The sequence below is a fragment of the Narcine bancroftii genome, chromosome 3, assembly GCF_036971445.1.
Source record: "Narcine bancroftii isolate sNarBan1 chromosome 3, sNarBan1.hap1, whole genome shotgun sequence".
NCBI classification, from domain to species: Eukaryota; Metazoa; Chordata; class Chondrichthyes; order Torpediniformes; family Narcinidae; genus Narcine; species Narcine bancroftii.
The window spans coordinates 301,723,769-301,928,689 of NC_091471.1; the positions used below are offsets into that span (position 1 = coordinate 301,723,769).

Consider the following 204,921-nt stretch of genomic DNA (forward strand, 5'->3'; position numbering starts at 1 on the left):
TCCTTTGAAGAAGACCGCACTGACAAAAGACAAAGGAGGGGAACACCCAACCCCAACCCACCAATTTTCCCCTGCAACCGTGTCTGCCTGTCCCACATCGGACTTGTCAGCCACAAATGAGCCTGCAACTGACGTGGACATTACCCCTCCATAAATCTTCGTCCGCAAAGCCAAGCCAAAGAAGAAGGAATAATGCCACGTTGTAACTTGCTACCTTCGATTGGACTTTAGGATAATCTTGATCTTTTAATTATGGTAAATACATTTTTTTGTGAGTCAAATAACCGTGTGCAAATTGTGTAACTTTGAGTAACAAAAATTGATATGCTATCAAAATTGGTTGATTGAAGTGAAATATCACTGATTAATTTGTATTTGCCCCTGAAAAATATTTATGGCAAAGAAACCATGAAAAGTTCAGATTCTATTTATTGTCATAAAACACATGTAACTTTATACGAAATTGCCTTTCATCTGCCATAAGCAGACAAAGATTTGCCATTAGCATTGCCCAGCACCCATTATAGTCAGAAAGAGATGCAAAAGAGAATCCCCTGAGAGTCCTTGAATGCCTCCAGCACAAAACTCCAGTTCAATTCAAATCTGAGGTTATCAGAAGTTGATGTAGGATTTGCTAATTGTTTCTCCAAGGGTTGAAACACTTAACAGTTTTCCATGTACAATTAAAATTGTTATTTATCAAGGTAATAGAAAACTTTTTACCACTAGCTAAACTTCAATTTTTTCCTCTGCAAACATAGCTGCAATCTTCCTGTGCTCACTGGGCAGGCTTCCTATGCTCACTTATAAATAAAGACCCTTTTGTACCGCAGTGAAGAAGCTTTTTGGCATGTCATTGGTTTTGATGTTCTCATCTGGTACAACACAAAATTGTGCATATATTAAATGTGGCCTCACAGTATATCATGTTGTCTTGCCTTTCTATAAAACATCTCACTACTAGGTCCAAGTGAGAGATATGGAAACCTCAAGTATGTCCTCTCTAGGTTCAAAAATAGTTTTTGTTTTTCAAAATAGCTTTCAGACTCTTGAACATCCCTGAACTACTCTTAAAATAACCAAAGGGTCTTTTCTGTGCTGTGTGACTCAAGAAAATAAAAGTAGTTCAAACCATAATAGTTTCCATTTAATCAAGGTAACAATTTTTTAATGTATTATTGAGCATCAAAAACAACTTTGTGCACATTATATAGATGGACATTGTGCTCCGGTTCTTTAAACAGAAAAACCCACACATATTGCAGTATGTACAAATGTTCATGTACACCCTCAATACACACCCACACCCCCCTGTCCACTAATGGCACCTTTGCTGACAGTATTGTCGGTATATTACTGATTGCACTGGTTCTGCCATGTCACAGCTAGTCTTTTACTCCGTAAGCCCTTGTAATTCCGATAAGGGGTTGCCAATTGTGGTATAATCCACTTTTTTTTTAAATTTTTTTATTTTTCACACTATAAACCACATTGATCAAGATACATACATTTTCCTTTTCAAATATATAGTGTTGTTTTCTCCCCCCCCCCTCTTCCCATCCCACCCTCCCTACCTCCCCTCCCATTCATTTAAAGTTCAGAATCTAAGATACATTAAACCCGTCAAACAATGTTGTCATTCAATAAAAATAAACAAGAAATTCCATTGAGTCAATTCTTTTCATTTCCTTCTCCTTCTGTCATTTTAGGTGTTAGATGTCCCCGGTAGGTTTTCTCTATTGTGTTTCATATTTGTTCAAATATTGTAATATTATTTCTTAAATTATATGTTATTTTTTTCTAATGGAATACATTTATTCATTTCTATATACCATTGTTGTATTCTTAAGTTATCTTCTAATTTCCAGGTTGACATAATGCATTTTTTTTTGCTACAGCTAGGGCTATCCTAACAAATCTTTTTTGTGCACCATCCAAATCAAGTCCAAATTCTTTGTTTTTTATGTTACTTAGGAGGAAGATCTCTGGGTTTTTTGGTATATTGCTTTTTGTGATTTTATTTAATATCTGGTTTAGATCTTCCCAAAATTTTTTCATTTTCTCACATGTCCAGATTGCATGAATTATTGTTCCCATTTCCTTTTTACAGCGAAAACATCTGTCAGATACTGTTGGGTCCCATTTATTTAACTTTTGAGGTGTAATGTATAGCCTGTGTATCCAGTTATATTGTATCATACGTAACCTCGTGTTTATTGTATTTCTCATAGTTCCTGAGCATAATTTCTCCCATGTTTCATTCTTTATCTTTATGTTTAGATCTTGTTCCCATTTTTGTTTAGTTTTACCATTTGTTTCTTCATTCTCCTTTTCTTGTAATTTAATATACATGTTTGTTACAAATTTTTTGATTATCATTGTATCTGTAATCACATATTCAAAATTACTTCCCTCTGGTAACCTCAGACTGCTTCCCAATTTGTCCTTCATGTAGGATTTCAGTTGGTAGTATGCCAACACTGTATCGTGAGTTATATTATATTTATCCTTCATTTGTTCAAAGGATAATAATTTATTTCCTGAAAAGCAATTTTCTATTCTTTTGATCACTTTTTTCTCCCATTCTCTAAAGGAAAGGTTATCTATTGTAAAAGGGATTAGCTGATTTTGCATCAGTATTAGTTTTGGTAATTGGTAATTTGTTTTATTCCTTTCTACATGAATCTTCTTCCAAATATTGAGCAGATGATGTAATAGTGGAGAATTCCTACGTTGTACCAATTTTTCATCCCATTTATATAATATATGTTCAGGTATCTTCTCCCCTATTTTATCTAGTTCTAATCTAGTCCAATCTGGCTTTTCCCTTGTTTGATAAAAATCTGATAAGTATCTTAATTGTGCGGCTCTATAATAATTTTTAAAGTTTGGCAGTTGTAAGCCTCCTTGTTTATACCATTCTGTTAATTTCTCTAGTGCTATCCTCGGTTTCCCCCCCTTTCCATAAAAATTTCCTTATTATTTTCTTTAACTCCTTGAAGAATTTCTCCATAAAGTGTATTGGCAATGCCTGAAATAGGTATTGTATCCTTGGGAAAATATTCATTTTAATACAGTTTATCCTTCCTATTAGTGTTAATGGTAAGTCTTTCCAATGCTCTAAGTCGTCCTGTAATTTTTTAATTAGTGGATAATAATTGAGTTTATATAGATGGCCGAGGTTTTTATTTATTTGTATACCTAGGTATCGTATTGCATGCATTTGCCATCTGAATGGTGATTCTTTCTTAAATTTTGAGAAATCCGCATTATTCATTGGCATTGCTTCACTTTTATTTACGTTAATCTTGTATCCCAACACCTCCATATTCCTTCAATTTCTTATGTAATTCTTTTATTGATATTTCTGGTTCTGTTAAGTATACTATAACGTCATCTGCAAATAAACTGATTTTATATTCCTTGTCTTTTATTTTTATCCCTTTTATTTTATTTTCTGTTCTTATCAATTCTGCTAGTGGTTCTATGGCTAACGCGAACAATAAGGGCGATAGTGGGCATCCCTGCCTTGTTGATCTGCTTAAGTTAAATTGCTTTGATATATATCCATTTACTGTCACTTTCGCCAATGGCCCCTTATATAATGCTTTAATCCAATTAATATATTTCTCTGGTAAACTGAATTTTTGTAGTACTTTCAATAAATAATTCCATTCTACTCTGTCAAAGGCCTTCTCTGCGTCTAAAGCAACCGCTACTGTTGGAGCTTTATTTCCTTCAACTGCATGAATTAAGTTAATAAATTTACAAATATTGTCTGTTGTTCGTCTTTTTTTAATAAATCCAGTTTGGTCTAGATTTACTATTTTTGGTACATAGTCGGCTAATCTGTTTGCTAATAGTTTAGCTATTATCTTATAATCTGAGTTAAGTAAAGATATTCGTCTATATGACGCTGGTACGAGTGGATCTTTCCCTGTCTTTGGTATTACTGTAATTATTGCTGTTTTGCATGAATCTGGTAAGCTTTGTGTTTTATCAATCTGGTTGATTATTTCCAGGAGGGGAGGAATTAATAAATCTTTAAATGTTTTATAGAATTCTATTGGGAATCCATCCTCTCCTGGTGTTTTATTATTCGGTAGTTTTTTTATTACCTCTTGTATTTCTACTATTTCAAATGGTTTTGTTAATTTATTTTGTTCCTCTATTTGTAATTTTGGTAGTTCAATTTTAGTTTAAAAATTCATCTCTTTTGTCTTCTTTCCCTTCGTTTTCAGTTTGATATAATTGTTCGTAGAATTCTCTGAAGTTTTCATTAATCTCCAGTGGATTATATGTGATTTGCTTGTCTTTCTTCCTTAATGCCAATACCATTCTCTTAGTTTGTTCTGTCTTAAGCTGCCACGCTAGAATTTTGTGCGTTTTTTCCCCTAGTTCATAATATTTCTGTTTTGTCTTCATTATGTTCTTCTCCACCTTATATGTTTGTAGTGTTTCATATTTTATTTTTTTTATCTGCCAATTCTCTTCTTTTTGTTGTGTCTTCCTTCATTGCTAATTATTTTTCTATATTTGCTATTTCCCTTTCCAACTGCTCTGTTTCCTGATTGTAGTCCTTCTTCATCTTGGTTACATAACTTATTATTTGCCCTCTGATGAACGCTTTCATTGCATCCCATAGTATAAACTTATCTTTCACTGATTCCGTATTTATTTCAAAGTACATTTTAATTTGTCTTTCAATGAATTCTCTAAAATCCTGCCTTTTAAGTAGCATGGAATTTAATCTCCATCTATACATTCTTGGAGGGATGTCCTCTAACTCTATTGTCAATATCAGAGGTGAGTGGTCCTATAATATTTTAGCTTTATATTCTGTTTTTCTAACTCTGTCTTGCATACGAGCTGATAACAGGAATAGGTCTATTCTTGAGTATGTTTTATGTCTACCGGAATAATATGAATATTCCTTTTCCTTTGGGTGTTGTTTCCTCCATATATCCAAAAGTTGCATTTCTTGCATCGATTTAATTATAAATGTGGTTACTTTCTTCTTTCTGTTAATTATTTTCCCAGTTTTATCCATGTTTGAATCCAAATTAAGGTTGAAATCCCCCTTGCGTGTCTGCTATCTTCAAAAAAATATCTTGCATAAATTTTTGATCTTCTTTGTTAAGTGAATATACATTGAGTAAATTCCAAAACTCCGAATATATCTGACATTTTATCATTACATATCTCCCTGCTGGATTTATTATTTCCTCTTCTATTTTAATTGGTACATTTTTACTGATTAATATAGCTACTCCTCTAGCTTTTGAATTATATGACGCTGCTGTTACATGTCCTAGCCAATCTCTCTTTAATTTCTTGTGCTCCATTTCAGTTAAATGTGTTTCTTGCACGAATGCTATATCAATTTTTTCTTTTTTTCAGTAAATTTAGCAGTTTCTTCCTTTTGATTTGGTTATGTATTCTGTTAATATTTAAAGTTATATAGTTCAACATAGCCATTTCATACTTTGTTTATCTTTCCTTTCCGTTTCCTCATCATCACCTTTCCTTCTTATCCATTTCTGCTTTCTTTTTTTTGAACACTTTATAAGACAACATTTCTAAAACATCAAACATTTCCCTTATTCTCCTATCTAAAATTTCTTTAACCCCACTATCCCCTCCCCTTCCTGAGTTGTCCTTTATCCCTTGTCGGGCAACCACATCTCCCCTCTCCATTTGGATTTGCGAATTCACTCGCAAGTGTCAACTGATTTTGCAGTGACCGTAACTCCTCCCCACCCAGCCCCCCCCAGAAAAGATTTTAATTTTCATATATAACAAAGGTCACTCTCTTAATTCCCTCCTTACTTCCTCTCTTCCCTTTCTTTCCCATATTAATTCTTATCTATACTCTATATATTTTCCTTTAAATACGGATACACTCATGTACACACACACACACACACACACACACACACACACATATATATATATATGGCTCATATATATATACATATATATATATATGGCTCTCCACTGGCCACCGTGACAGAGGTGCACCAAAGAAAAGGTACAAGGACTGCCTAAAGAAATCTCTTGGTGCCTGCCACATTGACCACCGCCAGTGGGCTGATAACGCCTCAAACCGTGCATCTTGGCGCCTCACAGTTTGGCGGGCAGCAACCTCCTTTGAAGAAGACCGCAGAGCCCACCTCACTGACAAAAGGCAAAGGAGGAAAAACCCAACACCCAACCCCAACCAACAAATTTTCCCTTGCAACCGCTGCAATCGTGTCTGCCTGTCCCGCATCGGACTTGTCAGCCACAAACGAGCCTGCAGCTGACGTGGACTTTTTACCCCCTCCATAAATCTTCGTCCGCGAAGCCAAGCCAAAGAAGAAATATATATATATACACACACACATATAGTTCATGGTCATTTTTACTCTCGTTACATGTCTTCATCTCTGTCTGTTTTGTAGTTGTTCTGCAAATTTTCGTGCTTCCTCTGGATCCGAGAATAGTCTGTTTTGCTGCCCTGGAATAACTATTTTAAGTACCGCTGGGTACTTTAGCATAAATTTATATCCTTTTTTCCATAGGATCGCTTTTGCTGTATTAAACTCCTTTCTCTTCTTCAGGAGTTCAAAACTTATGTCTGGATAGAAAAAAAAATTTTGACCTTTGTATTCCAGTGGCTTTTTGTCTTCTCTTATTTTCTTCATTGTTTTCTCCAATATATTTTCTCTTGTTGTATATCTTAGGAATTTTACTAAAATGGATCTTGGTTTTTGTTGCTAATGTTCTATGTGCCCTTTCTATTTCCATTTCTTCCTGTAATTCTGGTCTTCCTAGGACCCTGGGGATCCAATCTTTTATAAATTCTCTCATATTCTTGCCTTCTTCATCTTCCTTAAGGCCCACTATCTTTATATTGTTTCTTCTATTATAATTTTCCATTATATCTATCTTCTGAGCTAACAGCTCTTGTGTCTCTTTAACTTTTTTATTAGATTCTTCTAATTTCTTTTTTAAGTCCTCTACTTCCATTTCTACGGCTGTTTCTCATTCTTCCACCTTGTCCACTCTTTTTCCTATATCTGACATGACCATCTCTAATCTATTCATTTTTTCTTCTGTACTTTTAATTCTTCTTTTTATTTCACTAAATTCTTGTGATTGCCATTCTTTTACTGATTCCATATATTCTTTAAAAAAATATATATCCATTGTCTTGCCTTTCCCTTCTTCTTCCATTTCTCTATGTTCTTCTTCTTCTTCCTCTGGGTTGGTCATCTGTTGTTTCCTTGTTTTCTTTTTACTCTTCTTTCTTGTTCTCGTTGTTTTCTATGTTCTCTTCCTGTTGTTGTGTTGTAGCTGTCATTCTCAACTGTGGAGATCGACTCCTCAGCTGGTCCCCCCTCCCGTCAGTGTTTTTTGGTCATGCGCGGTTGTGCACTTTTGCTTGGCTCTGCGAGCCGTTTTTGTAGTCCCGAGCTCGGGACTTCGACTGACCTCAGGGAGTGGGCTTCTCTCTCCGCGGTGGGCCTCCTCGGACAGGTAAGGCCTTCACCTTCTTCTTCCGACGTCCTTTCTTCTTCACTTCTTCCCGTTGCTTTCAACTTTTCTTTCTTCGCTGCCATTTTCTTCCCACCTTTACTTTCACTTTATTTTAATTTTTATGTTTGTGCCTTTGTGTTTTCTGTGTTTTTTTTTTAAACTTTTCCGGAGAGGGCTGGAGTTCCCCGACCAGCCACTACTCCATCACGTGACTCCCGTATAATCCACTTGATGTGTATTTAATATTCTCTAGTCTAATAAAGAAACTGATATCTTTAATCCATTGTGTATTAGAGGGGCCCCCATCAGACTTCCAGTGTAACAAGATTAGATGTTTGGGTAATAGGGATATAAATGCTATTGCATCTTTCTATAGGGGATTTAGGGAGTTGTTGGAGATTCCAAATATTGCAATCAATGGCCAGGGTTACAAATTGACTTTAAATATTTCAGATAGTGTGCTGAAGACTCCACTCCAGAACAGGTGTATCGTGGGGCACTGATAAAACGTTAACTTTAGGTGGCAAGGGGAGCCATTACACCTTTTTCATTTGTCCTCTATTTCAGGATAAATGGCTGACTGTCTGGATTTTGAGAAGTGAACCTTGTGCAGCACCTTGAACCAAATGAGTCCCAAGCCTCTTCCCACAGTTTTTCTTCAATTTCCATTTCCATTTCATGCTCCTACTCTATCTTCATTTTGGAAAGTGAATGACTTTTAATTGACAGAATAGATCTATAAATCTTTGAAATTGTCTCTCACTCCTGGGAGTTTCACTGAGGGAAGTTTGGAAAAGTCTTTGAAATTAAAATGTTGAATCTGAAAGTAATGAAATAAGTGTGATGCAGTAAACCGTGAGTATGTAGCAGACAGGTCATCTGCATCAAGATCTTTAAGACATTTGATGCCTTTAGTTTAAAAAAATCAATGACAAGGTTTTAAAAAAAAAAGGATTTGTTATTTAAGGGACACAGAACTGATACTGCTGCCCACTTAAAGTAAAGTCAAATCTGGTACCAAATTTTTACCATATTGAGCACCATTGAGTCATCAGTGTCATTGAAGGGTTTTGTAGCTAATGAAAAATATACCATTGTGGCTAAAGTCGACGATTTACAAGATGTCTCTTTCAGTTCACCAGGAGAGATCAAGTAATTTAGCTTGTGTATATGTTTTGCCCAGAAGTAGAACTGGAAATTGGGAAGATGAGTCCTCCACTAACTTTACAGTTTTGCAAATATGCTTTTCGGACCCTTGGAGATTTCCCGTTCCAAATAAAGGAGGAACTTACTTTATCCAGTGAGGTGAAAAGAAATAAGGGAATGGTTTGAAGCAAGAAAAGGAATCTTGGTAATATGTTGATTTTTGACCACATTGATTCTACCCATTAGTGACAGGGGAAAGTTGCTCCATCTCTGAAAATCTGATTTCTCTTAGTCGATAAAGGAAGTAAAAAGGTTTTTACTAGGAGAATGGAGATGTGTGTGTGTGTGATACTTACACATAGGTACTTGAAACCTGATTGACTAAACTGAAAAGGGCAAGTCTGATCTGTTAAGTTTCAGAGCTTCTCTGTTGACGGGATAATATTCATTCCTTTGATGTATCAGTTTAGAATCTGAGGAAGAGCCCAACTTCCTCCAGAAGGGTGGGTCTTTTACAAACCTCAGCAAGTCATCAGCCATCAGCTTCCCAAGTCCATTTTGGTCAATGCCTTTAAAGGTGGTGGAAGACTGTAACATAATTTATAATGGCTCAATTGCAATGGCAAAACTAAGAGGAGATAGGGGACACCTTTGTCAGGCACTGCGCTTCCACACAAAATAAACAGAATGAGTATTGTTTGTGTGAACTGATGCTTGTGGTATGGTGTATGGAAAGTGAATCCTGGAATTAAACTTGTGGCCAAATCCAAATTTCTTTAGTACTGCAAAAAGCTACTTCCACTCTACCCTAACAAGGGCTTTTTCAGCATCTAGCAAAATTACAACTTTGTCAAGTATTTAGAGTAAATGATGTTGAAGAATGTACACATGTTAAATAAGTGACACTTTTATGAAACCATTCAGATATGATCTTTGGTGACATCAGCATTAAGCAGAAATAACCTATAGGACTCTCATAACATGGGATCCTTGTCTTCAGGAGGAAAATTATTGATATTTGGGTTAAAGTAGTTGGTAAATCTTCTCGCTCTCGTGCTTCTTTATACACTGTTAATAATAATAGGGCTAATTTATCATTAAATTTTGTTATAAAACGCCAATGGAAATCCGTTGGAGCCTGGAGCTTTAATCAACAGTGTAATCTCTTCCAAAATGTCCAGTTCGTTAACCTGGTAAAGTTGTAAGATTGTTAAGAAACAGTTTCATTTTGGTGTCATCAGAAGCGTATTCGGATTTGTCGAGTGACAGGCAGCATTGATTTCTGTTGGATCAGATGTTATGTTATTTGGTGGGGCCTCTAATTGGGGTATCAGCCTTGATGTAGCCTGGCGTTTCAGTTGGTGGACTAATAGGCAACTTGCCCTTTCTTCGTGTCTGTAATGTGAACCACAAGGCCTGTGTAGTTGATATCATGGTTAAATAAAATTGACCTAGCAAGTATGCAATAGAATTCAGATTTTATTGTTAGAGTAAATACATGGCATCACATACAACCCTGAGATTCTTTTCCTGCAGGCGAAGTAGAATTACTACTTATTGAGAGAGCAAAAAAAGCTATGCTATGTACGTGCATGAATAAAGAAATGTAAACAAACTGTGCAATACAGAGAAGGAAAAAAATCAATAATGAGCAAAAGTCCTTGAGATCCTGATTGAGTTTGTTGTTGAGGAGTCTGGAGGTGATGGAATAAATATTACAACTGATGAAGCTTCTTATAATTTATATTCCCTCACATTATCAGAAATGCATTTTGCTTCCCCCCTCCATATTTAGGCCACAAACAAAGCAGATGTCGAGTTGGGCTCGTGTATTCGAGAGCCACGGTTTACGCAGTGGTAGGTGGTGTCTTCATTCTTCTCTACAATGCCACCTATTGTGGGAAGGGTTCCCCGAAGCCGGAGTTGAAATGGTGTAAGCAGATGTCAAACAGTTGCAGACCATTACTTCACCTGGATGAGTTTTCCAAAATCATCTTGTACTTAGGGCCCAGGTCATTGACTTCCTACCTTCAGATCTCTCCAGTCCATGTGAACCACTCTGGAGTTTACCAGTGTCAAGCCCAAGTTTCCAGCTCTAGTTCAGTCACTGCAATAGGCCACTTGATAACTGTTTTTGTGTTTAGTAAGTATTAGTAGTAACATTGGATCTAAAAAGTTGTTTAAATGTTTTAAAGCATAAGACACTCTATGTATAATTGTCATAAAACGTAAAAGATTTCAGACACCACGACAGCAGTCTATAGAGCAAAGATAAAGGCGAGCCTTGGGCGCCTGCCTACATTTTGCTTAGACCTTGATGAAGGGCTCAAGCCTGAAACGTTGGTCATGTATCTTTATTTTTGCTCTATAAAGTCCATGGTTTGACCTGCTGAGTTTCTCCAGTGTAAAAAGTAAAGGTTCTATTATTGTCATAAGATACTACGATTAGATGACATGAAATTCTTTTGTTTGCTGTAAGGGCAGACAAGAGAGTCGCCACTTTGTCCAGCACCCCTTACAGAAACCTGGTGTTCCTTGGTGGTCTCCCCTCCAAGTACTGACCCATCCAGAGCCAGTGTTGTGATTTTACTACCATTATGCCTTTGGAACAGTTTAAACTCCATTTTGGTTGTCCATTTCAGCCACTTATAAATAGTTCACTGCAATTTTAAAGTTTGCAGTTCAGCCAAATCTGAAACTGAGCCAAAAATGCCTTTTGCACATTATTGATGTAAACATCAGAGCAGAGGACCCAACATTTTAAAGGTTCTGTTGGGAATGGAAGAGCCTTTATCTCTAAGTGGTTAAAGCTGTCAGCAACTATTTTAATCATATATACTGTTAACAATTCAAAGTTCAAATCACACCTTAACAAGTGTGAAATGTATATTAAAGATATAGTTTTTCTAAGGTATGTATGTTGCCTTGGTAATAATTATATACTAATTTACATGAAGGTACAAGATAATTAGGGAGGAACCAATTAAACCCGCAATATCATTGTTTCTGCAAAAGGATGACAGATATCCAAGCAATGCTATTGAGTAATAGCACTGACTGATCTCTTCAGCGAGTTTTTGAAGGACAAACCTGAAATGAAGCTCTTGCTAACAACAGATGGCAAAGCTTATGTGAATTACTTGACAGACATTTTCAAGAAACCAAGTACATTGAACAAGCAACTACATGAAGCAAGTATGATGCTTGTTTATGCAAAAACAAAGATATTTGGATTCATTACACTTCTAGGATTATGCCAATGGAATATTTCTGCAAGAAATTTCCGTCAATTCTATTAGTTGAATAAATGTGAGGTAACTAATGCTGCTACAAACGTACGTGTTGACCATTTGAAAAAGTTGGTTACTGACTTCAGTGACAGATTTTCTGATTTTAAAGGCAATAGATTTTCCCTCTTGGTTAACTCAGCCATTGCTGGTGGACTTATCTGAAGTTTCAGTGCAATACCAAGAGGGGTTATCTGAGTTGCAACATGACGACTCTATTTGAAGTGAAAGGAGCCCCAATGCAGCTGTCTAATGAGATCAAAAAGAAATACCCAAACTCGACTTCTTTAGCAAGGGAACTATTGATACATTTTCCATCATCTTATTTAGTAGAATGTGGCTCCAGTACTGTTGGTGATTTGCTACAAGCCAAGAGAAACCGACTGGAAATTACAAAATGTGGAGATTTAAGGTTGAAATTAACCAAATTAGTCCCTCGAATATATTAAAAAAATCTGCAGCCAACATCGGGACAAGGTTCCCACTGAATGACGATTGTTGAATGTGTGTTTGAGATGGTTGACGTATTGAAGGAGTAGTTGAATGTGAAATATGCATTCCCATGTATTCTCGACCTTAATTGCATTGAAATATACTTGCAGTAAATGATTTAATTAAAACTTATTTTAAATAAATAACTCGTGTATGACAGTGGAACATTTGTAGATGTGCTATCCTTACAAACATCATAAGGTGTTTGAAAGTCTGATGAAAGAACAAAGTGGACAAAGGAATAGTAGGTGGAATTTTACTGCAAAGTGACTGATTGTGGGAAGTTAAACCAGGACAGGAGTTGTACAGTCAATATTAGGGGCCCTGGAGAGTGTTGTGGGACAGGAAGACCCAGCGAACACACAGTGCAGAAGTAGGTGTGTGATGTGCTTGCCAGTACAAGAGTTGAGGTGTTATGTAGGACATCAGTCAGACCTCAGTTAGAATATTCTGCACCATTTTGGTCGCCCACACTACAGTAAGGCTGCGATTAAACTCGAAAGGGTGAGGAAAAGATTCACAGGGCGTTGCAGTGACTGGCGGGCTTGAGTTATGAGTTAGTGAGGAAGGTTGAGGGGTGACCTAATGGAGGTTGATTAAAATTGGGAGGATCATGGATGGGGTGGATGGTCAGAGTCTTTTCCCCAGAGGAGGGAGTCGAAACATAGAGGGTTTAAAGGGGACCTGAGAGGCAAGTGCTGGATCTGTGGAAGTGGTAGAGGGGAGTATAATTAATGTTTAAAAGACATTTGGACACATTTATGGATAGGAAAAATTTAGAGAGATATCACTCCCTGTGGTGGAAAGCTAACCTTCTCGCCACTCTGTGAATAATTAGTTTATTCTGAATCCCAGCTTGAATTACATGATCATTCTTCCAACGATAAATTCCAGTTCTGTTTTTTCCCCCAGTTAGGAACATTCTCCCAGTATCTATTGTCAAAACACTCAATGCAGGTTTGAATCTGGTGGTGTCTTTTAGGAGCTTATACATTCTCCGTTCAGGCAACATCCGACTGGATATACATCCGTGGATCGAAGAACGGGACGAAGCCAGATGTAGCATAACCTTACGTGTACCAGCAACAGCCTCCAGACTCGCCCAACACCACTTTAGCCCTGCAAGCTCCAATTGTGGTAAGTATAGATTATACATAGGCTAATATGTACTTTAAAAAATATTACCGCTGTATATAGTGTTCGCACAATGTCCAATGTTCTATTTCACAGAGCGTATTATGGATGTTAAGCAATGCATGACTGCAATTCTGAAGACCTCAGTTTGTTGGTGTTAAAAGAGCCCACCTGTTTGTTCTTTCCTGATTAAGTATCGTCCATTTTTAGTGGAATCATTTTTTTTTAAATCTTATTCTCATTGCTCCCTCTATCATTTTGTTGTATTTATATTCATCTTGTAATGTGGTGACTAGAACTGTGTGCAGTATTTTAGGTGAAGTCTAGCCAAGGATTTGCAAATTGCAAGAAGTTTTGCAATTCTATCTTTCTAAAAATAAAGCATATATTTCCTTTCTCTGTCGCCTTGCAAACTGTGATGGGATTATTTGTAAGATAAGATCCCCTTTGTTTTTTTTTACTCCGTTCCAACCTTCAATTCTCAATTCTTCCCTTCATTTATTGGTGCTGAACTTCAACTAATTGTCAAGTTTCTTTTTAAAATATTTTAATTGCGTTTAACAGAATCATACATAAAATAAAATACATAGAATGCCGATCGAAAACATTTACACAGTTTTGTAGCAATTCTGAAGGTAATACTGAAAACTTGAGACAAAAATAGCATTTTAAAAGTTTTACATTAAATTCCATTTTTAATAAAAAGGGAATTTATATTTCTCAGAAAAAAAATTCATCATCTTGTTCAATATGATCTATGTTTACAATTCTCACTTTATCTTATTTCCTTAAAAAAAAGGGAAAAAAAACTCATATAATCTAAGGTTAACTGATATAAATAACAAACATATGAATCGAATATTGACCTCCAGAAACCACACAGTGCATCTCCAGAGCATCCTAACACCTTAAATCTCTAATTATCAAGTTTATGAATGAATAAAATGATATTAAATTATTGCGGACAATGACAGAAATTTGAAGATACGACGCAGAGAGCATGAAGGAATGAGTGACAACTTTGCCCAGAACTGCGGGCCCCAGCTTGTGGGAACGCTTTGAAATTCTCATTGTTACATGATAAATGACTGGGGGGAAAAAAAAATTCAAAGTGAACAGATGAGGAATTTGATACCCCATTTGAATGTTGAGATAATGTACGACTTACAGAAGTTAGAATGATTCAGGAGATCTCAAAAGTAGATCCATTTCTCTGGGCAAAAATCCTTTCATTATTTTTCCACGGTCAGTGATTTGCTGCCACTCTGGTCCCATGGCATACAGTGTAGAATAGATTCAAGAATCCTTTATTGTCATGTAATAAAACAGGTGTAATATTACTGAGAGAGTGCTGCACCCTCTCTTATTACCAAAGAGCAACTCTGCTCTCTCCTCTGGATGTAACAGAGCCCAATGCAGTTGTAGAGGATGGGAGCACCTCCCTGGTTTCCTGGATTATACTCCTTTACTGGTATAATTTAAAAAAAACATCATGATTCAAAGTAGAGAGTGGTCTAAATCTAAATTGCTTGTTGAAATTTACATTGGCGATTGTGTTGTCCAGCCATGGGAGCTCGCAAAGATGACATAACTCAAAAGAAGTGTAAAGATAAAAGTCAAGACCAGCAGTGAGAAAGTTAATGGAGAAGTTCTTGATTATTTGTACAGTATTTTGCTCAATAGCAGACAGCAGCTTGTAAAGTAAGTCAATAAAAGCATGTCCAGCCGACAAACCTGCAGAGGGTAAAAATGTGTGTCGGTCATGAAGAGATGAGCAAAGGCAGGTCTGTGGTTAGGAAATGTCAAGCAGCCTCATAGTAATGTCCATCAGTACAGTGAGCTGCAAAGAGATCTCAACAGATGAGGCAGCATAATTGTGTGCAAGGATTCCAGCAAGGTTTCCAGTTTAGAGTTCCCTTTATTAAAAATACATCCTCATTTAAATAAATATTTTACTTTAGAGATACAGCATGGTAACGGGGCCTTGCCACCCACAGCACCCAATTACACCCATAGGTTTTTGAAACGAATCGGAACTTTAAACCACATTTGGTCAAAAAGAGTGTGTTCTGAGTCATAACGGGAAGATATTTGTGATAAATGGATTGCATTTCAATGTAAACCTAAGAGTTTATTCAAATGTTGGACCAAGAAAATTCCCTGTCACTCAATCAGTAAATTCCCCTTAATATCACAGGCTGGGCCCCAGTAAATTGGCACATTGTCTGGCTTGTGGCATCCTCCTCATGTTGCAGGGTTTTGGAATCAAATCTGATAACTTGTAAGAGTGATAAATGAAGGAGGTGGTGGGGGAAGGTTGCAGGGAAGGAGAAACCCTCCTGGTGTACGTGGGAGATAGAGTGTTATCCTCCCGGTTTGGGGCAAGGATTCCGTAGTAGGATTCTGGGAGGAAAACACCTGCCAAGGCCAGATGATGTTGGATCGGAGTCTGTACATGTGCACCATGCTGTTGCAGAGCAGAATGTTCTGGAACATTGACGTGTTCATCAATTTGCAGCGTCTCTGCAATGGGATCTGCAAACAAATATACAACATAAGTGTCAAGTTGGGTTTAAGAGACAAACAACTAGAAGTTCATTATCTGCCTCCTTTATGTGCCAGCATAACTCAGAATGGGATCCTCCAAACCATGATTCCTGAATCAAACTGCTCTCAACAGCACCAACAAACCCAGGTTCAAATCTGGCACTGTCTGCAAGGAGTTTGTCCGTTCTACCTGGGTCGTAGGTGAATTGGGCATCACGAGCTCATGGGTTGAAAGGGCCCTATTACCATGCTGTGTCTAAATTTAAAAGATTGACCACTTTGTTCCCTCCTATGAGAACATCTGGGATGGTCCTAAATTTTCAGATCCCTTGAGACAAGGGATCTAAGTCTGTGCCAGCTCTGAGCATTTCCATCAGCGAAAGTCTTTGGGATGAGGGAGGAAAGTAAAGCACCCAGAGGTAAACCCAGGTGCTCTCAGGGGGGAGGGGAGGGGTTCCCAAATATAAACTATTTGCAATAAAACTATGTACAAAAGAAAACTGTGGAAAGTCTTTGAGTTTATATTACATTCCATCACTGTCCATTGTTACATTAATCTTCTGATTTGTAGCACTACTACCACCAACGTGCCCCTTGGTTGAGAGGCTTCCCCTCTAGTTTCAGCCCCCCAAAGCCTGGTAGCCAAAGCACTCTCCACCACTCTTAATGCCCTCAACCACGTTCACTGGGAACCGTATGGGCAGCACAGTTGGCCTAGCGGTTAGCACAACACCTTTAATGATAATGATCGGGACCAGGGTTTGAATCCCACCCTGTCTGTAAGGAGTTTGTACTTTCTTTCCATGCCTAGGTCCCACCGTTCAAAACGAACAGGGGTTTAGGTGGCACAGACACTTGGGCCAAAAGGGCCTGTTACCATGCTGTAATCATTAAGCAGTCATAGTGAAGCCAGGCTCACCAGCATTGCAATATGTTGTTCTTCAGTTTGTTTGGGACTTGCTGTTACATCCAGAAAGAGTGCTAGAATTAACAGCAGGTCCAGCATTAATAACCAAGATGATTATTCAGTGGAAATATCTGTGGCAACCCACCATTAGGCTGTGGGTGCCATGGTTAGCCTTGGGGCCAGAGGAAATGATCTGCAAAAGGACAACACCCATTGATGTTTTGAGGTCCCATTGAGGCACAAAAGGTCAATTTTTAAACCGAGAAGATTCATTGTCAAGTAATAAAAAGTGTAACATTACATTAATTTATTTTGTCTGCTGTAAGGCAGACAGATTTGTCATCAACAGAAGTTGACAGAAGGGTCCCTTTCAGTCAGAGAAAGGGAAGCAGAAGAAGAGAGTTCCCCACCGAGTGTCCATGGATTCGCCCCAGCACTCCCACAGCCACACAGATATTGGTCTAAACTATCAGCAACCTGAGCTCCAGGCCCTAACCTCCAATATGATTAGGAACCTTGTCACATCCTGGTTCCGATACCTAGTGCCCCATCAGTCAGTTTCGAGCTAGTCTCCAACAGTTCGCAGCCTGGTGCAGGTCCCTTAACCATGGTTTCTCACCTCGAGTCATGAGCATCCCGCCACCTGCGTGGTTCCTTCAGCCACAGAACCCCTCTCTGGACCACTACTGTCTCAAGGATCATCTACTCTGCTTCTCCTTCTCAGATTGGGGAGGGGGGGGGTTTGTCTCCCCATTTTCCAGTCCTTCACATTCCTGGAATCTGGAACCCCACATGGCTACTGCGATCATAGGCACCACCATCTTGGATCCAGACCCCACAGTCACTGGATTTTTAAATTAAACTACCGTCGGCGCCTTCATACCCTGTCGGGAGCTGATGGCATTCAGACTGGGCTGTTGGATCCAGTGCTGTCTCTCCTCTCCCTGGGCCTGCAGCAACACTGCCGTTTATAGCACCTCCAACAACAGTAATTGCAATTGCCAACAGCAACTTTCATCCCATTTCTCTCCCATTTGACGAGTATGTTTCCGAACTCTCCAGTTTTAATTCCTGCTGCCTTACTCGAGGCACGTGGTACAAAAGGTAGCAAACCATTGATGGTACAGAAAGTGGTTAAAAAGTCATGTGATGACTGCACACAGGTATGAACGCACCACACACACACACACACACCAAGCTAAAGAGTGAACGTGAAATGGGAGTTTTCTGCTCCTTACCTGCATTCGTTGAAAATAATTGCTTTGCTCTTCCAGTAACCAAACTGGCAGTTTTATTCTCAGACAGAGGTTGACCCATAAAATCACAGAACTCCACGGAGCCGATGTAATGTTCGTCTTTGAATTTTCTTTCTTTGTTCTTTGCCTGATCTTTCACAAGCTCGCTTTTCTCTGCACTCTGCTGGTGTTTGCGATACTTAGCTCTTCTGTTTTTGAACCACACCTAAAGTTGGGAAGTAAGAACTTTGTTTAAAGTACTGCTTATTTAGTAAATGGTATATCATTTCCAATTATCATTTTAGGATTGTCAAGCATGTTTGCACCAACGTGGTTTGCATCTCAAAGTCTATTGGTGTCCTCGCTGATGAATTAGAAAACAATTCTATACCTTGATGAAGGGGCTCAGGCCCAAAACATGGATTCTGTATCTATATCTTTGCTACATGAGGTTCACTGTTTGACCAGCTGAGTTTCTCCAGCATCGTGTTTTTACCTCAATTCCTTTCGCAATGACTTCACCAGGTTAGCATTCGATACTTGAGCCAACACTCCATAAGATTGGACCATAAACTGCTTTTTTAAAAATATTTTAGTTTTCAGAGACTTACAAACTCCAATAAACAAAGCCATCCGTGCACATATACATATGCAAGTCCATTTTTGTTCTCTCCTCCTCCCCACCCCCCCTCCCCCCACCACCGCCTCAACAAATACAATCCAAAAACATATCTCACATGAACTGCTTTCTCATGTTAAGTCCTACAAGGCCCTCCTATCTCAAGAAATGCTGGAGGAACTCAGCAGGTCTCACAGCGTCATAAGAGGTAAAATCATACATTTTGGTGAAAAAGTCGACTCCCTTTTTTCAGCCTTATTTTAAGGGTTTTATGGTATACAAGTCAACCCCAATTTTCTGGCTCCCTGAGGTGCCCTGATGACCAGTGTACCCCAAAGCTCAAGATGCCGGAGATGAGCTGTTGACCGGAGTACACATCAACCCCCCCCCCCCATAGATCACACGGATTGATCTGCTGGGCATTGGCTGGAGGAGATTGCTATCATAGAGGGTCCATTGACACAATTCCCCTCACAACTTCAAGTTGAAAATGACAGAAATGGCCAAGAAAACCAGCAACTGCACTTTTGCAAGATAATTTGATGTGCATGAGAAGTTGGTTAGAGATCAGAAGAAAAATACCAAAAAGGCAATGTTCTTGGAGAAAAGGAATCACTCATTGGCCAGAGTTGGAAAATCACGTTGCAGGATGGGTACGTGAACAGAGACGAGATCGCTACGTGGTCACCCGAAATAAAATAAGAACATTTGCACTCCACTGGGCCAAGTCGCATCCAGAACTCATTGATGATTTTGAGGCTACAGTTTCACAAACAGGAAGAATCTGGTATTGCGCCAAAACATAAAAATTGCACAGAAACTACCAAAAGGTCTCGATCATAAAGTTGTAAGTTTTCACCAGTTTAATTATACGGAACCGGCAGAAACACCAGTTTGCATTGGCGAATATCGGAAACATGGACAAAACCCCCATGAATTTTGACATGATAGGTAGTAGTAGAGTGGAATGGAAAGGCATCAAAACTGTGCAAACCAGAAGTACAGGCCACGAAAGCACCAGGTTTATTGTGGGTTTATCGTGCACGGCCAACAAGACAACGTTAAGACCCACGGTAATCTTCAAACGCAAAATTAAACCAAAAATGAAATACCCTGCAGGTAATTTTGAACATTTTCATGATGAAGGGTGGATGGATGAAAATGGTGTAAAGTTATGGATAGACAAGGTGTTGAGCAGGCGGCCAGGCGGTTTACACAAGGAACGGAGTTTGCTGGTCTGGGATGTTTGGTAGCCACTTAACTGAGAAGACTAAAAGTAGATTAGTACTACATAGTACTTACATGGTGGTTATCCTGGGTGGTTTGAAGTCTCTATGCAACCTCTCGACGTCTGCTTGAACAAGCCATTCAAAGGCTACGTGTGCGAAGAATGGAATACATGGATGTCGAGTGCAGAAGTAGTTTACAAAAGGCGGGGCAATGCATGCTGCATCACTTGATGTGCTGTGCGACTTTGTGCTCAAGGCATGGGACAAAGTTAAAGTAGAGACCGTGATAAAATCATTTTGTAAAAAGTGTGGTATCTCTTGATGGCACGGAAGATGATTTATTGTGGAATACTGATGAGGAAACTGAAGCCGTCTCATCAGATACAGACTGGGACCCATATGATGACTGTTTAAACAGTGAGAGGATGGATGTGCTTGCCGCCATCTTTGCCTCAGACAATTATAAAGAGAGCGATTTTGAAGGGTGCTAATTGTGTTACTGTTTTCAATAAAAAAATTCAATGAAAATCTGTCGCAATCAGATTTTTCAAGGGTTGACTTGTACGCCAAATCAGCATGGATTGGATTTTGAGCTGAATTTAAGGTCTTAAGAGTATATCTGGCATACAAGTTGATCCCCATTTTTTTTGAGAGATTTTTTTGAGTTTCGTGACTCTAGTTGTACGTTGAAATATACGGTAACTGATGTTTCAGGCCTGAGCCCTCCTTCAGCACAAGGTGCTCACGGGGTTTTCCCAAAAATAAACTTTATTTACAATAAAAACTATGAACCACCTTGAAGGGCTCAGTATTGGAAGAATTTAGAATTCCATTTCCTAACACATGGATTTTCAATTGAATCCAATCAATTTTCTTGTGAAACCGTCATTTTTTTTTCTTCTGTTCTGAAATAATTAGAATTGGTGACATTGCATTGAACCTGGTTTGAATTAGATATTCAGCCTAACATTGTGAAGGGGATGAATGTTAACAGTGTAAGTTAACAGGCACAATTACAGCAGTATCTCAGATACTTGTTGGGAATCTCACATTTTTAATCTCAAACTATTAGCCTGCTGACAAACTCTTTAAAAAAAAGCATTACCAATCATTTGCAACTCTTTCCCAATTTGCAGAGGATTGTGAATGTGGCTCAGAGCATCATACAAACTCCCCCCCTGTCTGTCGACACTTCCTGCTGCTTTGGAAACATAGTAATCACACCCGGCCACACTCTCTTCACCCTCCTCCAAGTGTGAGATAATGCACCGCAGGATTCCTGCTGCTATCAGACTCCTGAATGAACCTCACGCCAGTAAAATAATGTTTCCCTTGCTCCTTTTGAATCAAGTTTTAGCTCTGAACTTATCGCTGTACCCTTGGGCTGCACTCAAAACAAACTTTCTCACTGTTTCTCGGTGCACCTGACAATAAACTTGAAATATGCTTTCTGCTGATACAAAACTAATTTCCCTTTTGCTGTGAGGGTTGGATTAAATGCTGGAATATTAGACTTTCCACCCTCCCCATTGCTACAAGACTGTCAGCCATGTGTCACTTTACCTACCTATTTCTGAGGAATGGTAGGGTCAGGCGCGTGACCATTTTAAACATTTTTTTAAAAACTTGTAGGACTATAATCTCTGATCTGACCTGGATTCTTGCCTCTGGGAGGTTGACATACATTGCCAGCCTCTCCCTCATTGCCAGGTCAGGGTAGCGAGTTTTCTGAAATGTTCTCTCCAGTGCTGCCACCTGCTGGGGGCTGAAGGCAGTCCTACTCCGTCTCTCTTTCTGAAGACCGCTCCCATACCTTGCTTCTAGGATTATTTCTTCAAAACAATAATGAATCATTAATGATACTCAACAATCCCTCGACACATAAAAACAATGCACAGCTGTGGCAATTTTTAAAAATAGATTTTTGTGGTATGGATGGCTTGTTAACTTTCCCTTGTTGATCCATGGGGCCAATATTTATATCCCTTCCAATGTAGATACACTAGCTTAATTTCAAAAAGGCATCAAAAGTGGGAGGCTTATTGTAAATATTTGGTAGGTGCAGATCTGACCAGATAAGGGAAACAGATAATATTCATTGAACACTTGAGTTTCTGCAATGATATGGCAATTTTATTGGCCAAAAGTAAAATACAACGAAATTCAAGTAATAGAGAAACTGTGTTAATATGGGGCCAGTCAACAAGTTCCAGATAGTTAATGCAAGTCTCAAAGTTCAAAATTGCATGAGTCTGTTAAATTTTCAGGCAACAGTAATATTGAATGAACTCAGACTCTAGGTGGGGACCTTTGGTTGTCACAAATTGATTGTGTACTTGTTCACTGTGGAAACTTTAAGCAGATATTTTTTTTGATCATAAAAAAAAAACTCCAATGAATCCAGCTCATTTAACCTAAAACACAAGGGAGTGTAAAATCACAACCACTTGAAAGAAAATGTCCAATTTTAATGAATCAATGAAATGGAATTGGTGTACAAGGGAAGATGCTGTGGTTATGTTGGTGGACCAGTAATGCTGGCATTCAAATGAAGGCTGGAAATGTACCTTTGGGTTATTTCCATGTTTTAATTTGGTCAGTTTTGAACTTTAAAGCTAGATAAACCTCAGAGTGTAACAATGAGGCAGTAGACACAATTTGTGCTGTTGTTACCTTCCCATTTGCTTGGTGCCTGAACACTCACCGGCTAAGTGCTCGGCCACGGTGAGGTGTTGGATTAGTGGCTGCTGTCCTGACTCAGCTTGCTGGAACTGGTTACCAATCCGAAGGTGAGGACAAAATCTTGCAGCCAGAGAGTTCCAACTCTGCAGGCAGCGAGAGTCCCCACTGTCATAATACACCGTGTTCATCTCCTTGGGAAAGATTTGCTATATGGAGAGATCGGAACTTGTTCTTTATATTCTTCAAATTGATAATATCTAAAAGAGAAAAAGAATGAGATTTTTGCTGAACATATGACATCAAAATATACAAGTGAGTGTATATATAAGTGAGTAATTTGGAGTAAAACACAAAAGTCTGCAGATTAATTTAAAAACACGGTGCTGGAGAAACTCAGCAGGTCAAACAGTGTTATTTATGTCTTCTTCTTTGGCTTGGCTTCGCGGACGAAGATTTATGGAGGGGGCAAAGGTAAAAATACAGAACAAACGTTAGTAATTTGAGTGAGTAATTTGGCATTTTTCCACTGCCTCCTCAAACAGTTGGATAGAAAGCTGTGTTAAGTCTTACTCTGTTAGAGTGCGTGGAAAACGTTTGTGCAATTCATTCATAGAATTCAAGTCTAAACCGGTTAATGGATCATTAATGAGTGGCAGGGGTTTGAGTCAGAGGTCCACACTTGACTCCCGATGCTTGACTGCAGAATCAGAGCCCATCGAAGGAGAGCTACACTACTGAAGACGTTGTCCTAAAAATTAACCATTAAACTGAGGCACTGTCTTTCTGATGGAATGAGGTAAATAATCTCTCAGCAGTAATTGAAGAGGAGGAGTGACCTCACAACTTTAACAGTATTTATTCCCGATCAATATCATTGGAAAGAAAGCTCACCATGAACGCACATGAAGGGAACTTGCTTTCTACAACTTGTTTGCAGACTCTGCCTGCAGCACGGCAGGCCTGCACACACAATAGTGAAAGAGTGAGTGGTGAACGGTGTTCTATAACTAGAACCTCATTCTTCTCGATTATTAATGAACTCACATTCTCATTGAAGGTGGGAGGGGAAATAACCGAAGAAACTCTGAGGGGCGGCTTTTGCTACACAGAGAGTGATGATAATGTAGAACAGCAGCCAGAGGTGGTGATGGAGGTTCCAGGATATAAAAGAAAGATTTCGACCAGTGTGACCAATGGAAAAGATTTAGGAAATGGGTCAAGAGAGAATGTGTGTGTGAGTGTTGACTGTGTGTGTGTGTGTGTGTGTGCGTGTGTATGCACGCACGCACGAGAGCAAAATTGGAGGAGAGAAATTTTTGAAGACATATAGCACGGTCACAGGGCATTTCAGCCCACGTCCATGCTGCCCAATTTACACCCAATTAACCCACACCCCCAGTACGATTTGAAGGGTGGGAGGAAACGGGAGACCCCAGGGGAAACCCATGCAGTCACGGGGTGAATGTACCAACTCCCTATCGACAGCATGGGATTCAAAACCCGGACCCCATTGCTGGCGCTGTGAAGGTGTTGCACTTACCACTGCGCCAACCGAGCTGGGGGAGGAGGGGGGGGAAACAGAGAGGGTGAGGGAAAGGGGGGGGAAAACAGAGAGGGGGAAGGAAAGGGGGGAACAGAGAGGGGGAGGGAAAGGGGGGAACAGAGAGGGGGAGGGAAAGGGGGGAACAGAGAGGGGGAGGGAAAGGGGGGAACAGAGAGGGGGAGGGAAAGGGGGAACAAAGAAGGGGAGGGAAAGGGGGGAACAGAGAGGGGGAGGGAAAGGGGGGAACAGAGAGGGGGAGGGAAAGGGGGGAACAGAGAGGGGGAGGGAAAGGAAGGGTAAGAGAAGGGGGGAGGGAAAGGGGGGAACAGAGAGGGGGAGGGAAAAGGGGAACAGAGAGGGGGAGGGAAAGGGGGGAATGGGGAGGGAAAGGGGGAACAAAGAGGGGGAGGGAAAAGGGGGAACAGAGAGGGGGAGGGAAAGGGGGGAACAGAGAGGGGGAGGGAAAGGGGGGAACAGAGAGGGGGAGGGAAAGGGGGGAACAGAGAGGGGGAGGGAAAGGGGGGAACGGGGAGGGGGAGGGAAAGGGGGGAACGGGGAGGGAAAGGGGGAACAGAGAGGGGGAGGGAAAGGGGGGAACAGAGAGGGGGAGGGAAAGGGGGGAACAAAGAGGGGGAGGGAAAGGGGGGAACAGAGAGGGGGAGGGAAAGGGGGGAACAGAGAGGGGGAGGGAAAGGGGGGAACAGAGAGGGGGAGGGAAAGGGGGAACAGAGAGGGGGAGGGAAAGGGGGGAACAGAGAGGGGGAGGGAAAGGAAGGGGGAAGAGAAGGGGGGGAGGGAAAGGGGGGAACAGAGGGGGAAGGGAAAGGGGGGAACAGAGGGGGAAGGGAAAGGGGGAATAGAGAGGGGGAGGGAAAGGGGGGAACAGAGAGGGGGAGGGAAAGGGGGGAACAGAGAGGGGGAGGGAAAGGGGGGAACAGAGAAGGGGAGGGAAAGGGGGGAAGGGAGGCAAGTGGGTGCAAAGAGAGAGAAATTGGTTAATTTGTGACATTCACAAATTCAGGGGTTTTTTTTCCCGCCCACGGTCCTCGTTTCCAATTTATCGCATCCTCTTTCCATTCAATATTAAATCGCGATGACTGGGACTGAGCACCTGCCTAAATGGCCCCTCACAAACTCGCTCATGATGAGAGATCACTTTGAAATAGAGTTTGTCTGTCTAAATAGGATTCGATGGCAGGTCTAATCACTTCTGGGGGCGGTGGGGGGATATAGAATTGCAATGAAATTGTCCAGGTGGTTGGGATTCTTGTCGCTGTTTGCACCAACAGTCCTGGACCAGCCCGTGGGTGGGTTTGAGCCCAGGCCACTTTGTTTTAACAGATGCAGCGAAGATGCCCAGGTTTTCGAAGATCTGTTCCAACCTGTTGGGGAAGGTTTGCTGAGAGCTGCAGGGAGAAGGGAAAGGGTCACTGTTCCTAACAAGCATCGCCCACCTCGGGCTTCAGCCCAGTGCCAACTCCCCACCGACTAGTTACCCCCTCGCCCCCCGTGTCCGCCTGATCGAACGCCCTTTCAACGCGCACATATTGGATTTGCTCAGGTGGCGACCAACTTCCCTGCAAGAAATTTCACTCACGGTTTCTCGGGATCCTTCCCTGGAACCTGCCAGCGAGCCCCGCTCTCCCTCCAGGAGCTCCCTGCATAAGGGGGCTATTTATACTGGGGCATCTCTGCGTCTGATCGGCGCTGGCAGCCCCGCGGGGGCTGGGGACGGGCGCTAGTTCGAGCCAATGGATTTTGCGGAGATTGGCAATGAATAGAATCCACCTCTTTCTTTCTTCCCCCCCCCCCCCCCCCAACCCCGCTCAAAAGCGAACGGATTACAAAGTCGCCTTTGAAAGGTTCCCTGGCGGTCCTGAAACGGGAATGCGGGGGTGGGGGGCAACAATGTTGATCTCAAGCTCTCAACACGTTGCTCTCATGTCGGGCAGTGCGCGGTGGTGGGGAAACCGTACCATTCCTCACCCCCCACCCTCCACCAGCCCGGTCTCCTTTCGCAGACATGATACCTCTCCCCTTGTTGGTCTGGATTCCCCACCCCGGCCAGCATTGCCTGAATTCTAGCTTCTGGCTCAGGCCCGAAACATTGGCAATATATCTTTGTTTTTTATGGATACTGAAAGACTGGGGCAGTTCCTACTGCATTCTAAAGTTTTGCCCATAAATCGTTCTAATGCCTTCATTAAAAACCCCTTTAACCACACTTAAGTTCTTTAGGGTGCCTTGGGATTTGCGTTAAAATCTTCTAAAGCACTTCAACTACGCTTGGTCTTGAAAATTCCAGCCCAAACCATCAACCCTTCTTTTTCTCCCACCCTTCGCTGAGTTACTCCAGCTTATTGGGAATTTGTTTATTGCCCCAGATTCCAGCAACTGCAATCTCCTGGCAGAAAGTGCTTCTTGGGCAGCAGAACTTGCTTCTCAGGAGATTATGGGTTCTGAAGCAGCCAAGCGAGGCCACTGTGGGAAGCTCCAGGCTTGGGACTGGCCAAGAAAATGGGGCAGTTCCTTTTCCTACCATAACCAGGACTCCTGTGTTCTCAATCCGACCAGAGTGGCAATGCACCAAAGTTTTTCACTAGTTAGGGTGCTTTAAAGAGGCTTTAAATGAGTCCCGATATCCACCTGGTCATCTTTGCCATGGCAAAGTTTCTGATAGAATGTGTCCAGGGTGGCTGTGGAGGCCAGGACGTTGGGATTGATAGGTTTTTTGAACAGTCAAGGTGTCAAAAGTTATGGGAAGAAGGCAAGGGAGTAGCAGAGCAGACATGATGGGCCAAATGCTCCTACTTATGAGTTCAATGTTCGCCATGTTTTGATCATTGAAATTATCTGGTAGGATGTAGCAGGCTGCATGTGACTGATGGCTCAATTACACCGTTAACCTAGAAAGACACAAAGGAAAACTATTGCTCTCACGTCACCAAGATCAAGGAGATTATTGTTGATGTTTGGAAGGAGAGGCCAAGAGACCATGCACCTGTCGGAATTGATGAGATGGAGAAGTTTAGAATTTTGAGTTGCTGGGAGTCCATATATCATAAGACCTCTCCTGGAGCCAGTACATCATTATCAAGATTATTCCTTCCAGTGAATCAGCGAATTTTGGACGGATGGCATTTTCCAGTGATGGTAGTGAATAGTTCTGATTGCAGAAGCCACTAGGAAGATAGATACCGTTGCAAGCCAGTAAACCATGATGTAACCATGATGTCTCAATCTCCAAAAATAGAATATCAGATTATTATTTAAATGGCAAGCAATTACAGCAGGCTGCCATGAAGGAGGACTTAGCAGTGCTTGTGCATCAATTGCAAAAGGCTGGTTTGCAGGTGCACAGCCAATCAAGGAGGCAAATGAAACCTTGGCCTTCATTGGTTGAGGGATTGAATTTAGAAACAGGGAGGTTATGCTGCAACTCTACAAGGTATTGGTGAGGCCACATCTGGAGTATTGGGTACAGTCTGGTCTCCTTACTTGAGGAAGGATATACTGGCTTTGGAGATGGTACAATGCAGGTTCACTATGTTGATTCCAGAGATGAAGGGGTTAATTATGAGGAGAGTTGAGTCGTCTGGGACTGTGCCCACTGGAATTTAGAAGAGTGAGAGGGAATCTTGTAGAAACGTATAAAATTATGAAAGGCATAGATGCTTCCATTAAAGTTGGGGGGGGGGGGGGTGGGGTGGAGAGGAGATAAAACTAGGGGACAGAGCTGCAAGATTTAGGACAGAAATGAGGAGGAATTGCTTTTCCCAGAGGGTGGTGAATCTATGGAATTCACTGCCCATTGAAACAGTGGAAATTACCTCAGTAAATATATTTATTTTAAATATATACCATTCCAACTCCATCTTCAAATTTACCAACAGTATCACAGTAGTAGACCAGGTATCAAATGAAAGTCTAGTGGCATGGTCCCAGGACAACTTTCTGCCAATGTCAATAAGAAAATGATCGTTGACTCAGGAGAGGGGATGGAGTCCATATCTCTGTCTGCATTAATGGTGGTGAAGTGGAAAGAGTAGATAGGTTCAGGATCTTAGGAATAAATATCTCCAATGACAGGACCTGGGACAAGCATGGTCAAGGGAACACAGTCTTTCTCAAAGACTAAGGAAATTCAGCAGGTCTCCTTTGTCCCTCAACAACTTCTACAGCAGTGGTTCTCAGCCTTTTTCTTTCCACTCTAATACCACTTTTAAGTATTCCCTATGCCACAGGTGCTCTGTGATTAGTAAGGGATTGCTTAAGATGGTATGTGGGTGAAAAGAAAAAGTTTGAAAACCACTGTTTTAATCGTACTTAATTGACTCGTTATGTGCACGGTTTCATAACTCCAAAGGAAATGGGCCAATGACAATTTTTCTCAAGCAAACTATTTCAGTAATAATGGGTCTAGAGCAGTTATTCTCAGCCTCCCCTTCCCACTCATAGACCACCTTAAGCCATTCCTTACTAATCACAGAGCTCCGATGGCCTAGGGATTACTTAAAGTGGGATGTGAGTGAGAAGAAAAAGGTTGAGAACCATTGTTTTACAGATTCACCATTAAAAGCATACTCATGTTCAGAAAAGGCTGCAGAAGGTAATAAATGCAGCTGAGATTAGACCACAAACTTCCCTCCTCTCCACAGTCTCCATCTCCCACTGCCTAGGAAAGGCAGCCAACATATACAGAGGCTCCATCACACCCCAGACACACTTTCTTCTCCCTCATCCTATTGTGGAGACGTTTCAAGTGTGTGAAAACACGCACCAACAGTCTTAAAGACAGACTGTTTCACCCCTGCAGCCATCAGGTTTGTGAATGAACCCCATTACATGCTGCCTTTACTTGTTTCTAATTGAGCTTTCTTCTCATTGTTATCCTATAACACTGGATAACAAATTTTAGCAAAAGTTTTGCTTCCTGAAAAAAAATTTTGCAATTATGATAACTTTAAGTTGAACACAAAGATTATTTCAGATTTTATCCATCATGTAGGAAGTTGGAGAAACATTAAATTAACTTGTTTGCAATTTAGCATGTTTAATCACATAATGATCCTGACACATTGCATTAGTTCAACTGACCTAAAAATTGTTTTGCTGTTGATTTTCATTTGTACTCAGCATCTGATGCCTCTCGTGTCAGTTCCCAACATTAGTCAGCCAGCACTGATAGATTCCAGTTGCCCTGATACCGCTTTTCCATGGTCACAATGTCCTGGTAAACCATGTTCGTCACCGACTGCACCAAGATCAGCGGGGAAGACGTCCAAGTTCAAATGCAGAAAATGAATTTTCAGTGACATGTTGCGCTTCATGGTTTTGTATCCTTGAAATAGAAAATGACAGGAAATCACAAAAATAGGTAACATCTGGGAAAAAAAAACTGTACATGATAAGAACATTTTAAGGCGATTTTCATGATCATCAGCCCAAAATGCAAAATATACACCCCAAATTGTTCAGGAAACAAAATCTTCTTTGTCCACAAATCGTGCTCTTCATATGGTTGTATGAATGTTAGAGGTATTTTGCAAGTATGCTCTCGGAAGATTTCCACACTGTTCTAGGTATTTTGTGACAAATTTAAAACCTAGTCTATTATTTCTCTGGCCCAATACTTGCATTCATTTTTTAAACATTTTAAAATAACATCTTTGGAGGACCTCAAATGGGTTTATTTCTCAAAAGATATCCTTCAACCAGCTTGCTCTTCCTTCATTCCTAGTGCTTGTGTTTTCTCCATAGAAAGTATATTTCAAAACACTACAAATTCGCAACAGACGAAAATGCTTCTTTTTGTAAATGACCAATTAATGTTAAATTAATACATTTCTTCTATTGCATGGAAATCTATTTCAGAAAAATTTAATTATTCCTACCGACACTGAACTAGTTTAACACCAAATGAAGCAAGACAGGGGATAGGAGGGGGATTTGAGATTATCTCTCCGGGCTTGGGTTTAAATAATTGGCATTTCCGATTGCCAGCTCCACATGCATCTCACGTGTACAAAAAAAACTCGAGACTTGTAGAGTGCCAGATCTCTGACTAGCAAACTCAATTTCCAAACTGTTAAAACAAAAACACCTGATTTTGCTCATACCTTGATGAAGGGCTCAAGCCCTAAAACGTTGGTTATGTATCTTTATCTTTGCTATATAAAGTACACCATCTGTGGTTATCGAGCCCCATCTGCCTAGTGGCCCACCTTTGCCCCTTCTCCTGTCAATGAGAACAGCTCCGCCCGGTATAAGAACCATGCTACAGAAGGTCAGAAGTTGGAGCTGGTAACTCATCTGGGAGAGGGAAAACTCCAATTTCAAATCTCCACTGCCTTGTGGCTATACCCGCTCATGGGAAAGGCTTCGGGAGTAAACTGAGAAAAAAATCTGGAGTCGGAATCCCAAAGGCAGCTGACTGCTGTCCCCAGCACCGGCTCGGTAACACCTGCGATGCTGCAGGCATCAAACTGTATCGACCTTCGTCTTTCCTTTGGGCCTGTCATTAGCATGGGGGTGGGGGGGGGAAGAAGAGGTCCTACTGCAGGGACAACAAATAGATCGCCACGTCAACTCTGCCCTGGCTTGCACCCTGGAGACCACTCCACGATGATTACCAAAGGCACAGTACCTATGGTCGACCACGACCAACAGAATGCAAAGATAAAATGCCGTTTGATCTGCTGAGTTTCTCCAAGATTATGTTTACTCTCATCTACAGTCTTTTGTATTTATTCCAATGAAAATCCTCAACTCGGCAGTTTTCTATCGTTATCCACGATGGGCCACAGGATGTTTCCACATGGGCCTTTAAAAATATTCAAAATACTTTAGATAAAGATGTGTTTCTTAAAGATCTGCCTTTGACTTGAAAATATTGCTCAGTAATTGCCACCAGTGGCCGTGGCATATTAGGCTGGAAACCAGGTGGGCCTTAGACTGAAAAAGATTGAGAACCACTTCCTAAATTATTATAATTAGTTTCCAACTCTACTAAACGGTCAGAATAAATGAACTTAAATACACCTCAAAAAAACAAAGAGAGGGGGCATTTCATCCTTGGTGGCTAGGTACACTGAGTTGATTGACAATTTATTTTGGTATTTGCTTGTTTATCTGATATTGAATCAAAACTATTTCATTTTTTGCAAGTACAATGAACTCTTGTAAAAACATTATCAAACAAAATTTAATTTTGAGATCCAGCACAGTAACAGGCTTTCGACCCATGAGCCCATTCTGCCCAAATGAGTCGATTAACCTGCAAATCCCGTACTTCGTGGGAGAGTGGGAGGAAACTGCAGCGCTCGGGGAAAACATACAAACTCCTGACAGACAGCCCTGGACTCGAATGTGGAGCGCTGCCACTATAATTGCATTGTGTTAGCAACTAATCTCCTAGTCAGAAGATGCATCTTAACGTACAGGCCTTTCCAACAAACGTAAAGTTAGTGGCAATTTTAAAAAAAAGTTAATTGGGAAGAAATGAAGTAATTAATTGCATAATGTTTGTAAACTTCACTGAGATGCAGAGGCGGACAGCTGCAGATAAATGTTCAAAATTAAAACTTGTTCCAATTAGGGTTAGGACAGATTCAACCTCAAGTGGGGGAAACAGGCAGGCGCTAAACATTCAATCTCTTGATTTTATATCAACATTTACTGAGCTCCTTCTGTTCATTGTAAAGCGAATGTTGGATGTGACCTGCTGAAAAAGCTCAATAAATTGGCAAATTAAAAGCAGGATTTGGGAAAGGACTGAAACGCAGGGCAAATGTGCAGACGTGCTTCTCACTAGAACCCCCCTCACCAACTTCTTGTGCATAAGGCAATGCTTTGTTAGAATCTAATCCGAAACCAGCACAATTTTAGTGGCATTGAGGGATAAACGGACGATTAAATCGCTTTTTCTAGCGGCAAATCTGCCCTAATCCCCACCGTGGCAAAACAAAGGTCCCTATGCTAATCTACTGAGTCTAAAAGACTTGGAAATTTAGGCAAAAGATGATTCAAAGACTTACTTTGTTGGAAACTAATATACTTTGACAGGCAAAGAAGAGCAGCGGGCACCCGGCAAGGGACAGTTATTGATCACGTTACATTTGTTAAAGAGAAGGCAAATGAGGGTGTGTGCATGTGTGTGAGAGAGAAAGAGTGAATGAGTGATAGAATGAGCGTGAGAGCAAGAGTGAGTGTGCGAGAGAACGAGTGTGTGCGAGAGAATGAGAGTGTATGAGGGGGACTGCGAGTGAGTGTGCTTGAACGAGTATAATTGTGTGTAACAGCACTGATATACCTATAGCTTACAAATAAATACATTCACTCATTTCTTTCCGCACATTATGAAGTTGTCTTTCTTTTATTATTCACTAGAGACAAGATTGCATTCTTCAACTCTCCAAACACCACCCAGCCAAACCCCTCGGACCTTCTCATTGGCTCACTGCCACACAGGTGATCCTAACACTCTCTCCCCCCTTCTCCTGCATCAGAGATTCGTCATCCATACACTGCTGAACACACCCACACGTGCGTGGCACCGTTCCCGACGAAGGTAAGTATGCAACCCAGCCTCCGAGCCATGCAAGGAGGCAACCGATTGGAACCATCCCGCTATGTAATGGTCCAGAGGGCTGACTGTTCAGCCCAACCCCATACGATAGTGTAAGACAGGCGATGCACAGTCCGACTAGAAAGGGTGCAACGTGAGCAAGTGTGACTGAGCCCGTGAGAGCGTAAGAAAGAGAAAAACTTGCAGCAAACAAATCATAACTACTTGAATAGACAAATCTGAGCATCATCATTTTTTTCTGCACACCTGTATTTTCATGAAAATGATTGAAAGTAATGGGTTTTGTTTGAAACTTATTTCAGCCAAAAGGTCACCAGTGAGAGAGGACAAATGGTAATAACTGGGTCAGCATGGAGTGGTTGGGTGGACTTTCTTGGCAATACAGCTGTGTTGTGTATATTTGTGCCCGCCTCTCAGTAACACTGCCTGGAGAGGTCAGGGGGTGGAGGCAGTTTCTGCCTTGCTCATCACAGCCAATACCAGTGGAGTCAAAAGAAATGATGAGGCAAATGAAACACCAAAGTGTGCAGATGCTGTGATTGTCGTGAAAACACCAAAATGCTGGAGGAACACCAGGTTTTGCAGTGTCCATATATTGCCAATGTTTTGGGCCTGAGCCTTTCAAGGAATAAGAACAAGAAATTTCTGAACAGAGGCAGTGCTGGCTGGGGGTAGGATGGCGTTAATATCACTTCTCTGGCTTTCTTTAAACACTCCCCCCACCCCCATTACTTCTTCCCCCAGGTCTCTCTCTTTCCCTTTCAAACTGAAAAAAAAATTGATTCTTACCTCTCCCCTTATCATATCCTTTTATTGGTCTGGATTCCTCCCCCCAGCACTGTCTCTATTCTGAGATTTCCTGCTTTATTTTTGGTTTATTCTTTGAAGAAGGGCTCAGGCTCGAAACATTGGCAATATATCTTTATCTCCAACGGGCACTGCAAGAACGGCTAAGCTCCTCCAGCATTTCTGAATTGATGAAGCAGCCTAGTTTGTTGGAAACTAATATACTTTGACAGGCAAAGAAGTTCTGAAGCTGTCTCTCTGCAGCCAGCGTTCGGTGCACAGAGGACAGATCCTCAAAGCCCCAGAACAAGACAGGAGCAGGTACTTGCGGGGAGGGGAGGTAACTGAGCTGGAATAATGCACAGGTAAACCTGAAGGGGTTCTGCAGGTATGAGAATAGAGTCAAAGTGTGGATCCCATGCAACAAGCAACGCCAGAAAGTCCCAATTAACACATTTTTCATCATTTGGTGGGATACCTCATTATGTAGAACCTTTGGCCATGATATTACGCCAACCTATGTAAACCTTCATATCTAACCCTTTCCTACCTCACATCTATAACGTTTTTCTTGCATCTATGGGCCTATCTATGAGTCTTTTAATGTTCTTATTGTACCAGCCTCTACCACCACCTCCGGCAATGCATTCCAGGCACAACCACTCTGTAAAAAAAACATCTGACATCTCCCCTAAACTCACCTTCAACAGGTGTTCTCTGGTATTTGCCATTGTCACCCGAGGAAAAAAAGCATTGGCTGTCTACCCAAACTAACCACTTCATAATCGTACACATCTCTAAGTTATCTCTCATTCTTTGTCAAATCAAATTTTAAAAAAAAGCCCTGGTTCTCTCAACCTTGCTTCTCAAGACATTTTCCAATCCATGCAACATCCTGGTAAATCTTCTCTCTTTTCTAAAGCTTCTTTTATCTTTCCTGTAATGAGATGACCAGAATTGAACACAATTCTCCAAGTGTAGTCTAACCAGAGTTTAATACAGCTGCAACATTACTTCAAGGCTCTTGATCTCAATACCTTATCGAATAAAGGGCAGAATGTCATACACCTTCGTAACCACCCTATCAACTTGTGTGATATCCTTGAGGGATTGATGGACCAACAGGCTTAAAGACAGTTTTTTCTCCTCAGCCACGACATTCCTGAATGAACCCTATAACAGTGTCTTTATGCTGTCCTTACTTGGGGCTCACTTTTGGGAATTGTGCACTTTACATGGCTGTATGAACATTAGAAATAATCTGTTAGTTTGGGCGCAGAATAACCCTTCTCACTGTAAAAGGTATCTTGTGACAAACCCATGTTTCACAATAAAGAACTTAACAAGGTTAATTCCGGAAATGAACATCTCGTACGATATGTGTTTGACAGCTCTTGGCCTGTAGTTGTTGGAATTTAGGAGAATGAAAAGGGTGTGTGGGGGAGAAGGGGAAGGAAAGAGGGCGATCTCATTTCGAATGCTGAAGGGCATGGTCGGATTAGATGTGGAATGTTTTTTCCCCCCATGATGGGAGAGTCTAGGACAAGAGTGCACCTCAGGATTGAAGGACACCCGCTTAGAACAGAGATATGGAGGAGTTTCTTTGGCCAGAGGGTGGTAAATCTATGGAATTTGTTGCCGCAGGCAGTTGTGAGGGCCAGGTCGTTGGGTGTATTAAAGGCAAAGAATAATAGGCTCTTGATTAGCCAGGGCATCAAAGGTTATGGTGAGAATGATGGGTAGTGAAGATGAGAGGGAAAATGGATCACCTCATATTAAATGGAGGGAAAGACTCAATAAGCTATTTTTGGTAAGTCTTATGAACAATGAATTATAATGCCCAGAAAATGCAAATAGACCTATATGAGAAAAAGATTTAGACTGCAAAATGTCCTACAATACGTAACCAAGCAAACAGTAGAGGTTACAAATGCTTTGATGTTAATTATTGAAGAGAGATATGAACTCAGTCCATTCTATGCATTGTGCAACTAACTTCTTTGTACAGGTTCAAATAAGGACATTTTAAAAAAAAAAGCCATTTTAAAGACAATTTTTTCAAGGCAAAATATCCAAGACTCTTAATTGAAGTAGTTTGCGCCTCTTCAGATATCTGCAATAAATTTCTCCATGTGTTTCAAGGAACAGAATGGAAAAGATTTTTCATGATATAGTCTGACTAGAACATTTAAATTGGGATTAGAATTGTGTACTGGCAAAACAATTGTTCTCAAGTTGAACTAGTAAGACATGTTAAATGCCAATCAACAATGACAATTAATATTTTATCTTACCCTAATTCTTAGACAATTCAATTAACTTCAGAGTATCTAGTCTCCTTTCAAATTACATTCCTTCACACATTTCTATCAAGACTTTTGAAAAATGTTGCTCCAGTTAGCTGGATTCTGACTATATGACAAAGCACTTCGTTGCCTCCTCACGACAACAATTCTAGTTCATAATCTGCAAATCCATAAGAACTTGAATGGAGTTCAAATCACCAATATAAATCAGAAACAATATTAACAAAATCAATTAAAGGGACACTTTATTCAATACACATCAACATCATCCCAAGGTCTCCCTCACCCCATTCCTTAACTTAATTCCTCCAATAAAACCTTTACTTTTTTGTACTTCCCAATTTAAAAATAAAACTTGTATCCAAATTTAGCTAAAGCTTTTATCGTGTAGAACTTTGTCAAAAGTGTTCTGAAATATGTCTTGAATTCTAACTAAATGTCTTTTTTTTTTAAAGTACATTCAAGATTGGACAGGACTGCTTTCAAATCCATGTTAGATGCCTTACCTATTACTGTGAAAGCTAAAGGCGATGTCTTGTATTAAACTTCATGTTTCAGAAGAGATTGAATGAACTCACTTAGAATTTTTTTTTACCCACTCCCTTACCCTCAATAGTAAATTATCAATTGGCTGAAAGTGGAGGATAGCGGCTCACAACACTTCTCGTTGTAAAGGGTGCATCTCCGACACCCACAGAGCTGCACGTGCTTTGATTTATTTACTGGTTAAACTTTCTGTGGAAAGTAAAATCAAGTCATTAAGGTCAGATATAACTTGGTTCTTGATATGTAATTCTTATTCAATAGTCTCTTAGTGTCCTAAAAAATGATTACAGATTATATTGGTTCAAAATTTTGTTATTTCAATTCAAATTTGTCCATAGGTTATACCAGGTATTCAGCACCCACTGTAAATTAGGAAATAAACATTATATTGACTTCATTAATAGTGTTTTATAAACTGCATTCCAATATTATAAAATTCAACTTTGAAAACTAAGCTGCATAATTACCGGTTATATATAAAATAACATACGAGCAGGTGAAAACTAGATTTATGAGATTTGCATCATCTCTATCTTTCTACAACAGATGTTCCATCACCCAATCTGTCCAAGGTCAATTTGATAATCACTAATCAATATAGAAATTAACATTGGTATTCACTGGTCAGTTAAGCACTTAAAGGCTCTTTACTGCTCTGCAAAACTCAATTTGTGTTCAATGCCACCACAATGTAGCTTTGTAACTTTAAGAAACAGATGACAACACACCATGTGCTTCCAAAAACAATTCAGAAAAAGTTAAAAGACTTCCTGATTATCAAAATCGATCTCCCTAATCACCTATAACCCTAAAGGTCATAGACATTGTGCAGAGGTCAACAGAAGAGACTGTCCTTGGAAAAAGAAAGCTACATGGATCAGAAAGTCACTCAAAATCAGCTTTTATAGCCATCAGATTCTCAAAGATATAGCTGTTTAAGATGAAATGCTGCCAATTTTGTGAGCAGTTGTACAAGTAAAGAAGATGTTCAATAAACAGTTGCACCAGTGAACTACATGTTTATGTATCTTAAATGTGTGAACAACTATTTTTCAATATTAATGGTAAAAACATCAAGTGATTTTGTACGACCTTTCAGATAAAATATATATTTAATTTGAGTTGATCTTAAAAATGCCTTTCTTCCCCCAAAATTCACCTCCAGTTCTATGATGAAAACAAATTGCATCAAGTATAAATTATAATCTTTATACCAATTTGTACATTTTTTTTTTAAAAGCGGTTTCTTTGCTGTCTTGCACTCTTGACAATTTCTGCATTCTGAAATCTCCACTGATTTAATTTTTTTAAAAAATATTTTATTTATGATTTCCAAACAAACTCAAAGTTTTTAACATTATCAGTGTCAATTAACATTAACAGTATCATCACTGACTATAATGTACAATTAGCAGTTTTATACAAAGTTTCCACTGATTTAATTTTTATTATGGCAGTGTCAAAGTGCATGTTAGACTGGAAGCTCTTACCTACTGTCCTAGTCACTTACAAATCTGGTGAACATTTGATTACCGTCTGCTCTTGGATATATGCTGACAAAAGCAATGAGGAATCAGCCATCTTGTAAAAACTACCTGTCTGAAAAAGTGATGCATTATGCTGTTGAAGCATTTAATTTTTCTGAAATTGGCATAAACACTCAAATGTAAGCAATTGCACACGTTTCTTTGCACTTTTTAAAAAAAGGTTTATTGCAAAACAAGGAACGTATATTACTACAATTTTTTTTGCATACTCACAACTCTTAGTAATGTTTATACACTACAGAAGTTTAGTTTTCTACCCAACGTGCAAGGTTGGCTTAAATTTTCAGTAATATACTTAAATTTATCAGTATTTTCAAATTAATAGCATAAGTATTTACTGTTCAGAGAACAGCCACAGACATTAAGGAACGAACATCCTTTTAATACTGTCTTTACAAAATGCACTATTTTCATGGAGGAACATTTCAGATTCTCCTTCGTTCTTGAATTAGTCTCAAGAATCATAGCACTTTACAGCTATTGAAGTTTAACAAACAAAATAAATATGCAAGACATTAAGATACTGTGGTAACTTGATTTGGTAATGAATTGAGAGCATTTTTAAAATACTCAAAAGGTCATTTTTTGTACATGAAGTGAAACTTGTCAACAATTTACTATTGGTCTTGATATTTAAGATACAGTAATAAAATTAAACAATCTTGACAAATCATCTTTCTCCTCCTCCAAGCTCACTAATTTAGCCAACAGTTACAACACAGCTTTCATAATGTGCTTATTTTTTTCATTTCAACCCAATGTTTTCAACTAAAGTCAAAGCTCTTTCTTTTAGTTGGGATAATAAGATTGTCTGAATAGTCCCTCCCTCCTTGACAGTTCAATAGCGACTCTGTTCTGCCATGGTGAAGTGACCTGTTGAAGTCTCAAAGCAAGAAAGGTGGTTTGTTGTCTTGCATGCTGTCAGAAGCAGAGTCATTGCCTGGTCGTCTGAATTAATAGCCATCTTCTAGAGTTAGTATCTCAATATGTTAAAGCCTGGGGTTGTGCAGTAAAGAAATGGGCAGTTATTGCTAACACAGAGCTGTAGCCTGTTAGTTTTATCTTTTGACTATTTCAGAAAAGCTCAAAGTATGAAAGTTGTTTTTTTTAAATTTAGACATACAGCACAGTAAAAGACCCTTTTGGCCCTTGAGCCTATGCCACCCAATTGGCCTAAAGCCCAGTAAGTTTTGAACTGTGGGATGAATACCTGAACCCAAGCAGACATGGAAAACATACAGACAGTGCTGGATTTGAACCCCACTGTAACAGCATTACATTGTTACACTGTAACATGCCACCCTTCCTGCAGTTAAAACTGACTTAAGTAAAACAGCGAAAACACAAAAACGCTGGAGGAACCCAGAACGTCAGCATCCATAGGAGGTAAAACTTATATAACCAACATTCGGGCCTGACCCCTTCATACCTTGCAAGACCTGCTGAGTTCCTCCAGTAGTTTTGTGTTTTTAACTACAATCAGAGCATCTGCAGATTTTCATGTTTCACTCCAATAAAATTAGAATAGGAAGTTTTTCTCTGTTCATTTCTTAGCTCAGGCTTCAGTGAGTTCTGAAAGTGCAAACCCCACCATAATCACCCTCTTTGCAAGAGCAGCTCCGACAGTGAAGCAACAAAAATGCAAAGAAAGATTGAGAACTTGGTTAAGGAAAAATAACATGGCAAATCATGGTTCCCCAACTATTGCTCAGATCAGTTAATTTTACTCAAACTTAGAATGGAAAAAAAAATTCTGTGTGGTTTTGGGTCAGAGAAATGGCACGGCTGTCTGCTAAGCTATTAAGGGACCATAAAATAATGTGGAAATAAGAGACTAACTTTTTCCTCACCATAATATTCAGTACAGATCTTTCTCCTTACTATTTAAACATTTAAAAAATATATACATCTTTCAAACACTGAATAACTTAAACCTTATATTTACTATAGTCCGGTTAACTGATTTGAAATCACTGGCTAACATAGGCACTGGTTGATCTTTACCATTTTCCATTCGATTGTGACTGTTATTGGATAAAGAGAAGCCTTGGCTGAATTTTCTCCATCTAAGGCTCTGTAGTATTCTTCTTTTCATATACTAATGATCATTCTCACTTCATCCAAGAACTAATCATGAAAATCTTCCAGCATGGAAGATAGTTTCAAGAAGCCTACCAATCTTAACTAAAAACATTTATTGTTAACAAAATTCCATTTTCCACACCAACCCTTTCTGCCATATGACACAAGCTAATCCTATCATGAGTATCTCGACAGATAATTAACTTCTAGGAATGGTCTTTTGAAAGATTCCTTTACACCAAGTAACCTTATATAAAATTAACAATTTTAGCAGTTAAAACAACAATCTTGGGATACTCACAAGTTGCTGCCACCAAGTTTCAACCTTGAATATAAAACCAAAGTTTAACAATAAACAAAGATTTACTGGGGGTGTGTGTGGGGAAACGACAAAAAACAAGGAAATCAATTGCAACAGTTAGGGCATGAGCAGTGAATGGGATAAAAGTTGTAAGCGTAACTACAGCTCTGTTTGAAGTTTGACTGTAACAAGTAGCTAAAGCGGTCCTTGGCCTGCCCTTCAGCGCATTCAGTCAAATATTCTGCATATAAAAGCAGTGTTCATTTAAAAAAAGAGTATATGTGATGTACAGTTTTAAACTATTAAAAACAGCCAAATATTTTCAGTATAAACACATTTAATTTAACAGTTTAGTCCAACTTTTCTTTTTAAAAACAAAAATGCACTGGGATGGATTTGGAGAGCATTTCCATGCAGAGGTCAACAAAAATAATAAAGAAGTGTTCACTAAAGAGATCCCCTAACAATTTCACTTCTGATACAACAGCTGGCATGATAAAAAAAATTATAGTACAAAAAGAAAATACACACTAAAGATCCATCTAGTAACAAGTCAGAATATTAGCCAGTACCATTTAAAGATGAGTCATGAAATTAAGCAGTAATAAATGATTAACCAGTGCAATAGCGAGACAGTGTGCCTTGCTTGGTCTAATATCTCTGGAAATGGACCCTCCTGGCCAATTAAAAGGCATAAAAGAGGTAATTTTATGATTAACCAAAACATCATTACAGGAAAACATGCACAGCTTTTCTGCATTTATGGTGGAGAATGGGGAAGGAGGAAGTAACATCTGAAGAACAACCCCATTGATTGCATAATTATAAAGCAGTACAGGTATACCCCGCTTTACGAATACTTGCTTTACACAAATTTGCTTTTATGAAGAAACCTGTGTTCGCTTTTACGAAAAAGCAGGCAGTGAAGTTGTCATAGAGCGGCCGGCAGGGGTGGTCAGAGGGCAGCTGGCGGGGCTGTCAAAACTCGCTGTCTTCCCGATTCTGGTAAGAATATACACATTATTTCTACTTTATATAGACTCTGTATTTATATAGCATTTATATTATTCTTGCTTTTACTGTATGTCAGTGTTATTTTAGGTTTTACGTGCTATTTGGTGCATTATTTTGTTGGGTCTGGGAACGTCCCAAAATTTTTCCCATAGAAATCAATTGTGATCGCTTCTTCGCTTTACGCCATTTCAGCTTACGAAAGGTTCCATAGGAATGCTCTAGTTTAGTAAAGTGGGGTATATCTGTACATGATGTAAAAGATAACACACCATGCAATCCTTACAAGTACATTTTTTTAAAAATGCAGCAAATTGAAAGTTATCGAGCAGACACTACATAGAAAATAAAAATCATACCTTTAATTTTTTTTTCTGGCACTGATTACCACATATCACACAAAACTGAAGAAAGGAAACAGAAAAAAGTCGGAGAAAGCAAATACCTTTTTTTTCTTAAATGTGACTTCTAAAACAGCCACAAGCTTTGCACTTAACTGTATGGAATGCCACTTTAAAGAAGTGAAATAATGGGACCGAGTCCAATTGCGCTAATTAAATAATTACAATAGGCTTGAGAGATTTCTCTGAAGATTGCCACATGTAAAGAAACAAATACAGTAAACAAAAAAAGGACAATTTTGAAATGATTGTTTTGTTTTAAAACAGCCAAACTTTAGTCTTTAGTTTTGCAAAAATCCTATAAATAACATCCCTATCATGTCTTATCCATTATGAATCTGTTGACAACGTCAGTCCTTGAAATGCATGACAAAAGACGGGGCACAGGAGATGTCATCTTCTTAGTTTTGCATCTTCTTTTAAACGCCAGATCATTAGTTCCATACAGGCACTGGCATCTTCGCTGGAATCATGTCCTTCAACTAGGTAACGGAAATGCAAATCAGGATTATCAAAAAGATTGTCTCTTTTACAACTGTCTAGATGTGTTGTGTTTAATACATTTCGCAACCACTTTATTGCTCAAGTCAATCTTGAATAATCTGCTATAATAAAGAGAGAGTAAAGCAGAGTTAACATCTCAGGTTACCAAATTCAGTTTGTGAAGGTTTCCTTGTCAGTAGCCAGGAAGTGTATAGCACTCACGTGCAAGTACAACCCCCAACTAAATACGACATGATGGAATACGGAAATGCAGAGTTGTATTCCCCTGGAGAAAATCACGTACAATTTGAGAAAGAAATATGGCATTTTCCTTAGGGTGTGGCCACCCTATCTGCAGCACACTGGTACGCAGATGTAATTATACCCCTTTTAGATGAAGTGAATACAACAACCATGCCAGTAGTGGAATGCTTGAGATCAGCGAAGTGGGTCATGGCACAAGCAACATGTTCCTCCATTTTGTTCCTTATCCTTTTATTTTAGGTTTCTTTGGGTTCTTCTTAAGCTCCCTTAAAAGGCTTTTTTCTTTGTATTTGTCTAATTTATATAATGGAGGGAGGGGAGAGGAGTAGGGGATAAAATAGACTATGATGTACACTATCGTCTTTTAAAAAAGACTATCGTCTTTAAAAATCATAAGTGAAATATTTTTTTTTTAAAACATCTCAGGTTGAAGACTGAGGACAGTTTGAAGAGTCTTCGACCCAAAACATTAAATGTTTCTCACAGAAGTGGCCTCATTTTGTGTTTTTATTTGAGATATCTGGCATTGTTAGCTTTATTTATTTTAATTTACCTGGAATGATAATAGGCTATCATTGCATAAAAGTTGAATACTGTAGACCATTTTTAAACTAGATGGTCATTTGCCACAACTGTCCCCGTGTCAAACTAAGCAATGAGAAATATTACAATTGTGGTTCAAGGTTTTGCATGGTCCTCTTCATAGTGTAACATTATTCAAGTTATTGTTTGCTATAGGTTTATCAATAATAAAAAAAATTCTACATATAATAACTATTAGATGCAAAGGAATTATCCAAAGAATTAAGCTTTGGCTTAATAACTTGCTGCTTTCCAGAGAAGATTTGAAGCACAGGCACTCCAACAAATTCAGAGTTCTTTCAAAATAGACTGATTGATATAAAAATGCTTTTCAGTTCAACTGCATACATTTCCCAACTTCAGTCATATTTTTGCCTCCTACTTTAAAGGATACAGTACTCGCATATTCAGCACTTTAGAATGAATGCCAACAATTTCAGGGGAAAAAAGTAAACTTGTGCCTCAATTAAATTATTTTTGCACAACCAGTTTTTAATCCCAGTTTGGACATTCACTCGAGTTCACAGATGATAGAAGCATTGTTTCACCCCTGACCACATACCATTATCCTGGATAATGCGTTTGAGGTAGTCTGCCATCAAATTTTTCAGTGCTCTTTTATATGGCAATCCCAGTCGATGTGGAAACACGATTGCTGTGTCAATCACTGTGCTATGCAAAAGCTGAAGGGAAAGAAAGAAGGAATTACTGCCTTCATCCATCTTTTCTGAATGGTAAAGCATTCATTTCCAATGACATCTTGAACTGAATTTATTTTCAGCCAGGCCATCAGTTTGACAGATGAAGTGCAAGAGCCAAGTTATCTTTGTTCCTCTTAGATACTACTGCCATTTTTATTTTTGCCAGTTTGAAGCATCAATTTTACAGTAACTCAGAATTAAACACCAAAAGGCAGCCACAAGGAAAATAATTGTTTTGAGATGGAAAAGATTTCAAGGGATCAGAGAGGGAACTTTTTCGTGCAGAATGTAGTCCGAATGTGGAATGAGCTGCCGAAGGAAGTCATAGAAGCAGATTCAATGGAATTTTTTTCAATATTTTTGCTGAATTTTACAGAAATAGTACATAAATAGAAGCCATTAATCAAGGGTAATATATGAAAAAGAATACACTGCAAAAGTTATCCAAGAAAAATAAAACTATTGTATATAAACTCAATATCATAACAGTTTTGACCTGATGTTGCATAATCACTGAATCAAAATGCTCAACTCATCACAAACACCTAAAGACGTGGACACGTAGGAAATAATGCAGAGTGTAGCCATGTTTTTCAGAATTAAGGTTATGTCAGATTTGTATCCTCTTCAAGAGTCCAACACAAGCTAATGTAGAAATGCATGATTCAGAAAAAAACTTTGGCAAGTCTGATCACCTGGCTTTACTTCTACTCCCAGCGTACAAGCAGAGACTGAAGACTACAGTGAAGACGGTGAAAGTATGGTCAAGGGAGACAGAGAAGAATCTTCAGGAATTGGTGGATTGGTCCATATTCAAGGAGTAATCTTCAAACTTAAATGGATATGCCACAGCTGTCTCCGACTTCATCAGGATTTGTGTGGATGAGTGTGTGTCCACATGCACATACCATAAGTACTCCAATCAAAAGCCGTGGATGAACCAGAGGATGCAATGAGAAAACTACAGGAGTAAGATAGATCAGCTAGTTGTGTGGTGTCACAACAACAACTTAACGTTAACAAAACTAAGGAGCTGATTGTGGACTTCAGGAGGGGAGAAAACAGGTGAACACAAACCTGTCCTCGTCGAGGGGGCAGCCATGGAAAGGGTTAAGAACTTTAAATTCCTAGGTGTTAACATCTCTGAAGATCTATCCTATGTCCTATATGTCATTGCAATCACGAAGAAGGCTCACCACAGCTACTCTTAGTGAGGAGTTGAAGATTTGGTATGTCACCAAAAGACTCTTGGAAATTTCTATAGGTGTACTGTGGAGAGCATTCTGACTGGTTTCATCACTGTCTGGTAAGGTGGTGCCAATCCACAAGACAGGAAAATGCGACAGAGAGTGGTGAACTTGGCCAGCACCATCATGGGCATCAGTCTTCACTCCATCGAAGACACCTACAAGATGTGTTGTCTCAAGAAAGCAGCCCCTATACTCAAAGAACCTCACTACCCAGGCCATCCCCTCTTCTCACTGCTGCCATCAGGAAGGAGGCACAGGAGCCTGAAGTCGAACACTCAATGGTACAGAAACAGTTTCATCCCCTCCGCCATCAGATTTCTGAATGGACAATGAACTACCTCACTCTTTCTCTTCTTTTGCACAAATTTATTTATTTTGTTCAAGAGTATTTTATAGCAAGTTTTGCACCTGTAAGGTACATTAATCCTGCTATAAAACTACAGGTTTTGTGACACATGTTCATGACAATAAATTCTGGTTCTGATTCTGAATAAAGAGCAAGCGGTGAAATAAACTGTTAAACATAATTCCCTAAAGGTATGGTGGCAATATGTGGCAAGATGTTTAGAGCGAATCTGTCAGTAATGGCAGAATATTTGTCCAGTTATGCCAGTTCTTCTGCATTTTCAACTCAATAACCATCTTGTGGTACTTGTCCATTTTTCAGTAGGGAAAAGTAGGGAGGAGGAAAAATGTTTTGTATATCTGTATTTTCTAACATGTATGTAGACTTTATCTTTAATAAATAAAATATACAATGATGACCCAACTGGATATGCAAACCAATTCTAAAAACAGCTTCACAGATCACATCTGGGTAAACACTTCAAAGTGAACTGCATTCTACAACTTGACAAGATCATGGGTCTCCACAGAGGCTAATTATGATGCACCTGCCCAAGCTGCTTATGTTCACCATTGCTAAATCCAGCAACGCTTGCCATCAACAGAACGACAAATTCAAATTTAATGGCTGCTGGTGTTGGTCAATATTTTACCTGCAAACAGCATTTGCGACTAATTTGTGGACAGGGAACCACATCCATGACTTTGACCCCACCATCCATCCAGGGATCCAATGGAATGTAGGAACATAGGAAGAAGGAACAGGAGTAGGCCAAAAATGGCCCATCGAGCTTGCTCTGCCATTCAATAAGATCATGGCTGATCTAATTTATGACCTAACTCCACCTACCTGCCTTCTCCCCATATCCCCTAATTCCTCTTATCATGTAAAAATTTATCTAACTGAATTTTAAATATGTCTAATGAAGCAGCCTCAAACACTTCCCTGGATAGAGAATTCCAAACATTCACTACTCTCTGGGAAAAACTATTTTTCCCCGAATCTCGAGACTGTGTCCTCTCGTTTTAGTTTCCCCGGCCAGCTCAAAAAACCTTTCTACATCTATCCTATCCATACCCTTCATAATCCTATATGTTTCTATAAGATCTCCGCTCATTCTTCTGAACTCAGAAGAACTTCCAAGGCCCTGTAGTCCAAATTGTTGGGGAAAATGGATAAAATCCACTCCTTCGAATAAATATTTACTCTTAAGAAACAGCTACGCCTCTTGATTTTGACTTGTCAAATTTGGAACTTACTGTCAGAGGTGGTATAATCAGATTTAACGTTTATATTTAAGAGGCATCAAGAAAGACAATGCAAGTAGGCAAGGTTTGGAAGGTTGAATACAGGCAAATGGGAATAGTGTCATAGGTGCTCTGTGGTTAGTAAGGGATTACTTAAGGTGGTTCGCAAGTGATTAAAAAGGTTGAGAACCACTACACAAAAGGGAAAGTTCTGCATCAGATCCAAATGATATGGAAATGTGGATGTTTATTTCTGAAGTTAACCTTAACTAAAAATGTACGCAAAATAAATTTTGAAATGTATTGGCTATTAAGTGATAGCTTCCAAATTCCTTTTGGCCTTAGTTTGCAACACAGGAACTTCTTGTTTTAATTGTATATGTTTATTCAAGCACATTTATATGTGATCGTATATTCCATTGGAAAAGATTTAACGTATAATTTACATGAGAATTATTCTTTTTTTTTATTAAAAATATTGGACCCGCATATGAAATATGTGGGTCTAGTAATGTAATAAGAGCTTTTTTTGGGGGGGGGGGTGGGTGGGAAGAGAGGGGACCCATCACAGCAATGAATAAATAAATGACCATGTATATGTTAACTCCACTATATTTAATTTGGGGTAGTTTGTGGGGGGGGGGAGAGGGGGAGAGGGGGAAAAAAGTTTTGTATATCTGTATTTTCTAACATATATGTAGACTTTATCTTTAATTTAAAAAATATACAAGAAAAAGCACATTTATATGTTCCTTCAAACATTACATGATATTTTGTTTTAATGTTTGAAACAAACTTGATGTGGAAATTGTACATTGAGCATTTCTCCAGAATGCGATTCTAATAAAACTATCAAACTAATATGCCTCTTCTGCCAGTATTAAATTTCCTCTCAAGAACATTAGACAGTTTAACTAACATTAAAGTAAGTTTGTATCTGTTGCTCCCAGACCTCTATTATGCAAACTATATTTGTTTCAAACAGCAAAACAAAATATCATGTAATGTTTGAAGGAACATATAAATATGCTTAAATAAACATGTATAATTAAAAAAAGAGGTGTTGCAAAGCAAGGCCAAAAGGAATTTGGAAGCCATCACTTATTAGCCAATACATTTTTAAAATCTATTTTGTGAACATTTTTAGTTACGGTTAACTTCAGAAATAAACATCCACATTGCATCATACTATATTACTTTTCTAAATAACAATTTTTATGCAACTATCTGGCTGCAAAAACATTATAGCAAAGGTTGTTAACTGCTGCATTTTTTGTTTGAAGGAAGGATTGTAAGATTATCAGTTTTATTTTAAAAAACCTACCTTTAGTGCAAATAAATCACTTTCCAAGCTGTGCCCAATTAATATGGTAGCAGCACTGAACATGTTCAGTAAAACTGCCTGTACATCACGGATCGTGATTGTAGTGTTCAACATATCCTCCTCTGTTACACCAGAAAATCTACAAACACAGAAGAACAAGCCCCCTCATGATAAATTCACATGATTGAATGTTTCCTTCATATCGACACACGATTCAAATAAAATCCAAATAAACACTATGAAATTAGGTTTAGTTTGATTTGGACTCATCCCAATGAGATTTGGAAAAAAAGTCACTGAGTATTGATGCTAAATCAGATGCAATTTCAGATCCAACTTTTGGAATGCATGCAAAGGAAAACATTATGCCAGAAGAGGTAAGATTTTGTGTGAACAAAACTCAAGTAGAGTACAACAGCTGCTCAAGAAGCAGTAACATTTGGGAGATGTCTCATATTTGAGAAAGCCATGGTAATTCATTTTTCCAACCTATTGTCAAAGTACTATGTCAACATATACAATAGAGCAGTTATGTTTTCATGTCATAATTTAAAGTATTGTTCTTTACTTCAATGACATAAAATGCAAGGCTCACTCTATTCCCATCAACTTCGTTCCAATAACATGGATTGCTTTAAATTGAACTTGCATGAAATTAAGATCAATGCCTAATGGCTTGGATAACAATTGCATCATCAAGGCACTGAACCAGGACTAAACGACTGCCTGGCTGCCCTGTGAACATCGAGTAAATTTCACATTATGCAGTACAAATCTGCATGCAGTCTTAGGTTTAGGGCAGTGGTTCACAACTTTTTTCTTTCCACTTACATACCACTTTAAGTAATCCTTATGCTGTCAGTGCTCTGTGATTAGTAAGGGATTACTTAAGGTGGTAGGTGAGTGGGAAGAAGTAGTTTGAAAACCATTGTTTTAATTGTACCTAATTGACTCGTTATGTGCATGTTTTCATAACTCCAAAGGAAATGGGCCAATGACAATTTTTCTCAAGCAAAATATTTCAGTAACAATTGGGTCGAGAGCAGTGGTTCTCAACCTTCCCTTCCCACTCACATACCACCTCAAGCAATCCCTTACTAATCACGGAGCACCTGTGGCATGGGGATTATTTAAAGTGGTATGTGAGTGGAAATAAAAAGGTTGAAAACCACTGATTTAGGAGAACAGGGGGGGAGGGGGGGCAGGGGGGAAATTTCATTTAAACATTTTGAATGCTGAAAGTAAATGTAGAAGGGTTGTTTTCTATGGTGGGAGAGTCTAGGATAAGAGGACACAGAGATGGGGAGGAATTTCTTCAGCCAGAGGATGGCACATCTGTGAAATTTGTTGCCACTGGCAGTTAACCATATAACCATAAAACCATTTACGGAGCGGAGTCGAGGTATTTAAGCCAGAGATTGACGGGTTCTTGATTAGACAAGGTATCAAAGGTTATGGGGAGAAGGTCGGACAATGGCCCTGAATGGGGAAATGGATCATTTTATGGTCTCCTATATCATCCATGGGGTTGATCAGCCTTGTTATTCTTAGTACTTGTAACTAGACACTGGAGTACTGATGGCAAGATTAAACTGCATCCATGCAAGAGGAAAACATTCAGAACAGAAACACAGGAGAATGAACACTACTTTTCAAAAGCAAGATAGTGAACTAATTAAGTTTATCTTAAAATTTGTAACTAGGAAAGACATGGTTTACATTATTGTCCCAAGAGTCTAAATACTGTATTTGTATGTGTAATTGTCAATACTGTGTAATAGTCGAACCCCTTTTTTGGCCTAAAAATCGGGTATTTTTTTAAAAATTAAGCCTGTATAAAAGTCAACACCCCCCCCACCCAATTTTTGGCCTCAGCCACCCGCCCATCTGAGCTCCCGATGCTCTGACCGTGGATCCTCACCCCCACTGCCTACCCATCTGAATTCCCGACCACAGATCCTTGCCTCAACGCCCATCCATCCGAACTTCTGATCGAGGATCCTCGGTCTGATGCCCGCCCATCCTGTCCCAACCGCGGATCCTTGTCCCCGACGCCCACCCATCTGAACTCCTAACCACGGATACTCACCCTGACGCCTGTTCATCCAAACTCCCGACTGCAGATCCTCGCCTTAGTGCTAGCCATCCAAACTCCCGTCCGCGGATCCTTGCCCTGACACCACCCATCCGAACTCCCAACAGCGGGTCTTCACCCCAGCGCATGCCCATCAGAACTCCCGACTGCGGATCCTTGACCTGAATCCTACCCATATGAGCGCCTGACCGTAGTTCCTTGCCCCTGATGTCCACCATCCGAACTCCTAATCGCAGATTCTGGTCCCTGACACCTGCCTATCCAAACTCCAAGCCACCCACCCACCTGAGCTGTCGACACCCCAACTGTGAAATGACCATCTGAGCTCCCAACACCTTGAATGACGCAGGTACTCATGAAGTCAAAAGTTTGACCCGTGTAAAAATCAATCCCACACCTCCCCCACCTTTATGCCCCCAAAAATTTGATGATTACACGAGTATATACGATTAAATTCAAACATTCTGGAAATAATCCAGGTGCTGCTAGAAAGTATGCATGTATGGAATTGATCGGGACCATTTATTTGATTCAGTCAATATTGAGGAGCCACAAATCTATCCATGAAGTTTTAAATCTGCTCTACAGAATGACTAACTACATGTCAGCAGAACTACGGTTAATAGCCAGCAACTAGCTCCTGGCACTCAAAAAGATAACTACAGAAAGAACTTATCGTGCAAAGTTGGAAAAGAAATATCAACTGTTAAATAATAACGTACCTTGTGTTATAATCAATCACCTTATTGTCTGGTTTGACAAATGTATCGTACACCACCTTTAGATCAGAATCTACAACAGTCAATCTGCTCAGCTCCAAACCTTGCTTTGTGTAGCACTGGAAAGAAAATAACCCATTTGTTGAATGTAGTCAAGTAAACCAACCATGTCATAAAGCTTAATTTTACTTGAGGTTCCAATTTATATAAACAGTGCTATAAAGTGTCATATCTTGGACACCAAGAGAACTGTAATATTGTTGAGGATGGACAAGCTTCTATGAAATTGGGTTTTAAAACTTATTCTTCAAAGAATCATATAATCATCCAAATGAACTTCATACAAGATTTTAAGCAGAAACTCATCCTTCAAATATGGTGAAATATAGTTTATCTAAAGGATACTTTAATGGAATCTTATTAATGATTCCAATCATCAACTTAAATGTTAAAGCAACTGGAATAATTATTAGAAGGATATAACAGTGATAAAAATCACTAACCTCATGTCTACATTTCAAATAAACTACATGCTTAAAAAAAAAAGTCTTTCTGCCTATTTGTGCTACATAGCTTGTTTATAGAATTTTGTTCAACTAAACCAAACTATATTGAAGATTACTTGTTTAAAGCACAATCCGGTAACATCAGTATCATTTGGGTTTTTTTTTTGTTAAGCCCTTTGGTTTCACATTTCATGAAAGAATAACTAACTTACTCCCAAGCCTCTGCCCAATGAAGGAACACATTCATGGCATTATCTTTTAATGTTCCCTCCTTTTGATAAATTAGTTTATCCAGGAGTTTAGTAATGTGTGGCGAGTAATGACACTTTTTGGATGGGTTACATAATGAGAATTAGTGACATTCATATTTTCTACCATTTCACAATCCAGAGCAAAGACGCCTGGGTTTTCGTCTGATGGCATTGGTTTTTCAAAAGTCTTCATAAAGCCAGATAAGTTTTCTTTGCGACCATCCTGAACATGTTGCTGCAAATGGAACACATACTCTGTATCATCAAAACATGCATAAGTAGCTGTAACAAAACATGATACCAAAGAAACATCAATTACAAATATTAAACATTTTGCTTTTATTTACTGGAAATGTTAATCTGCTATTTGCATAAATTGTTTTGAAAGCTTCCTTTGTTGTTAACTCTTAATGATGTAGATAAATCTAGTTTTAGGAGAAAACCACAAATTGATTTATGTAGAACATCTGCTAACATTCCTACTGCTGTTATGACACAAAATCTTCCACTTTTATTGCACCTTCTACTCCCTTGTCTCAAACTGCATTATGGACAAAATAAATCCTTTGTATAGTAATGACTGGAGCAACAGAGCAAACACCACAATCCATTTGGGCACAGCAAGGATCCAACAACAATGCAATAATGGCTGGACATCAGATTTAACAAGCCTGAGAAGCCAAACATTTGGATGTGTCCGTGTACGCGTGTCAGGGAGCTGAAAGGTTTTTGCACACCTGTTCATCTCCAGTGCTACTGCTTCTTCCAAAAGGTTATTTATTTCTTCAAAAAATGAGCAAAAGGCTGTGGCACAAGTAGTTTCAGATGTAAAAGGAGTCAAGAGCAGTTGTAGTCACAAATATATTCAGAATTTCTACATTGAAGACTCACTGTGGATGCTTAATTCCTACTGTTTCAAACCTTCATTCCATCTTTTGTCATGTAAAATATTTGGTGCTATCCTACAGTGTACAGATTTTATTGTTAATTGATAATTAGATACATTAATGTGTCTGGCATTTATGGATGTTCAGCATTAATAACTGCCAGATTTACCTTCATGACAGCAACTATAATTCAACTATATTTTGGACTGACATTTTTCTTTACACCAAGAAATAACAGATGCAGATGTTTACAACTACAACTGTCAAATACTTCAGTGTGTGTATATAGATTTGATGAAATCACACATGATTAAAGCTTCAGCTTCCATTTAGATGAATAGTTTGTAGATTAATACTAGCAGTGACAATGGCAGAAGATTTTTAAAAAAAACCACAAAGCTGGAGAAGCTGAGCAGGTCTTATAGTGTCCTTTATGTAGCAACGGTAAATATGAAGAACCGACGTTTTGGGCTTGAGTCCTTCATCAAGATGATTTTGTAAGTTGGCGACTAAGCACGGGGACTCTTAATCAGTTTTTGATTGGCAAGCAAAAGAAAGCTTTTCACTATAAATGTGACAATAAATACATTTAAACATGATCAATTCCTTAAAGCTCTTACCTTAGCTGTCTGACAGCCTATAGATCCCACTGCTCCTGCACAGCAGTTGTACTGTGTTTCCCAGCCACCAGGTACTATAACAAAGATAAGATTAGAAGATTGTTTGGCCGAACAGAAGGGAAGAAAATGAGATTTCTTTAGGTGTTAGCGCCAAGCAGAAGGTACATTTAATGTAGTAAGAGATTGATTCTTCCTCCTTGGCATGCAACAAAAGATTAATGCCTTCATGATCAGAAATATGACAATCCAGGTACGTCATTGGGTAGAAAGATGGCATTGGGACCCACCTAGTTCAGAGTAGGAGCTTAAGAATAAAGCAAATAAGAATGAGAACTAGTGAATCAGTTTTGTTGGAATTTGGTCTACAGTTCCAACTACATGATTCCTCACACCAGCTTGAAAATTTGAGATTTAAGGCTTTTGAGTAACATACATTTTTTGTGGTACAGGTGCCTAACCTTTTATCTGGGATTCCAAACACCGGCAACCTTCAAAAACTGGCACTTTTTTTTTCCTTTGGTAGATGACATCTGCTCATCAAATATGGTTTTTATACACAAGAAAAATTGATTTCCTGTAATAAATTAGAATACTTACCTTCAAAATGGCTATTCATATAAGCAGGGCATTTACACTAAAGAAGTTGATTTTGGAGGCTAGATGTTTGAGGTGGGGGTAGGTTGAATGAAATAAATGAGTTTTAAAAATGTTGTGCAAATATTCTCCATTTTCAGAGGGAGAGCACCCCCCCCCCCCCCCCCGCCACCCCATCATCCCTGTGGGCACCCTCTCTTACCTCTGGTGGAAAGGTGACTCTCAGCCCCCAGCACCTGGTGAAAGAGAAGCAGGCAGCAGCTGGCTTAATGTGAAAGCAATGACCAGCTTCCTAATCCATAATTCTCCACTCTAGCACTGGCTGAGCAGTTCCAACTCCACCCCAACAGCTCGCTCCTCCTCCTGTAGCTCCGCATTGAAGGGGTGGCTACTCTGGCTGGAGCCGTGGCCTCTCACACCAGAGCCCATCATACCCTGATCGTCCTCCTCGGGTCCAGACTGGGACACAAAATAGGCTGGCACCTGCCCCCTGGGTGGTGGGGGAGGAACATGGACAGACAGTGGAGGCTAGGAGTGAGCCATTTGCTTAAAGGGACTGCATTTAAAATGATTCTGAGATCTGGAAAATTCCAAACAACAGCAGGTGTCCGGTCCTGACGATCCCAGATAAAAGGTTAGGACCTGAACAATTACTATGAATAGAATACAAAGAACTGTTCAATGAGAAATACTTTTCAAACTATGAAAAATGGATTACGTTATGGCCTACCAAGGTCTGCATATTAGTATGATTTAGTGTTGACAAATAGTTAAAACTTCAACAATGTTGTAACAATTTCCCTGAAAATTTACCAAAGAATCAGAATATTACTGGTCAGTTTATAAAGAATGAACTTCAAGCAGAAGTTTTTCAGCAAACTCCAAGACCTGGGAGTTAACACCCCACTGTGTAATTGGATCATGGATTTCCTTACCTCAGTGAAGATTGGTAAGAACTTCTCCTCCACAATCTCCATCAGTGCCAGAGCACCATAGGGCTGTGTTCTTTGCCCCCTGCTCTACTCACTTTAGACCTATGACTGTGTAGCTCAGTATGACAAATTTGTTGACGATACCATGGTAGTGGGTTGTATAAAGGACGGGGATGAGGCAGCATACAGGATGATGATTGAAAACCTGGCTGAATGGTGCACCAACAACAACCTTGCACTCAATGTCACCAAAACTAAGGAGCTGATTGTTGACTTCAGGAAAGCCAGAGATATACAATCCAGTGATGATTGGGGAATCAGAGATGGAGAGGGTGAGCAAATTTAGGTTCTTGGGATATTTTCTGGACCAAATGCACCAATGGCATCAAGAAGAAAGAATTCTACTTCTTCAGTTTGCATAAGTTTTGTATGACACCTAAAACACTGGGAAATTTCTAGAGGTATGATGGAAAGTGCACTGAACAGCTGCATCATGGTCTAGGATGGGAACACCAATACCCTTGAGCGCTAAGCCTTTCAAAAGGTAGTGGACACAGCCCAGGACATCACAGGCCCCACTATTGAGTACATCTACAGGGAACACTGCCGTTGGAGGGCAGCAGCAATCATCAAAGACCCACACCACCCAGCACACGTTTTGTTCTTGCTGTCGCCATCAGAAAAGAGATAGAGGTCCCTCAAGATTCACACCACCAGATTCAGGAACAGTTGCTATCCTGCCACCATCAGACTCCTCAACGAAAAACTCAATCAGAGACTCATTTAAGGACTCTTACTGGTACACATTATTGATTTTCTTTTGTTCTCTCTGTATTGCACAGTTTATTACATTTGTTATCTGTTCACAGTTCTTTTATTTGTTTACATGTTTACAATGTGTACAGTTTATATTACTGGTAATTCTGCCACGCCTGTAGGTAAAAGGAATCTCAGAGTTGTATGTAATGTATTCTGACAATAAATCTGAAATCTAATGAAATTGTTTGCCAGAATAGAGATCAACAAGAAGTGTCTACTGGTTTGAGATGATAGACCAAAACAGTAAAACAATAAGAGACTGCCACATTCAAATTCAATATGGAACTAGGGGAACATTGCATAATGCTGACTAATATTCTTTCATGTACATCAAACTGGTTGCCTGATTTAGAGTGTACAAGTTATGGAGGGAGGGCCACTGAAGTTGAACAAACTTGGGTTGTTTTCTCTGGAGCATAGGAGGCTGAGGGATGACCTGATGTTTATAAAATCATGAGGCATTGATAAGCTGGACTGCCAGAATCTTTTCCCCAATTAAAAAGGAACTGCACTTAAGCTAAGGGGCAGCAACCTCAAGAGAAATCTGCGGGGCAAATTTATTATTTTTATTTACAGAGCGATGGGTGCTTAGAATGGCAGCCAGGGATAATGGTAGAAGCGGATACTTTTGAGCTGCCATTCTCGACAGGAGCCACAACCACATTTAAGAAGGGCCACAGAGAGAATTCATTATTTTTTTTTAATGTAGTCAGAAGCAGAGAACTGAAGAAATTTGACTGCTTCACTTTGAGCAGAGTCCTAAGGGGGCCAAAGACCAAAAAAAAGGTTGAGAATGGCTGCTATAGGACATTCAAGAGCCTTATAGATAGACAGATCACTGGGAAGAGGACGGAAGTATATCTATAAAGTGCAAGCAGTAGAGTGTTATTTGATTTGGACAATGTGTTCAGCACAGACTCATAGATCAAAGGGCCTGTAGCTGTGCTATGTTAAAGCTTCCAAAACTGTGGTACAAAAATACAAGATTCTACTAAAAAGTTATTATTTCATCAATTTAAACGTCCCTAACTTACCTTTTTGGCGACGCATTCGTCCCCAGTGGTAGTTGCACTCTTCTTTCCGGATACAGTTCCCACTAACAGAAACAGCATATTCAGCTCCACAACGACAGCAGATCCTTATTGAAGCTAATTATAAAGAAACAAACTTGAAACATCTGCACTTTTAAATGTATGGATTAGAAAAATATACAAGGAAATTTAGAATAATCATGTAGCAAGTAAATTTTTATTTCGTTTCAAGTTTTCTCATCTTCGGAAGCCCCCCCCCCATCATATTCTCAAAGGCAATCAGGAACTGGAGTACATGCTGACACTGGTGGCAGAATTCCGATTTTGATAATATACAAAGCAATTGCTCTGAGATGGTTTCAGTGGATTTGACATTCCTGTGGCTCTTTCCACAAGTGATTATTTTTCACGGTCAAGACAGACATGAATTTCAGAAGGGCATTCAATTAAGACGGTGTAAAGGAAGATTCTAACCTGTTTTTTTTTAATTTGCAGCCTTTGCTTCTGCAGGGCTGAGAACCTGCTTGTGTTTTTAGAATCACCAGACATAAGCTAAATTCCACCGAGGGGCCAGAGACGCAGTTATCTGACGAAAGGACATCTGTGTACCGAGAACATTTAATCTTCCTGCTTGTTTTGGTCACAGACTGTCAGAGGCCTAGCCTTGATGCAAAATAAACCATTGTTTTCAAAGTGATAATTATGTTATTCGATAGAAGACTAGGCATGCTAGCTTGCTCGCTTATCTTTCTTGCTGTGCTGGGAATAGGTGCTTGGGAAAGCAGTTTTTGGGTAATATAAGCCATGATCCCACTGCTGAAGTTTGAGACTCTCCGAGAGACGGCAACATCTCTCAGCAAGAAGAAGAACTTCTGGAGTCCAGCCAACGCCCCGGTCGGGGGAGGTGGAGAAGCTGCTACCGGCGCCCTGACAACCTACTACAAGTGTGCAGTCGTTGCCTCGCTTCGGCAGTTGGGACCAGTCCAAGCATTGATAAGTATAGTTGGGAAGGGCTTGCATAATGTAGTGTGAAATCAGCTTTTGAATTTGTAATAAACATTTGTATAATCTGAACTGCTCTCGGTGCGTGTGTGTCTATTTTCTTTCGGTAGCTCAAACACTGTGACCAATCTAAAACGAACAAAATGAGAGGTATAAGTTTACCCAAGACAGAAGGGTAATGTAACAGATAATCATCCAGCATCCACCAAGTTTATTTTCCCATAATTACAGTCACGAATTTTTCTCCGGTGCAAGAAAGTCATCTGAAAAATCTCTCCACCTCTTGGTAACCCATATATATAGTTGCTATTGAACCTAATGAGGAATTTAAGAAAAACTTAAGGCAAAAACACAAAGTAGCAAATTATTCCTGTGGTAACATGACAAAAGATAGATAGGTTGATATGTTTAGATGAGGAGGCACATGAAGGGAAAATTAGCAAAAGCAGCAAGTTAGGATTTCCGTTTCCTAACAAAAGTTATGGTGTCCTGGTGCTCGGTTGTGCTGGCTCCTCATTTACCAGGTCTTCTGGGGATTCAACCTTGGCACACGCTTCTCATCCCAAAAATAAGCACAGAACAGCAGAATTTAAATTGAACCATGTTACCAACATAACCTCTAGACAATTTGAAAGCAAAAATTAGCTACTCTTCCAGTTTTACATTCCACATTCTCCTGGACTACACCCGTTCACAAGGACACATGGAATGAGCAGCAACCTGTGACTACATTAATCCATTATTACTGAGATGCAGCAACTAGCATTCAATTGAAGCTTAATTCATGTGCATCTCATTTTGTTGCTAAAAATACTTCAAATCAGTTTATATACAATCACTTTACTATCCTTTGATACACAAGACATGTACCTGGCAGTCCTTCAGCTGCAATAATGTATTTTTCTGGTAATAGTTTACTAGCAATATATAAAATGCTGGCAATCTGTACACAAACAGAAAATGCATTTCCCAACAGTTGTTAAGAATTTAAGTTTTAAAGTAGTAACCAAAATAATAGAGCATGTTTTGATAATTCAGCAAAGTTAAAGCTGATTATTAAAAGCAACAACAACATATTTGTCTAATTTCTTTTTTTAAATTTACACAAACAGGCCCTTTCGGCCCACATGCCCATGCTGCCCAATTACACCTGATTGACCTATACCCCTGGCACGTTTTGAATAGTGGGAGGAAACCCGAGCCCACGGGGAAAACCCACACCGACACGGGAGAATGTGCAAACTATTTGCAGACAGCGTGGGATTTGAACCCTAGTTCCGATCACTGGCGCTATAACAGCGCTGCACTAACCACGTCACCCTGTAAAAAACAATTAACACAGCCCTTATTAATGAATCCCAAGAGAATTCTAAGAAACATGTACTTATGTGGAAAAGTCTGCTTGAATGTCTGGAAAACAGTAAAATTTATCTGCACAAATATGCAACCTGTGAGCCATGAGGCAGACTCTCGTGGGATGAGATTAGGTGTTTGTGTCAGTGCTTCTTGCTGTAACAAGAGTTCTCAGGCTTTGCAAAGTGATTAGAACACATTTTTGTAGCTATATTCGTGTTTGTTTTCAAGCAACCCTCAGGTGCACTTTAACAATGCTGTCTTACCTGCTGAGTCCCCCTCCCAGCTATTTGTTTCCAATCAACTATGTTGCTCATTTGTATTGATTCATGGATAGATGTTTAGCTTTCTAAGTTCTGCAAATGAGCTTTGTGTGGTAACAAGGGCATAACTACACTCTTAAAACCAGAGCATTCAATGTATTTTCCAAATTGTACCACAGTAGAAACTCCAAGCAAAGCAAATAGATCATTAAGAACCAAGTTCAGGTTGGCTTTCTAAGCATTATACAATAAACCCACAGTATCTGGCACCTACGGACATTTGTAGATGCCAGATAAGTGAATCTTCCGGTTACCTGAGATCGAGCGTTGCGTGATTGGTAAATTAACTGCTAGGGGTGCCAATTGTAAACTTTCGTATTTTTTAAACTATTTACTTTCAGCATTTTTTTGCCTGTTGTTTGAGGCTGCTGGGGTTGTTTGGATTCAGATACTGGAGATTTTGCTGTATTATCAATATCTTGAGTGGCAATAGACAATTCTTTCGACTTCAACAATCTCACTAAGCCAATCTGACAAGTCTGAAGTTTGATTAAGAAGGCTGTTCCTGCAAATGTTGTCACCGTTAGGAAACAGAGAAATAGTAAACTAATGGTTGGTTGGGGGGGGGGGGGGGGGGGCAGTGGGATACAAGTACAAAGCTTTAGAAAATGCAGTGAATTGGAGATAATTTATCAGCCAATTTCTTGGCATTGAGTTTCAATGTAAAGGCTGAAAACTCAAAACATCACTTTAATTTTAAAGTTTACATTCTATTCTTATTGAGACTGAAAATGTAACCCAGAATTAGTTTAGTTAACACAAAATACTTTAATTTTGGCTGCAGGAAAATTAAAAGGTATGGGGAGTAGTAAACCAAAAGTTCACTTTTTTTCTTAGTTTTTATTTGACAAGTTGCATACTCACGGTCAATGTTCTTTTTCTCATTCTGATTAAAAAGCATTGCAACACCTGGTTTCTCTGGATGAGGCCTTGGATAACAATTTTCTTGTAATTGCTCTTCAGTCAAAATATACTCACTTAGCCTGTTGTACAGCACAGCACCTGCAATGAAAACAAACTTGGATCACATTAGGAAATGAATACTATTCACGCTTCATTCCTCCATAACTACAATGAAGCGGGCTTTGAGAATCTGGAACCTCTTTCTTGTCCTTGAAAATACTTAAAATGACATGGAGTGATACTTTTACAGTAAATAAGTTTGAATTCAAAGTGGGAATGAAAGAATTACAATGTGATAGATCAAATAATATATTTCTGATTTAGGCAGTAAATGTGAACTGTACTGCTAATTTACTGGAACTTGAAGGCTTTGACATGTTAACAGCCCAAGCTTAATATTTTCCCATTCAAACCTAACCAAAAGCCATGTGAAATGTTCTTTGAAATATCACATAATTCTGCAAGAAATGATGCCTAAAGATTGCCCACAGGACTTATCATTTGAGGGGATTCCAATAGTCTTCACACAGCTTATACATGCAAAATAGTCATGAGTATTGACTGAAGTTGGTCAACTAAGTTTGTTAGTAGAAGATCTGCAATTTTATTTTGAGTTATTCATTCATTTGTTTTGCAGATACTCACCCTCCCTCCAAATAATAATTTTATGTTATTACTCTATTACTGACACTTAAATTGGATGAAATATTTCTTAATAGGCACCCACTATTACTTAAAAAAGGCCTGGTCATAAATGTGAGCAACAAGTGCCCAATTTTGAAGATTTTCTTCAATCTAAGAATCCACTTAAACTGCCCCCATTAAACTCAGTCCATGTACATTTCCGATTATCCGAAATGGGCAGGACCAAGCAAATGTCAGATAAAGGTTTTTTTTGGATAACTGGTCATTTTTTAAAATGACCAACAGTAGCAACAGTAAATCACCTGCATCAATGTTTAAACAACAACAAATCTTTTTAAGCATTAAAATAATGTTTAATTCTCGCCAAAAAAAATGCGTGCTGCCGCCACTCACCGACACGAACCCAACGCTGTCGCCAATCACCAAGACCTCCTAACCGCCAGCATCAATCCTCCCCAACAAATCCCCACCGCTGCCATTGATCCCCGAGAAGGCTTCACCAGCCAGTGGAACATTCACAGGCTAGTGTCTCCCCGGTCACCAGAGCCCCCGACGCCACAGTTCAGACTTCGAATCCTCCCCTACACGCACTCTGGGGAGTCTGGGGTGCGGTAATAGGCCGAGGGGAAGGTTCGGAGTCAGCGTCCGATGTGCCGAGGTGGGGAGGGAGGGAAGGGGAGAGGAGGGAACACCACTGAGCCTAAGGTCCTGCTCCTGCCCAGGAGGCTGCTCTCCTTGATGACGCTTGCAGCTGGGAGACAGTGGCACGCGATTTGAGACGGACAGTTGGAGAGGAAAGTAAACAGGGGAAGATAAAGAAGAAATAGAAAGGGGGAGGGAGTTACCTGAAACGAGGATATTTGTCGATCTAATTTCATGTCAAGTGAATTTTTTCAACCTGTGAGGTCAGTTTTGCTCTGAAAAAATTTTGAATAAATGAGGATTTCTGATTTGTTTCGGATATCCTCATTTATCTGAATTTTTTAAAAATTGGGATAAATGAGGATTTCAGAGAATCTGATTTTGGATAATTGGAGTTGCACTGTAGTTCCCATCTCAGAATGATTGAGGCCTCTGCTCCCCAAAGTATCAATTCCAATGCTATAGATTGGCAATTTTTTTTAAACAACCACCACACTGTGGGGCTGTAAGGACTACAATAGGAAGAAAAAAGTTAGATTCTGAATTTATGGTCTCAAACATGTCATGAAATTCATTGTTGTTTGACAGCATTACAGGTGAAAGGAATTGCTATAAATTACGGTTTTTTTAAAATAAATAAATTAGAGCAAAAGAAGAGAAAAAATGAGGTTGTGTCTGTGGTTCATTGTCCATTCAAAAATCTGGTGGCAGAGGGGAAGAAGCTGTTTTGACTCCCTTTGGTACTTATCTTCAGGATCCTGTACTTCCTTCCTGATGGTAGCAGTGGCTTGGATGGTGAGGGTCCTTGATGATAGAGGCTGCTTTCTTGAGACACCACCTTTTGTAGATATCCTTAATGAATGGAGTAAAGAATGCTGCCTATGATGGCCGAGTTCACAACTCTCTGTCCTGTGCACCTCCATACCAGACGGTGATGCAACAAAGTTCTCAATTTCTAACAAGGTGAACAACTTTCCACTCTGCTTGTTGCCATAATGATGTTTACGCATTCAGAAGGAAATTATGACAGGTGCGATGAGAACTGAGCCATTTATGTATAACCCTCAATCTAAAAGCAGAAAGAAATCTGTATACAATACCCAGAGAAATCTTCTATTTATACAGATGACAATGGGAGGGAAACAACAATTAACTTCTAATCTTGACAGAGGGTCGACCACACGGCTTGTGCAGAGTAAATAAATGCTGAGAGCAGTGTGTGACAAAAATCGCACAAGGAGGAACATTTAGTCCCCTGAATCTACTGAGCCATTGTGAGACAATAGGTGATGAAACCCAATACATTCATATTTTACCTGTATTGTTTATTTTTGGTTAATTTTTTTTTTAAACTTGTGCAATTTTTACCCAAATTCAACGCTGAACTAGCTGACCCCAGTTTTAAAGACTCTGCCCTTCAACACAATAGGATTTAACTCATCCTATTATTTCTCTTCAATTTCATGAAAACTTTAATAAAATAATTTCAAGTTTTGGGGATGCAACTCTGACCTTCAACCTCCAGTATTTTTGTTGTAAACCTTGATGTACCATTAGCCTTTTGATTATTTTTCAGTACTTGTTCTGGATATTTTGATTGTTCATCTTCAAGGATCCCTTAGGATTCATTGGGCACATCATTAAATGTTGCAAATTGTCCCCATCTTTTTTGATCCAAACTGATCAAATCAATTTACCTCAACTTTGCTCTCATTCATCCAATACATGACTATTTGCTAATTTTATGATTTCATTTACAATGCCACCTTTGTACGTCATTTGGCAAACTTGCTTTTGTGGCATTCCATTCCATTAATCAAGTTATAGGTTAAAAAAAAAAGAATGGTTGATACCCTAACACTACCAAATACTACAAGTCATCTCCAGCCAATTTGAACATTTCCCCTTTTTTTTCCTACCCTGCCTCGTCTTCAGTTTTCTAAATGGTAGTACAGGTACACTATCCTTTATCCGGAACCCTTGGAGGACAGTGTGTTCCAAATTTCAGATTTTTCCGGATTTCAGAACAAAAGCCAACTGCCCCAGATTTAAGCCCACCCGAATTGTGCTGCCGTATCCATTCCCTTCCAGTCGCACTGGCATCTCTTTCCCCTTTTCCCATCTGAGTCGCACTACTGTCTCTCTTTCCTCCCCCACCCCACCCACCCGAGTCGTGCTGCCGTCTTGCTCTCCCACCCTGCCCACCCAAGTTGCGCTGCCGTCTCTTTCTCTCCCCCTGCCCACCAGTCGCCCTGCCTTCTCTCTCTCCCCCCGTCCAAGTCACGCTGCTGTCTCTCTAACCTTGCCGACCTGAGTCCCGTTGCCACCTCTCTACCCCCTGCCCACCCGAGTCGAGCTGCTATCTCCCACCCCACCCACCCTCCCCCCCACCCAATCTGCTCTCTCTCTCTCTCTCCTTCCGCTGTACCAGCGCCAGGGAAAAAATGCCAGTATCTGGAGCTTTCCAGATTTTAAATGTCTGGATAAAGGATTGTGTATCTGCATATTTGCCATTAATTCTACAGCTTTTTAACTACCACAATTACCTGGTTTCCCCTTTTTACCTTTTATAGAAAATCAAATGAATATGTAATTTTAGTAGAACAGTACAACTCCAATTTTTCAAAATCTAATTCTCTGAAATCCTTAGTTATCCAAAAATTTTTTTTTTTTTTAAATTTGGATAAACGAGGATATCCAAAATTCTATTAAAACAAAATATTTTTGGAGCCGAATTGACTGGGGACCTTGGGCTTCCAGCGGCAGCAGGGACCTCAAACTCTAAGACAGGAGAGATAAAATAGGGGAGAAGGTACCTGAACATAGACTATATAAGTGGGATGAAAAGCTGGTGCAACATAGGAATTCACCAGTACTGCACCATCTGCTCAACATTTGGAACAAGATTCACATAGAAAGGAATAAAACAAATTATCAACTACCAAAATTAATATTGACGCAAAATCAACTAATCCCTTTCACAATAGATAACCTTTCCTTTAGAGAATGGGAGAGAAAAGAGATCAAAAGAATAGATAATTGTTTTTCGGGAAATAAATTATTATCTTTTGAACAAATGAAGTACAAATATGGTATAACTCACGGTATAATGTTTGCAGACCACCAACTGAAAACCTACTTGAAGGACAAATTGGGAAGCAGGCTGAGGTTACCAGAAGGAAGCAGTTTTGAATATGTGATTACAGACACAATGATAATTAAAAGATTTATAACAAACATGTACATCAAACTGCAAGAGAAAGAGAACGAGGAAACAAGCTGTAAACCCAAACAAAAATGGGAACAAGATCTAAACATAAAGATAAAGAATGAAACACAGGAAAAGCTATGCTCTGGAACTATGAGAAATACAATAAACACGAGGTTACGCATGATACAATATAATTGGTTATACAGGCTAGACACCATGCCCCAAAAGTTAAATAAATGGGACCCAACAGTATCAGACAGATGTTTTCGCTGTAAGAAGGAAACGGGAACAACAGTACATGCAATTTGGGCATGTGAGAAAGTGGAAAAGTTTTGGGAAGATCTAAATCAGGTATTAAATAAAATCACAAAAAGCAACATATCAAAAAATCCAGAATCTTTCTTCTAAGTAATATAAGTAGTAAAGAACTAGGACTCGATTTGGATGGAGCACATAAAAGATTTATTATGATAGCCTTAGCTGTAGCAAAAAAATGTATTATGTCAACCTGGAAATTAGAAGATAGCCTGAGAATACAGCAATGGTACATAGAAATGAATAAATGTATTCCATTGGAAAAAATAACATATAATTTAAGAAATAAAGTCACAGTATTTGAACAAATTTGGGAACCGTATGAGGAACACAACAGAGAAGTCCTACCGTGGACTTCCACCACCTTAAATGACAGAAGGAGAAGACGACGAAATGAACTGACCCAGTATGTAAAAGTAGAAGACACAACTTTCTTGTTTATTTTCATTGTGTGATGACATTGTTTAATGGGTTTAATGTATCATATATGTTGAACGTTGAGTGGGTGGGGAGGGGGGGTGAAAGAGGGAGGGAAGGGAGGGGGGAAAAGGGGAGAAAATGACACTGTGTATATTTAAGAGGGAAATGTTTGTGTGTATTTTGGTCAGTATGGTTCATAGTGTGAAAAATAAAAAAAAAAAGGCCTCAGTGGGGAGGTGTCAGTGATCGGTGGTGGCCAGCATTTTTTTGGGTGAGAATTAAACATTATTTTAATGTTAAAAGCCTTACCTTGTTCTTTGTTGTTGTTTAAACACTGTTACAAGTGATTTGCTATTGCTACTAGGCTACTTTTAAAAAAATGATTGGTACACTGAAAAAAAACGTATATCCAAAATGGGCCCGGTACGATCATTTTGGATAATTGGAGTTGTACTTTATTTATATAGCACATTTAACACAATGCATGTTCCAAAGCATTGAGCATACACTTAGGAATAAATTGGTTACTATCTAAAAGACAACAAGCAGCCAGAATACACTGGGGTTGCCATCTTTTTACTGAGACTATCCCACTTAGAAAACTAATTATTTAAGCCCTAACCCATTCCTCCTGATCACAGTAACGAACAACTTTTCAATTTTAACTGAACAACGGATTTCAAAGAATTAGGGGTGAACACCAGTAAGCCCAGTTGCAATTCTGTTTAGATGTTACAAAAAATCCAACCGCGGCCATCTTGGTGCTGGTTTACCAGCTTCAGCAAGACTTAAATGCTATTGATTCCCAGTTCAAAGAGGAAACCAACAAATAAGTCCATTTCTTGAGACGGCAGAGCAACAGTCCACCCCCTCCCACCGACTTCAGACAATCCGAACACCATGCGGCCTCGTGCCGGCCTCAGGTTGACATCAACCACAACCATTACATACTTCAGGATTTCTCGGGGCTAACACTGACCCGCCACTTCGGTCATATCGGGACACTACCTCTGTATCCGCCACATTGCACCATTTCCATGACCACTGAAGGGCGGTGGCCTCACTCCACGAATGTTGAGCTGCAAACCTTGTGGCTCCGTCTCAGTGACCTGCTTGTTGTCTAGTGACTCAAGTTGGAGTTCCAGACTCTCTGTGATTCACCGACGGCACGTCTACATGTTAGTTATAGCAGTACCGGGATCCAAAGCACCTGCTGCTGTGACCACAGTTTTACAATTTAAAGAGATAGTTCATGAATTGGCGTCTATGGGATTAGAATTAGGGCTTCTGCAAATTGTAATCTATAATTTCATTTAATATTAAAGACATTTTTGGTTGAACATTTGAAATAGATGGATTATGAATCATGATAATCTTTATTTGACCAGGCAAAAATCACTCCTCATGAGGAATAGACTTCAAATCCAGAGGTTATTTTAAAAGCATTTTACATGTTTAGTCTCTATTATTACAGAACACTTTTTAGCCAAAGTCTGATAAACTTGGACATAAACTGGAAAAACCCCAGGTAGGGTAATTTTGAGATTTGCACTGTATTTAAAATCAAAGACATTCCACTTTTTCAGATTTACTTTGCTTGTTCAGCTAAAACCACCATCTTCATGAGGTGAATAAGAGCCAAATGGGATCTCAGTCCCCAGTGACAGAGCAACTATTGCAATCTAACCCATTAGTATGACGAATTCATCATAAGATTTTAAGTGTCTGACATGCCTGGATGCATGTTCAATCAACAATTGGCCCCATTTTATTTGTGTTTTTTTGAACAAAATATTTTAGTTCAACACATCTCATGATGAGACGCAAAAGGGGCAATTAGTAATCTTTGCTGTTTTAATTGGAAGCCAGGCTCAACTTTCCTAACTAAATTTTTCAAATTTTAGGCAAAAATGTCTTTCAAAACATTCTGAGCAAGGTCAGTAATCCATTGAGAAATCACTGACAATTTCACAGCAAAGTGTATTGGAAGTTCAAATCACATTATTCTGCAAACGTCTGAAGCATTTTTTGCTTATAAGTAAATCTTCCCACCAGTAAACCAGAGATATTAAAGTGTACAGCTTAAACATTATATAGATCAACTGCCTTCATTGAATCAGCCCATAAAGTATAGGAGCAGGGACATCGTGTTACATTGGTAATGTTGGTGAGACCATACTTGTGTGCAGATCCAGTCACCCAAACGTAGGAAAGATATGAATATGGAAAGGGTGCAGAAAATATTCAAGAGAATGCTCCCCGGTACTGACAAGATTTAAATTGCAAGGAGAGGTTGGAAGGTCTTGGATCTTTCTCCCTGAAGTGTAGGAGGATGAAGCAAGCCTTAGAGGCTTACAAAATTGTGAGGGGCATAGATAAAGCAAATAGTCATAGTCTTTTTCCTAAGGTAGAAGAATGTAAAACAAGAGAAGATTTAAAAAGGACTTGGGGGCACTTTTAAAAAAAAAATACATAAACACAGAGGGTGATGGGTAGAGGTAAAACAAGCTGTCAGGAGGAGTTGTAAAGGTGGGTGATGTTTAAACAGGTATATGAATAAGAAAGGTTTAGAGAGATATGGGCCATATGCTGGCAAACTGGGTAGACAACTTGGCCACTCACTTACCCCTCAGTTCAACATCTTGCTGCTTTCCAGATCTATTCAGAGTGAAGCTCGTCTTCATGGCCAACCTTCCCCCAAGCAAGGTTTCATGTGACAGCATCTTCTTGTTTGCAGATGCATTAGGAGTCTCTAGCAGAATGAACAAGCAGTCAGGAGTTGAAACAGGGTTGACCTGAACCATCTGAGTCTTCATAATAGCCTTATGACAATGAGCTGTTACTTAATTTGAAATAATTCAAATATAACTGTCAGTCTATTAAACATTTAGCTGTAAGAAATCTGCATTATATGGAGAGTCAAGATAAGCTTAGGCAAGTGAGGGTCTATTTTACCCCATACACTTAGCGTTCCAATGTGCAACATTTGACAGGCCCAATAAGGATTACGTCATCCATGGAACCACATTTATCTTTTTTTAATTTTTGTGCTGCGTCATGAAGCCAGATCCAGGTCAAAGTTGCAAAGGGAACATTAAAGTGAAAGTGCTTCACACCACTATTTTAACAAATTGTGCAAATTTTTCTTTAATGTCCTTGCTTTTCCAAAACAAAAATAAGCAGATCAGAATTGCTTTTCCATGGAGTAACTATTTATATTAAATTTGATCACGATGTCATGAACAGGTGGATGACGTCACGTTGACAGTTCACTGAAAAATTAGGTTGACTTCTTTTTTTTGTGGGGAAATACACTAATTTGCAAATCTAACACTAGCAAAGTTAATCAATACAATATGGAGAATGAGGGAGGAAGTTTCAGCTTCTGAGTGAGAATATCAACTGAAAGTAGTGACTGTTCTCCTACAATTCATATTTACACCCACCACTGGCCTCTAGGTCAGAGAGGTGTTCAGCATGGACTAGAGGGGCCAAACTGACCTGTTTTTGTGGTCTAATTGTTATATAGTTATATACTCCTTCTTTTCCTTCAAATGTCTTTTATCCAAGATTTTGACCAATACCATTAAAATCATGATTTTGATAGAAGCTTGACTCAAGAGTGGAGTCCATTCTGACCAATTAACCTGACAAATACCCGTGGAGCTACTTTGCACTCACTCCTCTGACAGCAGTGACTCAGCTATCCCAAACTAGATCCTTTTGAAATTTTCCTTGTCAGAATTTTTAAGGAATTTAAATTTAGATTTTTAAATTTAGACAAATAGCATGGGAACAGGTGTCTGTGCCGCTCAATAACACCCAATTAAACTACAACCCTAGTACATTGTTGAATGGTGGAAGGAAACCAGAACACCAGGAGGAAACCCAAGCAGACACAGGGAAAATGTAGAAACTCCTTACAGACGGCACCAGATTCAAACCCCATCACTGGCACTATAATAGCATTGCGCTAACCGCTACGCTAACTGTGTCGCCCCTATATTTTTCAATTGAGTATTCTTCAATTTCTAATTCTCCAATTTCCGCTAAACCCTCTCCTGGTCTCTTTCTCCCTCATCCCTCTCTCGCTTCCTCCAGCTACACAACTCCTTTTCTCGTCAGAGCTTCATTCCTTAGCACCGTGCCTTCTCCCCCTCACTTCTCAGCATCTACTCTCTCACCTGTATTCACCTCTTAACTGATAGCCTTTACTCCTCCACCTTCCCACAACCCCTCTCCCCCACCCCACCCATCTTTTATCAAGGAGTTGCCTGATTTTCCACCCTCTTGAAGAAGGACTTAGACCTGGTAATGTTGACTGTCTTTTACTTCTGATGGATGCTATGTGACCTGCTGAGTTTGTCCAGCACTTTTTTGTGTTCTGCCCTGGACCCCAGTATCTGCAGATTTTCTTGTTTACCTTCATTTTTTTTTTTGAAGTTGACTTTTTTCTTCATGGACTCATCTATCCTCAAAGACACCTCTGATCATTTTCTTGTATCCCTCACCACCCGAAAATGCCATCTGCAATTAACCAAAAAGCAGTTTCCACACATTCACTGATTTCACCTTATTCCCAGATCTGTGTCAATACCTTAATGGTGTTTTGGCTTGTACCCAGTTTCCAGGTTGAACCCAGGAAAGACAGGAGTCGTTGACTTGATTCTTTGCCACATTATCAATGACTTTAATGCTGACTGTTGTTGGTTGAACTGGACTCTTCATTGTGTCCCTCACTCCTTGCATTTCAACCTTTCTGATCCCAACCCACTGTAATCTGCCCTATTGCTAAATCAAGCCTTGTGCTGCTTTAACACTCTGCAATCGCCAGACCTTGTGTATTTTACTGGCAGTTTTACTGGCATCTTGTTTTCTCTTGTAAATCTCAGTTCAGACAAATACTGCTACTCATTTTTGATAGTTCAAAGTCTGCAATTTAAAATTCTCTTCCTTGTATCCTCTTTCTTTCTTGACCTTGTCTCAGCCCTTCTCCAATTTTCCACAGCTTATATCAAACTCCTCCACCTCAAAGAATTTTCATTCCTAATTTCAGCTTCCTGACTCCTTTTCACTTTGCTCTGTCATTGATGGTCAAACTTAAACCAGTCTGCCCTATTCTTATTAATCTCTGCACTTCAGACTCTTCCCTCAATACCTTCACCAAAATCACACCTACTTGCACAAAATAATTCCCGTGGAAGAATATTCATTTCATTGAGATGAAATTATTTTGAATACAACTCCACATTTGATACAAAGTGTAAATAAAGCTCTTGTTCAAGAGTACATGTAAAATGACATAAGACAATTGAATTAGGTTCTGTTCCAATATAAAAACTGCAAAAGAAATTGCAAGGCCTTTCAAAAGATACTTGGACGAGTTAATGGTAGATGCTATTTAAACTAAACCAGTCAAATTTATTATCATCTGATTGTACATATACAACCAGTCAAAACAGCATTTCTCCGGACCACAGTGCACACACAATACATCGCACATAATAATATCATATATACACATATTAATATAATTTAAACAAATGGATATAAATATTTTGGGACAATTTACTCAGAAAAGGCACGATCATACCAATCCTATAGTCCGATAGGCAAACATAAATATCAAGTAGCAACGTACTTTTTGTAGGTGCTGGCCTGGCATTGCTTTGGCTTCTTAACTTCTTTAAGGTGTTAACAGCCACGTTCAGGTAGACTGTTCTACTGGTGCTTCGTTGATACACTGTTTTCTCTTCACTCAAAGCCTGCAATTTCAAAATCAAGTTATCACAATTGGACTGAGATGCTTCAAAATGAACAAAATTGCATTTAGAAGAAATAGCCAAGGTTTCCAGCTTAAATTTTAGAAGAAAATAATTTAATTTTCACTGATGGAAGTTAAATAATCACACAGGTAAAGTTCATTTTCAAAACCAGAACAGTTAGCGTAGCGGTTAGAGCAATGCTATTACAGTGCCAGCAACCTGGGTTCCCATCTGGTGCTGTCTACTAAAGTTTGTACGTTCTCTGTGAGTTTCTTCTGAGTGCTCTGGTTTTCTCCCACCCCCCCCTCCCCCCTCCCCAAAACATACAGGGTTTGTAGGTTCATTAGTGCACTTGGGCAGCACAGGCTTATGGGCCAGAGAGCATGTTACCATGCTGTATCACCAAGATTTAAAAAAGATAAACGCAGTGAAAACAAGATTCCAAAAGTCCAGACATTAAAAAAAATCTAACTAAATGAAAAGATCGCTTGGCAATTGTGCTCCAAATCTATATCTGAAATCCATCCTGATCTTATAGTATCTACATATAGGTAATCCTATGCAACATACAACTAAAAAAAACTATATAAATTTAAAACAAAGAAAAATAAATGTAAATATGAAAATTATGCTTTTGGGGTGAAAGTAGGGGCCTACTTATGGCATGGGTGGCCAAACTCTCACGAGAGCTGGCTTGGTGGCCACCATGCTGTATCCAATGAATGATAAAACAAATTGAACTTGCACCGGTTTTGAGATATGACCAGTTGGTCAGCATCGAACATGGTTGTAAGTCGGGGACTACCACATTTAAAGTTCTTCCCCTAACTTTAATTCTCTTTAAGATCTAGCAATGTTTTTAAATCCAAAAGAGACATTGAGAATTGCTACTACAAAAGATAAAAGCCATTTGATTTTATATTCATAGTATTAACTCTCTTCTCACATACTGTTTCTCATGTATATATTTTTAGGTATTGTAATTAGCAAATAATGTTTGCCAACATAATTAATAATCAATTCAAAAAGCAGCTAGCAATTAACAGTCACATAGATTGCTTGGCATGCAATCTTTTTTAAAAAAAGTATTACATTTCAAATGCACCATGATGAGAACAGTTTTTCACCTACCATAATTACGCAAGTGATTTCACCATGGTTAAAAATTTCATACCTTGTCATAAGCCATTTCTTCAGATCTAAAGATTTTCAAACATTCATCAATGAAGACATTCAAATATCGTTGCCTCACGTTTGTTGGAACCTTTGAGCCATATTCTGCAGGGATTGTGGGTCTCTTCAAGCTTGACTTATTTGGAGGGGAGGGCACATGAGGGTTGAGAAGTACAGGAAACAGATTTATTTAGATCCTAGTGTTTTTTTCTGATTTGCACAATGGACATGAACATTTCAAATAGCAGAAACCAAGATAATCTTGGTTATCTATGTGGGTTACCTGGTGCAAATGCTATACAGGTACACGATCCTTTATCCGGACATCTAAAATCCGGAAAGCTCCAAAATCCGGCAAGTGGGGTCAGACGGTCAGGGGAGGCAGCCGAGGGTCCGCAGTCGGGGGAGGCAGCCGGTCTACTGGAAGGAGGTGGGGGTGGATACTGCAGCACAATGCGGGTGGGCTTTTCGAAATTCAAACACACTGTCCCCCAAGGGTTCCGGATAATGGATCGTGTATTATAACTTGAACTCTTGTCAAAAAAATTAATTTCCACATATCTTAAAGTGCATAAACAAATTAAGATTCTAGTTACAAATATGCTTTACTTTCAGGCAATATTTGTACATTACTCATCCAACACTAAGCAGCTAAGAGTGTTTGGGAGTTAGCGGGACGGCACAATGAGCAGAGCAGTGCAACGCTATTATAGCAGCAGTGACCCGGGCTCAAATCTGATGCAGTCTGAAAAAAGTTTCTACATTCTCCCTGTTTCTGCATAGGTTTCCTCCCACCCTTCAAAACGTAGGGGGGTTGTATCTTAATTGGGGTATTTGGGCAGCAAGGGCTCATGGGCTGGAAAGGCCTGTTACCGTGCTGATAACTTTTAAAAAATTAATCAAGTTATAAATAGATTATTTGTCTTTGGTCCTAATGAAGGTGAGAGAATCAGTGAACAGGAAAAATAAAACAAAAACTTGAATGGAAAATCTTTATTCCAGCAGGAATGGAAGGAAGTAGAGATTAAACTGAATACCACAATATCATGCAAAACAACAATTAATTCAAAACAGTGTACTATAACTACCACACTATCTTCTTGGAATTAATAAAGGAAAAAAAATAGTCAAAGCTTCCTTTTCAACTGAGCTGTTGAAATGGAAGAACTAATTAATAGATTATGCAAGGTAACAGATTGTAATATAATTGGTTTAATTTTCATTGTTCTTATATCATAGAAACATAGAAGATAGGAGCAGGAGTAGGTCATTCGACCCTTCGAGCCTGCTCCGCCATTCAACGAGATCATGGCTGATCTTAAAGTTCAGTACCCCGTCCCCGCCTTCTCTCCGTAACCTTTAATACCCTTCTACTGAAGAAATAGATCTAATTCCCTCTTAAATATATTTAATGAACCTGCCTCTACTGCCCTCTGTGGCAATGAATTCCACAGACTCACCACCCTCTGAGTCTAGAAATTCCTCCTCATCTCGGTCCTAAATGGTTTGCCTATTATCCTCAAACCATGGCCCCGGGTTCTGGACTCCCCCCACCATTGGAAACATCCCTTCCGCATCCATTCTGTCCAGTCCTGCCAGAATTTTATAGGTCTCTATGAGATCCCCTCTCAATCTTCTAAACTCCAGCGAGTACAATCCCAATTTGCGCAATCTTTCCTCATAAGTCATTCCTGCCATTCCAGGTATCAGCCTGGTGAATCGCCTCTGCACTCCCTCCATTGCAAGAACATCCTTCCTTAGATAAGGTCACCAAAACTGGACACAATACTCCAGGTGGGGTCTCACCAAGGCCCTGTACAGCTGCAGTAAGGTATCCTTGTTCCTATACTCAAACCCTCTTGATATGAAGGCCAACATACCATTTGCCTTTTTATATAGAACCCTAGAGCACAACAGCAGAGAAACAGACCCCTCTAGTCTGTGCCAAACCATTTTTTTGCCCAGTCCATAGCCATCCATATTTCTCCCATCCATGTACTTGTCTAAATTCTTTCTAAATGTTATAACGGAGCCCACATTCACCATTTCAACTGGCTGCTCTGACCACACTCCCATCACTTTCTGTGTGAAGAAGTTCCCCCTAAACCCATGTCCTCTAGTTTGTATCTCATCTACCGTCATTGGAAAAAGTCTATCTATATTTTCTCTGTCTATCCCCCTCATAATTTTATACACTGCTATCAAATCTCCCCTCATATGATCCAGGGAATAAAGTCCTAACCTATTAACCTTTCCCTGTAACTCAGTTCATGAAGTCCAGGCAACTTCTGAGAAAAAAATTTCTGCACTCTCTATCTTATTGACATCTTTCCTGCAGTTAAGCGACCAACACTGCGCACAATATTCCAAATTTGGCCTCACCAATGTCTTGTACAACTTTACCATAACATACCAACTTCTATATTCAATACTTTGATTTACAAATATGCCAATATGCCAAAAGCTCTCTTCACAACCCTATTTACCTATAGCACCACTTTCAGGAAATTATGCATCTGTAGTCCCAGATCCCTCTGTTCTCCCACACTCCTAAGTGCCCTTCTATTTACCATGTATGTCAGGGGTGGCCAATTTTTAATTTAGACATGCAGCACAATAACAGGCCATTTTGGCCCACAAGTATGTACTGGGTGGGGATGTGGGTTAATTGGGCAGTACGGGCACACGGTCCAAAATGGCCTGTTACAGTGCTGTATGTCTAAATTTAAAATTAAAAGGTTGGCCACCCTTGGTATACGTCTTTCTTGGTTTATCCTTCCAAAATGCAACAGCTCACATTTGTCTGCATTAAATTCCATCTGCCATTTTTCAGTCCATTTTTCCAGCTGGTCCAAATCTGTCTGCAAGCCTTAAAAAGCTTCTTTGCTGTCCACAATGCCTCCAATCTTAATGTCATCTGTAAACTTGCTGAACCAATTTACCACATTATCATCCAGAACATTGATATAGATAACAAACAACAATAATCCCAGCAATGATACCTGAGACACACCACTAGTTAAAGGCTCCGGTCTTAGAAGTAATCATCCACCACTACCCTCTGGCTACTCCCATCCAGCCATTGTTGAATCTAGTTCACTACTTCACCATGAATGCAGAGTGTCTGAATCTTCCTGACTAACCTCCCATGTGGGACCTTGTCAAATGCCTTACTAAATCCATGTAGACAACATCCACAGCCTTCCTTTCATCAACTTTCCTGGTAACCTCCTTGAAAAATTCTATAAAATTTGTTAAACATGACCTACCATGCACAAAACCTTGTTGACTATCCCTAACCAGCTCCTGGCTATCTAAATAATTGTATATCCGAACACTTAGAACACCTTCCAATAATTAACCTACTATTGACGTCAGGCTCATCGGCCTACAATTTCCAAGGTTACTTTTGGAGCTTTTTTTTTAAATAAACAGAACAACACGAGCTACCCTCCATCCTCTGGCATCACACCCATGGCTAAGCATACCTTAAATATTTCTGCAAAAGCCCCTGCAATTTCTACACTGGCCTCCCTGCACATTACCCAAAGAGTCGTGTTTTTAGTGTTTTTTTTTATATATATAAAGGAACAAAGTTTTACAGGATTTTGCATATGCACACAGCAAAGCTATATCCAAATGTGGTGGAGTTACTAATAATAAAGAAAACCAATCACTTTTTAGAAGGGGAAGAAATGAATGGGTCAGTAGCTGCATTGCAAATAAATGTTAACAAATCTAACTGCTGCACAATAAACTGCAGATAGTGAATTCACAATTCCTTACAAAAGTCAGTTATGGAGGCTTACCTTCAGAGTAGGAGTATGAGCTACCCTCTTCTGTGCTATAGTTGACACAGTTTTTGATGCCATGCCAATAGCTGTTTGAGTTTTTAAGCCAAGTGCGCTGTTTTTTGGACTGTTAGGACATATAGTTCTTTTTATTGGTTCTGTGTTCTGTTTCACTGAAGCTGATGGACAAAAAAAAAGTACATTCGAGTCTGCTGGTTTAACAGGTTTTGTGGAGAAATGTCAGGATTTCCATGCAAAACAACCAACATTTCCACATAGAGGTCATCCTCAATTTACGATGAGATTACGTTCCAGCATCCCAATGCAAGTTTTTTAAAAAATTGTAAATCAAAAAAGGGCAGATGGATCAGTGTGGGGACCGACACGGGGCTATGGGAAGAGAGCGGGGCAGTGAGATCAGTGTGGGGACCGACACGGGGCTATGGGAAGAGAGCGGGGCAGTGAGATCAGTGTGGGGACCGTCACGGGGCTGTGGGGAGAGAGAGGTAAAGTGGGATTAGTGTGGGGACTGACATGGGCTGTCGGGATAGAGCAGGACAATGGGATCAGTGTGGAAAAAATCCTAAGTCGGACCATCGCAAGTCGGGGACTATCTTGTATATTATGGCAAGGAATCTTGTGATTTCCCGGTGAAGCAAAGGTGACTACTTTCTAATCCAGCGAGGGATCCTTAATTTTTTTTATAATTCCCCAGAACATAGGGTGTGGAATTCATGCAAGCATCCTAAACCATGTGCTATCTTTAATTTCAACGCAGGGCCATAGTTGCAAGTGATTTAATCAGGTTTTTAATTAGTATTAAGCAGACTTTTTTTGTTATTTTTATTCTACTTGGTATTCTGCTTTATATTAGAACCATTGAACTCTGAAGCACAGAAAGGCCCTTCATCCCTTCTAGTCTGTGCAGAACTACTATTCTGCCTAGTCCCAATGACCTGCACCTACACTATTTCCCTCCTTACTCCTTCTATCCCTGTACACATCTAAATTTTTCTTAAATGTTAAAATTGTGCCAGCATTTACCAATTCAGCTGGCAGCTCATTCCACACTCCCGTCACTCTCTACGTGAAGAAGTTCCTCTTAAACTTTTCTCTTTTAACCCTGAACCCACACCACTGCCCAGGATCATGTGCAAAAGTGATGCCTTGAAATAGTATCCAAGCTTTGACAACATAACCAGGAACACAGGTGCTTGAGCCTTATAACCATTTCATTAAATCTAGCTTCTTTTTGTAACTCTCAAACCCCTTGCCTAAAGAAAATTAATCAATCTCAAATTTTAAATTGAATCCCATCAGTAGCTTTTAATGAGCATTGAGCAGTGGGAAGTCCAGTGATTTTTTAAAATAGTATATTTAAAAATGTTGACCATACATGCAACTACAAATTTAAGAATTAAAGTACAAATGTAAATCCAGTATTTATTCCTTGATGATTATGCCCCAACCCCATCCACCCAAGAAAAAAGCCCAAAGAGTAGATACAAACAAAAAGCAAGTAAAGGAAAAGGAAAAGAAAGCAGAATGGATCGCTGAAAAAACCTGCATATTCCAAGGATCATAAATTGATGTTTCATTTAATTTTCTTTGGAGAAGATCAACCCAGGTCTCGATGGTTAGTCAGAACACAATTAAAGATTTAAATCTAAAAATTGTAAATATGGACAAACATAAAAATGTCATATTATTTATTAAGTTATGGGTAATTTTCTCAAGAGGAATTCAACAAACTATTTCTGCATTCCAATGTGTCATACCTAGAATATGAATCAGACTTCCAAGCAACTGCTATACATTTTCTAGCCACTGCCAATTCAATTTTAACCAATTCTATTTGATATTTAGGTAGTTACAATTTAGGTATTATCCCTGTAATATTACCCAGTAAGAATAATTCTGAGTTTTGTGGAAATTTAATTCCTGTAATCTACTCTATGAAATTTCCTAGATCGACTCAAAACGGTCTTACTTTAGAACATTACCAGGTTCCTCCCTCTTTGCCATCTCTAAAATATTGGTCTGATAAGTCTGAATTTAATTTGTTTAATTTCTGCGGTGTGATGAGATATAATTGATGCAAAAAATTATATTGTACTAATTTATATCTGATATTTATCATATTAGTCATACTATCCCAACATAGTTCAGATTTGCTTTCCTCATTCATTCCTACATTTAAGTCTGATTCCCATCTCTGCCTGGATTTATGAACCTCTTGATTGGGGGTTTCCGTTTGAAGTAAGAGATACATTGCTGAAGTAAATTTCTTTGCATTTCCCTTTCAAATCAATCTCCAGGAAGTACAATGTTCTGAATTTCTGTTAACCTTTAAAGATTCATACTTGAGTCACTTGGGAAATAAATTAGTTTTCTTTTTAACTGACAAAAGTTTCAAATATGGTGTTAAGGCCATCAGTCACACACAAGGGAAACTTTGCATTTTCAGCATTGATGTGAAAAGATAAATCAGGTTTATAGAATTCAATGTTTTGTTGAGGTTGACGATCCTAAACAAACCCCAGAATTATATTCTTAAAGTACTATACAGCAGAATAATAAAATGAGTCTACAAAGCCTACCCTATACACTAAAATTATGAAGCCAAGAATTCTTGAGTTCAGATTATCGAGACTTTTCATTTATCCATGAGAGAAACCTTACATCATACATTACTGCCATCTTTAGCTGGAGAGCAAGGAAATTGGTTTAAAAATACGCAGGTGTAAAACACAAAAGTCTGACTGAAGTAAAAACGCAATGCTGGAGAAACTCAGCAGATCAAAAAGGTACTTGATATAGCAATGGTAAAGATACATAACCAACCTAGGGAACCTGCCTACATTTTGCACAAACCTTGATGAAGGGCTTAAGCCCAAAACATTATAACATTTTAACAATAAAAAAACACCCCCTTCTTATCAAAACAAAATAAAGCTCCCCTTGCTTATTAACCAAGTACTAACCCCCTCCCCCCATAAACAAATTAAAAATCACACAACTAAAGAAAAGTACACTGTTTGTCCTATTGAGTTTCTCCAGCATTATGTCTTTTTTTTTAAAAAAAACACAGGTCATGGATAAGGACATTACAGGGTGGGTCAAAATACTGCTGTCGGGAACTAAAATTGAATTAAGATTATATTCAGTGTTGAATATGAAAAGAAAGTCTGCTTACGTTGATCAGTCAATGACATCATCTCTGCCTTTGGCTTATGTGCAATTCTTTGCTTCTTCCCTCGATTGATGAAAGAGACACTGACTGTTTTTTCTATTTCTGCAAGATGTGCTGCCTGCTGCTGTGCGATCAAACTCCGCTGATAGCAAACTTCTTGGGCGGTAAGTCTGCGAAAAGGACGGATGACCGGTTTGGCTGGCTCCACCTGTCGAAAAATAATTTAAGTTGTCACCTTCTTCCCTTGTATGCACAAAAAGAAATCTCCACTGGCTCAGGAAAGCAAAACATAGATGCTAGGATAAAGTTTAAGAATTTAAAATCAATTTTGATCATTTTTTTTTTTAAAAGAGGTGTTGGTTGATTATTCATCTAAAGTAGCCCGTCCAATTCACGGCAGATTTTAGCTAAAATACAACAGTCCAGTGCAAGAAAGCCACAGGTCCCTAATCATACCATGGCAACCTGCACAGAACTGACATTTCATCCAACAGAACACAGGTGTCACATTCAATACAAGCGTCCACCCACCTATCTTTATCTGAATTATATGACTGTTTCACATTCACTAAGTAGTAAATTAGAATTGAAAAATATGACCATTAAGACAACTGGAAAAGAAATGTTGCTGCCTTTTGTGGCTAGGTATCACCAGTCCTGAATCTACCTATATATCTATGGCATCAAGATGCATTTCTAAATTGGGTCCTTAAAGTCACATGGGATTCAACATGCTTCAAAAATAATATGAAGTGCTCCATTCTCCACCAGCAGACTGGACAAATTCAAAATTTTAGGTCCCTAATGGTGATGTTCAAAAGGACCTTCGTGCTTGGATACTGGTTACTGAAAACCAACACTCAGGTGCAATTAAATATTAGAAAGGCAAATACTCCCAAATACATGAAGATTTGAAAACAGAAGATAATGCTTTTTTTTTGCAATTTTAGAGGGTTTTGAGGAGACTGCATAGAAGCATTGTGAACAGTTTATGAATTTGAAAGTTCCAATTACCATTGAAAATTGACTGGACTGGTTTCCAGGTTGCCCGCTTTACTGTGCAAGGAGAAATTGAGCACACGGGCTGGAATTATTGAAAAAACACACAAATGCTGGAGAAACTCAGCAGGTTAAAAAGGGCTGGAATTCTTTACAGTTTGAAGATGACGAATCTCATCAAACCCTATCTGAAGTTAACAGACTAAATCCGGAGGGTGTTTCCTACAATCAATGAGCGGGAACCAGGGATAGGCTGTTTAGGTCCAACTTGAGGACAAATTTTTTCCATGGATGGAAAATCTTCAGAATTCATTATCCTGGAGGGGTGTGAAGGTTCAGACGCTGAATAGGGAGTGACAGATTTCTGGATATAAAATGAAGCAAGTTGTGTGGGAATAGTGCAGTAAAGCAGTACTGTGATAGATTAGCTATGATATACGTGAACAGTTGAATGGCTTACTTCCACCTCTTTTTTTTTGTTCTCAATTGGTAAATAATACATCTTTAACATACCAATATTGATTATGTTGAAATAGATATTAGAAGTACTTGTACTCTATCCATGGTTCAAGTCATAATGTCATTTCCAAAATTTTAATTTTAAGGTACAAGCTTAAAAAAATAGTTTTAGGATCATTTTTAAAAAAAAAAAACTCATGGCTTGAAGGAGGGCTCAGGCCCTGAACATCAACTGCCTATCTTTACCTCCTATGGGTGCTGCAAGTCCTCCTTAGTTCCACCAGTATTTCTGTGCTTCCAATATAAATTTGCACATCAACTTTTAAGCTAATCAAAGCTTTAACTGGAGTACAAGATGGGTCTAAATTAATCTACATTGGTAAAGTACAATTCTAAATGGGCACTTACATTTTCTTGCTTTGAAATATGTGAAATTCTTCTTTTCTGTCCTGGGAAGAGTGTAGTTAAACTTGATTCTTTTTGTTCTTCACTTTCTAGAACTATCTAATTTTATATATATATAATATACATAAAAAAAACAAAAAAATTATTAGTAACATTTGTAAGTCATGCAAGTACAGCCCTTACATTGCTCAGACCACTTTTTTCCATGTTCTATTAAGATTATTTGGTCATTTCCTACACGACATACTTTAAAGAAAATCAGAAAACTGTACTTTAAAAAGTGGCTTGATAACAAGTACACATCTATCACCATGAAATTATGTTAATATGCAAAATTGCAAAGGTTAAACTCAGGCAAAGTATTAAGAAATTTTGCATAACTGAATAATCAGAATTGTACAAATTCTCTTAGGAGACATATTGGTTGTTAAAATATAGTACAATAAAATTAAGACAGTAATTTTTTTTAAACCAGTTTTGGTCAAGTGTTTAAGCCCAACATAGTTTGTAGCGTTTCATATCAAAAGCAAAGTTAAAATGCTATCCATCAAATAAATATGAAATGCTGAAAACGTTCAATAATTCATTCAACAACCATGGAGGGAAAAAGACGAGTGATGGTTAAAGAAGCACCTTTGTTCAGGCAATTTCTACACCACAACAGTAGAAAAATGGCATTTGAAAGTAAGAATGAAGGTCATGGAGCAATTTCATGAAGTTGTTATCACAAAAAATGACTCTTGGTATCCAAAGAGATGAGCAATCGAGTTCAGGAAGAAATTTAGGAATGATGAAACCCAAAATTTTCTGAGAGGCATTCAGAAAAAAAAACTGTTCAAATTTATTGGCCGAGATCTGGCAATCTGATCCTTTGCAGAGGGCTTTTATCCCCCCCCCCCATCTTCAATCTCACAAAGGAAGATCTGCACCATCAGATAGCAGATAAAAGACCACAGCTGTTAATTTTTATAAATTATTTAGATAGGCACACCATCAGAAGTAATCATATGAGCGTTCATGACAAAAGATGTACAAGGAGGCAGTAAATTTGCATATCAAGTTATGTACAGATGACTTTGTTGGAAGTGAGCCTGAGCATAGATATCCTATATTTTTATTAAATGCACTAGTAAACCAAACAGGTGAATACAATGCAAAATACTTAGAGGTTATAGGGGCAGAAGATAAAGAAAGATCAAAATGAACATATTACACATGGTTTATAAGAAAGAGACATCACTTTGGGAAAACAGACAGGGAAAGATAAAATGATTATATAAATGGAACCAGAGTTAAAAATAGTCACATTGAGGATCAAGCCTCGAACATGCTAATTAACTGGGATAGGGTGGAACCCTTGACAAATTACCAAAATATGAAATGAATACAAATTCCTTGAATTCTTTCTAAAAGGGAACGGGTGTTAACTGAAAATACATAAAGATAATCAAAGAATGGAAGATACAATTTAGTCTCATTTCCAAGTATCTGTGTGTATATTTCAAGGCATCAAGAAGTCATCTTTTCCTTTGAATGTTGGCATTCAAATCGTTAAGCATTAGTTTCTCACAATATCATAAAACAAATTTAAAAACGACAATTTTGTTATATTTGTGAGATTTTCCGAAGTTCTAACTGAAAATGTGCAGCAGTAAATTAAAATAACTTTTTTTAAAGTTTGAATCTACTGTATATAATGTTCAGTTATTCTTGCAATGCGTTAAACATTAGTTATTGCTCACACTTGCTGAAGTTATGTACATAGCTTACTCATGCAAGCGAGAGATGCTAGTCTGCGCTTTTATGATTTTTATCAGTGGTTCTCAACCTTTTTTTCCCACTCACACACCACTTTAAGTATTCCCTATGCCATAGGTGCTCTGTGATTAGTAAGGGATTGCTCAAGGTGGTAGGTGAGTGGGAAGAAAAAGGTTGAGAACCACTGATTTATATGATTCCCTTTTTTATTAAAAAATACCCTCTCACTGGAAAGAATAACAAGGCAATTTCTTAATGCTTATTTTAAGTCGAAGCATGTCTCTAAACTTTGGACCCTAATAATTAGAACAATACTAACAAATGTCAGTACACTAACAACTATTTTTATACAATAAAATGTGGCCCTTTATAACGTGATCATTGGGGTCCATAAAATCTCATCGCGAATAAGGTGGGGTCGCGCTAAACAAGGTTTCAATAAATTGTTGTTGTTAAAGTTGAAATTAAAGTGCAAATTAATTTTTAGTAAACCAGAAATGGCAATTTCACCAGCAGGAAACAAATTAAATGTGCAATGCTGAACGCTCACAGTTTAACGCTGCTCAGCAGCATGTTTAAATGAGTTTCAAAGTCGCAAGGACTACATTCACGGAGAGAGAACTTGCAACTCTGCCCCGTAGTCTGTCAGAGTAACAAGTGGCAGACGGTCCACGCCCCTGTCCAGGAGCCTGACGTCCCTGCTCCTGCCAGGATCACTTGCTTGCTTAATTTACTCTTGTAATAATAATGGACTTGAGCATCTGCGGGCTTTGGTACCCGCAGGGGAAGGGTCCAATGACTTATAGTGTTATATCCAAATTCGCATTAAATCGGTGTATACACACAGGTAAAGTAACAATGCATGAAAATTATCCAAAGAAATCATCCCATGAGGCAAACCAATCTCCCTCCTGTTTTAACTTAATTACCAATTATGTCATGATGGAGTGCAAGGTTTAGAGCAAGGTTTGGAGAAATGAGAAGTAAAAATAACTTGCTATTAGCTCCATAATGTTATTGCATCTCCTCCCAGTTACACTCCTCTCGAGACAACTCAACACCTATTTGCTCGAGATTCAATAGTATCCCCTTGGGAGACCCAAAGTGCTTTCCTTTTCATCGACTCAAATTACTGAAAAACAAAAGATTACTCAAGGCTTCTGAAGATGTGAAAAACTAACAAATTACACGTGGGATACACTACCAAACATTTGTGGAGCTGCTATATTCAATACAAATACACAAGTAGCATCAGAATTTATTGTCATGAACAAGTCACGAAATTCGATGTTTTGTGGCAGTATCATAGTGTAAACATTCATACAAACCATTTTTACAATAATTTTTTTTAAAGAGGCATGAAAAGTAAAGAGGTGTTGATAAAGAACAGTACTGAGAGTAGGGGACTTTAAATAAACAGTGTGAGGAAAGAGAATCAGAACCACCTCCTAAACCATATGGCTGAGTATTCTGTAGTGAAATTCTCACAAACCAAATGCTACACAGTCTCTACCACCCAAAAGCTCAAATCAGGAGTTCTTTTGCTAATACAGTAAAACCCCGGGTATTCAATAGACAATAGACAATAGGAGCTGGAGTAGGCCCTTCGGCCCGTCGAGCCAGCACCGCCATTTTACAGATCATGGCTGATCACTACTATCAGTACCCCTTTCCAGCCTTATCCCCATAACCCTCAACTCCTTTGCCCACTAGAGTCTTATCTAACTCTCTTTTGAACATAATCAGCGAATCTGCCTCTACCACCCTCTGCGGCAGAGCATTCCACAGATTCACACTTCTCTGGGTAAAAAAATGTTTTCTCATCTCCGTCCTAAAGGGCCTACCCTGTATTCTTAAACTATGCCCTCTAGTCCTCGTCTCCCCCATCATTGGGAACAGGTAATCAGACTTCACCTTGTCTATCCCCCTGATGATTTTGCATACCTCAATCATGTCCCCCCTCATCCTTCTAAACTCCATCGGATACAAGTCCAGTTTTTCTAGCCTTTCAGCATATGTCAACCCCGCCATCCCTGGAACTAACCTTGTAAATCTGCGCTGCACACCCTCTATAGCTAGTATGTCCTTCCTCAAAATTGGAGACCAGAACTGGACGCAATGCTCCAGGTGGGGTCTCACCAGGGCCCTGTACAATTGCAGAAGGGCGTCTCTCTTCCTATACTCCAATCCCCTCTTTATGAAAGCCAACATGCTATTAGCCTTCTTCACAGCTTTCTGAACCTGCATGCTAGTCTTCAGTGACCGACCGGTGAACAAGTACTCCCAGATCTATTTGCTCCTCCCCACTCCCTAGCTTGTCTCCATTTAAATAATACTCAGCTTTCCTATTATTGCCTCCAAAATGGATAACCTCACATTTGCTCACATTGAACGCCATCTTCCATTCAGCAGCCCACTCCCCCAACCTGTCCAAGTCCCTCTGCAATTTCCTGACATCCTCCTCACACCCCACACCGCCACCCAGTTTCGTGTCATCTGCAAATTTGCTCAAATTATTAATAATCCCCTCATCCAAATCATTTACATAAATTACAAACAACTGAGGACCCAATACCGATCCCTGCGGCACTCCACTCGTCACATCCTGCCATCCTGAAAAAGACCCGCTTACCCCCAACCCTTTGTTTCCTATTTCTTAACCAATTTCCTATCCATGTCAGCACCTTACCTCCAATATTCGGCATCTATGAGGATTGCTGGATGCCAGATAAGCTTGAAATTGCGTGTTGCCCAATTGGTGAACTAACGGCAAGGTGCATTCATTTTAAAATTCCATACTGAATTTGTTGACTAATTATTTTCCATGATTTTTTTTTTGCCGGTTGCTTGACTTCTGGATAACAGGTACTCAAGGTACTTCACATTACTGAGGAAGGGGCAGCTCATTTGGTCAGCAACTTATTCCCAACTCCACATCCAAAATCAGTGCATCAGATGTCAGCAACTTGCTATCAGCAACACCAAAGCCTGCAACTTTCACCATCTAGAAGGGCACAAGATGACTATGCTAGGTGAAAATCCTAAAAGTCCCAGTTGCACAGTGGAGCATTGTTTTTCCACAAAGGTGGTAACAATTTTGTAAGTGACCCACCACGTTAATCTCGAAACAGGTAGCAATGCCTTCATCCAAGGACTGGACATAATATGAAAAAAGGAGAAATCAAAAAAGGTACATGCTGATAGGCAAAACAGCTAACTGCACTGAGGACTCTACCATTTCAAAGTTTGTTATTAAGATTGCTTGCAAAAGACTAATAAAATTATCCATTCTAGCTCTGTCAATGCACCAATTATACATACGCAGTTCAAGGAGAAAATGTTTGCAGATTACAGTCAAGCATATTTTGATGTAATTGGGACAGTTCAAAAGAGGATTGCAATTTAAGGAAAAAAAATCTCCAAGAAATCACCAACTTTGCAAAGAGTTGTTTCTCAACTTTGTCAAAAAACTGTAGTAAATTGCAATTCATCTTTTGCCTCTGCAGAGTTATTTTGTTAAAACATCAGTGCATTACACTTTTACTTTCATTTAATTAAGATAGTTAAAGTTTTAAAAACTTTGAAGTGCTCCTTTGTCACTTGAAAAACTGAAGAGCTGAGGAGGTATAAAGCTGGAACAATATCTAACAGTTAACTATCAGCAGTTAAATATGGCAAGAGAATAACTACACACATTTAAGATAAGCCTCCACTTAACAATATGAGCCAATGGCAATATCGAAGATAATCAATTGTCTGATTGTCCTGTGGACACTATTATAATCACACAATGAAATACAGGCTTCAACAATGGACAATGTCTTATTTATATCATTTGGGTGAAGCGTGGTGGATTTAACCTGTAAAAATCACCCCATCCTCTTACAATAATCTATTTTTTCATATATCAAAAATATCAAGAATGCAATTTATAAGGAGATCTAACTTTTAAGTATGAAGCAATTTGATAAGTTAAAGGATAGGCGGCATGGCTAGAGTAGCAGTTAACGCAACATTGTTACAGCACCAGCGATCGGGACCAGGGTTTGAATCCTGCGCTGTTTGTAAGGAGTTTGATTGATCTCCCTGTGTCTATGTGAGTTTTCCCCAGGGGCTCAAGTTTCCTCCCACCACTCAAAACGTACTGCGGTTTGTAGGTTGATTGGGCAGGATGAGCTCGTGGGCCAAAAGGACTTGTTATTGTACTATAAGTCTAAATAATGAATAAACAGATCGATAGATAGTCAGTGACATAGCACATGACAAATCATTAAACAAATGTTTTTTTTATGCAGGGGTTTTACAGCTATATCAACCAGTGGTTCTTTCCACTCTGATCCGTGCTCTGTGATGAGTAAGGGATTGCTTAAGGTGTTATGTGAGTGGGAAGGGAGGGTTGAGAATCACTGCTCTCGACCCAATTGTTATTGAAATATTTTGATTGAGAAAAATTGTCATTGGCCCATTTCCTTTGGAGTTCTGAAACCGTGCACATAACGAGTCAATTAGGTACAATTAAAACAGAGATTTTCTAATTTTTTCTTTCCACTCACATCCCACCTTAAGCAATCCCTTACTCATCACAGAGCACGGATGGCACAGGGAATACTTAAAGTGGGATGTGAGTAGAAAGAAAAAGATTGGGAACCACTGATATAAACAATCCATTATTCTGCTCCTGAAGTAAAATCAAGACTGTAATTGCTCTCAAGTGAACATGAAAGCAGCTAAACTTTAATTTTTTTTACTTGGCAACCTGATCAGGCAATTTATAAAATTTACTGTGACACTAGTGACTTAACCCTTTGAACTCCGTGTCCTGGTTTTCAGGGACTACCCACAAGTGCAAGCGTATTCCTGTTTTCCAGCACTGGTTTTATACCCCATTTCCAGCTGGTTCATAATGGTGTTCGTACCATGTTTATCCAAGGATCAGTCCAAAGTATATATTAGGAAACGTTAAAAGTGGCTGGAGTCCAAAGGGTTAAATGAACTCCACATCATTGCAGACCAAAACAGTTTAAGCCCCAAATAAAGAGCTATGAGTAATGCCACTCATATAAAGTTTTATTCATTTAGACAGTTACAGGTCCTTCTCATCAATGATTCTGTACTACTCAAATATTCTTCTTTACTTTCTTTCTTTAGCTTGGCTTCGCGGACGAAGATTTATGGAGGGGTAATGTCCACGTCAGCTGCAGGCTCGTTTGTGGCTGACAAGTCCGATGCGGGACAGGCAGACACGGTTGCAGTGGTTGCAGGGGAAAATTGGGTGTTGGGTTTTTCCTCCTCTGTCTTTTGTCAGTGAGGTGGGCATACAAACCCCATACATTTTCGATGGAAGTGACAAGGATCTATTTTGGAAAGGACACCAGATCTCCCGAGGCCATTGCTTGAGGTTATCTCTACTTACAATATGAATTGTTTGATTGGCATTTTGTTAATTTTTTTCCTTTTTCTCTTTCTTTACTTTTTATACAACTCTATGTATAAATACATATTGGATTGGGATTTGTCCAAGTACTATTGTCACTATAATATATGCTATTATCCTAAATGTGTAACAGTCTCGATTCAATGGATTTATGTTTGTTTTCTTTTCCAACAAAACTCAATAAAAATAACTTTAAAAGAAAGAAAGGAGGACCCTTAAGTTTTTTTTTAATTAATTGAAATCCACCAGTAGTAGTATTTTAATTTTTTAAAATTTGGTAGTCTTTGAAACAGCATTTTATGAAAATTCTGCTCTATTTACTTCGTTTGAATAATAAAGCAACAATGATAAACTCAATCAGAGACATTTAAGGACTCACTTGTGCACTTTTGTTTCTTTTTATTCTCTCTCTACTGCAGTCAGTTTGGTTACAGATCTTTATTTGTTTTCCATGTTTTAAGCTGTGTAGGTTTATTTTTTGCACTACCAATTAGTGGTAATTCTGCCATGCCGCAGGAGAAAGGAATCTCAGGGTTTTATGTGATTTCATGTATGTACTCTGACAATAAATCTGAAGCACTGGTTATGCCTTATGGTGTCAGGTGGAACCTACTTGGAAATAAACCCTCTTATTTTCCTCAAGAAATTAGGCAATACAACATTGCCTGCACACTACAGAAAAATAGGTCCCAGTGAGTCTCCAATTCAGGATTGGGTACCTCCAAGAAATATTTTTGGAAGTTAATAAGTAACTTGAGTTCGAACAATAGAGAATTATTTTGCAATAAGTGCAATTTTTATTCGTAAATTTTCTTTCTGCATAAGTTCAAGATGTCAGCTCCCATAAACATGACAAAAAGTTTTGAATAATTACTGTACTGAGTATATCCATTTTACTTGGTTAGTTTATTTCATTGCTTAATAGTTTCTCAACTGAAAGCTTGGAACCTCCTTAATTAATGCCAAATTACATATACAAAGGGGATGGGTGAGACAGGTGATAGATGGACAGAGGAGGGGTGAAGGACAAAAGGCAGATGCAGCCAGGCCAGGGAAGGGGGACGGGTGGGGACTACAGTCAGGTAAAAAGCAGGCAGCTGACAAGAGAAGGCAAGGAGAAAAAAGTCTAGTTGAACTAGGTGGGATGAGTAGAGGGAGGGTGAAGCTGGAGATAGCATCTGGAGGTTGATAAGCAAGAGACAAAAATTACCAGTTCTGGAATCTGATAAGTAAGGAATGTGCAAATGGGAACCATTAAGAGAGAGGCAAAGGGCAAATGGAACCAGATGGGAACGTCATCTGCTGTGAGAAATGTGTGGACATTGAGTAGATGGAACCAGGAGTTGAAGGGAACATAAATAGGATTGCAGATAGATTGGAATGAGAAATGGAAATGGCGGGGGGGGGGGGAGCAGCGCGAATTACGCGTGAACTGAAATTGCAAAATTCAATGTCCATACCATTATAGATTTCTAGACAAAATGAGGCATTATCCCTTTAGTTTGTTTTAGGCCTCAGCCTGGCAGTGAATAAGGCAAAGGGAGAAAAGTCTGTCTGGGAATTGAAATAGCAAGGAATAGGAGGTCAAAATGGGCTTCGGCACCCCAGGGGAAGGGCTTCGGCACCCCAGGGGAAGGGCTTCGGCACCCCAGGGGAAGGGCTTCGGCACCCCAGGGGAAGGGCTTCGGCACCCCAGGGGAAGGGCTTCGGCACCCCAGGGGAAGGGCTTCGGCACCCCAGGGGAAGGGCTTCGGCACCCCAGGGGAAGGGCTTCGGCACCCCAGGGGAAGGGCTTCGGCACCCCAGGGGAAGGGCTTCGGCACCCCAGGGGAAGGGCTTCGGCACCCCAGGGGAAGGGCTTCGGCACCCCAGGGGAAGGGCTTCGGCACCCCAGGGGAAGGGCTTCGGCACCCCAGGGGAAGGGCTTCGGCACCCCAGGGGAAGGGCTTCGGCACCCCAGGGGAAGGGCTTCGGCACCCCAGGGGAAGGGCTTCGGCACCCCAGGGGAAGGGCTTCGGCACCCCAGGGGAAGGGCTTCGGCACCCCAGGGGAAGGGCTTCGGCACCCCAGGGGAAGGGCTTCGGCACCCCAGGGGAAGGGCTTCGGCACCCCAGGGGAAGGGCTTCGGCACCCCAGGGGAAGGGCTTCGGCACCCCAGGGGAAGGGCTTCGGCACCCCAGGGGAAGGGCTTCGGCACCCCAGGGGAAGGGCTTCGGCACCCCAGGGGAAGGGCTTCGGCACCCCAGGGGAAGGGCTTCGGCACCCCAGGGGAAGGGCTTCGGCACCCCAGGGGAAGGGCTTCGGCACCCCAGGGGAAGGGCTTCGGCACCCCAGGGGAAGGGCTTCGGCACCCCAGGGGAAGGGCTTCGGCACCCCAGGGGAAGGGCTTCGGCACCCCAGGGGAAGGGCTTCGGCACCCCAGGGGAAGGGCTTCGGCACCCCAGGGGAAGGGGTTTTGCAAAGCAGTTGCCTCATGTGTGTTTGGTCTTGCTAATGCAGAGGTGGTCACATCATGAACACCTCATGCAGTAGATAAGATAATAAAATTTCCAGTGGTTAAAAACAAACATAAACCCCTCAGAATGTATTTAATTAAAATGAAATATTTCAAAGAATACAATCAGAATCTTACCTGTTTTGAAACTCTGCCCCTATCTTCGTTCTTTACTTCATTAGACTCATTAAAAATCCTTAGACATTCCTCCATGGGATCAGATTCAAATTCAAAATCTTTTTCTAGACGCAAACAATCGATATCCTCAAAAGAGAAAGCTCCTCGTTCAGTATTTCTCCCAGTTTCATCTTCACTAGAACTGCTGGTGACATGTGGATTTCTGTCCATGTCCGAATCGGACTCGTAATTCACAGCAGCGTCACCTTTACAAGGGCTTTCATCATTACTGCTGTCATCACCAAATAACTCTGTGTGGCTGAGTGTTCGCTTCGTCAAGGCCGGTGTCAAATTTTCTTCTTTACGTTTTGCTTTATCTTTTACAGGTCTTGACTCCCTGTTTTTGTTTTTATTGTCTACGCGAGTCCCATTTTTATGTTTCAAAGCTTTGGATTTTGAGCTGTCATTATTTTTATCATATTTCTGACTAATTATGATCTTGCCATCGTGACGTTTGACTTTTCCCAAACTATCTGATAAACAGTTTGATTTAGTCTTTGATTGGTTTTCATTTTTCATCCCGTCCAATTTGCTGGTTTTTGCTTTTCCCACCTTTTTACTAGGACTTGCATCAACGTTAATTTTTTGCTTTTCTTCTTTGATCCCATTTTTCTCAGATCCTTTGTGTTTCTTTTTATTAACTGTGTTATCATCATTGTTTTTTAATTTCTGCCCTTGTTTTTCATGCTTAATTTCTAGACTTTCCTTTACACATTTTACTTTCCCTCTTTTGCCAACATTCTGCATGTGGTGCGAAGATTTATTTTTAATGGTGTCCTTTCTTGTCTTTGTCCTTGAACTATCTTGGACACTACCTTTATTCTTTTTCTCTTGACATTCTTGTTCTTCAATTTCTTCCTTACTACAGTGTGAAATTTTAGATGACTGACTGGTGGATTTCAATTTTTGTTTCTTTCTAATCTCATCTCGTTTGCTACCAAGATTGCAAACATCCACGACATTCAGAATCTCTTTTTCCTTTGGGGATAATACATCCAACTTATTCATGTCACAACCTTTCTGGTGGTTGCTATTTAGTTCATCTGCAGAGTCTGAGAATTCCGCGTCCACCTCATATCTGCTTGAGTTCAAGTTACGGCATCGATTCTTTGCTGTCGGTACATAAGGTTCTTCTGAGCTGTTTCCTCTGGGCCTTTTAATCCCATGTTCCCTTGTCCTTTTTTTGATCAGCCGGGCTGAATAATTCAGCAAAGGATCGTACTCTAAATCAGTGCATGGCTTTGTGCTGTCAATCACATATTTATTACCAGATACAGACTTAGCATTTTTGACAGGTTTTGTCACAAGTGTTGGGACATATTTCAAAGAATTACCTCTTGCATCACCTTCATCATCTGTATCCAAAGTATATTTACTGGAACAGGCTGGAACAGAAAGTGGAGTTGGGGTGTATTCTACATTACTACTTGCAGGGTAATTATCTGGATTATATACTGAAGAGTCTATCAAATTATCTTCAATAGGCAAAAGCTCTGTGTGATTCTTGAGTTTGCTAACTGCCTTTTGAGGAGATGAAAGGACATACTCTTCTTCTGCATCGATAAGATCCTCGTACCTTGATAATTTTTTCTGCTCACGTTCAACCTCATTCTTAACCGCCTCAATGGCTTTGTTGACCAGTTCCAACTCTAGAGTACTAGATTCCGTAAGGCCACCAGAGATTCCATCTCCATTTCTGGATGGACCCTGAGGAAGTTCAGGATTATAAGGATCATATCCATGTTCTGAAAGACAAATTAAAGCATTGTAAATATTAAAAGATTCAGAAAGGTCAGAAAATGACTGAATCAATCTAAAGTTTTATCCATTTCAAATGATTCTATAACCAATAGCATCAATGGGAACCTCTGAGATCACATTCAACATAAATCTAAGCTGTCATTGAAAGTACAATTGCACTTAGTAAAGTAACTACTAATTACTGGCATTTTTCCCCCCCAAGTCTAAGACTTGTTCCCTATCAAAGCAAAAATGGCAATAACATTTTAATTTGGTATGATACAAGTAATACTTCTGATGTCAGAATCAAATATTTCGATGGAGGAATCCAACTAAAACTTTATTAAACGAGTTACTGGTAAAATGTAAATACAACAGGACTTTAAGGCACAATATTGATCATTTGATTCACTTGAATGCAAAAGAAATGCCAGCAACATTTTTTTTTAACCAACATATCCCTTTTCACAATCCATCAAATAATTTTCAAGTTCCTTGTTCGTCTGCCATTGAGAGAGGAGCTGAAAGATGGCTAAGATTTTTCTCTTCCACAGATAGAACACAAACAAAAAAATTATAATCTAATAATAAAAACTATGTCTACAGTTGCGTCAAATGTCAGCGACAAAGGTTTGCAAATATTTTGACCATTCATTTGATGACAAAAAGGTGATTGGAAAAAGAATTCCGACAAAAGGTTTAAAAGCAAAAGGCCAAAAATTAATTAAATTTTAAATATCTGTAACATTCCCATCCCTATATTGAGTAACTCTATCACTAATTCAGCTGCAAAAGTACAGCAACATAATTTTTCTCGCCTTTATGAGAAACGTACCATTTCGTTATTGCCTGATTGAAATTTAAACTGAAACTTCATGTATCCATTTTTGAAGATTGTCAACATCATCTATTCAAGGGGCTTCCCCAAACAACTTTTAGTTCCTCAACACCTTTAAAAAACCATTTGACTGCGCTTTTTTTTGTGTTACAATGCAAGTTAAGCATTTGAAACTGTTTCTTAATTCAGCTATTTTTTTTCCAAAAAGAGCATATTCTAGTTGCTGCTGAACAGTTAAATATCTGTTCGACAGTAAGTAAGAATTTATGGACACATTGTACCGTGTGCAATGTACATTACAATTATAATCCAGCAGGAGAGACCGGCTAAATATACAGGTAGAACAGATATCACTGATGAATTTCAATCTGGAGTAATTGCTACGCAGTACTTTTCCTTCATCTCTCCACCTTATTATCACACATGATCTGTACATGTACAAATTAGCCAATGGAAGCATTTTGCACCATTACTGCAAATTAGAACCATAAACTTAAATTCTAAAAAAGTATAACTATTCTAAAATGCATTGAAGTATTGAAAACATGCAGTTTCTATTACTACAAAGTATTTGCCTGAAAAGTTTTTCTACATTATTACATGAAATCTGAAAGTCCAGCAATCACAACAGTCCGACTTTGTTGGAATCCCATCCTTTTTCATTCACTTAATATCCAAAAATTTTAATCAGGTTGTCTTGAATGTACTGTAACTGAGCTCCTTGGGTACAGAATTCCTGAGATTCATTGTCCTCTGTATGGAAATTTTTTTCTTCTGATATTATATTTTTTTTTAATGTCAAACACAATACTTTGAGATGATTACATTTGAGGGGAAATGGAATAGAAATGTTTAAAGTTATGAAAGCCGCAGTTCGATGAGAAATTTTCTTTCTTGCCACTCAAGAGCTGGGGAGTTGAAACATACCCTGCTAAGGACGTAATGTGGCAGAACTTTTTAAGCTCTGAACCAAAGGAGGAACGGATGATGAACTTAAAAAGCTCTTTCTTGTGTTCAGTGTGTCATTGGACACAATGGGATTCAAAAGTCAACTACTGCGTCATAAATATATTTATGCATCATATTTGAGAGTGCTGGAAAATATACTCAGGAAATTTCTTGCAATTACAAATTGAATAATACCAAATTCTGCCTGGTTGCATCACTTGTCTGGTGTGGAGGGGACAATACACAGGCTAGCAAAAGGCGACAGAGAATTGTTAACTCTGCCAGTGACATTATGGGCACGAGTCTTCACTCCATTAGGGACATCTACAAGAAGTGATCTCTTAAGAACATAGCCTCTATCCTCAAGGATCCTCACTACCCAGGCCATGCCCTCTTCTCACTGGTATCACCAGGAAAAAAAGGACAGAAGACGAGCACCCAACGGCAAAAGGACAGTTTCTACTCCTCTGGTATCAGATTTCTGAATTGACAATGAACCACAGACACTACCTCACTTTCTCCCATTGTCTCGCTCTATTTATTTTTGAGTGTAATTTATAGTAATATTTGTACTATACTTCTGCCATAAAACAAATTATTCTGAATAAATGATTGAATTTAGCAAACATGAACCCGATTTACCAAAGCCACAAATAACATATACAATTAAAGTGCAAATTAGAATCACAAACCGACCAAAATGACCTGTTAGCCTTTTACACAAAAGCTAGAAAATGTCAGCTGTAGCAACAATGCAATCCCTACATGAAGTCTAGTAAATTTTTTTTATTATACACAGATCCCAACAAGGCTCCCCAGATAGTGCCAGGTTTGTGTTAGTTATCTTAGGATCATTCCTTATTTGTAGATTAATAGTGGAAAAGGTAAAGCTGCATCTTAGTAAAGCCAAATCTTGTTCACATTCGGCATTTCTGCACATTTTCCAGTAAGGGTAAGACGAGGATACCCAATGAAAAATACAAGTCACCCACTTTGACCAGAAATATTTTCAGTCGGTGCAATTATGACACAATGTTAGAATTTACAGCAGGCATACTGATCAGCTACTACTGATCAAATATTTTGCACAGTCTATAAATGACAGTCTGAGATAATTGCTTTCTAAATAACTCAGTGGGTAATTACGACGAACAAAAAAATACATTGCTTAATTTAATAAAAGTAAACAAGTTATGAAGCAATCGTATGATGCAATTGTATCTGATATACCACCCAATATACAGCAAATAATTTAAATCCATTTGCTAGTACCAGTATTAATTCAACTATCGGTAACTACAGTAAAAGTACAGTTCTCTGAAGAAATTCTCAAATGTTATCAGCTATAGCAAAAAGAATACATTTCCTTTGCAACCACCTCACAGGAGAAGCAAATGTATTCTTTAACAATGTACAACTATTTCTTAGTTAAAGCATAACCTGCACGATATTTTGCATTACACAATAAAATGTGCAAGTTTGTATTGCACATCAAGAGTTCCAAGCCTCATCTACCAAAAGTATGCTATGCTTACAGACTGCCATGCTATTATTCTCCAGCATCTACAATTAAATCAACAGATAAATATGTAATTACCACAATTCTGGTTGGTCAACAAGAATGAAATATATTTGTTCATGTCTTCCTATATGTTAACGTTGCTGCTATCACTCACTTCAACTCTCACGCCTGCAGTATGCACAACTGACAAGAGACCACTTGGTTTCTGCAGATAATTTGTTTGCAATATCAGAGATCCCAGAGTTGCACAGCTGCTAAAGTCTCACTAGACCTTCCTCTAAACACATCTCTCAATAAGAAAACCATATCCACCTCAGATGACAATTTGGTTTCAAGGAATCCTTCAAAACCTTTTTTGCTACATTAATGAATGTACTGAATTTTTACTTACACTTTTCCACTGATCCAGGACCAACTTTGGAGATTGAAATTAAAATCAAACAAACGATTACTATCCTCAATTCACAAACAACTATTGGAATTCTCTGAGTCGAAGGGATTTCAAACTGATCGAAATTCACAGCTACTTGTTCAATAAATTTCTTCCAGAATGTGCTTTCATCAAGTATATTCAGCTTCCAAATACCATCTTGGAACACAGCCTATTTACGCCAATTTCTAATGTGTAAATTCCCTCCCCGTAACTGCAGGTCCCCACTGAGGTACCATGGGGAACTAAACACAATAAAAAATACTGAGATGAAAGTCAAGCAAAGCAACTAAGCCTTGTAGACTAGGTTCAATTTTCTCCCCGCGTTAGTCATAATGGAAGCATGTCGACATCTGTCATATGGTCATTATATATGATTCATCTTTTCCAATTGCAAGGAATAAAACACGAAAGTCTGCAGATATCGTGGTTGAAGTGAAAACACAATTCTGGAGAAACTCAGCAGGTCAAGCAGTGTACTTTATATAGCAACGGTAAAGGTACATAACCAATGTTTCAGGTTTGAGCCCTTTATCATGGTATGGGAAAAAAGTCTTTCTTGATGAACCTTGATGAAGGGCTCAAGCCTGAAACGTTGGTTATGTACCTTTACCTTTGTCCTGCTGAGTTTCTCCAGCTTTGTGTTCTTTTTTCCAATTGCTACACAATAAATTAAGTACAGTATTCTGTTCATTATCTCAATTATGTAAAATGGACACATGCAAGAGCTGCCAAAAACATAAGGAATTAAGCTCTGGAAGTAAAAGTACGCCCTCTTGTGTCTGTTTCATCATTCAACAAGTTTACAGCAGATGACTCACCTCAAGGTCTCTCAACTGGATTAATCTTGCATCCTGCGGATGCCTTAATGTCTAAAAAAAAAGAAATCGATTGATTATAGAATTCACACAGCAACTGAACCGTAACAGCCCTTGTGAGCCTCAAAATCGTCACCTTCAGGGTGAAGTCTTCTTTTCTCTGAATGGCAAATTTCCTATTTTGATATGGGTGAGATGGAAAATTAAAGCCACCGGAAGCAGAGCAGAGCCATTCCTACAGAATGAATAGAAATTCTCCGCAAAACAGTCAGCACGATTGCATAATACACAAAATGCTGGAAAAACTCAGCCACTCTTTCAGCGCCCATTGCTATACTAGAATCACAGCATCAGCAAACTTTCCTGTCCAGATGGTCACCAAGTTTAAGTTTGGTTTATCCATTACATTCTTTAATCAGACTGGTTTCATGTCATGGCAGCACTTCATTTTGGCATTGGCAAGAGTCCATAACAACATACATCATGACACAATCTGAAAACTGTTGGACTGACCATCACCTAATCCACTATTATTACCATCAACCAATCGAAAATAACAGTGTCAACAGAAACAGTGACCCAAGAAAATCAATGTTGAAAGCTTCAAGGAGCCTACAGAGACAGAAGGCATCTTAAAGGAACCTTGTAGGGAGGAGGTTAGACTAAACATGAACATAAACTTATATTTCATTTAAACCAAACAGGAAAAACTAAAATCTTGAATATGCTGGAATTTGAAATCAGAATAGAAACAAATGAAAATCCTCAGCAGATCAAAAATGTGCTTGAAGAATGGAGGAGAGGGGCAACATTCAAACTATTTGTCCACCCGAAAATAGTTGGCCTCTGATGAGGTCCAAGAGATTATCCTTCAATTACTCCATAAGTGCTTCTCAACCGGGCAGCAGTTGGTACTGTGCATAAAATCAAAACGTGATTCACCCTCAGCCAATCTGAATCTGAGTGCGTATCATCTGACAATGCCAACCAATGTAGCAATCTCAAACAGGCCATTTACGCACTTGAGAATGACACAGCAAATATTAACCAAGTACCGAGAACACATGCAAATCATGCTGGCTTGGACAAAGAGTTCGAGACAAGCCAGCATGGCACAGACCAGCTGGATGCTAAATGTTTTAATCCGGAATTTAAACATGATCTGATCCCAACACATTGACAGGTTCCAGCAGACTCTGAGCAAGTTTTTTTTAAAAAAAAAATGCTTAATACAACCTCAGTAGAAACTTATAATTACAATCCAATTTCAAAATAGTTCAATGATTTCAATACAAAATGATGTAGACCTGCAATTCCTACTTTCAAGAACCATTTAAAGACCTTAATATGTACCAACACAAATGAGAATGGGGCTGGGCTGCTTTCACACAAAAATTACTCACAGCATTTACTTCATACACTACATTACTAAGGCCACACCACAATTTTATCTAATGAAAGATAAGTTAAACCAAGTGAAATATATTTACAACATCACCTTTAGAGGCTCGACCTCTAAAGCACGTGGTGGAATATGACAGAAACGATCATTCCATCTTCCTCATTGAACTCACCACAAAGTTTTACATTTAATATTTGATCATTAAAATAGTATTTGTGTTTTCATAATAATGTGATTTCAGTTCATCTTTTTAGCCCAGAAATTCAATAATTTTTATACTCCAGAATTTCTCACACATGGCATTTTACAAACTTAAAAGTTTGCTACGTTTATGTTTCTCACTTTTCCTTTTCATCTAATCTTGTTCGCCTAATTTGCCAATCCTACCTTTTTTGCTCAATCTTGCATCTTTCTTAATCTTTTATAGAGTGTCCTTAGCTAATGCCAATTAATGACTCACTACACTGGTCCCAGCTTTCAATGGGATCCCAAATGCGCATTCTGCATACCATCTATCCCTGATGACCTTGCATTTCCAATTACCTGTGACATCCAAGCTTGCAAAGCATTATGCTTCATGCCCAAATTACAAAAATGTTACAATGGGGAATTTGCAAATGAACATCACAGATTACATATTTTGCAGTATAATACAGTACAACTCAGATTATCAAAGATGGTCAGAATACAACAACAAGAGAAGGATTTTTAAGCATGAAATCATGTTTAATTTTCACCAAAAAACAAACTGAATAAGATAAATCCAACACCAAAAACTCAAAATTCTACTCAGAGGTTTTTCCAAAATTCTAAGATTTTTTTTCAACCTGTTGACCAGTTCAGCTCTGAAAAAATTTTTGGATAACTGAGGATTTCTGATTGTTTTGGATACCCTCATTATCCAAAAAACTTTGGAGGTTAAATGTCATAATTTCAGCTTCTAAATGTTTTGGATAAATGAGCATTTTTGATTTTTCTGAAATCCTCAATTATCTGGAAAAAATTTTGGAGCCCAGCAGACGTCACTTCCAGGTCCAAAAATTTTTTTGGATAATCTGATTTCAGATAATAGGAGTGGTACTGTACTTCAATTTGTTTTTAATGAACCAAATCTTCTTTCATAGAATTCTGGCAAACGTACAAGTGCTCCTCAACTTAAGATGGGGTTGCGTTCTGGCAAACCCACTGTAGGTCGAGAAAGAATGCTGCACTTACATTTTTTTTGTAATTAAATTTTGAATACCTTTATTCCACACTGAAAAAACCATTACTATACACACCTGAAAGCACACTGGGTGTGAAGAATGTTTGAAGCATTGAGACTGTGAGCATGGTTGAGTCAGCATTGTAAGAGAGTATGCTGTATGATACTCTTGCATGATGTTGCCATCACCCAGCATCGTGGGAGTAGCATACCGCATATCACAAGCAGGGGAAAAGATTGGAGTTCTAAATTGAAAGTATTGATTCGAACCATCGTAACTTTGAAAAGTCATGTCGGACCATTGTAAGTAGGGGTGCACATGTAATTAGTTTTCCACTTCTGCAACTAAAGTTCAGGAAACTTACAAAATTAATTTTATATACACTCATGTCAGTCCACTTTTTCCACTGAACAGAATCAGGCTCCAGCCCATTGCATCTATATCAGGCATGCCTATTAATATTAATCTAAATTATAGATTCATAGTTACACAAGACCTTCAACCAGCTTGTCCATGCAAGCCAAAAGGTCTAATTTGCCAGCATTTTGCTCATATCCCTCTAATTTTTTTTCCTATCAATCTAACTGTCTTCAAAACATTGTGATTGTACCAGCCTCTTCCTCCTTCTCTGGCAGCTAGTTCCTCACATCCACCACCCTCTGTGGAATAACATGCCCTCAGGTCCCCTTTAAATGTCTCCACACCCCACCTAAAACCCGTGGCTTCTAGTACTAAATACCCATAACCAGGAAAAACAAAGACTCTGACTATCTATGCTATCTTAATGTTGAAGATCTGAGACCTAGACGACTTGAAACAGCCCCAGGCTCAATTTCTTCATTGCCTAAATCCCAAATCCCAAAGATCGCCAGTGGAGGCTGAAAAGGAAATGCATCAGGCAGCATTACAATCTGAAGGAATTGTTTTTTTTCGCGAATGGATGAGAAAAACATCAAGATGCGGGGATAGACCAGCGGCGACTCCCTGAAGTTGGGATGCCGTCACTGGGAGTCCAGACCCACAGTAAAACTTTTAAAATGCCTTCTGTTGAATTGCAGCAGGAGCTGCAGTTACCTTGTTCTGCCATCATGTCAGAGAGAGCAGAGCTGATATTTACTGATTTTCAATGTATGCAATTGAATGCAGTTATTCAACCTATGTTGACATCTCTAATGAATGAGATAGTTCAAATGAATGCTGGTATAAGTTCAGAATTAAATACAGTTAAAGCACGTGTGGATGCATCTTATGAAGAATTTAAAAAATTTCAGACAGCTTTTTTAGACTGTAAACAACAAATGACTTCTAACACAGAAAAAGTGTTGAAGGTGGAAAAATCAGTCACAGAATTAGGAGATCGTGAGAAGGAGCTAGAAAGAAAAATAGATTATTTGAAAAATCAAAGCAGAAGGAATAATGTGAAAATTGTTGGTTTGCCAGAGGGTATAGAAGGACAAGACCCTCTTTGTTTCTTTAAAGACTGGATTACGCACCCACACCCAATTTTTGTTTAGGGGATTACAACATTTTGGTAGTTTTTTTGGGGGGGGGGGGTTATTGATTTTTTAAAAAAATTTTTTTCTTAATTTTTAATTTGTGATTTTTTTAATTGGAGGGCCTATATACGTTGATTTGAGTTTTTATATAAAGATATTATTTGTATTTAGTAATAATAGTACATATGTCGAAGTTGAGGTTTGTTAATTTTAATGTTCAAGGATTAAATAGTCTGATTAAACATAAGCGAATCTTGGTGTATATTAAGAAAATGAAAATTGATATTGCCTTTTTACAAGAAACACATTTGAATGTGAAGGAAAGTGTGAAATTAAAAAGGGGTTGGGTTGGGCATGTATATTTTTCTTTGTTTCATTCTAGAGCTAAAGGTGTAGCAATTTTGATACATAAAAAATTATCTTTTGAGTTACAATCAATGGAGGAAAAGGCAGGATGTATTCTTAAATTGAATTGTAAGATTTTTAGTGAATTTTGGACTTTACTTAATATTTATGCTCCAAATGCAGATGATGAAGTATTAATTTCGGATGCATTTTTATATTTGGGTCAAGCTAATGATAATATTTTAGTTGGTGATGATTTTAATTGTGTTTTGGAAACTTTATTAGATAAATCTCCAAAGAAAGTTAAGAAATCCAAGATGGCAATCCAGGTCCAAGCGTTGATAAAAGATCTTAATTTAGTAGATATGTGGAGACGTCTTAATCCAACAGAGAAAGTTTTTTCCTTTTATTCATCTAGACATGAATCGTTTTCAAGGATTGACTTCTTTTTAGTATCGGCACATTTACAAGGGAAAATACAAAAAGCGGAATATAAAAGTAGGGTGATTTCAGATCATTCTCTGTTATATTTTACATATGAAACTTCTGAAAAAATTCAAATAGCTCATCTTTGGAGATTTAATACAATGTTGTTAAAAATAAGGAATTTATTGATTTTTTGAAAAAACAAATTACTTTTTTTGAAAGAAAATTCTAAATTTGTTCAAAGTAAGTTTGTATTATGGGATGCTATGAAAGCTTATTTGAGAGGACAAATAATTAGTTATACTTCTAAAATAAAAAAGAATCGATTAAATCAGACTCTTGAATTAGAGAAACAGATTGATGAGTTAGAAAAGGAATTTCAGAAAGATGCTACAGAAGATCAGAAAATAGAATTATCTAGGTTGAAACTGGAATATAATACTTTGCAATCTTATCAATTTGAATGTGTGATTAATAGGACTAAACAACTGTATTATGAATGGGGAGAGAAAGCACATAAGGTACTGGCATGGCAATTAAAGAAAGAACAGATTTTGAGGACTATTAATGCTGTTAGACAGAATTCTATTATCACATAAACCTCGTGAGATTAATAATGAATTTTATAAAAAGTTATATACATCTGAAGGAAAACAAGAAACTGGATCGATTGATCTTTTTTTTAAAATCACAGTTGAATTTACCGATATTAGAGGATGCAGATATACAGGAGTTAGAAGAACCATTTATTGATTCAGAAATTAAAATGGCTATGCTGGAAATGGCAAATGGTAAATCGCCTGGTGATGATGGATTTTCGGTTGAATTTTATAAAAATTTTTATGATGATTTATCTACAGTGTTTGGGGATGTATTATGTCAAGTTGGAGAACATTATGATTTCCCTGAGTCTTGGTCTAGGTTCTAGTGCTTTAATTACAGGAATTCCTAAAAAAGATAGAGATGCTTTGCAGGTATCTTCATATAGACCAATTTTGTTGTTAAATGTAGATTATAAAATAATAGCTAAAGTATTAGCGAATAGATTGGCTAAATTTTTACCAAAGTTGACTCATATTGATCAAACAGGTTTTATAAAGAATAGATATGCTTCAGATAATATTTTGCGAGTGATTAGTTTGATGAATAGATTTTGACAATCTTTAGATCATCCGATGGTGATATCCTTAGATGCAGAAAAAGCATTTGATAGAGTTGAATGGAAATTTTTGTTTAAAGTTTTGGAGAAATTAAAGTTTGGTCCTTCTTTTATTGGTTGGATTAGGGCTCTACACAGTAAACAGGTAGCAAGTGTATTGACGAATGGTTTGATTTCGGAATCTTTTAAGTTAACTCGATCAACTCGTCAAGGTTGTCCTTTATCACCAGCTTTGTTTGTGTTAGTGATTGAACCTTTAGCACAGTTGATAAGACAAAATACACAGATACAAGGTATGAAAGTTTTAGATGAGGAATATAAATTAATTTATTTGCTGATGACGTATTGGTGTATTTAACAAATCCAGCTCAGTCACTTTTGCACTTGAAGGAGTGTTTAATACAATATGGATGCCTTTCTGGATATAAAGTTATTACCGGTAAGTGAAGGAGATTATTCAGTTTATAAGAATATTATTAATTTGAAGTGGATTGATCGAATTAAATATCTGGGCATAATTTTGAATGTAATTATCAATCTTTATATAATTTATGCTCCATTAATGAAAAAAATTAAAACTGGTTTGATTAAATGGAAAGATTTACCTATTAATTTAATGGGAAGGATAAATACAATTAAGATTAATATCTTTCCGCGTATACAACATTTATTTAAATCTATTCCACATTTACTTGATAAAAATTTTTTTTGAGATTTAAATAGAATGGTTAGGGAGTTTATATGGAGGGGTAAATTTTTGAGAATAGCTTTGAATAAATTAATTTGGAAATATGAGTTAGGGGGATTACGTTTACCACATTTTCAAAATTATTATGAGGCAGCCCAACTTAAATTTATTAGTTCATTGATGGATTTGGTACAGCCTCCTAGTTAGGCTAAAATTTAGATGGCAAATATTTCTGAATTTGAAATACATCAATTTTTGTTTAGGTGGAATATGAATTTGTTACAACAATATAATGTGCCTATATAAATATATATATATATATTATATATAGACAACAGACTCGCCAAGGCAAATAGCGCCTTTGGAAGACTACACAAAAGAGTCTGGAAAAACAACCAACTGAAAAACCTCACAAAGATAAGCGTATACAGAGCCGTTGTCATACCCACACTCCTGTTCGGCTCCGAATCATGAGTCCTCTACCGGCATCACCTACGGCTCCTAGAACGCTTCCACCAGCGTTGTCTCCGCTCCATCCTCAACATTCATTGGAGCGACTTCATCCCTAACATCGAAGTACTCGAGATGGCAGAGGCCGACAGCATCGAATCCACGCTGCTGAAGATCCAACTGCGCTGGGTAGGTCACGTCTCCAGAATGGAAGACCATCGCCTTCCCAAGATCGTGTTATATGGCGAGCTCTCCACTGGCCACCATGACAGAGGTGCACCAAAGAAGAGGTACAAGGACTGCCTAAAGAAATCTCTTGGTGCCTGCCACATTGACCTCCGCCAGTGGGCTGATATCGCCTCAAACTGTGCATCTTGGCGCCTCACAGTTCGGCGGGCAGCATCCTCCTTTGAAGAAGACCGCAGAGCCCACCTCACTGACAAAAGACAAAGGAGGAAAAACCCAACACCCAACCCCAACCAACCAATTTTCCTCTGCAACCTTGTCTGCCTGTCCCACATCGGACTTGTCAGCCACAAACGAGCCTGCAGCTGACGTGGACATTTACCCCCTCCATAAATCTTCGTCCGCAAAGCCAAGCCAAAGAATGAAGTTATGGATAAAGAAAAATAAAATGATAGGTTCTAGAGGTAAATTATTGGCTTTGACTCCGTTGTATAATAATCAACTTATTTCTTTTTCAATACATAATCAAAGTTTATTGCATTGGAGATTTAAAGGTGTGAAAAATTTGGGAGATTGTTTTAAAGAGAGTAAGTTTTTATCTTTTAAACAGATGAGGGAAGATTTTGGTATTGATAAGAATTCTTTATTTCTTTATTATCAAATTCGATCTTTGGTAAAATGTATGTTTGGTAGAGATGTGATTTTCCCTAAAATTACTAAATTTGAGACTTTTCTTATGAAGGTACCAGAGAAGGGTTATATTTCATTTATGTATCAAATATTACAGGATGGTATGGATAAAATGGGTCGGGATAGATCTAAAATTAAATGGGAAGCGGATACTTGTTTTACTTTTTCTGAAGAGGATTGGTTAGATATTTATTATGATAGTGTAACTAGATTGATAAATGCACGTTATGCAATGATTAATTACAATTTTTTTACATCAATTATATTTGACACCTGAAAAATTAAAAAAGTATGGTTTTAATGAATCAGATTTGTGTTTTAGATGTGGCGATACGGTTGGAACGTTTTTTCATGCTGTTTGGTCATGTATACATATACAATCTTTTTGGAAGAAAATTCAATCGTTTTTTAGAATATCTGTATAAGATTAAAATAGTTTTAGATCCGACAGTATTTTTATTGGGCAGTTTGCAACCCCTGAAAGGCTTGGGATTAGATAAGTTTCAGCTTTCTTTTGTATATTTAGCTTTATCCATAGCGAAAATATGTATTGCTAGTATGTGGAAAGATACAAATATGATTGATATTAATAGATGGCATAATGAGATGAAATATTGTTTAATAATGGAAAATAATATGTATGTTTCACATGATCATTATAATTTTTTTATTTATAAGTGGTTGTTATACTCAGAATATTTACATTTCAATTTATATTGATTAGATTTTAATATGTATATTTAAATATTCTTTCTTTTTTCTTTTTTATGGTTCTCCTTAGGAGAGTTGGCTGACGGGGGGGGGATTTTTTTCCTTTCTTTTTTTTTTAATATATATAAAAAAAGTTCATATTTAATTGCTGTATATGTCATATTATTTATTCGTTCGAAAACAAATAAAGTTTTTTAAAAAAACTATCTATGCTATCTTTTCCCATCAATTTCTTAAATCTCAAAGATAATCTTGAAGGTAATCCTAAGCCTCTTACATTCCAGTGGAAATGAGGCCATACTATCCAATCTCCTAGATCTTAAAGAGGCAGACTTGGATCTGACATCAACTCATCTCTGAACAGTTCAAGACCAACAGAAATATTCAAATACTGTATACATTTCCATTCCATGTCACCACGACGTGACTTTCTAATCATCTACATATTTCTTGAAAAGCATTACACAAAACTAAAGAAAAAAATACAGTTCTGCTAAAAACTGCAAATATTGAAAATTCACTCATTATATTGCCAGAATTATGCATTTGATTTTGAAGCCAAAGATTAGAGTGTACAAACCAACCACATAATTTCACAGACAAAGCTCAAGTAATTTTATACCTATTGTAACATAATTTCCATGAATTAATTTTTCATATCTTGGATTATTGATAAAATTAAAAATAGGATCCAAAATTATATTAAATATAACTATTTAGTTTAGAAAATAATTATTTAGAGTGTTAGCTACAAAGAAAGGTGGAGGGGTAACTTGATTTGAAGTACTGTAGTTTTTCCTCCAAAAATAAACTTTATTTGCAATAAATTGTTCACAAGTCTTTTCACATCTGTAGTGTCACATGCAGAGTTTTACTTCACTATTTGTTATACTTGCTCTCTATTTTACACCATTACCACCCACCACTATGGCCCCTTATTGTTACTGTCCCCTCTGTTGTTTGAGGGACTTCCCCTGCAGTCTCAGCTCTTCAATGCCAAGTAGCGAAAGGACTCGAGATTGTGGTCCTTCTCCATAAAGGCCTCCCATTGGCTGTGCCAAGCCTCAGCATATCTTAGCATGTACACCTGCAGCCTGGAACATGCCAGTCGGCAGCATTCCCTGACATCTCAGTGTGCTGGATGATCAACGAGTTTTGGATAGACCCAAGGGTGTCTTTCATCAAGCTGATGATTTTCCAGCAGCAATGGATGACTGTTTCTGCATGCATACCCACCCACAGACCCAATTTCTGGTGGACCTTTGTGATCTGCTCTGACCAATTTTTTGAACTCTATAAATTTATGAGAGGCATTGGTATAGTAGACAGTCAGGGTCTTTCACTCAAGATACAAAACTCAAATTCTAGATGGCAAACTTTAAGGTGAGGGGGTAAGTATTTGAGGCAAGTTTTTTTTCTTCACAGAGTTGCAGGTACCTGGAACATGCTGCCAAGCTGAGGGGAATGGCAGTGAAAGCAGATATGATAGCGATGTTTAAGAGGCATTTCGACTAGCAGATGAACATGCAAGAAAAGGAGAAATAAGGAATAATCATTTGCAGGGAAATGGCATTAGTTTATGATGGTATCATATATGACAGAAACCTGTTGTGTGCTGTACTATTTTCACATTCTAAAGAAAGAACACTTCCCTTTCATGTAAAGCACTACATAATACTCTACTTTTAAAAATCACTGACTACTGCCAGGCCTTCGGCTGAATAATGTCCTTATGCAAAACCATGATACACCACTTAATGTAAAAGAGCAAAAGATTCAAGAAGATTCAAGACATTTTTTAAAAATGCATTTAAGGTACTCTGTCTAATAGATCATTAATACTATATTATATGATGTAAGGCAACAGAGGTTGTGTTTCCATCATATCTCTGCAGACAGTGCTAAATTGTGAAGGTATCTTTAAACCCAACACTGCATTAATATAATCCTAAACCTGAAAGATTTTGATATTTAAATGTAATCAAAAATTCAACTTCTTGAACTGAAATGGTGAGACAATGGAATTTATTACCTGGAGTAGACAGCATACATTTACAAGGAAACAAACGCAGGAGGCAGAAAGAATGAGGTTTCTTTCTCATACAGTTCCATTAAAAGAGGGATTATAGCTCAAGCTTTGTTATTAATTGCCTTTCTTTCTAATGTACATTCCACATAATTCTAACAACAAATGACTCAGAGTTAATAATTAAAGTGGCATTTGAGACCTTATTTTCCCTCCAAATGGACAGCAGTGTCAAATCAGGACCTGCAGTTAATATTAAAAAAAAATAAGTAACCAATAATGTCTTTCTTATAGGATACTATCATTTAAGATGACAGATAAACCAGAAAGGCAAATGCTTCCAAAAAAATGGCCCAGTATTATCAGATTGTATCTAGATTTATCATTGCCTTTAAGCCTTAGCCAGCACCCTATCTAACCATTTCTTTCTCTTTCCAAAACCACTCTTCAACCCCACCCACCACCAGCCCTCCAAGGTACCAATCAATCTCACCACCTGCTCACTTTCCATCAGGAGAGAGCGAGACATCTCTACATTATATACACAAACAATAAAATTCCAAAAAACCCTTCAGTGAGAACAAACACAGAATCAGCCCCTTCAACTCTGAATCCAAGTTCTCTGCAGGGATATCAATGGATCAGAAAATGATGCTCATGAGATGTAAATAGAACTCTTAAAATGAAAAATGGACTGAAAGCAAACAGACTTCATTTTTCCCCTCAGTTGAAGATAGCAAAAGAATGTATTTCTTAACTGTTGAAACGACATCAATTTACCTTGTTCATAACAATCTTCTACATTTGTTATGAGGCAGGTCATTTTATTTCTTTTCAAAAAAATGAGTACTTTTTTTAAAAACTTATTATCAAGTTAAAGCTCTATTGTTAGAAAACTTTCGGTGTACCTTGTGTCTTCCTAGAATATCTAAATTTGATAGTTTCATTACTGATTGTACTAGGAAGGGTTTCATATCGAATATGTATAATTTACTGCAGGCTAAAACCCCCCCAAGCCAGGTGTAGATAAGACTCGAGTGAAATGGGAGAAAGACTTGGGGATAACAATCTCCCCGAAAGAGTGGATGTCAATATGTGAAGATAGTATGACTAAGATTGTGAATGTGAGGTATAGATTGGTTCATTATAATTTAACTCCTGAGAAACTAAAGAAATTTAAATATGTCCCTTCAGATTTATGTTTTAGATGTCATAAGGAAGTAGGAACCTTCTTACATTCGGTTTGGTTATGAGACGGTTAAACCCTTTTGGAATAAAATTAAAGAATTTTTGGAAGTTATGTTTAAATTTAAAATTACATTTGATCCTATGATATTTTTATTGGGTGATATTAAATCATTGTGTTTAGAGTTGAAATTTGATAGATCTCAAATTGCTTTTTTAAGTTTGGCTTTAGCAGTAGCTAGGATACGTCTTGCAGTTACATGGAAGAATGAGATTCAATTGAATATTCATTGGTGGCAAGCGGAGATGAGGTCACGTATTCCTTTAGAGAAGATAACATATAATTTATGAAATAATTATCCTTTTTTTGTTAAAGTTTGGAGCCCGTATATGGATTGGATGCGTACTAATTGCTAAAATATTTTCCCTTACATGGATGGTGTGGTCCCAAACCACGACACATATCTAAATGTATTGTTTTAATTATTCTCCTCCATCTTTCTTTTCTTTTTCTTTTTTTGGGGGTAGATTAGTAGGGAGTGGGGTGGGGTGGGAGGGATAGGGATGGGGAGGGGAATAAAATATGTATTACATTGTACTTTGTATGTATTATCTATTATTGATTATAAATAAAGTTTTCCAGAAAAAAGCAAAGCTTCCCTCTTAATACCAGTTATTAACTTTGAATCCTATTCATAAACAAGTTCCTCTGCTAATTTCTCTATTTTATCCATCTCAAGTTTGATCCACAGCGGTTTTCTTGATCTCTCAAATAAAGAAGTAAGAACCTCAATTGAGCTACATGATAATAATTCTTAAAGTTAGGAAGTTGAAAACTGATTTGGAGGTTCTTATTAGGTGAGGTTATATTAAAAAAAAATTTCTGCAAAGTATCTTTTATTACAAGCAAGTACTATTAAAAAGGGAATACATAAATCTACACCGAAATAGGAGGCTGATCTAAATATTATAAATGATAAGAAAAGATTGGCAGAACTCAAAACTATGACAAATATTATAAATGTTAGGTAGTTTTTCAATATAATTATTTACACCAATTATATTTGACACTGCAAAAATTGCACAAAATGAAAATGAATTTATCAGATAAATGCTTTAGATGTGGTGAAGAAGTAGGAACCTTTTTGCACTCCCCATGGTCATGTTAGAACTTTTTCAACAGATTTAGAAAAGTTTTTGGAACAGATTACTGGGTTGTTATTCCACAATATCTAGATTTATTTTTGTTGGAATATAGGAAGAACAAGATCGGATTTGAAACTATAATTTTATCAAGCTAAATTTAGCGGTGGGAAGGAAGTATATTGCAGTGATTTGGAAATCAAGTATGCATTTGGGTATGGAAAGATGGCACGGAGTTGTATACCATTGGAGAAGATATATAACTTGAGAAATAAATATTCAACCTTTGTACAAATATGGAGCCCGTATATGCAGTTTAGGGCTAAATATGTAAGAATGTACTTCCAGCCTCTTAAGACCTGTATAATTTTCTTCCCTAAAGTCATTTACTATCAATACTGTAAGATTCAAGAATGAACCAACCCTTTGTGCAATCCAGATTGATATTACTTTTATTCTTTATGCTTTTCTTACTCTTTTTATATAATTCTTTTATAAAACTATATATTGTATCAATTGTCAAAATTATCTTTATATTGGTTGGGGATAAGGGGAGGGTGGTTAAGGGGGAGGAGTTAATACCATGTAATTTTCAAATTTCATGAAAGTATTGACTCTGTTTTAAGTATAATTTACATAGATTAATTTTTTTTTTAATATTCAAAAAAAAGACAGAAAGCAACAGTTAAAGAAGAGATTGACAAATAGAGGAAAACAGCTGAATTTGTTTTTTTTTAAAAGGACTTGCTTGACAATTTCATTAACATGAAATCTTCTCATCAGATTAGTGATGGAAAACATACAGCACTTGGAAGTCTCCTGAAAAGCTACAGCATCTGAAAAATCTGAATCGAAATATCAATAATAGGAATAAAAGAAAAAAAAACTACAATAAAGTGAACTTGTCCAGAAAAATACATCCCATTTCAACAAAGCACTAATCACCAGGTAATATGGAAGCAATGGGATTCACAGAGCTTGAACTTCAGTAAAAAATCATGTACAAGAATAAATGCCAAGGAATTTGAATAATAGGCTAAAAATTTGAGAATGCAATTTTCCATTCAAATGATCTCCCCTAAACATTCCATACAGGTTTATAAATGTAGTTTCAATTCAGATGCACTTCAGACAAGTTATTCAAGTTTTTCAGCTTAGCTGAATGTTGCACATCTCGAGGTGACTGGAAATTCTGCTAAAGCTTGGCGATGGCTACTTTTGTTAAAAGGTTCTTGATGTCTGATTAAGTATCCTGATTCAATTTAGAAAATAATTCAACTTGAAGTGCCGTACTGTGCAATGTCTCACCTAGTGAGTACTATCCAGATTCTTCTTCTTTGGCTTGGCTTCGCGGACGAAGATTTATGGAGGGGGTAAAAAGTCCACGTCAGCTGCAGGCTCGTTTGTGGCTGACCAGTCCGATGCGGGACAGGCAGACACGATTGCAGCGGTTGCAAGGGAAAATTGGTGGGTTGGGGTTGGGTGTTGGGTTTTTCCTCCTTTGCCTTTTGTCAGTGAGGTGGGCTCTGCGGTCTTCTTCAAAGGAGGCTGCTGCCCGCCAAACTGTGAGGCGCCAAGATGCACGGTTTGAGGCGTTATCAGCCCACTGGCGGTGGTCAATGTGGCAGGCACCAAGAGATTTCTTTAGGCAGTCCTTGTACCTTTTCTTTGGTGCACCTCTGTCACGGTGGCCAGTGGAGAGCTCGCCATATAATACGATCTTGGGAAGGCGATGGTCCTCCATTCTGGGGACGTGACCCATCCAGCGCAGCTGGATCTTCAGCAGCGTGGACTGGATGCTATCCAGATAGTGCTTTGAAAACCACACAAATTTTACTTTCTGTTTCTAGACTTCATTTCTTGTTAACTGTAAAATTTTCAAAAGCCAGTAAAAGGCATTGAAACAAATGCAAATTTAAATTTGCATGATAAATATTCAAGAAAGATATTAGTCAAAAATAAATACAAGCTTTTTCCATTGGTAATAGCAATACTACTGTGTCACAAGATTCTCAGGTGTAATTTTTTTTTTAAACTTTATTTTTTCATTTTTTCCCATAGATATATTTCAAATAGACTTTGGTAGTTTTTGTGGAGCAGGATGTAATTGATATAAAAAATTATATTAAATCAATACACATCTTGTATTAATCGTGAATGTCATACTGTCCAAACATCAGTCAGGCCTTCGGTATCATAACACCTAGATCCGACTTCCACCTCTCCCTTGTCCTTTGTTGGCCTGGCTTTAACACTTTCGTCTTAATATGAATTTGGCTACACTTCCCAGTTCAAAGCAGCTCCTCCACTTCAGTACCTGAGGGCGGGGCCATTGTGGGACTCCATCTCTCTCGCAACAAGGACCTCAACTGAAGAAAGCAGTAGAAGGTTCCATTTGACTGATCATATTTCTGTTTTAGTTGTTTAAAGGACATGAGTACCCCTTCTTCATAGCAATCTTCAATATGTTTAATTCCTTTCTCATGCCAAATATTTAAAATTCTATTGCTCAAATTCATGGGCAATAGTTCATTCTGGCACCATGGTGCTTTTGGTGATAGCCCCACTTTATTTTGCAATACTCTCATACCAAATTTTAATCATATGTATTAGAATGGGATTATCTGGTCTTTTTTTTGTTATTAATTTGACATTCAATTTATAAATGAAATCCTTTGCTCCACTCTTTTTCATTGTATGTAGTCCCATTTGGAGATTCTCACATGTAATTACTAATTTGTGATCTATGATCTGATTACAGCCTGGTTGAATGTAACAAAACCAAAATTGCCTTCAACATCAAAAGTCCCCATGCTGTTTTGAACAATAGAAAATGGATAATTGTTATTATTTTTATTTGAATTTAACTTTGATGTCATTTGAATACACATTATCAGATTCTACACTCTGGAGGGGGAAAAAAAAATCAACCATTAACATTTAGCACTAGACTGAAAGAAACTAATTCAATGGCTTATTTACATAGGTCCAACTCATTACAGAAGATCTGGAAAAACTAAAACGACCTATCCAGCTGACTATTACCACGAATCACAGAATGATCACCTGACATCTTGGAAGGCGATGAACAAATCCACAGCTCCATCGGTTAAATATATCAAGATGAAAATTTGTGTTATTCCACATTTGAGCAACACAGTTAATGTAGCGGTTGGCACAATCCTATTACAGCGCCAGCAACCCAGATTTGAATCCAGAGCTGTCTGTAAGTTGTTCTCCCTATATCTACGTAGGTTTCCTCTGGGTGTTTCAGTTTCCTTCCACCCTTCAAAATGTATGGGGTCTGTCAGTTGATTGACTTTTTTGGGTCGCATGGGCTGGAAGGGTCTGTTACCGTTGTGTGTCTGTCTTTTTTGAATTACTAAGGAAAATATATGCTAAAGATTCTTTCTCCCACACTTCTCTGAACTAATAAACATCTATCAAATTCACAAACTAGTCAATAGGCCCAATAGGAGTTGGTGAACTCCGACAAAGCAGAAAAGATCAAGATTTCATGTTTTAGGCCTATATAATGGCAGGAGTATTGTAGATTAGCCTCAACCCTTCTGAGTAATTAAGAAATTTTTTAAAAATTATCCAAGATTACTAGGTCACTTTACTACCCAACAATCTAAGTGTATATATTAGCTGTCTAACAACAGAACAACTTGCCTGCTATATTACTAGCGTATCTAAATTTGCTGATGACACTAAATTGAGTGGAATCAAAATTCTGCAGAGAATACACGAGAGTCTGCAGAGAGATGTACATAGGTTAAGTGAGTGGGCAAGGGTCTGGCAAATAAAGTACCATCCACTTTGGAAGGAAAAATGGAAGATCAGAGTATAGGTTAATGGCAATCAATTGCACCATAGAACAATTACAGCACAGAAACAGGCCCCTCTAGCCTGCGTTGAACCATTTTTGTTTTCCTAGTCCACTGATCTGCAATCAATCCATAGCCCTTCATACCTCTCCCATCCATATATCTGTCCAAATTTCCCTTAAATGTTCAATCAAGCTCGCATCCACAACTTCAGCTGAAAGCTCATTTCACACTCCCATCATTCTCTGCGTGAAGACGTTACTCCTCATGTTCCCCCTAAACTTTTCCCGTTTCACCCTTAACCCATGTCCTCTTGTTTGAATTTCACTCACCCTCAAAGGAAAAAGCCTATCTACATTTACTCTGTCTATCCCATCATAATTTTAAATACCTCGATCAAATCACCCTTTATTTTTCTATGGTCCAGAGAATAAAGTCCCAACTTGTTTAACCTTTCCCTGTAGCTCAATCACTGAAGACCAGGCAACATCCTAGTAAATCTTCTCAGCACTCTCTCTCTCTATCTTATTGATAACTTTCCTGTAGTTAGGTGACTAAAACTCTATACAATACTTCAAAATTGACTCACTTACAGATCACAAGATAAACGAATAGAAGTAGGCCATTTGGTCCATCAAGCCTGCTTTGCCACTCCACCATGAACTAAACCATTTTCACATCTAGTTCCCTGACTAATTAAGATACCGATCAATTTCCTCATGATCGCACCTCCACAGCTGTATGTGGCAATGAATTCCACAAATCCACGACCCTCTGGCTAAAGAAATTTCTTCTCTTCTCTGTTTTAAATGGGTACCCTCTAATTCTAAGACTGGCCCCTCTTGTCCTGGATTCACCCACCAAGGGAAACATCTTATTCACATCTACTCTGTCCAATCTTCTATATTCCAATGAATACAGTCCAAGAGTCGATAAATGCTCCTCATACTTTAGCCCTTGCATTCCAGGAATCATCCTCGTAAATCTTCTCTGAACTCTCTCCAACATCAATATATCCCTTATAAGGGGCACAAAATTGCACACCTCATTCCAAATGAAGTCTCACCAGTGTCCCATAGAGCCTCATCAACACCTCCTTACTCTTATACACTATTCCTCTTGAAATGAATGCCAATATACCTTTTGCTTTCTTTACTGCCAATCCAGCCTGGTGGTTAACCTTTAGGGTATCCTGCACAAGGACCCCAAGTCCCCATGCACTTCTAAATTTTCTCCCCATCTAAATAATAATCTGGCTGTTTATTTCTTCTTCCAAAATGTACAATTGTGCATTTCTCAATATTGTCTCTCATCTGCCATTTCTTTGCCCACCCTCCGAAACTGTCCAAGTCTCTCTGCAACCTTTCAGTTTCTTCAACACTTCCTGCTCCTCTACCCATCTTGGGGTCATCTGCAAATTTAGCCAGAAAGCCATTTAATCCAGAATCTAAATCATCGATAAATATAGTAATTATATTTATTGGAAAATAATTTCAGCTAAATGTTTCTGTTAACTAGTTAGTCAATTTTCGAAATACCACATACAAAAAAAAACTGTGTGACTTAAATATGTATGTTATTCTGTGCAGTTTTATATCAAATATTTTGTAAACCGACATAAATTGTGCTTTTTACATTAAGATTTTTACATTAAGCATCTGGATAGTTTGTCATCTAGCTTTGTAATTGAATGAGTTTTGATTTATTATTACCACTTCCAGCGACTTTAATAATAATAATCTGTGAATTGATGGGTGTTATAAGTATTGATTTATTTAGACATTGTATCACATAAAAATAAAAAAATACTCATTTAATGGAACAACAAACTGAACAAAGTACAGAAGAACTCCGATTATCCAAAATGGTCAGCTGCACAGCTATATCAAAAAAACGTTTTGTTTCGGAGAACTGGTAATTTCTTTAAAACCAGCCCATTAGCAAATCACTTGTAACAATGCTTACACAATATGCTGGCCGCTGCTGATCCCTGGCACGTTCCAACTCCCACCGACAATCACTGAGACCGACCAACCGCTGCCACTGATTCCTGGGGGTTTCCCGGGCCAGTGGAACACTCACTGGCGAGTCGGTGGGCTTCTGCCTCCACAGTCACTGGAGCTCCTGACTCCCAAGTCCCGACTCCGAATCTTCTCCTAAGCCTACCGCATATGCACACCGGGGAGTCCGAGAGGAGGGTTCAACATCAGGAGCTCCATTATGCTGAGGAGGAAGGGAAGGGGAGAGGTGGGAGGGAGGGAAGGGGATAGAACGCCAATGAGCCCAAGGACTCTCTCCTACCCGGGAGGCCGCTCTCCTTGATGACGCCATGACAAGGGATTCTTCCAACCGTTTGTGGCTGAAAGTCAGTGGCATGCAGTTTGAGGAGAGTCGGAGAGAAAAGCCAATAGGCGAAGGTAAAGAAGAAATTAAAAGAGAGAGGGGAGAGAGTTACCTGAAACTAGAACAATTGTCATTCCAATTTTATGTCGAGTGAATTTTTTTTTCAACCTGTGAGGTCAGTTCAGCTCCAAAAAAATTCAGATAAATTAGGATTTCTGATTTGTTTCAGATATCCTGTTATGAAATAGCAAGCCCTTAACTAGCTCTAACATAATAGCAGCATCAATGAAAAAGTCACCAATGGAAAATTAAAAAAAAATAGTCTTTTAATTAAAAACTATTCCTCACATTAACATCTGTCAATAACTCTACACTTAACACTAAATTAACTCCCACTATGTGCAAGTGTTAAATGTGTGTGTATGGTTTCAAAGTCCAGACCATTACAAGGGCTTGCTTCTGGAAATGTCAATTTTAAAGTTCCATTTCAAATCTCTTATCAAATGCCAGGATCTTTTCTTTAAATTATGTTCCAGAAATCTTTATAGAGCAAGTATGGAGCATCAACTTACTTACAAACTCATATCTTTTGATGAGTCAGCTTTTAGAGAGAATTCTTCTCACCTGCTCTATTCACACATTTTCCCCTAGTTTTTTTTAGGGTTATTGAAATGATTTTCTTGATGATAGAAAACCAGTCCTGTCTTCTCAGATATTGTCGCTTTCACCTTGCCCTTCACAAAGGTCAGGTTTTATTCAAGTTGGTTCAAATATCACTACTTTTTACTCACAAGGGACAGGTTTTCTTCAGCTCCCTGTGCTCTGCCACCAAAACAATGACCTCTCGCCTTCTCATCCTGCCTCTCTTCCCATGTGACCTGACATCACACAGCTTCAGTCTGTTTTGCAAAACCTTTCCTGTTCCAACATTTGATTTTGCAAAGTCTGGCACCGTCGCTAAAATGGATCTGGGGCTTGCAGCACTGCCAGCTCAAGGCTGAATGTATCCAATACGGTTCCCTTAAAGCACACATTGTCCTGACGTCCATTGTGAACCATTTAAATTCCATTATTGGCTTGTCTGCTATAGTCAGCGTTTCCAATCTACCATCTTCACAAGACAAAGAAGCGGAAGTAGGCCTTCAGCCCATTGAATCTGTTCTTGTTCTCTTAGTGTCATAGTGTTTGTCAAATGTGCTGTGGTGTGTGTGCCACTGTAACCAAGCCCACTACATAACCTAAGATATTTAATTCTATGTTACTATCCATTACACCTCCATTACAATCCTCTTTTAACTGAAATTTTAAAAAATTCAGATAAATGAATATTTCAGAGAATCAGAGTTGGTAGTTCAAAGTATAGAATGAAATCTTAAATAAATGTTACTTCGTAGAATGCAATCATACTTGTATTATATTAAAACATGCCAATACAGTTTTTAGCCACGAGAGGCTGTGCCGAAATTACATTTACACAGGCGTTCAGTACACACATACTTTTGTCACACAAAGAAAATTTGCACAACAAAGATTTTTGTGCACACTGACTACTAAATATTAGAGGGAACATTGGTCTTTACCATTTGCTCAAAAATATCCTCAAAACATGGTTAAATTCAAAACATGGACAGTATTGAAAATAATTTGTATCAAATAAATAATATTAAACTGACTTTCCAATAAAAAGAGCAATACTTTGTGTACTAATTAAATTAGTCCTTTCAAGGACTTAATTAAATATTTGCTTTGAGGTAGAGTCACAAACTGTAATTCAAGGAAATGCGTAAAAGTTTAATTTAATATATTGCTCACATTTGGAGAGAACATAGCATGCAAAAATATCACACAATTTTAGCACAGTGATTAGAACAAAATGCAGCTTGCCAAAATTATTTGTACATTGCTATAAATAACAATTCTGACTGTAATTTTCTATAAATATCAAGCCGCCAGAGATGAGGAAATTATTATACTCAATGGCAAGGATGAGTACTCAACTGATGGCATAGATGCAACAAAAATTACTCAAAGGTGCTTTACAGTAACTGTTGATGGATAGCAGAAAATGTACTTGCAGCAGGTTTATCTACATTGCCAACTACTATGAATAACATTGGACAACAAATTTTTCCAATCTTTGCTTCCTGAAAAAAAAAATGGGGATTACAATAGAAAATTTCAAGCTGAACAAAGATAATGTCACATTTGCTGCATCATGTAAACTGGAGAAACATTAACTTTTATTAAATTTAGCACGTTTAATCGCATAATAATGCTGACATATCATCTTAGTTCAAATGACCCAAAAATGATTTTTATTTGAACTCATCATCGGAGTACATGTCAGTTTTAGTGGATTCCAGTTGCTCTGATACTGCTTTGGTCACAATGTCTTAGTGAAACTTTCCCCCATGTTTGCCACTGTCTACACCAAGATCAGTGCGAATGCAGAAAATTAATTTTCAATGACAATTTGCACTTCATGGTTTTGTACGCTTGAAGTTGACAAAAATATGTCAGGAAATCACGAAATTGGTTATCTCTAAAATATAGTACGTGATAGGAAATTTTAACATGATTTTCATGATCAGGAGCCCAAAATCCATAAAATACACCCAAAAGAATTCAGAAAGCAAAATCTTCGTTGTCCAGTATAATCTATCAATGTTTGCTGTCTGGGCTCAGAGAGCAAATTATTGGCCAAATGTATCAAGGCACAAACAAAACAAACCTACAAAAACTGCATGTGCTGGAATGCATGAGGAAACAATGAAATGCTGGAGGGACTCAGTGGGTCAGGCAGTGTCCATGGATAGAAATGGACATCAATGTTTTGGGTCAGGAAACAAATGGAAATCAAGTTACTAATAATTTAAATGCAGAACTTAGATGCAGACATCTGTACAAGGTGACAGGAAGAAAGTTTAGGAGTGATGTCAGTGGTAAATGTTTTTTTTTTAAAAAAACATTAGTGGGTGCCTGGACTGCATTGCCAGGAGTGGTGGTGAAGGTTAGTTCAAAAGGGATATTTAAAAGACTCTCAGACAGGCACATTGATGCAGGAAAAATAGAGGGTTATGCATGTAAGGTAGGGAAGGTTTAGTTTGTGAGTAGGTTTACATTGGTCAGAACAACATTAACGGCTAATGGGCCTGCACAAAGTTGTAATGTTTCATGCTCGATGTTAAGAGCATAGACCTTTGACTAAATCACACTTAATATGCAGTTTTAGCTTAAAATAGCTTTAAAAAGCACCATCTGTACCAGAGCATCACAGGGCTGTGTTCTTAGCTCCCTGCTCTGCTCACTTTACACCTATGATTGTGTGGCTCGGTACGATAGCAACACCATCTACAAGTTCACAGTAGTGGGCTGTATAAAAAGAGGCGATGAGTCAACTGATTGTTGACTTCAGGAAGGGAAAAAAAACCGAGGTAGCGATCCAGTGATCAATGGGGGAAATTAGAGGTGGAGAAGGTGAGCAAATTTAAGTTCTTGGGAGTTACTATCTTGAAAGATCTTTCCTGGACCCAACATACAAATGGCATTGAAGAGAAACCACATTGCCCCAAAAGTTAAATAAATGGGACCCAAAAGTATCAGATAGATGTTTTCGCTGTAAGAAGGAAACGGGAACAACAGTACATGCAATTTGGGCATGTGAGAAAGTGGAAAAGTTTTGGGAAGATCTAAATCAGGTATTAAATTAAATCACAAAAAGCAACATACCAAAAAATCCAGAGATCTTTCTTCTAAGTAATATAAGAAGTAAAGAATTTGGCCTCGATTTGGATGAAGCACAAACAAGATTTATTATGATAGCCTTAGCTGTAGCAAAAAAATGTATAATGTCAACCTGGAAATCGGAAGAGAGCCTGAGAGTATAGCAACAGTTCATAGAAATGAATAAATTTATTCCATTGGAAAAAATAACATACAATTTAAAAAATAAAGTCACAATATTCGAACAAATTTGGGAACCGTACAACAGAGAGGGCCTACCTCGGACCTCCACCCCCTAAAATGATAGAATGAGAAGACGACAAAATTAACTGACCCAGTGTGTAAAAGTAGATGACACAATTTTCTTGTTTAATTTCATTGTGTGATGACATTGTTCAATGGGTTTATTGTATTGTATATGTTGAACGTTTAGTGGGTAGGGAGGGGGGGTGGGAAGGAGGGAAGGAAGAAAAAGGGGAGAAAATGACACTGCATATTCAAGAGGGAAATGTTTGTGTGTATTTTAGTTAATATGGTTCATAGTGTGAAAATTTTTTAAAAAATTTTAAAAAAAGAAAGCACATCAGCACCTCGACTCCCTCAGGAATTTGCAGAGATTTGGCATGACATCAGAAACCCTGGCAAATTTCTACGGATGTGTGGTGGAAAGTGTTCTGAGTGGCTGCATTACGGTCTGGAATGGGAATACAAATGCCCTCAAGCAAAAAGCCCTACAAAAGGTAGTGGAAACCACCTAGGACATCATGGTTAAAATCCTCCCCACCATCAAGATCTACAGGAAACGCTGCCAACGGAGAGCAGTGGCAATCATCAAGAATCCACAATACTCAACACATGCTGTTCTTGCTGCTACCATCAGGAAAAGGTACAGGTGCCACAAGACACACCACTGGGTTCAGGAACAGCTGCTCCCCCTCCACTATCAGACTCCTCAATCACAAACTCAATCAGGGACTTGTACAAGGACTCTTACTTCTGGACGTTATCAATATTCTTTCCTCTGTTTTGCAATTTGTTTGTTCTCATCTGTACGTTGAGTCATTTATTTTGGTAACTGCAGGAAAAGGAATCTCAGGATTGTATGCGATGTTGCATATATATTGTGACAATAAATCAGAATCTGAGATGCAAAATCCAGAACCATAGAACATTACAGCACATAAAACAAACCGTTCTACCATTTTAGTCTGTCCCACTGATCTGCACCCATTCCACATCCTGCCTTACCTTGTGGCTGTCCAAATTTTTCTTAAATGTTAAAATTGAGCCCAGTCACCACTTCAGCTGGAATTTTGTTCCACCACCCTCAATGTGAAGAAAATCCCCCTAATGTTCCCCTTAAAATTCTCCCCTTTCACCCTTAACCTATGTTCTCATGTATCTCACCTAATCTCAGTGGAAAAAGCCTACTTGCATTTACATTATCTATACATAGGAAGTAGGATCAGGAGTAGGCCAAAAATGGCCCATCGAGCCTTCTCCGCCATTCAATAAGATCATGGTTGATCTAATTTATGACCTAACTCCACCTACCTGCCTTCTCCCCATATCCCCTAATTCCTCTATCATGTACAAATTTATCTAACCAAATTTTAAATATGTTTAATGAGGCAGCCTCAACCACTTCCCTGGATGGAGAATTCCAAACATTCACTACTCTCTGGGAAAAACTATTTTTCCTCATCTCTGTCCTAAATCTACTCCCCCGAATCTTGAGACTGTGTCCTCTCATTTTAGTTTCCCCGGCCAGCTCAAAAAACCGTCCTACATCTATCCTATCCATACCCTTCATAATCCTATATGTTTCTATAAGATCTCCTCTCATTCTTCTGAACTTGAGCGAATACAATTCTAGACTATTTAATCTTTCATCATAAGTCAACCCCTTCATCCCAGGGATCAACCTAGTAAACCTCCTCTGGACCGTCTCCAAAGCCAGTTTATCTTTCCTCAAATATGGAGACCAGAACTGGACACAGTACTCCAGGTGCGGTCTCACCAGTACCTTATACAGTTGCAACATTACCTCCCTACTCCTGAATTCAATTCCTCTAGCGATGAAGACCAACATTCCATTTGCCTTCTTAATAACCTGCTGCACCTGCAACCTAACTTTTTGCGATTCATGCACAAGCACTCCCAAGTCCCTCTGCACAACAGCATGCTGTAGTTTTTCACCCTTTAAATAATATTCAGCTCTTTTATTTTTCTTGCCAAAGTGGATAACCTCACACTTACTAACATTGTACTCCATCTGCCAGACCTTTGCCCACTCATCCAGCTTAACTATATCCCTCTGCAGACTCTCCACATCCTTATTACAATTTGCTCTTATCCACAAACTTGGCTACACCACATTTTGTCCCCTCCTCCAAGTCATCAATGTAAATGATGAACAGTTATGGGCCTAACACCGACCCCTGCGGCACCCCACTTACCACTCTCTGACAAACTGAAAAACTCCCACTTATCCCGACTCTCTGCCTCCTGTCAGACAACCAATTTTCAATCCAGGCCAATATACTTCCCCGGACTCCACTTTCCTGTAACTTGCTGATAAGTCTCTTGTGCAGCACCTTATCAAACGCTTTCTGGAAATCCAAATATACAACATCAACCTGTTCCCCTCTATCCACCGGACTCATTATATCCTCAAAGAATCCTAACAAGTTTGTCAAACAAGATGTTCCCTTTCTAAAACTATGCTCCTTCATACCCCTCATAATTTTGTATACCTCTATCAAATCTCTCATTCTTCTATGCTCCAAAGTCCTGACCTATTTAACTTTTTCCTGTAATCCAGTTCCGACAGTATCCCAGTAAATCTTCCCTGCTCTCTTTCAATCTTATTGATATCTTCCCTGTAGTTAGGTGACTAAAACTTCACACAATACTCCAAATATGGCATCATCAATGTCTTATATATCTTTACCATAGCATCCCACCACCTATACTCAATACTTTGATTTATGAAGACCAATATATTACTAAAAACAATAAAGGAGGTCGGTGTCCTTCTCCACAGAAAAAGTGTTAAGGGTGATCTGGCAGAAGTTTCAAAGATTTTGACAGAGTAGTTGCCGAGCCAATATTTCTACTCTGTTAGAGATCAAAGGTGTTCAAGCAAAGCATTCTCATAGTCCATATATATAAGAAATTGAAAATTTCAGTGTCGGGTATTTCCAGAAGACATTTGATAAGGTGACAAGAGAAAAGATTGGGCAGCAGATACTGAAGGGCTATTTCAGTGCCAGGCCCAAATTCAAATCAGATCCTGTCTGCAAGTTCCTCCTTATGACCAAGTGGATTTCCTCCGGGTGCTCCAGCTTCCTCCCACATTTTTGACATACAGATGAGTATGTTAATTGGTCTCATGGGTGTTATTGGCAGCGCGTGCTTGTGGGCCTGAAGAATCTTCTATAAACCATGTTGTATCTTTAATTTTATAAACTTATATCACAAGGATCTCTGCTGTTGGGGTAATGTATTAGGAAAGACAAAGAATTCATTAACCAATAGAAAGCAGAAATGAATTGATGAGTATTTCTCAGGTTGGCAATCAGTGGAGAGTAAAGTGCCATAGGACCTCATGCAAGACCTACAACTGTTCATGATATATATTAACGATGGAGGAGGGGAGTGAGTGTGGCATATCCCAATATTCTTTTAATGTCATGTCATAAAACAGAAAATTCAACATTACTCAAAATTTCCTTTAGTCTGCTGAAAGGCAATCAAAGAGTCACCATTAGTATTGCCCAGCACTCCTACAGTAAAAGAAAGAAGCAAGAGTCCTTCCGAGTCACTTGTGTGTCCGTGGATTCACCTCCAGTGATCCTGCAACTGCATAAACCCCAATTGTATTAATTGAAAACCTAAGCTCCACATCAAATCCTCCAATAAGTTCCAATATCTGGCTCCCATGAGCCAGTCTCCAGCAGTCCGCAGCCTGTGTGGGTCCTTCAGCCACTGAGTTCCATACTGGTCCACTACCATGTTCACTGTCCTGTGAGTTGTTTCCTAGCTTCTCCTTTTCAACAAGGTGGTTGGGGGGAGGGGGGGCCTTCTCCTCATTTCTGGTGCACTGCTGCTTCCCCAGAGTCTGCGGTGGTTGGATCCTGTGGAAGAGCATTGTGTCTCCAATTCACATTCTCCCAGATCCACACCAGCAATGCAGTTACAACGGCTCCAGCAGTACTGCCATTTGCTGATGACACCAAATTGAGTGGAGAAGCAAATTGTGCATCAGATGCAAGAAGCTTGCAGAAATAGAAAGGTTAAGGGAAGTGGACAAGGATTTGACATATGATGTACATTGTTGGTAAATGAGGTCATCCAGTTTGGAAAGAAAATTAGAACAGATTTTATTTAAACGATGAAACATTTTAGCATGCTGTTGTGCAGAGGGACTTGCGGGTGCTTGTGAATGAATCGTAAAATGATGTTTTGCGGGTACATCAGCTAATCAAGGCGGCAAATGAAATGTTGGCCTTCACTATTCGAGGGATTGAATTTTAAGGCATGCTGCAACCACACCTAGAGTACCTTGTGCAGTTTTGGTTTCCTTACTTGAGCAAGAATATCCTAGCTTTCAGAGCAATGCAGAGGGAATTCAAGTTAATTCTGGAATCAAGAGGGTTGGCATACAAGAGAAATCACGTCGTCTGGGACTACACTCACTGTAATTCAGAATAATAAGAGGAGATCTTAAACATAGACAAGATGGAAGCAGGAAAGTTTGGTTCCACTGGTAGGTGAGACTGGAAGTGGGGACATGATTCCATTTTTTTTACCCTCCCTATTTCTCTCAAGTTTATTCTACATTACCTAAACTCCACTAGATCCCAGCTGCCTATACTTAAGATATTCCCCCTTAATATTTGTTATCCAAGATTCCCTACTCCTTTCAGCCTAGTATTTCACTCTAGCAGGAACATGCTGTTGGTTTATCCTGGACTCAAGGGCCTGTACTGTGGTGTAATTTTCTACATTCTAACTCTCTCTAACTCACGTTTACCAGGCTGCAAACAGCCTCAACCCATCAACCTCTGCAAATGCCTGTCTAATATTATGAAAATTACCCCGGCCCAATTTCGGACTCATTTGTGGACCAGTCTAACCTTTCCCATAACACACAGGAATTATGGTAAAGTTGTTGCTCATTTAATGGTTATTTTATTTTTTGACTACTGGTTAATAACACACTGGAAACCAGTTCTTCTTTATCCTAAAATATTTAAATATGTTCTCAAACCACTATGCTAAACACACCAACTTTTCAACATAACTGCTGATCTTTTTTCATGATGCCAATGTAAAAATATTATATTAAGGGTTACGATAATCTTAACTTCATACACTGGAAGAATGATCGACAAAGATTCAGAAAGGAATTGCACGAAAACTTGTGTGGAAATGTTGTGTTTCTGGAGGTGGGGGTGGGGGGTCAAGAAATAAGTTTTTAAAAAGCAATAATAGCAATTGCAAAGGCATAGATGCTCAAGATGACATTCACAGGTTGTGAAAGATAATGGCAAAACCAGCATTTATTGTCTCTTAACTGGGTGCTTTGCTGGAGCATTCAGAGTGCAATGTCAACAATCTGAATTCACAAACATGCAATCTAAGCAAGGATGACAATACCTTCCTAACACCAAACAGCAGGTCGATTGCAAAAGATTTCAACAGGATATTTGCAATTACCAGATTCAACTTAACCTGGAGAACAGCATATGCTCTTAAATCTGCAACTAAAATATAAGCTACAGAGGACAATAGTATTTTACGTTTTATAAACAAGAAGAAAGATATACCAGACAGATGCCAAGTTCATAACTAGTTTTAAGTATATCTTTACAGTTTAAACTACTAAATGTCCAAAGCAGAACAGGAAGGATAGCGTTACAGGACATATTAGAATAGTTATGGGTAAAATACATCTTTAAAAGATTGTGGGGGTTTAGTTTAGGTTACACTTCACAAAAGATATCTCATTTAAAATGCAAAAGTTTGCTGAAGCTAGACTGAAGTTCTGATTGACTTTGCAGAAGCAATGAAGAATGCTGATCTATTGTGTATGGGCAATAAAGTCGAGCAAGGGATTTTCTCTTGGGGGGAGGAGAGAGAAAGAGAAAGGGAGAGATCACTTGCACAGTATTACAGCCAGCAGCTGGGACTGGAACAGGAACAGGACAAGCTCGCAAGCTTGTAGAATGCCCCATTTTGGAAGACGAGCTGGTCAAAGCCCCAGTAGCAGTTGTGGCTGCAAAATGACAAGCTGGTAGGCTTGTTGAAAAACCCCCATTTTGAAGATGGGCTGCGAGTTTTGAGTTCAGCCTGTTCAAAACCCTTAGTCCTTATAAGAGGAAATGGCTGGCTGGAGTGTTTCTCCTGAAAAAGAGAACCTGGAAGAGGTTATCATTTGGAAAACCCATGATGGGGCAAGTTTCTTCAGCAAGACATTGAAGTGACTGATTGGAGGAAAATAGTTTGTGTGTCCAACGAGCAACAAATTTCTCTCTGAAACCAACAAGAACCTTCCTGAGCAGTAACCATTTAACTTTAAGCACCAGAGGCTGGTGAAAATTATAAATGTTGAATTCTGCGCACAGTAAGAGGACTGCCTGACACTGTGAACTTGGAGAAGTGAAAAGTGAATGAGTGGACAGCGAAACAGAGAACTTTCTTGAACATATACACATTACATACACGTGCGTTTAGAATTAGAAGGGGGTTAAGTTGATAGTAATAAGTTAAAGATTAATTCTGTTATTATGTTTAAAGAAAATTGAAAATCAACTTTCGTTTAAGTAACCATTGTCTTGGTAAATTTATATTGCTGCTGGGTTTTGGAGTTTTCAGGGGTCGTTATAAGATTTCCTATGAGAAAAAAAATCATGAAGTTATACTGGAACTGTTTACATTCCAAAAGTTAACCTCATGAAATTCAATGTTTAAAAAAAATGAAATGTTCTGAAAAAATGCTGAAAGATTACCAAATGAAAAATATTACTTGGAAAACAATTGAAATGATAAATTATCCTTTTATATTTATGTTGATATTTATTATCTATTTTCTGTCTCCTAATACTGTGGCAATTTTCACTATTGTTGCTGTATCTTGAGTACCCGTGGCAAGAACGAATTTTGATGCACTGCATATTTGAAAGTAACAATAAAACCTAACCCATTTCTTTATGCAGAATACTGTGGCAATTTTCACTATTTTTGCTGTATCTTGAGTACCTGTAGCAAGAATGAATTTTGATGCCCTGCATATTTGAAAGTAACAATAAAACCTAACCCATTTCTTTATGCAGAATACTGTGGCAATTTTCACTATTGTTGCTGTATCTTGAATACCTGTAGCAAGAATGAATTTTGATGCCCTGCATATTTGAAAGTAACAATAAAACCTAACCCATTTCTTGATGCAGAATTATGACCAATGTCCTGGCTTGACAGACAAATCGAAGGTCACATTTTTGAAAATTGAAGTATTTGAAGCAAGATCATTCAGGAAAATCCTGAGAAAACTGTGGTTCTTTTTTAAATTCTGTGACCAAGTGGGAGTAGGCCTTCAATTTCTACGGCTTTGTCCTATTCAAGAGTCATGATTGCTCCACAGGTAAAAAAAAAGACCCTTGATAGCCATGATAAACTCAAATTATACATCAAGTTGACCGTGGTATGCCAAAGGTCATTTCTTCCTGTATTCTTTGTGAATTGACTTTATGGCCAATCAAGTATCCAGACTTTAGAATTGAGAAAGTTGCAGATCACTGGTGCAAAGCCACAGTCTCTCCTCACTTGAAACATAAAACTGAGCACACTGACAGCTGGTTAGATCTCTCCAAACTGATAAACCAAAACTTTCACTGCGTACCGACAGATTTGAAGTTACTTTTCAGAGAAATAAGTTTATGTTTTACCTACCACTATCAATTACATAAAGCAAAAGGCTGGGCACGTACCAAATACATAATGCTTTAGTTCCCCCCCCCTCACTTTATAAATGCAATTCCGGTCTTTAGTGGTTCAGAGAAACTCATGTAATCCGAAAGAGTGAAACATGCAGAAAGGGGCAAGGACCTCCCACTCTCCTTCCGTTGAAAGTGATTCAATATTTGGACGTACACAAATGCCGCCCCAAGCAACACACCACCCATGAGCAACACGACCAAGCTGGGCTGTCTGGAAGCCTTTGCCCCATGAGGGCTTGCTCCTCTCCCCCTCCCTACGCCGGCTCACCTCGGTCGGCTGTTCGAGGCAGTTCGTCCCCGGGCGCTTTCTCCCTCGCCTTCTGGTTGCGGTGCCTGAAGTGACAGTAGGGCCGGCTACAGCCGCTCCCACCGCCGCCGGCGCCGTAGAAGGGGCACTCGATGCTGCGGAAAAACTCAGTGGAACGCAGCATTCTGCCCTCGGGCCTCGGCAACAAGGCATAATAATCCTTTCCCTCCCACCCACCCACCCACCCACCCACCACCTCTCAGAGAGCGAACTGCAACGGGAATGGAGGGTCCGCTCAAAAGAATGGTGCAAGGCTCCTTCAACGACAGCCGGGCACCCAACCCTCCCGCCTCGATCGCTGCTCCCCAGCGTCGGCCGCCATCTTGCCTCTTTAACGGGAGTCCTTGACCCCCGCCGCCGCCGACGACGTCAGGCGGCGAGCGCCCGTCACGTGACCCGGCGGCGCCGGGGAAGGGCAAGGAAGCCGCCGAGTTGGCCGCTCGAGCCCTTGCCGTCTCGCTCACTCCACCGCGAGGTAGCCTGCCAACATCGGAATGGCCCCGCGTGTAAGTAGATGGCGAACTCCGTGAAACTTTTTGTGATGACGGGGGAATTTTCTACCACAGAAGGTTGCATGCATTAACTCGGCTGCTCAAAAGATCAGGTCTGCCCACCAAGACCACCCGGCTCCTCAATTGCCAGAACGGAAGTGGAGAGTGGACCGTGTTTTGTTTTCATGTTCTAACTTGTGTCTCTATAAATATGCACCGAGGTCCTGCTGTGAACGATAAATAAGGGGTACAACTTGACATTGAAATCTCCCTCTGGCCCTCTCCAGCTGGATGGCATTAACATCTACTTCTCTGGTTTCTTCTAACCTACCCTCCATTCTCCCCTCGCTTCCCTTTCCCCTTAACTCTCCACCCCCTTCTCTCTCTATTCACCAAGCCATCCTTCCTTCCCCCTGCTTATCTGCTTATTACCATGCTCCTTGACCCCCCCACCCCACCCCACCCTTCCCTGCTACTTCTCTGGTTTCTTCTAACTTACCCTCCATTCTCCCCTCTTTTCCCTTTCCCCTTCTCTCTCCACCCCCTTCTCTCTCCACCCCCTTCTCTCTCCACCCCCTTCTCTCTCCACCCCCTTCTCTCTCCACCCCCTTCTCTCTCCACCCCCTTCTCTCTCCACCCCCTTCTCTCTCCACCCCCTTCTCTCTCCACCCCCTTCTCTCTCCACCCCCTTCTCTCTCCACCCCCTTCTCTCTCTCTTCACCAAGCCATCCTTCCTTCCCCTGCTTATTTGCTTATTACCTCCTGCCTTTAGGACCATGCTCCATGACCCCCCCCCCCCCCGACCTTCCCTGCTATTTTGTTCAAATGCCTGCTGGCATTTTTCCATACATTGATGAAGGGCTCAGGCCCATAAGGTTAGTTATGTATCTTTATCATTGCTGTATAAAGAACCTGCTGAGTGTCTCCAGCATTGTGTTTTTTTTCTTCAACCGCAGTGTCTGCAGATTTTTATGTTTTACTTCATAAAAATACGTATCTTTGTTATATAAAATACACCAGCTGAGTTCCTCTAACATTATGTTTTTACTTGTATTTAAGGGAATGTATAGGTTTCTGAACAGAAAAAGGAGGATGTGTTCAGGAGAATGGAGTGTACAAAGGAGATTTACCAAGATGTTGCCTGGATTGGAAAATGTCTTCTGAGGCAAGGTTAACTGAGATAGGACTTTTCTCTCTTTAGCGAAGAAGGATGAGCAATGACTTAATTCAAGCTACTTTTTGATTTTCTTTGTTCTCTCTGTATTGCACAATCAGTTTGTTTACATTTATATTTGTTATCTGTTTATAGTTCTTTTATTTGTTTGCATGTTTACTTAATTGAAGTAGGCTGCAGAGGATTTGTAGCTACGTCGACATCATGCTACTCCAGGAGTTGGGAGTGCAAAGAAAGATACACTGACAGTCAAAGATCTCTCCAGAGCTGCTGAAAAGGGTAGTCAGTGGCTCCAGATGAGGAGAAAGGATTCCATCTGGGCTCCCAAGTGAGTGAATGGCAACTAGGGTGTGAGCCCGGGACGCTGGGATTCACTGCTGAACCCTCCGGAGGTATCGTGGGTCTATCAGCGAAACACTGAGGAAGGAGGCCGCTCATTTGATAACCCAGAAGATGCCACCACTCACTCGGCTACCCAGCATAGTCTAGGCAGCAAGACTCAGGAGTGCTTTAAGGGATATTAACATCTAGTCCTACATAACTTACCTTTACGCTGTAACAGTTTATTTTTTGCACTACTAATTAGTGTCAATTCTGCCGCCCTCACAGGAAAAATAAATCTCAGAGTTTTATGTGATTTCATGTATGTACTCTTTGACAATAAATCTGAAGCACTGGTTGTGCCTTATGATGTCAGGAGGAACCTACTTGGAAATAAGCCGTCTTATTTTGCATGGTAAAGTCGCTTCTTTTCCTCAGGAAATTTGGTAATACAACATTGCCTGCACACTACAGCAAAATAGGTCCCAGTGAGTCTCCATTTCAGGATTGGGTGCCTCCAAGAAAATATTTTTGGAAGTTGTTAAGAAACTTGAGTTGGAACAATAGAGAAAATCGGTGCTGATTTCTTATGCAATAAGTGCAATTTTTATTCGTAAATTTTCATTCTGCAGAAGTTCAAGATGGCAGCTCCCACATACATGGACTCCATACTCTGACAATAAATCTGAAATCTGGTATTAATAAAACATTAGATGAATGTAGTTAACCACATAACTTGATTCTGATTTGTTGAGTTTCATGTTCCATTTGTCAGTTTGCATAATTTATCACCAAAAGAATAAAAATTATTGTCAATTTGAGCAAAGTGAATTAGAATGTCTGTTTTTTAAAAATTATTATTGGGATGTAAATGTTGCTGGCAAAGCTAGCATTCATTTTCTGTCTCCAGTTGACCCTGAATTTCAGCCATCTCAGACATTTTGTCAGGTTCTGCAATCGCTTAGACCAATTTCCTTTCCTGGAGGTCATTAGTGAATGATTTGGGCTTTGGTAACAATTTAGTGGTTTCATTGTTAATTTACTGAAACAAGCTTTTCATTCCAGGTGCTGTGGTCAGATTACATTAATGTCTCTGGGTGAACAGTCCAAACTTCTGGATGCTGGTCCAGTTACCTAAACATAGCTTCCAACATCTCACCAGTACATTTTTCAGTTGTTAAATTCTCTTACCACCACAAACAGAAAATCTATCTACACAATTTACCAGGTTAATTAAACTATTATACCTTCCTGTTTCATAATTCTGTTAATTTATTTAAAAATTAATCATGGTTTCACTCTGTTTTTAAAGTGCAACATTAAACAATATAAATGCATATGAACAAGCACTGCTACTTAATTTTTTTTCCTTCTTTGGCTTGGCTTCGCGGATGAAAATTTATGGAGGGGTAATGTCCGCATCAGCTGCAGGCTCGTTTGTGGCTGACAAGTCTGATGCAGGACAGGCAGACACGGTTGCAGGGGAAAATTGGTTGGTTGGGATTGGGTGTTGCGTTTTTCCTCCTTTGTCTTTTGTCAGTGAGATGGGCTCTGCGGTCTTCTTCAAAGGAGGTTGCTGCCCGCCGAACTGTGAAGCGCCAAGATGCACGGTTTGAGGCGATATCAGCCCACTGGCGATGGTCAATGTGGGAGGCACCAAGAGCTTTCTTTAGGCAGTCCTTGTACCTCTTCTTTGGTGCTCCTCTGTCTGGGTGGCCAGTGGAGAGCTCGCCATATAACACGATCTTGGGAAGGCGATGGTCCTCCATTCTGGAGACGTGACCAACCCAGCACAGTTTGATCTTCAGCAGCTGTCGGCCTCTGCCATCTCGAGTACTTCGATGTTGGAGATGAAGCATGATCAACATTGCAAATGTTGTAGCTGATGTTCATTGCTTTGATCTACACACCAGGAAAATTCTCAGTTCAGTCATCCATGCGGAACTTGTATAATTGTATAATTCTAGTTAAGGTGACTCAGGAGAGGGAAAAATATGTGAGTTAGCCTTCTGATTCATATATGTTTGCACGGAATCGCAGGTTGGAGCGTGGATGATGAGTGAGGATTCGACATTGGCTCTATGGTAGGAGAGTAGTGGTGGATGATTGCTTCTCAGACTGGAGCCCTGTGACTTGGGGTGTGCCTCAGGAATTCAGTGCTGGGACTATTATTTGTCATTTATATCAATGGTCTCAATGATAATGTGGTAAATTGGATCAGCAGATCTGCTGATGACACTAAGATTGGAGATGTGGGCAGCGAAGAAGGCTTGCAAAGGGATCTGGACCAGCTGGAAAAATGGGCTGAATAATAGCAGAGGAATTTAATGCAGACAAATGTTAGGTGTTGCATTTTAGAAAGACAAACCAAGAAAGGACATACACAATAAATGGTAGGGCACCGAGGAGTGTGGTAGAACAGAGTAATCTGGGAATACAGATACATAATTTCCTGAAAGCGGCATCAGTATGTGGTCCGGTATAACCATTTTTCTCTGGAGACAAGTCAAAAAAGTGGTAAATAAGTAAAACCTTAATATAAAACAATTAAAGATGGAAAGTTAAACAGTTGGAGAAAAATTTGAAGATGGCACCGATAAAAGAAAAACCCTCACGGTTAATCGAGAAGAAGCATTGAAAACGACAGAAGATAAGGAAGAAGGCCTTGGTGCACAGTGGATTCAGGAGTTGTTCCAAATAAGGTAACCCGCTGTGCGTCGAACAACTTCAAGGCAGAGCTGTGCAGTCTGGGCTTCAACGGTGGCTTAAGGAGTCACGAAAGGAAATGTTAACTGCATTAGCGCGAAGAGCCACGCATGCGCGGATCTCATTTCAAACAGGCCACTGAAGAAGGAAGACATTGGCAACAGGCTGTTTCAAATATAATGGAAGTCCATTTGGAAACAATTGCTGGAACAGTCTATATCATGAAGAACTGGATCCAGAAATATTAGAAGAAGCAAAAAAAATTAAGAAGAAAGATAAACTTCAAACTCAAATAGTGGATATACAATACTTTGATAAGCAATTAAAAATTTTAATGGAAACGTTGATGTCCCAAATTAAAGTTAATAGAAGTTGTGTATTAGAAACAAATGTTAAAATACAACATGTGGAGAATGTAATGATGGACATGAAAAAACAATCTGAAGAAGTGGAAGAAAGAGTAATAGGTGTGGAAGTAGATAAAGCTGTTTTGAAAGGAAAAAAAAACATTAAGAATAAAGTTGTTACTGAGACACTAGAAATACTGGCTCAGAAAATTGTCACTTTAGAAAATTTTAGTAAACGCAACGATATAAAAATAGTAAGTTTGAACGAGGGCAATGAGGGTACAGACATCAAAGAATTTTTAATTCTTGTGAGCTAAGAATTTCAAGACAGTATTGAAATTGACACCAAAACCTCAAATAAATCAAAAACCACGATCTATTTTAGTGAAATTGCTATGCTATCCAGTAAGAGAAAAAAATATTAGAACTGGCTGCTAGACAAGCCAAGGAAAGAAAATACAATTGAAGTAAAAATTTTTTTATCCTGACATAAGTTTTGAACAATTAAAGAAATGTAAAGAATTCAACAAAAAATATATTATGGAAGAAGGGCTACAACTTTATCAAGCCACTTTGAAAGTATTTATTCCTGGCAGACAAAACAAATTTTTTGTCCAACCAGAAAAAGCTGAACATTTGCCAGAAAATCAACAAGGAAAAGTGGAATTAATACAACAAAAGGACATCTGAAGTTAATACACATAAATTTGTTTTGATTCAAAGAAATCTTAGACTGTACTTATTATTATAAATGTTAAAGATTTGATATTAAGGTTTTAATTTTTTGGAAAATATGTTTATAAATTTTCTGAGGGGTTTTTGCTAGGGAAGGAAGATCAGGTGACAATTGTGGTTTAAACTGCAACCCAAGAGGTTAAGGGAGCTGTGGTTGTCTGACAACTCCGTAAAGGCAACTCAATTAGGGGGGGATTTATTTTTCTTTATTTTAATCCTTGTAATTCTTACTATTTTTATGCTATTCATGTCATGGGTATAGTCAAAAATTATAAACTTCAAATAAGTATTTTTTAGAAGAATAGAATTGGAGGATTTAAAATAATGGTGCATAAAGAAATTGAGATTAATAAAATGAGTACATTGAAATTTATAACTACTGAATTTGAAATACATCAATTTTTGTTTAGATGGAATGTAAATTTGTTGCAGCAATATAATGTGCCTATATTAAAAAATTTAATGAAGTTATGGACAAAGAAAATGATAGGTTCTAGGGGTGAATTATTGGCTTTGACTCCGTTGTATAATAATCAACTTGTTCCTTTTTCAATAAATAATTGAAGTTTATTATATTGGAGATTTAAAGGTGTGGAAAATTTGGGAGATTGTTTTAAAGGTAAATTTTTATCTTTTGACCAGATGAGGGACAGTTATGTATTGATAAGAATTCGATCTTTGGTAAAACATGTGTTTGGTAGCTATGCTTTTACCTGCAATGACTAAATTTGAGACCTTTCTTATGAAGGTACCAGAGAAGCGTATACAGAGCCGTTGTCATACCCACACTCCTGTTCGGCTCCGAATCATGGGTCATCTACCGGCACCGCCTACGGCTCCTAGAACGCTTCCACCAGTGTTGTCTCCGCTCCATCCTCAACATCCATTGGAGCGCTTACACCCCTAACGTCGAAGTACTCGAGATGGCAGAGGTCGACAGCATCGAGTCCACGCTGCTGAAGATCCAGCTGCGCTGGATGGGTCACGTCTCCAGAATGGAGGACCATCGCCTTCCCAAGATCCTGTTATATGGCGAGCTCTCCACTGGCCACCGTGACAGAGGTGCACCAAAGAAAAGGTACAAGGACTGCCTAAAGAAATCTCTTGGTGCCTGCCACATTGACCACCGCCAGTGGGCTGATAACGCCTCAAACCGTGCATCTTGGCGCCTCACAGTTTGGCGGGCAGCAACCTCCTTTGAAGAAGACCGCAGAGCCCACCTCACGAACAAAAGGCAAAGGAGGAAAAACCCAACACCCAACCCCAACCAACCAATTTTCCCTTGCAACCGCTGCAATCGTGTCTGCCTGTCCCGCATCGGACTTGTCAGCCACAAACGAGCCTGCAGCTGACGTGGACTTTTTACCCCCTCCATAAATCTTCGTCCGCGAAGCCAAGCCAAAGAGAGAGAGAAGACCAGAGAAGGGCTATATTTAATTTATGTATCAAATATTACAGGATGGTATGGATAAAAAGGGTTGGGATAAATCCAAAGATAAATGGGAAGTGGATATCGGTTTTATTTTTTCCGAGGATGACTGGTTAGATATTTGTTATGATAGTGTAAGTAGATTGATAAATGCACGCTATGCAATTATTAATTATTTTTTACATCAATTATACTTAACACCTGAAAAATTTAAAAAGTGGTTTTCATGAATCAGGTTTGTGTTTTAGATGTGGTAACTCTGTTGGAACTTTTTTTTATGCGGTTTGGTCATATATATAAAATATATATAAAAATATTGTGTATATATATATATATATATATATCTTTTTGGAAGAAAATTCAATTGTTTCTAGAATACCTGTATAAGATTAAAATACCTTTAGATCTGATAGTATTTTTATTTGGTAGTTTGCAACCTTTGAATGCTTTGGGATTAGATAAATTTCAACTTGCTTTTGTATATCTAGCTTTATCAGTAGCGAAAAAATGTATTGCTAGTACGTGGAAAGATGCGAACATGATTGATATTAATAGATGGCATAATGAGATGAAATATTGTTTAATAATGGAAAAAATTACATGTTTCACATGATAACTATAGTTTTTTATTAATAAGTGGTTGCTATATTCAGAATATTTACATTTTGATTTACGTTGATTAGATTTTAATATGTATACTTAATTTTTTCTTAATTTTTTTTCTTTGGCTCTCCTTAGGAGGGTTGGCTGAAGGGGGGGGTCTTTTTTTTCTTTCTTTCATATATATATAAAATATAACATTCATGTTTATGGATTATTGTTAAATATGTTACTTATTATCTGTACTTTGAACGAATAAATAAAGTTTTGTAAAAAAAAAAAAAGTTATAACTATTAACATTAATGGAATGCAGAATAAGACCAAAAGGGAAAAAATATTAACAGTAATTTTTAAAAAAAGAAAAAAATACATATAGCATTTGACAGGCATAACATCTTCAACTGAAAAGTGATTGGGTAGGTTATATATTGGCATCATATAATTCAAAAGCTAGAGGAGTTGCTATCTTAATCAACAAAAATTGACCTATTAAAATACAAAAAGTAAACTACAGATCAGGTGGGTAGATACCTTATGATAAACTGTCAAATTTATGTGGAATCTTGGATACTATTTAATATATAGGCCCCTAATGAGGATGATAAGAAATTTGTGATTTTTTTTTTTCTTTCTAAAAAAAATTATTTATTTCTTTATCTTTATTGAACATTCAAGGGCATATTTTGTTAGGTGAAGATTTTAATTTTAGTTTTGATCTTTTATTAGATAAAACTGGAAGAAATACCATAAAAAATAAAACAGCTAAACTTGCATTAAGTCTAATGCAAGATATGAAATTAATAGACATATGGGGAAAGAAACACCCAAAGGAAAAAAATATTCATATTATTCTAATAGGCATAAAACCTACTCCAGGATAGATATGCTCAAATACAAGGAAGAGTTCAGGTTACTGAATATAAAGCAAGATTACTATCAGATCATTCATCCATATTACTAACAATTGCTCTAGAACACACATGTCAAACTCTGGCCCGCGATATAATTATATTTAGCCCGCAAGATCATATTAAATATATATTAGAGTTGGCCCGCTGGCCGCCGCGCCAGTATAGGGCATGCACACTGAAGGTGAAAATGAAGACGCTGGAGGTGTGGAGGGATCTCAGAGTCTCAAATACCGGGGATCGGAGCACCGCACTCAGCCCGCCCGGCTCCCGGACACACAGACGCGGCTGGAGTTGGGGACCATCCTTGCTGGGTCTGCGCTTCAGCGGCGACGCCACACCAAACGTATCGTTGGCAATGCCTTCCCCCATGCTCCGTGCGCAGCGGACCCTGCCTCCCGCTCCTTTTGTTGGAGACGAGCCCGGTGCCGTGAGATCGCAGTTTAATCCCTCTCCAACCATGGGAGGGGGGTGGGAGCAACGCGCTCTTCTCAGCCAATTCCTCCACCGCCCTGGACACCGGCGTTCGGGTGCCTTCGTCAGGCGACCGACCTGTTGGTCCAAGACAAGGGGAGAGCGTACAAACTCCACACAGACAGCACCTGAACTCAGGTGAACATGGAGCTGCGACCCCACATTCCACATCAGGACTGTGTGTAAGATTGGAAGCAGTGAGACGGAAGCTTATTTTGTTCCTGTGATTTAAGCCTTTCTTGGGGTGGGGGGGGGGGGGTCCTTCTCTGACCACTTGCCTAACAATTAACCTAATCAGATGTGGAGTTACCACAATACAACAGTTCTCAACCTTTTTCTTTCCACTCGCGGCCCTGTGCCATTGGTGCTCTGTGATTAGTAAGGGATTGCTTAAGGTGGTCTGTGGATGGGAAGAAAAAGTTTGAAGACCACTGCTTTAATCATCCCTCATTGACTCGTCATGTGCATGGTTTCAGAACGCTAAAGGAAATGGGCCAATGACAATTTTTCTCAAGCAAAATATTTCAGTAACAATTGGGTCTAGAGCAGTGATTTTCACCCTTTCCTTCCCACTAACATCCCACCTTAAGCAATCCCTTACTAATTACAGAGTTCTGATGGCATAGGGCACACATGTCAAACTATTTGGCCCGCGATATAATTGTATTTGGCCCGCAAGATCATTTCAAAAATGTATTAGAGGTGGCCCGCTGGCCGCCGCGCCAGTATAGCGCATGCACAGTAATACAACAAATCCCAGAATGCATTGGTGTCAGCCCACTAATCGCCCCCACCTCCTCTGTTTACGTTGCAGGGTCTCACCGTGGACTCTGGTTTTGGGGCCTGGCCGGTGTCAGGGGAAGCCAAAGCCACTTCCCAGTGCCCAGAACCGGAGGCCTCAGGCCTGACCTCGCCAGGACCGTTGCCCACTCCCCCTCCCTGCCGCAGGCCGACCCACGACTCAAGGTGACGGGACCGCTGATCCGCCAAGATGCCGCCCTGCAGCGAGAGCCGATGCCCCCGCACTGTCGTTGTCCAACCCGATCGCCCGCAAACCCCGCCCTCCTACACACAGGCCTGAGTAAGGATTATGAACTTTAATCTCAGGATAAAACGATCTTCCAATAGTTTCATGTCACAGTGATAAATATATTCCTGGTTAAAAATGGTCCTGCACCTGGATACAAGCTCATTAGGCATAAAACTTGAAAAGTGTGTAAATCAAAGGATATCTGTACCAATGGAAAAAGGGCATGGCAAATAACCCTGCTAGAGTTCATGCCCACAATCAGTCACCCATTTGATTGTTTCAGGAATCATGTTATTCTCCCACATTCTCAATAGCCCTCAGATTTTACTATTCGACAGCACACTAGCAACATTTGACAAATCCTCTATAGAGAAATATTATTTATTGAATATTTTATTTCTCATTTGTTAATGCTTCTGGAAAGAGTTAATCCAAAACTATTATTAAACATTTATTTTAATAAGAAAAAGTTTAACATTACATATGTTGAAAGAAGAGAAAACATGCAGATGTTGTTGAAAATTTTCAATAAATATTTAGTTCGGCCCTCAACTTAGTCCAAGTTTTTAATTTTGGCCCTCCGTGAATTTGAGTTTGACACCCCTGCTCTAGAAGATATTCATCTTAAAAGATATAGATGGAGATTTAATTCCGTGCTGTTAAAAAGAAAAGATTTTTGAGGTTTTAGAGAACATCAAATTAAAACATTTTGATATTAATTCTAATTCTGTAATGAATAAATTTATATTGTGGGATGCGATGAAAGCTTTCATATGAGGACAAATAGTTAGTTATACAACCAAATTTTTAAAAGAATATTGTCAAGAAACAGAACAATTAGAAAAAGATATATTAATTTGAGAGAAAAATTTAATAAAACGAGATGACATAGACAAGAAAAGACAATTGATAGAAAAGAATTGAAATGTAATACATTATAAACATAGAGTAGAAAAAGATATTATGAGGACTAAACAAAGATATTTTGACAAAACACAAAATTCTAAATTGGCAATTAAAAACAGAATAAGCAATAAGAACTATTATAGGAAAAAAGAAGGGAAACGATCAGATTTCATACAAACCACAAGAAATTAATGATAATTTTTTAAATTTTTATAAACAACTATATCAATCCGAGTTTTTAGGAGAAAGTTCTGAAGTAGATTTTTTTTTGTCCCACATTGACCTACCTCAATTAGATTTGGAGGAACAGTGCAAACTGTCAAAGTCATTGACGATTATAGAAATTTATGATATACTAATGTCTTTACCAAATAATAAAGTACCAGGTGAAGATGGATTTCCAACAGAGTTCTATAAAGCTTTCAAACAATTATTAATTCCATCCTTTTTAGAAGTATTAAAACAAGTGGAAGAAACTCAAGACTTACCTGAATCTTGTAAAATGGCTATAATTTCAGTAATACTTTTTAAAAAAAAGGGAAATATCCTTTATTACCATATGGACCAATACCTTTGTTAAATACAGATTGCAAACTTATTGCGAGATTATTAGGAAATAGACTAGCAAACTATTTACCAAAATTAGTGAAATCAGGCCAGATCGGATTTATAAAAAATGGATCAGCTGATAATGTGTGTAAATTTATTAACTTGATTCATATGGCACAAACAAGGAAAAAACAAACAATTGTAGTAGCATTAGATGCTGAAAAGGCCTTTGATAGGCTTGAATGGAGTTTCTTGTTTAAAGTATGACAGAAATTTAAAGTACCAGAACAATTTATTAACTGGAATTAAGGCCTTGTATAACAATCCCAAGGCAAGAGTATTGACTAATGGGTATATCTCAGATTCTTTCTCATTAAATAGGTCAACCTTTGAGAGCTTTTGGTATATTGGCCTTCATAAATCATAGTATTGAGTAAAGTTGTACAAGAAAATAGTGAGGGAAAATTTGGAGTTTGGTGTGCAGTTTTGGTCACCTAACTACTGGAAGGATATCAATAAGATGGAAAGAGTACAGAGAAGCCCAGACTTCAAGAACTGGGTTACATCGAAAGGTTAAACAAGATAGGAATTTATTTCTTGGAGTGTAGAAGAATGAGGGGAGATTTGATAGAGGTATTTAAAATTATGAGGGGTATATAGGCGGAGTAAATGGAGGTAGGCTTTTTTCCACTAAGAGTAAGACCAGAAAACATAGGTTAAGGGTGAAAGAGGAAAAGTTTGAGAGAGAACATCTTCACACAGAGAGTGCTGGGAGTGTGGATCAAGGTCCCAGCTGAAGTGGTGAATGATGGCTCAATTTTAACATTTAAGAAGAATTTGGACAGGTATATGGATGGGAAGGGTATGGAGGGCTATTGACTGGGTGCAGGTCAGTGGGACTAAGCAGAAAAATAGTTTGGCACCGACGAGACGGTCTGAAAGAGCTGCTTATGTTGTAATCTTCCATGGTTCTATTGTTCTTTACAGTTGAATTTTAAATCAATATTTATTATTAAGGTTAATATCAAAAATTGTGCTTTATTAAGAATAACACTAAAACAATCAGGTTATTGACCCAGCTATAATTTCTTCACATGAGTTAAAAATGGAAAAAGAAACTGCTGGAGATGTGCTTTTAACATCATGTGCTTCTAATTATCACTAACTCGTTTAAAAAATTGTAACAAGATGGTGGTGGCAACCCATAGCAACTTTCTGCAGGCTGCAGAACCCCTGTTACCAATAAATGGTCATTATGCCTCACCTGCAGGGAAAATAATCTCAGGGTCATATGTGATATCATGTACGTGCACTGACAATAAATCTGAAATCTGTTCTACATATCTTTCTCTACTTCTGAAAAATAACCTTTTCCTCTTTCCCAATCTGGTATTGGAACTTAATGGCCAATCCTGTTTCTCTTTTCCACAGCAGCATTTTCTGTTTTTATTTCATCTTGGCTAGATATGCTGAATGTTTTCAATCAGCTAAGCAGGTCGTAATCAGATTACTAGCAAACAGAAGCAGAAAATGTGGAAATACTCAGCAAGTTAAGGCTGCATCTGAGGAAAGAGGAACGTTGGAGACCCTTCACCAGAGCTAGAAAGGAGACAAAGAATTGTGTAAAGCTGCAGCAACCCGAACTCCAGATCCAAACCTCTGACATGATCAGGAATCCCTCAGCCTCCTTGGCACCCTCTTGCATCTTGGTTCCAATACATGGTGCCCCTTCAGCCATCCTCCAGCAGTCCACAACCTGGTGCAAGTCTCTTGACAACAGATGCCTGCAGCTTGCATGGGTTCCTCACCTTGAGTTACCAACTGCCAGCCGTCTGTGTATTCTTCAGCCTCAGAGCCCCTCACTGGTCCACTGTGGTGGTCCCTGTCCCGTAGGGACATCTCCTCTACTTCTCCTTCTCAAATAAAGGGTGGTCACCTGCACCAGTCCTCTGCTTCCCCAGTGACTGAAACCCCTTGTGGCCATTGCCGAACTCAGATCTTGGGTACAGGATTTTCAAATCTCTTGCAAGCCAATTTCCCAATATTTATTTGGTTTCTCCAATGTAGGGGAGACCACATTGTGAACAACCAGAGGAGTATGCTAGATTGGAAGAAGATTGGAATGAATATGCAGGGAATTGAAGGATATGTATCAGCTGCAAGCAGCAAAATTTTAGTTTAAGTTAGGCATCACAGTCAGTGCAGTCCCAGTGCTATACTATTCTATGTAAGTGCGAATAAATTGCTTTTTCATCTCAAATATCACTTTGGGTGTCTCGACGATGGGAAGGGAGGAGGTAAAAGGCAAAGTGTTTCATCACCTCTCATAAGCCCCTTTTACAAAATTGGCTGTTTAGTGAACTGGGATAGGAATGGGGGTTTGGGTTTTCATACTTGACCACTCCTAACTGGGACACTGAACGCTTTCACACTTGGAAGCAGCCATCTCTGGCTTAGGATTGTTCTGCCTTCTACCGGTGACATCATGACGCATCGAGCGATGGTGGACCTGCCCTAAATCCTGATCAATGTATTATGATCTTGTATTTGAACAAAATTAATCATGTCTAATTATAACATGCAGCACAGTATGAGCCCTTCAGCCCCTGTTGTTGTTGTACTGACCTATATAAACCTTTTATAAGGGACCATGGGAAAGTGCTAGCAATAAATACCAATAGCAGACAATTTTTAAATGGGGGAGATGTTTTTAGCGCTATGGCGCACAATTTATATAGAGTGGGAAAGTTGATAGCATTATCGCATACAGTTTATACAGCTGGGAAAGTTGGTAGCTTTGCTACATACAATTTATAAATATTGTGGGAAAAAGTCTTGGCGGACCTGCCCTCTCAGAATTCCATGCAGCAGAGAAAGGGTTGTATGTACGGCTGCATACACAGAGCACTCATGGAGGAGTTTCTCTGACACATGGCATTCTGGGAAGTCAGGTCTGCCATAGCTTTTTCAAAGCTGTTTAAAAATTGTTATTTATTCTCTCTCTCTCTCTCCCTTTCTCCCTCCCCACTGAAACTTTCCCACAGTAAAGTTTATACCTTCATTTTAATCTTCCTTCACGTTCCTGCACTCATGCAAAAACTTGGATCATTTCAATCCCAGAATGCAATTGCCTATTTCACACTGCAGACACCAGGGATTGTACTAGGGTCGAGGCTGTCAATCCCCAGCGTGAGATGACGACATCTGAGGCCAGCGTTGAACTAATTTTGCTTTCACGCTAGACACTTCAACGGCTGATTGACCCGTTAATTCCTGGGATCACTTGCAAGTGTGAAAGGGGCTATATATGCAAAACTATTTATTTATTTATATTTAAAATACTTGTCCTGCATATGTATTGTTTGTCTGTATGTGTGTTATGTTTGGTTGTGTGTCTGCGTGTTTTGCGCCAAGGACTGGAAGACACTGTTTCATCATGTTATACTTGTACAATCAGATGACATAACTTGACTTGGCCTGCAGTAAGATGGGGTCAAGAACAAATGTATAATTTCAAAGGTCAAATTAGTCAATACTTATTTCACTTCTCCATCCCATTCCCACTCTAATCCCATTCCCACTCTAATCAATATTCGAATGAAGCTTTAACCAAGTTTGAAGAACTTTCACACTTATCTTCCTCTAGTAATGTTGAACTTCCGGATTTTTATATTCAACTATTTCAGATAACTTGTCTTCCTGTTTGTGTCAGAGCTGGGGATTTCAGCTCGAAAGGTATCCATCTGTAATATTCAGACATGTCACATGCTGTGATTGTAGTAAAAACACGAAAATGTTGGTGACACTTGGCAGGTTTCTCAATGTCCATAAGGCTTCAATGATATATAAGTGACATTTTGGGCCTGAGCCCTTCATCAAGGTGTGAGCAGAAAGCAGTCAGGTGTCTTTTTATTTTGGTACCTCCCTGATTTATGCTCATGCCTTGAAGAGGGTTCAGGCCCAAAATGTCACATATATCATTGCAGCCTATGGACATTGAGAGACTTGCTGAACCTCTCCATCATTTCTGTGTTTTTTTAAATCAGTAATATTGTCATACTTTATCGATACTGTGATAGTATATAGATATGTTTTGGGGAGATAAATTGGGGTTGGTTTGTTAGTGTAGGTCACATACAAACACTTTAAAATAGATCTTATTTAAAATATTGGAGCACTGCTAATGCTGGACATATCAGCCCCAGAGCCTTTGCAGAAGCTTTGGAAAGTGCCCAATTGTCTTCACTAATGCCTTGTTGTTTACAAAAAGGCAACAGATGAAAGAATTTGTTGGAACCGCAGATTGTCTGGAGTGGAACTTGCTGTTCTAGGAGGGTCTTGTGGTTTTGCAAGCAGAAAGAGTCAAACAGGTTTTTCTGAGAGAAATACAAACACACACACACTCTTCAGTTTTACAGGCAGAAGCAGCTGGGACTGAAACAGGACAAGCTGGCAAGCTTGTGGAAAACCCCATTTGGAAGACAGGTTGTGAGTGCTTGGTTCAGCCTGGTCAAAGGCCTTGTGGTTCATACAAGAGGAGAGGACTGGCTGCCTAATGTTTCACTTGAAATAAGAGAAACAAAAAGGAACTCTGTGGTGGCCTGAAAGAAAAAGTTTATCATCTGGAGAACCCTGAGGGGGTAAGTTTCATTGGCAAGACACTGAAGTGGTTGTTTAAAAAGGAATCAGTTGTGGGTGTCCAGCGTACAATAAATCTCTCTCTGAAAACTGACAAGAACCTTCCTGAGTGGTAACCATTTACCTTTCAAGCACCAAAGCCTAGTGAACTTTATAAATGTTAAATTCTGTGCACAGTATAGGAATAGCCTGCAACCAGTGAACTTGAAGGAATGAGAAGTAAGATTGGACTGTGAATCAAATAACTTTTCTGAACTTACACACATATTACACATATATGTGCTTAGAATTAGAAGGGGGTTAAGTTAGGTTAGTTAAATCCATAGTGATAAGTTAAAGTGTGATTCTATTTTCATGTTTAATGATAATTAAAAGCAATTTTTGCTTAAGTAACAAAAGTTCTTGGTGAATATCTATTGCTGCTGGGTTTTGGGGTCCTCTTGGCTTGTAATAATATAGCCTGATCTTCTGGGTATTTCCATTTTAGTTTCATGATTCGGCAACAGCTATGAGTTGATTTTGCAGCTTTTGCATGGCCCTTTATTTCCCTTTTCTGCATTATTAATCTATCAATGAGAGAGCTCCATAAATAGCAGAATCACTTCTCCAAACCTGGCCTCATCATGTCAGAAATATTTCCTTTGTCCTATCCTTTCATTGCCTTGAAATTAAAGTTTTCTAGTCAGCCAGTTCTAACATGGATTATTTAATCTGAAATCCTAACTTTTTGCTGCCTGGCCTACTGAGTGATTTGAATATGTTCTGTGTTTATTTTACTACTGATTGAAATTATCAAAGATACCCAGTATTTGACATCTAGTTTGTCAAAATAATTAATTGTATTAATCAAAGGAATGAAATGGGCAAAACAATCATGGATTTTGAAACTTGTTCATTTGAGATATTGGCTGTAAAAATTCAGCTTTAAAGAATAAGAAAGTGTAGCCGAACGGAAAGTTCATGTGAAGGAAGCACAGTTGGGCTGAATGTGAGGAGCTTGAATTGTGGATGACTAGGAACATGCTGGAAGTATTGTGATTGAACTCTAAGGATAATTTAGATTTCCCAAATAGAAGCTCAATTTTTAATATTGAGATAATTAGGGAAACAGTGAAGTGAGCATGCAAGTGACAGATGCAATTTAATGCAGAGAATACCGAAGGCATCCATTTGCAGAAGACGGTCAGTGGCAGCTCAAAGGATGAAGAGACCCTCAATGTCTGTGATGGGTGTGTACAATGAAACTCTGAAAAATTGAGGTAAAACACAGAATTTTGTGGACACTGTAGTTGAAGTAAAACCATACAATGGTGGAGAGACTCAGCAGGTCAATCAATGTCCTTTACGTGGGCATAGATACACAACTGACGTTTCAAGCTTGAGCCTTTCATCAAAGTATGAGAAAATGCTGGTGAACATCAGAATAAAAGAGTGGGAGGTGAAAGTGGGTGGCAGGGCAGGAGATGATAGGTGGAGAAGGGATGGATGGGACAGCTGAACAGGGGGAGGGGAGGGTGGAAAGGCAGGGCTGTGTAGGTGAAAGAACTGGAAAGGCAGGAAATGGGAAAGGGGAAGAAAAGGCAAGCAGATTTAATGGAAAGCAGTGAAGTTAATGTTCATGCCATCTGGCTGGAGAGTGCCCAGATGGAAAATAAGGTGTTGTTCCTCCAATCTGCAGGTGGTCAGGGTGGAACAGTTCATAAGGCCATGGACAGTCATGTGAGTGCGGGAATGTGACCCAGAATTGAAGTGGTTGGCCACTAGGAGGTTGCTGTAGTTGCGGACAGAGAGGAAGTGCTAAGCGAAGCGATCTCTCAGCCTGCAACTGGTCTCTCCAATGTAGAGAATGCCACCAAGGCTGCACCAGATGCAGTAAATAAGTCCTATGGATGTACAGGTGAATTATATGGCTTAACATGGAAAGCCTGTTTGGAGCCATGGACCGTGGTGAGAGAGGAGGTGTGGGCGCAAGTGTGAAATATTGACTTTTTCTCTTTCTGCAAATGCATCCTGAATTGTTTTCAGCATTTTCAATGTTTATTTGCATCATAATATTGTCCTTTGAGAAACTTTAGACAACATGGAGTTAAAACCCAGTGCACCTGTTCCAGTTGTGGTAGGCTTCATGATTAAATGTAAGACAAACAGATTCCATTCCACTTGTTCATTTATGTTCAAGGCACTCTCCTTGAAATGTTTTCAAATCTTGATTTATTGTTACCAAGTGGAGCAGGTCGAAATATCTTCAGTACATGAACCTGTAGGCTCAGCCAGGGCTGTATGCGAATGACGTTTGAAATCTTCAATTCTCAGAAGAGCCAAATTGCATTAAAATTAAAATGACTTCAAATGAATCATTTGGGGAACTTTCCAAAGGTCACAGCAGAATTCATACAAGCTTACAGTTGGCTTAGCTTCTGCTAAAATGTTGCAGAAGAGCAGACAAGTATTCAGAAAAACTGAGAACTCCCCAGCCACATCCCCATTTGTACAGAAGCCACTGCAAGTACCACATAGTAAAAACATAATGCTGAAGAAACTCGGCAGGTCAAACAGTGTCCTTTATGTAGCAAGGGTAAAAATATGTAACTCATGTTTCGGGCTTGAGCCCTTTATCAAGGTTTGAAAAAATGTTTGCAGGCTCTTGCAAAGAGTAGGAAAGGAGGCATGATCGCAAAGGCAAGAGTGTTTGTAATATATGTCAGTGTAAAGCTTGCCTCCCAAGATGCAGACAGATAGATCCAGTAAGGGGAGAGTGTTGTCAGAGATGGACCAGGTGAGTTTGAGGTCAGGATGGAAGTTGGCTGCAAAGTGAACAAAGTTGACAAGCTCATCACGGTGCATGAGCCAGCCCCAATGTAGACATCAATATAATGGAGGAAGAGTTGAGGGTCTTGCCTGTGTAGGCTTGCAGCATGGATTGCTCCACAAAGGCCACAAACAGGCAGGCATAGCTGGGACCCATGTAGATACCTATGGCTACTCCTTTGATTTGGAGGAAATGAGATGAATTAAAGGAGTTGTTTAGAGTGAGGACAAGTTCTTAAACTCACCTGGACCATCTCTGACAACACCCCTTTCTGGATCTCTCTGCCTCCATCTTAGGAGACAAGCTTTCCACCAACATAGATTACAAACCTACTAACTCCCAGAACTACCTTGAATGCACTTCTTCACACCCTGTAGCCTGCAAGGATTCTATTCTCTTCTCTCCTATTCTCCGTCTGCATCGCATCTGTTCCCAAGATGAAGTCTTCCAGACCAGATCTTCCAAAATATCTTCCTTCTTTCACAAACGTGCCCTCACCCTCATTTCCTACTCATCTGCCCCCAGATGCAACAAACATAGAATCCCCCTTATCATCACCTACCACCCCAGCAGGCGCTGCATCCATAGAAACATAGAAGATAGGAGCAGGAGTAGGTCATTCGACCCTTTGAGCCTGCTCTGCCATTCAACGAGATCATGGCTGATCTTAAAGTTCAGTACCCTGTCCCCGCCTTCTCTCCGTAACCTTTAATACCCTTATACTGAAGAAATCGATCTAATTCCCTCTTAAATAGATTTAATGAACCTGCCTCTACTGCCCTCTGCGGCAATGAATTCCACAGATTCACCACCCTCTAGGTCAAGAAATTCCTCCTCATCTCGGTCCTAAATGGTTTGCCTATTATCCTCAAACCATGGCCCCGGGTTCTGGATTTTCCCATCATTGGAAACATCCCATCTGCATCCATTCTGTCCAGTCCTGCCAGAATTTTATACGTCTCTAGGAGATCCCCTCTCAATCTTCTAAACTCCAGCGAGTACAACCCCAATTTGCGCAATCTTTCCTCATAAGTCATTCCTGCCATTCCAGGTATCAGCCTGGTGAATCGCCTCTGCACTCCCTCCATTGCAAGAACAACACATTATCCTTCAGAATTTCCAAAATTACAACATGATCCCACTACTAGGCACATCTTCCCCTCTCCTCCCCTCTCTGTATTCCATTGGGACCGCTTCCTCTGTAACTCCCTCATGTATTCATCTCTTCCTACCAATTCCTCCAACTCACCCCCAGCATCTTCCCCTGTGACCTCAGTTGCACCCACACTTGCACCCACATCTCCTCCTTGACAACTGTCCAGGGCCCCAAACAGACCTTTCAAGTGAAGTAAAACTTCACTTGTGTATCTGCAAGATTAATTTACTGGATAATCTGGTTCTCCCTTTGCGGCCTTCTCTATGTCGGAGAGGCTGGGTGCAGTCTGGGAGATCGCTTCAATGAGCATCTTCGCTCTGTCCGCACCAATGACAGGGATCACCCAGTAGCCAACCATTTCAATTCGGTGTCACGCTCCCATTCTCTCATGTCTGTCCATGGCTTTTTGTACTATCCCACCAAGGCCACCTGTAAATTGGAGGAACAAAACCTGATTTTCTTTCTGGGCACTCTCCAGCCAGATGGCATTAACATCAACTTTTCTGGTTTCTGCCATCCTTCTCTCCTCTTCTCTTCCCCCCCCCCACTTCTAGCTCTCTTCCCCTTTTTCCCTCTCTATTCACTCAGCCATCCCTTCTCCCTTTACTTGCTGGTATCCCCTCCCTCCCTCCCTCCCTGCTCCACCTATTTCCTCCTGCCTTCGCGACCACGCCTTCCCCCACTCTTTTATTCAAACGGCTACCGACATTTTCCATACCTTGATAAAGAGCTCAAGCCTGAATTGTTAGTTATGTATTTTTACCTTTGCTATATAAAGGACATTGTTTGACCTGCTGAGTTTCTCCATCAAACAACCATGATGTTTGCAGATTTTCATGTTTTTCTTCTCAAGTACCCAATAGTTCATTTGACCTTGGTTGGTTTATTAAAGTGGAACATCAGCATTCTTGGTGTGTAGCCCAAACAACATTAATTGACGTGAATAATCAAAACAGTGGATAACCAAAAAAGAAATTATATCCTTACAGGATACCTCAAAGCACATTACATCTTTTGATGCATCGTCACCGTTATAATGCATGAAAAACAGCAGCTAATTTACTGTCTTTCTTTGTTACATTGGGAGATGAAGTGCCTCATTGAGAGACCTACTATTGTTTGACTTATGTGTGTGTTGTAGTTGAACACTAGAAAATGTATACAAATCAGACATTGTTTAATTTTTAGTAGAGATAAATATACGAGGAGGAGGTGAAGGATTTGTTATCTGATTGTTAGGGACTGTTAGTGAAATGAACTGCTTCTGAGGCTAGTGGTGCAGTTCGTAGGATGAGCTATTCATTGAATCTGATTGCTAATGTGAGATCATTGCTTGTGTCTGGATCCATGTCTTTTGTATTTCATTACTGGCATTGACTTCCAATTAGTCCATTGCCATTTTCTTTAAACAAGCTGAACAAGATTGTTCTAGTTTGCATCTCCTCCACCATCTCTCCTGTGCTTTTTTTCCACTGTTGTACTTCTTAGTGAGTATAAGTTCTGCTTTTATGTATTCTATTTACAAAATACAACCAACATTTATCGGAACCTTCATATTTAAAGTATCTTACTAGGTGAGGATTTGCCACATCAAATGTTCTGAACAATTAAGCTTTGTCTGGGGACTGCAGTCCTTTGGGTTAAACATAATCTGAAAATCTTCATTAATTTTATGAAAAAAAACATCTTAAATGCGTTCAACAGCTGAGTATAAAAACACTAATTAGAATCTTCATTGCTGAACCACACTATTTGACAACATTCCATTTTTCCCATTGGAAATTACAACAGGCAAAGGGATTACAAGAGCTCAAAATATCACAGAGGCAAATTCAAACTAATGAACCACATGTTGTGATGCTATTACTGAATATAAATTCTAATAAACTTTATTCACCTTGGAGAAGGTTTTTAAAAATATTAAATGGAAGTTTAACAGTGATCAAAGGAGCCTGATGCTGGTCTGGGACAAGAGGATGGCGGTGGGGTATTGGCATTTAATCCTTGGTGTGATCCATTAGGGCAGTGGTTCTCAACCGTTTTCTTTCCACTTGCATGCTGCTTAAAGCCATCCCTATGCCATTAGTGCTCTGTGATTAGTAAGGGATGGCTTGAGGTGGTATGTGGGTGGAAAGAAAAAGTTTGAAAAACCACTGTTTTAATCATACCTAATTGACTCGTTATGTGCACGGTTTCATAACTCCAAAGGAAATGGGCCAATGACAATTTTTCTCAAGCAAAATATTTCAGTAACAATTGGGTCTAGAGCAGTGATTCTCAACCTTCCCTTCCTACTCACATCCCACCTTAAGCCATCCCTTACCAATCACAGAGCACTAATTGCATAGGGATTACTTAAAGTGGCATGTGAGTGGAAAGAAAAAGGTCAATGCATTAGGGGAAGATAAAGGTTCACTGGGGGTAAAGATGAAGAACAGTTGGGCACCAGCTGTAGGTGGGTGAGGGTTGATGGCTATCATGTTGGGCCATCAATGAATGCACCTGCCCTCCAGGCCTTTGATTGGTTTAGCTCCCGAATTCAGCTCCTATCCCTCTGTCAGCTTTTTGTGTGTGTGTTTGTTAAATGTCTGTTTGCTCCTAAGAGTCACTTACGAGATGAATTATTAATATGTCACCCAAATTCTGGGGGAAAAAGTTGCTGAATATCTTTAAGGGAGATTGCCTGCAGAAATAATAATATAATGACATTGTCCAGAAGTTTATTCAGAAGAATTAATTAACTCCAAATTAATTACAATATTTAGGTTATTTCAACCACTTTGAAAATAAGTTTCATCTGTTGTATGAAATATACTGAGATGCAAAATGAAAAAATTATGAGTAATGTTTTTATTCCTACTAGGATGTTGATAATTTTCCCCATTAAGAAAATGTGGTTACAAACTGCCTTGTTTTAATGAGGCAGGATTTTTAGATCAATGTATAATGGTGTATCATCTGTGCACAAAATCTGGAAGCATTTGATGATGTGGAGGCAAATGGCCTTCAATTTTACTGTCTTTCTAAATGTCATAATTCATGTCAATACTAGTTTGTAAACAATGTAGAACGTATTCAACGGTAACTGACTGAGAAAACTAGAAAACACCAAATGCAGAAAAAATTATCTGAAAAGTGTGAAGAATCTTGAGCATAAATTCTGGCCTAATCTTGTTGGGCTAAATGGTCTTTCTCTGTACCACATTACTCTGTGAAGTAACACCATATCAGTCTGCAACTGCCACAGGCCTGTCTAGACTCTGTAACTCTGTTGTCTTCGCTTTCTAATTTTCATTAGAATTGAGGCTACAATTCCAGCCTTTCACATCCTGCTTGGCCAATTAATGCACCAAAATTATTGTGTGAATATTTCTTTGGCTTGGCTTCGCGGACGAAGATTTATGGAGGGGGTAAAAGTCCACGTCAGCTGCAGGCTCGTTTGTGGCTGACAAGTCCGATGCGGGACAGGCAGACACGGTTGCAGCGGCTGCAGGGGAAAATTGGTTGGTTGGGGTTGGGTGTTGGGTTTTTCCTCCTTTGCCTTTTGTCAGTGAGGTGGGCTCTGCGGTCTTCTTCAAAGGAGGTTGCTGCCCGCCAAACTGTGAGGCGCCAAGATGCACGGTTTGAGGCGAGATCTGCCCACTGGCGGTGGTCAATGTGGCAGGCACCAAGAGATTTCTTTAGGCAGTCCTTGTACCTCTTCTTTGCTGCACCTCTGTCACGGTGGCTAGTGGAGAGCTCGCCATATAACACGATCTTGGGAAGGCGATGGTCCTCCATTCTGGAGACGTGACCCACCCAGCGCAGCTGGATCTTCAGCAGCGTGGACTCGATGCTGTCGACCTCTGCCATCTCGAGTACTTCGACGTTAGGGATGAAAGTGCTCCAATGGATGTTGAGGATGGAGCGGAGACAACGCTGGTGGAAGCGTTCTAGGAGCCGTAGGTGATGCCGGTAGAGGACCCATGATTCGGAGCCGAACAGGAGTGTGGGTATGACAACGGCTCTGTATACGCTTATCTTTGTGAGGTTTTTCAGTTGGTTGTTTTTCCAGACTCTTTTGTGTAGTCTTCCAAAGGCGCTATTTGCCTTGGCGAGTCTGTTGTCTATCTCATTGTCGATCCTTGCATCTGATGAAATGGTGCAGCCGAGATAGGTAAACTGGTTGACCGTTTTGAGTTTTGTGTGCCCGATGGAGATGTGGGGGGGCTGGTAGTCATGGTGGGGAGCTGGCTGATGGAGGACCTCAGTTTTCATCAGGCTGACTTCCAGGCCAAACATTTTGGCAGTTTCCGCAAAGCAGGACGTCAAGCGCTGAAGAGCTGGCTCTGAATGGGCAACTAAAGCGGCATCGTCTGCAAAGAGTAGTTCCCGGACAAGTTTCTCTTGTGTCTTGGTGTGAGCGTGCAGGCGCCTCAGATTGAAGAGACTGCCATCCGTGCGGTACTGGATGTAAACAGTGTCTTCATTGTTGGGGTCTTTCATGGCTTGGTTCAGCATCATGCTGAAGAAGATTGAAAAGAGGGTTGGTGCGAGAACACAGCCTTGCTTCACGCCATTGTTAATGGAGAAGGGTTCAGAGAGCTCATTGCTGTATCTGACCCGACCTTGTTGGTTTTCGTGCAGTTGGCGGCAAAACTCTGCATGCCAAACTACATGAGTTTTTCAAGCTTTGTTGGGACCAAGGAAAACTGCCTCAGGATCTTCGTGATGCCACCATCATCACCCTGTACAAAAACAAAGGCGAGAAATCAGACTGCTCAAACTACAGGGGAATCACGCTGCTCTCCATTGCAGGCAAAATCTTCGCTAGGATTTTACTAAATAGAATAATACCTAGTGTCGCCGAGAATATTCTCCCAGAATCACAGTGCGGCTTTCGCGCAAACAGAGGAACTACTGACATGGTCTTTGCCCTCGGACAGCTCCAAGAAAAGTGCAGAGAACAAAACAAAGGACTCTACATCACCTTTGTTGACCTCACCAAAGCCTTCAACACCGTGAGCAGGAAAGGGCTTTGGCAAATACTAGAGCGCATCGGATGTCCCCCAAAGTTCCTCAACATGATTATCCAACTGTGTGAATATATTCATGAGGCTATTTACATTTTAACACTTGGATGATAAATAATTTTATTGAAATTGGTGAATACTAATATTTTTACTATGCCGATCTATACATCTTTCACCTTGATTTGTATTCATTGGATTTGCAGGCATGATTTATATGATCAGAATTCTGTGTGCATCAACTGTTGTTTTGAAGACTACCCTATGGTTGAAAAATCATAGCTATCAAATCTATTAACTATATTATCTTATTTGTGTACCTGTAACGTGGTTCGGTGCTGATATTTATAAGATTTATGTACTGAATAGAGTTCCACAATAAGTAACTGCATCAGAGTGCCCTCAGATGGATGACTTTGAAATACCATTTCTTTGCTTAAGCCTTGACAGTACCTAGGTGAGGAAGGGGGTTAAGCAACAACAAGGTTCCTATACTGAATAGTTGCTGGTTCGGCGGGGAGAGGTATTTGTTGGAAACTCCTGACTACATATACATTTTTGGAAATTATAGCCAAGAGGTGGGAAAAATATGTTGAAGTATTCATTAACTGTACCATGGAGGATGTTGGGATCTGGCCATGTGGATATTTTGGAAAGAAAGAATATTATGTGGAAAATTAAAACTATTATTTACAGCAGGAAGGCCAACAATCTCACAGGGAAAGTACTGGTCTTCAAGAATTAGACCATAAGACGTGCCTCTCAATTTGACCCTGAAACAGTGTCTGGGCTATTCAACCAACAGAATTAGTTTCTCATTATTTTACCTTACTAGTTCCCCTTTACGCCTTGAAATATATTAATCATGACATCTGTTATCTTTCTCAGATCTAAAGAACATAACCTCTTCAGATGCTAAAGTTAGTCTGCTTTCTTCTCATTGTCTGGGCATCCATTATAACCAAGTAGAGAATTCAGAGGAAATTCTGCCTCAGTAAACATATGTGAAAAAGTATAATTCTGCCACATCCAAAAGATGTGGAGGTGAATTAATTGGCGACTGCAATTTGGAGCCCTGGCCAAAAAAAAAGGGGAGTTCGTGAGTATGTATGAGAGAAAAAGTTGTAGGACTACTGGGAAATAAGTAGAGGAAATTAAATTAAACTGGTGGGGAGAAGGCACGGACCCATGGCTGCAAGACATCCTTCATGTCATTTTAACTATTAGATCCCACCTGACCTTGAAATTATCAGAAAAGTTTCTACCCAGTATTTCCACCTACAAGATGAGGGTTCTGCATCAATGTTTTGAGCTAAAGCTCAAAAAATAAAAGCCAATGGTATAACAGAAAACATACTGACATGGGTAGAGCAATGGCTGATTGGCAAGAAGCAGAGAGCCAGAATACAGGGATCTTATTCTGGTTGGCTGCCATTTGCTAGTGGTGTTGGGCCCACTTCTCTTTATGTTGCATTTAAATTATTTAGATTATTGAATAAATGGCTTTGTGGCAATTTTACAGATGAGCGGGTATTGTTGAGGAAATAAGGAGGTTGCAGAAGGACTTAGATTAGGAGAACTTATTTTCATTTGCCACTTCTCTGCCCAATGTCATACGCTTTAGTCAAAAAATAAACAGCCAAGCTATTTTTTAAATGGAGAGAAAATACCCAAATGCAAAGGGATTTGGGATTCCTCGTGCCTGAAGGTATACTTGCAGCTTGAGTCGGTATGAAGAAGGCAAATGCAATCAGAATTCCTCCCAAAATGCATCACCTATGTTAACGGAATTAAAATTAATGTCCTAAAGGTATCTTTGCAGTTCTCAACCTTTCTGTTGGTGTCAACCTCAAATATGAAATTGCACTTAGTTCCTGATTCTAAAGTCATTGTAGTACCAATGACTTAATAGTTTTTGCTGCCTCAGCAACCATCTTTTTAGCATCTGTTCTGTGTTTATTTTAAGACATTTGCAATTTAGCATGTAGAATCTGCTAATAAACCTCTTTGTAGTCCACAAAGTACAAATCTTGAAAGAAACAACAAAACAATAGCACATTATTTTTAAATTACAAAATAGCATTTCACAGAAATTGAAAATATTAGTGCAGGTTCAATAGAATTATTACATATTTTCCTTTATAAACCTGTTATTTAATATTCTTAAAGATTGCATCATTTTGAAGGGCTGGGAAATCCACAGTAAAAGCAAATATAACAAACAATTTGCATGCTGGGAAGCTTTCTGTCTTACAAAAGCAATGTAGCAGTCAAATTCAGAAGTGCTTACCCATCGTTTCTTGGTGGCCAGAGGGAAGAAGATTGCTCTCCACCCCTGTAGCAGTCAAATTCAGAAGTGCTTCCCCATCGTTTCTTGGTGGCCAGAGGGAAGAAGATTGCTCTCCACCCCTGTAGCAGTCAAATTCAGAAGTGCTTCCCCATCGTTTCTTGGTGGCCAGAGGGAAGAAGATTGCTCTCCACCCCTGTAGCAGTCAAATTCAGAAGTGCTTCCCCATCGTTTCTTGGTGGCCAGAGGGAAGAAGATTGCTCTCCACCCCTGTAGCAGTCAAATTCAGAAGTGCTTCCCCATCGTTTCTTGGTGGCCAGAGGGAAGAAGATTGCTCTCCACCCCTCAAGCAAACTTGCTGCCACTGGCTGGTCTAATACAGTACAAATGACCTACAGCATCTCACAAGATGTTTCATTTATAATTGCTTTTTATGATGACATGTTAGAATCTTAATTCACTTCATTCAATTTGTGGTTTTTAATTTATTCTTTTTCCTCTGTGCAGGGAGGACCCGAGGCTCCTGAAAAAATCGGAATGGCTACATAAATTGGGCATATTGTTTGGAAGAGTGGTAAGTACATCTTCACGCAAAAAGATTTGTTTTTGTGGGATATTATGCTCATTACTCCTTAACATGGAATTTGTTTATTCTACAGACTTGACCTCTTCAGTCTTTCCTTTTTAAATTGCTGGTATCAATCACAATTTAAAAATTAGAATTAATGACGAATAGTGATGAAGTTTAAGACTGAGAAAAATTCATGAATGTTACTGATACAATACAGATCTTCTAAAACTTCAGAGGTTTTAAATGTCATGTTGATGTTTTTTGGGGACCTATTCATTTGTTCATTATTTAATTAGTCTACATATCTAAATTCCAAAAACTATAAGGTACCAACAAGTCAAGAGCTGCAGCTAGATTCCTGTAGCCCAGAGCTATTTACTTTTGTAAATAGTAGATTAATGTAATAGGGTATGGCAAAATAGAAATATTTATGATTCTAAATACATTAAAGAACCAAGATTTCTTCATTAATTACAAAATATTTAGAATTCTCTCAACCAAAGAACTATACAAGCATGTTCAAGGTTGAGGTTAATTATATTTTAAAGATTCCATGGTTACACTATATGAGCAATTAATTTTGAGTGCCAGTCATAATTTTTATTAAATAGCAGAACAAGGTGAAGGTTTAAAAAAACATTTAACATTTTTATTTCATTTAAAAATGTTTATCACAATTGGTCAGTTTAAGTAATTCAGGGAAGCACAGATTTGTTGTTTAGTAAATGTTGGGGAAAATTAATCTTTACCATTTAGTTTAATTTTTTGCCTTCATTCTAGTTTCAGATTGAACGTTGCGTGGATGAGAGTTAAAACTCAATAGAATGACACTGTTGCAATTCTCATTGCAGTGAATAATTCCAAACAATTAATCAAAACTATTCTGCAGTTATTTATTTTCATAATAAACCTGGGTACACTTATTTAAATTCAAATCTTTGGCATCTTGGAAGATACAAGTTTGTCCGCAATAGCATCATTTTGCATTGCCATCATTATTAGTGCATAGTCTGTGTAAACATTTTCTTGAGTGTATAATTTAAGATCTTCCTCCTCAAAAAAATACACCATAGAACAGGCCTTTCAGTCCTCAAGTTTCACCACAACATTGGTTGCTGGATCAGAGCAAGGCCACCTTAGCAGAAGCTGGTTGCACATCTTCAATCAGTATATTTTAATGCTTAAATCTTTAAACAAGATCTAAACCTCACATTTTTTCTTGAGCCAGTAATAAATAACCTCAAGATATAGACCTTTTTGATTACAAATTCTTCTATGTTAGCTGCATAATGTTCTTTTTTTTGTCAAAGTAGAGAGTCTTGCAGACTACAGGTGTTCCAAAATTTAGAGGTATTTTTCAGAGCCGTCAAAGCCAGTCAATGCCCACTGGATAACTGACTATCCAGTTAAATCGGGAGAGTGAAAATCCTTGCCTTGAGGATTAGTTCAACGTCATGTCCTTTTGTATCTACACAAAACAAAAATAAATAACAATGGTCACTAAATAGGTCTCTAAGCATCCTCTTTTTTTGTTCCTACTTGTATCCATTTTTTTTTTCCATAGTCCTAGAACACTACACCATACAACAGGCCTTTCAGTCCTCAGTGTTGTGTTTTATAATATACTTTATTTCTTATTCTATCCTGAAGCCCTCTATTTTACTTCAATCCATGTGCCTGTTTAAATGTCTCCTCAATGCCCATAATGTTTCTGCCTCCACAACCAAACCATTCCATCCACCTACAATCCAGCATTAAAAACTTGTCCCTGATGTCTCCCCTAAACTTTCTTTCCTTCACTTTGTTCATGTCCGTTGGTGTTTATTGTTCCTATCATGTAGACCTCCTCTCATCCTTCTAGACTCCAAAGAGAAAAGACCCAGCTCTGCTAACGTTGCCTCACAAGACTTATTTTCCAATCTAAGTAACAAACATACTGGTAAATCTTCTCTGCACTCTCTCCACAGCCTTCCTATAATGAGGTGATCAAAACTGAACACAATCCTTTAAGTGCGGTCTCATCAGAGATTTGTAGAGTTACAACATGTTCTCTCTACTCTTGAACTCTATTCCCCTATTAATGAAGCCCAGCATCTATAAGCCTTTTTAACTGTCTATCAATTTGTGCAGAGACATTGAGAGATGTATGGATTTGGACACCAAGGTCCCCCTATTCATTCGCACTCTTAAATAACCAACCATGAACCCTGTACTCAGTCATCTCACGCTTATCCAGATAATCTCTGCCCTCACTTCCCACAGCAACCAGCTCTGAGGATTTATCAATCAAGGTTTTTAAAACACTTCCTCTTCCTTAATCTCCACATTGTCTAGCACGCAAGACCATTCTATTCCAACCTCATCCTGATCAAAGTCTTGTGAATATTGAAGCAAAGTATTTATTTAGGACCTCCCCAACCTCCTCCTTTATTCCTTTAGTTATTGTCATAACCCCTCTCATTTTTTAAAATTGAATGAAGCTCACATGAGACAAGGATTTAACTGAGAATTATGGATGCAGACATTTTTTAACTAAGTATGGATATTTCTTCAAATGTCAAAATGGAAGTAATAAATGCTATTGGAACTGGATAAGATGTCAAGGACAGATATTTAGAGTGACGAATGAAGCAGATGTTATTTTTCATGTTAGCAAAATAAATAGAGATATTCCTCAGACCCATCACATCACCTGCGTTTAGTCCCAGTAAAGACAAGACCACATCATCAGCTAAAATTGGTGGGATGGCTCGGAAGATAATCCAAGTCTACAGCAGGATATAGATCAAATGGAAATATGAGAAGAGCACTGGTAGATGGAATTTAATCCTGAAAAGTGAGGCATTTTAGGAAGTCAAATTGGGTGAGACATTTACATTAAATGGTAGGGCAATAAGATGTGATGAACAGAAACATTTAATTACATAATTCCCAAAAGGTAGCCACACTGGTCATATGGCCTGCTTCACAATTTGAGATAAAATATAAGAGTTAGAATGTTCTGCTGCCACTTTACAAAACATGGTTTAGACTGATTGGAAGAACTGTGCACATTTCGTATACGATAAAAAGTATGCACTGGAGAGAGTACAGAGAGATTCACCCAGATGTTGCCTGAATTGGAGGACTTTGGTTATGGGAAGAGAGTGGATAGGGTGGGCTCATTTTCCTTGGAGCAAATGAGATCTAATAGAAGTATAAGCAAATGCAAGTCATAGATAAGATAAACAATTTTTTTCTTCCCCATGGTAGGAGTATCAAGAACATGAGCACATGTTTAGCGTGAGTGGAAGGAATTTTAATGGGGAATCTGCGGGGCAAGGTTTTTTTTCCCCAAAAACAGATTGGCTCGTGCCTAGTGAACAAAATAGTATTGAGAATTCGAAAGTCATAGAAGTAAATGGAAGACAATAGTAGCACAAAAATTGAGAAGTGAACACCAAGTCTGTGCTCCTTCCCCATGTGGGCATTCCACAAATTGATTTTCTGCTTGCTATTTCTGGTCCGATTTGTTTTTAAATAAGAAAATTCCTCCAACAAAAAGTAAAAGTTGAAAGATATTTCCATGTACATGTGAGATGGTGTACTTTGGGAAGTCGTATGCAAGAGAAAATTGCAGGACACCTCGGAGCATTGATGAATAAGTTCATAGTTCCCTGGAAATCAGATTAGCGGAACAGGAACAGCACGATTGGGAATTATTTTTCTAAATGGAATACACCACCAATGATCGGGGTTCATACCCTGCACTGTCCGTAAGGAGTTTGTACGTTCTCTCCGTTTGCAAGAGTTTCTTCCGGGTGCTCCAGTTTCCTCCCACCCTTCAAAATGTATGGGGGCTGTAGGTCAATTGGGTTTAATTGTAATGACATGGGCTGAAAGGTCCTGTTATCATGCTTTATGTTCAAATTTAAAAAATTAAGATATGCCAATTGAAACGCACATAGAAGGATAATGAAGGTACAACCTGCTGGACTTCAGTGATCAGGGCATGAGTACAAATGTCAGTAAATCGTATTGCATTTGGAGTAATGTGGACAATTCTGGTTATCTGTAAAATGTGGATGATCTAGAAGCTTTGCAAGTTCACCAAGATGTTGGTAGATGAGATATTCATAGCTAGTGGGAGAGGTTCAATGTTTTCTCTGGAACTTTGGAGACTGAGGGCAAAACTGATAGAAAAGATGGTTTCTTTCCGCACCTCCCTACCCCCCAAGATAAAAATGCCATATATTCAAGGATGTAGCTTAAAGGTAAGATGGGCAAAGCTTTTTCTCAGGGTAGATCCCTGGAATGTGCTGCTAGAGGAAATGGTGAAACCAGATACGAGAGCAACATTTAAGAGGCATTTAGACAGGAAACAAGGAAACAAACAGAGACGGACCTTATAGAGGCAGATGGAATTAGTTTAAACTAGCTTCAATGGCTAATGGGCCTGTTCCAGTTCTGTGCTGTTTTGTATTTTATGTGCATAGAAGTTGTCTATACTTAAAGTATTTCCATTTTATTCTGACTAAAGCTGTTGTGGTGTATAGTTGTACTCTGCACCCAAGAATTTGTCAATTCAGTCGAAATCCTTTCAAATCCGATTTTAATATTAAATCTATTCTGCAATCATTCCTTTCAGAAGCTGAACTGTCTCAGCTGCTCAAGTTCCACATACCACTGAAACGAGCCCTTTTTTTGCGGCTGTATATGTTGTATTCCACTTAGAAAAATAATATTACATCTTAATCTTTTTTCTTTCCACTCACCTACCACTTTAAGTGATGCCTGTGATTAGTAAGGGATTGCTTAAGGTGGTACGTGAGTAGGAAGGGAAGGTTGAGAACCACTGCTCTAGACCGAAATGTTACTGAAATATTTTACTTGAGAAAAATTGTCATTGGCTCATTTCCTTTGGAGTTATGAAACCCTGCACGTAACGAGTCAATGAGGTACGATTAAAACAATGGTTTTTCAAACTTCTTCTTTCCACCCACCTACCACTTTAAGTAATCCCTATGCTTAAGGTGGTATGAGAGTCGAAAGAAAAAAGTTGAAAACCACTGTGGTAAATGTTTAATGCTTGCAATTGAGTCAGAGTTTCTAACCTTGTCAATTTTAAGACAAATTAGTGCACTTACTGGCTCTGCGTATGAAATTCTGGCCAGGCTCCCATGGCCATTAACTGCTCTTCAAGGGCCACAATTCTGAAGCCAATGTATCCTGAAGAAATCAGCAACACTAATACGCTGAAAAATGAAGGATTGACGATGAAACTCCAATTTCTACAAATGAATGGATTATTTATTGAACAATTTGCAGTCAAATCACTAATATTTGCAAGCATTATTCTCCATCAAAACATGGCAGTAATAATACCATGCAACTATGATCTGTAATATACCACAATATCACATCTTAAATAGTTAGAAAATTTCATATTATCAATGATGTATTGCATGAACCATATTTATGAATCGGTTCCATTCTTACTTTAATACCCTTGGAAAAAAATTGCTTTGTCGCTTTAGAAATAAGTGGCTTGTTTCTGACCATTTCGCAGCTAACTGGGACTTGTTCTGTCTATTCTGACAAGTGTAGCAGCATGCCTCATTGCTATTCTCTCAAAGAGCAGAAAATGGGCTCCTTATATGACACCTGCTAAGGCTACTGCAACAGGAGATCTCAGAAAGATAGATTTGATTAGCAGGCAAGAGAAATACTGCAGCAGTCCCTTGGATGACAACTGCATAAATTAAGGAAACACCTTTTGAGAAATGTGGTTTTTATCCCAAATAGACATCTTGGGCCCAATTCAGTAAAACCCCTGTTATCTGGAATTCAAGCAACCAGCAAAGAGAAATTGTGGAAAAAAAATGGGTTAAAAAAAAAAACAGGTTTGAAATTGGCATGCCTTGCTGTTAATTTGCTAAATCTGAAGCAAATCTACCAATCCCCATTGGCATCAAATACCAGGGGTTTTAACTGCACATCTATAGGATCTAAAAACCAAAGGTTTCCACAACCATACATGGCTCATTGTACACCTGTGGAAAAAGCTGCTTTTGAAGACCTAGTTGTGCTTACTGGCTACTGAATTAGCATTATTGGCTAAAGAATGAGTATTCTTTAGCCAAAATAGTGTAGGTTCTCTGAAACCAAGCCTCGAGTATATCTGCAGATTAACACATTGAATACATACAGCAGGACATAGACGACGACGAGTGTATTGAAGGTAGTGGATTCATGAAACGTAGCAAACGATTTTGCTTTCTTTGTCACTTTCCTGAACCAGGAGTTGCCTGCAAGGAGGCAGAAAAATGCAATGCAAATTATCTTCAAGATGTTATTTAAAGATTTTTTGTTTGGTAGAACTGATTTATCAGGAACAAGATGTTACTGGTGAAATAAACTTGCCTGTTACGTACTGAACAGTGCATTTTCTCTAAATTTTCATGAGAAGATGGAAATCCAATGCAATGCTATCTAGCATCTCACAATACAGGGGCACTATTTTGACTTGAGCTCCATGAGCCAAATTTTACTAACCTATTTAGTCAGTCATGCAAAAATGAATTCTGATGGATTACAACATATGAAAGCAAGATTGTTATATTTCTGGATGGTGAAAGGAGACTCTGGTAAAATGAGAAAAGAAAATTCTGCAAGTATTCAGGTCAGAGAATCTGTGAAGACAGAAACTGAACAGTTTAAAACCCTTCAGATTTTTCACTATTTTTGATTGTATTAACCCTGGAACACTAAATCTATGGATTCCTGCACTTCAAATTGATGGGTTAGAGATGGAGGAGAGGAGTATTAAATTTAAATCTATTTGCATCACCAAAGAAGCCTATTCCACCCACTGAAACACATGCTGCCCGATTACATCTAATTAACCTACCAATTCTGCAAGTTTTTGGAGGGTGGGAGGAAACTGGAGCACCCAAAGAAAACCCACATAGGTCATGGGGAGAACGGACAAACTTCTTACAGGCAGCTCCAGATTTGAGCCCAGGTCACTGGTGCTGTAATGATATTGCACTAATCTCTATGCCAACCGTAATACTTTGCAATAGACGAAAGACACCAGAGTTCATCTTTATTCCAGAATTGTCCCAAAATAGAATGATCAATTTTGGAGAGTGAGAGTAGAGCCTCCAAGTGTCAAGCAGATCTGCCAGTGAAATGTGAAACCAATTGTTAGACCACAAGATAATAGAAGCAGGCATAGGCCATTCAGCCCAAAGAGTCTGGTCTGCCATTCCATCATGAGCTAGTCCATTCTCCCCTGCCTTCCAAAAAGTTGGAAGTTTTCACCTGCACTAAATGATGGAACAGTGCAGAGGGGACAGGGAGGGAAAAAATAAAATATTTTAACCGGCACCAGGCCACGAAAAGAAGAAGACTTGGCAATGGTTGAGCATCGTGATGTGTATCAAATGGGCATTGCATTTTGCTGCCATAGTGTGAGGTGATGCATTAAAATATTCTTTACCATTACTATGCAAGGTTTCTTCAATAGGTTGACCTTTCGGTCCTTTATTCTGATTACAAAGAGTCTTGCTTCTGGATACATCAGCAGAATCTGTAGAAAACAAGGAAAAATTACATGTCCAAGAAATTGTCATGAATGATAGACCTCAATTAAAAACAGTTCATTTCAACTATTGAATACTTTGTGTGTGTGTGTGTGTGTGTGTGTGTGTGTGTGTGTGTGTGTGTGTGTGTGTGTGTGTGTGTGTGTGTGTGTGTGTGTGTGTGTGTGTGTGTGTATATATATATCACACACACACACACACACACACACACACACAGTCTTGTTCTTGCAAATTTAATGCATCCTTATATTTGCCAACATAGAAACTTGTAAAACACACATGTCAAACTCTGGCCAAATTTGGCCCACGATATAATTATATTTGGCCCGCAAGATCATTTCAAAAATGTATTAGAGGTGGCCCGCCCTGCAGCGAGAGCCGATGCTGTTTTTTGGTAATGTCACCCCCACCATCCTCCCCCTTCACTGCACATCCTTCCCCATTGTAACACGAGAAATTGTAACACGAGAAGTCTGTCGATGTCATCAGCCGGCAAGCCAGTTGGAAGGCTCCTCGCACAATCAGTCACTTCTCCCACCTGTCGAGCGGTGCGGCGGATTGGCAAGCGCCTGTGATTTCCTGTCGGCGCGACGGGCATGGCAGGCTGTGCACGGCCCCCAGGCAGCGTGAGCCCCGCGCGACAGGCACCGGACGGCCTTTCCACAGCGCGAGCGCACTTCTCCCGGTTGCCACGGCCTTCAGCGCTTGCACCCGCGCGGACCCCAGGGACAGCTGGTTCGGCCCTGCACGTGAAGAGAGAGATGGTAGCTGTCCGCAAAGGCTGATCGGCAGCGCGCTGGGCCTGAGTGGGTGGGTAAGCAGGGGTGGGCAGAGGGTGTAGGTGAGGAGTAATGGCCAGGGGGTTATGGTGCGAGGGGCAGTTAGAGGGAGGGATGAGTAGAAGGAGGGTGGATAGGGAAGAGGTAAAAGGGGAGGGGCAGGGCGAGTAGGGGAGGGGTGATTAGAGGGTGAGAGACGGGTAGAGGGAGGAACAGGTTGAGGGGAGAGGCAGTAGAGGGGCGTGTATAGGATGGGGTGGGTAGAGGCAGAGTGAGGGGTGAGTAGAGGTTGGGTAAAGGACTGGTCAGGTAGAGGGATGGTGGGTCGAGGGTGAATAGAGGCCTAGAGCCTGAGGAGTGAGCAGGAAATGCTGAGTCCTGATGCAGGCCAAAATGGACACAGCCTGTGAATGCTGACTACATCTCCACAGGGACCAAATAGGTTTCCCTCAGGTCAAGCAAAGGGTGAACTTGAGCTACCTACTCCTGACCTGTAACATTATCCTCCTAAAGTTGTATCCTAAAGTTTAACATTACATATGTTGAAAGAAGAGAAAACATGCAGATGTTGTTGAAAATTTTCCATAAATATTTAGTTCGGCCCTCAACTTAGTCCAAGTTTTTAATTTTGGCCCTCCGTGAATTTGAGTTTGACACCCCTGTTGTAAAAGAACAGACAGAAGAAAAAATACACACAACACACGAGAAGGAATTCAGAGGTGTAAATAAAGAGGTTTGGACTGCCATGGGCATGTTAAACAAGTGATTCCATACAATGATTTAAATAAAAATGAATGAAATAATTTCAGAGAATTGTGTTTTAACCCCACACCCCCCCCCCTCAATATATCTGCAAAGTCATAGAAGAATATGGATCAAATTCAGGCATTGGGACCAGTCAAGAATGCCAACTTAATCAGAGTGGACAAGTTGTAGTGAAGTGCCAGTTATGTGCTGTACAACTCTAAAATGAAGGGGTGCCCAGACTTAGCCTTTGTTCATCGGGATCTTAGAAAATTGGTATATTTGGTACACCTCTCTTTGGATTAAGACAACAGGGGTGTGACTTCCTCCTGTTTGGTGCAAGTTATGTCCATAAAGTTAGATGTGTTAATTTTACTCCAGTATTTATAAAATAGCACTCAGCTGCTCAACATAAATTTGAATCTTTATCATTTACATTTCCATGTGCCAAGTGGCTAGAGTGCAATGAGCACATTAATTATAGTTTTTATTTAAAAATTGATTTAAAAATAAAGTTTTTAGGCATTACTAGCTTGGCTAGTATTTAGCATTAATCTTTGATTGGCTGAGTTTGTGAGAGTGGGGTACTACCTTGAACTATTGCTGTGGTTCTCAATGAGTGAAGAACAAGGAGTTCAGGGAATTTGATAAAGTAATGAATAAATGACAAATTGACAAGTCAACCTTGGGTTTTCCAGGGTTGTCCACATTGGAGCAAATCTTGCATTTACCGCCTTTCTACCTTGGTGATAGTAGAGAATGTGGGTGTGCACGATGTGGTCACCAAAGCCTTGGAGAGTGGCTGCAATGCATTTTTAAGATGGCACACACTAATAAAACAAGCGATTTTATAGCTTTCCTTTCAGAATAGTAGATGGCTGATTCTCAAGTACCCGGGAGCCAGGATTGTGCTGGATTTCACCTCAAGTGAAAAAAATATTATCCACCACTATCCTGACTTGTAAATGGTGGGAAGGCTTTGGGGAAGCAAGCAGTGGGTTACAAGATACCCAGCTTTAATCTATTCACGTAGCCACAATATTTATGGGGCTGATTATTTTTAATTGACGGCCATTGAATTTTGATGGAGGAGCCTCAATAGTGACAACATTATTATCCCTTTGGAGATGGTGATTTATGTCACAGAAGTGTCAGGCAAGGCCACAAATCAGGCCCTGACTGTCGACTGTCCTGGTCTATTGTGAAGTAATAGATTATCATTAGAAAATCCAGGATCCCTGCTCTGGCCAAATGTAGCAATACCATCAAAAATAAATTGTACAAAATGTTACAAATACATTTGAGTGCATCTAACCTCCGCTTATTATTGATTGTAGTGAATCTTGAATACTGTCAATTGTGTCCAAATCTTGGTTTTTCTCTTCAAAGCTGGAATTATTCAGTTCCTTGCAGGAGGAAAAATAACTTTCATTACTGACTTCCGGTTGTGATCAACAGTTAAGTGTAATCCATTATTCATTTTGGATAAAACTTCAATTTACAGGAAATCTCAAATAACAGCTACAAGAATGCAAAGCATTAAGACACAGCAAAGTGCATTAATTTCTATCCCTGCTTCCAATGTTACTGAAATAGTCGTCACAGATTTAGCTCACCGATAATGTTTTGAACTTGAGGTCATTTTCAGGTCTATTTCCAGGACTTCCATTCTGAATAAAGATATTTCAATATTAAAATAAATAAAGTGTAATGGATTTGTGTTAACCTTTAATGTTAAACTATATTTCTTTTATAAAAATTTCTCAGTAAATTATAGAGTGAAAATATTGTATCTGTATTCTTAGCAAGTTAGCTGTGAGTTGGTACAGGATCATACATAGGTCGCAGCACATTTATCGAGAACCATTGTTTTCAGAGAAAAGTTCATTCTCGGAGTCAACATCTCGGTCGGACAGAGCTAATGGATCTCTAGAGGGTCTTAATTATTCAAAAACTGCTGAGGAACCCATCTGTTTTTAATCAAAGCTATTTAAGCCTCATTTTTAAATTTTATTTTCCATTTGCATCAAAATATACAGTATTTATCCATAATATAAAAATATTAAAAATAATAATTTTTTATATTTTCTCCTCCCTCCCTCCCCAGAAAAGTAGGAAGAGAGAAAATAAAAAGCCTGTCTAATAAACCTATATCTTTAATTAATTGCAGTTTACATAACCATTTTAAACCATAACTAATTAAGGCGGGTTGGATGGGGGGCGTGGTAGAGTTTCCAAATCTTATCAAATTTTGTAAATTATAGATTATTCTCTCTAATAGTATACAATTTAATAATTCCATTTGCCATCTATTCAATCCCACAATAATCACCAGATTTCCAGATTTCTTTGCTATTGCTACACTTAAAAACTTCTTTTGATAAATATTTAACTTCAATTGGGAAATATCACCCAATAAAAATACTCTGAGATCCTTCAAAATTTGTGTATTCAAAACTTATCTACTTTTTCACATAGCCAGACTGCATGCAGGAAAGATCCTACTTCTTTATTACATCTAAAACATTGATCAGAACAATTCGAATGAATTGCATGCAATTTGTATGGAGTATAATATAATTGATGTATTAGTTACACTTTCATAGCATAATTTTGACCATACTTGGTCTTGAATCTGTATATTTAAATCTTTTTTCCTATCTAGATTTGAATAATTTTTTTTCTGAATAGTCTCTTGTAATTTAATAAACATATTAGTAATAAATGTATCAGTTATTAGATATTCAAATGGACTTTGTTCTTTCTGGCAATTTAAAATTCGTCCTTAATTTTCCTTTAAAATTATTGATAATAAGAAAAAAGTATTATGTGGTATATTATTACTTCACTTTCAATTAATCAAAAGTCAAAACAAATCCAAAAAAGTTCCCTTTTTTTTAAATTCCACAAATATACTAAACATCAAAGTAATGATTATTAACTGTAAAAATTAAAAGGATTTTGATTTAATATCACTTAAGCCATCTGATAATTCTTCATTCTTCTTTCTACATGTACTCCATTCCATACTTTATGTATATGCTTCAAACTTGGTGTATCTGATTTTCCTTTTAATAATCCCTCATGCCATTTATATAAAATGTGTTCAGAATTACTTTCTCCTATTTTAAAAGCTATTTAAACCTCTTGAACAGAAGTTAGGTCAGAGGTTGTAATGGATATGGAATGGTTTTGAAAAAAGAACAGAATTTTGATAGAAATAAAACTGATGGTCATGTGGTTTCCAAGAATTTAGACTCACCCTGGTGATGATGCAACTGTCACATGATTGAGCTAACAGAAATCGAAACCTTGTGAAAGACAGGGTTGAGTTACAGTAACCAGAATTGGAGCTGTTTGTTGGGTGTTACTCCTTGGAAAAGGGACTTTTGAATTAATGAAGTTCACTTTGCTGTCTCTTTGGAAAAGAAAATAGCCACATTCACTGTCTTTGAGAAGAGGGCAGATTCTTCATGTGGAAACGATAATTGTGAGTAAAAGAGGCCTGAAGATATAATGTTTAAAAGCGCTTTATAGTTATTTCTGAACTGAGAATTTAAGACCTTCAAGCAAGACTAAAATTATGCTGAATTTTTAAAGATCAACTTTTCAGAGTGGGACTTTGAATTACACACATACTTACATTTGCGCATAGCAGGGTTAAGTTTAGAATTAAGTAAGAAATGTGTTATTAATAGTTTAATAAAAACTATTATTTTAAATTTGCCATTGTCTGGAGAATTTTCCTTTGCTGTTTCTGTGTTAGTGCGTAATAAAAGCAATTCAATAGTTCTCACTGTCGTACTCACATGGGGCAGCAAACATGCAATGAATGGAATTTTATATCATTGTCCAACTTATTTTTATTTAAAAAATACATGACTGAAAAGTTACCTCAAGATGGGAACAAACGGTCTTCAGAACTTTAAAAGTAAAGTCTCTTGATCTTAGTGATGCAAACAAATGCTGAAAAAAAAAATCAAAACAAAATTAGATTTCTATAAACAGTTGTGATCCCAAAATAATCAGTCAGGGAACATGACCCAGTCCTCATCGAGGGATCTGTAGTGGAGAAGATCAAGAACATCAAACTCCTGGGTGTCAACATCTCAGAAGACCTGTCCTGGAGCCTCTACATTGATGCAATCACAAAAAAGGCTCGCCAGCGGCTATACTTTGTGAAGTGCCTGAAAAGATTCGATATGTCACTGAAGACTCTCAGACTTCTATAGGTGTACCATGGAGAGCAATCTGACTGGTTGCACCATTGCCTGGTATGGAGGTGTGAACTCTCAGAACAAGAATAAACTCCAGATGGTTGTTAACTCGGCCTGCGACATCACAGGCAACAGACTTCACTCCATCGAATGCATCTACATGAGGCGGTGTCTTTAAAAAAAAAGCAGCCTCTAACCTCAAAGACCCCCCACCACCCAGGCCATGCCTTCTTCACTCTGCTGCCACAGAAGACCCTAAAGATGAACACTCAGCGGCACAAGGACCGCTTCTTCCCCGCTGCCATCAGATTCCTGAATAATCAATGAACCAAAGACACTGCCTTACTTTTTGTGCATTATTATTTTCATTAAATGATGGTCATAACATGAATGTTTAAACTATGACGCTGCCACAAAACATCAAATTTCATGACATTAAATTCTGATTCTTAAACATATGATTTCAGATATTTTGCCATACCAGATTATTTTAAAACCTCACAAAAGGAGATGGGAAATACCTTCCACCTTTATACCAGAGTCTAAACATAAGACCACAAAACATAGGAGCAGAAATAGGCTATTCAGCCCATCAAGTCTTCCCTGCCCTTCAATCATGTTCCATTTTCTCACTTAGCCCTACTGCCCGGCCTTCTCCCCATAACCTTTGATGCTCTGCCTTAAATACATCCAACGACTAGGCCTCCACAATCACCTGTGGCAACAAATTCCACAGATTTACCACCCTCTGACTGAAGTCATTCCTACGCATCTCTGTGCTAAGTAGGCACCCGTTAATCCTGAAGTTGAACCCTCTTGTCCTAGAGTCTCCCACCATGGAAAACAACCATATAAAAAATGTTTCAAATTAAATCTCCCCCCCCTCCCCCACTCTCCTAATTTCCAATGAATACAGGCCAAGAGCTGTCAAATGCTCCTGTCCATGTTTCCAGTGCTGACATCAGGCGAAACCAGCAGCACTCTCCTGTATTGCACTACCAGACTGTCGAGACTATAATGAGGTAGCAGGAGTTTCTGTGTTCCCAGCTCAAAGCAAGAGATTACATCAAAATGATGTAAAACAGGCTTCAAGTATCATTGAGCGTTTGTGAATGTCAAGCACTTCCAATGACCTAAATTAGATTGGTACCGTAATGCAGCTACGAGAGCTGCTGCCTCGCCGTGCTAGAGATCCAGGTTCAATACCATTCTCTGATGGTGTCTGTGACGTTTCACCACATACGTTTCTTCCCACAAATCGCTAAGTATAGGTAAGTGGTAGAATATGCAGGAAGAGCTGATCAGAGTGTAACAAGAATTTTTTTTTAAAACAGGATTCGTGTAGGATTAGTGTAAATGAATGGTGGATGCAGAATTAGTGGGCCAAAGGATCTATGTCTGTCTTTTTAATTATGATTAACTCTGTCAATTTTAACAATTGGTGGGAGAAGTCAGAGACAATTTCTATCCTCCTCCCCCCCCCCCACCCAAACCCACCGCGGCCTCTATCCTCGATAACCTCCACCATGCAGGCCATTGCCCTCTTCCTCACTCAGTACCATCGGGAAAAAGGTACAAGAGCCTGAAGACAAGCATTCAGCGGCACAAGGACAGCTTCTTCCCCTCTGCCATCAGATTCCTGAATGAACCATAGACTCTGCCTTACTTTGTCTTTTTCGATTTCTGGAATTATTTTTATTTATTTTGTAAGGTGGTTTATACAAATATTTGCAAAGTGAATCTGCCACAAAATAACAAATTTCTGATGTCTGGGGTGTTGGTATGATGGGGACATTTAAAAGACTCAGCTAGGCACATGGATGCAAGAAAAATAGAGTTATAGATGTGTGGTTGGTAAGGGCTAGGTTGCTTGTTTACACAAGTCAGCAAAATATTGTTGTAATGTTCTATTAACCTGTGGACAGAGTCTCAACAGTCAGCAGATCATCTGCTCTAACAGCCCCACGCTGCATTCGACAGTACCAAAGCAGACGACTGGTCCTGGGGCTGCAAACCGCATCCCAGGAACAGACAGGAGGCTTCATACAACAGAAGAGATTATGGCACAACCCTGAAGAGGATACATTTAAAAAGGAATTTTAACATTCAGGGTGTATGCTTATTAACTCTTGGACCAATGTACCACAAAAAAACTATTTGAATCGCTGCATATTATAATCAAAACTTGCCTTCTCTCCTTCTGATGTCTTGATATACAGAGCATTGGGAACAAGGAGGGCTATGTTCTGTTTCTTCAACATAACCACATCAGTGACTGGAACAACAAGCTGAATATAAAGATGAAAGAAAGGTTAGATGGTGCTTCTTGATCCACTTGTCAATCGTGCTCTGTCAATTAATTCTTCTTTACTATAATCTTGAGCTTCCATCCTTTGAAAGGGAGGATGATAAATTAATCAAGATATCTTGTTGACTATATAAAAAAAAGTAAAATGCTGATAATACTCCACAGGTCAAACACCATCAGTGGAAAGAAAAACCGTTAATGTTCCAGGGCTTGAAACATTAACTATTTCTCTTACCGCAGATAATGCTTGATCTGCTGGTGTATTGCAGTATTTTGTTTTTGTTTCATGTTTATTTTATTTAAATTTCATTCATATTAATTTGGCGAATACTAACGCAGTAGTGCAAGCAATTAGTGGGACTCAGCAGATCAGGTAGCAAACCATGGAAACAGACAATTAGTGTGCTTTTTCCTTTACTTCCACAGCACGGCAACAGGCCCTTTGGGCCCACAAGCCCATGCTGCCCAATTACACCCAATTTCCCCACAGCCCCCGGTACTTTTTAAGAATGGTAGGAGGAAACCCACACAGACACAGGGAGAACGTACAAACTCCTTACAGACAGCACCAGATTTGAACCCTGGTCCCAATCACTATACTAACCACTGCACTAACCATGTTCTAGATTGTTCTAGATTGGGACTTTTTTTTCTAGATTGGGACTTTTTTTTTGAAAACCAAGAGATGGCAAGCATAAAATGGAAGTCTTCTATTTTCCCTTCGCACATTGTAGTCTCCAGAAAAATGGTCCTAACATGAAACATTGACTGCCCATTTCTCTCCATGGATGGTGCCTGACCCACCGAGTGCCTCATCTTTTCTTAATTTGCTCAGGATTCCATCAGCTGCATCGCCAAATGCAGTAGTAACCACTTCTCTCAAATCCATGCTATTAACCCCGAGACATCTCTCAAAACTCTAGATTGGGGTGTTCAGTTCGTCAGCAAGATAGCATTTTGAATAATCATCTGGTGGACAAGATATTTCACTTCAAGCCCCTTTTGAACAAACATACCTTAGTTTCCTTTAAAATGTTGCTGTAGAAACAGATGTAGTGTTCTGTCACATACATCTTGCCATGGTATGGGACTTCCTTATGCAATGCACATTTGAAACCTATGAGGAAATGAGCCCTGGTTACATAATTGATGTAAAAATATTCTGAACCTGTGGTACAAAATTCACAAGTTCCTCTTTCATATCAGAGTTGAGATCGGAATAAAAATGATACTGGAGAAACTCAGCAGGGCCAAACAGCGGACTTTATATAGCAAAGGTAAAGATACATAATCGATGTTTTGGGCTTGAGCCCTTCATCAAGGTATGAAAAATTGTCAGGGTTCACTCTATTCTGAGGATTTTCTCTCCTCCATCGGAAGCAATCTTTACTGAAGACAAGTATTTCACACAAGCACATTAGTCTCCAAATGCCAACCTCCAACTGTCCTCTACATAGAAACTTACTGTCAATTACAGTCTCCGTGTCAAGCTCTTTAAACTGTTTGCAGAATGAGGCACTATACTTGATGATCTGAAAAGAAACGTTTGACCATTTTAATCAGATTTTTTAAAAAGGTTTTATTTTATTTGAAGCATTCCACAAATGAAAGCTTCTAATAGTTTGTTGTGAATAAAACATCCAAGGTATGCATTGCTAATAAATAGAAACAGACACAAGCCACAGGCTCTCCCTCTTCTTCCCACCCCAAGAAAAATTTGGGCCAGAATTAATTTATTTCGAACATTGACTACTCATTGAATTGGGTTATTAATGTTGTGTAATAATTATTGGGGGGGGGGGGTATAGTTTATTTAGATTACTGATGTTGTATTGTAATTTCATTATTTTATTCTTAATTTTTTTAATGTAATTTTATTCATGTTATAAAATCTTAAATAAAGTTTAAAAAAAAAGAACAATTAAAAAAAGAACAATTTCTGAATTCAAAGGCGCAAGAACGCAAACTGCAAATTACCTTGAAGTTGCACATCATACCGTTTTAGAAATTTATTGCCAATCCTTCCCTGTCACTAGTCCAAAACATGGAATTCCCTATCCAAAAGCAGATTCTTTCATCAGATGGACAGTAGCAGTTCAAGGTGGCTCACTTTTCCCAAAGAGGTGGAAAAAGTTGGAATCTCTCCAGGAGCTAGCACAGAGGCAACTGCAAAGCATACCAATGCCGTTGCTTTACAAGGACTCTGGGGAGATTTGGCATATTGTCAAATAGTCTATCAAACTTCTACTGTAGACAGTGAACTGGCTGTTTGCATCATAGCCTGATTTGGGGATTTCAACTGCCCAAGAATGCAGAAGACAACAAATATAGTTAGGTTCATCACAGGCTCCAACTTCCCATCTGTTGAAGATGCCAACCAACATGATAAAGAACCCCCATCACCTTGGTCACAACCGCTTCTCCCTGCTACCTTCAGGCAGAAGGTACAGAAGCCTGAAGACCAGCGCCTGTAGGTTCAAGAATATCTCCTTTCCAAAGGCTATCAGGCCCTTAAACCTCACTTTGTTACACTAATTGTGGACTGCTCTGACACTACAAAAGGATCGTCTCCACTATTAAAAAGTCATTTTTCTTTTGCATTAAGATAACTGTGAATATTGTTTAAATGTTTTATTTATCGCCTCTTAAATTCAATTAATTATGCTATTTGTTTTTTTTTTAATTGCTTTTGCAGTATTTCTTTTCCCCTCCACAAATTCATTCCACATTTCTTGCACCATGCAAGAATTTTGGTGCACATTGTACAATGTATATGACAATAAAATCATAATTAATATATTGGCCTTGCTTTAACACAGACTGAAAATCAGCCCTAATATTGGAGTTCTCAACTTGCAAACCAAAGTGATTTCAATTGGGTATCTCATTTGTCTATTTTTGGAAAATAAATAATGAAAAACACCTTTTACTATTCTTAGAATCTGTTATTTTCTCCATTTATATTTATAGTCTGTGTGGTGCAGTGCTATGTTTGGTGTTAATTGATCTTTCATTGTACTCCTGTACTCTGTAATTGTACTCCTTACATCACTGTATGAATGCAAGAGATAACCTGTTATTCTGCAAGATAAAGAACCCTTCTCGCTGTAACATTTGTGACAAATAAATGACGTTTCTTTTTAAATCATTTTCAAAAGACATATTTAATATGAATTAATTCCTTACCCAATTGGAGGAAGATTGCTTTCTGCCTGGGTGTGGAACCTCTTCATTTTTTACATCAGGCAAGTCGAAGGCTTGTGACCTACACAAAGCAACGATAGGCAACCAGTCGATTTTTCACAGTTCAGTCAAATTCAACATTCACATATTGACAATATTTAGAAAAGTGTAGATTGGAGCCAGAGTTTGGAAAGCAGAATCTTAATTTGCTTAACACTTCCAGAGAAACTCAGCAGGTTAAGTAGCATTCTCTATAAAGATAAGGATACATGTCCGATACTTCTGGGCTTAAGCCCTTCATCAAAATGTAGGCAGGTACCGGAATAAAATGATGAGGGTGGGGTGTGGAAGAACTATTTGTGATGTTCTTCCATTTTTCAGTTCAGTTTATGGTGTGGAGAACAGATTTAGCAAAAGCCTGCAGGTTTTGGAAAATGACTGTGAACTAGCAGCAAGTTTTCAAGACACCAAGTTCCAAAAAGTTGATGCATTCACAGTGAAGGAGAGCAGAGACCACGTGACCAGCTTCTTTAAAAAGTACACCTTTTGTTCAAGAGTCCATTTTAAGAGAAATATCTCTTCAACCTCCTCTGTGGGATTGAGAAACCCACTAGGCCTCTTTGTGTGGTTATCAAAAGAATGTCAGAGTTTTTCCTGGTTGTATAGAGGAATGAGAAACCACTTAACTGACCCCTGAAAAGGTTTTAAATTTGCAGAAGAAATACTGTACTCGACTGGCCTGCGAGAAGGGTTTTCTATCGGCAGAAGAAATACTGCACTCCATTTCGACTGACCCGTAAAAGGGGTTCTAATTGCTGAAGAAGGCCCTCATCTAAAAAGGACATTTCTCTGAAGGGCTTTTGTGAGTTAATCAACCTTTGATCACCCCTGGTCTCTTTCACTCACTTCATGAACTGCTCCTTCCATCTAAGTGTGTGCCTCACCATCCTAAGGCTTGTGTGTCGCATCAATTTCAAACCGACATTTCGTCATTGAAATTCTGCAACTGAACTTTGAATTTCCTTCCCAGAATTGAGTCTTGAACTGTAATGACTTAGGGCATTCCACACACCAATATAACATATAGTTAGAGTTTAAAAATAGATAATTGTCTAAAAGTTTAGAGAAGTTAGTTAAATTAGGTCTATAATTGTTGGTTAATAATTTAAAATAGTATTTTAAATACAACACCATCTGGACTAATCTTTATTGCTGCTGTCGTGTATGTAACATATTCCTTAGCTCATTAGTTAATAGATTCCAAATCATAACCTGGCAGTGTTGGCTCCACTGAACATTACTGTAATATTTACAGTATTTTTTCCTAGCTTGAAGAATAATGACATGGTCCATTTGATAAACATTTCAGGTCCAATCATATTAATGTTAAAAAAAAAATGCTTCTAAAAAGTTACTGAAGGCTACTCATCTCAGAGCATTAAAATCAAATCAAATTATTAGCCCATAAGACATAGGAGCAGAAATGGGTTATTCAGCTGATCGAGTCTTCCCCACCATTTAATCATGAGCTAATCTATTTTGCCCCACTGTCTGGCCTTCTCTCCATAACGTTTGATGCCCTGGTTCAAATAAACTTACCTCATCAATAATGGTAATTTATCTCTTTGCTGGTTTTCGGGTGTCGTAGAAACTGATTCTAAGTTAGAGGTCAGTGCTGGCAACTTCTTTTTGCTCTTCTTCTGTTTTTCAGCCATGGTTCCAATCTCATTAGGACAGCTGTTCGGAAATGAAAGATCTTCAAAAATTAACAACTGCAGACAACAGTCTCCAGAGAATTATCACTATTACCACGGTTTGCGGCTGGTTTCAGAAAACAAACCATGCATGTAATTAAGTACACAAAGGCACAACAGCATCATTATTTTGATCTTTGTGTTCCATTTTTAAGAGCCACCAAGAGATTTGTGTCCCAACAGATCTCAAAACAAACATTTTTTGGAATGTCATAATTTTTATATGGTCATTGGACTCTTGATCAGCTGGCAAACAAAATTAATTTCTCTGGAAGTCTTACGATAGAATTAAGTTCATTAAAAGAAGGTTACTGAACAATTTAGACACGTCTGCTCTAACCAGCCTCATTTTAGATTCATTTTAAAAGTCAAATTGAGAAACGAGAGCCACTGAAAAGTGCACTTTAACCTGTGAAACAAATTCACAGTTCAGTGGTTCCATTCCCCAAATGCACAAATCAATTTGGTTTCTTCTATTTAGTTCATTCAATCCTGAAGAAATAGCACAATTTCATTGTAGAGCACGTCGAAAGAACCAAAGACTTGTTGATCCAAACCAAGGCTTTTATTAACTAGAAGACTGGAGCGTATCACAAGTAGGTCGACCAGTCCAGAATGACCTGGTCTGGCTTGGAGCAATCCTTTAAGACCTGCCAGTAGGCGTGGCTACACTCTCAGCCAATCACAGTCATCCTACACTACCATCTGTACATATACACATTGGTGATAGAATTGGTACTATCACATTTAACAAATTGTTTATGGCTAATAATCAACCTTTGTTCTACTATGGTGATATCGAGGTTGCACAGCCCATCAAATGGCCGAAGTGATCACCAGGCTCAGAAAATCTGCACCAATTGATTGCACAATAATACCACAGTTTCACCATCCAGCCAGTGCTATTGGGTGGCTGAAGGCTTCCAAATGGCTAATGATGGAGCAGCTCAAATAAAAGGCAATAATATTGAGTTTGTTATATACATTGTACTTTTTATACATGCACTGAAATTCTTACATGCGGCAGCAGAAACAAAGTAACCCACATTTGATGGTTGCAAAGCATCTGACGTGGGATAAAATAGGTTCCAATTTTATTCTGGACTGTACATTTGGGAAACTGGTTGCAGTAGGAAGGAGGTAAGATGTCTTCTAGTCAAAAAGGGCTAGTGTGACAGAGTATTTTGAGCTGGCTTGGGAGGAATTGCTAGAGTACCTTCCACACACACATTTTAAAAACACAATTTTTGCAGGATGCTTTTTGCAGAGGAGCAAGAAAGTACCTACATACACCTTGCCTGGGAAAGCATGTGATCTTTGCAGGCAGGGACAGAACAGTTTTGCTCTCAGAGAGGGAGGGAGTGAAACAGAGAGGAGAGACACAGAAATCAGTTCCAGAAGGACAAAGCTGGCAAATTTTTGGAAGGCTTTCTGGTCAAAAGAGAAGACTGGCGATCTGAGGTGACCCGGGAAAAAAAAAAGGATCATCTGGAGAACCCTGAAGGGGGCAAGTTTTGTCAGAAAGACTGATTGGAAAGGAATCAGGTGCGGATGTCCTGGAAAAGGAATCTCTCTCTGAAAACCAGCAAGAACCCTCCTGAGTGTAACCATTTGCCTGTTAAGCCCCAAAGTCTGGTGAACTTTGTTAATGCTAACTTCTGTGCACGGTACAAGAATTGCCTGCAACCAGTGAGATTGGACTATGATCCAAATAGCTTTTCTAATCTTAAATATACATTACACACACCTGCGTTTAGTATTAGAGGGGGATTAAGTGGGTTAGGTAGGTTAAGTAATGTTAGAGTTTAATTCTGTTTTCTTGTTCAAATATAATTAAAAACTACTTTTGTTTAAGTAACCCTGTGTTGTGGTGCATTTCTATTGCTGCTGGTTTTTGGGGTCCTCTGGACTCCGTAACACTGGAAGGCCCCCCAGTTGGAAAGAAGCACAATAGGAACAAATTACCAGGTCAAACCCAGGGGTGCAGTGCTGCCGGACTGCCACTCTGGCACCTCAGGGGGCAGCTCCAGAACCTCCTTATCACCATTTTCGGTGAGGTCCGGCACCTAAGCAATTAGCACTGCACCTGGTCAAACCCCAGGAACTGGAATGCATAACACAGCACGTAACCTTTCTAGAAGATCCATACCAGCTCTTAAAAGATCAGTCCATCAATCTTGTTCCCCCTTATTTCCCATGCTCTGTCATCTCAATCTCTCTCATATGGCATCAACTCATCTTTGATTCTTTTCATCACTTACCTTCACCATTTACAGGAGCCAATTTATCAACCATTAAAATACAACAGGGGCTGATATTCAGAATGAAGTGATCATCTTCTTTGCAGGAGGTCAGAAGGCGCAAGAACTTTGAGGAGAGCAATTGGGTTGGGAAAATGTCACAGTCTAGTTACTGTCCTACCACAGTGCATGTAACAAATATTTACAAGTCCAGCAAATCAATATCATCATGAATAGATGGTCAAGAAATCACATGACAACGCCCCTCCAAAATGGATTATAAATCACTTCAAGGTGTATGAATCAGAAAACACTGGTTCAATTCCTTTTTTGGCCCTTTATTTAGAAATACCGTATATACTCATGTAATCATTGATACCATGTTAGTTAACCCCCCCCTCCCCTTTTTTGCCCAAAAATTGGATGTTTTTGTATGACCCATGTAGAAGTTGACCCTCTCCCCCATTCCCCTCTATTTTTGGCTGCAACTGCCCACCCAATGCCTCTAGAGCTCCCGATGCCCCAGCCGCCCACACATCCAAGTTCCCAGCTGCGGATCCTAGTCTCAGCCACCTGCCCATCCTCGGCCAACTCCCGACCATGGATCCTTGCTCCAGCTACCTGCCCGAACTCCTGGCTGCAGATCCTCGCCCTGATCACCTCCCTATCCAAACCCCCAACTGCTGATCCTTCCTCCAACCTATTGCCTATCCAAGGTCCCATTGCCTCAACCATGAACTTACCTCTTGGTCCCGGCCATCGAAGCTCCCAACGCCTGAACAATGCAGGTACTTCACAAGGTCAAAAGTTTGACCTGTATGAAAGTCAGTCCCACCCCCCCCCCCCCCCCAATTTTTGGCCAGAAAAAGTGATCAAAAATATTCAAAAATTGTATATATTATTACAAGACATTTTGTAATAATAGTGAGACAACCTGGACTGCACTCCCTGAAAACATCACTGAAAGCAGATTCAATAATTGATAATTAAAAGGGTAAGTACATGAAGCTGAGCATCTTGCAAGGCTGGGAAATCAAGTTAAAGGAAAAATGCTTCATCTCTAGCCTGGAATGGTCACCACATATTTAAATAGAACGAGTTTTTAAAAAAGTATCCTCCATTCTCAACACAAGCCAGAAATGCATCACGCTGTCATTCTCTCTAAATTTTAGACATCTTCCAAGATGATCCAAAAAGAATGAGACGAATTGTGAAATGCAAACTTACAAACATCCTGCACCATCAGCTGCAAGTGGACCAATAGATTACGACTTTCAGAAAGCAAAATAAAGCCAAGGTGTGATATATTTGCCCTGGACTTTATCCAGAAATCCAGCTTCTGAGATTTTGATCAGAAACTCCCAATCAAGCTCAAAATGCACAAAGCAGGATGATTATTTTCATTTCAGCATGACGTCCACATATCTAACGAGATAACAACAGAAGCCATGACAGCTGGCTGCAAAGAAATCTGGCACACTGCCTGTGATTTTTTTTTTTAAATTGTGGGCAGCAATCTCATTAGGTGCTACCAGTTGGGCAGGTTGCCATCTGCTAGAGTGAATTGGCAACATAAGAATTATGAATTTTAAAATCATAGTTATGGTTGGTTTTTTTTTATATATAATTAAATACCAATATCGCTGTTTTGGTTTCTTACATGGGTTAATTCCAACTGTTTCTTGTTGAAATCTCATTTGGCTTCAGGTGATGAACAATGAATAGAGATACAAATTTAACACTACAAATTACTGTTGGCTTATTGTAGCTTAAAAAATTAACATGCTATCATGACATTCATTGGAAAAATTTAATGATTGTCCCAAGATCAGCAAATGATACAGTATGGAACTTATTAAGCATTTATAAACAAAATTCAGATGGCTTTATTTACCAAAGATTTCATTTTAACTGCTTGAAGCAGCCTTTGCCATGCCATTAACCAATAAAACGAAAATCAGACTATGTTGAATGTAAGTTTCTGTAAGGAAAATAACTTTTGGAAAGCAGGAAAATTCAAAATGTATCCACAAACAAAGCAAATACTGCCAAATTATTTTTCAATTAAAACGTATATATGCCCCTCTTCCCCCTCAGCCTGCTGAGTTTCTCTAGCACTTTTCTGTATTGCAATAATTGGTCACCAAAGACACAGTGAGCTGAAGGACGCATTTCTACACTGTGCTAAAATGTTCCAAAGATTTCTATTCACTAAGCAAAATCTTTTAAAAAGTCCTGTTGATAAAATAGTTTGACAAATCCTCACAAAGGATTGAATTTACAATTTCAATTCTGCTTCAAATTAAATTTGCTTTTAAACAAAAGTCTAATTTTTAAAAAGGCAGTAGACAAATATTTAACTATGTTGTATCAAATTGTTGAAGTGTCATACCACTACATTAAGAATACTTTAGTTTTTAGCAACAAGGGAAGATACAACAAAAAGAGAATTGGTAGACAAAAAAATAAAATACGAAACGCTACAAACGTACAAGGTGGCGATAAACCCAATGGAGATCAATGAAAACTTCAAAGAATTCTATGAGCAATTATATCGAACTGAGAACGAAGGGAAAGAAGACAAAATAGATGAGTTTCTAGCTAAAATTGAACTACTGAAATTGCAAGGAGGAGCAAAACAAATTAATAAAATCATTTGAAATAGAGAAAATACAGGATATATTAAAAAAACTACCAAACAATAAAACGCCAGGAGAGGACGGACTCCCAATAGAATTCTATAAAACATTTAAAGACTTATTAATTCCTCCTCTCCTGGAAGTAATGAACCAGATTGAAGAAACACAAAACATGCCACATTCATGCAAAACAGCAATAATTACAGTAATACTAAAGATGGGGAAAGATCCACTAACACCAGCATCGTATAGACCAATATCTTATAATCTGAGTTGAGTAGAGATAATAGCTAAACTATTGGCAAACAGATTGGCCGACTGTGTACCAAAAATAGTAAAACTAGATCAAACTGGATTTATTAAGAAAAGACGAACAACTGACAATATCTGTAAGTTCATTAACTTAGTCAATGGGGTACAAGGAAACAAGACGCCAACAGTGGCAGTTGCCTTAGACGCAGAGAAAGCCTTTGACAGAGTAGAATGCAATTATTTATTCAAAGTACTACAGAGGTTCAACCTACCAGAGAAATATATTAATTGGATTAAAGCATTATATAAGGGACCATTGGCGAATGGATATATATCAAACCAATTTAAATTAAGCAGGACAACTAGGCAGGGATGTCCACTATCTCCCTCACTGTTCGCGTTAGCTATAGAACCATTGACAGAACTGATAAGAACAGAAAATAAAATAAGAGGGATAAAAATAAAAGAGAAGGAACATAAAATCAAAGTCTATTTGCAGATGACGTTATAATATACTTAACAGAACCAGAATTATCAAGAATACTTTGGTTTGAAAATGAAACCCGAGATGTTTTACATTTCTGTAATCACAAAAGAGATTATAGATGAGAGTTTAAAAGAACAACTCTAAAGACCATTATACTGTGGCAACCCGCCACCGCAGCGATCAAACCGGTGCTCTGGGCAGTGAGCCTACCTAAAAGCCAGCAGACCGTGCAGTGGCACTGGCCCTAGCAAGCAAAACGGCGGACGAACAGCAAGGGCAGTTTAAGGGCCAGCGAACCCAAAATGGCAGTTTTTCACAATTTGGGGATTCACAATTGCGGGGAATAAGAAATTGTCGTGCGAGAGGGTACCCGCGCACGGGAAACCCGCTTTTGTTCTGCAGGCCGTTGGGTCAGTAAAAAGAGGGAAACTGCGGGAACGCAAGAGGTATAAAAGTCGAGCCCGAGCCTCCAATAAAACGCAGAGCTTAACCTGACTGCATTCATGTGTCTTTCTTTTGAGTAGCATACAGCTACAATACATAATCAACAGTCATGGAATGCAATAAAACTCAATAGAAAGAAAGTCCACCCAAACTCCTACAACAGGTAATCATGTGAAAGGGGAAGGCACTCTGCACAGAAGGAAAAGAGCCATGCATTTAAATATTGCCTTTTAAACATTCACTTGCAAGTTCAAAGTTCAGATTCATTGCCAGAATACATACACGACATCGTACACAACCCCGAGATTCTTTTTTTTTGAGGGCAAGGTTGTTGTTAGTCCATTCAGCCAAGTTTTCAATCTCCCTCCTGTATTCCGACTTAAATCATCCCTTTTTTATACAACCCACTACAGTGGTAACATCAGCAAATTTGTAGATGGTGTTCTTAACATACCAAGCCACAATTTGGGACCATCCCAATTAAATACTTATGAAGTATAGTCACCTTTTGTCAGGAAAGAAACATGGTAGCCAACATATGTACAGCAAAGCCTCACCATGTTCAAGTGATAACTGGATAACTTTTTTTTAAATAGAAAAAGAAAATCAACAAGTAGTAAAAGAAAAACACAGAAATCTGTAAACACCTTGGTTAAAGTTTAAAAAAAACACACACACACACATGCTGGAGAAACAGCAAGTCAAACAGCATCCTTTATACAGAAAGGTAGCTCTTCAGCACTTGACGTCCTGCTTTGCGGAAACTGCCAAAATGTTTGGCCTGGAAGTCAGCCTGAAGAAAACTGAGGTCCTCCATCAGCCAGCTCCCCACCATGACTACCAGCCCCCCCACATCTCCATCGGGCACACAAAACTCAAAACGGTCAACCAGTTTACCTATCTCGGCTGCACCATTTCATCAGATGCAAGGATCGACAATGAGATAGACAACAGACTCGCCAAGGCAAATAGCGCTTTTGGAAGACTACACAAAAGAGTCTGGAAAAACAACCAACTGAAAAACCTCACAAAGATAAGCGTATACAGAGCCGTTGTCATACCCACACTCCTGTTCGGCTCCGAATCATGGGTCCTCTACCGGCATCACCTACGGCTCCAAGAACGCTTCCACCAGCGTTGTATCCGCTCCATCCTCAACATCCATTGGAGCGCTTTCATCCCTAACGTCGAAGTACTCGAGATGGCAGAGGTCGACAGCATCGAGTCCACGCTGCTGAAGATCCAGCTGCGCTGGATGGGTCACGTCTCCAGAATGGAGGACCATCGCCTTCCCAAGATCGTGTTATATGGCGAGCTCTCCACTGGCCACCGTGACAGAGGTGCACCAAAGAAAAGGTACAAGGACTGCCTAAAGAAATCTCTTGGTGCCTACCACATTGACCACCGCCAGTGGGCTGATCTCGCCTCAAACCGTGCATCTTGGCGCCTCACAGTTTGGCGGGCAACAACCTCCTTTGAAGAAGACTGCAGAGCCCACCTCACTGACAAAAGGCAAAGGAGGAAAAACCCAACACCCAACCCCAACCAACCAATTTTCCCCTGCAGCCGCTGCAACCGTGTCTGCCTGTCCCGCATCGGACTTGTCAGCCACGAACGAGCCTGCAACTGACGTGGACTTTTACCCCCTCCATAAATCTTCGTCTGCGAAGCCAAGCCAAAGAAACGTACATAGCCAACATTTCAGACGATGAAGGGCTCAAGCCAGAAACGTCGGTTACGTATTTTTACCTTTGCTATATAAAGGACATTGTTTGACCTGCTGAGTTTCCCCAACTTTGTGTATTTTCATTGAAAAAGGGGCAAGTCTTGGCAGGATCACCAGATAGCATGGTCATGGGCAAGTCTTGGCAGGATCACCAGATAACATGATTGCTCCTCTTTGAAAAGGAACAGCAGAAAAAGAGCATGGAAATTAGAGACTTTGTAACTGGACTTCAATCATTACATATTTTAGTATGATTTGTCAAAGCACCATGCAAATTTGCAGATATGTCCTTGACTGCTGATCAGTGATCATCTACAAGAATCCTGGTTATTCCCCTCGCCCCCCTCATCATTTACCAGAGGTGCAAGGCCAACTGTGCTACTACAATTCTAGAGGAAGAATAAATGGTTGACCTATGACTATCCGCACTCTTGGTCTATCCAATATGATGGCATCAGTTGTTTTACAGATGTAACAGGTTTGAATTTATGGGGCCCTTTTATTAATTATTTTCATAATTTAACAATTACTCTGATATTGCTTTGTGATTTTAGTTTTCTCTATATGGTAGCAAATTATATGCCGCTTTCAACAACCCCAAAGGGAAGGGGGTAGATTTTGTAGAATAGTAATTTTTCGTGTCTTTTTCAATTCGCCATTTTATATTTGTTTTAAGTGCCTAATATTCTTTGCCTTTCTTCTAATCTATTTGTTAAAGTACTTTGTTCATATATAGTTTTTTTCTACATATTATTACAACTGTATATTCCTTTTTGCATGCTTACCGTTTAAAGGATTTTGCTGGTTTATTATTATTGAAACTTCTTTTGAATATTTTATTTTAATTTTCACAAATTTACAAAATCCAATAAACAAAGCCATTCATGTACATATGCACGAGTATTACTGAAACTTAAAAAATATTGAAAGAGACATAAACATTTTCATTTCTAAAAAAAGCTCAAAAGCAAGCTTAGAACATTTTCTAATTATCGAGCAAAATCTTTTCAGCTTTCAATATGTAACAGCTCATTGCACTCGATTATTCGGTTTCATGTCAGTTCGAAAATGTAAGAGTTTACATTACAAGGCACAGAGTTGTTAATCTATTAAATAAATCTTTGAGTTAACTCAAACGCAAATCTTTTTTATAAACAGACAAATTTTACCTCAGAGCCTCTAGCTGATGAACTTTCTTCCCAATTAACTTCATATACCTGTCCATTGAAGGGAACCCATCTTTTAGCATGGCTACAAATGTCCCTCAGAATATTTTTTGACCAGGATAGGCAGAGTGCTTATAATCAATCCACCGGGGAAGAGAATTTAAATAATTTCCTGTCCCAATTCATGCAACACTAATCTGCTTTGTGTCAGCCCAATCAGGCTAAACTCCTTCCTCCCCAAAAACTGGCCAGACAGGATTCCAGGTTTGAAATAACATAAATAACTTCTTGTTGAATGTTGTGTGATGTTACAAGGAATTTAAGCTTGCTCATGCAATTAATTTTGTGTTCCAGTTACCCCAGAAGGCTGAAGGCTGTTTCACTTTTTATTAAATAAAATAATGCTCACATATAATAACTTTAGAGAGGAAAAATACATCCTATTACACTCCTATCAACAGGAGGGTTCATTTGAATGCAACCAGCCCAATTAGAAACAAGTAGTGCAATTATTACTACCAATTTATTCATCTTCAGGAGGAAGACAAAAATCAGGGCATCAGATCCAATCATGCTGGGAAAATCAGGTTAAAATTATTTCTGTTGCTAATGCCTTGGTGTTAACCCAGTCATTGATTCTAATAATGATAGAGAAAAAAATAGCAGCCTAGAAAAAAAGAGTTGCAGATACCCTGAAAGCAGGATGAAAGTAGGTGGCTCTTTGGAGGGTGGGGGTGGAGGAAGAAGGCAACCTTTTGAGGAACAGTTTATTTCACACAACTATCAGACTCCTGAACCTTACACTAATAAAAGGTTGCATTTGCGCCATTCTCAAGGATCTTTCTTGCACCTTGTACTGTTTTTAATTTGTATTTGTGTATTGGTCAACATTGGATATCAGGAAAACAAAACTTTGTCATTGTATCTTGGTAGCTGTGACAATAAACTTGAAACTGAACTTGATGGATGCATGAGGGTGCTGGAGGCTTCCTGACCACATCAGAGGTGTGCACCTGGAGCTGATGATTTGGACCGAAGGCTGTGTGGCTGGGGGGGCGCTGACGGCAAAGCCATGGACATTTACTGACCCTGGGGGAAACTCTCTTTTGCTTTTCTTTCTCTAGCTATAGGGGTCCATGGAAATTTCTGCTAATAGCAAATCTTAGTCTGCCATACAGAAGACTAGAAGAAATTTTTGTAATACTTTGTTTTGCAGTGCCCGACATGGAGAGAGCTAAGCAAAGTCAACTCGACAAGAGTGCTCAGGGGATGTGCAGCTCAGCTAGCAGATATTCTTGCTGACATCTTTAACATCTCCCCGAGAAACTCCGTGGTCCCACCATTTTCCCCATGCTGAAGAAGTTATCTGTGTCCTGCCTCAATGACTACCACCTTGTCGCACTCACGTCCACCGTCGTGCAGCGTCAAGAGGCTCATCTTGCGGCATGTCAACCCCCTGCTGCCCTGTCACTAGACCCCCTACAGTTGGCGTACAGACCCAACCGCTCTACAAACAATGCCATTGCCAGCAGGCTCCACCTAGCTCTCACCCACCTGGAATGCTGTTTATTAATTTCAGCTCGACATTCAACACCATCATACCTCAATATCTGATAAGGAAGTTGAACTTGCTGGGTCTAAACACCTCCCTCTGCAGTTGGATTCTCAACTTCCTGTTGGGGAGATCCCAGGCAGTCCGGATTGGTAACAGCAACACCAAGACCATCACACTGAGCAAGTTCCTCCACCTCCCCCACCCCCACCCCCACCCTGGGCTGCATATAGAGTCCATTACTGTTTACTCTGCTGGCCCATGACTGTGCAGCTAAACACAACTCAAACCACATCATCAAGTTTAGTGACGACATGGCCGTGGTGGGCCTGATCAGTAAGAATGACAAGTCAGCGAACAGAGATGAGGTGCGGCCAACAATCTGTATCTCTTTCTTTGGCTTGGCTTCGTGGACGAAGATTTATGGAGGGGTATGTCACGTATGCTGCAGGCTCATTGGTGACTGACAAGTCCGATGCGGGACAGGCAGGCGCGGTTGCAAGGGAAAATTGATTGGTTGGGATTGGGTGTTGGGTTTTTCCTCCTTTGTCTTTTGTCAGTGAGGTGGGCTCTGCGGTCTTCTTCAAAGGAGGTTGCTGCCCACCGAACTGTGAGGCGCCAAGATGCACGGTTGGAGGCGATATCAGCCCACTGGCAGTGGTCAATGTGGCAGGCACCAAGAGATTTCTTTAAGTAGTCCTTGTACCTCTTCTTTGGTGCACCTCTGTTTTGGTGGTCAGTGGAGAGCTCGCCATATAACATGATCTTGGGAAGGCGATGGTCCTCCATTCTGGAGACGTGACCTACCCAGCGCAGTTGGGTCTTCAGCAGCGTGGATTCGATGCTTGCGGACTCTGCCAGCTCGAGTACTTTGATGTTGGTGATGAAGTCACTCCAATAAATGTTGAGGATGGAGCGGAGACAGCGCTGATGGAAGCGTTCTAGGAGCCGTAGGTGATGCCGGTGGAGGACCCATGATTCGGAGCCGAACAGGAGCTTGGGTATGACAACGGCTCTGTACACGCTGATCTTTGTGTGTTTCTTCAGGTGGTTGTTTTTCCAGACTCTTTTGTGTAGTCTTTCAAAGGCGCTATTTGCCTTGGCGAGTCTGTTGTCTATCTCGTTGTTAAAAAAAGCAAAAGAGAGATGGTTGTCGACTTAAGGAGGGCATGGGGGGGGGGGGAAAGGAGTTGGGGAACCATGCTCATTGAAGGATCTACTGTTGAGATCGTCAAGAATATCCTTAGTGTGAACTTGGCGGAGAACCTCATCTGAACCCTTAACACCAGCTCCATGGCCAAGAAAGCCCAGCAGCGCCTCTACTTCCTGTGAAGGCTGAGGAAAGTTAATCTCCCACCCCCCACCCTCACTACATTCTACAGGGGATGTATCGAGAGCATCTTGTGCAACTGCATCACTGCCTGGTTTGAAAACTGTACCTCCTTTGACCACAAGACCCTGCAGAGGTAAGTGAAGTTGGTGGAAAAGATCTTCCTACCATGAAGGACATCTACATGCAGGCAAAAGCCAATAAACATTATGAAGAACTCCACAAACCCCTCACATAAACTGTTTTCCCTTCTGCCACCTGGTAGGAGGTGTTGCAGCACTCAGGCCCTTATGTCCAGATTAGGCAACAGCTACCTCCCCCCCCTCCACCCACACAACCCATCAGACTCCTGAACTCCAAGTACATTTGAGGATAGGGTACCGTGGACCATTACTGTGTACATCTTAATATTTTAATGTGTTTAACTTCTAACATATTTATGTAAAGCTGCTCCATGGTCCTGGAGAAATACCATCTTGTCTTTACCACGTGAGTATGGATGGTATGAATAAAGGTGACTTGACAACAAAATTGACGCACCATCCATAATCACAAAAGACTGAAGTGGTGAAACTGATAAACTGGAATAACTGTCCACCTCACTGACTAATCAAGGCAGAGTGGAATGGGGAGCATGCAAAGGGCTATGGGTAGGATCAATCTCAGGAGGCGTATCCTGCCAGTAGCAGCCAATCATAGCCTAACAGTGGTTTACCACAAAAATAATATTTAAGCCGCAATTAGAGATTTGACTATACAAGTCTTAGCAAGAGATATTTTATATCAGATCGCACAGAATCAGTGGACTACTGTTTAAATTAGAACCCAGCAACTTCAGGTACACTTTTTTTTAAAAATGAAAAATATCCTTCCAAATAAGGAACACATTCTAACAGCAAAAATCCATAAAATGATTACATTAGCCTTAATCTCAGCATTGTTCACAAGGGGAGGGACATCAGAAGGCAGCAAAAAAAAAGTTTGATTTTGAACAGCATCCATCATAAATGCAACCACAGGACATTCCAAAGAAACCAAGCAGTACATGAACTGGCCAGAATTTTATTAAATAACGGTAAAAGCTTTAGAGCATTTGGAAGTAAAAACAAAGTGCTGGAAACACTGGCAACGTCTGATATTTTACCAGTCTGGGACCCTTCAAGATTTGAGGTTTTTTTTTGTACTTATAAAATTTATAATGCAAAATGGGTTCCTTTGTTTCCAACATTATTTTTATAATCAGATTTTCAGCATCTGCATTTCTTTTCTCGATTTTCAATCTCATGCCACCAAGATCAGATAAACTGCTTTTGAGGCCAACACAGATGACCCATGGACCCACAGAATTCTTGGTCATTTTTCAAAAACCTCCAATAGTTACCCACTGTACTGAAAGGTCATTAATATAATAAGCAAACAGTTACAGTTCATGCAAAACAAAGTTATGTTTCAATAGTGCAGCCAGGTCTTTTTTTGGTGTTGGAGTGGTTTATAGTTAGGGTAGTAAAGGAAGTATCTTTTAAAATTTAAAATACAGCCATGAGTCTGTGCCACCCAATTTACACCCCATTAACCTACATCCCCAGTACGTTTTGAACAATGGGAGGAAACCGGCAAACCACCAAGCCGACCATGCTGCCCTTCATGACGGCCAATGAAAAAAAAAATGTCCTTGAACCTTGAGGTGCAGGACCTGAGTGTTCTGTACCTTCTTCCTGAAAGCAGCAGTGAGAAGAGGTTGTGACCAGGCTGATAGGAGCCACTTCAGACGGATCTACATTGATCCTATCAATGGGGGGGGGGGGGGGTGGGGGGGGTGGGGGGGGGGTTGGAGAAATCATTTCTCATGTGACTACAACATTGAACAAACATAACGAATCTTGGTACCATTCAGCACAGGCTCTTCAGCCTAACTCATCCTGGTCAAGCATGCTGACATTCTGGGCTATTCTCCTTTCCTCCTAAACCTATCCATATATTTGTCCAAGTGTCTTTTGAAGATCAAAATCATGCCCACTTCTATGACTTCCTCTAGCAGCTCGTTCCTATGAACTGTACTCTAAGTGAGAGTTGTCCCCTCCCCCGCCCTGGACCCTCTTAAATCTCTCACCTTAAACCAATGCCTTCCAGAAACCATGGGAAAATTACCATTCTTTTCATTCAGGTTTTGTGCACTTTGATTAAAAAAGGTACAGAAACTTCTTCTCGAAAAGCTTCTGAATTTATTATGCAAATAGGATGCATAATATAGTTAAACCAAATGTTAAGATCCTGCAGCTGCCATTGTGAAATTTGAAACTGCTTTTGCAGTTCACTAGTACAGATCTTGGCAACATGACCAATCACCTGGCACAGGAATATTCTGGAAGACAAGTGTGTTCTTAATGATTCATACTATCCTTGGTCTGGTCACCTCAATGAACTCCACATTTTAAAAGCACTTACCTATCAATTAACATTTTTAATTTCATTTCTGGTGGTGAGGATTGAGAAAGAGAAAAGAGAAGTAAACTCTACCATGAACATATACTAATGCACAATGAAAATAATCTGTTGATCAACTAATTGTCATATACACCATTGCAATGATCTGATCATTCGTCTACCTTTTGTGTCATGTGATGTGCTGGGAACAGACCAAGCCTTAAATGAGGCAACAGTGCCTATCTACAGCGTAACAGCTTAATCAAATTTATGGTTATCGAGTGAGTAATCACTCAGGATTTAAAAATTTGATGAAATGTACTAGTCGACAATTACAGGTTATATGCATACTATTTCACAAGCCTGGTAAGTGCAAGTGTGCCAAAGGTTTCTAAACAACATGATTCCGTAATTTGAGCTCGGGAGGAATTCAACTCATCAAATGGCTTTCATTTTACTGTAAACACAAGTAATCTTCTTTCTTTCTTCTTTGGTTTGGCTTCGCGGACGAAGATTTATGGCGGGGGTAAAGGTCCACGTCAGCTGCAGGCTCGTTTGTGGCTGACAAGTCCAATGCGGGACAGGCAGACACGGTTGCAGCGGCTGCAGGGGAAAATTGGTTGGTTGGGGTTGGGTGTTAGGTTTTTCCTCCTTTGCCTTTTGTCAGTGAGGTGGGCTCTGCGGTCTTCTTCAAAGGAGGTTGCTGCCCACCAAACTGTGAGGCGCCAAGATGCACGGTTTGAGGCGATATCAGCCCACTGGCGGTGGTCAATGTGGCAGGCACCAAGAGATTTCTTTAGGCAGTCCTTGTTCCTTTTCTTTGGTGCACCTCTGTCACGGTGGCCAGTGGAGAGCTCGCCATATAACATGATCTTGGGAAGGGGATGGTCCTCCATTCTGGAGACGTGACCTACCCAGCGCAGTTGGGTCTTCAGCAGCGTGGATTCGATGCTTGCGGACTCTGCCAGCTCGAGTACTTTGACGTTAGGGATGAAAGCACTCCAATGGATGTTGAGGATGGAGCGGAGACAACGCTGGTGGAAGCGTTCTAGGAGCCGTAGGTGATGCCGGTAGAGGACCCATGATTCGGAGCCGAACAGGAGTGTGGGTATGACAACGGCTCTGTATACGCTTATCTTTGTGAGGTTTTTCAGTTGGTTGTTTTTCCAGACTCTTTTGTGTAGTCTTCCAAAGGCGCTATTTGCCTTGGCGAGTCTGTTGTCTATCTCATTGTCGATCCTTGCATCTGATGAAATGGTGCAGCCGAGATAGGTAAACTGGTTGACCGTTTTGAGTTTTGTGTGCCCGATGGAGATGTGGGGGGGCTGGTAGTCATGGTGGGGAGCTGGCTGATGGAGGACCTCAGTTTTCTTCAGGCTGACTTCCAGGCCAAACATTTTGGCAGTTTCCGCAAAGCAGGACGTCAAGCGCTGAAGAGCTGGCTCTGAATGGGCAACTAAAGCGGCATCATCTGCAAAGAGTAGTTCACGGACAAGTTTCTCTTGTGTCTTGGTGTGAGCTTGCAGGCGCCTCAGATTGAAGAGACTGCCATCCGTGCGGTACCGGATGTAAACAGCGTCTTCATTGTTGGGGTCTTTCATGGCTTGGTTCAGCATCATGCTGAAGAAGATTGAAAAGAGGGTTGGTGCGAGAACACAGCCTTGCTTCACGCCATTGTTAATGGAGAAGGGTTCAGAGAGCTCATTGCTGTATCTGACCCGACCTTGTTGGTTCTCGTGCAGTTGGATAATCATGTTGAAGAACCTTGAGGGACATCCGATGCGCTCTAGTATTTGCCAAAGCCCTTTCCTGCTCACGGTGTCGAAGGCTTTGGTGAGGTCAACAAAGGTGATGTAGAGTCCTTTGTTTTGTTCTCTGCACTTTTCTTGGAGCTGTCCGAGGGCAAAGACCATGTCAGTAGTTCCTCTGTTTGCGCGAAAGCCGCACATGTGATTCTGGGAGAATATTCTCGGCGACACTAGGTATTATTCTATTTCGTAGAATCCTAGCGAAGATTTTGCCTGCAATGGAGAGCAGCGTGATTCCCCTGTAGTTTGAGCAGTCTGATTTCTCGCCTTTGTTTTTGTACAGGGTGATGATGGTGGCATCACGAAGGTCCTGAGGCAGTTTTCCTTGGTCCCAACAAAGCTTGAAAAACTCATGCAGTTTGGCATGCAGAGTTTTGCCGCCAGCCTTCCAGACCTCTGGGGGTTTCCATCCATACCTGCTGCTTTGCCACTTTTCAGTTGTTCGATGGCCTTATATGTCTCATCCTAACATGAAAGGAATAACCGCACAGTGGGTAGGAGGTGGCACATTTACATCATCCCAAGGCTCCAGACCTCTGAACCAGGCATCATTGAGAGCAGATTTTCCAGGCAGCCAACTCATTTTCATGTTTCATCCAAGATGAGAATCTGTTGTACATTTCCAACTTGTTGTGATGTTTAAATGTAGATATACATACTGCATGGCAACAGGTAATTTTGTCCCATGAGCCCATACTGCCCAAATGTCCTTCAGCCCCCCCCCCACCCCACCCACAACAGTTTTCAACAGTTGGAGGAAACCAGAGCGCCCAGAGGAAACCCACGCAGACACTGGGAGAGCGTAGAAACTCATTACAGACACCGCCAGATTCAAATCCCGGACACTGGCACTGTAACAGAGTTGCATAACATCCACGTCTCCCATCTCAGAAATCAGGAAAGATGCAAAATACGATCTTGTTAATTCTGCATCAAGTTGCACCTTCTCCTCCCCCCCCCCCACCCTCCCCACAAAATAAGACAGTATGCCCTCACACCACTCCTCTGTCAGCATTTGGGATGAAAAGGATATCCTCATTCTGGTTTCTTATACTGCCAAGGTGGACAAAGCTGAATATATTGTACAGTCCTCCAATATTCTCCAGTTTTCCTAAAGGTGCGGTTCCTCACAGAATATGCTTACAGTTGTGTATCCTTCACTGTCACACAGAGCACTTCAGGGTTGTGAGCTCAGCCCGCTTCTCTTCATGTTGCTGACCCGTGACTGCTTCACCAGATCCAGCTCCAACAGTATTATCAAGTTTGCAGATGACACAACAGTCGCTGGCCTCATCAGCAACAACAATGAATTGCACCACAGAGAAGAGGTGGAAGATCTCATGATATGGTGTGAGAATAACAACCCGAGTACGAACAAGACAAATGAGAGGATAGTGGTCTTCAGGAGGACCAGGAGTGATCACCCTCCACAACACATTATTACCTCAGAGAGAGTAGAGAGCACCACATTCTTCAGTTCCCTTAAGAAGTGACCTATATTGGACACACATCTCCTCATTTGTCAGGAAGGAGCAATAGCAACTGCATTTCCTGAGAAGAGCGAGGAGGGCAAGGCTACCACCTATCATCCTGTCAACTTTCTACAGGAGCTCGACCGAGAGTATCCTGGCTGCTTCACAGTGTGGTGCATTTGCTGCAGAGCATTGGATCAGAGATCAACCTACAGGTCCATAAATGTGGCAAAGGATCACTGCGGTCCCCCTCCCACCCCCCAAAAATATTGACGTGATCAACCATGATCATTGTTCAAAGAGGGCTCGCAAAGTTGTTGACCTCTACCACCCCTCACACAGCATCTTTCACCTACTCCAGTCAGGAAAATGATACAGGAGCATCAGAGCCAGAACCAAAAGGCTGAGAAACAGCTTCTTCCCGTGCTAAACAACTAAATAAACTGCTCATACTGCATAATAGTTAACCAAATGCAAGATCCTGCGGCTGCCATGGTGAAATTTGAATTTGCTTTTGCAGTTCACTAGTACAGATCTTGGCAATGTGACCAATTACCTGGCACGGGGATATTCTGGAAGACAATTGTGTTCTTAATGATTTACACTACCCTGGTCTGTTCACAGGGTTACCTCAACGAACTCCATAGTTTAAAAGCACCCTCCTATTAAATAACATTTTTTGTTTCGTTTCTGGAGGTGAGGATTAAATGAAAGAGAAACAAGAAATAAATTCTACCATGAACATGCTAACTCTGCGAGACTCTACTATTTGTTAACAATCTTTATTTTTGTACACTGCATATGTATTGTTTGCTTCTAGTGTGTTTCTGCAAATTGTCACTGAGGACCAGAGAATGCGGTTTCATTGGGTTGTACTATCAGATGATAATAAAGTTGAACTTGATGCTGGTGTATTATTGATTCTGGCAATGGATTTAATTTCTTCACAAGCAATCAAAATCCTTCAACTTTAAACATCCCTTCGAATGCTACCTTTTGATTTTTAAAAAACACTACAGATTATATTAAAAATAACAGGCTTACTCACTCTTCTGATCAAAAGGAAGCTAGAAATTAAGATTAGGGAAATTATACTGAAGTTAACAGCCAAGACAAAAGGGTTTTGTTAAAACAAGGCAATCTACCAAGAGCAAAATCTGGATTCTGTAGAAGAAGTGAAAATTCATAGATTTAAAAAAATAAAGCAATTCTAGTTCTAGAAAGACACAAAATGCAGAAAATATAAATTGGTATTAGAAGTCAAACTCCCAAATTAGAATAATGTTTCTTTAGACAACAGGATTGCTTTAAAAGAAATCTCAGACTCATTAGGTGATTGTTTAAAGGTACACAAACATTTCCCAAAGTAACATCCAAGTGATAGGATTAAAGAGTTCCAAGTTATGAAAATATTAGGAATGAATAAAGTTTCTTGAAATTGAGGGGGAAATAGAAGAAGATAATAAATGCGAGAAATTTATAGAAGAGAAAATCTATTTACATCCAGGTTCTGATATGATAAAAATGTCTTCTAATGTAAACAATTAAAGCAGAAATAGTGGATGGTTTTAAAAAGAGAAAGAAATTAAGGGGCACAGAAGTAGCTGGTCATAGAGCACAGGACCTATTGTGAACTGAAAGCCAAACGATTCTGTATTAACAGGTACTTAAATTTTATTTTTTCCCCTTAAGTAATCATTTCATATTAGGCTGGCAAAATCCTTTTTGATAGAAATTTGTAACCCATTACCACTCATTTCAAGTCTGCAAGTCATTTATCAAAGCTAGAAGCCACTAACCAAACCTGGAATTCACACTTGGCAAATTATTGTTCTGAGTAGCAATTTTAAAATCAATCTTCCAATACGAGCATTGAAATGCACAACATGCCCACAGAGCCACGAGGTGCAATATCCAAATATTTAAAAGGCTATAGGATATATTGAAAATGCTGTTGACAGATAAATTAAATCTATTAACACAGGAAAAGTACAAAACAAGTTATACTGAATGTTAATAAACACTTTTAGTCTTAGCTAATAGGTTTGGCCAGTTCAAAAGAAAAAAAAAGATTTACCGCAATTGATTGCAAGAGAGTGAAGCTGCAAAAGGTTAAGTAGCCATAGGAGAGGACTGTTTACAGTCACGAAGGCAGAAGGCCAAGAGGATTTGCTATCATTCCCTAAAACAGAAAGCATGTTAGCTGAAGTGTGATGCAAGCAGAATAAATAATAACTCAATTGAGCTCTGGAGGATGACTTGAAAGAGAGCCAGAATTACCAATGTTTCTATCCGAGTTCTAATGAAGAGTCAAAATGTCCTCTTCCCAGGCTTTGCTGTCCTAGGATTTTGTGATATACAAACAATAACAAACCTGCTGGTTAATAAAAGGCTAGATCAAAATGTTTGTTGTTCATTGACAATGCATTGTGTGCTTTACCTTCTTGGTAATTTATGCTGGTTAGGCAAATAGCCACATTGCTGGTGCATGCAAAGCAGTTTCAACCAGAATCAGTGCTGCAGTTATTGCAGAGACCATCCTTTGATTAGTTCATAATTTCAATTAGACTCCAATGGCTGTCCAAAGTGAAGTGTATCCAACAACAACTTTTGAACATGTGCACATACGCTGCCTAACAGAAATAGTGATTATCCACACGAACAAAGCACAATGGATGATTGCTGCAGGTAAAAGGAGAAAAATCCTTTCCACTCGAATAAATCAGGTTTAACAACATTCAAGTGGTACAAAATACCAAAGATGCTCTCCCACACCACAGTTGCCAAACCCTGATAAAGTATGCAAAAGTATAAATGAAGTCCACTTGGATGATGCAAATTAAAAATAATAATCCAAGTTTACAAACACAATTTCACATTAAATGAAATACTTAGCTCTTGTGTTCTGTACGAGGCAAGAGTGGATACATGATTGAGATGCAGGTCGCTTCAAGAGACACACACAGACACATTTCTTCACCATGTCAAGTGAATAAGGAATACACTTTTAAGAGTTTGACCTTTAAAAAAGTAAAAACTTTAAATAGAGGCCAGATCAAGAATGACAACAAATCCCAACAAGATATTTTGCTTTTAAAATGTACCTCGCTAAAAATAAAATCAGTAGGTTCGTGTTTTGTTGCCAGTGAAACAGTGAAGAGAAAATAGTGAAACAAAGTGAGAGGGTTTTACGAATGAGTAAAGACGTGGTGTAGAGAACAGTCAGAAATGCAAGTCAATTAATGGTATAATTATGGGACAAACAAAATATTCATCATTTAGTGTTACAAAAAGTTACACTCAGAATTATGTGATTTCACATAACTTGCATTAAACAAACCAGTTTATCCACTAAATTTCATACTTGTATATGCTACCTTTACATTTTTTTTCCTGCTTCACTTCAAATGTCATCAGATCTCAATGAAAGACTGGGGGTAAAAAAAAACACAAAACCTTTAGATGGTGGAACTTTGGAACTCAGACGGTCAGATAACATCCAAGGTTGGAAATGATGAGTCAACATTTCAGGTCAGGAACTTTTATCAAAACCAAGATAAAAATAAATATAAAGATCAGGGGAAAGAAGTCTAGAGGTGATAGAGTACATATAGGATAGAAAGGTGAGAGGGGGAGAAACAGGTAGAGGGGGTGACCACAAGGAAGGGATGGAAGAAGAAGAAGATAGTAAAAGTACAGGAGTAATTAAAGAAGATGTGGAAACAACGGGACCAGATGGGGGTTACCTAAAAGCGGAAAAATCAATGTTTATGGTTGTTCAAGCTGAACATGATGTGGTGTTTCTCAAGTTCGCGTTTGGCCTCACCATGACAAAGAACGAGGCCAAGAACAGATAACATTCATGTAGAAATAGTTAGGGGAATTAAAATAGTTTGTTAAGGGGAGTTCAAGTTTAGAATCACAGAGTGTAGATGTTTGGAAGAGCATGTTCGGGCAGCATGGTTAGCGCTAGCATCTGGAGTTCAAATCAGGCGCTGTCTACAAGGAGTTGGTACATTCTCCTTGTGTCTGTGTGGGTTTCTTTCAGATGCTCTGGTTTCTTTTGATACCAAATCTACATCATTCCTTAAACTCTGCATCTAAAACAGACGGCTGACAAAGATGGTTACAGGTGCCTATCCTTTTATGGTTGTTTGGAATCTTCCAGATTTCGGAATCATTTAGATTTCAATCCCTTTGTTTCACTCCTAGCACCCATCATCTGTCACCCCCCCCCAGACTATTTTGTGCCCCAGGCTAGGTGCAAGGTGGGGTTGCAGTACAGGAAGCTCTCAACCAACGTGTTGGTCAGGTGCCAGCACCAGTTGCATAGGGGATTATGGGTAAGGAAAACGGCCGTTACACCCACATTGAGCCAGCCGCCATCTGCTTCACTCCCACCCAGTGCTGAGGGCCAAGAGTCACCAAAGGTTTAATGAAATGAAAGAGGACTCTTCACCTACTCATACACAGTGGTTACATGATTGGCGAAAAGTGCATACAACATTATAGATTGAAGGTTTCAATTTGAATGGGGCCATTCATAGAATACTATCACAATTGTAAAAAGTTTGGATGCCCCGGTGATTCTCTAGCTAGTGTTTGAAGGTTGCTATTTATATCCTTTTCTGCAAGGTAACCTTGATTAGAGGGAGGAGAAAGGTTAGATTTAGTTTTAGGATTTTTTTCATTTTTTTTAATATAAAAATTAACTTGTTAAATATGGGTTTATTTATGGTTGTCGTAGATCATATCATTAAATTAGACAGAATTTATCCTTTGTTTAGATTATGGATTCCCAAAGTGGGCACTCCCACCCTCCACCACCCTGAGGGCAGTGGAAAGATCCAAGGGGGCAGTGAAGAGAAAGAGGGTGGTTAGGAGACTGTGAAGAAAAAGGGGGCGGCTAATATTTGTTTGTTTCTTGTCAATGTGCTCTGGACAGAACAGACACCACATTCACATCTTCAAGGGTCAATGCTCCAATTTCGTAAGAATTTTAAATTATCTTCAGGTTGCAATGTACGTTTAAATTGGGTACAAATACACAGGGACACCCCCCCCCCATATTTTTGGCCCCAACCTCCCACCCATCGAGCTCCCAATAGCCCCGACCGCCCACCCATCGATCTTCTGACAGCTGATCCACACCCTGGCCACCCACCCATCGAGGTCCTGATGGCCCGATCGTGGATCCTTGCCCCAACCGACCACCCACCCACCCACCCATCAAGCACCCGACATTTATGTTGTTTTACCAATTACATAAAATGGAGTAGTGCTTGGCACATGTTTTTTGGAGCTTTCTGGAATTTCTTTTTTAAATATTTTTGATCCACGGTGGGTTGAATCCGCGGATGTGGAACCAGAGGGCGGACTGCAGAGGTAATTGCATTAATATTTCCTTATGTTTTATTTGCTGCAATTCATTGTGATTGGTAATGATTCTTACAAAGGACTTTTTTTTTGCAGAATATGGCCTCAGCACAGCAAACCCCCAAAAAATGTACAGGCAGTATAGTGTGAAATATCTGAAATATGGATATTAGCACCAAACAGCCAACCTGTGTGAAAGAGTCTTTTCAAATGAAGCCATGAAACTTTTCCGGCTTCTTGAACATTTGAGTGCTGATAAAGCAGACCAAAAAATTAGCATATTTTCAGTCACTTTGAGAAAACTATTGGAAATATGTTTGCTTGCACCTCCGACTGTTTTGACAACTCTGCGCTGAGAATGAAGATTTTGAACGTTTGTTGTTGCACACAGAAGTTAGGTGGCTGACAAAGGGAGCCTGAGGCATTTCTATTCAATTTTTAAAACAGTTATTCAATTCTTCCAAGATTCCAATTCTGTTCTCTGTGTTGAACTATGAAATATTCAGCAAATCATTCTCTTCACCTTTCTGTCCAAGTTACAGTTATTCAAACATAACTTAGCCCATCGTGAGCGCTTCCATTTTCTGAGCCTCTCTGAATTGGAGAGGGAGAAGAGGATATCAGACGATGACCTTCAAGTGTATTGTGCACACCTGGATCAGCTGCATGGAAATATCTGATAGATTTCAGCTTTTTTTTTCCACTTGAAATACTAGACTGGGTGTTCAATCCACTCCTTGATACAAGCAATGGCAGAGAAGAATCGAGTTCACTCCAAAATGACATTGAGCTGAGGCCAAAGTTTAAAAAGAAAATCAAGATTTTTGGCTACAAAAAGACATTTCTGACCACTACCCTGCACTGTGGAACAAAGATGTACTTTATTGTCGCCCGAACACATTTAGTAGAGCGAGGCTTCAGTACAGTCGCCCAGTTCTTTCCAAGCAAAGAAACAAACTGAACATTATTGAACGTGGGGATTAGACAACTTCTTATTGCCATCCAGCTTAATGTTGAGAAGCTGATACCCCTGCACCAAGCACATCCATCCCATTAAAACTGAGAAGACAATGTAGTTATAGTTCAGATGTAAACTTACCCTTTCATATTGCTAAATAAATTGGTTTACGAAAAGTTTTAATTGTGGAATACATATGCTTGGGCATCGTGTTAAATTCGTTGTTGTTTGAAATTTGTGGTCGGCCTAATACCAAAGGGGTGTGTGCTCGTTGTATGTGTTTGGAGTCGGGGGTCACTAGGGATGTGTCTTGGAGCCAAAGGGGTGGCACCCGAGAAAGTTGGGAACCACTGTCTAATGTAGTTTACTTATTTTCTATCCAGAATTATTTTTAAGATATATAGTTAAATTAAAAAAATATGGATAGTTTTTCAATTTACCTTTATACTAATTTGTGATTGTATTTATGACCTGCTATTTGTTGTATTACAAGGCTTTGTGTATAGGATGTTAAACTCAATAGAAAGCATTTTAAAAAGGAAAATGTTGATAAATTAAAGTGGTTTCCAAATACCTGAAAGTCTACAAGGTGAAACAACATTTGAATCACAAGGCCATCAATGACATGCATTATGAACTTTACCAATAAATAAATGTGAACTTTGCCTCCAGACAGCTTCAAGATTTGCAAGCTTCTAAATTTAAAGCAATTTGAATCATAAAACAACATGGAACAGAGGGCAAATATGGGACAAATGCAAATGACTTTGAAAGAACAAGACAACTAGCTCGTTAATTGGAACAGGTTGTTTAAAGGAAGAGGAGCGTTCGGAAAATGGGCTTTTTTTAAAAAATGTGTTGACAAGATTCCAGGACATGCACATACCTGTTAGACTGAAGGATCAGTCATGCAAGCTCAGGGAAGCTTGGATGAATAGGGAAATCCAGGTTCTGGTCAAGAGTAAGGAGGAGGCATGGGGGAGGTTCAAGTTGGTGTATACCTGGAAAGGATTTGGGAACTAAGGGGCAAACTAAAGAAAGGAAATCAGGAAGGCAAAAGGCGACAGGACATAATCCTCACTGATAACATTAAGAATAATTCCCCCCCACCAAAATATTATTAGTACTGTGACAGATTATATTTTATATTGTATATAGATATGCATTTGAAAGCTAAAGTGTGGGGTTTTTAAAGTTAGGTCACACACAGATACAAACTCTTCAAAACAGATGTCATTTAAAATGCCAGAGATCTGCTCAAGCCAGACAGTCCAAGCTCCGAATGCCTTTGCAAAAACTTTCAAAATCGCCTACAAGAACTTCACAAGTAGATGTTAATTGGACATGCTGTGGAGTAATGGATTTTTGTTTTGGAAAGCAACAGATGAATGAACTCAGAAGATTGGATTCGGTGCTGCAGTCTGAGTGCAGTTTGCTGTTCTGAGGGTCACGTGGTTGTGAGTTCTTAGTTCAGTTTGGTCAAAGCCTTTGTGGTCCATACAAGAAGAGAGGACTGACTGTATAATGTTTCACTTGAAATAAGGGAAACAAAAAAGGAACTCTGTGGTGACTGGAAAGAAAGATGCCAACATCTGTAAAACCCTGATGGGGCAAGTTTCTTCGGCAAGACACTGAAGTGGCTGATTGGAAGGAATCAGTTGTAAGTGTCCAATGAGCAACAAATCTCTCTCTGAAAACCAACAAGAACTTTCCTGTGTGGAAACCATTTACCTTTCAAGCACCAAAGCCTGGTGAACTTTATAAATGTTAAATTCTGTACACAGTATAAGAATTGCCTGATAATGATGAACTTGGAGGAATGAGAAGTGAGATCGGACTGTGAATCAAAATAATTTTTCTGAACTTACACACATATTACATGCACGTGGACTTAGAATTAGGTTAAGTTAATAGTAATAAAGTTTGATCCTGTTTTCATGTTTAAAGATAATTAAAAGCAACTTTTGTTTAAGTAACCATTTGTCTTGGTCAATTTCTATTGCTGCTGGGTTTTGGGGTCCTCTGGGCTTGTAACAGTACATAAAATGTAAAAAGGGCAAGGGTCCAAAAAATAAAAAAAAGGACCTCTCAGGAATCAATGTGGTCAATTCTGCATGGAGGCACAAGAGATGGGCAAGATCCTTAATGAATATTTCTATTTTTACTGTGGACAAAGGCAAGAAGACTGGGGAACTTGAGGTGTCAAATGAGATTTAAGGCATGTAAAATCATATGACTGTGTAGCATTTTGTCATTGAAAATGAAGTTGTTTATTGGGAACAGTCAGTTTTACAGTTGAGGAGGCACTAAAGATCCTGATGCACAAGGTAGACACATCTTCCGGTCCTGATCAGATATGACCAAGGACACTGTGGGATGCTACAGAAGAAATTGGAGATGCCTGGCTAAGATTTACCAGTTGTCATTAAGTACAGGTGAAGTGCCAAAAGACTGGATGGTAGCAATGTTGTGAGAGAAAAACCTGGGAACTCCAAGCCAGTGAGCCCCACGTCGGTGGTTGGCAAATTACCAGAGAGTATGCGGAGGGAGAATGACCCAGTGGAATAGCAGAGGCGGTAGGTATATGGAATGGGCTGCCAGAGAGGTCATTGAGACTGGTGCAGTTGCAACATTTAAAGAAAAATATTGGACAGATACATGAACAGAGTAGGTTTAAGGGAATATGGGCCAAATGTAGGCAGGTAGGAAATTTTAGTTAGCGTGAACAAGTTGGGTTGAAGGCCCTGTTTCCATGCTGTACAAAAAAGAACCAGATATTGTAGATTCGAGTAGAAAGTTGCCAACACAAAAGCCACTGAATGATCAATATCGTACTGGTGAAATCCAGTAAAATTGAGTCCCAAACTATTGGTAGAATTCATTGATTGGACATTTCTTGTCAAATATGTTTACCCTTATTTTAATTAAGATCTGTGGGATGAGAGCTAAAGGGATGTTTTGAAGAGTATGAGAGATCCTTAGGTTCATGTATATCTGATCAAATTCTCTCACTCATTTGACTAACTTATTGCATCGCTGGTAACTCACAGATAGGTTCAAAGAGCAGCTGATCTTGAATTTTAGAATGCCACAAGAGTGGTACATAATATTACTGAAGCACAAAAATTTGCAGCCGCTGTGATTGTAGTAAAAGCACATAAACGGTGGAGGAACTCAGCAGGTCTCACAGCGTCCATAGGAGGCAAAGATACACTACTAGGGTCCAAGTTCTTCTTCAAAAAAAGGACCTTCTCGAGTAAGGGCTCAGGCCCAAAACATTGGCTTTACATCTTTACTGGTCATGTTCCTCCAGCATTTCTGGGAATATATTAGACAAGATCCAACTTCATGTGTTATTTGTGGTGGTGATACAATTGCCACTCATGGGGACTTTAGATCAACAAGTCAGAAGAATAGCAGAGGAGACCTTCATCATTGGATATAATCCCCTTAAAAGAACAAGTTAAACTTCATTTACATTCTCTGCTGGTTCAGCAGCCATCATGGCATTACTGTTAGATCAAAGACATCACCCAGATTCTTCTTCAATGTCGCCACACACACACACACACACACACACACACACACACACACACACACACACACACACACACACACACACACACACACACACACACACACACACACACACACACCACACACACACACTTCTTTTTTTAAATGCATCTTGTAGCATCT

The 204,921-nt window shown here is 39.2% G+C and overlaps 3 protein-coding genes and 1 long non-coding RNA gene across 8 annotated transcripts; 1 reads left to right on the forward strand and 3 right to left on the reverse strand.

The window, feature by feature from the left end:
• Window positions 1-16,747: 16,747 nt before the first annotated feature.
• Window positions 16,748-29,667, reverse strand: LOC138756854 (uncharacterized). Its single transcript, XM_069923246.1, has 8 exons — window positions 29,440-29,667; window positions 22,822-23,056; window positions 21,771-21,949; window positions 18,273-18,495; window positions 17,901-17,995; window positions 17,180-17,227; window positions 17,047-17,087; window positions 16,748-16,934 (listed from the first exon to the last, which is right to left on the reverse strand). The coding sequence occupies exons 2-8, from the start codon at window positions 22,985-22,987 to the stop codon at window positions 16,748-16,750; spliced, it is 939 nt and encodes a 312-aa protein (XP_069779347.1). The 5' UTR covers window positions 22,988-23,056; window positions 29,440-29,667.
• Window positions 29,668-38,250: 8,583 nt separating this feature from the next.
• rexo1 (REX1, RNA exonuclease 1 homolog) lies at window positions 38,251-128,797 on the reverse strand. Of its 2 annotated transcripts, XM_069928730.1 has the most exons (16): window positions 128,598-128,797; window positions 90,984-92,767; window positions 81,163-81,258; window positions 79,300-79,504; window positions 76,122-76,282; window positions 72,314-72,448; window positions 71,016-71,139; window positions 68,001-68,126; window positions 60,103-60,240; window positions 56,564-56,677; window positions 53,185-53,258; window positions 51,802-51,912; window positions 50,924-51,039; window positions 48,107-48,245; window positions 43,801-43,921; window positions 38,251-42,391 (listed from the first exon to the last, which is right to left on the reverse strand). In XM_069928730.1, exons 1-16 carry the CDS (start codon window positions 128,758-128,760, stop codon window positions 42,303-42,305), a joined length of 3,696 nt encoding a protein of 1,231 aa, XP_069784831.1. In that variant the 5' UTR covers window positions 128,761-128,797; the 3' UTR covers window positions 38,251-42,302. The 2 variants fall into 2 exon arrangements, with proteins under 2 accessions (XP_069784831.1, XP_069784832.1); XM_069928731.1 differs by lacking the exons at window positions 38,251-42,391; window positions 43,801-43,921; window positions 48,107-48,245; ... (2 more) ...; window positions 53,185-53,258; window positions 56,564-56,677 and adding an exon at window positions 57,741-57,877.
• Window positions 128,798-128,870: 73 nt separating this feature from the next.
• Window positions 128,871-135,512, forward strand: LOC138758999 (uncharacterized). 2 transcript variants are annotated; one of them, XR_011354579.1, is made up of 3 exons: window positions 128,997-129,142; window positions 130,187-130,297; window positions 135,159-135,512. It is a non-coding gene; the product is annotated as an uncharacterized lncRNA (long non-coding RNA). The 2 variants fall into 2 exon arrangements; XR_011354578.1 differs by lacking the exon at window positions 135,159-135,512 and having other exon boundaries at window positions 128,871-129,142; window positions 130,187-131,448.
• Window positions 135,513-157,656: 22,144 nt separating this feature from the next.
• Window positions 157,657-186,469, reverse strand: LOC138759000 (GRAM domain-containing protein 2B). 3 transcript variants are annotated; one of them, XM_069928733.1, is made up of 13 exons: window positions 186,306-186,469; window positions 177,194-177,331; window positions 175,598-175,676; window positions 173,877-173,943; window positions 173,428-173,528; window positions 172,293-172,391; window positions 169,781-169,852; window positions 167,503-167,556; window positions 167,202-167,292; window positions 164,261-164,350; window positions 162,965-163,064; window positions 161,904-162,047; window positions 157,657-158,245 (listed from the first exon to the last, which is right to left on the reverse strand). In XM_069928733.1, exons 1-13 carry the CDS (start codon window positions 186,383-186,385, stop codon window positions 158,230-158,232), a joined length of 1,131 nt encoding a protein of 376 aa, XP_069784834.1. In that variant the 5' UTR covers window positions 186,386-186,469; the 3' UTR covers window positions 157,657-158,229. The 3 variants fall into 3 exon arrangements, with proteins under 3 accessions (XP_069784834.1, XP_069784835.1, XP_069784836.1); XM_069928734.1 differs by having other exon boundaries at window positions 161,904-162,011; window positions 186,306-186,468; XM_069928735.1 differs by lacking the exons at window positions 161,904-162,047; window positions 162,965-163,064.
• Window positions 186,470-204,921: the final 18,452 nt, after the last annotated feature.

Coding starts and splice junctions, on each gene's coding strand:
- rexo1 (XM_069928730.1), bottom strand. CDS start 128,760: ATGCTGCGTTCCACTGAGTTTTTCCGCAGCATCGAGTGCCCCTTCTAC. Junction 76,283..79,299: donor GATGTCATTGACTGATCAAC/GTAAGCAGACTT, acceptor TTTGTCCATCAG/CTTCAGTGAAACAGAACACA. Junction 43,922..48,106: donor GTGATTTATTTGCACTAAAG/GTAGGTTTTTTA, acceptor CTTTCCCTTCAG/CTTTTGCATAGCACAGTGAT.
- LOC138759000 (XM_069928733.1), bottom strand. CDS start 186,385: ATGCTAAAAGATGGGTTCCCTTCAATGGACAGGTATATGAAGTTAATT. Junction 167,293..167,502: donor TCAAGTTCAAAACATTATCG/GTGAGCTAAATC, acceptor TCCTCCTGCAAG/GAACTGAATAATTCCAGCTT. Junction 163,065..164,260: donor AGAAACCTTGCATAGTAATG/GTAAAGAATATT, acceptor GCCTCCTTGCAG/GCAACTCCTGGTTCAGGAAA.
- LOC138756854 (XM_069923246.1), bottom strand. CDS start 22,987: ATGAACACGGTGTATTATGACAGTGGGGACTCTCGCTGCCTGCAGAGT. Junction 17,228..17,900: donor AGGGTATGAAGGCGCCGACG/GTAGTTTAATTT, acceptor GTCCTTTTGCAG/ATCATTTCCTCTGGCCCCAA. Junction 16,935..17,046: donor AACAACATATTGCAATGCTG/GTGAGCCTGGCT, acceptor GGTGGGACCTAG/GCATGGAAAGAAAGTACAAA.